Source organism: Lichenostomus cassidix, chromosome Z (genome assembly GCF_008360975.1).
Source record: "Lichenostomus cassidix isolate B80296 chromosome Z, HeHo_3.0, whole genome shotgun sequence".
Taxonomy (NCBI): domain Eukaryota; kingdom Metazoa; phylum Chordata; class Aves; order Passeriformes; family Meliphagidae; genus Lichenostomus; species Lichenostomus cassidix.
In genome coordinates, this window is record NC_139511.1 from 65,817,871 (window position 1) to 66,063,638 (window position 245,768).

At 42.5% G+C, this 245,768-nt stretch overlaps 1 protein-coding gene across 6 annotated transcripts; it reads right to left on the reverse strand.

The window, feature by feature from the left end:
- Positions 1–7,744: 7,744 nt before the first annotated feature.
- On the reverse strand, positions 7,745–223,643 carry UNC13B (unc-13 homolog B). Of its 6 annotated transcripts, XM_085043295.1 has the most exons (40): positions 223,519–223,643; positions 197,268–197,297; positions 194,025–194,124; positions 190,046–190,163; positions 188,999–189,122; positions 180,960–181,030; positions 177,808–177,865; positions 159,998–160,220; positions 144,465–144,791; positions 142,474–142,564; positions 94,852–94,898; positions 90,460–90,538; positions 88,677–88,751; positions 87,824–88,043; positions 79,853–80,080; positions 79,398–79,539; positions 70,517–70,686; positions 69,540–69,655; positions 67,553–67,716; positions 65,404–65,554; positions 64,342–64,410; positions 62,017–62,106; positions 60,427–60,561; positions 59,483–59,616; positions 58,481–58,566; positions 51,204–51,330; positions 46,450–46,546; positions 45,514–45,657; positions 45,303–45,380; positions 44,666–44,743; positions 37,573–37,661; positions 34,328–34,480; positions 32,303–32,426; positions 23,109–23,165; positions 18,629–18,709; positions 18,092–18,239; positions 14,789–14,845; positions 12,159–12,251; positions 10,938–11,097; positions 7,745–9,759 (listed from the first exon to the last, which is right to left on the reverse strand). In XM_085043295.1, the coding sequence occupies exons 1-40, from the start codon at positions 223,538–223,540 to the stop codon at positions 9,474–9,476; spliced, it is 4,842 nt and encodes a 1,613-aa protein (XP_084899421.1). In that variant the 5' UTR covers positions 223,541–223,643; the 3' UTR covers positions 7,745–9,473. The 6 variants fall into 6 exon arrangements, with proteins under 6 accessions (XP_084899421.1, XP_084899422.1, XP_084899423.1 ...); XM_085043296.1 differs by lacking the exon at positions 14,789–14,845; XM_085043297.1 differs by lacking the exons at positions 177,808–177,865; positions 180,960–181,030.
- Between the last annotated feature and the right edge of the window lie 22,125 nt (positions 223,644–245,768).

Sequence of the window (245,768 nt, forward strand, 5' to 3'; positions counted from 1 at the left end):
TTAGTGTGCCAAACACCAGTGGGTAATGAGGGAGTCTTGAGAAAGAGCATCTCAAGGGCAGAGGGCAGGGGAGGGAAGAGAAGATTCCCAGCAGGCAGTGGGAGCACTTCTTTCTTTGCAGAATTCAGTTAATTCAGATGCACCTCCCCAGAAGTTCATTCACAGGGTTGGTGTTCTCACATTATCTGAATTATGGAAAATAGATGAAAATCCTTTTGGCTGACAGTTGTCATTACAGGAAAACAGCATCTCAGCAATTGGTGAATAGCTTCTATTAATCATGGCACTACCAGATGTGACAGCTGACAAGTTTTGTCACTACACAGTCACAGTGATGATAAAAGGAGGTGTTATTTTGGGTCTAGTTCCAATAAGAAGCAAAAATACTAGAAAGAGTAACTTACAAAACACTACTGTCCAGTGAACAGTTACCTGTAGTTTATACATAAGGATAAGTGAAGGGTTTTTGATTTCTGAAACAACAAAGGACTTCACAAAACAAAATCAAGTAAAGATAAATGAGAACAGGTTAAAGTTCATCTGAGTTAATCTAGCCAAGGAAGCAGGGGAAAAGATAAAGGTTCTTTGAGGCACATAAATTGAGAGTACTGAGCCCTATGTACTTTGTCATGGCAGAACTTGAAGCTAATGCCTTTTTCTCAGAGTGAAATAGGTACTGTTCTGGAAGAAGTCTTTGACTCAGTTTGTGATGAGGGTTTGTTTGATGCTGCAGGTCTGTGGACATCCTGAGTGCTTGGAGGTCCAAATTTTATGTGATATTCATTGAACTTTCAATATGCTTACATTATTTGTCACACAGTGTTTTATATTGTACTGAAATAACTAATGCTAGACTTCCAGGCTTCTCCTTGTCACCTGTTGGCTGCCAGAAACCATTGCTCTTCTTTCCCAGTGCACAACAGCTCTGATTCTCAGTGTTCTTTGCAAAGCACAAAATGTGCAAGGGGATCAGCTCAACCATCTCACAAACTTGCTGTTGCTCAGTGTTAAGCAGGATTATGGTTATAGAGATCCCCAGGTGAGCCTGACAGATGTCACCAGGGTCTGAATTAGAGAGGCACAGTTCACCTGCCTGCTCTTGTGCCCCTCCTTGATTTGGACACATTTAGGAGTGAGGAATTTGGAAAGTTGGTTGCAATGCTGCAGTTCTGGTTTGCTCTCTCCTTATAAGTAATTGTGGTTTCTTGCAATTCTGAGCTTGCTGATGTGTTACTGGAGGGTTTCCTTGGTGTTCTGGGGTGAGGTGGGGCAGAGCTGATGTTCTGGGGACTCTTGTGAGTCTAAAGCCTGTTCTGTGGTCACAGAGACTGAGGGACAGGCAGCCTGGTGTCCTTTCTGTCATGTGCTCTTCATCAGGAAGAAGGTGGGCAAGGACAGGCGGATGAAAAAAATCCCACAAAAGGATTTGGCCTCAGACATCACCCATGGAGAAAGAAACTGCCTGAAACAGAAAACAAGGAAATAGAATATACTGTGCTATGGTCACTAGAAGTTCAGAGGGCTCAAATTCCCCTGATCCCCAGGAAAGGATCACTTCCATGCTACACTTCTGGTAACACTGGCACATGGAACTGAGGGCAGAGAGGGTTTATTCATCTGTGAAGGTGGAGCTTTTGTCCAAAATATGTCATATCCAAGTGACTTCTGAATTTCGCAGCTGACCTGAGCACCATTCAAGGCTTTAGAAGTCTTAAAGAACAGTAAAGGGAAGGATAGAAAGAGAAATGAGTTGCAACATGTATTTGGCAGAGCTAGAATGTGCAGAACCAACTTAACCCTGGCTCTGATCAGTGATTTCCCAACTCTAACCTGTTCAAGGTGTACATTTCTGTAAATTGGCTCCATGGCTTCTGAGATGATGTGGGCACAGTGGCTGCTTGAAGAAATAAATACATGATAGTAAGAGGCATTCAGTGTCATTTGTGAACCAGCTGCATCTTCCCTCTGGAAGATTGTGGGTGGGCAAACTTAATTTCTGGGTACAAATCTGACAGCTCAAATCTAGGTGGACTCAAACCCCCCCCAAAAAAAACAACCCATTGAATACAATGTCAGATGGGAATTTGTGGTGAAACAGGAGGAGACTGGAGCTGGTGAAAGGATTGTGAGGTGACATAATAGAAATGGGTAGAGAAACATGAGAAGTCCACAAAGGCAGGGATTGATAACGAGAAGTATTTCTTGAAGCTAGGGGAAAGGGATTCTAGAGAGGCTGTATGTACATTAGGGAAACAAAAAGAAGTTATGCACATGGGACTGGAAATGGAGAGCACTGCTTATGAGCAAAAACCCATCTCTTGTCTGGTGTAGCAGAACAAAGTTTAGTGAAGTTGACAATGTTATCCAAGCACTGGAAGACTTTACTGTGATAAAAACCACTGGTGTAAGAACAAATATTTCTACATTGGACATAAATCTCAGGCAGCAGCTGAGAAGATAAAACACCAGAGAAATGATATACTGAAAAAAATCCTCCAGCATCCAAACTCCTAGTTTAAAAGAGAAGTCTGAGGGATTATCTACCACAATCGCCAGGGAGGGCTCAGACTCACAGTGAATGTTCCACCAAGCTCTAGGGAATACTGCCAGCCTTGTTAGGCTATTGCAGATGTTCACAGAGCCACGTCCAGAGATTTCTCTGGAAGGGAGGAAATGAGAGCATAAGGGCAGAAAAGGAGGAAGATGACAAGTCTGGAGGAAATTCCACGGACAGCCTGACCTAGTCCACTGCCACTACACTGCCTACTCCCTCCCTGATGCTGTCCAGAAACTGAATCCCACATTTCAAGTGCCATCTGCCTGCTCAGTATCTATGCTAGTCACTCCCAGTCTTCTCATCTCCATCCATCAACTTGCTAATCTCTTCCAGGAAGGCTGATAAATCACCCTTCCCACTCCTGCCTGTGGGTCTCTGCTCTCATCCATCACACACCCAGAAACACAACATCCTTTCCCATATGGACCTTTTATCCCCAGCATGTGCACACAAACACACATCATCTCTCTCAGTCCAGCTATCTCACTCCTCCAGCAAAGTTTTCTGATGATGTCAATGACCCAAGCTGGCCACAGCTTTGAAGGTGCTTTCCCAAAGATCAAAAAGTCTCTGAAGTCCAAAACCCAGGCTTGTTTTCTCTCTATTCTTACAGAACTACCTAATATTTTAAGGTATTAGAAGTCTAGAAATAGAAGGATTATCAAAAGGTGTCAAAAAACTATCCACCAGTTCTCATCAGGGTTACTTCTTTCTTTCTCAGGCTGGAATCCCAAGGTGCAGCAACCTCTTGAACTTCCCCTTTTGGGGTCCTACAAAAGGTCTCCATGTCACTGGGAAGGTCTGACAGCATGTCTGCTCCTTCCAGCATCCTGCCAGCATCCTCTGATCAAAAATGAAAGTGTTTTTTGAGCTAGTGACTATTGCTCTTCAGATTAGGAGCAAAGTTATCCTTATTCTTATCTCTTATCCTCAAAAGGCTTCCTCCTGGAAGCTGGTCCACATTTTGAATGCTGTTTTTTCTGGTCCTTGTATTCCTGGTCCTCACAGCTCAGAAATCATCCACTTAAATGGGAAAGGTTCAAAGAACAAAGGTTATCAAAGGTTCGGGGAAAAAGAAACCACGATTCTGCTACCCCAAAGAGCAATGACAAGGGTGGGATAAGATAGAGGTCTACAATATCTTCATTGCCCAGAGGTGGGTGGATAGGACCAGCACTTCAGCATCTCTGTGAAAATATAATGGAGGGTTCCAAATTAATTAGCTGGAATAATGTTCAAAATAAAAGAAGATAGGTCATATTCTAGAAGAACTTGTAAATTCATGGAATTGCTTTTCATGGGCACAGAGGGGTAAGAGAAGGATAGTTTGGAATTTATTGGAGAGAAATCATAGAGTCAGGAACAGCCCTCAAGTTAAAAATCACCAGCACCACAAAGAGCATGAGAAGGAAGCATCATTAAATTTACGATGTTCTTACTCTTCTCTGGACAGCTGCTTGTAACCACTCTTGGAGGCAAGATCTGTGGTCTGAAACCAGTCTGCTGTTCCCACAGACCTCACAGAAAGCTCCTGGGCAAGAACTGTGAGAACCTTGGCAGAATTCACCCACCTGCTTCCAGCATGCAGCTCTCACCTCCCTCCTGTCCTGCTGCAAGTTGGTGTCACTGCATTCTGCAGGTGATTCCTGGATGGACAGCAGGTCACTTAGCACTCCCTGCTGCTTGTCATCTTTGCCACAATGTTCTTGGAACTGTCTTTTCCAAGCCAAGGCACCCCAGGCACACAAGCATGTAGATATTTGTAAAATAAGCATGATATTTATAAATTATTATATATATATGATACTTAGAGTGTATATCCTATATCCAGCTGTTATTCTGAGGAATGTTGAGAGCAAAGACACTAATGTGCACAACACAGTATTGTTGCCATAGGTACAAGCAGAAGCCAGAGTGTTCATAGCTCAGATCTGCAAGGTTTTTCAGTCAGAAAGGAAAATTTCAAAGCATCACCATTACTGTAAACCCAAGAAATGAAGCAATATGGGCAAACAGTTTTAGGCAAATATGTTACAAAGCAGTGCTTGTGGAAACTGATGCTACGATTAAAAAACTCAAAAGCTTAGATGGCAAGAGAAGTGCTAGACTGGTGGATAAGCAATCCCTTCAGCAGAGTTGGGTTCCTGGCTCTGTTGTAAAAGCCAGACCTCTTGCCCTGCCCAGGCCTCTTCCCCAAGGATGCAGACAGCACTTTTTTTCCTCAGAATTGCTCTGTGTTGGTTTCTCTCCTCTGTGCAGCACTTGCTGAACTGATGACAAGCAGGAATTCTGGTGAGTGAGAAACCTGTGAACCACCTGACCAGGTACTGAATTGGGGTTTAAAGTTTTGCTTTGAACTACACACCATGCAGGATATGCCACTGACTTCAGCAACTTCCCCAAGACAAGGCACGGACTTGGAGTTGTACTTGAGTTAGGTGAGTTACTCAAGAATTGCAGAACCATAGAATCATTTAAGTTGGAAAAGACCTTTAATATCATCAAGTCCAACCATTAACACAGCATTGCCAACTCCACCATTAAACCATGTCCCCAAGGGCTAAATCTACACATCTCTTAAATACCTGGAGGGATGTTTGCTCAACCACTTCCCTGGACAGCCTGTTCCAGTGCTTGACAACCCTTTAGGTGATGAAATTTTTTCTTAGTATCCAACCTAAACCTTCCCCGGGGCAACTTGAGGCCATTCTTTTTTATCTTGTTGCTTGTTACCTGCTTGACCTGCAGCTGGCTACACCCTCCTTTCAGGTCACTGTAGAGAGTGATAAGGTCCTCCTTGAGCCTCATCTTCTCCAGAATAAACACCCCCAGCTCCCTCAGCTGCTCCTCACAGAATTTGAGCTCCAGACCCTTCCCAGCTTCACTGCCCTTCTCTGGACTCACTCCTTCACCTCAGTGTCTTTCTCACTGTGAGAGGCTCAAAACTGAACCCAGGGTTTGGGATGTGACCTCACCAGTGCCCAGCACAGGGGGATGGTCACTGCTCTGGTCCTGCTGACCACTCTTGCTGACACATTCTGGATGTCCTTGGCCTTCTTGCCCTCCTGGGCACACTCCAGCTCATGCTCAGCACTGCTGATCAGCACTCCCAGGTCCTTTCCCCCTGGGCAGCTGTCCTGCCTCTCTGCCCCAGCCTGGAGCTGCCTGGAGTTGCTGTGACCCCAGGGCAGGACCAGCACTTGGCCTGGTTGAACCTCACACAGTTGGCCTTGGCCCATGGATACAGCCTGTGCAGATCCCTCTGCAGAGCCTTCCTGCCCTCCAGCAGATCAACACTCCCACCCAGCCTGGGGTTATCTGCAAACTGGCTGAGAGTGCACTTGATCCCCTCATCCAGACCATCCATACAGATATCACACAGGACTGACCCAAACACTGGGCCCTGGGGGACACCATTAGTGACTGGCTGCCAACTGGATGCAGCACCATTCACCACCATTCCCTGGGCTTGGCCATGCAGCCAGTTTTTGCCCAGGAACAGTGCACCCATCCAAGCCATGAGCAGTCACTTTCTCCAGGAGATGCTGTGGGAAACAATGTCAAAGGCTTTGCTGAAATCCAGGCAGACATTCCCAGCCTTTCCCTCATCCACTGCATGGGTCACCTTGTCACAGAAGGAGATCAAGTGGGCCAAGCAGGACCTGCCTTTCATAAAGCCACTCTGCCTGGGCCTGATCCCCTGGTTATCCTGTATGAGTCCATGATGGCACTCAGGATGATCTGCTCCATGACCTTCCATGGCACTGAGGTCAGGCTCCCAGGCCTGTAGTTCCCTGGATCTTTCTTCTGACCCTACTTATAGATGGGCATCATTTTTGCCAACCTGCAGTCAGCTGGAACCTCCCTGGTGAGCCAGGGCTGCTGGTAAATGATAGAAAGTGGTCTGGTGAGCACTTCCACCAGCTGCCCCAGTCCCTTGGGTGGATCCCAGCTGGCACACAGACCTGTGTGCATCCAAGAGGTGCAGCAGGTCACTGACCATTTCCCCTTGGGCCATGGGGGCTTCATTCTGCTCCCCATCCCTGTTTTCCAGATCAGGGAGCTCTGTTCCCCAACAACTGCTCTTACTGTTATAGACTGAGGCAAAGCAGGCATTAAGTACCTCAGGCTTTTCCTCATCCTTTGTCACTATGTTTCCCACCACACCCAATAAAGGACAGAGATTGTCCTTAGTCCTTCTTTTGTCGCTGATGTATTTATAGAAACTGTTTTTTATGGCAGGAGCCAGAGTAAGTTCCAGCTGGGCTTTGGCCCTTTCAGTGTTCTCCCTGCATAATCCCGCAACATCCTTGTAGTCCTCCCAACTTGCCCCTTCTTCCAGAGGTCAGAAAGTTCACTTTCTTCCCCAAGTTCCAGCAAAAGCTCTCTGTTCAGCCAGGCTGGTCTTCTTCCCTGCTGGCTCATCTTTTGGCACATGGAGATGCCCTACTCCCTGTGCCTTGTACCTTTAAGATTTACTTCTTGAAAAAGACCCAACCTTCCCTGATTCCTTTGCCCTTCAGGACTGCCTCTCAAGGGACTCTGTTGCTAGGCATATGTTAACCAAGGAAAAAATGGCATCTCTGATCACAGAAATTCAGAGACCCATGTTATCATGAAATATGAGTCTCTGAGTTATCTGACCTTGTCTGCTGAAAATTGGCAGAATCCCCAAAAAATGAGGAGGGGGAGAAGTTTACTTGACATCAAGAAGGCTTATTCTTTCATCCCTTGTGCATACCATCTAGAGAGTATTAATGTTCATAAGAGGCTCAAAGTTATGAATCAAGTTCAGTATATAATTATTTTTCTTCATCTGATTTCTGCAAAGTACCCAACTGTCCTGTCTGAGTCTTTCCATTCAGCACCTCCAGGAGACTCCCTGAGTGCAAAGGAAATGTGACTCAAAGGCCAGACAGGAGAAAAAAAGTAAGTAAGCAATTCTTTATGCTTTTCCATGATGTCTCAGAGTGTTATCAGAAGCCAAGGACTTCAGGGAAAGATGTCGCAGACGGAGGCACCATGGAGGAGGGGGGAACTGTCTGACTCTCACTCCTTGCTGGGCATCTAAAGCACTAAAGAAATCTACCTATTATACCAGAATAATTTCCAAAGATGCAGCAGTGATTCTGCCCTCCGTGGTTAAGGAAACCCAGTCACAGTTACACTCCAGCAGACAACCCCAAATGCTGCTAAAAGAGTTTATTAAAGACCATACTAACAGTTCTCATAACAATGGCACGTACAATGATTCAAAATCATGACAAATAGCGTGGAGTTTTGAAGAGCATTATTATAACACACCATGGACAAGAAAAAAGCAGATGTGCTGTCTCAGAACTCTACAAGCAGGCCCATGAAATACAGGAGTCACATCATACAGCTATACAAGTGTCAAAGAAAATAGAAAGGAAAAAAAAAAGTCATTCAATATGCAGTCCTTGAATTTATTGACAGTATTACAGTACTTTATGGGCAAGGACTGGCTTGTTCCAGCTGCACTTTCCAGAGCACAAGGGCAGCTGGAAAAGCAAAAATATCCCCAATAAAAACCCTCCAACAAACATGCCTCAGGTGCAATCACCACTCCAGACCACCTTCCTGCTTACAAATTTTCAGTCAGAAATTCTGACCTCCCTGCAATTACTTTGCTCAGGACAGTGTTTTGTTTTTTAAGAAAACAAAAGCAGGATGCTTCTTTAAGACAGTGCAAAAATATTTCAATGGTATTGTCAATGGTGTAATAAGATTAATGACAATCAGCATGGATCAACCACAGCACGGCCAACAGCATCTCCAAGATCAGAAGCAAATGCACGTGCTGCCCCTTGACCAGCACTCCAGAGAGAGGGCTTACAGAGGGGAGGTGTGTTCCTCTCTCCCAGGCAAGCCATTATTTCTGGGTTCATAGTGAGGAATGGTCTTAGCTACTCCAGGGTAATAAAATGCTACAGAAAGCCTGCGATATTAAATTATCCAATCCTCTGTCAAACACTAACAAAAGAATATTGAAGTGGAAAAAGCACACAGCAGCCACATATTCGTCATGGCTCTAACTCTACGATTCTAATGCTGATCCCTTCCCGACCGTGTCGGTCACGGCAGCCCGAGCATGCCTGATGGAGCTGAGCAGCTTACAGCACCCCCACGGCCATCAGGGACTCCCAGCAGCACGTGGGGATTTGTATTCTCCAAGACACACCAGCTAATTACAGCGGCAGGGCAGCTGCAGCCTGCTCCTGGAGCGCTGCCTTTGCAGCGTTTGGCTATGAGATCTCAGCCTGGGCTCGTGCCCCTGGTCTCGCCCGTGCCCACAGCAGCACATCCGTGGACATACATTCATTCGGTGTGCATCTTCAGAGCCATCTGCAACCTCTTTTCTAAGCAGATGTTGAGGTGTCTGTATATCACGTTGGCATAATCTGTGTCAGAAGATCCCCAGGCATCACGTAGATCCAAATCTACGTGAATTCAATGAGACATAACTGTGCTTTGTCAACCCCCCCTAAATCATCTCCTCCCATTTTCCACACAGTTGTGTGTTTGCATCGTGGTGTGATTACGCAGAACCTTTTTAATGCCTGCCAAATTCAGAGGATAAAATCACAGTGCTGCATATCAACAAAACCCAGCAACTCCAGCCTCCAATATAAAATAATTTATATACATAAAGCAGAATTTACATGTTAAATAAGAAGAGATTGTCTCACTCTCTATGGTGTCTTACCCAGCTACTAAAAAATAAATAATTCACATCAGATTGATGGATTTGTTTCCTATACAGCACACGTGCGCTATCGGAGCTGACAAAGACAACATGAAAAAAAACCTTTTGCAATTAATAAAAGAGAATTGTTGAACACTTGCACATATTGGCACAAGGCAGAAGAGAAAAGGGAACATTACACAGCTCAGCTCAGGTGCCTTCCTCTGTGGAGCGGGACTCAGATTTCAGCTTCACAAATTCCTTGGCAACTTCATCATTGGTTCTCTGAGAGAGAATCCTCAGGATTGTGAGTCCAGTCTCATCCATGTGAATCCTGCGCCCGAGGGGGCACCAGCAAGCACAGCTTCCTTTGTCTGCTATGTCTCTGAGCTGCATCACTGCTATCCCCAGTACCCGGTCCTCCCGGGCAAAGCAGTAATCCTTCACACAGACTTGGAGCTCGTAGGCATCAGGGCCATCTTCATTTCCCAGGATGCTGGAAAACACACACAAGTTCGCTTAGAATGTCTGGAGCACAAAGTAACAGTGCCAGCAGCAGACTGGAGGGCTCCTATAAGCCACAGAGAACTCATTTCTGCAGAAAACCCTGGTCAGAAAGAGAGAACTAAAACCTATAGCATGTGGGCATTTTTTCTGATTTACAGCAGATAAAGAAAACCTGGTTACTCAAGAAGAAAAAACAACCCCTTTCAAGTTGCCTTTGCAACTTGTGTGTGTTTGCATGTGTGTTAAACTGTGAAATGAGAGGAGTGGGAAACATTAAAGCCATGCTAATAGATTTTCAACTCAGATGACTTTAAACGTTTCTGCTTCTGCTAAGGGTTGCTTCATTTCAGAATTACTATTTTAATTAGATGAAGTCTTTGTTAAAGATTCAGGACCTTCCATTAATGCAAAAGCTAATGCAAATAAATCCCCAACCCTTCTGATGTTTCTAACATTAAAAGAATAAAAGGAACGAAATCTCTTCACTTAGAGGAAGCCTGCCTTTCCTCACAGAACAAAAAAATTATATGAACAATCTCTCTCCCCCAGATGTTTACAGCCTTTTGCTGGTCAGTTCTGCTCATCCCATTTTTATATGTACAGCTGAGAGAGCACAAGCCGGCAACTCCCTTTGTTAATCCTTCCAAGTAGGAATATGTCCTTGTAATAATGAAAGAAAATGAAATAAGAAGAGATCAATACTTGATGCTGAGAAACACTGCAATTTTAGCAGTGCAACTTACTACCAATTCCAAGGGCTGTATCCTTGGAAACGAGTTCCAAAAGCATGTCCCACAGGTCAAGTTGGGATAAAAATGCACATTAAGATTAAGAAATAAATAAAAACGAACTTTTAGCCTCAACTCTACCAATAAAAAATACAAAGTTCATTAAAATGACAGAGCAGAGTAAAATATGTTCATAGGACCGAGCATTTCAAAAGGTTGCCAAAGGACTTGGCTGGTATAGAACAGACCTAAGCATCCCACCCCCAGCAAAAACTTCCACAATCCAGCTTTTCTGCCAAGACACCAAAGACAGGACCAAGCTACTAGTTCATGTACTCATCTGGACCTAAGCAGGCTGTCTGGGGACACTGGAAAACCCTGTCTGTCCTCTGCATCTGCACTTGCCACACCAGATCCCCAGGATATTTTTCACACTTACAAATGAAAGGTTTCATTGTATTTTGGAGCCCAGTTGTTGCTCTTCGACTTGGTTGTGAACTTCCTCTTCTTGTCACTCTGGTGGGGCCCAATCATGGTGATTTCAACAAATGGACGGAACATGCCAGATGTCTGCCACTTCAGGTCGTTGGCTGCCACAACTGGAAAAGAGAGTCACAACCCAGTTTACAGTAAATACTCATTTGTACTCATTGCTCTGGGCATCTTTCCGCTCTGCCCTCCTTTCAATTTCTTGTTTCTAACTCAAAATGTGACCGTGTCACAACACACATGGACAGGACTTTTTTGTAATGGAAGGATATGTGCTTTTTCGACCCAGTTTAAGTTCTAATGTTTGGGACAGCATGTAACTTCTGCCAGATGGATTGTCAAGAAATAAGCCCAAGAAAACAGGCATTCCTGCAGCTCCAGGCAGGCTGTCCTGACAATTCTGTGCCTACATCACCATTATGTGTGGGGTAAGAAAAAAAAAGGGGCATTTTGGAGGCCAATATTAAGGTCTCTGTTGAAAAGGAGAATGGGATTGCAGGTAAGACAAACAAAGCCCATGAGCTGTGGGTGGTTCCAGGATCCAGTATTATTAGCTTTTAATTCTCATTCTATCTCAGGTCACTGCAGGGAACAGACTGAAGCAGAGGAAATAGCTCTGAAAATCAGCTTTTGCACTTCAGTGTAGATTTAACCAGAAGAAAGGCCTGAAGAACTGTCTCGATAAATCTTTATAGGAAATGAAAAGTAGTTAAGTGTGCTGTGTTCAAGTGAAGAAGATGAAGGAGGAAAAGGAACCCTGGGATGAATCACTGCTTTGGTTATTTTCAGAGTGGCTGTTCAGTGGCCTTCAGGATGGGGGAGAGGAGCCTCTGAACTCTCCCTGGCTCTGTGATCCCCGGGTATAGACTGAGCAGTTTCACAAGATCAGCCTGCCCTGTTCTCTGCAGCACAGACTAAACTGTGGCGCCTGGCGAGAGCCATCATCTGATTTTTGTTTACTTGCATAGATCGCTGCCAATAAACAACCGGGCTGTACACTGCCATGTCACTGGCTGGACAAGCTCATTTGCTGCTCCTCTACGTGTCCCTGATGTGAAACAGAGAAAAACAATTCTGGCCTGAGATTTTATGAGCGAACACAGAAATATCCTGACTGCCAGCTGGAGCTTTGCCCCAGTGAGCCTGAGCAGCAGCATGTGCTTTGCCTTACCTTTCACCGTGACCTTGTGCTCCCCAGTTCCTGGGTGGGTGTACAGGTCGATCTGGATGGACACTTCTCCCACAGGATCATCCACACCAGAGCCTGTTGGAAGAAAATCGACACCCCCCCACCATGCACACATGGATTACTGGTTATTGGCACAAGTATTTATGGCCTCAGGAAGATAATGTGGTGTTTTCACAGCACACCTCCCAGAGCCAGCTTTTCAGTAAGTCACAGTAGTGCAAGATAACATCAGGCTCACATGCCCAACACACATTAACACCAACATTTCCTCCACTCCACCAAAGACTGCATCATATTGAGAGCACCAGTGAGGATTTTAAAAGAATTTAAAAGACCTAATGCTCGGCAGTGGACCTTCACAGGGAGTAAGGACTTTTCAGAGGTTCCTGCCAAGCTACTGTGTGTACATGCAGGCATTCCAGTGGTGGGCATTGGCATTCCTGTCTGCTCAGGGAAGAAGGGAGGACAAAAAACTCAGCAACAACAGAAAGTGGAGGAGAGGACATCACACAACAGAGGAAATTCAGAGGGGAAAAAAAAAAAGGAAGATACAAGTGTTATGGGTTTGCACAGAGCCATAGTGCAGTCTCACTCTCGAAGAACCTTTCTGCATGTTGTACAGCACTTAAAAGTTGTCATCCTGACTGTCTATCTGCTTCCCTTGGGAGGATGATGGGAACTCCTTCTCTATGGTGCATCAAAAATGATGAGAGCAAAGCACTCACAATTTGCATACTTATTTCCCTTAATCAATTAGCCAGGGAGAAAACAAGATGTAGCTTTAGAAGGAAAAGATAACATGTTTTAACAGAGGGAGATCTCATGAACCTTACACATAATATATTATGATTTTTTTTCAAGTTTTTAACTTTTAATCATCATTATCATAATGTAATATGTGGAAATGACATTTTTCTGGGTAATAAGATGTCATGTAAATGACAGAAAATGACTGCTTTGCAAAATGAAAATCAAGTTTTTGATAAGATAGTGAGATTGATTAGACTTTCTCTTTGATAACCTGACCTCAGGTTGACAATTTGCAATTGAGATACCTAGAGGGCAATTGAGTACCTATGAACAGCAGTTATTTTGTCAAATTTGAGGGTAAGACACATTACTAAGTGAAAAAACTGTTTGGAATTCTAGATAAGGAGCTTGAAGAATGCCATTAAACAAACATTTTGATTAGACTAATCCAACAAGTCAACTTTCACAAGAATGGTCTTGCAGGCAGCAAAACCACTATTTTAAAAACCAAGAGGTTGAGAGCTAACCTGCACAATTCTCTGAGGAAAATTACATGCCACATAATTATGGGCAGTCAAAGTCACATTAATATACAAGTAAAAGTATCTGAGCAACCAAAACAGAACCTCAAATTATTACTTCAGGGTAGGTTCTCATTCTTGACCTTAGTACATTAAACAATCTTTAGGCTGTAACAAATATGATCTTGAGTGTACTGTTTCCTCCCCTCTTAGAAGGGCAGTCCTGTTTTTTTCTGAAAAAACAGAAAAAAACAGAGCTTTTTCAGAGCTTTAAAATTGGTAGGCTTAATTATTGACCTGACCCATCTGATGGTGTGTGTGTCTGTCACTTACAGTGTTGGCATTTTCCACAGGAACAGACAGAATTACCAACAGTATGTAATGGCCACATCCACAGAAATATCAGTCACCAAACACTGAGGTCCTCACTTTATTGATCTTTAGTGTAATTAATAGGTTATAAAGGAGATGCTGATGTCTCAGAAGAATGACAGCAGAATCATCCCAGTGCCTTTGAGGAAGACAAAATTTACATTACAGTTTTTTCCTACCTTCATTCTTGTCTTCTCATACAAAAATCCTGTTCTACGAACTGAAATTTTCACAGACAAAAAACCACTTTGAAGATGGTTTATAAACCATATAAAAATATTCTCAGCATGTACAACTGTGCGCATACACATACTTGTACATCTAGTGACAAGCAGATTCAATTCTTGACATGAAAGCCTCACTGGTATTGCAATACTGAAAGGTGAAACTGCAGAACTGAGCTTGTGCAATGGGTTATAGATGTGTTTCACCTGAGATAATAAAAGTACTTTGGACAGCAAAAAATAAATTAAGAGATGAAACACTGCGAGATTTAAAATTTAGGGGTTTCCTGAGCATCCAGACCTTTAGCTAACCCCCTTCCAAGCCAGAGGGTTCAAGCTTGGGTGTAACCTTGAGTGCATATCAGACATTCCCATGTATTACAGTAGCCCTTCTCAGCAGACCACATGCATGCAAATCCAGGACTTGAAACACACATCCCATGGTAGAGGGTAGGGGAACAAGTCTGCAGCATCTCCCAAAACCAGTCCATTTTCAAGGCAACTTTCACATCCCATGAATAAATCTCAAGCTTGGGAACAGGCTCTCAGGCAAGGTACAGACTTGTAAACCACACAACCTTGTGGCTCAGTCTGTGGGATGCAAGCATTCGGTGGAAGTTCACTTCTACGAAGGAACTACAGGGAATAGGACTCTGGAAAAGGTTTCTGAGCATGGGCAAGATGATTTCAAAAGCAAGGCAGTTGGGTAATGTTGTTATGGTAACAACATTAATCTTGAACATACCCTTATCAGGAAGAACGTCCTCATTAGCGGTAAACCTTATACCTTTCCCATCATGCACTGAGACATGAATTGAAAAGGCAAGAAAGCAAGCAGGATAAAGAGAGAAGAGTATGAATTACAACACAATTAGCAATGTCACTTAAACACAAGGTAAATATTCTAGCTCTCAACAGACAAAATATCCTCCTAGATCTTCTGCACCAGGCTTTGGAGAGCAAGGCTGTCTGCAAGTTAAGGCATGGTCTGGGTTAAAACAGAACACAATTTGTGCTGGCATAACTAAACTGCAGCCCTGATCCAAATCTACAGAGCAAACATTTAGCAGCATAGTGAAGCCTGCTCAGTGAAGAAGTGAAAGCAGCAGGCACTTCATAAAGTGGAAGGTGCAACCATTGAACAGAGAAGTAAGACAAGCAAACAGCATTTAAATAATTCTGCATGAGGCCATGTGCTCCCATGGGCTTGTGGGGCTCATGCAAAGGGAAACCTGAGTCTCAGAGCTCTGGTAAGGAGATGTCAGCTGTAAATAGTGGTCCTGTCCTTTCTGTACCTCCAACTTGTGTGCAGCTCTCCAAACTCATCTACCAGCCATGGCTAATGAGAAGTGTAACCAAGTAATATCCTTCTTTAGCCCCAAACTGGGAAAGAGTCACAGAATCACAGAATATGCTGAGTTGGAAGTGACCCACAAGGATCACTGAGTCCAGCTCCTGGGCCTGCACAGCACCACCCCAAGAGTCTCACTGTGTCCCTGAGACCATTGTTCAAACACTTCTTGAGCTCTGTCAGGCTTGGTGCTGTGAGCACTGCCCTGAGGAGCCTGTTCTAGTGCCCAACCACCCTCTGGGTGAAGAACCTTTTCCTGGTATCAAACCTTAAACTCCCTGACACAACTTCAGGCCATTCCCTAGGGTCCTGTCACTGGTCACCACAGAGAAGATACCAGAGTCATGCCTTTCTCTGAGATATTCCAGCACTGGTTCTGCAGATACTAGGTGGCGTAGCTCAAATCTTTTATTCCCCAAACAGGGTCCAAAATTCTCAAGCCTACTAATGTACAAGATGCTGATTTGGAGCAGTGCCCTACCATGCCCAGTACTTGTTCACTACAGTTGCTCAGATTAAGTCACAAAGAAATGTCATCAGTCAGCTATGAGATTTAATTGATGCCTTCATAATGCGTGCATATTATGTCCTAGAGCCAGAGCTTCATTCTTTCTAAGCTTCTTAAAAAATATACAATACCCCTGCACCAACTTCTATGGCAGCCTTGTATACTCCTACTTCTCAGACATAATGATAATGTCCCTTTTTATTTGTGTTTGTGCTAAATAGTTGTTCTCAGTGAAGTTTTGCAGTCAAATCATGCATTGCATGAAGCTGTTTTCTCGTATCAGCTTTAAATATGTCACTTTGTGACTTCAATGGAGCACTTTCTTTCTCTAATTTTAAGTACTCCTGACTGTAGCATGGACTGTAAAACATCAGTGCTGTGCACTCCCCTCATCATGACAATATAACAGTATCCACATAAAAAACTAGCTTCAATTCATGGTTTGAATATATTTTGGAAAATATGTGTTGGAACAGCAAAGATTGTAAGCACTAAGTGTGCACTCAACTTCCCCGTTAAAAAGTGGTTTGTGTAAGCAATGGCAGCAGCCAGGTTCCCGGAGTCCCTAGTGGATGTAGCAGTTTTTGACCTGTCTGGCCACTGGATGTCATTGTTGCTCTGCTGGGACACAGCTACAGGACCATTCTCTCAAATGGCCTCATTCTCTCAAAGGTACTGGTTTTTTATTTAATTCCAGTGTTTTAATGCAGTATGTTTCAACATAAGGGAGACGAGACTGTGCTGCTAAAGGCAGGGATCACAAAATCACGGAGCCATCACAGTTGGAAGAGACCTTCAATGTCATCTAGTCCAACTGTCAACTCAGCACCATCAAAATCATCTCTAAACTGTGTCCCCAAATGCCACATCCAGAGACAGTGACTCCACCACCTCCCTGGGCAACTTATTCCAATGTCTAGCCACCTTCTCCATGAAAAAAAAAATTCTAATATCTCACCTGAACCTCCCCTGGAACAACTTCAGGCCATTTCCTCTTGTCCTTTCACTTGAGACGTGGCAGGAAAGACCAACTTATACCTTACTACAATCTCCTTTCAGGTAGTTTCAGGTCCCCTCTGAGCCTGCTTTTCTGATGATTCAGCTCCCAAAAACTACACTAAGCTTTTTTCTTTAGAAACAAACCTTGTTTTGATCATGAAATCTCTGAACTCTCTACACTGCTAGGGGAATGCCACCATCAAACAGCTTCATTTGCTCACAAGGGAAAGTATGTCAGCTAGGGAGTGCTTTACCCTTGATCCTGGGGCTCAGTGTGATGGCATGAGTTGGTATAATCTGTGGGATGAAGTAGCTTAATGGCAAGGCTTTTAATTAATCAACCTGAAAACTTAAAAATACTAGTTTTGGTTTACACCCTATCCCTAATAGCATCTGGCTCCTCTTAGTGGGAATAGTGAGATTCATAGTCAGCTAGTGAATGTCCTTGACTAGAGACCAAATTATTCTGTACAATAATGGGGGGATGTTCACATGAAAGCAATGAAATTAGCTGTCTACCCCTCCAAATTCAACGAAACAGCACCACTAACCCATAAAGCTCCTCAGACAGTCACCAAACACTTTGGTGACCCATCCCAGCAGCATATTAATATTTTGTAGTGATCTGTAATCACCTTGCTCCCACATACCCTATACTGGCTGCAGACAAAACAGTGCTTTTGTTGCTCTCCTGAGAGACTCTTCCCTTTACAGGCAGCCTGTAGCTCTATGACTCATCACACTGCTGTCACTCAGCCTTAGTCAGGGCCACACAGACTGTGACAGCTGCTGGCCTGTGACACAGGCACTGACTGGTTTTTGCAGTGGTGTCTTGCTGAAATGGTGCCTCACACCACCATGCAAGTCTCAGTACAGTAACTTCAAATTTCACTTAAGCCACCCACCCACATTAGTTCATGAAACGTGACTGTTAAGTGAGGATTGCAGAGAAAAAAAGACCACAAACACCCCAGGCCTTATGTTTCACATATTTCTGCTCTCTCAAAATGTAGTCATGGAGTGGGAAATAACCCCTTTCGCTCCTTCCCAGTTTCAAAAGCTCTGAACTGTCACGCTTTCAGAAATGTTACTGCCAAAAGCACTCTACAAACTGGCAGTACAAGGGAGAGAAATTATGAACAGAGCCAAGAGCTCCACTGAATTCTGCCAACAGCACAAAAGAGTCTTACCCTGAGCTGTCTGAGATTGGACAAAGGTTTTGATGAGAGTGTCCGTGGTCTGAGTGTAGAGGGAGAGAGCATATCGAAGTGACTGGAGGTCTGGACTCTTGTCCAAGAAGGTTTTCTTCAGACCATTGCCACCAGCATGGAAATATTGCTAAGAGTAAAAAGAAAATGGAAACATAGCAAGAATTGCAACCAGTAACCAACCTGTATGTGTAACTGTGTGTACAGAGAAGGAACAGCTGCAAAAATTCACAAAACAGCTTCTGTACTGGAAATCTAGTTCTTAGACCAGCTGATACCAACTGCTCACAGCATTCCTCTTCCAAAGCACTTAAATATGAATATGCTGACTCCCAGCACACCAGTCACCTGAACCTATTCAGGTGTACCCAAACATGGCTGTATTCACTTGGAGCCTTTATCACTGTGACAGCAGGGACAGACTCCTGCCATCTCCTGAATCAGGATGGGCACTATCCTCCCAAAGAGGATTTGGGGATGGAGTAAGGGAACAGCAAAGGCAGAAATGGAATCACTTACTTTGATTGTATCCAATGCCAGGTCCAGGACAGCACACTGCTTCGGAGTGAGGCTCCTGGTTTCTTCTCTCACCATATGATCCTGCAAACAACCATTGTATTTGACATGAGCATGCTGGCAGAGGCTAAAGGAAAATGAGTCCCCAGTATCACCACTTTCTCTGGATTCATGCTGTATCTATGTGGTGACAGCATTAATTCAGCTGTTCAAGGAATGTTTAATGGAGTGTCTCAGAGTCATTTATTACAGCTTAACTTCAAAATAAACTCATTTTCTCTCTTTCTTGCAGGCACAGAAGACATAAATAAGGAAAGAATTGGACAAAGGTAAGTGACAATTTAAAATCACAAGAAAACCCAAACAGAAGTCTGCCTGCCACCACTGTCATTCTAGAGCAGCCATAACAAAACTCTCCAAATACCACTTAAATCAAGGAATTCTGAGAACTAGATATTAGTCAAAGTTGTTACATGTAGTTTGCGGATTTTTTGAACTCTTCCAGTTATAAAGTTCACTAATTCATTCTGTCATTTGTGTAGAAGAAGAAAAACAAAAGAAAATAGGTTTGCTAAAAGAAGACATTGTTCCCATCGAGAGCCACCAACTCTAATAGCAAAAAGCCAGGAATCACTTGGGAAAGAATTCCCTTTCCTGCAGTGGAAGCACATTCCTGTTAGACTGCAGCTGACTACAAGGTTGTGCCATCCTTTGGCATTTCACTAAGCTCTTTCTCTCTAATGCTTAGTCTGGGTCTCAGGGGAAAACAGCATATTTTACAAAGTCAAAGCTTTGCACAAACCGGGCTGCTGGAAGGTCAGACCAGTTGACTTCAGGTTGGCTTCCGAAGTATTAATAAAAAAGATGCAGACAAATCAGGCAAAGGCTATTTATCCCTACTTTAAACGTGTCATAGCCTCCCTAGATACTTTCCAGGAGACACATCTGCTAACTTGCCTCTCTGTAAAGCACAACTAGTGTGTGGGATCATGTGCATGTTTCATAGGGACAGACCTGCTGGCTATCCTGCAGCTTGCTGATTCTTCACACTGCCTGGTGCTGTCCCCATTCATTTTCCATCACAATCCATCTCCTGCCTGAAGGATTCCTGCTCTAGACAGGGCTCTCTGCAGTCTAGGGGCAGCACAAGGCATTTGCCACACTTCTCCCAGACAGCTAACTATCAACTTTACACAGTGCAGCCTTGAACTGCACAGAAGATGCCTCTCAAGTTGTCAGTTTCTCAGACAAGTTCACAAACTGCTTTCTTGAAGAGTAAGAGATGTGCCTCGACACACCTCTTCCCTCACACAGGATGTCCCTGGTCTGGGGATCTGTGTGCAGGGTGTGCACAGTACTTGGTGAGCTGCAGTGTGTCTTCTGTTGTGATATGCTGTCCTGAGGGGAGCAATAATTCTCCTGCCTCTTCTTTGTGAGCTGGGGGTAATTCAATTGAGGATGATGTGGCCTCACACTTCAGTACACAGAGTCTTCAGCACAGAGAGGGTAAAGCGTTCTTTTCTCTGCCTGGCAGTCAGATTAAGTTAAAAATCAGCCAGAGCCCAAGGCCACATTCATGGGAGAGGCCAATTTAATCACAGTAGCTGTGTTCCCAAGGCAGAAAAACTTTCACATCTGCTAAAATGACTTTCTAGGCCTGCCTGCCAGATTGCCCAAACTGCCACAGTAACCAGGTGGTCAGCACTTTGCTCTCAAACACCTACAGAGCTCATTCAGCCCCGTTGAGCGGTCACTCCGCCCGTGCCCATGCTGTCAATGCACAGCAACACATCACTGCTTTCTCTGAGCTTCCCAGTGTCATTTTCTTCAACACATTATGTAAAAATAACCCAGAGACTGGACTGGTAATACTTGCACCTACTCAGAGAAAAGCCCACGACTGTCATTCCTGTGTATACCTGCCCTCCGCAAATCCCACACTGTTCATATAAAGAGCTGTGCACTGTGCTACCTTGCACTTCCCAGACTGCCACCCAGGAGCAAGAAACAAATATTTACATCAAATAATTATGCAAGTTCAAGCAGAAGAAGTGAAAAAAACCAAAACCAACAAACAACCCCAGACAACCCAACAAACTTTTCCTGATCTCTCAGACTCATCCTTGTATTCTCTGCAGGTATTCTTAGAAGAAACTCTGCAGTCAGAGCCTGGCTGTTTGCTCTGGGGGCAGCACAAGGTAGAGGAGGCAGCTGCTCCCTGCACCAGTTGCTGGCTATTAAGCAAACTGAGCAGAAAGAGTTTGATAATAAGTGGGAGGCAGATATGTGGCACCAAGGAGCCAGGTTTATGGTTGCTTTCTGAGCATTTTAAAATACACTGTGAAATTGATTTGTCATCAGGATGAGAGCCTGTGCTTGTCAGGTCTGTCAGTCTGAGTTTTCAGCTGAGTTATCTGATTCACTAGGGCTCTGTTCTCCCTGTTCTATTTAAGACCAATAAAGCTTAAAATCCATCCCATAAGTTTCCCAGGCTTTTAGTGGAACTGCAAAGTGCAGAGGAGAGGGGCTCTGAAGAGCCATGTTAGCTTGTATGTGCCTGCAAAAACAAAAGAACAAAAACCATAATATCCATGATGCTTACATGGACCCAAACAATTTACACTATTGTAACACTCCTATTCTTCTGGAAATTTTTGGACACAATGTCATTTTCCTTCTGGTCTCCAAAATTCAGGTGCTTTCACACTTGAGCGTGACTCTCTTGCCACATATAAAATCCTGTGTACCTGTACTACTGCAGTTCTATATGTGGATATGCAAATAAAGACTTGAACACACACCAGGGCTTGCCTGATTTGCATGATTATGTGCATTTCTAAAAATGCAGTCCAGACTCACCAAAGTTAAACTTTACAGTAACTGAACTGCAGACGCACCACTGCTGAGGGATGGCCTTCACCTGACCAGTGCAAATGGAAACCAGCAAAGCTCCCAACCCATTCCTGGCAAAAGGTGCCCTGTGTATGCTTAGAAATTCCAGTAATGAGAAAACATGGAACAAGTAGACAATAAAAGTGAATGTCAGTGGCCATGCCCAAGAATGCAACCAAACCACAGGAACTCACAGCTTGTCCTTGTGACCTGGGGGAAGAAACAGCAAATTCAGAGCTCTGCCTTCAGATACCAGGAGTACATGTGAAAAGGCAGGGATGGCTCCTCTTCACATTTTGATGCTGTGGTTCAGCTGCCACTCTCCCAGGCTGGCTACAAAGCTCGTTTCTCCCCATTTATCCCATGGAAGCAATACACAGCATTGTAGGTGCAGGAAGCAGGGAAGGAAATGCAATCCTCAGGAGCCACCATGTCACCAGGGATGACAGCCTGACTGTGGGAGTGCATAAGGCCATCACTCAGCACAAGTGACAGCTCTTCCCCTGGGGAGCCATACTTGGAAGTTTATGCTAGGTGACTATTAACTGATATGTAACAGCTTCAAAATGTTGCTGGAGTAGAGTGTGCAGGGCTAATGACACACCTGCATGCCCTGATCATTTGCTAAGACTGCTAATAAGCACTGCCTTAAATGAGTTGTGTACTGGCCAGATAAATGTATGGAAAATGTATCTGCTGGGCAAGGTAAATAGGTGTGTGAAGACAGCTGTTTTGAGTGTGCAAGACAAACTGCAGGAAGGGACAAATGCATTTTGAAATTGCACTAATCACTTAGAAAAATGTTCTTTGCACTGGGAAGATTTCCCTGACCATCTTCCAAGACAGAGTTCAGGTCCAGCTCCACCTCCCTTGCAGTAGACTGTGCACTGTGCCACTGCAGATTTACCTCCTCCTCTTGCACAATACCTGTCTTGTAGCACAAGTCCAACCACAGCACAGTGCAATCTGAGTGCTGTAAGGCATCACTATTTTCATACCAGTCCTGTCGTGATCAGTGAATTAGTGCTTGATTCGCTTATGATGAGGTGGTGTGCACTTCATAATGCTCATGTCATGCACTGTCACGTCATGCACTGTCAAAACACATCAACAGAGCCTTCATGCTAAATGCCAGCTTGCCTGTGAAGGGAGCCCACGCAGAAGGAATTTACAGACACAGGCTCTCTTCCATAAGCAACAGTTATTTTTGTAACAGTCCATGTAATTCATCCACAGCTAGCTCAAGCATCCTTCCAACCATTAGGGACTCCCTTTTATAAATGGGGATATGGAGGAGCTGGCCAGATATTGAGAAATCTACTTTTATTTCATTTTAAATCAATGTACCAGACTGATTGCTGTGTATACAGAAGAGAAAAACTACTTTGATGATTAAACCCACAGTAAGATTTAATGTTAAGCACGATGCTAATGTTAGTAGAATGCGTTTAAAGCACATTTAATGCATTTAAAGGCATTTCTCTACAACTACATTCAGCAACAAACCACTGGACGCACAAGACATGCTATACACTACTACACTTCCATGCTTACACACAGGGACATTAACACAAGCCATGCAGGACAATACCTTCAACTTTGACAAGTGTCCCAGTTCCTTAGCAGCACTGAAAATCAACTGTGTGCCCTATGGTTGCAGAAGTTAGAAAAGAAAGGAGGGAGGAAAAAAGGGTTATAAACAAGCTTCACAGATTTTTCCTTTGACCAAATCAAGTCAGTTCACAGCAACTTTTTACATAACCACCCCAAGGCCAGTCACAATTGCACTCCCTGCCAGTTTATTACCTAGTACAGACCCTGGCATTTCTGTGGATACCACATCAAGAGCTATTTCAGAGCACAATGTCATGCTAACCAGTTCACTGTTGCTTACAGCAGCCACTCACTTATACAGGATGAACCTTCAAATGGATTGCACAGGCTTGGGCTGAAGGCCATCTCCAAACACTCCTTTAGATTTCACGTCTAAATACACATGAAGACAGCAAAGACTTGCCAAAGCAAAAGATCACACAGCTGATGAGAATCCCTGTATAGAGGCAGGGCTCAGTCATCAGGATGGGTGTAAGAACAGCTCAGATCAGAAACAAAACTGGACCTCAGCTGTTCAGGGGTAAGAGATTGCTGAAGTCTAGTGAATCTGTAGTATCATCACCTTCAAATGGCCTAGAGCTTGGCCAGTGACTCTTCTTCCCCCACTGTGCCTCACTGAAGCTGTATAACCAATGAAGAAACATAAAGGGCAGATGAAACCCAGTGACAGGAAATCTTGCTTCAAGTCACTTCACCACTCTCACTGAAAAAAATGTCTTCCTTCTATCTAGCCTAAATCTACCCTCATCTGGTTTAAAAGCATTCTTGCTACATGATACCTATGTACTGGTTGGTTATTTACACATTTGGAAAACAAATGTTAACACATAAAATGTATTTCAACTAGATCAGGTTGCTCAGAGCCCCATCTAATCTGGCCTTGGATGTTTCTAGGGACGGGGCATCCTGTATGAGGACTTTTGGTTTCACAAGCTAAAGGTCTCCAGTAAAGCAAATTCAGTTTTCCTTCCCTCCCCTTCACTATCCATTCTTAGCTTAACACTCTTCAACTCTCCCACTTAACCACAGCAGCCATGAGCACTCCCTACCCCCAAATACCTCAAACTGTAATGAAACAAGATGTAGACCCAGAATTATTATACTGCCCTTTGCCCCTACCTATGCCATGCAGCTTTCCTTTGCTACCTTCCCTGGTTCATTGCCTTTTAGGTCAGTATTCCTTGGAATGGGAACAGAGGGACTTAAAAAGACCCTGGGAACTGGCTACTACTGCAAAGATCACAGCTGAAATAATTTGTTTTTCTTTATAATTAAAATAAACATCAGCCTCTCTAAAAGTTTCCCCTCAGCAAAAAGTGTCTTTATACCTGTTGCTTGGGGAAGCAGAAAAAAATCAGGCAGTTTATAGATACAGCACTACAAAACCCAAGACCTGCTCTAGGGAAACTAGACACCCTCTGCCCATTAAAACAGCAGTCCAGAACTGAATTTTTAAGGTGAGGGGGCTTTTTCTTCTGTTTTTCCAGCTTTGAAAATTTCTTCAAGCTGAAAGACAGTGACCTGAAACCACAGATGACCTCTTGATTTGCTCTACTTGTAACCACCAGATAACCCTCACTGTTTCTCAGGTTTTTATGTTTGTTGAATGCAAACTGACACAGAATGAACATTATTGATTTTGTAGCTAAACAGAAACTCTTGATAAATGATTAAATTCACAACTTTTGGCAGGAGGGGAAAGTGCAGGCAGGCACAATGAATCCACAAAGGAAACCTGCTGAAATAAGACTGGGAGCTTGACTTGCTGTCAGTATCCAATGGGTTGTGTTAAAGAGCACAGCTCTCTAATCTGAAAGAGCATGGATTTCCATGTATTTCCAAGGAGGGTTGAACATGACTGCACACCAGCAGCAACACAGGGATTATGTGGGCCATGCCAAATAACTCACCAGAATACCAGGTTTCACCAACACTCTGCTACCCAATGACATTCCTGCTGTTCTGTACAATTTGCCACGAAATTTTGTTAACTTATGGATCTTAAAATCTAAGTTTTTTGAACCTGTTGACCAAGCAGGAAACAAAGACCAGAACGTTTTTATATCCTGAATTTTGAAAAGGGGAGTAGCCCCAAGCACAGTAACATCAACATTTCTTAACTCAGTATTTTCAGCATTCACTGGACACCTTTTTAGTATACATTTGAACAACAACATTAACCAGCCCAGGCACGTAGTCTCCCTGCCTCAGGCATCTAAGGAGAGCAGTTCAGTAACACTGAGCAATACCCAGTGACTGGATACGCTTCATGGAACAGAGCTGCTCAGATAAGTCCCAGCTCTTGCACGCTCCGAAAATCTTCATCAATCAGTGACAATCTCTGTCAATGCATCTGCAAGGAGAAATTATTTTGCTGTGTGTGGCAGGACAGACACCCCCCCCCTTCTCTCTCTCCCTGATTGCTAGCCGAGATCGATGGTCTAAATAGCTGCTGATTCTTATAACTACCAGCATAAAACCAACTCCCAATGAGTGTTTCCCCTATAACAAATCTGGTTTTGCTGAGAGCAAAACTCTTATTTCCTCGCAAAGCGCTCTGCACTGCCCCCGTCCGACAGCAGTGAAAATAGCGACGTGTTTGCAACTACAGGCCAAAAGGGGGAATAACAATTCTCAAAACCACATATTTATTATTGCTTAAATCGTGTTAATTTCATTGCTCTATTAACTTTAAATGTTTAAGTATACTTTCACCAGATAAAAGCTAGGTGTACCTGAATGAAAAAGACAAGCTACTCAAGCAACAAGAGAAGAATCTCTTCAAGCAGCAAGAAAAAGCTGTTTACTACCTACACAGCTAAAGAAATGAATTAAACCTCCTAAACTCCTGCAAGCAAAGAAGCCAGCTCCAGACAAAGAAACCATACTGGACTGCATAGTAACTAATGAGTTTACTGTAACTAAAATATTCATTGTAATATTGTTTGCATTTTTCTCATGCTTACAAGTTATTATTTACAGTAATGCATTATGGCTAATCAGCCATCTCAACAAAATTGTAACAAAACCCTAATAATTTTTAAAGCCTCTGTATATACAGATGTCTAAAGAACACCAAAAGTAGCTTCACACCAAAAAATGAAGTTACCTAAATGTAACTGTAAAATTATAGTAAAAATCTATTTCAAGTGTCATTCATATCTCAACATAGCTAAGACAAGCATGTTAACCACACACTAGTGTGCCTATTCCAAACAATATAAAACACTACTAGCTTGTAAAAATAAAGCTAAAAGAATTTTCTAATATTAATGTTCATTAATAATATATAAATTGTATACCAAAAATTTGCAAAAATTAGAACCAACAAAAATATATAGATCAAATGATGACCATCTTCTCTAAAAAGAAAAGCCTCAAAAAGAAAACCTTATTTAGTACTATTGGAGTACTAAATGATTCAATGATCTTATTATTTCAAATAATGTTTTTGTGTATATATATACATCTTATCTAATTTCTGCAAGTATTACCTTAGTATATCTATAACTCTGATTGTCACAGTGAGAAAAATTTCATCCTAAAATATAATTCAAATTACAGAATCAATTTTGATTCTTCCAAAATAAAATATAAATTCCCAAATGGAATTATCTTCCAAATAAATAAAACAAATAATTTTCATTACATCTTTAACTCCCCTGAGACAATCAAATCAATTAATATGTGTATGTGTATTCCTTTGAAATGTTGTAAAATTGTCTAACATTTAACATGTTAAGCAAAACAGGTGAAACACTGAAGAAGAAGACTGAACTAAAAGAATCGCCAACCATTAACTACTCTTCTTCGTTCCTGATCTGCATCACATCCTCCTATGATTCAAGGAGTGGAAATAATCTACCCTACATGAACTTATATCAACATAAATAACTTGTTAAATTGTCTCCAATTACTATGGACATTCTGAATTTAATGTCATATTTACTAATCCCTTACTTGTTACTACTAATGTTTCTTTTATATATATTTTGCTACATAATCTACTACATGAGCCCATAAACTGAAGCAACAGCAAATGCTTCCTATTAACATAGTCAAAGTTCCAATAGAAAATAATACAACTTTGGAAACACAATGTATACCAAAAAAAAAAATTTAACAATAATACCTAAGTTAAAGAACGTGAGTGCGTTTTATAGCATGGAGGCAAGAGACACCTGCACTGTCACTTCATGAAGTAAGAGTTGTGTCTTTGGGTCACAGGGGTGGATTGTGGCAGGACAGACACCCCCCCCCTTCTCTCTCTCCCTGATTGCTAGCCGAGATCGATGGCTCAGATTAAGTCAATGGCTTAATCCTGACTATCAGTGCTGGCGTCTGGAACTCAGAGCGAGACACTGAGAGAATGTGAGTAATTTTCAGGTGACCGCAAATACACACTCTTTTCCCTATAAAACACCACGAAAAACTCAGTAAAATCAGAAGCTTTATACATAGAACATGGAACGTGAAGTAAAAGCTTTCTCCCCTGAGTTTGGACGCAAACTTTGTGGTTACTTCCCGAGGGATTGAGTGAGGACGCTGATGTATCTCCAGCTCCAAAACTGGATTTGGTGAGATCATTGAGTTTCCTAAATTGTATTATTCCGGCTAACTTATAGGTACCTTTCTTAACTTGCATTTCAGCTAGCTCAAGCAAGCATTTCTTAACTTGCATTTCAGCTAGCTCAAGCAAGCATTTCTTAACTTGCATTATTGTTCAAGCAAGCATTTCTTGCGTTTTGACTATATTTATAGTTCAAGCAAGGTTTTACCCCATAATTGCATTTTTAGCTACCATAGTGTTGCAATTATGTATTCATTGTGTGTCTGTGTGTGTCAATCTGTTCTATGTTCGTATGTTTGTTATGTTCTGTGTCAAATAAATGGTATTTTTAGACAAATCGGCCAGATATCAAAGAATCTTGCGAACGGGACTAAGTCTTGGGGAACTAGCTATCTTAAAGCCTGTCAAACTGCAAAAGCACATAAATCTCCTCTCTCCCATGCAAGACACTGTGGCACTGAGTTTGTCATCAGTGCTGGTAACATCTAATGAAAATCTGGACAGCTCCTTCCTTTGCCAAATGGCATTCTCGTAAACAAGATGCCATACTCCTCAGAAAAGTTATTTATGCGTGGAAAACCACAAATACCACAAAGCTCTACAGACAGCACTTATTCCAGTTGTGCCAGACAGTGAAAACAACTGAACTTAAATTATCAGGTAGCTTTGAGAAAAGCTGCCCACAATGGAATTGATTAAAATGTCAAGGATAGAATATGAAGACAAATTAAATCCTTATCATGAATCATGCCTAGCTCTGCAGCAAACACAGCTGGAAAGGGGATGGGCCTTTGTGCTGGTTTTTCTGGCTTTTAGTTATACCTTCCTTAACTCTTTAGAGACAAGAAACACACCTATAGTCCACAACACATAGATTTTAAATTCCTTGTTAATAGTCTGCTGCTTTTTTATCCCTTCAGTAAAAGCATTTAGAGAAGGGCCATCAGGTGACTCAAGTCTAATTGAAGCCAGTAGAACTGCACTGATTTATAATCCAAATGACTCAAACCCATAAAGCTTAACTGTCCTACTTCTCTGCTGACAAAGTTAAGAAACAAAAGCCTACTGCAAGTTTTTTGTATTCCAATCCTTTTTTGGAAACCATATTATTAGTGGTACTTATTTTTCTGAGACATAACAGTGAAAGGAAGTATCATCTAATATTGCACATTCCTTTCCCATATTTTCTTAATTCCTATGTTCAACAGCAATAAGATCTGATAATTTAACAGCATTTAAGTTCATTTAAAAAACTATCATATCTGGCCATGTTTGTTAGCATACGTTAAAATAAAACTATTTTTTAATTTTTGTGGTGCATTAAACCACAAAAATTGACAAAATAGGTTTAAAAGTGGGGATGAAAAGAGGAAAACAATTACGTGTCTGTACAGAGAACTAGGCACATATGCAGCTCACAAACAGTAATTTTATTCAAGGCTAAGAAAGCTTTTTCTCCTCGTCACAGAGGCAGCCTTGAACTTTTCTACTCCAAGCTAGTACAAGGGAGACGATTCATTTAAACTAACAGAAGTTAAGAAAGGTTTCAGAAAACCTCTTAAAGCCACACTCTCCTCCACCACAGAGTAGCTTTGGAGTGACTCAGGCAGTGAGCCTGAAGAACAGACAGGCTAGAAGTCACATGCAAATTCTGTCCTCATCTTAAAGAGAATTTAGTTCTTATCCTGGACCATGTTCTCATTTAGTGAAGAGAAGTCTGACAAGTAGAAAAAAGCTCAGCAGGAGCAATCACAAACAGAGCCTCATGTGAATGGCTGCAGTGTACTGTGTGAAATAAATAAAGGAGAAGCTCCAGAGGAATCATCTGAGAATAAACCAAGCACCTCTTCTCTCACCTGACTAGTCTCTGATGGCACAGTAGAGTTTCATCCTAAGCAGTTGAGAAAGAAATGTATAACTAATCCGTTGATATCTCCAAGCGCTGTGCACTGAACCCCAAAATAAAGATTCCCAGAGTGTATATCCACTCAACCAAGACAGGAGGTGTTTAATTACATGCTGAATCTTAAAATTAGTGAGGTGTGAATTACTTGGTGAGTTACTGGAGATTGCTGCTAATCTCACAAGCCACAGGCACAGAGTGCTCAGAGACGCTGAAGTCACTCATCTGGAAGTCATGAAGGACCCACAGCTCAGGTCATCAGAGTAAAACTGCTCTGTCCCCACTGGGTCCCTCACAGTGCTGATACTTTCTCACCTGAGCTCCACACAGCACAGAATCTTCCAGAAGCCAATTTCAGTGGAATTGTTAAGTCTGGAGAGCAGCATTTAAGGTCTGTGCAGTGGCAGGGTTACACAAGTGACAGGCGAGGCAAACTGCAGTGTGATGGGAACCTCCTACCTGAGTATGCTTTCCATGGTTTCCATCAAAAACACTTTCGCATGTGCAGCAATTTTGCAGAAAGAAGAGAAAATAGTCCATAAAAAAGATTCTTTTCTACCATTAATATCCCCTGCTTCTTAAGGGCTGCACATGAGTTTTAGGATGGAAATCCCCATCAGTGGTCCTTCAAACACCACTTCAAGCCTGCTAGGGCTTTCTGTTGCTGAGGGCTGGGAGGAAAGTGTATTACAGTGCCCGAGGCTATTTGGGTCTGATGTGCCTTCAAAAGAAAAAAAAAAGGAAAGAAAAAAAAAAAAGGCAAGCCCAATTAGATAAGAGCTGCTTGGCACAGAAGTAGAACAGCAAAGAGAAATAGAACAGCAAAAAGAAAGTACTAAGGTACTGCTTGGGAACCCCAAGTTTTGCCTTGCCTTGCCCTGCTAGCCTTCACTGCTGGGTATGATGAAAATCTGGTGGTGACAGAACAAATTGCTATGCCCCAGGGAACAGTGGAAGCAGCTCTTCGTCCTTGTAGCTCATCCACCCTCACCACAGGTTCCCTGCTCAAGGACTACAGACAAGGCCATTTTAATCATTGCTTTGTTCATAACGGTCCTGGAATAGCAACTCTTTTCCAGTTAAGACTAGTTCAGCCTCCTTCCTACCGTACAACTAATTAAGACACCAAAAAATACAGCTATGAGCATTTTGCGTTATCTCAGGCAAGTGAGTATGCACTTCAATTTGCTTCTCAATTTGCAACTGAAATTATGGCAAACAAGTAACTATGAAAAAAATTTAAGTGGCTTATAGCAACATCCTGCAGGTTAGAAGAACTGGCTGATCATAGTTATTGCCTCCTTCTTGACACAAGCATTGAATCACTCTCCTACTCTGCCTTTGAAATCCAAAACTAGCAAGTATAAAGCTCAAGCAGCTCCGCCCTAGTTCTCTCTGAGGCCCTTGATCTCACTGATTCCATTCCAAATGGGTCATGTTAATGCTGCTCCTACATGATGATTTTAGCACCTGTCCCCAGAGACTCCTTTTAAAAAGCAATTCAACCAAGACAGATTTCATCCTCCTAAATTTATTTTCTTTTTCTTCTTTACAAATTATAAAGCCAAGCAGAAATGATTACTCCAAATCTGAGCTCAGAGAAAGCAGTCTTTAGCAAATTACACCTCGCTAATTTTATGGTTGTAGGTAGGACATCACACTTCATCTCAACAGTTTTATTTAAAGTCATCATCATCATCAAGGTCAGAGACAAGGGTCTCTGCCTCAGAGTAAAAAACACTTAGAGCAAGAGGCAAGTTTGCAGCCCTTCCCTGGACACTGCAACCCAAGAAGCCCACTCCAAATGTGTGAGGGAACTGCTGAATAGTGAAAACGGCTGCTGTTCTACCCACCACTTGGAAAAAGTAAGTCTGCACAAATGAACTGCAGACTGCAAGTTTTCTCTAACAGTGAGATGAAAAGAAGTTCAGGATCATCTGTAAATAATGAGGTTACAGCCCAAACTTCACACTGCCTCCAACTGAGTGTCATCCCCCAGAGCAGCTGGGCATGCATGACTGACATTTAATCAGTTTCTGTGGTTTCTCAAAATTGGGGAAGAGTTAATCTTCCATTGTTAAAGGCATCACTACATTCATGACACACATTCATCCAGCATGTCCACACAGCTGAACAATTATACAAAAGACTGCCTTTGAAGGGAAACTATCTGGACACACTTCCAACTCCCCAGCATCACAGAGAGAGAAATCCTGCCAGCCAGTGCTGGTGTTAAAGCCTTCTGGGGGGATAAAATGGGGGATGGGTGATTAAAAATCAAGCTCAAATTAACCACATCTATATAGAGAGACACCCTGGCTAACAGATGATTGGACAAAAGTGGCTATAGGTGTTGACCTAATGCCATGAAGACAACCCTAACTGCTCAACCATCCCACATACACACACAGCTCTCAGAGGATTGCAAAGCCTTAATCACTGCAAATTGATACACTGGACGGAAACCCCTTTTGGATCGTGGATTTTGAATTATGTATTTTTTCTAGAGTGGGCTCTGTATCTCACAACCATAAATAGAGACTCTGTCTTTACAATGTTGCAGACATGTTTTTCCATCCTGAGACAGGCTACATGCAGACAAATTTACCTGGATGCATGACTCACCAGGTCAGGGGGATGAGATACACAGGCAAGGCAACACTTTCTGGTATGAGTCAGGAAGAAGAAAATGTTTTACCGTATGGTCTGTAAGAGGAGGCAGCACAATCAGCTTCTCCATGGTGTTCATTACCACCCTCCAGAGCTCTTTCAGCACCCGTTTCAACACTGTCTTTTCACACACAGTTGCAAACAGTGTCAAGCTGCAGGGAGAGAGCAAGAACTGCGTAAGTTCAGAGACCATAATATGCAATGAAAAAGGAGATTCATATGGAAGATTCAGTGCCCTATCCAAAGCAGTTTGTCATAACAATTGCTTTAAGGGTAAAAATCTTCCCTTTTCATAAAGCACAGCCTGTGCTCACCCTTGGAATTACAGCACTGAAAACACTGGCCAAAATGGATGATTGACATTTTTGGTCTCCATAATTTCTATCTCTTTCTATTTATTGACCTGGGGATTACAGGTCAATTAAAGTATCACTTGGTGATAGGTGGTTTGGAATAATATATATATAATCTAAATAAGTGTAGGTACCATTGAACAGGATGCCTTTACAGAGATGTATTTGGTTTACAGAGCATATAGGAAAAAATTACAAATATAGAAAAATATGTTTTAAACTTCAAGGGGTTACTATAATGATTTTTGATGAATACCTAAATTAATACTTCCCAGAATGTTGTGCAGCAAGTCCTGCACAGCTTCTGATAGCTGCTGAAGTCTCTAAATCTTTCATCTGTAAAACCATCGCAAAGTATTTCTTGCACTATTCCATATTTTGTCATGATTGCATTCACCAATCACCTGCCATGTGTTTCTCTGCTGTAACACAAAGAGCTTCATAAAGTTTTTCCTCCTTTATTACTGTGCAAGTTATCAAAAAGGCCAACAAGTGATAGAAGCTCCTTAGAAATGTTTGTTGGACTTTGGTATTTACTGATCACACTGGGAGAGCTACAGAACAGGAACTCTGTGGCCAGTAGCACTCAAACAGCTGGTTCTCCCAACTTCCCTTCTTCCCAGAGCTGGTTAGACAGAAAATGAACAAAACCAAACAGGGACAGCACTGCTGTGGGTGGGATGCAGGAAGCATTAAAAAGCTCTCCTTCTGTAAAAGAGTAAAAAATATAATCCAGGCTTGGATTATCATAATGAAAATTACTTGCTCCATGGCTGGATGACAGGCCTGTAGCATACCAAGTTCCCCGTGGTACAAAGGAATTTGGCTTTTCAGGATTTATGGAGGCATGCATGGAAAATGATCAAATGAGAAAGCTCCTAGATATAATGACAGCTGCAGAGAGTTACTTAGTACACAGTGACCCAAAAGAAAGATGGGATAGTCAACCCCTAGATTTTTAACTTATGAAGTTTCACATCTCTTGTAGCATTTATTATGAATATTGCTGGCCATCCCTTTCTAAATAAAGAATGGATGTGCATCAGCAAGAAGTTTAACTTCTACAAGGATAAGAACGATTTCTCTTTGCAGTTCAAGACTTGGTTTAGCCACACTTAGCTGTCCCTCTCCAGCTGAACTATGTGCTGCTTAGTATTAATGGCAACAGTTAATTAAGGCAATGGATCAACCTTATACACATCGCATGGTTCAGAAGTTTATTTGCTAGGCAGAACAGCACCAGGTATAACTAGAATAAACATTTGACACAACTGTGATAATGAGCAGTATATGTATCAAGTACATAAGCACTGTTTGCAATATGTTTGCTAATTGGCTATAGTAAAATCTCTACAGGAAAAAAATCCGCAGCTAGAAAATTTAGAATTTCAGTCTTTTTCACTACTTGATCAGCAGTGTGTTTTGCTGATTGCTATAACTGCCAGAGGTAGAAAGAAGAATTGAGTGTGTGCTTTGGCACTGAATGAAGGTTGAAGAGCCTATCTACAGCTTGTGAGAGACAGATATCGGAAGAAAAGCTGTTAATTCTTCTTGAAAATTTGGAGACTGGAAATCTCAGTAACAGTCTAAGAACGCAGAGCTATTTCCCCCTCTGCCCCATTCATGCCCTCTTCCCATGAACACATACAGTTCCAATCCAATGAACTGAATGTGTAGCATATATTTGAACACTCCCTTACTTTCCATCCAGGAAGTCCATCAGTGGCCTCAGGACGTTATCTGCATCTTGCGCAACTGTATTTCTGGCATTAGCAGCAGAATTTGCTGTCCCTTTCACTTGACAGAGGATATCAGACATTTGCTTGACACACTCATCAATTCGAGTCTGGAAGCTGCACAGACAGGACAGAGGCAAAAACAAGATTATCAGTGGCAGAAATACCAGGTAAAAAATTTCAAGTTCACTCAGTTTCACACTCTTCTTTCACAAGACTTGCTGCTCTTTTCCTTATACCAAGGGGCATGCTCTCCAGCTCCTTATGCCCACCACCCACACACAGCTGACCACCTCTGAACATGAGACACAAGCACATCTCAGAGGAGCTTGTTCATTTGTCTTGCACCAAGAACTGATCCTTTCCTGACTTCAAGAAACGCTGTTATTCTTAGCTCAAAGCATCCTGCTGTATCTTTCACTTTTTACACCACAGAGACTGGGATATCACAAGGAGCAATGACACAATGCATGCCCCACTCTGAGCACCCAGGAGTCCATCAGCAGAAATCCAGTTATGACCCATCATAGGCTAAGTCTTTAAAATAACAGAGACAGCCTGAAGGCAGGCACCAGCTTAAAACAGTCCACTGCCATACAGTGCATGCCAAATGTCAAATTGGGATGTGGGGCTCAGCTGTGCAAAGTGTAGTGTCCCTGTAATGAGGTGACACACAAGGCATTAAAGGCACAATTACTTTTCTTCCTCTTCCTGCTAAGAGGAGGTTCAAAATTAAATAAAGCAGTGATTAAAAAATATGAATAGATCAGCAGAGCTGACAACAAATCAATTCAGCAAATAAAGCAAAATGCTTTGACATTTAAAAGAACAGTTACTAACAACAGGCACTACAAGTGACATTTAACTATCCATTAATGGCACAGACGTTTGAAACCAGCAAGGGAAGCCAGTGTCAGGAGCTAAAGATTTAAGAGCAGATAAAAAAGTTTGGAAGTCAGTTTTCTATCTGCATAAATGATCTGAACTTCTGATGTGCGAGGCACCCAGGACACCCGTGGTTGGGGTGTGAGTGTGCAACCTCTCTGCCCCACGGCTTTCACCTTCCTTCTCCACCTGGCCACCTTTCCTGCTCTGCCACCTCCAGCCTCATGGTCCTTCTTGCTCAATTCTAGCCTGTCTCTCACTGGAAAAATTCCAGAGCTGTCTCCCACCTTCCCCATTTCTAGTAGAAAGAGTCCTGCAGCAGTGACTTGTGGCTGCAATGTCGGCTTAACCAGAGACCTAAGCCACGTCAACTAAAATAGCACAAAAAATTTCCTGTGCCTTAACAGTCCCTGTTCTGTTGCAGGCCAATCCCACCCCACAGTTCTCCCATCACTACACCAATTGCAGGGATCCTGCTTCAAGGTGCTTTAAATCCCGCAGTCAGGGATGGAAAATAACGATGCCTTCATGGATAAAAAGTAATATGAGCCAAAATGGCTACCAATTTTATGAAAAATAATAGATCAGTTACTGTGGCAACAAGTTCACCTGAAAGTGAAGCTTGTGTAGTTGTACAGCTTAACAGGAGCCCTTGGCAGCAGCAAGCTAAAAAACAACTTTACCTATGCTGTCAGAAAGGGTCTGCTGCTCCTTAATTCCTCCAGGAATTCCTTCCTTCACTCCCACAGCCTCCATGAACAAAACAGCAGCTAGGCTTGCATGAAGGATAAACCCTTCCAAGACTCCTCTCAAAGCTGAAAATGCTTCTGTGCACATCTGTGCACAAATCCTCTCTCAGCACAAGGGTGGTGAGGCTCTCTGGGCATGTGCTGCTTTCTCAGCAAATGCAATTAATCTCACAGAGATGAAGCAGAGTTAAGATCTGCAGTGTCAGGTGTGCACAGTGTAGAGGCAGCAACTGTTTACAGACTCTGCACAGAATATGGTGGATATCTCCTTTATCTCTCAAGTTTACATCCTTTAGGAGATCATGCTTATATAGTAAACTGCAGCTCTGCTTTTTACTCTCTGAGACTGTTAAGGAATAAATGAAGCACCTGAGCCACCTGAGTGACTAAATCTCTGGCTGGCTCATGTCTGTAAGAAACACTCCCCAGTATGTATGCTGATAATGGATTATCTATTTAAATCATATTTTCAAATGTCAAGATTGTCCCCTGATTGCTTTGTAGCAATGACACCATGGAGACAATATCCAGAAAAAGAAAATTCACCTCCTTAATCACTATTTCTCAGTCACCCTCCATCTGATTATAAACTTTACTGATTCCATTCAGTTACAATCTCTTTCAATTTCTTGCTGTAGCATCCATTACTGGCAATGGCAACTACTCACTTGTCTCCCTGCTGAGCTTTGTCATTGAAATCCAGTCATTGACAAATCCCACCATAATTTTTTAGCCATATGAACTGCAAACCTGTTGACCCTGGGAGATCAAGTTGGTACAATTTGCTCTGCCTTGCCCATGTTCAAGCTACACTATGGCTCATGCCTGCATTAATCCTGTTATGCAGCACAATATGAAATGAATGGGGTTTGTAAGGAGAAGTGGTTGTTTTTGAACATCAGTCAGGACTTCTGTATTTTTAGATTTTGCTCAATTGACATCCTTTATAGCTCACTACAGAAGTCTTATAAAGTTGAACACATTTTTGTCCTCAGGTAAATGATAACATGATTTGCAATAAAACCTAATTGACATCCATTACTCTGGCAATACTTTAAAGAGCTCCTTGAAACACAAGATAACATTTGCAGCAGCATTAGAATAAGTCAATCTCAAATTCCAAACCTGTCTCCTTCTTATTCCAGTATTCATTTAACAATCAGAAATCAGTCAGCTGTTTCATACTTTTAGAGCAGAATGTTTAAACAAGAATGTTGTTTCATAAACGCTAAGCTGAAAACTGCTTTTTGAGCAGTAAAGGAGCAGGCAACTCCGTTACTGACAAGCACTACTTACTGAAAGAAAAAAAAAAGGAAATCACTCTATGTAATTCAAACACATTTCACAGTTGAGAGATCTCCATGTTATCTTTCCAAGTAGAGCAATACAGAAAAGAAAGACTAAAAATGTTTCTCACTTCTTTAGATGGTCTCAGTATTTGAAAGGCCATGAATTTAGGACAAAAAGAAAAATATAATGCAGTTCACAGGAGTTTCTTTTCTTTTCTTAACCTGTCTGAATGAGATTAGACAAAAGAAAGTAATGCTTCAAGGACAAGGACCTTGTAGTACTCACCTGTTACCAAACACTGCACTGAGCTCATCTAAAACATTGTTCAGCTTCACCTGGAGCTCTTTGAGATGGTCACTTGCTTCTGCATCCAGCTGTGGATGAAAAAAGAGCATTTAGTTTGAACTCAGAGGGCAGTCTGCTGTCCTTTGCAGTGTTTCTCTTCACTGTTGAGGCTAGTAAGCTTAGTAAGCAGGTGAATTATCCTCACTGGACTCTGCCAGGTAGGATGCTCTCCTCCACCAACTGCTGCTGCTGCTACAGAAGCTGTGAAATAATCAACAAATATTTGCCTAAAAAGCAGCAAGTAATTTCCCCAGGCTCTTATACCCTTCAATATCCTTCCTGATGTTTGTAAAGTTGAGGAAGAAAGGGAATGTGAACTCCCTGCGGCCAAGAGTGTATCTAGGCTGAGAATCCATTGAGTACTGTGCATTACACTGGGCTCACAGGTCATTTCACTCCTCTGAGTCTAGAAGGGCACAGGGCTTTTCAGACTGGTTGTTACTACTCATGCATTTCTCCATGCATGATTTTGGAAGAATATTTCACCTTCCACTCTGCTGTGAAGTACTCAAACTGAAGATTGACCCAGACACTGCTCTCAGAAGGCTGGACTCCAGCTATTTTGAAAATCTGGCCACAATATCATGGCAGGAGCTGTTGTGCACTTTTGTTGATCGTTTTTGGGCAGTAAAATCTCAGCTACTCGTATTGAGCAAACATAGTTCTACTCTCACATGGAGCCAGACAGCTTTTTGTATGCAAGTGTTTGGAATAACACAAAAACCAAATTCCCCAAGCACTACGTAAATGCTGCTGACACCTTGGCAGGTTCTGTAAGAAAGTACTTCCTACATTCTTACCAGCCCAAAGCCACCTGTTTTTAAATTGAACATGATTTACAGTGTCCTGTATTCCAGCTGCAGTGACCCCTCCAGCCTTGAAAGAGCCACTTCTGAGCAACATACCTGTGTGTACACATAGCAACACAGGATGAATGTTTTGCTCATAAAAAGTAACTTGTAAAACAGATTTGCCTGTGTATGCAAGCAGGCAAGATGTTTGTAAAACAAAAAGCTTTCTCTAAGGCAGAGCATCTATTTAAGAATGTAATGAACCAGGTAGCAGTACAGTGGTTAAAAATCAGTTTAAATTTTTATCGTATATCCATCTATACAGGATTTGAACACGACAGGAGTTCTCACTTCTAAAATCAGTGCCAAAGCCCTCTTCATATTCCTTCAGCATCTGTCAGAGAAAGCCAAGCCTTAGGGGATTTGGAATCTGATCCGTTCATTTTCCTGTTGTAAGCTGGCATGGAAAATTGACTCTATTAAGCATTTGAACCTGTGCTAATAAAACTTCTGGATCAGAATTTTAAAAGTAATTAAAGTAAGAATCAACAACCAAGCAAATGATGATTACTTAGGCCTTGTAACTTTAGGCATTGCTGCCTCCGATTATTTTTCCCTTATTAAAGTAAATTTCTTTTCCTATTATCTTTGTAACACCCTTGCTCTGTGACGGCAGAAGGAAGCTAATGTCATGCCTGTCAGCATTCATTCTAGCCAAGCTTGTAGGTAACAAAATAAAAACAGCATTTGGTGGTGGTGGTTTCTCTTGCCCCTACATTAATCCTTCCTCCTACTGCGTAAAGGCACAATGAGTCACGAGCTGTCAGATTTGCTCTCTACAATTAATGGCACTGAATTGCCCTCTGATTTCAGCCATTTTGTGACAGATTTGAGGTAGGACCGGTTCATGATTCATCAAAACATTCCAACTAATTGCTTTTCCAGTCAGAAAAAAAAAAAAGCCAGAAGAATTTGGCACAAGTCAATTATTCTTCACGGTTTACTTCTACTTCTTTACAAGATGTAAGATAAACACAGTCTAGAGGTGTTTGAGGTCCTGTTTGAGGTCAGGATCAACAAGTTGTTGTGAATAGTTCATGAACTATTCAATCAATGATTTATTTTACTGTGAGGTGGCCTGGAGAGCTCACTGGTTACCTCTAAGCTTCCCCTTGATGTTGTGTATAACTGCAAACTGATCTTCCTCATAGCAGATGCACTGCTGTCCCAGTACTGCAGACACTGGAACAATGTCTTGCCGAGGGGATGAGCTCTATTATCTGTGGTTAGGGACTCTCATTGCTCCTGAACATCAGTTCACAGCTCTCTGGGTACAACTGGCAAGACAGCTGCCCAGATTTAACTCGGAGGTGCCCAGTCTCACCACTAGGAAGCCAAACCCTGGTGGTATGCATTCTGGTTCAGCATCCACAAAGTCCCCTGTCATGCTAGAAAAGCTGTTGTTTTCTGAGCAGCTGCTTCTAGGGAAGACGGACTCCACATCACACATTACCGATGGTTAATGCTTGGGCATTGGCTTACTTTGGCTCGAAAGCAAATTTCAGAGAATTACCTAAGTGTGATTTAAGTCCATTAGGAAGGTGCTGGTAGGTATGTACTGCTGTTTCCCACACATAAATTACACGTCAGTTACAGAGTACGGCAGCATGTGGTATTAACTGCAAACTTGGCCAATGTGGTAAAGCGCTGATAAGAGCGCTCGAATGAACCTGCAATGGTGCTGCTGCTGCTGCTCAGTCAATGAATTTTAAGTATATCAGCTATCACTGATAGCAGGAAATGCTACTTGGACTGCATGATAAATTTGGCTGGTATAGCAGAAAACAGGATTAGGCAGCTGGGTCACTGCCACACGTCACATCCACACCATTTCTCTCAGCAGGCTTATGATCTCTGTTCTGTGGGTGTATCAGAGATAATTCAGAGGAAGAATGAAAAGTTCTCTGTGCAAAAACATGGGACAGTTCCCACAGTGAGGTGGCTTCTGATCTCTGAGCAAATGTTTCAATTCCAGTAGAAAGAATGGCTGGTGCAGCCATAATTCTGTGTTTGAGGCTAAGGGTGTGATTCTGAAAACTGAGGTGCAAAGAGGGAAAACCTAATCCTGTATTCAAATTTCAGAGGAGAAATCAAGGCTCTGTTAATTTTCTGAAAATATTTGGGACTTGGCATTTGAGAGAATCTGGGCCTCAAAGTCTCATCTAACCCCATTTAGGGCTGGAACCTCAAGTTCCCTACTAATCTGAATGGTGGCATTCATACCAAGGTGCTGTCAACTTGAATTTAGGATGATATCCTTTCCTCATGCATGAAACAGAACCCCTGAGTCTAAAAATTTGCAGTGATGGGCTTCCAAGTTTTCAAAGAGATGTAATTAGCTCTTCTTTGGTTTCCACACACACTGGTGAAGTGTGAGTGGCCAGAACTGGAAGGCTTCCCTGTGGGTGGTGCTGGTGGAGAGAGATGACTCTTGCCTTCTAGAAGGCTCAAGATGTTAATCAATTCACATCTGAATGGCAGAGACACTGTGAAATCATCAGGTCTGATCTGGCACATCAAGTAAAAAATTATGCCCTGATAAGTGAGTTTATGCTTTAAGGAATTCATCTGACTCCAGTCTGAAGCTGCTGATTTTTGTTCTGCCTCCCTCCACCAGCCCCTGGGAGCTCAGCAAATCCACCCCCCTTTAGGGACTTACTTGCACTGAATTCTCAGGCAGAGAATTCTCTTGATTCCTACAGGAATCAAGAGGAAAGAACAAGGAGCACTGAATCCAAACAATAGCTGCCAACTTCTCATATACTAGGGCAGCCTTAGCTATGGCTTGTGGGATGCTAAAGAGGAGCAAACAGAAAATTCCACAAATCCTTTGAGAATATTCCTATTTAAGTCTTGGCTGTTTCTAAGCCGTCCTGCAATTTGTTATTCAGATGGCTAACTTAGGATTTAAAATGTGGGCTAACCCTGGCTAAGCATTAAGAGGAGAGTCTCCTGAAGCTTTAATTGTGGAGATTAACTTGAAACCGAAGGCATGAAAATTGTATGACAATATGCTGCTACTCAGGAGCTAATTCCATGGGTTCCCTAGGCAGCACTCATCTCTGATACTCACCTCACATGCTTCCTTTGTGGAAAAAAGTTGTAGAAACCTTTTAAACTAGTCTTTCACACTACATCTAGACACCAGCAATGTGCAGTACAGTACCGTTTAATTACACTCCATGAGTTCATTATTCATGGAAAGCTAAGCAAAATAATGGTCTGCAGGCTGAAGTCTGCTGGAAAATCACAGAAGTGGGTAGAAAATGCAAGTCACAATAAATTTGATTAGATAAAGTATGAATAATTAAATAAATAGGGCCAAATTCAGGCAAACATTAGCACTGAATGTGTGTAGTCCACCTCAGCAGTGAGCTAAATTAAAATCTCCATTCTGTTGCTGTATTGGAGATGATTCAGAGGAATCAAAGGTTTCAAAAGGTATTCATGTACCCTGTTTTTATCCAGGACTCACCCCCCCAGTTTCACTGTTCATTATGTTTGTAATGCTATCTGCCACTTCATAAACACTGCCTTTCTAAAACGTGCTTTAGGGATGTCTGAGAATGCTCCTGAGTCATGAGAAAGCTGTTTTGATCCCATGAGATCAATAAAGCTCAGAAGGGAAATAAAAGTATTAATTATAATTCCTAAAAATTATTTAAGGTACTTTTCTCTGTGTATGCCTGAGTGCTTATGTATTTCTGTGTGTGTATATATATATATTTGCCTTGAGCTCTCAGGCACAGACCCAAGGGAATCCCTCCAAACAAAGCTCTCTAAAGCTCTGATGCTGTCCTTATTGTTTCTGACTAGTAATGTTCACAGACCACATGATGTTGACAAATTAAACCCAGAGATGCTGGGCAATTTTTGCCCTGTTTTGAGTACTACAGTTCAGAAAAGAATAGGAAAAGTGAGGGGAAAAGGTACCAGAACTTACTGGGGGCAGTGGGTGGAGGAGGGAGTAAAGAAGGGCACTGTATTCAGGAGCCCAATCTCAATAAATAGTACTGAGCAAACACTTCCATATTATGCCACTACACTGCAGGGTGATTATGTGTGAGCCCTGTCCCTTCATTTCCCTGGCTGCAAAAGAGAATAAGTGATCTGGATTTCCCTAGGGGTGTGGTTTGGACCCACTGGCAAGAACACCAGGTAGGAGCAGAATTTCGGAGCTTTCCAGAGTTGTGCAATGCTACAGACACAGCTGTAGATGGACATGGATCTGGGAATAGGAAGCAGATGAAGCCACAAGCACACAGTAACAGAAACGAGTCCCCAAGGTCTGGATGCACACAAGTAACATACCTGCCACACAAACAATGGAATACTTGGTACCTGGCGCTCAAAACCACCTTTGAGAACACAAGAAGTTGAACAGCTCAAGACCAGGGCATACTACTATGCTAGCTTCTCACTCTCCCACAGAAGCAGTTCCTTTTTGGATAGATCAGTCAGGATAATGCTTACTTTAGTGCAAGCTGCTGTGTCAGGTATGCGTCTGCTACTGTGAATGCAGAACAAATCTGCCACAGAAAGTAAGAACCATCCTTCCTGACGGAGGATAAATTGCATAGATGCATTTCTAGGAAGTTCTATTTTCAAAGCTGTTGTCTCACCAATTGTTACCCAATAGGTTCAATCTACATCAGAAAGACTACCCAAACTAGGACAAGACCTTGTTTACTCTAGCAAAACAAAGAACCTGGCAGGTTTCTAGTCAAGAAGCTATGTACTACAGAGTCACCAAGAGGGAAACCCCTGGGGACAGCAAATAATGCAGGCACCTAGCACAACACGATTTATTTCTGGTGATCAGCGGCAGCTCTATGAAGTGCAATAAGCAGCACTTGAGAAGAAAAGGAAAAAAAAATCACTTCCAAAAACCAGCTTCCAAGTGTGTTTGTCACATTTCTTCCTGTGTGTTTTACTGCTCACTGTCTGGATTTCTCTCCCCTTTCAGTCTTTTGTTTCCACACTACAGGGGAAATAGTGGGTTCATTAGCCCTTCTTTACTGCATTAACATCTCCTGCAGGACATTTTAAAGGCCAGAATGCAGAGAAGAGATCTAGGCTAGGGAAAGTAGCCAAGAGCCTCAAGAAACACCCTTTTCCCCACTTATTTCATACACTATCAAGGGTTATTTTCAATTTGAGGCATAGGGAAACCCTACTTAATTGCTACCACTATGGAAAATAGTAGCAAATTGATTCCTCAAGGGAAATTAAATGCACAGGTATTAAACTTTTATAGGCCACTTCACAAACATTTCATCACAAGTTTATTTTTTCCCAAAAATGAGCATTTAGCTCCTGCTGCTATTACAGCGGGAAGCATTACAGCTAGTTCTTGATGCAGGGCTCAGAAATTAGGATTATTGAGGTGACATGAAAGAATGACAGCAGTTTTCCTTGCCCCATGGGGCGAATCTGTTTGTTGAAATTTTTGCCACTTCATAGAATTCTGCCACTGAGCACAAGCATGATTTAGAAAAGCAATACAGGCAAACACTGAACTGTCCATCAGCAAAGCTGACTTTTCTCTTGGCATACAGGTTATAGCACAGGCTCTATCACAACACAACTAAAGAAAATGCACTTGAAAATAATTTTTTCCTAACATCAGAATCAGCAGGCTTTTCTTCAGCTTCCTGAGTCTTGAAAAGCAATGAAAAAAGAAGAGAAAAAAAAAAAGATACATATATTACATCAGAACAGGAACAGTGATCTGGAGGGGTAAAACATTATTTGTGTAAAAATTACCATCTTATAACAAATGGACACATCTGAATGCCCCTCAAAACATGAGTACAGAGCTCATTTGTATGTCTGTAATGTATTAGATATTGGATATTCCACGTTAAAGGCACTGTCCTACTGTGTCATATAAAATGATTCAATGTCCACAGTTCTCAGACATCCATTAGCCACACCCACACAAGCACAATAGGCAATCTTTTCTTTCCTTTTCTGTGTTATTCTGTGCTCCACAACATTTGCTCCTGCATTTTATGACAGATTTAGCTGGGAAGCCTTCAGTCATGGCTGTCTCCCCACACTTACAGTGCCAGGTGTCACAAGGCTCTCATGTCTCCAGTACAACCAGTATAATACAAACGAGCCAGTAACAACAGTGCAGGAGGAATGAGGAATAACACTCAGTCTCTGAGCTCTCTTACCTCTTTACCACCCATGGCTTCAAACATCTTCTCCAGCTGCACCCGAAGTTGTTGGATGTTGTTCATCAGGATGCAGGGCTGAAGGGACAAAAGCAGGTTACTGTTACTGCTCAGGGTGCCAAAGCATTGTCACCAGTGGGAGACCTTGTGCCTCAACACCCTTCCCCAAGTACCACCAGATCCAAGAGTTACACAGGAAGCAGGGCATGCACAGATGTCAGCATGCAAACATAAAAGAACCAAAACCTCAAGTCAATTTTTCTCCATTTTGAAATGGTATGATCAGTTCCAGAACACCCAGATCAGCAGGTTTCTGCTACGTACCAAATCTACAGAGCAATCTGTGCCCATTTTTATTTTCTTAAATTACACCACACAAGCAATGTGGAAGTTTATTTCAGGGGGACCTGATAGCCTCCAAACCCTTGGAGGCTATCACAGAGGATGCATAGCATCTTCAGGACCTATTTTCATTTTAGGGCCAAGGCAGAATTCAATCTGCAAAAGCACCCAATGATGATAAAAAAAATACTGAAAATATTTACACTGTCACCATTATCAGGTGCAACGTGAGACTAGTTTCATCAGGACAATTATGTGACTCTTCAGGGGAAAAGAGAAGCTTAGCATAACTCACCAGTTTCTCCTTGGAACAGTAGGACTCAAAGCTCTTGGAGAGTATGTCAGCATACTGCATCAGCACTTTCCCAATAGTCTGTGAAGACAAGATGTGAGCACTGTTACTTGTCCTCAACCACTGCAGGAGAACTCCAGAAAACAGAACAAAAAATCTTACTGTTTTACACCTCATTAAGAAAAGACAAACATCTGGATGGTGATGGTATTACCTTAGCAAACCTCCTGTTATAGTGAGCAACAATGACAGGGTCTGGGCACTCCAGCTTCTTAATGATCTCAAAGCTCTGGTTGAGCTGGGTGAATACATCCACCACTGAGCAAGAGAACAGGGCATGCTCAGATGTTTGCTGGAACTGAAACAGAAGTACAAAGAGTCATTCTCAAATGGAAAGATCTGAAATATACCCACTTCTCATGGGTGTTACTGTCATCTGTTGCACTGAAGACAGGGTAACTTTACCAAAATGCACACCTTCCTCAGAATCAGTCAAAAAGTCTTCTAAAGGCCTAGAGGAGCTAAACAGCCTTTTTTTGGTTGGATTATACATTTACTGTCCTTCACTGATTATAATCAGGACAAGCACCAGGGAAATGTACCACGATGTTGAGATCCTTAATGTCAGTTGATGAGGAAAGAAGGAGAGAGTAAAGAGCTACTTTAATTTTTTTTTTTTAGATTTAGCTATTGAAGAGAATGTTTCCATGAGTATCACAGACTACAGTGCCAACAGTCACTGAATAACAGGAAAGCTCTTCTCTACATTGGCAATACTCAGCAAATTAAGAGTAAGATTGGTCTGTCAGTGGATTAAGGTCACATTCTCACTGCATGACTAAGTACATGCAAAGTGCCTCAATTTTCAATTTCAATTACTTCTCCCAAACAGAGAGGGCCAAGAGAGCACCAAGCCACTGGCTGACAGATTAACAGCAGCAGAACAGACAAAAATGAATGATATGCACCTTGCTATTAAGAAGTTCTCTGTGACCTGTAAAGTGCTAAAATAAATGAGTTTCCCAGTTGTTTAGCAAGCAAAAAGGACCACATCCTCCATTTGTATGACAGCTGAATTTATAGTGTTTTATTTGGTTCTGTGCACTGAATGATGTAGCACCAAATCTTGCACCCAGAGTGACCTACATACCCCATCTTTTTTATCTCTCTCCAGAGCACCATGCAGGAAATCTAAGGAAACATCTTCATTTTCATCCAGCCACTGCATCACAAACTGTTCAAACCACCTGCAGGGAAGGAAAGACAGCAAGTTACAGCAGGAAATGGTGCACCCCAACACCAGCAAGCCTTGTGAATGCTGTCTGATGTCTGAATGCTGCTGTCAGTGTGTGCAAAGTTCCCAAATATATTTATACCTGTACACAAACTACTGATGAACAGGGTAGCTTCAGTATCTTCATCACTTCGGCTGGTTCTGAGCTGGCTTTGTCCTTCTTTCTATCTTTCCTCTTCTTCCCTTTTCACCTGCCTTGAAAACCACCTTGAACTTCTCATCACCTCAAAGCACTTTTGTTGTTTCTCTCCTTTCCATCCACATGCCAGAGAACACAAGGGAGACCTCCACACCCACAGCTGTCCCACTGCTCACCTGGGCGTACCAAATAGGCAGTGTGGGAACAGGCAAGCTGAGAAGGAGCTTCTCAGATGGGATCTGACAGCTGGTCCCCCTGTCCTCTGCTCTGAGGGACACACACAGTACAAAAGGGTGTGTGTGTGTTTTTGTTTCATGTGTTTAAGCAATAACATAGCACTTACAGCCTTATTTGAATGTCTGTCTAGAGTTTGTGGCATGCAACTGCCAACATAGCACAGCTGAAGCAAATTTTCATTTCAAGTATTACTAAACAGCCTTCACAAATAAGAGGAAAAAGTGCCTGTGTGTGATTTAGTCCATACAAAAGATTATTATACGAGCTGTACAGAGTACAGCCTTCTCTACACAAGCAGCTGTGCTCATAGAGATGGTGCTAATTGTGGGCTGAGTTTGCAAAGAACATGAAAGCATGTGCCAGACATGAGAGGGAGATCAAGAGCAAATTCACAGGCAGAGCATACTAGATAGCCTTAAATAATCTCTACACTTTGAAATATAAAGCACATCAATGCTAATATTGGAAATTGTAACTGACACAGTGTTAAAATGCCAACAGCAACCTGTCTATGCAGCCCTATTTATTACAGACAGCAACAGTGGAACACTGTCACAGACATATGGACTTCCTGTATTCTGGAAGAATTCCTTTTGAATGGCACTTCAGGCTCCTAAAAGTCAGCATATGTTGAAGTCTGCTGCAAGTTTCTCAAGCTTTCAATGTTTTCTTTTAAACTGCAATAGTGTATTTTAAACAGCTCAAGCCTTAGGAAGGAACTCAGGCAGTTTACAAGGAAGCAACTCTACATCTTACACCTGTTTCACAGTTCCCAGGCTGCGAGTTGCTGACTGCTTCTCATGTCACAGGTCCGTGTGCAGTTAGAATTACTTGCTTGTGCCAGAAGCCATAGTTTTCACTCTGAGAAGCAGAGGAACTTGCTTTTTATCATGCATCCTTAGTTATTGCACCACGTTCACAAGAAAGGGCCATTTGCTGTTGAGAACAGTCACTGCCCATTTTTATGGATACCATATGTTGCTACACAAAATCAAGTGCATAGGTACCTAACTGTCTTGCCAAATTGACTAAGCAAAGGTGGCAAAGAAAAAGGTACTGCTGGGTGGGTGGGAGTGGTGTATTTGCTCCCCCCCTCATTAAAAAAAAGCATTACCTTCAGGTTTGTTTAGTGTGGTTACACAGGTTTGCTGTGAATGTTGAGTGAATCAGATCAGGAAATTCTGTAAGTACATTTGCAAAGCCAGCCTCAACTTTGTCCTTTGGCGGGCAGAAAAACCCAAGAGATACAAATAACTTATAAATGCTTCCATGTGTACAGTCAGGGCCAAACTATACTTTGAGCTGTAGCACAAGCCTAGAGCTATCTCAGGCCAAGTACCCCTTACAGTGTTTTACTATCAGGCTGCTGAGCAAGTCAGGGGGACTCCAAGGACTACAAAAGCAACATATCCAGAACCATACGCAAAATTATCTAGCACAGAAACAAATTAAAATAATCTCATTTCACGCAGAAATAGCTTCAAAATGTTGTTATACAGCCAATATCTTCTCCCTCATCTGCTTCAATTATTGGTCAGGAAGCAAACGCTGTAATGACTCACACACCAGCACACACGGCAGTGGCTCATGGTGCTGCTTCAGAGACATTCTGTGCTCGCAGGGGTCAGCACAGCCTGGCTCCAGATGGCACAGCCAAACTCTCCAAATAAGGTCTGCAGAGAGCACACTTCAGTCCTGCCTGCTGGGAAAGGCAGCGGTGCTTCGGGACTAAATGAAAGTTCACCTCTGTTGGCTGCACAACAGTGAGGTAACACAAAAAGCTACCATTTCAGCTTGGACATGAGCCTGGCTCCCTTGGTCACACTCTGCAGGTGAATTTATCTTGCTCATTTGCTGTGGGTATCTAAGGAACAGTCTCTGGGGCCTGGCAAGTGCTGAGGCACAAAGGCAGGCAGGGTTCCAATGAGTAAAAGAATAATTACTGTGTCTGATGAAGAGAGCCGGAATAAGTCAACAGGATCCCAAAGGAAGGAGTATCTTCCCCCACCAGAGAGGAGGTAGGCTCCAGTACAGCTACAGTATTACCTGCATACTAAGATCAGTATTTAACACAACATAGAACACTTATTTACACACCTACAAAGCTGGGTTTTTTCAGAAACTGACACTTCACAGCTTTTAGCTGGCAGAGAGGAAGTTTCGAAGATTCACTCCTAGGTACACAGTTACCTCCATTTCAGAAAATGCTTCTGAGTTTCAGAAAATAAAGGGAGTATAAAAACTTCAGCTTCAATACCTCGGAGCCTGCACTTCATTCAATCATATCTCAAGGCTACCAGATACATGGTTTCTCATAGTTTAAACAGGAAAAGTGAATCAGTGGATAGCCTCTTGTCTGACAAGTAGACAGACAACCCAACCATTGTCTGGACAGCAGCAATTTAGTTTCATCTGAGGAGTTTACCAGTGTGCAAACCTGCTGCGTGGACTCCTTTGTTTAAGCAAGTTTCAGGGCTAAAAACACTTATGATGAAGCAAATCAAAGGACAATTCATATCAAGGGGGTATTTCGTGACAGGTGAAGGTAACGGTTGAGATAAACATCACCTATGTCTGACAATGTGGCTATTGTGCTAAAACAAGAGAGTGAAGTAACAAAGCCAGTGGCTGCAAATGCACATGAGCCCTGAAGCTCCACCTCAAAGGCCAGCAGAGCAGAACAGACTGCAGAACAAAACCGAGCATCATTATCCTGATTACACAGGGGAAAAAGAGATATTAAGAGTATCTGATGGCTTGCATGAGACTGCCCTGACTCAGAGGCACAGCGAAGAGAACGGGTCTTCTGAGACTGTCACTCCAGCACCCTGCTCACTGAGTTTATGCCTCTTGCTGACCTGATTTGTTAATCAAGGCCCACAGCCCACACTGAGCAATTATGTCCAACTGCCTCAAGTCTGATTAGTATGCAGCTAGCACCAGGCTTGAGGACTGCATGCACAACAGCATGGCAAGAGAATTCAAAGTGCCAAACTGGAAACACAGTCCAGGAAAAATGTGTTTGTCAAGAGGGGCAGAGTGCTGCATTTAGACAGCAGTGAACACTCATCTACAGGGTGAGAACTGCAGCGTGGTGGGACACAATGCTGGGCGTGCCTGCAGACTGGCCAGTGGCCCACTGGAAGCACCAGCAGTCAGCAATATCTCTGAATAAAAGGAAAAAAAGAGGTTGCTGTCAACAAAGTACATGAGAGCAGCAGCACTGCCTGCAAGGCAATGCAAGGCAAGGTCTAGATGAAACATCAATATTTAAGGCCAAGTAGTGTGTTCAAACACAAATCATCCAGAAACAGGTCAGTAAACTTCACTTAAAAGGAAAGCTAGGAACAAACAAGAACCAGAAGAAGACAATGAAGAGATATGAGCAATGAAGAGACATGACATTGTACTCCTGTAGAGCAGGAACAATTCATTCTCTGTGCCCAGCCTACAACAAGCTCAAACTGATGCAAGGAAGATTTGGAGGGGGTAAAAAGGAAAGTGTGTATTAAATCCCCAAAGCCCTATGGAGTGGTAACAGTGAAGCACAGGAAAAAAGGAGATGTGGAGCAGCCATCACTGAAAGCCTCTGAAAACCAGTTAAAGCATTGGTCACACGTAGAATACCTGGTCTTGCATTAGGCAAGTGTGGGACTCTAGCTACAGCATTATCACCAGGTTCCTCTCACAACCTTTCGGTCTCCTACACCTTCTCTAGGTCTGAAATCTATTGTTGCTCTATTAAAGTTAAATAAGTTGCAAACAATTGCTTAGAGCTCAAGAGCGACAGCATATCTGATGCTTCCAACTAAGACACCCAGTCTTAGTAAGAAAGAGAAAACATTATCTTTACTTCCAAATCCTGTTGTGTGTGTATATATATGAGATCCATGTACAGTACATACACATAAAGCACATCTGTACACACACATCTTTTGTTCAAGAACTGACCAACACCCACACTGCAGGCACAGAGTAGCTTGAAGTCTGTCCATGCCATTGCTTAGCTTTGGAAGGATAGGGAGGTACTGTACAATAATGGACTGAGCTGGGGCCGGGGCAGCGGCACAGAACACCTCAGGGGACAAACATACACATAAACACAGAAAATCAGGAGGTAAGGCACGATGTATCTTGAAGGCAGACACAGGACAACCAAATGGCCACCCTATCCCCAAGGTAACAGAAGGAGGCAGATAGTGGGGATTTGCTACAGGAGACATGAAACACTCACGATGGATATTCAGGCACTTTTCCCTTGAAGGCAGGCAGATCACGAACGTATTCGTTGTACAGCCACTTCACTTTGAAGTGTAAATTCATATAGTCCGCACTTTTACACAGTCTGTGTTTCTCATGCTCTGTAAGGAAGGGAAAAAAAAAAAGCAGTTAGGCCTGAATTTACCACCACACCAGGCATGGGAAGGACTTATAAAGCTTGTCTGCAGTATGAAATGGTTTTGAGGATGAAGCACCTACAGAGCCACAAAATCTTCGCAACACAGGATTTTGGCAGCAGGCAGGAGTTCTTGGAGGTCAGAACCATTGGGGCTCTGGAGGTTTTTCTGTAGCACCAATTAATACTTCCATTTGTTGAAGATTTTTTTGTTGTCAAAGCAATAAAAATAGAGCAATCTCTTATGGCCTTTTCATTTAACATAGCACAGTTGAAACTCCATCTTTGCAGGAGAAAAATCAAGGCGAGCAAATCTGTTCATTCTTGGATATAAACAAAGGCAATACCAACATGTTACACTACATCCCCTAAGAGATAAGAGTAGAAAGCACCAGGAGTTTGACAGTGTGACTCACAAGCAAGATCAAACAAGCTACACAGGAACTGGAGCCTTCCCTGATCCCCTGTTTGGAGAAATTAATGATATTTCTCTTCCACAAGGCAAGGTCTGCTGCTGAGCCTTTTCCTCTTGCCAGGTTTCCTTACATTTTTGTACTGAGGCAATGCTGAAAAGTGCAGTTTCTCCCTGTATAATGCCCATACCTCCATATCACAACCCTTCCCACACACCCACGCCACTAAAGCACTGGCCAGACTCAGATCTGTGTTTCTGCAGAGATCACTTCCCCACACCACTTCTCCCCTTCCTTGTCAGGAGAAATGTCCATGTCTTCACTCTCAAGGCCCTTCACAGCCTACATCCACACTACCATCTTTTAGCAATTGACTCCCACCTCTGATCAGCCCACAATCCCTGCTTTTAAAATACTTAAATTCTCGCAAAAGCAGCTCAACGCTTTCTCCCAAGCCACCCCTCATGTGCTTACACAGGCAGCTCCTTCTACTGCAGCACTGCTTTTCTTCAAAATCCTCCCTGAAGAGATTAAAATTAATTCCTTTTTCATGATATGAAGACTCAGCAGCTGGCTTTTGCCTGCACTGTGACCCTGCATTATCAGGTGATCAATTCTGCACTGCTGCTCCCCAGTGCCTCCTGTCTGTATCCATCTCCTTCTCCTGCCAAGCTTCACAGCAGGAATACACTTTGTGCCAAGCTTCTTTGTTCACTCTAGCACCACAGCAAGCTGCTAGTCCATGACTACAATGTGAGATATTATACTAAAACATACATGATTTTGGCTTAGACTCAGGTTTTTATCCCAGTATTTGATTTTAGACTCTTCTTTCTACTTTTCACATGGAAACCTTGCCACTGATGTAAGGGCATTGCTGCTGATGTGCAGACAGGTTTCAGCTATGTTAAAAAGTGAGAGTCTTTTTCTTAACTTTGAACGGCTTATTACCTGATAGACAAGCTTATCTTACAACATCATCTGTTTTCAGGTAAATGTGAATTCTTGCAGCTAATTAAAAACATTAAAAAAAACTTCCATCTCTCTCTTGAAGCTTCACCAACATGCACAAGAATAAAGTCCAAATCAAGTGTGAATTATCCAACTGAAAACACAAAATCCAGAGAAATCTTCATGCAAAATTTTTTCATAAACCTTGTCAACACCCAAGCAATTGAATGTTCCAGTGGGCTGCTTGCAAGCTTTTGTAACAGTGTAATACAGATTTCTTTCTAGCTCACATGTTGCAGATTCACAGATACAATCTCAGGGAAAAAAAAGCAAATTAATAAAAGAGAAAGAAAGAAACCCAACCTTCGTTTTAAAGAAATTAAAATGCCCAATATCTGAGAGACATAATCCTCAGGCATGATGGTTCAATGGACAAATTACATGTACTATGGTCCATTTCACTCCACAGGGAGCTGTGTAAAGTCCATTCCTGTTTTACATTAATAACCTCATATCTTTCTTGAGGAATAGGAAAGCAGGAGTATACTCAGCTTCTGAACTGCTGACCCTCTGCTATCCCTCAAGCAATTGCAGAAGAAAATGAGAACTCCCTCTGTATATCTAAAACTGGAAACAAACAGAGCAATAACTGTGCCTGCTCTGCTCCCTGTGAGTGAGGAAACCAATGGACAATTATAACTTCATTAACTCGGATATGTGCTGCCGCCAGTTGCTGCTCCCGCATGTGGAAAGTTCTGCTCCCGCCAAGGAAAGGTCTGACTTGGATGTAAAAAGGACTTAAATCAGATTAAGTTCTCCAAAATTAAACAATGCACTAAAAGCAAGCAATTCAAGCCTTTTCCTGTTTTCTAGGACATTTAAAATACTTCTAAGTTGCAGAAGAAGAAGATGCAAAGCCACTACAGAAACATAAGCCCAAGTACAGCTACTAGGACTACCTGGCCATCTAGGCACTAAAGGAGACACTTGACACTAAGGGATAAATCACAGGAAGCTAAAAGAAAGAAGGAGAGGTCTTACCACCATAAAAGAGAACTTTACGTATTCGAAAGAAAGGAGGGGCTTGTGACAGAAAAAAGACAAGAATGAACAGCTCAAACGTTCTGGAGAACAAAGAAAGCCAACAAAGACCCAAACCCCTCTCATCCACCACTTGCATCATCTGCCTTTCCCCCTTCAATGGACTCTGCACAGTTTTGATCAGTTGCTTCCTTCATAACAGGAAATGTTTAAGACTACCTGAAGGTGACATGGAAACACATCAGTCAGAGGCATACACTGAAAACCCCTTTCAGAAAAAGTAAAGTGAAGATCCTGGCAGCTGTTGTAACGTGTGCCATCAGTCTTAGAACATTTCTGTTCTGCTTTATAACCTGCTGGCCTTTAAAGAGCTTAGCAGCAGCAGCAGCAGCAGCAGAACAGCACACAGACATTGTGCAGCAACTGCTGTGTTTTATCCTGAAAAGACCATAGAGTTCTGTAAGTCTCCCACACTTCCTTAGCAGATTTCAGCTGCAAACAGCCTCCTACGGAGAAAAGCTTTTAGAGTCACCAAGGCCATATTATTAAGGAATTAATAGGGAACTGCTTTTCAGGCAGAGAACAGGACTTCTACCACATTCTTTAATCCACTGTTTTTTTCTTGATTGTTAGCCTACTTTTAATGAGTTAATTTCCAGCAAATAATGCCAAGTTTCTGCAAAGAAACTCTAATAGGTACTGAGGCTGTTGAAGCATCAACACTTTAGATAGCTGGTATCTGTGTGTGTGCCTCTGATCCCCTTCTCCTTATTAGAAGTGAGAAAGTGGCAGAATTATTTATTTCAATCCTGCCTGCCAAGTCTACTCAGTCTCTCTTCCTATCAGAGATGTTTCCAATTTGCAGCTCTCCTAATACTGATGTGTCCAAACTAAGATGAAATGTTGCTGTCAAGGATGACATTGATTTTCTATTACTGTCTTTAAAGGTGTTCCTAGCAAAGGAAGAGCAGAAGCCTCTTTTCTTGAAGTGTTTGTGTTTTCTGGGTGACAGAGGTTTCACGGAGGACAGTAAGAAAATTACTAACTACAGTAACCAGTGGGCTCACAGGGAGGCTATCCACCTTCTTGAGCACCAGGCAGTGTCCCAGGGGTGGGGCCAACTGTATGGCTTGCAAAATCATGCTCTACCCTACAGTGACTCCAGGGTAGCATGAGCCTGCCAGCCAAGCCTGGCACACGTGAATCTGACCTGTTTTACTCTTGGGCTGATGGGTAACAAGGGACACTTTTCAAAGACCTGTCCTGTGCTGCCTTTGCCAGCAAACAGGGAAGTGCCAAGTCTGCAGTGAATGGTGCCTTGAGTAGCCACTGCTTTGGGGGAGAGAGAAAACAAGTGGGGTAGATCCTGGTGCTTCTGCTGTGTCTCAGACACTGAGTCTCCTTAGGAAAGCCAAAGACATAAGGTCCAACAGTCAAATACACTGCTGCTGTGACTACTGCTACCAGCTGCTGATTTTATACAGAGAATAGGTGTTTCATTTTTGTGACTCAACATTTTACACATTAGCAATCTAACTCTTCAGAAGGTGCCCAAAGGACACATGGTGCAGGATCCACAAGCTGGCACGAATTCTGGATCTGAAGACCTTAATATTCCAGGTATAAATTAGGATTTATCCATTGTCCTGCACAGGATGCATGGTGCACATCGGAAAGCTCCAGCTGGGAGAAGCACGATGGGGAAAAAGGAAAACCACTCAGGCAGCCAGGCACTGCTCTCCAGCTCAGAGAAGCCATCTCCCACTTGAGCCTCCCAGCTCTCTTCCACACTGCCTACTGGAGAGCAGTGTGGAAACATCAGGCTGGAAGGACAGAGGGGGCAGTTTCATGCAGCCAGGTCTGCACTCTTTATACTCCAAAGTCTCCATTTCTACAGCAGAATTATAGTCTTTCAAGTCTTCTTTGAGATCTGTTTATCACTGGCATAAAAACTACAGAACGCTAAAGCTAGTGTTAGAACTACATTCAAAGTGCTAAAACTACAGGTAACAGATCAAAGTCTTTGTCTACTCACAGCTACAAGCTCCAACAAGGAGCACGGACTTACCACTTGGTGAGGTGAATGAGCTCATGTGATCCAGAACTTAGGAACAGAACATAAGGGAAAACACCACGAAGTAAGTTACGGGAAAGTGTTATACTCTGTGTTCATATGCACACAGCTCCAAAAATAGATTAGCTTTTATTGCAGAGAGCTTCTGATGCACAAAGATCTTAAAGCAGACCAGAAATGCACCCACGGATTATGCCACAAACTGGGAAAAGGAATAGGAAACTCTTGGTGCAGGTTAACTGGTAGAAAAACCAGCAACTGAACCTGAATCTGAGAAATGACAGAGCCAAGAGCTGAGGATGGCAAATCTAATTATCATCCTACACATCATTTAATCAGTTTCCTTTAATCCCCCTTTTCCCTAGTTAAAAAAAAAATGCAGTGAGTTAATCCAATCATCTGTATTTAAAATATATGTAGTAAGGCCCGTAATTGAATTACTGTAGAGCTTGTTCTAAAGGTTATCTTCACAAGTTTCTAGAGAGCAAAGCAGTGAGGAATCACACTTGCCTCAAATAGAATTCTGCACCCTAAGCATTTCTTGAATATATATTTGGAAGAGACATATCCCAACACAGCCTCTATCACTGTTCAACCCTCCTGCAGAATCTGCACAGTTAGACTACAAATACATTACCATGCATTTTTTAAATCTTTGTTCAAAATGCAAATTCTCTGTCCACCAGCTGCATTTGAATCAACTTTTGTTACCAATAAATATTTTGAAGAGGGATGCCCTTTTCAGCAAGTATTTGCTATGCACTGAGGAACTCATGTCTGCAGATAAAGGAGGAGGATGGGGCACTTCCAACACAAGAGCAAATTGCATAACAAATTCCTGAAAGTGAGCACACAGGAGTAGAAAGAACCATAGATTGTCTACATTGGAAGGGACTGTAAAGATCATCTCGTTTCAATCCCCATTCCATGGGCAGGGACACCTCCATGAGATCAGGTTGCTCAGAGCCCCACCCATCCTGGCCTTGACCACTGCCAGGGATGGGGCTTCCACAGCTTCTCCGGGCAACCTGTGCCAGGGCCTCACCACCCTCACAGGGAAGAATTTTCTCCTAATACCTAATCTCAACCTATTCTCTTTCAGTTTGAAACCATTCCCCCTTGTCCTGTCACTACACACTCTGGTAAAAAGTCCCTCTCCAGCTCTCTTGTAGGCTCCCTTCAGGTACGCAGTTAGGTCACCCTGGAGGCTGAACAAACCCAATTCTCTCAATCTTTTTTCACAGGAGAGGTGTTCCGTACCTCCTATATAAATAAGGACAAAATTGAATGGGGAGGTAAAATAGTTTGCAGGAGCAAATAGTTCCTAGGGAAAGAGAACATTAAATTATCCATACTGCCTTATCTCTAACACATAAGCAAGCAGTGACAGTCACTATAAAAGAGACTCTTCAACGTAGTTAGTAGGTCATAGTCCTTCTTCACAGCGTCTGTTCTTACATGAGCTTGACCTCACAAGACAAAGGCACTGTGGGGTACAAGCACATATAAAAAGTTCCTAACACAGAATTGAGAACATTTCATCCAGCCCTGCAGCCTGTCATATGCAAGCCTACACCTGGAAAGAGTGTCCCCCCACAGCACAGTCTCTACATCTGTTGCACTGACAGTGATTAATAAAATAACGGAGTCAATCTTTTTCACCTACAGAGCAACCCCACAGACTATTTCCGAAGAACAAAATGCAAGGAGCTCTCTTACTGGCAGCAATTTTTTTTCCTAGCAATCTAAAGTAAGAGTCTAATTGGCTGTCACTCCGATAAGTGAGCTTAGATCAAAGAGGGGACAAGTGGATTGAACCAAATTTTATGACTGGCCAAAAAAAGTATCTTGATTTGGGTTTGGAATATGAATACAGCTAGCATGCCACAGACAGCAGTGGCCCTTCTGTTTTATCACAGTATCACCTTACAAATGATCATAAAGCCCAACCCTGCAGAGCCAGTGGGAGCAGGATGCTCTCTTAAACTTGTGAGAAAAGTTGGTTAGATTGTAAAAATCAATGTGTAGAACTAAAACAAAGTTCAGAAACCAACCATCAGAAGAGTACTGCAAGCAGCAGAATTCCTTTCTCGAAGTTTGCTGGGTTTTGCATGCCTAACTCATTTTCAGAAACAGTAAAATTTCTTCCTTACTAGGAGGTGGAATTATGCAAATACTAATTTGAAATGAAGATGTCTGCAGCAGGAATTGTTCTAACAGCATCTTTCTGCCAATGGCTTAGACAATCTGTGCTCTATTATCCAGGGAACTAAAGCCATGGCACAACCCCCAGTCCACCTATTTTCCAACCCTTTCTACCACAATACAATGCAAAATGAAGCTGCTGCTGGCTGCTGATCTATGCCATCATATCATCAGGCCAAAGTGAACTTCTGATTTCAAGCCAAACAGGACGTCAACAAACAGCTTGCAACACAGCCTGACACAGAGGTCTACAGCTCACACAGATCTCAGCTTCAGTTCTCACCCATAAAGCAGCTGTGCACAAACAAACAAACCACTAGAAATCCCTGCTCCAATCACTGGCACTGCTCTTGAGCCTCATTTTTACCCAAATGGATGGAGAACAAGAGATCAGCAATGAGTCAGCTGGCAGCAGTGAGACATGTTCTTACCTTCCATGGCATATTTCATATCCTGGGCAAAAAGACTCCACATCACCTCTGCGCTGATCTTCCCAACTGCAAGCTCCTGAGGAAACCTGAGGGGACATTTGGAAAAGGCTCTGGCACATGTCAAAGCAAAGGGTTCTTCTTTATTTAGCTCTGAGCTACACTACAAGCTGAAAAGCTCAACATAACAGATGCTTCCCTCACCCTAGATAAAGGACCAGGTGAAAATTAGAGATCATGGACTGGACTCTCTGGCATAGATTAAGTAACCCGAAAAATTGCTTTTAAGTCAAAAAGAGAGGCCCTGGATGTCCTTCCCAGAAGAGGTGCATACAGTAATTCTGGGAATGCGATCTCAATGCCCTTGCACCTTTTTCCCCTTCCTTGTCCATCTTTTTTTCTTTTGTCCTTTTTGAGGGTTACTAGGCTGACAGGTGATTGCTGATCATGTTAAATCAGTGATGACTAGGGCACAAACCACATCTTGGTGTGTAATAGCTTCAGGATCTCTGTCTCTCTCCTGCCCTGTGGGACTGTAGGAGGGGTATCCACCAGTTAAACAGATCCATTTCAGGGTCCTTTCCAAAGCTATGCCAACTCCACCCAATGCAATCTCCCAGTGCTGCACTGAACACCATGTTCCTAAACCACAGTGTAAGGCACCACAGCACCACTGTGTGCATTAATGTGCACCCCTGAACTGCTCAACACCAGAAAAAACCAAAAGAACTCTCACCCCAGTGTCAGGTGCCTCCCTGAGTTCAGGATTGTAATAATCAGGGTGTTTGTGCTCGAACGCCATCGTAACTGAACCTTTTGAAACTCTTCCATCCCAATCAAAAAGTTATTTATATAGACAGAGACAGATAAGACAGAAAGACAGACAGACAAGATAAGTACTTCTATAAATGCACAAGTGACAGAAGAGATAGAAAGCAGTTTAACAAATAAAGCAGAGCACACACAAACTAGGCATTAGCCATACATGACATGGAGGATTCTTACTGATTCAGGACTGGGGTATACGAATTCTTGTCCTCTTCTATGATGGAAACGATCAAAGTTATGAGCTTGGGCCAGAAATCAAGATTCCTGATGCTGGGTCCCTGTTCCTCAGGAGGAAGGTCCTGAGTTTTGTTCTAGGAAGGAAGCATTGGAAAACCAGCAGAAAATTTAAGGGGAAGGAAAAAGCTGCCAAATGCAGATCACCATGCAAACTCCAAACACTAGTCACTTGTGGACCCTTTCTTCCAAAGAGCTTAAAATTATTAATGACTGCTGGCAACTTGTCTGATCTAATGCAAAGCACAGTAACATGCCAAACCATGCTGCTAACTGGTGGCCTGAAACCCAACTAATCCCTGTTTTGTTATTTACCAAACCAAAAGCAGGCCAGGCTCCAGGAGACTTGCTGAGACATCATTTGCCCTAAGCTTAGTCCAAATACTTGCTTTTTAGGCACCTGGTTGGTGTGTGTATCCCTGCTGACATTTTGTGTGTGCATTACTTGAGCAGCCAGTGGAGCTTTCCTACATTTGACCTAATTTTGTGTCTAGAGGCACCTCCTAAACCCAGTGCAGGACACTGGCTGCCTTGTAAAAAAACAAGGTAAGATCTCACTACTTGAGGTTTACGTATGCTAATGACAGTTTCCTTGATCAGCCTATATTTGCTGCAATTGGTTTCTGCTCACTCAAAGCTACATCAAACCTTCCCTTCACAAGTAACTGCTGAGGCTGGCAAAATGCATCATAATTAGTTAGTGTAAAACCATTATCATCCTCCCCTTACTAATTAGTGCTCATTAATTGATTACAAATTTTGTGCATTCATAAGATAACGAGTCACACAACTTTGTTTGTGCTGGCTTTTTGTATCAATTAGTATTCTTGTTATTATCTTAAGAAAATCAGAAAACTTGGATTTCTGCCTGCTTCTCAGCTACTTACAGGATCTGTCTGGTACTCCCGACTGTACAGCTCATGACAATTGTTGAAAATGTACTCGTAGGTGGAGTTGAGGCAAGCTTTCACACAGTCCTTCACTACCTGGCTGGCTCGGGGTGGACTCTGCAGCTCTTGGACCTGGCAAGGGGACAACAAAGAGAGTCAAACAAAGCACAGTTCATAAATCAAGCAGGGAAAGAACACAGCACTGTTTTGGAGACCACTCACGGCTTGAGGGATCTGCTTTCAGCAACTTGTGCTGTCGGTGACCTGAAACCACAAATGGGTCACTCTTCCCAAGCACAAAAAAGCAGTGACAACACTTATCTCCCCACAGGAGCATTTGAAGCATAAAGAGATTTTGATGTGCCAAGGAAGATTCCCCAGAACAGACAGATGATGTGGCTTGATATGTGTGTAACCTGAGCCCAACACACAATTTCGGCTGAATTTATAGGACTTTGTTACAAAGCCAGCAGGCAATCTTCACCAGCATTGTAAGAATGTGCAACAGACCAGCAGAGCAGTTTACATCTGATCTAGAAAGTCTTGCCAAAGACCACTCGTCTGCCTTTAAATACAAAAAACTTTCATTAAGGGCACCTTTCATCACAAGCTTTATTGAATTTTAAAGCACACCAGAATCCCTAGGGACATGCTAACTGATACACCTTCTTTCTCCTCTTGCAACAGCAGCAATTTTCATTATTTCATTGTTACATTGCTTTGGAAGAGTGCTGCAGGGGTACTTTAAACTAAACAGGCAGGCAATCATCACCCTGCAAATACAGCTATAACCTGACAATTTTGATATTTTCAGTAGCTCTAAATTTTTCAGAGTATTTCTATAAATCAAACTTCCAACACAGACAGACTGTCTGAATGAATACTCTTAAAATAAAGTTCTAAATCATACTTTGTCCTAGGGCTTAGGAGTAGAATTTTAAACACTTCCTGAAATAGCTCAAATTAAACACTTGCTTTGTTTTTGATAAGATAAAAATTATGTGACATGTGCTGACAATGTTAAGTTGTAAACTTTAAAAAAAAGTTAAGAAGCCAAAAATCAGGAATATAAAATAATCTCATTACACACTGCTAGGACAATAAACTTAACTACTGAACCAGTACGTTAACATTCATAACAACTCTCCTGGATCTCTACTGAGAGATATTATCCCATTTCAGTATCTCATCCTCCATGACAGAAACTCTAAAATATTTACTAGATAGTGAAAAAGCTTCCTAATGTTATTAAAAAAGCAAATTATCTTCCTAAAACTAGACAATTTCCTTTATTCCTCCTCCTCCTCTTTTTCTTTTTTTTTTTTTTTGGGGGGAGGAGGGTGGGTGAGGGTTGTACCATCTTTATGACTGAAGAACCATAGTGAAAAAACAATTTACATCTTCATAATGGAAAATAGAGAGAAGTAAAGACAAAATGCAGATGTCTATGTATGGTTAGCAGATGATTTCCATTTTTCTTAAGTGTCTAAAGCACAGCAATATGAAACAATGGTTTGAAAATGGGAAATCAACTCCTGGGGGAAAAAGCTGCAGAGATACCATTCCCATCCCCACCCATATCCCTACCTTCATCCTGAAAAAAGTGATGCTGGTCAGCAAGTCCACTGTAGACTTTAGGTCCTGCAGCCGTTCACGGCTGCTGGCTGGGAAGTTATTCTGTTGACAGAAAAGGGAAATCCTGTTGGAAAGCACAGCCAGATCCATGCAAGGCTTCAAGCATGTGCTAAATAAGGAAACTGTCTTGGAAACATTTCCTGCTCAAGAAGCTTGTACCAGTCAAAACAATGCTCAGTAAATAAGGCCTTTTTGCTGCAGGAGCTTATCTGTTTGCTTAATTAAAGAGCTTCTCATATGAATGTAAAGTCTGTGGATGCCAGGAGACTGACAGCCCTCGGTGGCAGCAAATCTCTCCTTGGCTATAGGAGTAGGCTGAGAACAGCCTCACCACTGGTAGCCCTGGCCTTTTGCCTGAGGTTGTGTGAGCCCTTTCCTTTCTGCACTCAATGCTTGGTTTTTTGGCTTCTCTTCTGAGATGCCAAGGGGTGTGGTGTATTCAACACCTCCCCAGAGAAATAAACAAGATCAAGAAGGAAAAATTAGCACGGTTCCCATAACAAGGTATTGGAACAAGGATGTCCCCTGTGACATCCCATATGTAAATGGCTGAATGCAGCTAGCTTTGCTTCTTGCACAAAAGTCTTCCCTTTCCAACCTCAGCACTGTGGCCCTTTCCTGCCTTCCTGCTGCCTCCAACCCCTGTCCTTTAACAGCATTCATGTTCCTCAGCATGCTCTTACGTTCCAGCTGATGAGATTGGTTTTGCTGCAAGCAAAACAGCAGGGGCAACCTTCTCTTGGAGAGCCCCTTCACATTTGCACATTCAAAAATTATTAGTCATGAAAGTGAAAAGGGCAGAGGGGAACAAGTTTTCACTTTTTACTGAGGACTTGCAGAAAAATTTGCTGTTTCTTGACAGTAGTAATTGAGTATTATTGCAGTTCAGCTAACCACTCTTGGCAATTCAGTGCTCTTTGCAGTCATTTGTAGATGCTCCTTCTGAGACAACTCTCCTCTTAGAGCTAAGTTGTCCACACATGGACTCTATGGAGCTCAGGGTATTCATTACAATCAAAGATTTCCATGGGTAAAGACCTAAACACAAACCAGCTGATGAATGTAAATTGCCATCTCCTGTCTGGAAAGCTGCTAACTAACACCTTTTCTTCCAGAACTTAAACTGCCCTTCAGGGGTCTTAAAATAATTACTAAATGCTCCCATAATGCTTCAGCCATTTCTCTAAATGTAATGGCGATTAGATTACACCTAAATTATTTAAACTACACAAATCTTGCCTGGTCCTTTATGTAAGATCTTACTTTTTCATGCACAGTTCAGTTGCATTAGCCACCGAAAACCAGCTTTTACTGAACACCAAGCAAACAAACAAGGCAGCATAGCTACAGATTCCTATTGCCATGTGTTGATAATTTTCCCTCTGCTACTCAGGGGATCAATGCTCTATTTAGACCTTCTCTTACTAGTAATGTAGCTTTAAAATAGCTCTTCACACAATATTCCTTTTATCTTCTTCCGCACCTTGCCCCTTTTCCTTTTTGATTTGTCTTCCTAATGCACTTCTCTTGATCTGCTCATGTTTTTCTCCCCTTTATGTTTTTCTGTGTTTCAGGTAAATGCTAAAATCAGAAGGGGATAACTAAATAAAATGAAAGCTCACATTTTTCCACTGTTTTCAAATTTTTCAATGAATTAATCACCAATTGAAATAATATAGCAAGGAATTTAAGGGAAAAAAGTGCCAAGTCACACGATAAAACTATAGTGACTCTGGATTAGAAAGAAAGAAAGTGGAGGGTTTATGAAGCTTGTTGGACTAATGCCAACATTTGAAACTCATCTCTTCACAATCTGCTCGACTGGGGGGACATCTCAAACCTGACAATACATCATGATTCGAGTTTGCCAAACCTAAAATACGTGATACCATGGTCCTCTAAAATATTTCTGCCATAGTAGGGGAGAACAAGTCTGTTTTCCCTTTTTAGATGATACCCAAAGCTGATAAGAGTAATTAAAATTATTTAATTCAATCCAACTTGGATTGGAAATTTCTGGGAAAGTATCAGAGATGAGCACAGTTCACAATCCTCAAATTATTTCAGAAGCCTTAAGGAAGTTATAGTGGAAGAAAAAAACAAGGTCCAACTTCTACCCACGAGGAAAATAAAAAGGTACATTTGAGCAACAAGCTTGTCATGACAAATCCTTAAGACACGAACTATGCCAGAATTTAGAAATTTAAGAGAAATCAAATTGGTGTGTTTCCCCTTTGCCCATGACAATGCCTGAAAGGATTGTGTATTCCCACTCACCCTGTACATTGAGAGATCAATCCGAAGTGAATTATGAAGCTGGTCCAGAAGCTTCACAAATCGTTCTTTCTGTTGGGCAGAAAACAACAATAAACATTCACATATCACCACTGTCCAGTCGATGTTCAGAGTAAGCAGCAGGGTATCAGATAATCAGTGTCAGATCTCACGAGAGCAGGAGGAAGCAGTATGGATTTATGGCATTGTGCAAACAGTATTTTCTTTCGATTCTTGGATTTACTTTTAAACTGTAAGTACTTCTGAAGTCTGTGAAATGTCAGAATTGTCAGAAAAAACACTCCATTATCCCTCTGAAGTAGAGCCAGAACAGAAACCTCTCTGATTTTCCGTCTGCAATTTACACCAAATTTGTATTTGAGAGAAAATATTTATTCAGAGATTAATAAAGTACAGGCAGAAAAGGGTCTAATTCAGAGCAACAACATAGCTCCATGATCTTATACAGATCAGTGAAAAGTACTACAGGCTTCTTGTGACATAACTTCTTGAGGTCAGGTCTCTCCACTGAATTCTGATGTGTCATTGTGAACACATCCTCAATCTCTTTATAAATTCTCAATCTGATGGAAAGCATGAGCTTTTCCAAATACTTTTCCAGCATGCTCAACTCCACCCCAAGTTACATACAAAACATTTTAACCATTAGGGGAACAGACTTCTTCTATGGTGGTGGGGTTTTTTCCTTAAAGCACTCGGTGTTTTCAAAAACAAAGTTCTGAAATTACCAGACCACATGGTATATTTTACCAACAGCACTAACGTGCAGAGTTAGAATTGTTTGCTCATTCCATACCATCTGTGCTCCACTGTAATGTGAACACAAAGAATAAACATCACAATGCATTACACTGATTGATACCTGAAATGTGTGATGATTACCACAATAAACCCATGCTCTCTGTCTGGTCTAAAAGAGTTCCACCACTTCCAACTCCTCACAGATTTAATGTTCCTTGAACAGAACAAGTTATTTACTGAAGGGTGGAAGCACTGTAGGCAAATTAAAGTCCAATTGCAACATTACCAAATACACAAACCTACCCCAAAATTGGAGGCTGCGAAGCGGTCCGAAGCAGACACATTTGTGGAGGCAGTGGTGTGTGCATAATAAGCATTGATATTGGCAAGTAAGGTGCTCATCACAGCTGGCACGCCGGGGCACATGTATTTAGAAGAGAGACATGCAAAATGCCTGCAAAAGGACAGTGATGTAAGTCATTCTGGTCTCTTTTGTGCAGCAGGACTTGACTTTATCCCTCTAATAGACCCCCATATGCTGGCGGGCACCCTGAACAGATGGAAGTTATGTTTCATCCCTTTATGTAGAATTCCAGCATCTCAGAGCTTTTTTCAGAATGATGCCATCTAGACAACAGCTCAAAACAAAGAGAAATCCATTCACTGCAGCCATTTCCAGATCATAAAACAGCTTCTCAATCATTTATTACCAACAGTACGTGACTTAGCGATGCCCTGGGTCCTGATGCCAATTCCTAGAACCAAGCCTGACACAAGGAAATTTACACAATTTGCTGCTGCTTGAGGCAGACACAGATTCTGAGGTGTCATGAGCCAGCAGCAACTGGAAAGCATTAATGCCCAGTGAGAGCACACACTAGTACTTCTGTGCTCCACTGGTATGTGATTCCTTATGGCTAACATATTCAGCCTGCAAGAAGCATGCACACTCATTTGCATTTTCCCATTCTCTCATTAAATGCAAGAAACCCTCCTCCAGGAAATCTCAAAATTATGCTAGGAGCATCCAGGCTTGTGAAATGATTAAAAAAATTTTAAAAAATAAATCTGTTAGACCTAAAAAAAATTCAGAGCTTAAGAGGCCTTAAATCATGGGAAATGGCAAGTAAAGTTCATTTCAAGGGGCATAAAAGATGGGTCATTTTTATGCAGGAATACTCACTGAGCACCCAGACTAAATCTGGGAACTATTTGCCAAATATAGCTTTCTCCCTAATGGAATCACAGAATAGTTTGGGTTGGAAGGGACCTTTAAAGGTCATCTAGTCCAGCCCCTGCAGTGATCAGGGACACCTTCAACCAGATCAGGTTGCCCAAAATCCCACTGTTCCTGACCTTGAACACTTCCAGGAATAGGACATCTACTACTCTCTGGGCAGCCTAGCCAATCCATCCACCGTTTCAGCACCTTCACTGTAAAGATTCCTTCCTTTTATCTGTCCTAAATATAACCTCATAAGTTTAAAACCGTGCTTGCTACATGACACTTATGTACCAACTGGTCATTTAGGCTTTGGATAAATACAAGCACATGAAATGGCTTTGTCTGGCTTTAAGAAGAGAAGCTGTGAGGAGTGGGGATCTAATCAGAGAGATGGCAGACCTTCATCCTTGGAGAATTTCCACATCCCTGAGCAGCCTGGTCCAACTTTCAAGTTAGCCCTGCTATAAGCAGTGACTATCAGTCCTGCAGAGAAACCTGACAATTCTTTCCTATTTTGGCCTAAACCAATAGGCAGAAAAGCTGCTTGCAAGGTGACATAAGTACAGCTCATAACCCATCTAAGGACTCATAACCCAAAACTTTCACCTTCTAATGTGAAAAAGTTCATTTTTGTCTTCTATATTTTATATTACATTTGAAATAAGAAATGAGCTAAGCACAGCAATACTAGTCTTTAAGAGGAAGAATGACTAATCCCAAATCCAAGTAAAAGTATAGTTAGGAGGAAAAGGCTCTTTGAAGATACAGAACTGCATTAGCCTAGCTCTGAAGAGGACAAATCAGTGGCACCATGACCCAAACTTTCCATAAATGCTTTCAGCAGCACCTGGGAAATCAGTCACTTCAAAGGACTGTAACACTTGCCACAACAGACATATAGGACAAATACTTCCACAAAACCTCATCCCTTCCCATATCATCAAAAATCTTCAATGGAACCTTGAGCAACACCTTTTTAACAGAAGCGTTCTCAAACAGAGTTTCGAGAGTCTCAAAACAGAAATGGCAGACAATAATTTCTGGACTTCGAGGAGACCAGCAATTCAAAGGCAGGCAGTCTCTTCCCTCTCACAGAAAGCCCCATGAGGAGCAGCAGTCACTGCCAAGCTTTCCATTACCAATACACTTCATCTTCTAAACAGCAGAAGTCACATCAATTAGTAACACCAATTATCTGCACTAAGGAACACAGGAAATGGATCTTACGTCATGGCCTGGTATATTGACTCAATGCCATAACGCATTGCAAATTCATCCACGATCTCTTGGGCTGTCTCATCAAAATACACCTTCCATGCATCATCTCCTTTGGCATCAGGGATCTTCACCACCCCATTCCCTTGTACATCTGTGAGATGGTGAAAGAGGTTCTGAAAAATAAAACAGGAGTAAGTTTGCATGTGAGGCTGCTGAAGCCTCTAAGATTCATGAAGAGCTTGGAACTGCTAAGGTGGTGGCACTAACACAAATTTCTTTGTTCTCCTCTGGTTTCTTTCCCCCTGCCCACTGTGTATTTTCTGCTTTTACCTTCTTTTCTTCTTGAAAAAATCTCACAGCTGAATTTTTCACATGCATACCTACAACTTTACCCAGCAGACACTGTGAATGATGCAGAAGAGTGCTTCAGTGCACTGAAACCACACACTAATTAGTTTTCCTGAAACCTACGCATTTCTGTCCTCGGAATGAAATGCCTTAATATGGACAAGCTATTGATACTAGCTGACGTTACAGCTCTGTATCAGCAATGTAATTATTATCATACAGAACAGTGCAAACATTTTTTTTCCTGAAAAGGACACCCTTAAGATCACCCCTAACAACTAGACACTTGCATTATTATTCAACGTAACCTTTCACTTTATCTAACACTGCAAAAGTTTTCAGCTATCACTGCTGTACAGAAATTGCACATTCAGCTCAGTGGGTTTCTCAGTAATCCTCAAATTCATGTCACTTACAGATTCATCAGCCTCTCAGACAACTGGCTCCCTACAGTAAGGGATGCAAAAGTCTAATGATCTCATTAGTAGGTAGAGGATGCTGCTTTACACAACTATTTTTCCTGATTATATTATTCTTGCTGCAAATCATCTTCATTTTAGAATGCACAACAGAAAGAAAGTGCTAGTTAAAAAGATACCTATTTGCAAAAAAAAGAGCAGCAAGTGATCATGCATATTCAAAGGACAAAACTAAAACAGCTTATCAAATAGTAGCCATCACTGAATTAAAAAAACAATAAATATGTACTGAATAACACAACATAGCCTACTAGAAGAAGCCTACTTTCTGAGCTTCATCTCTGTCTCACAGAGAGCTCCCTGGTACGGCCAGAAGACACCACAGAGCTCATCCAGCTCAGTGTCTGGATAAATATGTTGTTCCTGTGGATCAACATTCTTCTTTGTGATACAACTGTCCTTCTCTGTCTAAAATGAATTTGCTTAACCTCACCGACCTCAGGATATTCTTGTATACAGGGCTCTGATTGCTCTTCCTCATTCAGGCACTTTGAGACTGACCCTGCTGCCTGCCTTTTCTTTGACACAGATAGACTGGGCATCTCTCCAAGACAGGGTTTTCCCTTTGGTCCTTCTCACAAGTCATCTTTGGATTTCTCCCAACTTCTGCAGCACTGCCTGTCCAGCTCAGTCCATCCTGAGACAGGTCAGTACCCAGAAACCTCAGCTTATCTTCTGCTCCCCAACAGCTGCTCATAACTGCACACCAATGCAGCAGCAGCAAAGAATTTATACCACCAATACCTGCATCACACAACAGCACAAAACAAAGACTCCCTCCTCAATAATGCATTTTAGTAGGCTTCCTCTAAAGAAAGACAGGAGTACAGTACATGTTGAAAACATCATTCAAGGAAATTGAGAGGTTTCTCCATCTTAAACTCATTGTGGGCTCTGAGTGGAACCAAAGCCTGATCTCTGTCTGACAGTAGCACAGCTGTGACAGTGGGACAGACTGAGCCTGCCAGTTGCTAGTGTGGGGGAGACAGCTTAAAGCTGCCTTTGCCTCCCTGACAAATGTAGGTTTGATGATTCAGTGTATTACCAGGCCTGCATAGCAGGGAAAAGAAAGTTCACCTAGGTCAAGGAGGAACATTTAAAGGAAATAAAGGTCAAAAAATTGCTTCTTCAACAGTCAGAACAAATGGAGTGGTATTCCCACTTCTTACCTCATGAAGGCAAGTGTACTGAATATGATATGGAGCCACCTTCTCCTCGCCTTTGATCTCCACACTGATTTGCAGGCGAATAGCCCCAGACACTGCAGACTTATCTGTTCGCTTCTCTAGAAGGCAATAACATCAGCAATTATATGCAATGTTCACGTTCAGAGCACTGCCATCTTGGGGTGACATCACTGGCAAAAGAAACTCTGGAAGCTCAGGCTGAGTCACCACAGAGAAAACTTTTCTTTCAAAATACTGAATACTAAGCAGACATCAGCAAAACAACTGCCATGATACACCCTCAATATGACACATCTAATAGAACTATGTACATTTTTAAACATAAGACAGCCGTTCTGTCAGCAAATGTGCTACAGGGTCTTGGATTCAGTCAGCTGAATTAGAACCACCAAGGACAGATTCCTCTTCTGACAACAGGGCTGACTGATGTGGAATTTGTCCTAACTTCACCACAGCTCTGAAATCCTGAGAACTGCTGGTTGTCCCTACCAAAAAGATTTTGGATCTCCTAGGAGTTGGCAGGGCCACAGTGCCTGTCAATTCAGCAGCATCTGGTTACCTGCTAGTGTTTTCTACAACAGCCACTGGAAAAGGTCTCAACAACATGCCACCCAGTGTTGGGCACATGACGGTATTACAGACTGGTAAAATGTTTGTGTTGACACAAAAAAAAAGAACACAGGAGAGCATGTCTCCAGCAGAGGTCGAATACAGTCCTGCTCCAATCATTTCTCCCATTGTACATTTCAATGGCTGACAGAGAAAAGCCATCCACCTTCTGACATGTTATGTTCCATTTTAACTGGGATCAGCTTTGCAGCTACTCTGCAGCAGCATCATATGCCCCTGAAAGCATGTAAACTTCTCCACTTCTTGTGAATTGTCCACATGCATCCAAGTCCTCTCAAACAGTCCCAAACCAACATGTGACATGTTTTTAGTCCCAAGGCCCTGCTCACCAAGGTTGTACCACACATCCATTTCTCCGCTCAGAGTACGAACTTCAATGATTGTTTGTCCCAGGAAATCATCTGATTCGCGTTTCAGCCTCTGCTTGACACGAGACTTGATGTCATCATCTTCATCCCACACTCGCACTTTGATCCGGTCAGAGGAATTATGGCACTCACTGCAAACGAGAGAAAATGCAATTTTAAAACTGTGCAATGCAGCCAACACTTATATGCTACATGCTTTGCACTCCTCTTGACCCACTCCTCCAATATCAGAGAGATGTATTAGCAAAGTGTAAACAATGCCTATTTATTCAAAAGTGGAGTGTCTGGTACGAGCCACATAACAACTTTCTGGTGTGCTCCAAACGCCCCTGTGACACAGCAGATACTGCACTCCACATGCATGCTGAATGACCACCCTGCCCCGACCTCAGCCACCAACTTCTGACTTCCTAAGTGGCTGTGACTCTCCTGCTTGTCCTCACTCTCAGCAGGAGCTCACAGAACTTGAGAATTCTCTCCACAGCTCCACAGGAACAACTGGTTGGTTTTGCTGTTAAGCCCACAGAAGCCCAGGGATAGCTAGGCTGGTTAATGCCAGCATACACCCCCCAAAAATGACAATCAGCATCCTACTGGTTTCAACAGCTCTCTTCCATCAATGACCTCCTGTTCAGCTGTAGGCAGTAAGGGCTGCCAGTCTTTACACAGTTTCTAGGACAGCACAGTGAAAACCTGTCACGAACACCCTTTGTGCTGGTTTCTAACAAAGGGTAAATGGCTCAGATGGAGGTAGATCTCTTACTTCAAGACAGTAAGTGTATCAATGCACAAGACATTGCAATCAGATGATACACCATATTGCCTGAGGGGAATGGGTGTGATACAGTAGTTACAGCATTGGTATTTAATTACCAGAATTGATTCTGCCTATTATTCACAGCTTAGACTGATACTTCATGCTCTGGGCAGATCAATAAAGACATTTCCATTAAAAGAAGCAGTTTACTGTTTGATGAATCAGCACCCTCCAGTTTAATGCACAGAGAGAATTTCCACACTCTCCTGCTTTTTCAGGTGTCCAGGTATCTTTTGTAGATCCAAACAGGCTCTTGGATGTCAGAAGTGGGTAGAAGAACCATATTATAACAGCTCTGCTCATTTACAGAGGATGCAATAAAGCAATTTGAATGCTCAGATGAGACCATGACAAGGGTGATTACTCACCATAACCACTACAAATGTCTACCCTCAAGCAAATAAACCTATGAAAACAGGCAACTGCTACTGAAGGCCTGTTTTCCAGCCTTTTTAACATTAACATGCTGCATCTGTTGCTAAGCAACAGGGAGAAAGAAGAAATGGGTCAGAAGAGATCTGCTAAGCCTGGTCAATAGGATGTGGCAGTGACTGGTTATGAGCATGCTCTCTGCCAAGAAACCATTTGGGCTCTCACTGCCACCACTGTGATTCAGGACAACATTTAGCAGACATGCACACAGCTCCTACTGATTTTTCTAGTAGAGAGGAATAGCTGGGAATTATATAGACAAAGTTAGAGGCAATTCCTTGCAGCTTTGATCACAGGCAAAGCACATCACTGCTCCCTGCCTTTGCTTTGCAATCAAATCTGTATTTAGTTCAGAATAAGAGGTTCAATGTTTGTCTCCCAACTTCACTCTCCTCTCCCTCCTCCTTTACTTCAAGAATGTCTTCCCAACAAAACCATGCAAGCAAGTATTCACAAGCACAGAATGGTTGGAATTGCCATTCCTTGTAGCTCTCAAATTTATCTGAGTGCTTTGCCATGTCTGCCAGCAACACTGCCTAAGCATGTAAAACAAATCCTCTGTTCCTGACATGGTGCACTAACGTACAGCCTGGCAGTACTGTAGAGGCTCAGTGTACAGAAATGTGTGGGTGCCTCAAAGCACAACTGGCACACAGAGCCATTCACAAAGCATCAGGAAGTTAACTCCTGACTTCTTCTGACATCGTCTTCTGGCCGACTGCTCTTTGTTACAACCATTTTGGTCTTGTTTCTTTGCTTCCAGTGGTCTTTCCTTAAGGAAAACGTTCGCTGTTCAAACCTAAATCTAACTTAGGCAGTCCCACACGCATCATCCCCCACTCCTGGGATGATGGCTGGCTATCATCCACTCAAATACTGCACCGTAACTCCCTGCAACATCCTACAGGAAACTTTCCAATAGCATTTACTGCACTACTAAAGCTTCTATTTTACCACACCTTTCTTTGTTGTTTTAAAGAGACTGCTCAGCTTGCTTTCTTTGTGCTGGTCCCAAGCCAGAGCACTCTCAAGCTTTATCACTTGCTCACAGCAACTGAAAGTCTTGAACAGGTGGCTTGCCATCAAACACCTAAGTCTGTAGAACAACAGTCCTTGCTTTTGGTGAAGTAAGGTGCACCCCAAAACAGAATCATGAACACTGGGAGACTTGAGCTTGCTGACAGGTAACAATTTTCTAACTAATGAGAAATAGCTTCGAATTTGTGACAGCGACACGACTCCGTAAGACAGTGGCTAACAAGCTCTGCTGCTAGAAGCTTTCCCCCTCATTAATAGAGGAGCTGCCACATTTCTCAAGATGCCTGCCTCACTTCTTGCTATGTTTTTATGAAGCTTGATTTCACTGCGTGCACATATATGTCTGTCCACCCTCCCACAGCTGAGCTCTCACAGCTTTTCCCAAGAGGATGCAGAGAAAAGAAACATTCTGTGACCCCACCAAAATAAAGAAATTACCAAATACTTTTGGATCCTTTTCAGAGAGTAAGAAACTGGAAACTAAGTTTACTATGTATGTGGCTCAAAACCTTTCTTTTTATCCACATTGTCTCAGTGTTTGCAGTGGTGCCATTTTTATGAAAGAACTTACTTGGACACTTCAAGCTACCAAACGAAGCAACATTTTCCAGAAACAGCATACAAAATCTTTAAGAAAAACTAAAATCTTGGTTTTTTTCCCATTAAGATTTCTGCCCAAAGCCAGTGCTGCTATATTGGAAGCAGCTGAGCCTGGTTCTGCTGACTTGTTTGCTATCCCACTCTCTACCTCCATCTATTCTGTCACGTTCCCCTTTAGTCTTACACAGCACTGAAGCCCCTGCACCCACACACATCCCCTGCACTGTCAGTATTTGGGTCTCTTCCCATGCCCAGCTGAGGGGAAGCACGAGAGCACACGAAGCTCTAGTTAATTCTGGTCTGCTCACACAGTGACGTGCTCACACAGTGACGTGCCCACACACACAGTAATTAGTATATTGGTGGCTAAACAGAACAAGCAACTGTTGAATTTACACTGTAGTTCCTCCCACAATGAAGTTAGCAATTTGTATCCCTTTAATCTAGCTCCAACTTCTGCAAAAAAATAGTAGGAAGTGATTCGTAGTTCTGAGATCTTTGCCCATCTGCAAAGGCTGAGCTTGGATGATGTCAGGGGTCTGGGACAAGGTCACTGCTTGTGCCTTGTCTCCTCCAAAACGTGGAGGGAAAGAAGAAGTCTCTAAAAATGACCAGAACACCACTTTTGAACCAGTGATTCATATTTTGAAACAAAAACCCCAACAACATTTGTGCTCAATTTGCCAATTCTGCCCCGTAGAGCAGACAGGCTAATAAAGACAAAACACAACACACAGATTTAAGCAAAAACAGACAATGAAAGTAAAGGACCAGAGGAAGCAACATTTTGCAGATTTTAAAGTAGGTCAGTCAAGCCCAGAATTGAGTCATTTTATTGTATTTTGATACTAAAATATATTTATGGTTCAAAGAGTCTAGTGAATGTCTGTATGTCCATATTCTGTGAGCAGTTTCCTTTCTGCTGACGCAACTCTCAAGAAGGGCCTGTAAAGTTCCACAGTCCAGTGCAGGGGACATTTCATACAATGACACAGAAAGAGAAAGAAAGAAAATGCAGAGCTGCTTGCAGAAACAATAGATGAGAGTGAAGGAGGCAGGAAAATGCAAAGGAGAAAATGGATCAGCAAGACTTTAGGACCTGTGACCTCATTTAAGTGGGACAGTTCTGCTTCTGAGGAGCAAAGCCTAAAAAAAAGAAGTGAATTTCTGGAAAATGAGAAAGGAAAGAGTAGCTGTAGAAACCAGTATGAGAAAGTCCAGTAGAAAGTTGCAACAATATACAGAGGGGGGGCAGAAAAAAGTTGTTTTGGGAAATGGTGTGGCTGAAAAAGCAGGAGGATTTGAATGTGGTTCAAATGAAGTGTCATGGCAGGGTCCAACTGGCAGTTCAGCTGTGGCCAACAGCAGTGGGAATGGAAGGCAGAAAACTTCTCAGAAGAGGCTCACTTTTAAACAATGACATGACTTTTAGGGAGAAAAAAGGACAGTGGAGAAAACACCAAAGGCAAAATCAGAGTGGAAAGAAAATGAAGGAAAATCCTCAGTACCTTATAAGTTAAGCACGACAGCACAATAATATGCCCTGAGAGCCTGTTGATGTCTAAGAACAAAGAAATGAGTTTTCTGTTCTTACTAGCATGAAGCTCTTTTCTTAGGAGAACAAGTAGAATCATTTGCTGTTACCCAATGTTACAATGCCAACTGACAAATTAATGGTGCAGTTCTTCTAACTACAAAGAGCAGATAAAGTGATTCTGAGTTTTACATTCCTAGCTACATTAACTCAGCTTTCCAACAGGTGCTTGCCATGAGGCATCAGGTCTGCATTCAGATTTAAGTCTCATGTTGGTAACTGAGCAGGGAAAATAAATTAGAGATTAGTTCAGATTTAAGTCTCATGTTGGTAACTGAGCAGGGAAAATAAGTGAGATTTTATCAGAGTGCCAGTTTCAGTATCTGCAGTACCTGGAGATTTAAGAAAGCAAGACAAACTGGATGGGTCCCTGCCACACAGTGAAGGGAGGCTGAGGGGGCAAAGTTACAGTGGTTATAAACAGTGGTCTCAGAAGGGGAAGTCTAAAATACAGCTCTGGAACAGTTACATCTAATCACAGAGATAACTGAAAGATGTTGAGCTTGACAACAGGCTCAGCAGCTGAAAGAGAAATTGGGGAATCAAATAGAAGCCTTTGGGTAACTAGCCAGTGGTTAGTTGAGCAGTAGCACCATTCCCAAAGGATTAACAGGTATGTATATCATGTGGGCTCTGCACATCCCAGTAAAATACTGTCTGCTAGCAAGAGGCCCTGCATTCATTTTAACTCAGTGGTTCTTCTGTGGTGAGAGAGAATAAACATGTCTCTTGCAAACTGTTCAGAGACAATGTAATCTGTTCCAAGCAATGATTGCACACCCACCATTCAAAGCTTCAGACACAGCTGTACTTAGATCATACAACTTCAAGGGGATATTACTGTAAAATGAACAAGTAATTCTGCACCTACGCCTAGAAGAACAGCAATGTCCTGTTTGAATCCAGTTACATTAAGCCCTCACAGTCTTTAAAGACTATGGCATTCCCTGAATAAAAGGTATGGACCAGTCTCCAAACTAGCCCAGAGCTCTCCATTTAAATCTGAAACTGCCCTGTGGTCACGTTTATCCTCCTAAGCACTGTCTGCTATTGTAACCCATGCAAATGGATGCTCAGCTTCAGCCTTTACAGACAAAAAAGATTCCAGAAACCCTGTAATTTCCACTGACAGTCTAAAACATGTCTAAATGGGGAATTACTTTCTAGTTCTAATTGCACTGAATATGGCAAAAATAGCTTCCCTCTAATGTTACTGGACTGCTTCATAAGAAAACAAGAGTTATGCAGACTTGTTAGGAAAGCTTCTATGTTCCAACACTTTTTGTGAAAAAACAACAGCTAGATGGAGAGGAGAAACCCATACCAGCTGCTGTCCCTGGAAAGCCTGCAGCCAGCTGGCTCTCACGTACAAACCATTACAGACAACTTGGAATCCAACTGCAGGCAGGACACATGTTGCCTTCTGCCCAGCCAGAGCTAAGGGCAAGGGAAGAGAGCTGAGGGCACAGGGGAGAAAAGCACATGGCAAATGGAGGAGGACATCTGTAAGCCTGTTCATCATCTACAGGAAAGAAATTTGGATTTACTGTGGGAGAGAAAGGAATATAAACCCACGGGAGGCAGAGCTTTGTTAGTGGATGCTCACAGGACACATTTGTGTTGCAGCAGTGGCTGGAGTCCCCCACCAAGCTCCCTGCTGCCAAGCATCACATATGCAGTCTCTGCACCAAGCCTGCAACACTTTGAACAGAGCAGAAAAATCAACACCTTATGTTTTCAAAGGTCTTCAGACTCCCATGAAATATACAAAAATCTCTTCATAACAACATATTTCCTGAAGCTATAGATGTAAATATACCGAGATATAATTTTCAGAAAGAAACAGCCTGCACATCGCTTGCTCAGGCAACATGAACACACTGCAAGAACTGGTGATTAATCTAAGCAGATGCCTACAGTTACACAGGCTAGTAATGACCTGAATAGCACTTATAATGGAAACCCAAAGCATTTTCAACCTTGCCTTTTCTATAATATGCTTCTAAATCTGGACTTCGGAATTGGGTCAAGCCTACCACATTATTTTTTTTTTTCTGAAAATATATGGAAAAGGAACAAAGTCATTTTTAGGGAGAGATATTTAAGTTTATATACTTTTCCATCCATCACTGTAAATAAGCACAAACCCTCCTATCTAAAACATGCTATCAGAGCCTTAAAAATGTTTAAACTTATTTAAGCTGCTTTTAAGAAAGTTTACTGAGCTTGTAGAATGAATTGTATCATTCACCTGTACATAGTCCACCTTCATTCATGCCATGGATTATGATAACAGTGTTATAATTCTAATTACTGATGCACACAGATTTCTGGCTCTATATTCAACCTTTCAAAAGACACTGGAACTGTGATCATATGAAAGACACTGGGCACCTAATGAACATCAGCTACAAACAAATCCACCAAGGCAAACAGAAAAGGAACAGCATTGCTGACACACACATTAGAAACTGACCTGACCTCTCTACCTACACATCTTGCTCCCTTTAAATTGTTTGACCATTTTGAATACCAAGGCTTTCAAATGTCTACTGCAAGGCTTTCAGTAACTACCAGCACACCTTTCTCTCACTACAAGAAATTAACCTCATTCTAAGAATCAAGGACACCTTCCTATCCAACCTTTTAAAATTTGACAATCTCTTGATTGACCTGACAATCTCTTCTAAAAAAGCCTGGTACATAGTGGGTATTTTGGGCATGAATGTGTTGATTTAAATTTCCATTTGATTATGGGGTAGAAAATTTTAGAACTTCAAGAGCTGTAAGCTGCAAAAAGATCCATGAATGCAAAATAGAAACATGGGTGTGTGGAAAACCACTGCTGCACATACTTCTAAATTACCCTCTTCTCATCCAGCAGAAGATGAGCTTTGCCATGTACTAATGAAACAACACACCAGTTCCAGTACTGAATGCTCTACAGCCATCAGTGTGGACACTGTGCTCACTCCTCTCATCTCCTCCTGCTATTCCAAGGCAATGAAGGCAATGACCACAGGCAAGACAGAAAGTAGCATCAACTCTAATGCCCAAGAGTTATCTGCTGAATCACAGACATGGCGATAAAGTCTGAACAGTGGTACCATTAAAACTATGACATTTATCAGACTCTGCTATCTATCTTTAAACAGAGTATTTGTTGAAGCTCCTAAAATTAGAAGGAAGCACACTGCAAATACCATGGTAACTACTTGGCATGGTAAATCAAGGTCCTTAAGGCTCCCACACAGACTTGCTGCTATTGTGACTAGAGCTGTCCAAATGGCACCTAAGCATTCTTACTACTTACCAAGCAGCAATGTTACCTTGGATTAAAGTGAGAATAAAGCCAAGGGTTTACTCGCTCAAAATAGCAGTAGGATTTTTCTTACGTTAATGAGTAGCTCAAAACTGCTTAAAAATAATTTTGTTTGTACTGTACATTATAAAGACAAAGCTGGACAGATATAAATCTGATTTTAAAACACAAACAAATTGCAGTTTGCAGACAGAGCTCCCCCCATCCAGTTTAGGAAAGAACAGAGAAGAAAAAAAAAGAAAAGAAAGGGATGTTACAATGGAAGACTTTACACATTAAAAGAAATAGATTGTCAATGTTGAGTGAGATCACCCAGAATTTTCAGAAAACACTTGTTGGATTTCATGTCTCCATTTTGGTTAATAACATCTCCAATGGCAAACTGAGGGTAATGTTTACTTATTCAATAAAAGCAGGATGGAACAATATATATTGAGTGCAGCTGTTATCTAAAGAATTGTGCCTCCAGTCTTTGCCTTCAATTCAGACATCAATACATTGGTCATCTTGAAAGCTTTGTCTCGAAACAATAACTCCTGCAAGTTATTGTTACATTGATTTTCCAAAACTGAAAGAAGAGACTTCTGGGACCACAGACAGCTGACAACCAATTACCTTTAAATTTGGTTGCCAAACACTGGTAGCAGGTCAGAGAAATAGGTGACAGAAGTTTCCTTAGTCTTTTACACAGATTTTACTCTCATATTACAAAGAATTTTTTTAACCAGGAACAATAGCTGCTGATTTAAATATTTTCCTTTCTCTTTAGCATTCTCTAGGAACATCAATATAAAAGTGTTCACAAAGCAGACAATTTGCATACACACAAGGAAGAGAGATGGGATAAGTAAGTGTGCACTACATACATTGTTAAAGATGTATGTAGAGCACACCTCCACACACACAATGCTGAGCAAAAATAGAACCATCCCAGATTATAGATGATGTGGGAATGCACACTGAGAGAATGCACAGCTGTCAAAGCACAAATCATATGAATAGGTGACATGGGGCTGAGAGTCCTTGTTAGAACACTTACAAGTAAAACTTCTCTTCCCATACAGGGTTCAGATTCCCAAAGATCGTTTTTGTCCTCTTCTTTGTTTTACCCACTTGAACAGTTACATATGGATCACTGGACCCAGTCTTGTCTTTGGCCTGGAGACCCTGAGCACACACCACTGAAAGGAAAAGAGAAGGATTACCACCACCCTGCAACAAGACAATATGTCTGACCACCACGTGAAGCAGCAGCTCATAATGGCCAGAGAAACTAGAATATCACTAATGAGAGCATTTCTGACGAGCCTCAGCTCATGGTGTATTACAGTGCCTGCAGTAAGGGTATCTCCACCTGCTACCTGTATGTGGACACATCAGAAAGACAACAGAGGTCAGAGAAGCCCTTCCTCTTTCTTCTCTCTAATTTCACACCAACTCTTTTGCTTGAGGCTCCCAAGTGAGACCAAGAGAACCCATGCCTCTCCCACTCACCGGTGATTGTGATCTTTGCTGACCATTTTGAGGTACCATCAAGCACACTCTGTTTCACTGTCTTCATCTGCTGAGCATGTGTCATTTTGCTCTCACAAAACACGTCTCTGATCAAGTCAAAGATCTCAGGCTTGTTCCGCTCGCGGATTTTCATGCGATCCTTCATGGCCATGATGAAATTCTGTGTCCGGTCTTCAGCTCCATGCTTTGAGCTCTTCTCCGCTGCTCCTGTGCACCAGAAAGTACACAATGGTCATCAGAAACAAACACACAAAATCACTGGACAAGGGGATCAAAGCTACAAGTTACCCTTCACATGATGGCTGTTGATACTGACTTTTATACTCAGTCCCCCCTATTTCAACATACAGAGAGAATGTGGACCATTTGGAGGTGGAAGGGATAGTTCCTCTATAATCTGGGATCAGATTGACCTCCTAACAGGTTCATTTAATATCCTTACAGCTGAGGAACACCCAGGAGTGAGGTTCTTAACATTAATAGTAGGCATCAGCATGCCCTCTGCTCTCATCACCTTTCTTTGAATAAATAAATCACTGCTTGGGCAAGTGCCAAGAAGAGGACATAGGATCTCCATTACAGATAGTACCTATGAGCTTCTCTCAGTGCTGCACTTCAACACCACAGAGAACAGAAATGCAGATGTGTCCAAACTGCTGGCATTTTCTACCCATGTATGCCACAGAACTCCCTGCTCAGTCCAGAATCACTGAAAATCTATGTATTATTCTGCCTGGAACCACCCTGTTTGGATCAGGCATCAACCTGCAGACACACAGAGTACCTCTCTAGATGCCATTCTATTTTATCAGTATATGGAGACAAATAATCAGTATCTAGAACTGCACAGGTATATTAAGTATAACAAATACCTATAAGATAGCAAATTCAGTAGTTCAAAACTTGGGCCATTGTAAGTATGCAGTGCTAGTACACTGTCCAGCACCTGGAGACACAAGAACCAGGCAGAGAGTCTATAACTGCCCAGGTATTCAACTGCATCTGAAAAAGGAGAAGCCTCTGGTCGCTTATATACGTCTCAAAAAATTTCAGACTTCATATAGTTATGAGATAAGACTACTCCCACCACCAAATACTTCCTACTCAATTCTGACAGTCATTTTTGCTGTCAAAATTTAGAAACTGACTACTGTGTCAGATGTGAGACATGCATCAATAAAAGCACCAATGTGAACTAACGGGGCAGATAATTCAGGTGAGAAATGAAAAGCAGGAACTCAGGATTCCACACAGTCTCTTAACACACTGTCTGCAGCAATTTTAAATTATGATCTTAAGTTAGATTAAGTTAAACCAGTATGAAAGTCCTGTGAACACATTCAATCACAACCTTTCTGTTTAATGTAATATGCTTTCGTTTGTTTTTCTTCTCCAGGATAGTTTAATTAAAGTAAGCTTAGTCCTAGGACAAAAGTCCTCATTTGGGTATTCACCAAATATTAAACTGCCTTAAAAATACGTATTAAAGGAGGTGCAAGGTGTGTGCAAAGGGAGTCATCAATCACAAAGATACATAAAACTGTTTTCTTCCAGAAGTGGACACATATCTGAAGCACCTCTGGTATGAGGAATTACAGTTTTGCACACAAAACTCTTTCAGGAAGTAGTGACTAAATATGAACAAAGTTCTGTGAAAACACACACACACACACACACACACACACACACACACACACACACACACACAGAGAGAGAGGAGCCCAGCAGTACGTAACACCAAAGAGAATAAAAAGTTTGAAATAGACTGTAACCACCGAAGTGTCAAAAGTCCATTAAGAACACTGCATACCAAGGCATGTTATTAAGGACCTGGGTGTAAAACAAGCCATAATTTTACACTACCTGAGTACATTTTCATTTTATTTGCCAGAGGCCAGAGGTTCAGTATTTCATTTAGTACAATAAAAAGTACATGCCCCAGAGTTTCCTGTTGTTGGCTTAAGATGAAATGAAATCAAAAATACTGGAATTAATTACACAGTCCCTGCTGTTTCTACTCACCGGTGATGCACCTAACATTTATTAAAGGAATATGAAACTGAAATGATACCAGGAGCTATGCTTTGAACTTCAGATAAGAAGTGCTATTCAGCTTTAACAGAACTAGGTCTCCTGGGGATGGAGATGGACTCTATGCTATATATGCAGAACTACAGAAAATTACTGGGAAATTGGGAAAGGCCAAACTGAACAATTTGTCTTTCCTATCTGGAATTCTGAAATCTGTCATGATCCAAAGAAACCAACTCTGCCCTGACCTTTCTGATTTTAAGGAAATTAAGAACCAAATTAAAACTCACCTGAATGCAAGCATTGCAGGAGCATCAAATGAGGCTTTAGAATGCAAATTTGAACAAATGGAGGAATTCTAATTAAAAACACATTTAACATCACCACAACCTTCAGAGACCTTGCACAGCAGATTTATCCCTCTGCAAGCCTAGCAGCAGTCCAGGGCACCCTGGTTCAAGCCATGATACACAGACCCCTAGAGCCCTCAAGTCACCTCCAAGGCTTGGCTCTGTCTTGCGACTCCAGAGGAAATCCCCCACCTCCATCCATGCTGCTTCCCCAATCTGCCCAAGTAATTTGCCCAGGCAGCTCCATTATTCCTTTCCTGGAAAAGTTCTTTCTCTCCCTGCAGAGACTGTGCCAGAACCGCAGTGCAAAAGCCAGAATCAGACAGACACCTTATTTAACAATACAGACTAACATAAATAACAGACAATATCTGTTCTGCTGTCTCAACAACACACCCTTTCTTGACACCTGCTTCTTGGTACAAAACCAAGAGGGCTTCCGAAACAACCACTAGGGGACTAATTAACTGTGATGCATGTGTTTTAAACCCAAAACATGTCATTTTTCTGAATGGCACAGGGTGCTTTTCCTGCTCTTGGACTGGGATTGTGTTTCTTCAAGCTGCAAAGAGGTTTCTGGTCAGTGGATCAGCTTTTCAAATCCTGTGAATGGCAATAGAAAGGCATTGGAATACACAAGTAATGTGTACAGGTTCTGGGCTTTTTTTCTTCCTCTCTAAGACTAAATTATGAGTCAATTTATGACTGGAAACAGAAAGCAAATATATCTATATTGGGAATTGTATTGATACAGCTATTAGTAAAACACCAGTGCTGCTACTCTATGCTTTAAGAAGAAGAATTCAAGAAAGCAACTCTGTCAGGATAGAAGGCAGCTGTTCAGTAGGCGGATAATGCTTAGAAATTATATATTCCCAAAACTTAAAATAGATATTCTAGTTTCAAATAAAGGTATCCTTCTTCCTTCTGTGCAAATATTTTCCTACATACAACTCTGGGAGCAAACAACTGCTCACCGTGGTGTCTAACCATCATTCAACTCAGAAGCCAAGATGATTAGCACATGACTTAATTGATCTGACTAAACCCTACTCACTGACTCAGTCACAGGACTGCAGCTCTGAACTCAGAGTACATCACACACTCAGTTTCTCACCCAAAAAACAACAAATACACCTGCCTCCCAGTCCTGAGTCCAAATGCTTTGAAAAAAATCTAGCCCTGAACTGTACAGGCCTCTTATTAGGCTCTTGCTCACATAATGTCCTTTCTTTCCACCCTCCTGGTAATGACTTCTCTTCATTTGTTCCTTGGTCTCCTACGCATTCATCCACAGATTTACTCTTGCTTTGATACCAGAATTGCCCAACCCACTGTAATTTATTAGTACTACACCAGGGCTCAAGGCAAGAGATAAAATCTCAGTTTCCAAAAGCTCTGCACACCATGGGGATGTTAAAGACCATCCCTCTATCCAGTTTCAGTCAAGTAAGAAAGGAAATGTACCCATGCAGCAGAGATTTCAACTACTTCCAAGAACAGCAAAAGGCTAAAAAGAGAGCACTGTCCCTTGATCAAGTATTTATGAGTTTATGATAAAAAGGTAAGTGCTCTATAATCAGAATATTAACTTCTAAGTACCTACACTATTATAAACTGTGAGGCTGCAGTACACATACTTCAACTGATTTCAGTTGACTGCACTTCAGACACCACCAATTCATGGAATAGCCCTGCTGAAGCAGTCTGCAAATGGATTTTGATTCAAATTGCAACAAAGCATTGCTGTATTTGAGTATTTCACCAGTGCAGTCCCACACTGATGATAAATTTGTTGAGTGTATCAGATAACAAGTTTCTTAAAAACATAGATACAAAGAAAAATACCCTCAGAAGAGACAACCAAACTTAATTCTAAAAGACTTGGAGAAAGGGATTTTTTTATTTCCCCCAGAAAGGTATGAAGGACGGAAGATGGATAAACAGCACATTCTGATTCTAAGAAATAAAATCCCCAGTGTCTACCCAAAATTTTAAGGCATAAACAATGGAAAAGTACTTGTGACCAGCCTGAAAATTCATTTTACTCCAATGCAACATTTTTTGGAAGACTTACACAGATTGAAGTGAATATATATCCTGAGGCATCAAGGTATAATCAATAGAATTGTATTTGTTATCAGTTTGAAAATTCATTTTACTCTATTGTAACATTTTCTGGAAGCTCGAAATAGACCTAGGTGAAGATACGTCCTAAGAATGTTTTGGTTTTTTTGCCTTCAGCAACAATAAAGGTTCTGTTAGGAAAAAATCCCTCCTGAATTCAGTATACAAGAAAGTTCAGTCTTGCATTTATGGGATCTCTAAACTGTTGTTTGTCCCCCAGACAAACTTTTTTTCATGCCTCAAGCACAGGCTATGTTCTTCAAACAATTGTGTAAAAAAAATTAAAGTCCTCCATTTTCCTCTGACTTCTTAGGTTCCACTTAGAATGATTTTAGCATGAAAACACCAAAGCAAAGAACACAGTTGCCTGAAATTGCCTTTTAATATATTTCTAGTATTGATAACAGCTGTTTTCCCATTCCATATCAATTTACATATTGACCCCATCATCTTCTCCATCTCCCAGCACTATTCTCTGTCTTCTCTGTCTTTTAATTACAGAATTACCTTCTCCAGTTTCCTCTATATCTCTACCCAAGCTAATGATACCCTCCACACTCATAGTGGGTAACACTGCAGACCACGCTCACCATCCATCTTCCTTGATTCTGGACATCTTCCAAATAACTCAGTAAGTAAAATTTTTGTTTGGTTGAGTTTTACCTTTCTACTTGCTTCACACATTTTAAGCCTGGTGTACTGTCAGTTTTTTCCCCTCCGTTTCTGTAACTATGCAGATGAAGTATTTTGAGTCTACATTTTGAAAGAAAATGTGAAAACATCTGCAACCCCCTGAATAAAACAACAAGTTCTTACTCAATGCTTTACTATATATGAAAAGTAATTTCCAGTTGTTTCTTCTGTCCTATGGAAAAACACATAGTATTGCCACCATCACATCCCACAGCCCAGTGCATAAGATTATGTCATTACAACTGGAGATAAGAAAACCTTCCACCATGATTGTTCTTCAGTGTCTCAGCTCCAGGGACTCCCTGTTCTCAGTCTGAATCACCGAAGTTGTCTTCTCCTTCCACCTTTAATTTTCTCACAGCAAACTCAGCCCATTTTCTCTTTTGTGAACAGCAAGCTTAAAAAGATCCTCTTTCTCCCTGTGGCTTATCTCCCTCTTCCTCAACATGTCGCAAGCATAAACACGGTCAAACAAGGATTAAATCAATTCACAGAGCCACCACTGCCAGCTGTGAAACAGTATCTACTGCCCAGAAAGACAGGTGCACTACATGCATGTCTTACACCTCTCCCTTGGGCTCCCCAACATCCTTTCAGAAACATTCTATTAGGACAGACCTCATACGGCTGCTCTTATTTTTTTTTAAACTGCATGATTCCTGCCCTCCTGTCCCACACTGCCAAGCCTCCCTTTTGGAAGATTAACCATCTCATATCATCCTCTCTCAAGAGATTTTCATATTTTTCCCCATTACTATTGAAATCTCCAGTACCCATCTGCATCTGAAGTCTCCCTTCTTGAACATGGATAGCCACAACTTTCCTCTGCAGGAACATATTTCCTCTTAGTCACTGGCTAATTCTTTATTATAGATGTTTTGCCCTATTGTTTTCAACTTCAGGACCACTGCTCTGTACAACAGCTTTGTGTCTCTGTGCCTGCTTCCTCTCTGCTGCTGGCACAAACTTAATCTTCCTCTGTTCTCCACAGACTTCTCCCTTTCTGAGATACCACAATGCCCTTGCACCACTATAGCATTATGTGTATGCATCTGAATCAAACCTGGATGCACAGCTTTTCACCTCAAATACTGAAAATTACCAGTTAGCAGAAAGTTCTGGTGAACTCCAGAAATAACAAGGTTATGCTCAGGAACTGACCCTGTGCATCAGACTGTGACAGAAAACTGAGCTATGAAAGAGCTACATTCTTCTGGACCAAATGCAACACCATAGATCTTTGCTTAGACACAAAAAGGTCTCAACAAAGCCAAGGTGCCAATGATGCCAACAGTTCAAATGCTGTAAACTTACCTCCCAGCCCTCAAAGTAAAATCTAGAGCTGCTAAGCAACAGAGGGACAGAGGTGTTTGGCCAGGATCAGGTGTGTCTTACAAATAAGCAATTGCAAATAGCTCTAAACCTTAACTATGACAAATTTAAGACTCTGTACACATCAAAAATACAAGTATAAACAATATCCATTTGAGGTGTTAAGAAAAGCCGTAAGAAAAAACAAATGACCTATGACTCATTGGTATCCCCTTGCCAAATCATTTAAGCCTGGCTTTCCCAACCAGTTTAAGGCTGACACAAGATTTGACTTTTTATATTCCTGTAATTGCTGACAGGAATTTGCAATAAGTCTGTTCATACTTCACAAACTTTTCTGATTCCTTAGACTTAGTCCATCAAGCTGCAACAACAAGAAAAGTAAGAGTGAACAGAAACAGCCCCACTTTTGTACTCAAGATTTAATACACATGAAAGAAATTTCTATTCCATTTAGACTGAGATATTTTGCTCTCAAGCAGTAATATAAATTTGAGACCAAATTAAGAGACGGTTTTGCAAGCAAATAAAAATAACTGGACCAAGGCAGATGCCTAAATGAATACTTTTCTCTCTCTCTCTCTTTTCCCTTTAATCAAATTCCCTGTAAACTTCTCCATTGTTTGTGTAAGGTGTCATTTATTCTGCAAAGTCAGAGTTCCTTAAAGAGATGACTTAGCTTTTTACACTGTGGAAAAAAAACCCAACAAAATAATCAGAAATGCTAGCAGGAAGATGAAATACTGCCCATATACTCAAACAACACCTTTGTATCTGACTCACACCATCTCTGCTAATTCAGCCCTAGGTCTCTAAAGTGATTCAGCCAAGCTGACCTACTGTTGAAAAGACAAAATGCCTTCCCAGGCTGCTGTTGGTACAGATAATCCAAGCTAAATCCATGAATTCTATTCCCTAAGCATGAACCCAGTGTTGCTCTAAAAAGCTTAAAACAGTGGCACAGACTTGATGGTTGGAACAAGCAATCTGACTGTAGTATCAGGACAGGGGGGATAGAACGTATTTTAGAATATTCAGCCTCATACCCTATTCACCCAGTCCACTCTTCCACACAGGATTTGTTGGCAAATACACCACCCGAGCTGACACAGAGCAAACAAAACAAAAAACCAACCAACCAACCAAAAAATCAACCAAAACCAAGAAACAGACATGAAAGAGTTAAGAATTAAACCTTTTTTTAACGAACATCAAGCACAATGCCACGAAGTTCTTCTGCACCAGTGGGGCTGTCCGTGCCCACATGGGGTATGTTCAGCCCAATGGCACCTTTCCAGAATACACACAGCAACTTTAACCACTGCAGCTTCACTGATCCCTGAGATACCAGCAATACATTTAGGAGGGCTCTGGCAACAACTTCTGGAACAGCCCCACTCCACTGGCCACTACTCACTCTGCAGGCAGTCAGCGTTGAGCAAGTCTTGGCACTTCTCGTGGCACTTGACCCCACACTCTCCGCAGCGCATTCCCTGCCGCGCGATGCCCCACAGCAGCCCCTCACACTCGTAGCAGTAGGTTGGAGTTGTGGCTGTCCACACCTCGAAGTTGTGTGGGGTTGTACAAGAGATGGGGTAAATTAAGGCTTGCAAGGTCTTCTTATAGACGTGAGATTTCTGAAAGGCAAGAGCACACGTAAAGCAACATACAGGAAGGTGATTGAGCCTATCTTTGCTGGTTAACACAAGAGCTTTACGGGAAAAGGCATGACCAGTGCAATAAAGCCACGCATTTGAGGTGGACAAATGCATCAAATTTTCACACACAGTTTCAGAGGACACACCTCACCTTCCAAAAATATCTCCCCAGGCATTTCAAAAATTGGAAGACAATAATTAATGTTTGTTGATATCTTGAATAAAGCAAGTTTCACACACTGCCTCTTATAGCAGACAGCACAGAAGGAAATGGTAAGATTACTGAGTTGAAGAAGTGTTTGGACAATGCCATCAGGCAGATGATGTGACTCTTGGGGTGCCCTATGCAGGATCAGGAGCTAGACTCAATGACCCTGATGGGTGACTCTCCAACTCAGCACATTCTGTGATCCTGTGTTTCTACATTTTTCAGGATTATATCGATACATTAAATACTATTTTTATGTGTTTAGATTCTTTAAACAAATTATACAGTAAGCTTTGTATCTGTATTTCTAGATACCTGTGAAGCTCACTCTGCATCTTAGAGAGCCAAATCCCTTTAATTTCCTTACTAAGAATTAAGACAAGCCAAGCAACCCTCCCACTTACCAGCTCTTCATCTTTGAGAGATGTTCTAGTGGCCATCGCTGAGGTAATTCCGGCTTTTCGGGACTGAACCAGTGACTAGGAAGGAAGAAATTTTTTTATTCACAACCACTATGTGCAAGTGCAATGGTTTTACATACCCAGAGATGTGAGTAAGGGGACTCTGTCATGCCAGACACCAAACCAGATATCTACTGCATTTAAGTTGGTTTGTTAAATGACTGCTCACATCTCAGTGGACTCAAATGTATACTTCTGAAGGGTCTCCAACTTGTTTCCATATGTCCATAATCAGTCTCTAGTAAATTTCTATTTGTTTCTCTGAGAGAACTGCCACAGAAACCTGGGTTCCCATCTCCACTTCCACATTCTGGGAGCAACAGTAACCGTTCTACTGTCTAAGGTCACGACAAAAGATTCATTTTTCTATATCTAACTTAATTCATATCCAAAAGGATATGATTTCATCAGCTTTACAACACATGCAACACCCCAAAATGTGACAGTAAAGAGGTTGCAAGTAACAAGGATAAAAGAAAGGGGAGTGAGTTGGGAGCAGAGGTTTGAATGTGACAGTGTATCACATTCATCAGCCATCACTGAACACAATGAACTGCATATTCCCCTCGAAGAAATGCCTTTCACATCATGCCAACACTACTTTGCAGCTGTGGACAGCACAGGGCAGTGTCTTTGCAGCACCTCACAGTGGCATACAAGGGATTTCTGCAGCCACTCCAGTAACATGAAGGCAGAGAAGGATATTTAAAGATGCTTTGAAATCATCCAATTCTATCAGTTTTGTACCATTTATGTTCTGCTTTATGCTGTTTCAAGAGAGACTAAAAAAGTTCATTCCAACAGTGATGGAGCAGGACAGAGTGCTGGATACGCATTCACTGCAATACTGCATGTTCAAAACATAAAGCAAAGAAGTAGAGGAGGAAATAAGGCAAAGTAAGGGTTTTTTTTCTGGTGAAGACTTGATGGATAGTCTTCACCTCCACTTACCATGGCCTGTGAAGAGAGATAATGAATGCATTCAAGGGAAGTAACACAAGTTAATGCCGTTATTGAAAAGATTCAAGATACAAGTTAGCTAGGCACATACCAAGCTGCCCTGGCATAAGCTGGCAGACAAAATTGTATGCATCTTTTCATATGAATTACAGGATATAGAAACTTTGGTCTTTCAGCTGTTACAGCATTTCTCTCAAGTATGAAATTGCTACGTGTACTGAATACAGCCAACAGAAAACCATTTGTCCTGCAGAAGCCTTATTTCACCATATCATACAAGCATATGAAAGTTGTCCTCATTACTCACTTGGTTCTCATGCTTCCTCAGTGCAGAAGTCTACTGGCAATATTGCAAATAGCTTTTAAAATCCAAGCACATATGCTCGTTTATCTATCCTCTGAAATTCCAACCTTCTGCCAAACCTCACATGGACGTTAAAACTTTCCCTAAGGTATGTGATTTTTAGCAAAACATTTTAAAATTATGCAGGCTTAAAAACAATCAAATATTTCATGTAGAAGAAAAAGGGATAAAGAACATGAAAAATACCTTAGTTCTGTCAAATGGATGTAATTGTCTACAAAACCATAGCTCATTCTCACTGAGATTTTTCAAGCACTACTCCCTAACCCTTTAGCACAACAATTAATTTAACAAAACACTTCAGCTTCTTGAAGTGACAATGGACACGCCCATATATCAAAAAAAGTAAAGCCAGCTGAACAAATGGCTGTGTGGTGGAATAGAAACAAACAAATCTCTTACCAGATCACTGACAAGTGGAATTGGCTTTTTTTTACGTAGATCAGGCATGCTATCGATGCCATAGAGACCACCTGCAGGCCTGGAAATTTAGGAGGAAAAGAAAATGAATTAATTTAGGGTTGAGAGGGGTGGAGAGGGGGTTGGTTTCCTGGAAGAAGGAAAAATAGCCAGAAGATTATACTTAAGAAAGTGTAAAGTTAATGCTTAAAACGATGAAGTGTTTATCTTTTTCACACGCAACAATCCAGACATTCCTGCGTGGTGGTGGTGGTTAGGAGGGAGCACATTGAAGAGGATCAGCCCAGGGGAAGGATGCTGCTATCCGTCTTCTGATTCTAGTCTAGAACACAATACCAGCCCTTGAGGTCTGTATAATTATTAAGAAAAACCTGACATCTGAGGAGAAAAGACAGAATTTTTATTTCGGTAAAAGAGACCATTTGTGGCGCTCAGCATTTCAAGCCATGCAGACCTGTACACACAAGAGATGGCATTTGCTGGCAGAAGTGACAATGGAGCAAAAGGGCCATTACTCCAGCAACAGTCAGAGTCTGATGAAATAAAACACTATAACCTGCTTCCCTCCTGACCAGACCAGCCTGGATAATTAATTATACCTGGATCCTGCCACTCACTGCTAACGCCACATGGATGTAACACTGTTCTTGAAGAAGGTCTGTCAATCCAACTTAAAGGCCCCCAGTAAATGCATCCATCTCTAAGGATTTTAGATAATGCTTTTTGCTAAAGCTGGAAACTGAGCACACACTTCTCTGCTGTGGCTTCCTCCCTGCAGTGAGCATACAGCCCAGCAGGCAAAAGCCACAATGCCTCTCAGTGTGTCTCTCACCTTGCCCATTTCCACTCTGCTCTCAGGCCTTGCTAACATTAAAAATACGGCTCCTGAGATCTTTTCCTTGATTACAGAGGCTGCAAAGGAATCCTCTGTCTCTCCATCCTTAGACATTTGTCTTCACTCCCTACCACTCTGGCTTACATGCTTTGGTATTTGTGTGATAAACTGGCTGCCAATTTCAACCTGGGTATTTTGTTGATTTGGTACAACATATCCAGTCAAAATGCTTTGCAGGAAAATTACAGGAAAAAGGAGTATGGGCCTAACTGTTCTTACAGACATAAAAACCACACATGGAGCTACCTTTCAAAACGTTCTAGGAAATCAAACTGCCACTACAACTTTGCGCATGCCATGAAAATTGGGAGGTTGGTAAATGACACGATGCAACCTGCAGCCGTCAGAAAGTAGGGCCTATTCAAACCCCCTTAAACACAGCCAAAAGTTAAAAAAAAACTCCCAAAACAACCAACCATACATCCAGTGCGACCAAACCTATACTAAAGCTTGAGAAAGGACAAGGATGTCACAAGACAGCCTAGCATGAGGCTGTGCCAAAGAGGAAAACAGCCCATTATTACAGAAATACGTGACAGAATTGTAATAGTAAAACTGACTTTTTTGATGAGGCGTAGGAGGGTGACATGTCCAAGCCACAGCTGAGCTGACAGCTGGTGCTAGCTGAACGAGCCTGGTGGGAAGGTGAGCAGTCATGTGTAACTGCAAGAGCCATGTCAGCTCTGCAGTTTTCCAGCAGTGCAGCTTTCCAACACTGGGAATCCTCACAGCACAGCCATGCTGTTTTTTACTGGAGGTTATAGTAATTTCCAGTAGAGAATTCCAGAAAAACTTTTTGACTAAGTCACACTGCAATAATCCCTTCTGAGTTACTACAGAAAAATCTCACACACATCAAGAAATAAGAAACATGTTTATATTGCCATATTTGTCTGCTGCCCCTAAGTTACAAAACCTTTCTGATACTAGTGGTGATGTTTTGGGGTAAAATAGGTGGCATGGAAGACTACTCATGATGCAAAGAATCCCAGGATTACTTAAACTACAACACAGCTTATTGATAAATTTTGGGTCAAGGATTTGTGTAAATCCCTTGAATTATGAAAGCAGATAAAAAATAGAAAGAGAGAGCCTATAATCAGAAAAGAAGCAACAAAATGGTCACAAGTAAAACTCCAGAGTTAATGCTCCTGCTAACAGTCTTTTCCTACATGATTTAAATTTTTTTTTCTAATTTAATTGAAAGAAAACTGTGATACTCTGATATTTCCCAGGAAAGAAAAAAAAACATTAAAATTGCATGCTTTATAAATTCAAGATGAGCCTATACAAATTACTGTGCTTGAGAAACAGTTCTAGTTACAACCTGGTTTGTTGCAAAATGCTTTTGATAGATTGAGGTTTATGGGAGTACCAGTGGTAAGCCAGGATGACAAATATATTTGAAAGGTGCTTGTATTCATCACTGAAAAGAGATGTCCTACAGAGTTACACACCCAGATGACCTGCTTTTAGCTTGTAAATATTAATAAATAAAAAAAATTCAACAATTCCTAATTTTCAAAAGTGTTGTGTTTTAGCTACCTCAGTCTCTTTATGCAAGCACAACTGCTACCCCACTTAATAAAATTACAGTGTTTGCACAGGCAGAAGAATTGACAGTGCCTCAAATATGCACAGTGTAGCTTTATATGTAATAGGGTAACTCTCTTCTGCAGTGAATGTAGTATTTATAGCATTATTATGGAGAGCTGTATTGAGGAGTGAATAGCGTTTCAGTAGGAGATGATTTGCACTAATAAATAAAAGATACAGATATGAGATATTACACCCACAGACTGATCCATAATGCCAATTGTACCTTTTTTTTGAAGTGATCTCTCCAAAGCCATTGATTACAGACAGAAAGCTACTGTTGCATTATACTGAAAATGAAAATAGCTTGAAGCATGTATTCATCTTTTAATACAAGCTGTATTACACAGAAGCTTCCATTAAATCTTGACAATCTAAGCAAGCTAAGGTGGTTTGCAGTGACAGAGGATGACTACTGCCTTCAAAGAACACCACAATCTTCATATTGAAAAACAACTCCAAACATAAATGCTTTCATATACTTTGAGGCTAATAAGCCAAAATATGGCTAAGGGTGGAATTAAAGGTTTACCACCCACAGCAGCCTTTTCTGGGAATCCCTTGCATGGGGGATACAGTGAGTATGAAAAACTTTTGTCAAAACTACATTAGCCAGACTGTTTAGTTGTATCTTGCACAGAGAGGAAAAAAATTACAGACTAGAGCAAACAATGCCTGGAACTGACAAAACACAGGTTTAAATGTTTCAGGACTGTAGGTGTATCAACCTTTCAGATCAGGAAATCCTTTTGTGTGCATGAACCAATAAACCAAGCTCATTGTCTCCTTGTTAAGGTAGGAGAAGGTGCTGTTTATAGTTACAACAAATCACCATCTCCTGCTGCTGCAAATTGCCCCTTCTCCAGCAGCCCATTCACTGAAGTCCTGGGCTCTTGGGAAAAGCAGGGGGTTGCTGGGCAGCTCCAGGCATCTGCAGGTGACACTCTGTGAGAATACCAACACCAGACAACAATGACTCCAAAAGCAGAAAGCCATATAATGAAGCCTCCAATTTAACTTCAAGTTTTATTAGGGAAGCTTTATTCAATAGTATGAGAATTAACTTAAGTGTGTAGCAAGCCAACCTCTGGCTGAGATTTCAGGGCAAATCTTGCTGCTGCTGACTGACAGCTCCTAATGGGTGCCCCACCACCAAACCGAATCGCCTTGATCGTGTACCAGGTACATAACCTGTAAAATGTGTCACTGTCTTTTTCCTGCCAGAGGATCCCAGGGAAGCTGTCGTGCTGGCACCTATTACTACAGAGTGTCATGCTGAAATTACAATCAGAATTTGTCTGCTTCATTTGCTGCACGTAGTGTGCTGTGGAGAGAATGCATGACTAGCTTCATCTGTGCAAAACAAGTATGATGGGCATTCCTTTAAAAATACAAATGGCAATAATTTCTAGAGTTAGTGCAGTTTTAACCACTACAAGGATTCGTTGCAAAGACAGAAGACTTCCCCAAACATATCTTCTTTGAAGAGCAAAAGACACCGAACTCTTTCAGAACTACTCTTTCCCCCTCTGCTGCTACCAGGGACTGATTCAGGAGAAAATACTTCATCCAGATCACTCTGAGGTGCCCAGTAGCAATAATTTAATGCTGCTACCATAAGCGCTTCCCACCATATTACGGATTATACACTGCAACAATAGCCTTGCTCTTAACCACAGATCTGGAAGAGCTGCAAAGCCCAGCTCCAGCTGCTTCAGAAGAGTCTGAAATATACAAGCAGCCTGGCCATAAGTAAGGTTTGACCACTTCATTACTTAATTCAAAACATCAAAAATGCTATTTTTACTTAGACTGAACTGCAGACCCCTAAAGTACACTGTAATTATAAACACAGGGATAAAAAGTTTCAAAATACCACTTACCCTCCTTTGAGCCACGGTGGTTTGGATGGATCAGCTTCATCTTGGCCCTGAAGTGGGGGAAGGTAAAAGAACAAGATGAAATTAGTTTCCAAAAGCACCAGAAAAAGTATTTGTATCGTACTCTGTGGAAAGGGTAACAGACCACACTGCATGCAGAAAAATGTATACAGAAACTTGTTCAAGCACCTCCAGTGACCAAGATGCCAAGATAAATCATACAGACACAGACAGACTATGCACTTTCATTGAACAGCTGTGACTGGAACCTGAAGAGCCTGTTCAGTGCAACTCCGCATTCAAAAGGCAGTCTTGAAGACCAACTTTTTATTTTTTTTCCAACTCCAATGAGATATTAGAGAGCTCCAGGCCACCACTTAATGTGAATGTGGTCATGATGAAGATGTTATTAATTAAAAGTCTTTGCATGAAATGTACAAATGACAGACTAACATGAACCTCTGTATAAACACTTCTGAGCTTTGCTCATGCTCTAGTGCAGATTTTTTTGTCCCCTAAGCAGAGAGGTCCCATTACAGCTTCATCCATTTATATGAAAGTATTTAATTTCCAGTAGGCATGAAACAAGGGCAACCACTTGCAGGTCAACTGGGATCCCACGGTGTGATGGAAAACACCACAGACTGCAAATGTGGGGATTCATATTTGTGAATTCAAACCATGTTCTTATGTTCATATTAGGAGTGATAATCATTTTACAGAGTGATGTTCTGCTTCAATGCAGATCTTCAGTGAACTGATCAGAAGTGATAACTAGTTAAACACTTGTAATGGACCTGGAAGAAACAAAAGGTTCTGGGTAAGGGGAAAATGGTAACCTGTAACTGCAAATCTCTTAGTTTCAGCTCACAGGTTGTATGCTCTCCTGCACTCCCTGAAAGGAATGCTGTTTTCACACAGGACTAAGCAAGTCATGATGACAACAGCTTAAACTCCAACCTCAGATAATCACATTTGCCAAGAGAATAAGGAGGCTGCAACTTGCACACAGTGAAAAAGAAAGTATTTCCAGCCATGGGACTCACAACATGAGAGTTGACAAAGTAAAGGAGCTCGAGTCAGGAAATAAGATCCAACTCGATGCAAGATGAAAGAACACAGCCCCAAAAGAAAGTTCTTTTTCCATTTTTTTTTTCTTCTGATCTGTGCTTTGGGTGAGCTGTGAAACCCCAGATTGTTCATAGTTGACAGACAAAGACTCCCAAGAAGAGGAAAAATAACCAAGGAAAAGGAGTTCTCTTTGAGGTATCAAGCTGAACAGAAGCAAAAGTGCAAACTTTGTATTTTTGAGTCCTACAACTTCAGGCATAGGCAGATTTAAAGACTACATATTAGTAATTTTCATTATTTAATGTTTAAACAGATTGAACAAAATAATGTTATCCATTATGGAATGGACAGGATCAGATAGGCCTGCATAGCAGAAAGGGGCCCAGACCCACAGTCCAGTACTGTGCACCTTTCCCCACAGTGGGAGCAGCACACCAGGCTCCACTAAGCTGTGCTTCCAAAACCCCTCAGCCTGAAACCTGCTCTTCCTCCTGAGAGATCTGAACCAGCTGCTGATCAAGAGAGATTTCATGAAGCAAATGCAACCAGATCCTTCTGAGCTCACATGGGAGAACATCTCTACCTTTGCATCTGAACATTTGGAAGAGCTATGGTTAGAAAGCAACACTGAAATGGACAAAGGTTCCATACTGGACTGAGCTTGACACCGACCGTTCAGCTGTGCTGAATGACAGAGAATGACAAACACAAATGTGGCAACACTGACAGGCAAATGCAATTAGTATAACAAACAAGTTGTCAGTCATTTTACCCAAGAAGCTAAATATTAGTGACTAATAGTTCAGACAGTAACAGACCACAAAACAGCATATTCACTGCAGACTGGAGACCACAAGAGCATCAAGAATCTGGGAAAAAGAGGGGGGGAAAAGATCCAAGAAAGGCTGTTACCTAGCTGAGCTATTTCCTACAGGCAACCATGAGTCAACAGAGAACAGCCAGGAACGTGGATGTGGGGTGGGCAGAAAGTATGATCAGGAAACAAACCTGCATCATCTCCCAGATTTGTGATGTGCAAAGTAAAATTTTCCAGGAGTTCCAGATAATTAAAATAAATTAGCAAAAGTATAATTTAGTTTTACCAAGTCTTTCAGGCATGCAAATAAAAAGAAAACAAGAGGCAGAGCTTCTCTAGGGTCAAGATTAAAAATCATCTGGAGATAATGACACAGAACAGAAGAAAGGGCTTTCAGTAAGTGGCAGTGTTGATACAGGACCAAAGCAGGTGATGGCTGTGTAAAAGCAGGAGTTATCAGCTGCTGAAAGCAAAGTAAGGAGCTAATTTGCTCCAGACAGCCTTCCCCGAGAAAATGCCAAGAGAACCACCACCTGACATGCATCAAACAAGAGCAGATGCCTTGAGACTGTAGAAGAATCAGTGCAGTACCCACAGTTAAGGTGTATGTGTGGAGGAAGGAAATGTGATCCAGATTAGTGTAGGACCATTACTGGCTTCAACAGCTTGAAAGGGTTCTGAGCAAACATGAAGGAAAGAATTAGGATGGAGGCTACTGAAAAACAGAAAAAGAAATATAACAGATATACTTCAATTTTGCAAACACTGTGGGTTTGTTTCACAAAACAACTATTTTTCTTTAACCATAAAGTTAATGATGAACTGAATTTTCATTTTAATAAAAAACTTTTGATGCAGTGCCATGTGACGTTAGTAAAGCCGGATAAGCTGAGGAGGAGGAAGGACCTTTCAGGTGGATAAACAAGTAACTGTAACTGAGCCAGCCATGGACAACGCAATAAGGAAGCTAGTGGGAGTAAGTAGGATCTGCTGATAAAATCTGGAAATGACAAACTCAGGAGAATTATTGATACTGAACGCATAGGTCCGGTGGAAAGAACTGATGGCAGTAAATACTGCAACAACAAGGTATTAAATACAGAACAAATGGCAAGGTCAGGTCAAAGCCCCAAAGGCTGCCATGAATTTGAGTACATAAAAGATGTTCCTCAGTGGACAAAAGCATGTGACAATGGATTTGAATGCTAGTCATCACACTGACCATAAGCCTCTAAGATACAGCCACGTAGGAAGAGAACATAATCCACAGAGTATGACCAATGAAATGCCTCCACAGAAGTAGAAGCATAAATGCCTTTGTACTGTGCTGGCAAGATTCCTTCAGAAAAAAATATGAAATCTCTTTATTTTGTATTTAAGTAAAAAAAAAAAATTCAAAGGAAAATGGCAAAAGCAGCTGGAGGATGTAAACACATTATAGGAGAAGGACAAAGCATCTTGTTTACTCTAGCAAAAAGAACCTTTTCCTGTGTTTGTTCAATAGGCAGGCAAATGGGAGAAGAACTGCAGCAAAACAGAGGATGAAAATTCAAAGTCATCTCACCATGACAGTTCTTTAGAAGCCTTGCACAAGGAGAAGCAGACACCAAACCTAACCAGTTCTAGAAGAAAGCTGGGAGGTTTATACATAAGGAAATGGCATAATACTGCACAGTCACCAAGAAGTCCTCTGCAGTCCCTTCCTGCACTGGCAGATGTAGTTAAAGAACCAGAGTAATCCACAGTTTGCACCCCGATGTGGGCAAGAACTCTTCATATATTCCTCCACATTTAAAGAAAGCAAGCAGCAACATTGTCCATCCAGACTGATTTACTGCAGGTGGAGAGTTTCCAACCCTCCAAACACAACACTTGCACCAGGACACAGCAGGGCTCCAGTAGCTGCCTTGGGACTTGTCACCAGCTGTGGTTTGCTCAAGTTCAGCCCGTGGCAGCAGCCTGACCTGGTCAGAGTCTGGGCAAACTGCAGGAACAACAGGCAGGTGAAAAGAGCACTGGAACAACTGTGGGAGTTTTTAGCACTGTCCTTCCCAAAACAAATGAGCGGGCAAAGGGAAAGCAGACATACTTAACACCCTGTCATCCAAATGCTGCATGTCACAGAAAGTGTTTTGCTGGCTTATGGTCTTCTCTGCACAGCTCTGTCACTTGATCTTCCCTTGAAAGCAGCCAGACCAGGCTGAATCTCAAATTTAATTTTTTTTAAATCTCCAGGAAGCATATAAGGGAGCACTGAAATGATGGAGAAACAAACACATAAATAAAAGAGGCCATCACATCCTTATTTGGCTCTTTTTTTATTTCTGATGCTGGTGGATGACATTTTTGTACCTACTGTCCAACAAATAGCTTCAGCTGGGGTAGTGCTTGTCACCCCTAGTACTGCAGTATACTCCCTCACAGTAAAGCTTGCAAAGCAGCTGCTAAAAGGTCTTCTCGAAATAATTAAAGTTTCTATCAACCAAGAACCAGTTAGCAAAACAATGCCAGTGGCAGAGCAGAATAAATTCAAAGCCCTGGATTAAACAAGGGAACTGACATGGTCACTTAAGGCAAAGTATTCAGTCACAGGGAAAGCAATGTTTGGTGAAGCCTAAAAAGGAAACAACAAGAGTTTTGCTTACTCAGGAAAAGCAGCAGCTAGGCTCATAAGTAATTTGAGACGTATTTAACAAGGCTGCAATTTCTAAATTTTGCAAATTCTCCTATACATAAGGAGATACTTTAATGGACAGAACAAACAATTATGTACTTCTATTTCACTGTGGAAGAGAAAGTCCATAAAATGGACAGCAGAACATTAAAAAAAAAAAAAAGGAAGAAATCACAAATTCTGGAGCAGCACAAGGAAAGGAAGAACATCCGCAGATCTGTTAGCCCTTCCTATAAATCTATCTCTCCACATAAAAGGCTTCCTAACAATGTAATTTTCCATCACATTTAAGCACTGTGCCTAGCACATTATCCTCTTAAAATATAAAACAGATGTAAAACATGTAAAGCTGCTTTATGCTGCTTTATTCAAACAGATAAAAAAAAAATCAACAGTGACTTTTTGTTTTGAAGATCATCCTAACTTGTATTCAAATATCATGTTTTATTATTAAACCTCAAACCCCTCAGTTAGATATAGGTTAATCTGAATCAGGCTAAAACAAAGAGCCAAATGTTTGTTTCACTGTCCAAATTAAACTTCTGGTCATGCCTAATTAGAGCATTTCTTCAGTGCCATTAACAGAGTCAGACTGAACTAAATCTTCCCAATTAAACGAGTCATTTTTGTGGTTCAATGTCTTCATTGACTCAAGCACGCTGCATTTTACATGGAAACCAAAGCTGCAACAAGTCAAGGGATTATTTTAAATTCATTCTGTATTCTGCAACAGCATCAATTTAATTAAGGACTGAAGAGCCCCTGAGGAAGCTCCTTCCACCTGATGTATCATCCAGTACCACTTTTCCAGCTGCCAGATGAGCAGTTTAAAGGAGGTTACGGTGGTTTTGCACTGAAGCCCAAAGAGCACTGAATTCAATACTGACACTTGACACCAGATATCTCTGCATTCCTGGAAAAGCATTAATGGACAGACATTTACCAGCAAGAATGAAACAAAACTGCCGATACGTGAGCCAATAAAGCTTAGAAATCAAACTCAAGGGATGACCATCTGCATGGAGGACAAAAATATGTGCACAGTTCAGCTTCTCCTGGAAGCAGGTTTAGCCTTATTCATACAGCTACGGGAGAGGGGGAAACACAGCAGGCACTGACTGCAGACAGCACAGAGTCATGAAAATAAAACAGTTATTATGTTTTATAGGATACAAACGCCTGTTATTTCTCTGCATGAGATGCACTTACTAACACAACTGTTGACAAAACGATTCTGCAGATCCTCCTAGGAGGAAAGAGTTACCTGTGGCCCACAGGGTAAGGGGCAGAGAGGTAGCCAGTCCATGAGTAGAAAGACAATAACTGTAGATATTAAGGGAAAAGTTTTGCCCCTACCATGGGGCACAGGGCTCTGTTCAAAGCAAAGTGACTACCTAGAAAGGCATGGGACCTGCAGAGGACCACCTTTCAGCATCCAGTCTTGCTTAACCTCACTGCTATAGCCCACAGATGTACTTTTGACTTTAACTGATGAAAGCGGACGAGCCAGACAGAGATGAAATGAAATAATATAACTGAAGAAAAATCTTGGTTTTTCTTGGTATAACTGAAGGCAATACTTGGTTTAAACAAGATTCATAGAGAAGAAGACTGGAAAAGACAAGATGAACAATTTATCCTCTGCTAAAGCAGTGCCTGTGCACATCACACACACCCCACAGAGCATCAAAGGATCCCAGCATTCATGTTTTCGTCTTTGTTTTCCTCTTTCCTCAAGGTCGTAGGCACTGAACAGACTCTTAACTCATACACAGCGTCCACAATGCCTCAGACAACCATGACATGCTAAACTGAATCTCAGTGCCTCAGCAGGAGCAATTGGCTACAGGAAGACAAGTCATGCACACACAGGGGGTTCAGAAAGAGATGCTGGTTACAAGGGACAACATGTACAACCTGAAGCTCTCCTCTACCTCCTTCTGCAAAGAAAAAAAAACAAAAAAAAAGAGAATAAGGAGAGGAACAAAAGTTAGTAGACCAGATTTCTGCCATGAGTTTTGTAAAATGATTTCAGAAATTGGGGTAAAGCTTTGCCCCAAGTTGATAACACGCTTGTGCAGCGGAGAGTTTTCCCATGTGCTTCCTGCGACTTGCACCAGTCAATTAATCTCTAACAGACAACCTTGAGTTAAAGTAATCAAATTTCATCCATAACTGCACATGCATTAAAACCTATGCTTTGAGAGCTCTTTTTAGAGTTACTGTTCCTGTTTCATTAACTGAAGAATTTTAAGTAATCTTAATATGGAATTGGAGCTGCCATTTATTATACAGGAAAAAACTTTGTATTTATTACAGAGAGGAACAAATTTGTTCCCCTCTCCCCCAGACTGCATCCACTGCCTACATCTGAAACATCCCCCCTGCTTCCCTCCTCAGCCCCTGTACATTTTGCCTGTACGAGGAAACTGGCAGCTCCCACGAAACACATTTTGCTTTTGCAAATACCATAATGCAGAGAGATATTTTCTGGGTTTATACATCTAGGCAATTTTCCTCCGAGCAAAAAAAAATCCAGAAGCCTCCTACACTAAATCTCATGTTTATGGATAGGCAATTTCAAGGCTAGTAAAGTTACATGAGAGTCATACTCAAAACTTCCGGTACAGACGTGATATTTTTTAAGTCTTCCAATCAGATAATTCTCTATCTGCACAGAAGAATCATATTACTCATTTGTGTATGAAAGATGGAGGGGAAGGAATATCTTCATGGCAACAGGAGACACTCAAATTGGTTTAAAAGCAAAAATAGTTTTTGAAGTTACTGTCTATACGGGTGTAATTACAGACATGCAATCACTAAGACAGGAAAATAGAGAAGCTATTTTAATTCAATTGCTAAGGAGAAGTCAAATTACTTTAGCAAACGAAGTGCTGGCTTGTAGCTAAAATAAAAACCCTACTTTCCACCTTAAGACAGGCCTGCATGGGTGCACATTAGGGAAGAAAGCCTCTGGACCAACCCTGCAGATTTTTCCTTTGGAGCTAAAGGAGTGAAAATCACAAGCAGCAGGATGCTGCAGCCACCAGTGTGGCACTAGTGCTGTGTTTTGACAGTCAGCTTTGCACAGACCTGCTGACCTGGAGAAACTGAGGAAACTTGGGGTCCCTTCCAGACTCAGATGGGAATATGTTTTGTTGGGCACAGACCCTTCTCACTGTTCTCCTCTAAAGTAATCTTCTGTACCATCTTCCTTCCTGTCCTGTTTGGCTAAGCAAAACCTTCTCACCTAGACAGACACAATTCCACTTCAAGCCCTCTGGTTTTGTCCTTCTTTTTACAGTCACCCCAAGCCCTTCCAACCCAAGCCAAATCTCTCCCAGCTTGGTCCCTGGGGTTGTTTCAGTGCATCTCAGGCAGATCCAGACCTCCCTCATTCCCAGGCTTTTAATTCCTTCGCATTTGAACTCTATTCCTTCCTGGAATCTCCTGTGGAGTCTCGGAGCGCAGAAGATGCAGAAGACCTGGACTCGTGTCCCCTCTCAGGTCTGCTGTGGCTCTCAAGTCACGTCGAGCAGGGAAGCCCTGCTTTTAGCCCCCGGCTGGAAAACACTGAGGACAGATGGAGTCTCTGGCAGTGCAGCAGCTCAACAGTAGCAAGCTACCAGTGAGCATATGCAAACTACACATTTTTCAAAAGCATATTCCCTTCGCTCATTTGGCGTTGATTTTCCACAGAAAATTCCTTGACACCGGCTAGCACTGCCAAATTTTAGGACCTCAGGGCACTAGAGCTTTTTAAATATAGGTCAAACTTATTTTTGTACAAACACAAAGCAATAAGTCTCACATTACACTAATTTTTTGATAATTAAAAAAGACCAAAAATCCACAACAAAGTATTTTGGCTTAAAATCCATACATATCTTTGATTTCTGAGGCCCATCAGTTTAAGGCTGTTAGGGACAGTTTCAGGCCAAATGTAAAATTTGGCAAAACTCTAAGTAACTGCATAGTACATAGATTTAATATCTTGAGTCTCATTACAGCATGTGCACTCGCAGCTTCATCAGTGGTGACTAACTTGATTAAACCCTGATCACAAAATTCTTTCACCATTTCACTTTCAAGCAGTTACCTTAAATCTCCAGAAATCTCTACCATTTTAGGGCTTTTCTTTAAACAAATTCAAAGTATCATTATCTTCATTTACAATTTTTTTTTTTTGCTTTTTCTCAAATTCAAACTTTTAAAGCCTCCTCAGATTTTCAGGGGGTCTTTTATTTTTTTCTCTTTTCACTTCCAGTTAAACACAGCAATTATTTATATGCATCTGCCAAGTTCCATGTTCTTCCAGTAATTTGCATCTGTGTACAACTATAAATAATTTAAACCTCTATGCCAGTGCATCATCTCTGATTCACCAAAACATGCATATTTACCAACACCTTCAAACTTATCTTCCATTCCTTTGCTGGAGGTTGCTGCCAAACGTATTTAAGAAAGTACCTTGAACTGAACTTTCAAGCAAACATGAGTAACACAGTGGTTCATGTTCAGAACCAAAAAACAGCTGCAGAATTGGGTTTTCAGTGGACCTTATCTGGGAACTGAAAAGCTATAAACAACAAATTACATTTTTAAAGTAAGACACAAACACTCATCTACAGCTGGGAAAAAAAGCAAACCAGCAACATTTCATTGCATTCCAGGTATGATGATTTTTCCAAAGGAAGAAAATAAAAGCTTGGGTTAAACTGAGTACATTGAAACAGGACATAAAACTGCAGCTTCCCTTTCTTGCTGCAACAACACTATTTCAGAAGAGTCACAGAATCACAGGATGGTTTGTGTTGGAAGAGACCTTAAAGGTCATCTGGTTCCAACTCTTTCCCTGTCTAGTTTTCAGGGTATGGGCTGTTTGGCTTCCTGGCATCTCCAGGGTTTTTTCCCCGAGGTCTCTCTTTTCTTATCCTTTACCCGTTTTTTTCCATCACCTTTGACTCCTTTGACTCCCTCTGTCTCTCAGAGCACATTTCCTGCATCGTGACTTCATCACATACTTATTTTTATAGCTTCAAGTACCAAATCTACCGTATAGATCCACCTTTACAGGAGCAGCACACAAGTGCCATCAACTTTTTGTCACATCACTAGACAATGTTCAGGAGAACTGAACCAGGGAGGATCAGAAATCCCAATTCACCCCGGAGAGAGATCTAAGGTACAAAGCCCAGCTCTGTTTCTCCTCCCCCTTAACTGTTTTGGCTACTTCCTGCCTTGTGAACAAGCCTGTGCTGCTCAAACTCTGCTGAGATGAGCAGCTTCCTCTCACATTCAGAAACAGGCTATTTCAGTACTTTTGCTGTACTGTGGCAAATGCTAATCCAAACCACTGTCTGTTCTGTCAGGTTCTAAAATTAGGACATATGTCCAGGACTTGAGCACTACACAAACACTACAATTAAAAAAAAAAAAGTATCTGTGCCAAGCCCACTAACAAATCCCAGTGCTTCCCTCATAAAAAACTTACTGTTTGAGCCAACTCTATACTAAAGACCTTGTACAAAATAAGAAAGCAGACAGCTGATTACCAGCTTTATGATCTGCATAACTTGAGAAGATCACTAGAACAGAAATCAAATACGGGTTGACAGATTGTTTCTTCACAGTGAAAGCACAGACACTGGAAAAGCACTTGGCATTAGATGACTCCTCCAGTGGGGAGAGGAGCCCTGTGATTATCCTGACCAGCTTTCATGACTGCAAGAAGAGTGAACGCAGTATTTGATACAAGGAAGTTCACAACACGTATGTGAAGATTTCAAGCTGCAGTTTAAAAAACTTCCACTCTTGAAACAAAGCCTCTTTCCTTAACTGTGTAGTGACTTCCAGAGATGACACTCAGAGAGCCTTCTCACTGCCTGGAGAGGGAGAGGGAAGATGGACCTACCCTTCTACTTTAGGTTCTGTTTTATCAAATCAAGGCCTATCAAAACATGTCCCAGCAAAAGATGCTGGTCAGCTCTATCTCCCACATCCTCAGGAAATGGTTTAGCAGTACCACTCCACCGCTGTATCACCTCACATCCTCTGTGGTCACACATTTCACTATCTGTGCTGACAATGAGGGATGTGATTCCACAGAAACAAAAAAATTTTCATCTTATGGACAAGTTATGGCAACAATATCAAAGTAGAAGTCTCAACTTTTAAATTTTTTTACTATTATGATTATTAGTATTTTCTTTATTGTTTTTAAAGGTGTCTACTAGGATAACATCTTGCAGTGATTAAACACTGAGAACTCTCACTTTGTGATGGAGTCACTTGAAGTCTAGATCTACTCAACTCACAAAACTGCCAATCTGGCTACTTATAGCTCAAATGCACACTTTGTTATCACATGTCTTAGTGTCCTAGGTTGGAATATTGATGTAGTTAAGTATTCTATTACCACCAGCTGTGGGCCATTAGCTGCTATCACCCACTCGGATGACAGGCAATGGGCCATCCGTTAGCTATTATCACTTGCTAATGACCCACCCCGCATGACAGGCAATGGGCCATCAGGGACCCACCGTGTGACTCATGGACTTATCTCATCCCATTGTGGGATGCTCTGCCCAGGAGGGAGGAGCCAGGTGTTCCCACCTGGATGTAACCTGGCCTTGGAACTGCCTGAGCTAGCCCTGTCTACTGGGTTCCCAGAGGACGAGAGCTACCACTGGATCTTCAGCTGGAGACTAGACCTTCACAGGATCACCACTTCAACTGGACTACTTCAGTTTGACTGCTACTACCACCCTAACAGGGTGTTAGGTTGTATCTGACTTTGTCAGTGCTTTTCCTTGTATTATTTCACTTATTTTTAATTTCAATCTTGACTTGTGATCTCCCACTGGTTTGTTTTCAAACCAACACATATTTTGGCGCCCAACGTGGGGCATGACCTGGGGAAACTCAGAAATCCTAGCACCATGATGCTCAGCTTATCTATATGGGTATTGTATCTCGCTCTCTATATTTTTCCTCAAATGGGATACTATCTGCCTGTCATATTGCTCCTGTTGCGACCAGGGAATGGCATGAGAATTGCTCTATTGGTTTATTATGCCTATGGCATGGTTACCTGTGAGGCAATGAACACCATTCGTTATATATACTCGACTTTGTCTGCCTGGCCTAACCTGAGCTGCTTCGTCTGGGACCTCCTCAGCAATCGCACCCAGCCTTTGGGGCTAGGAAGAGAGAGCGGTTTCTTCCAACATTTCAGGTCAGGCACAGCCGTCCTTGACAATATTGAGTTCTCCCTGGATGCTAAGGATGGCATAATCTTCCTGTCAGTTCTGTTTTCTTTTTTCTCTGCGACCAGCACCGTGTACCTCATGCTGAAGATCAGAACAATATTTTGTCTTCTTGAGGAGCAGAAACAAAGCAAATCAGAACAGCTGAAGCCCGTAGCAGTTGCCCCCGTCCAGAAAAAGAAATCAAAGAGCAAATCAGTCCGCATAGCGACTGATGGGGATGCGGCAGGACCATCTCACCAAGCAGAAGAGACAGAGCCGGAGATCATCACTCGCTCTCTATCCCTGGGGGAGCTGCGGGACCTACGGAGGGAATTCACCCGGCAGGCGAATGAGTCCATCTTGACCTGGCTGCTCCGTATCTGGGATGCCGCAGCTAACGACACCATTCTGGATGGAAGTGAGGCCAGGCAACTGGGATCCCTGTCCCAGGATGTGGTTATTGACCAGGGGATTGGGAGAACCCAGGAAACTCTCAGCCTCTGGCGGCGATTGCTGGCGAGTGTACGGGACAGATACCTCTGCAAAGAAGACCTCCAGATGCACCAGAGAAAATGGAATACAATAGAACAAGGTATCCGATGCCTGAGGGAATTGGCCGTACTAGAGATCATTTTCTCGGACAACGAGAGATTCCCCAAGAGCCCAGATAACGTCCAGTGCACTTCACAAAGGTGGCTAAGATTCGCGCGGCTCGGACCAGAGATATACTCTCGTTACCTGGCAACACTGCAGTGGAGGGAAGGCGAAGACCAGGTGGGCATGTTAGCAAACAAACTGAGAATCTACGAGGACACTGTCACCGCTCCACTACGTACCCAGGTCTCATCAGTGGAAACAAACCTGGCCGAGCAAGTCCGGAGCTTGATTGAAGAGAATCAGAAACTAAGGAAAGAGCTCAAAGAAGGAATTTTCCATGTCACACCGAAACCAACCAGAGTCTCTGCCATCAGGAGCAGACGTCCCCCAGCCAGGGAAAGAAGACAAACCCCGCGACGTGACCTCTGGTTTTTCCTTCAGGAGCATGGGGAAGACATGAGAAAGTGGGATAGGAAACCCACCTCCTCCTTAGCAGCCCGGGTACGTGAATTGAAAACAGAAACATCCACGTCAGGAGGCTCATCTAGGTACAACACTGCCCCAGTCTCTTGTGGACAGAACCCCCGACAGAATGGAAGTGATAATATGACTGATCCTCTTGAAGGGACCTCAGGAACACATTTACAGGAGAAGAACATTGTGCACCAAAAACAGGATTAGAGGAGCCCTGCCTCTAGCCAGGTAGAGGAAAGGGATAACCGGATCTATTGGACTGTGTGGATCCGATGGCCTGGCACGTCTGACCCACAAAGATACACGGCTTTGGTTGACACCGGCGCTCAGTGCACCCTGATGCCATCCAGGTATGTGGGGACCGAACCCATTTCTATTTCTGGGGTGACAGGAGGATCCCAGCAGCTGACTGTACTGGAAGCTGAAGTGAGTTTAACTGGGAATGAGTGGCAGAAACACCCCATTGTGACTGGTCCAGACGCCCCATGCATCCTCGGCATAGATTATCTCAGGAGTGGATATTTCAAGGACCCAAAGGGACATCGCTGGGCTTTTGGGATAGCAGCTGTAGAGACAGAAGACATAAGACAACTGAATACCCTGCCTGGTCTCTCAGATAACCCGTCTGCTGTAGGACTACTGAGAATTGAAGAACAGCGGGTACCAATTGCTACAGCAACAGTGCACCGCCGGCAATACCACACTGACAGAGACTCTGTGGCCCCCATCCATAAGATGATTCGGGATCTGGAGAGCCAAGGGGTGGTCAGCAAGGCTCACTCACCCTTTAACAGCCCTATCTGGCCGGTGCGTAAGTCCAGTGAAGAATGGAGACTGACAGTGGATTACCGTGGCCTGAATGAAGTCACACCACCACTGAGTGCTGCTGTACCGGACATTTTGGAACTTCAGTATGAGCTGGAATCCAAGGCAGCAAAGTGGTATGCGACCATTGATATTGCCAATGCCTTTTTCTCCATTCCTCTGGCAGCAGAGTGCAGGCCTCAGTTTGCTTTCACCTGGAGGGGTGTGCAGTACACATGGAACCGACTGCCCCAGGGGTGGAAGCACAGTCCCACCATCTGCCATGGACTGATCCAGGCGGCACTGGAAAAGGGTGAGGCTCCAGAACATCTGCAGTATATTGATGACATCATTGTGTGGGGGGACACAGCAACGGAAGTATTTGGGAAAGGAGAGAAAATCATCAGAATTCTCCTGGAAGCCGGTTTCGCCATCAAGAAGAGCAAAGTCAAGGGACCTGCCCGAGAGATCCAGTTCCTGGGAGTAAAGTGGCAAGATGGACGGCGTCAGATTCCTTCTGAGGTCATCAATAAGATCATCGCGATGTCTCCACCAACCAACAAGAAGGAGACACAAGCCTTCCTAGGCGCCATAGGCTTTTAGAGAATGCACATCCCTGAGTACAGCCAGATTGTGAGTCCTCTCTACCTCATAACCCGCAAGAAGAATGATTTCCACTGGGGCCCTGAACAGCAGCAAGCCTTCACCCAGATCAAACAGGAGATCGCTCATGCAGTAGCCCTGGGACCAGTCAGGACAGGACCAGAGGTAAAAAATGTGCTTTACTCTGCAGCCGGGAGCCATGGTCTGTCCTGGAGCCTTTGGCAGAAGGTGCCTGGCGAGACCCGAGGTCGACCACTGGGATTCTGGAGTCGAAGTTACAGAGGGTCTGAAGTCAACTACACTCCCACCGAGAAAGAAATCTTGGCAGCTTACGAAGGAGTCCAAGCCGCCTCAGAGGTGATCGGCACAGAAACACAACTTCTCCTTGCACCCCGACTGCCAGTGCTGGGGTGGATGTTCAAGGGACGGGTTCCCTCTACCCACCATGCCACTGATGCTACGTGGAGCAAATGGATTGCCCTCATCACACAGCGCGCCCGTATTGGAAACCCGAATCGCCCTGGGATTCTGGAAATTATAACAAACTGGCCTGAAGGTGAGACTTTTAAATTATCTTCAGAAGATGCAGAGGAGCAAGTAGCACGTGCCGAGGAAGCACCCCCGTATAACGAGCTGCCGGAGAGTGAAAGACGCTATGCCCTCTTCACCGATGGTTCCTGCCGAATTGTTGGCGCAGATCGGAGATGGAAAGCTGCAGTATGGAGCCCCACACAACAAGCTGTACAGGCTACCGAGGGACAAGGTGGATCGAGTCAGGTCGCAGAGCTTAAAGCCATCCAACTGGCTTTGGATATTGCCGAACGAGAGAAATGGCCAAGGCTTTATCTCTACACCGACTCTTGGATGGTAGCCAATGCACTGTGGGGATGGTTAGATCGCTGGAGAAAGGCTAACTGGCAGCGCAGAGGAAAACCCATCTGGGCCGCTGAGATTTGGCAGGACATCGCCGCCCGGGCAGAAAAGCTGACCGTGAAAGTTCGACACGTGGATGCACATGTACCCAAGAGTCGGGCTAATGAAGAGCATCGTAACAACGAGCAGGTGGACCGAGCTGCCAAGGTGGAAGTGTCACAGGTGGATCTGGACTGGCAGCACAAAGGGGAATTATTTCTAGCTCGTTGGGCCCATGATGCCTCTGGTCATCAAGGGAGAGATGCGACATACAGGTGGGCTCGTGACCGAGGGGTGGACCTGACCATGGACAACATCTCACAGGTCATCCACAGCTGTGAGACTTGCGCTGCAATCAAACAGGCCAAGCGGGTGAAGCCTCTGTGGTATGGTGGACGATGGTCAAAGTACAGGTATGGGGAAGTATGGCAAGTTGACTACATCACACTTCCCCAAACCCGCCAAGGAAAGCGCTACGTGTTGACCATGGTGGAAGCAACCACAGGATGGTTAGAGACCTACCCTGTGCCTCATGCTACTGCCCGGAACACCATCTTGGGTCTGGAAAAGCAAGTCCTGTGGAGACATGGTACCCCTGAAAGAATCGAGTCTGACAATGGAACCCATTTCAAGAATGGCCTCATACGCACCTGGGCTAGAGAACACGGAATTGAATGGATATACCACATCCCCTATCATGCACCAGCTGCTGGGAAAGTTGAACGGTGCAACGGAATACTTAAGACAACTTTGAAGGCACTTGGCGGGGGAACCTTCAAAAATTGGGAACTGAACTTAGCAAAGGCCACCTGGATGGTTAACACAAGGGGTTCTATCAATCGAGCTGGTCCTGCCGAGTCCGAACCTTTGCACACAGTGGATGGAGATAAAGTCCCTGTGGTACACGTAAGAGGTTTTTTAGGAAAGACTGTTTGGATTAGTCCCACCTCAGGGAAAGGCAAACCCATCCGTGGAGTGGTTTTTGCCCAAGGACCTGGTTATACTTGGTGGGTGATGAAGGCAGATGGGGAAACCTGTTGTGTACCACAAGGAGACCTTATCTTGAGTGAGAACTGTGTAGATGGTAATAGAATAAGGGGTGGATAATGTCCTAGGTTGCAATATTGATGTAGTTAAGTATTCTATTACCACCAGCTATGGGCCATTAGCTGCTATCACCCACTCCGGATGACAGGCAATGGGCCATCCTTAGCTATTATCACTTGCTAACGACCCACCCCGCATGACAGGCAATGGGCCATCAGGGACCCACCGTGTGACTCATGGACTTATCTCATCCCATTGTGAGATGCTCTGCCGAGGAGGGAGGAGCCAGGTGTTCCCACCTGGATGTAACCTGGCCTTGGAACTGCCTGAGCTAGCCCTGTCTACTGGGTTCCCAGAGGACGAGAGCTACTACTGGATCTTCAGCTGGAGACTAGACCTTCACAGGATCACCACTTCAACTGGACTACTTCAGTTGGACTGCTACTACCACCCTAACAGGGTGTTAGGTTGTATCTGACTTTGTCAGTGCTTTTCCTTGTATTATTTCACTTATTTTTAATTTCAATCTTGACTTGTGATCTCCCACTGGTTTGTTTTCAAACCAACACACTTAGCTATTATATTTAACAAGAAACCAAGTCACGAATTATGACGAAAAACCTTAACACCTGCTATTTTGAAGAAGCACTGCAAATCTCCCTCTCTTAAAAAAAAAGGGAAAAAAAAAAGGTGAAGCTTGCTAACTGGCATTTCAGTGTGTTACAGAGTACATTTCAGGGGGTTTTGTCAGTACTGTTGTACAGCGCATGTATTTGTCTTTGTAACTATTTGCTCATAACTTTAATAAACTCACAGAATGTTCACAGTTCACCCACAGAATGAAATGTTGGCCGCTGGCTGCACAAATACCAGATTTTGACACCTCCTTAAAAACATTTTTTTTTTTCATTTTACCTGAATTTGTCTCCTCAGCAGAAATCCAGTTTCCCTCCTGCGCTAATTCTTTTAAGAGTCTCCTACGCATTTGTCTCTTTTCCCTCAGCACATTTTTGAAATTGTTGATGCACTTGTTCAGGTAGATGGTCTCTGCGCACACCTTGTCAAGGCTCATGGGCCTGCACTCCTTTGATGGCTCAGGTAGATGGTTCACATCTTCTCCAAGCTCCTCAGGAGGGAATTGCTGCCCAGCAGGGATTTCACAGTCAGATGATGGATTCAAACTGGAAACAGGAGGCTCATGCAAAACAGAAGAAAGACTGGAAGGAGTAAATTGCATCTGAGCAGATGCTTCACTGTTGACATTGGTGTTTGCCTGGCTCTCAGAGGACTGACTAGGAGGCGTTTCTGCAAAGTAGTCAGAGCTGCCACCCATACCTGAACTGGTCAGCATCAGCGTGTTGTCATCATCCATCTGTAAGCCACTATCATTTTCCAAAAGGATTTCAGAATCACTTGTCTCCAGTTTATGGAACACCACTTGCAGAGCAGACCTGAAGTGGTGAATAGCTTTCCCAAGCTTATTAGTGTAAAACTTCATGTCTACAAGATCAATGTTATCCCGGGAGTGGTCAAGAAAATACTGGGAATTTTCCAGGACATCCCTAAAGACCTGATCAGTTGGATCTTGATCATTCAGGTCCATTTGGATCATATCTTTCAAGCTGTCACTACTATCAGCCATTTCATCTGTTGTATGATCATAGCTAATGGTTGTCACCCCACTAGAAACATCTTCTCTTTGAACGTCACCTTTCTCTGCACTGGTAAATTTGCAAGAGTTATCATAGTCTGTTTCAATTTCTTCTGTGGTTATCCCCTCATCTTTTTCTAGAAGAGAAGAAGAATTCTCAGTGACGCTTTTAGTGTCAAGCCTCTGCTCACTACCATTACTTGAAGCACACAGCTGGCTTGCATGGCCTGAAGAGTCAGATGAGCAGCAGTTATTTCCATCACCTGATTTGGGAGAATTGGCCACCTCTGGAGGTTCAGTAAGGGCCTGGCAAATGTCCCTGTCATCTGAAGCTTGCTCACTGCAGCTTATTTTTTGTGCTTCCTTCTCTGTTTCAGGTATCAAGGTGTCCTTGGTCAAGGCTGACTTCTGCACGGAATCACACTGTGCTTTCCTACTCATGCTTTTATACTTAACCTGGCATGAGTCTGTCTCAAGGTGCCCAACTGCATTAGTTCTCCGAGCTCCATCAGGATTCACTGAGTTCTGATTATTTTTCTTGAAGCCAGACTGTGAAGAGACTGAATCTGTTTTCTGGCCCCTCTGGCCATTCTGTCGCTTTTCCTCCTCACTGGTAGCAACCCGAACCCCTGAGCTCTGCAGAAGGATAGATTTCTGTAAAATAAAGTCTCTCTGTTCACAACTCACAAGTTTCACAACTGCTGGTCTCGGCATTAATGGCTTGCCTGTACCAATATCTGACCTATAAGCATCTTTTATATACTTACTGCACTGAATACCATTGAAACAGTGATATTCAGACAAAAAGCTGCAGATAAGCTCTACTGTGTTTTCGCCATCTTTCTCTGGGATGCCATAAAAATATAACACTGGTTCTTCCTTTTGTACCTCCCTTCTTGGCTCTCGGGAATGCATACCCTGGGTTTTGCCACCAGAACCACCTTGCAGGCCTTCTATCTCGCTCAAGACCGTGTCCACACAGCTGGAGACTTCATCCACAGAGCCTTTTATCAAGTTGAGGTGCTGACGGAGCTCTGCAATCTCTGTCTGGATTCGACTTATTCCCTGGAGCTCTTTAACAATGTAATCAACCACATCAGCTGAGCGGTCTCTTGACTGCCTTCTACGACTCTTGTACGCAATGGTCTTTTCCTGTGGAAAGCACCCCTGCCTTTCAGCTGCATCCCTCCAGCTCATGGTAATGCTCAGGGAAGAAAGGTCCTGCCCGTCAGACACTCTGCCCTTTATTTCAGAAGAAGTCGGCATGATACCATCAGAAGAACTCCCCCGCAAGTCCTTCTTCTTCTGTTGAACTGAGCATGGTATTTTAACGTAGCCATCCCAGTTCAGTTCCACCTCACCAACACACACCTCACTCACTCCCTTGGAATCATGTCCTCCATCCTGACGAAAGTCCCCTCCAGCCGTGGAAAATTCAGTGCTTGGAGAGCTCCTCTGGATTCCACAAACAAACATGTCTGATTCAATCTCCACCGGGGAGAGCTGGCAGCGATGTGCGTGATTTGAATTATCATCTACCTGGCCTTGGAGAAGCCTCTTCATTTTGTCCCGCAGAAACAAATGGAGTTTTTGCTTCCGGAATTGCTTCCTGCCCTGCAGTTTTACAACAGGTTTTCTGTGCAGAAGTGAAATTTCATTTTCTTGCTTTTTCAATCTACTTCTAGCAAACATCATCAGCTGCACCTGTGTTTCTCATAGTGCTACAAGCTGCACAAGCACACATCAATCACTTCCCAATGCACAACTTGCATCCAGTTTTTATTCTGTCATGAGGCAGCTACCAAAAGAGGGGAAAAAAACATTACAGTTTGGTTCAGATAGAAATATCCGAGGTAACTTAAGCAGCAGAATGAAAAAACCCAAAAACCTAAAACCGGCATACACATGAAATCAGACAGAAAGAGGATGTGCTATTTAAAGAATATAGACATTGTCTTGGTTTTGGCCACCTCCCCAGATCAGGTTCTTGTTCTTCTCTCCCTCTTCTATTCAAGAAAGCAAAAAAGAAAAGAAAAAAGAAAAAAAGAAAAAAAAAAGAAAAAAAGAAAGAAAAAAAGAGTCAAATTCAAAGAGCAATTCTGTGGCCGTTTTTCTACCAAGTTTGCAAAATTTCTCTCAAGCTTGAGCTCCTGGTAATTGTGCACTGTGTGATTTAATTACCCTACCGAATACAGAATTCTGACATTAGAAATTCTATCCTTGCACATTTCCTTTCCTTTCAAGTTCACAATCTTCATCCTTGCTTTCTTTAAACCAAAGCAGAAATCAAATTTAACTTGGCGCAGTACCAGCTAGCCCACAGGAATTGCACAAAGTGATGTAAAGTGGCAAGAAGACAGGATGACAGATTTTAGGAGTAAAACCTTTCTGCTATTTTAATATTTTAATCTTAATATTTTGCTACAAAGCAATTAAAAAAAATCAAAAAAACTAACCAAACCAAAAAAACCTCAAAGCTTGCAAGCTCCCCAGCTAACCTGCAGTTAAATATGCCACACTCAGCATATGCACAAACAGGCTGAGCTGACAGCATGAAGCTTCTGTATGTCACTTCTACTCCAACTCTGAAGATTTTGCAGTGGATTATTTTCCTGATTTAAATCTGCTCTGTAATGAGCAAAACAAAAACAAAAAACCCCACTATGTTAACTACTTTAAACTTTCACGTGCTATTCTTACTAAGCAACACACAATCAGTTTTTTCCTCCAGAGAGTAGGGCACAGAGGAGACCCACACAGGATCCTCCTGGAGGCAAGGTGACTGGAGAACACAAGTGTATTTGATGATTCAGTTTGGACTTGCTGCCTGAAGCACATATTCTTTCTCATATTCTTGTTTTATTTAAGACCTCTGGTAACTGTCTTTCATTTTTATTGTTTCACTTTGTGGGCAGGAAAGGAGAGAGTGTTTTTTGATCTGGAGGAAGCAGCATTGCAAATACCACTCTCTATAATAAGAGCTTAATTAATATGCTATAAAAGAGATTGCATCTGTGCTTCAGGTTTAGGTCCCATCATCAAGCATCTCAGCTAAACTTCCCTACCAAAGGCAATACCTGCCCTTGTGTAGGCTGAACAAATTCTCTGTGAGACTGACTGTCAGCTTCTTTAAGAAAACCAGGTTTTAATTTTCTAGAATTTTCAGGCCATTGGTCCAGAAAAAATGGTTGGGATTTTTTTATGTCCTTCTTATCTAACTATTCCCTCATAGAACAGCGCTGACATAAGGAATATTTTCTCAGACTCTCCCACCACTCACACAGTTTAGCCATTTTCACTTGAGTGGGTAACTGATGTTTAACATCAAAAAATCACTTCTGCACCAGCCTTAAGAAGTGAAACCCTTGGAGAGAAAGCAACTAGATTCAATGGCAGCCAAGAAAAAGAGCTCCACAGTTGTGGCTCCCTACACATGCTGCTTGAGGGTAGCACACAGAAATGCTCATTTCAAATACTATCCAGCATGCTGAAATCCAAGTTCTAGGAGAAAAGCCCACATGTGCTTGAGCAAGGCTTCGCTCAGAAAGCTCCATCTTCATCATGTTTCCTTCTGTACACAGCTTTCAGGACACCAGAGGAGCTTAATGATCATTTTAGTTAAAAAAAAAAAAAATCAATTCAAGACAGAGCTCACTCTCACTTCCTTTGTCTGTTACAACACTCAAGAGCAGCAGTTTGTTACAGAAATCACTTTTTCCTGCTGAACACATACTTGCAGGATTGCAGCCGCTCCAAAGCTGGCAGCTCAGTACAAACAGTACAATGCTGTCATTTTTATTTATATAGATAGTCTTTCTGGCATGTGTATATGTATATATGGATATATAGGTGTGTGTGTATATATGTGTGTGTGTGTATATATACATAGGAATATCTACTTGGTTGGAGATTTTCAAAAGCACATCTTTGATTTCATCAAATACCAGCAGTACCTTTCCATCTTTCCCCAAGGAGGACAGAAAATGTTTCCTCCAAAGCTGGGAACAAAGCCAGAGCAGAACACGTGGACAGCAGCTCTGGCTCAGAGGGAAGCCTTTCTACCTCTCTCTACAGTGGGTGGAAAAGAACGGAAATTGCTGTTTACCAGCAAAGATCAAATCACTGCCCACCGAGTACAATGCCCAGAATCAAGTAAGAGAATCACCCTCTTTAATACTCCTCCCACAGGTTTCCTCCCTCCATTCCCCACTCCAAGCCCACGCTGAGACCTGGAGCTCTGGGCATCACTCATTCTGTGGACTGGCCCCACAGTGCCTCTGCACCTCCTGCCAGGTCCTTCTCTCTGCCTCTCCACCCTGGGCTGTGTGTGTCATCCTGTCCCCTTCCACTGCTCCAGACAAGTGCTCTGCAGTCACTTCTCCCCTGTAAATATCACTTATTTCTCTCATGTGGTCTGCGTTAGAGCCGTGCTTTTTTGTGGCACAATCATGTAAAGTGACAGTAAAAGTTAAATGAGGTTCAGCCAATTAAAAAAAACCCTAATCTAGATGCAAATGCCTGCTGAAGTCTTTTTCTCTTCCAGGATGACTCCAGGAATCACATCAACACATAACAAGGAATCAAGTCTTTAAGGAAAAAATACTTGCATCCTGGTGTCCCGCCAGATGCTGCAAGCCTTCACTGACTACACAAGGTTTGTTCTGACTGCCTTGTTAGCAGGCATTTCCTTCCAGGAGAACTCCATGCTCAGTTCAGTGCAGCTGTCTCTGGGTGTGCAGACTGGAGAGCAGCATGCACAGGCACCACCATTTCTATGTTCCCCAACTTCCCAAAACAAAGGCAGACTCAAGCTCAGCATGAGGAATACACTGCTGCTTTACCTGAGGATGTTTGGGTTATTTTGCTATTCCCATGAGGACAAAGCTGACATATTAAGATTCTGAAGAGGGGAAACAGGTGAGCTACCAAGAACACTGCACAGCTTGTCACAGCTTGTCACTGTCACCTTATCACTGGACACACTTCTGAAATACCCTTGTAATGCACGAACAACAGTTACTTTTCCTCCTGACATACAGATTTGCCATGACAACCGGAGTAAAAGAATGTCATGCAAGCATCCATGAATGAGAAAAAAAGAACATGAGAAATCCCATGAAGGAAAAAAATGCAGTTATGTTATCTCTGCTCATCAGGTGAGGATAAGCCATATTTTACACTCACAGCACCCAGGGAAGGCTAGGCTCTCAACAGGGAGAGGGGAGGTGACTGCACCCCTCTCTGAGCAGCTGGACCAGCATGGGTCAAAACAAAGGCAGCATTATGTGACTTCAGCACTGCCCAACACTGCAGTGGGTGAGCTGCAGTCTGACGGAAGACAAGGGGGTTTGGCACAAAAACTCTGGTAAAATGAGGTGGGTTTATCTTATAGAATCATGGAATTGTTTAGGTTGGGAAAGATCTTTAAGATCATCAAATCCGACAATTTACCTAACTCTGCCAGGGCCACCACTAAACTACAGCCCCGAGTGTCACATCTATATGTATTGTAAGTATCTCCAGGGGTAGTGACTCCACCACTCTCACGGGCAGCTCATGCCAATGTCTGAGCACCCCCTGTTAATGGCTGTCTGGTTTTCATCACACCAAGGTAAACACTGAGTCACATTTCCCCCACAATGTCATGTTAGAAGGTGCTGGTACCTCAGGGTAGATAATGATGTTCAAGGTCCCATGAAACGACATACAATACCAATTAACTCTGATCAGAAAAACATTTCACAGCAGCCTCTCTGGCTATTGACTCATGCTACTGAGAGAAATCTTTTTGATTAGATTATATTTGCAGTATCGTTCACACAAAGTGGTATTGCATTACCTGTACTAGCAATTACACTAGGAAAACCAATAAAATGCCTGATAAATGGTCTTGCTACTTTATAAAGTGTCATTTAAACATGAAGAATACCAATAACTAAAATTCAGGACATTCTGGGGAAAAAGATTTTGGCATTAAAAAGAGAAAGAAATCATGGCTAAGGCTGCCATAGCAACATCGCCCCAGCACTCAGCATGCTGAAACATTGACTCTTCCTGAGAATATTATAACACTTTTAAACACAAAAATTGTTGAAAGAATCCTAGCAAGGCTTGACAGAGGTATGAAGGGTTATCATCAGTTTTTCTGTTTGACTTCTAGAGATAAGCCTGCAATTTTCTAATTAATATCATTAGATTTAATTTTCAGTTGGATCATACCTGAACATGGCATTATTGCTTTGCTTCTGAGAATGTGTCTCTCTTCAAACCTTCTCCTGATAATTAACAAAAATTCTAACTTGTGAGTACTGGCATGGATGATCAGAACAAGGTACTGAGCTGAGCAATCCTGGGCAAAAAGCAGCAGAGCTGGAGAACAAAACATACTGTTGAGAAGCATGTTCACCTCAGGACATTCCGGATAAAAGTAGGGTGCAGAAGAGACACATGGAACTCCACAGTGCATTTAAGAGGAAGTACATCCATGCCATTGCAAAGACAGTAGTTACAAAAGGATGAAAACAATTTTACAGAAAACAATTTTACAAAAAACAATGTGAGGAGAAGACATATTACTCTGTCCCTTGGTAACCCTTTCACAATTCCTCTGCAGCCAAGCCCCAATGCTTCCTGTTCAGGAATTACAGCACAAGCTGGAAAACCACATCCCAGCCCCACCTGTAGAACTTTTCAAAGTTTTTAAGCACTTCCAATTATATTTTCCGGGTTGTATCTGTACCTACAACATTTGTTTCAATACCACTAAGCAAAAAACATGACAAAACACTTCAATGCAGGTATCAATGACAACCAGCATTCCCACCTGACACATTCCAGAAAAAAAGACCCATACTTGAAACCTTCCAAAGCAGTTTGATAGAAGTGACAAAAGGTCAGGTGTAGTCAGTCATCCTCATGGTGGAAAACTGATCCAGTGAACACTGCATGTAACACAGTTCTGCACCTCCCACATCACAGTTGTTTCTCACCTTTTACAAAAGGCCATCCAACCAAGGAAAAAAAACCACATCTGAATAAAATTTTGCTGTACCAGCAAGTTATCAGGGAAGATAAAAAGTGAAGGAACAGTAAAAATCACAAACTATGAGGGTAAAACACCCACTGAAGTGTTGCTGGTGCATTCACCAATGTAAAAACTTCTGTTGCCAAACAACATAAAATTAAATTAAAGTAATTAAAGAGTATCACTTTGTAGTCAAAGGAGGAGATAGCACTTCTGCCTTAATTCCTTAACCTGCTACAAACTTAGGGGACACTGCAAAGTTAAGTGTGTCTCAGCTGACTGTAAAACAGGACTAATGTCTGTCATCCAGACAGCACCCCTTCTGTGAGCAGAGATGGAGAGGGACTGAGATGTCCACGCTTTAAGTCCAGCTGCCTTGGCAACCCCTGGAGGGCACCTTAGCACCAGGCAGCCCTTCCATTCTTCAGTGCTTCAATGTGCTCATTCCCTCTGCAGCCACATCCTTCTATCCCAGCCTTTCCTGCAGGCTGGAGGCAGCAGTGCCTGGCACAGCGATGCATCGCCTGCAGTAACAAACGAGGTCTGTCACCACCTGGCAGCCAGGAAAAGGCAGCATCCAGAGACAGAAATAGGGGTTGTCCCCAAGCACAGAGGGAGGCACAGGCTGGAAGCTGTCGACCATGGCAGTGCAAAGCCTCATGCCTAGTGAGCAGCAAGCTAACTCTGAGGCACCTACCTACTTCTGAGACAACCCTGTGGTGAGGAAAAGGCAAAAGGGAAAACTGACTACTGAAAATAGACTTCCCAGATGCTTCTGTCTATCTTATGTAAAAGTTACTTCACTCCTCAGCAAATACAAACCCTGAGCAGCAACTATGAGCAGTTTAAGAGCAAATGGGGAAACAATTAAGTTCAGCAGAACTTCCCCTTATTTCCAGAGCATAGGGGTTTTGTACACAGTGGAATCAATGAGTAGATGGTTTGCCCGTGACAACCTAAAGCTCTAATTGTTCCTCAAAACAGGTTTATCCCAAATCACGATCCTAGAACAAAGCATCCTGTTGAACAGATGGGCCAGGGTTGAGAAGCAACTTCTTGTTTAAAGGAAATAGCCCCAAGAACTGAAACAAAATCATCAGGGCATGCTGACAAGTTCGCTAGCCATGGGACAAAAACTCTAGAAATGTCTGCTAGACTTTGGGGAAAGGTTTCTGATTTTTCATCTATGTTTAACCAGAAAGGGGACACACAGCACTGACAGTACAAATGCAGTACCTCTGGCTTAAATAAGGTCTGCATGCACCATTATGAAAATGCTGAATGATGCTAAGAGCTCTGCCTAGACTAACAGAAACAGAACGTGCTGTACCTCTCCTCTGCTTGCAACCCAACTTACAGCCCAGTGCTGAATTACTGCTGGACCAACAGGGTGAACTCCTCAAGTGCTGCATTTCTGACAAGAGCCACTGTAAAACACTCATCCACAAAAAATTTCTCAAAGCCCTGATGACTCACTGAGGAGGTTTGGAGCTGGTTTTCCAGGTGACAGTGCCTCAGCTCACAGGAACATTCAGGCAGGGGAGGAACAGGCAGCACTCACCAGTACAGGGTGATGAATTAGGAGACCCAACTTCCATTGCAAGGGCAGAGAGAGCACAGTCCTGGTACAGACTGGCGCTACACAATCTTACTCAATGATTCTGACCTGTTCTGCACTCCCTTAGGGCAGACACTTGGCAGTGCTCAGCCAGGCTGGGTGAAGGTACTGTACGCAGCAAATGGAGTAATTACGGTTTTACAGCTCATGATACTAAAACGCAGCACGTGGCAACTAAAATCCTCCTGGGCTAAAATTGCAGCTTTACTTCTATAAGCCCTCTCCTTTTCATCTGGAGGACTGAGGATCTTAGCATTCTTTATTAACTCCCTACGTTTATCCCCCAAAGGCATGCTCCATTAGCAAAAGAAAGCTGCCCATATAAATGGAATGAAAACTGAAAAGATATCTGAAAACAGTCACACCATCTGCTCTGATTCACAAGCCTGTACAGCATCCTCATCGCTCCTGCATGCCAGTCATTCCATCTCATCAACTCACAAGCTTCTCAACACAAGAAATCAGGCCAATGACAAATACTCAGTGTTAAAAGAAAGCCTTTCTTAAGTGACATTTAAGGAAGAATCAAACTAGTAATTTAATTACTTCAAGTTATTTGCTTTTCAAGTAATCAAATTTAAATTATCCCCAAGCTCCTTTCCCTTATACTCTTCTTCCCATAGTGATTTTGATGTCAAATTCCAGCTGAGATACAAACCCTCCTAACAGAGAAGTATGAGAAGTAAACAGACACAACCTCAATTATACCAGTTGTAAGACATCTACAATTAATGTCTACTGGGTGCAAACAAAAGCCAAGAAATAGAGCACACAAATGCACATACTAAGTGTAAATTGTTTTTACAAAGCACATTTTAAAATCCAGTCAGCTTCCAATGGAGCTATTGTATTGCTAAAGTAAACACACAGACATGCACACTCTAAAATAAAGAGAGCTTACTCTAAAAATAAAGAGCAATTCTCCTTGGTTGCTGCCTACTTGCAGTTTATACCCAGGCACTTCATTTGTTCCAATCTTTCACTTACCTTGCTGCTTCAAAATAAAACAAAAGGTTAAAATGTAAAGGAAATGTATAGAATTACTAGAAAACTACAGAATACAACAGCTTGTTCTCATAGAAAATACAAGTCCTGAAGGATTCCTAATGTTGTTAAAGGTTCACCGCATAATGAACTTTCACTATGGAGATTATCAACATATTGTTGGTGTCCCATCTGAGGTATCAGGGAAAGCAACGTTAAAGGCACCAAGAGTTTCCCGTTCCACAGCAGCACTAGGATGAGAAATCACGTAAAGTTGAAGGCATGTTGAAGGGAATAAAAAAATGCAAACAGCTACTAAAAATCCAAAAAGCAAAAAACAGCAGAAGCTAATGACTGCAAAAGCTAAAAATGCAGAAATCCTTTTGGTTTCCAGGAGCATCCCTCAACAGAAATTCTTTAGTTCCCCACCACAGTGCATCTTTTCCCTTTCTCAGGCTGTACCAAGTACAGTTAAAACTTCATCCTTCTCTTCAGATGTGACTCAACAGAAAATATTGTACTTCAGAGGCAGAGAGAAAGCTGTGCAGCTACTTTACTCCTCCTCGTCAGCTGCCTACTGCCTAGCTCCTCACACACGCAGCCTCCCCTCTTCACTCCTCGCCTCAAAATGATTCTCCACTTTATTATCCATTCAGAAGGAAATACGAACTGATGGAGCCAATCTGACTAAAGACAAAACGCACTCCTTTGGCATTACGAGAGCAGGCAGTGCAGCGCAACGAGCGGATCTCTGCTGGAAAAGCACTCTGGCATTCTGCAGGACTGTGGAGAAGGGGGGCTGGGGAAAAAAGCCCAGGACTCAACATAATTAACCAGCTCCATGAAGATTTTTTGCCCAGCTCTGATATAGAGGTTTATTTTTATCTCTCCTGTTCACCCCCAGACTAACCCACAAGATTCAGCTATGCCCTTGCTGAAATGAATCCAGTTTCCAAGGAAGACTAGTACCAGCTCTGTTACAAGTGTGGGGGATTGAACACCCGTTGATCTCTCATTTCCCAAAAATAAAAGTCACATTGTTACATAAAAGAATGACTGCAGAAGTGTTGTGCACAGAATCAGATCCACTCACGTTGTACTGACACTTCTCTCCTGGGAGTGAGCAGCAGCAGGCACTCATCCTGCAAGAAGTGCCTGAATTAAAGGCACCATTTATCTGCCCCACAACCTGCTCCGGAGGCATCCAACACACTGCCACTAAGAAAACGTCACTGGACAGTTGATCTGTGTTCACATTCCCCTTCCCACAAATGCTCCCTTTATCATGTCCCCCCTCTTCGTGCAACCAACACAAACACCCACCTCCTTCCCAAATACTGTTTCTCTGCCTCTAGCATTAAAGGCACTGTGTGAGTGCTGATGTTGCTCAAGAACAACTCACTGCATCTTTCAAAACAGTGTGTTTTCACAGTGTGGGGTGGGATTTTGAAGAAGCCTATATGACTTAGCTGTGGAAATGCCACTATCCTCCCATCTGTTCAAATACCTCCTACCGCCTTGTGAGCCAGCCTTGCTGTGAACGATACTTCCCCTCCAATGTCTTACCTACACCAGTATCAACTTTTATTCACCACTTCCTCCACAGGCATCACTGCGCTCGCAGTCCTGTCCTCACTGCAGTGGATATTCTCCTGGTACTTTCAACCCTCTGCTTCCACAGCTCCACCCCAGCACCTTGCTGTAATGCCAGCTGGGACCAGCCATGCTGGTGTTTTCCCCAGATCATTTGTTTGTTTTGGCTAACAAATTTCACATACAGACTTATGTCACAGTTCACAATATTTTGTCTCAGTAGCACCACTGGTGAGCTATATCCCTGCTCTTTCCATGTGCAGCCACACCACTGCCCCTTTCAGCCTTGCACAAAAATCATGCCATCAACCTCCTTTCAGATCCTCTGTGAGGTTAATGTTCCTCATGGTCACTCATATCCTCCATTCCACAGAACACCCTCTCATTTTTGCTCTTTCCCTTGCTGCAGTGACAGGGACTATAGGTCAGATTTTCAGAAGTGATTTAGCTTTAAAGGATTTTAAGAGTCTGACCCTGAGTTTCTCATTACATGTTTGCATTCTGCCAGGAAAGCAGGGCTCCTGCCCAACTGAGGGCACTGAGTCCGACTGCAATAGAAATGATTCTACTAAACACACCTATTATAGCTCTTGAGCTCAGAGTCGAAGCTCTGCACCAAATTCATCCACATAAGGCTGAAGACTGCCCAGCTGAGAAAATAAAATGCAATCCACGATTTGAAGGGCACTTAGCATCTTCAAAGCTCTCCTATGAGTAAGATGAAAAAGATCTTGAGAGAGGTCTCTTACATTGCAATAGTTTTAAAAAAATAGTAAGTATCCATCAAACATCCATTAACTCTCCACAGCACTTGAAATAACCACTAGGCAGCCTCACAGCATTTTACATGCCTTACTTTTTCCAAAGATCCTACTACCAGTGGAGCCAATGTCATCCTGCCATCACTGCCTCTGTCTTTCCCATCTGTTCCTTCCTTGGTCTTTGCCCATCCCTGCAGCCATCAGTCCCAGACAATAACACATCAAAGTCAAAAATGTACTGGGGCCAAACACAATCAATGCTCCAGCCACAGTATCTGAGACCCAAAGAGCCTGTGCAAGTTTCCAAACACTGATACATAAAATCTCAATATTGCCAAGGCTGACTTACATGAACAGGAGCAGAAAAACCTGTGGAAAAAGTGAGCAAGTCTCATTATACAGAGCCAGGGGACATTACTAAAGGAGGTCATGAGCAATGAAGTGCTGGGAAATGTCACTGCCCTCACCACAGCTCACAATGTGGCTAAAAAAGATAAAAAAACAGGTGCCCTCAGAAGAAAGGAATATGGCATCTTTCAAACATCTAGAACCCCCTACCTAATGCACAGGATATTGAGACAGACTCTATTTTTCAGGGATTTTTTTTCTGACATAATGAAGATAATTGAGAATTGAGAAAAATAGCCATGACTTGCACCTAAAAAAGTCTGTAAGAAAGAGTATGCTTTACCTTAAGGCTCAGAGCACTGAATTATTTGCTTTCTACTAAAGAAATAAACTTCCACTTAAAAATTTAAATACTTCTTACTGCAATTTTTTAATTCACCAACAGATTTTAATTTTAGGTTGAGCCAGCAGGGAATTATTAAAACTGATAAAGCTTGGCTCAGCTATATAGGCCAAATGCTTTGATGTCTGCAAGGTATACATTACCCTTCCTTCTTTTTTAATCCTCATTATCTATTTCATTCCAACTTCCTGTAAAGTACTGAATTACTGATAAAATTGTAAAAAGTAAGCAATTCCTTCATGAGCACGAGTGGATTAACCAAAGGAAAATGAGCACTCTTCAAGCACAGGTCCTGCTCCTCCCTCTCACACACTTATGCCCTTCTCCCTGCAGGAAGACAAGCAGGAGCATTTCTACTGTCTTGGATCTGGGAGAAATACAAAAATGAGTGGCTAGAGAAATTAGAGAATAAAAATGTTACAAAGAGAGATGAAACAAAGAAACAAGGTGGGAGGGCGTTAAGAGAGAAGAGTCAATGAAGAGAGGCTTTTCTGGAACTGCAGAGAAAAATGCTTAACACGCTCTCAGCTTTAATTCATCTCACAAATGACCCAGGACATCCCTGAGCCCAGAGCTCTCTAAAACAAATTTTTAATTTCACTGGGAAAAATGAAAGAACCATCTGCCCCAGGTGAAACTGCCTGCTGCAACTCCCTAAAGACAGAGTTCTCAGTGAGGCAGCTTGAGTTCAGTACTGCGCTAGACCTCACAACCTCAACACACAGTGTATAGTTTATCAATTCATTCAGCAGTGAAAACATGCTATTTATTATCTTCTTCAAAGCCACAAGAAGATTAAACCAATCAGCAGTCTAAAGACGAAGTGTTAATGAAAAAGCAGTGACCTCCTGCTGTTTGGCAGCTGTCCCCAGTGAATACCAGCTTTGAGGAGCTGCGCATCACACAACCCAACTCAGCTGCTGCTGAGACAGAGCCTGGAAGAGAGGAGACTGTATATTCTCAGGCATTTAAAACTGCCCTGTCAATGATGCTGCTGTGGTTACAGTAGCTCCAGAACACACTCAGGAAACATATGCTTAAGACTGGTTGCTGCTGGGTGAAGCAACAACTTTCAAAAGGTGCCATTCAAAGCACTGACAGCTTTCTTTTGCCCCCTAGGAAAGGCTAAGGCAAGGTGCAAGGGCAACATACAAACTTGGAAAGGACGAAAGGCACAGGTACCCCCACAGCATCTTGAGCACCTTGGAAACTGGTAACAGCCAGAAATTACATTGAAAGACTTAAAGAAAGGGAAGGAGATGATCTTCTCTGAAGTTATCACCCTTTAAAAAGTTTATTTTTTTTCCTCTCATACAAGTTGAATTATTTTGTTTATAGAAAGACAACAAGAATGGCACTGGCTCATTGAAAAAAATGCTACAGATTGGAGGTATTAGGACTTCTTATGCTCCAAAGATGGGCAGCCTAAGTTCATTTGTTGCAAATGGCTGAGACCAAACCACTGCCTGACTCATCTTCATAGGAAAGATGTTTATGCTCCATATGTTAAAGATCAGTTGGATAACTGTAAGGACATCTGCTGAACCCTGAGCCATCAGCACTTCTGAACTAACAGAAGGAAAGACTTTCACATACCTGGGAATAAAGGATATTTCCGAGGCCAAGAATGTAATAAGATCAAAAGGGTGGGATTTTTGTGAGTAAATGAAAAAAATGAGTTAACATAGCACTAATATTTTTTAAGACGCAAAAACTTTACTACTTCACAGTTTAGGCCAATCTTTATCAGGCAGGGAGTAATCAGAGACCTTTGAGTTGTCTGCAATGAGTTCTGTGAGGCTGGTGCTGGCACACCAGTCAGAAAACTGCTCAAGAGGCTGAACAGATCTGATCTCACATGGGAAGTCTTAAGGTGCAAAGTCCTTAAAGGAGTATTGGTGTTTAAGTTAGAAACCCTCATATTTTCATCCTCCATTTGATTTGTTTATAGGCATCACTGTTACTCACAATGGCAATGCCTTTCCTCAGAGATGTGAGGCAGCCTTTAAATGCATGAGCTAAACCTGCTCGTCCATTTCTCGTCTCCATGTGGATGTTTGCACTCTCGATTTTTTGGATACAAAAACCCCAAATACTGTCAGCTCTGCAACCCCGCACTTCACAGAAATGGCTATTTTATTCCTCATTCAGCAGGTTCCAGCAGCCACTCTGGGGCACAAACAAGCCTTAGCTCCCAGACACCACGCTCCCTTCAGAAGCTGCTGCCGAGACAGTGACAACCCCATTTGTCACAGCCCACACCAGCCTTCAAAATCAGGGTGATAAGACTTTAAAAGCAGAGCTGTCTCAGGTGACAGGCCGTGGGAAGCATGTCGTCTCCTTGTGCCCCAGCAATGACAGACATAAAACCTCCTTTAATGTACTTCTGAAAACATCAGGATAACCCCAGAGCTCTTGCCCTGTGTTCTGCCTGCCCATCTGAAAGTGCAGAAGCCCTTCTCTGGTTGAATGGTCATTTCTATTTTAAGCTAAGAAGTACAGTTAGAAGATGGACAGTTAGAAGAGGGCTCTTGAAAAAATGATGGTGCCTTCTGCAACTCAAATGACTTGAAAATTTTAACCAGCTGAATGTCCCTATTCCAGAAACAACTATTATGCTGGCTTTTAGACTAGAGTCAGCTAAAGTCCCTTAGGTCAACAGGCAGCGAGGAAGCATTTACAGCAGAGAAAACTCTCCCTCTGCTGCCTCCTCCTTCAAATTACATGTCTCTCCCTCCTAACATCCAAAACATAAAGGCTTGATATCTTATGGAATTGGAAAATTACAATCAATGCGTTAATTGCACATCTAATTAAATAATCAGCATCCTAAAATGCAAATGCATCGGGGCACAGACATGTGCTGTGGGTGGAAAAACCTGTAATTATACTCTCAGTTGGAGCTGTAATTGCTTTTTTGATCAAGAAAGCTGGTAAGGAAAGGTTGCAGATGGTATGAAATGTAGACCTCAAGTAGACGTAACAACCTTCCAAAGTGAATGAGTCGAGGCAAGCACAAGGGAAGTAAACTATTCAGCATTTCAATTGTAAATACAGATAAAGAGGTAACAGACTTAACTTGCAGCAGTGGAAAAGCTAGGTTAGACACCTGGAAAAGCTTTTAATCAGAAGTGAACACGGATTATCAAGGGAAGCTAAAATATCTCTATCCCAGAAGGTTTTAACAAGAGGAAGTGCACACATTTTTAAGAGATGCTTTTGAAGAAGATAGATGGTCTAGTTAATCTCTTCACGTCTCAGTTTTATTGCTCCTTATCTTTATCCTTCCAGAGCCTATCTCAGGCAGGAAACTACATGGTAACACATATAGCTGGCTAAGAGGCATGAGAGTACATTACTCCCCACGGATGGTCTGCAGGACAACTCTGCTTCCCACAACACAACAGCTTAGTTCAGACACTGCAGAACGTGTATTTCCTACCTGAGCTTGAAAATGAGAACATGGAAATTGTCTCCCAAAGCACTGTTCATGCATTCTGCAAGATGAGTCCAACACACCAGGATTTGGCTGAAGGAATTAAGTGCCTTGATCCTACAGGGTAACACTCTATGAACTGTCATAATTCTTTCTCTGAAGGTAAACCCCTTTCTCAGCTGGAACAGAGGGAGTCCTTCTGCCCACCAAACAAGAAACTATTTAATATTGTTTCCTTGGTGTTATTCAAAGCAGGATGGCTTTCTTTATTCATTATATCACATCCAGGCCCTATCACTACGTGCTGTTACACCAGCATTACACGCAGTGAGCTAAGGAGCACTCCTGATCATATAACTGAAGTAATTCAAGCTTAATTGGTGTTTTGATAGCATACCTGTGAAGTTATAAAGTCCCTGTTACAACTGAAGAATGAGGGCAGCAGCAGGTCAAGAGCTTCTTCTCTGAACACTCATCTCTGGACAACAAACCCCCGATTTCTCAGAGTAATTAAGCTGGAAGCATATCAAGCACTACAAAGTCTGGCTTTCCAGCTACTTCACTTACTGCTCTGATGACTCATTTCCAGAACCTTAAATCAAATAACCAGAAATCAATTCATGGATCTGAGAGAGAGGAAATGGAAAAACCCTTTTCAAAAGTCACAGTGGCTTGTCCAGCATCATGTAATAATATGGCAGGGGAATAACAACCAATAATCCTACACAGCAATGCCCAGCTACCTCTGCTGATTGTGTCCTCAACCAGCACTTTCCTTCTCAATGCTACAGATGACCGAGCTTTCAAAACGCAAGGAGAAATCACTTTTTACTATCCGACCTTCACCTTTATGTCTCCTAGCTTAAGTAATATGCTTTTAGGAGGGAATAATTTTGTGTGTTTATATTCCCTGCTGAAGGCAGCAGTTGATTAATGAACCAAAATGCCCCCCAAATACTTGCTGTGAACCACACACAAGCCTCTGTCAGTCTGTGAGGACACTGTTAGTACAGACACTGAATGAGAAAAAAAGAAGCACTGCCACATCAGGGGTCTGACAAAGCCAACTCCAGCAATCACCTCCATATTAATAAACTCAGACACACCTTTCACACCGCCAGTAAAGGCACTTGACAGGCTCACGTTGGGCCTGAATTAAGTGACTCTGGAATCTAGGCAGTCTGTTCCCCTGACTAGCTCAGAGGAAGAAATTTAATGCAAAAAAAATGAAAATGCCTGGACTTAGAAACCCTCTGCAAGGGGATGAAAATTGCACTACAAACCAGGCTCTGATAACATAGCTGACCTGAGTAAAGTCACTGAGAGTCCAATTAGACCCTCTGGCAAAAGCCTGTGATGGGAGGGGCACACAGAGCTAGACCAAAACACACTCAAAATACTGAGCAGGGATGGGGCAGAGGGGATTATTCCAGTACCTGCTGCCACTGCTGGGTGCTCTCAGGTCACAGGAGCCACTCCACCTTCCCAGAGAGAAGTGGGTGTAAAGGCAAGATTAGAAAGAGATGATTCTAGCAGCTGTAAACAGTTGTATATTAACAAGCTATTACTACTGCAAGCTAAAAATAGAGTGACATAATTTGGATGAGTAACACACATCCATGTCACAAAATATGAAGGAGAGTGGAACTTGCTTTAAATTGGGTTCCTTAAATTAGGCATAACGAAATTCAGAGTGAATACACCAGCCAATCCATAGGTATTTGTGCAGACAAAACTGGATCTCTCAAGTACCCGTTATATGAGATACCACAAAAAAACCTGAGTGCATTTCAATCTGCTGCACTAACATAATACATTGAATAAAAATAGAAAAATATAAATAAATTGCATTAAAATTTAGCAGTCTCAGTTTCTCAATAACAGTTTCTCAAAAATGTGTTTGCTGTCTTAAAATACAAGGTGAATATTGACTCATTAACAAAAATAAAACCCAGATGGAGACACGGTTAAAATAAACTGATCTTTCACATAAAGCAATTTCTATTTGTATTTCAAATATTCTTGTATGCAACAACCTAAAGTATTAACCAAAGTGAGGCTAAATAAATTGAGTCTTGAACTGATTTATCTACATTCACTCCTAGATGGACAGCTCTATTATATCCTTTTTAGTGCATGTCCCTGATTTCGTCTCTGCTGCTTTTCAAGGTCTCCTATAAAATAATTTTCAAGTGCTAGCTTTTAAAAAACTTTTAATGACTATGGGTTCAATTGCAATTTACTGCCTAAATAAGCAATTGAAATCCCATGGGGAATTTCTGAAATCTGATTTAAGAACAAACCTGTTTATAAACTACACCATATTTTCTGAACTATTACCACTTGTACATTTGTCAGAAGACAAAATTGTATCTATGACAGGTTCATTACCAGGTGTGAGTCACCAAGAACACCCATTCTTCAAGAAACCCCTCACACAGTCTAGCATCCTTAATATCTGCTGTGCCAACTGCAGGGAAAAGCCACCATCCAAGAAGGGCCGCAATATGATTTTCATAATTTGACTGCAGCGAGAGCTTCTAAATAGCAAATACCTCTTCTACACACCTCTAGTTGTGTTTGGAAATCCACAGAGTTCTGCAATGTGGCACAGCTCAACAGCAAAGCAGGCAGGTGGGCAGAGTGAACACAGGGAGGCCACTCTACAAAGAACAGTGACGGAGGCTGTGGTTCCACAGGCATTTCTGACAGCCTACTTAGAGGCTTTCTGGATGATGAAGTCCCATTCTTTGCTCCCACAGGCGACTGTCATATAACAGTATTCATAAAAAGACCTGTTTTTAGATTAATTAGAAACTGAAAGGGCAAAGAAACCAATTTGGAAGCTGTTCACTAACAATTAGAAAAATCGCTTTCTGATTTCTAGCCTGGGTTTGTTCATAACCGGCTTATGCCCTTCTGTTCTTGTGCTAACATTAACCTTTCACTTAAATAGCAGTAAACTTGCCAATATTTACTCCCATGCTCTATTAGTACGTGGCAGCAACATCTGCTCTCAGCTTCCAGTCTGCTAAGCTGAGCCATACTTGCTTGGTCTCATCTCACACAACCTCAGTACCTTTCCTACCAGGACTGCCCTGACATCCCCTCTCCAACTTCTATTCTCTGATGTCTGCAGTAGTCCCCATCATCTCCAAATCATTTGCTGGTTTCCTACCTGCCATATTAGAAACATTCTAGAAATACAGACAGAAGAGACCTAGCTGGTTTGCCACAGTGCACCACAAAGCATAAAGCAGCATGCACTTAATAATTTTACTAATTTCCCATTTTCCAGACAGTAAGGCTTTCTTTCATAACTATTTCTACAGCCCCACTAGTGAGGGCAGACAAAATGAGTTTATAGTTACTCAGAACAGCCCTTCCTTCTCTTACTGACTCAATGCCTATGTGTGGCTTAAACAGGATCCTCCTGTTTTGGGCAGATACTCCCACAGTCCAGAAGGCAGCACCACTGGTACTACACCACCTTGCAAACCTGAAGGCAAAGGCCACCCTGTATAAAAAGGGACTCGCTGCCTACGGCACCCCAGTAAACTGGCACTCAGATCTACCTCAGCCCTTCCAGCATCCAGCATGCACACTCAAGCAACAGATGAGAATCTCAAGCTATCTTTGGGATTTCACCACAGCTTTATGCCTAAATTATCCTTAGTTTTACAGCACATGAAGGATAAAGCTATCAACAACCTCAACAAATTCTTCCTGCAGAACAGATATTGATACCCTGATGTTCTCAAGTGCCTTTCAGCAGTGCAGATGTGCTACAAACCCAGCTCACAGACTGCCAGGAAAGGCTGCAGGGCTTTTCTTAGAGATTCAAAAGCCAAGGAGAGGAAGAATAAGTCCCACCTTTACCACCTCCGGGTTTCAAATTAAACCAATGGGGAACCACTAAAAAGCCCTTTTGAAAATGTCAGTGATTAACCATCCAAGCAATGGAAATGAACCCACAGTTTGACCAAGATCTGCCTCATCTCATCAGTCCTCCACAATGTCACAAAATTGTCCAGACTGCAAATATAAAGCAGACAGTATCTGTATGGCCATGATATGGCTTAAAAATCCCATTTGAATGCCAAGAAATTAATCTGGATGCAAAGAAAGTTTTTGTTATCACTCGTTAAGAACTATGTCCTACATAGGCAGTGTTCATTTGCTGCATCACAAGACCTTCAAGTGGCTTGAATTCTATGCAGAAAATAAAAGTGCTATTTCCAGCTGACACACCTAAAGGATGCAAAGACATCCAGAGGGACCTGGTCAAACTTGCAGAGTGGCCCACAGGAACATCATGAGGTTCAACAAGGCCAAGTGCTGTTGCTGTACCTGCATCAGGGCAACCCCCAGTATCAGCACAGGCTGGGCATGAACAGACCAGAGCAGCTCTGCCCAGAAGGACTTGGGGTGCTGTAGGTGAGAGGCTGGATATGCCCTGGCCATGGCACTCACTGCCCAGAGAGCCAAACGTGTCCTGGGCTGAATCCAGAGCCCTGTGGGCAGCAGGGGAAGGAGGGGATTCTGCCCCTCTGCTCTGCTCTGCTCTGGTGAGACCCACCTGGAGCACTGCATCAGCTCTGGGGTCCCTGCATGGGAGGGACATGGACCTGCTGGAGTGAGTCCAGAAGAGACACACAAAGATGATCAGAGGGATGGAGCATGGCTGAGAGAGTGGGGATTGTTCAGCCTGGGGAAGAGAAGGTTACAGGGTGACCTAATTGTGGCCTTCCAGTACATGAAGGTACAACAAGGAAGATGGAGAGACTGTTCACAAGTGACAGGACAAAGAGCAATGGTTTCAAACTGAAAGAGGGTAGGTTTAGATTAGATATTAGAAAGAAATTCTTTTCTGTGAGGGTGGTGAGGCACTGTACCAGGTTGCCCAGAGAAGTTGTGGATGCCTCATCCCTGGCAGTGTTCAAGGCCAGGTCGGATTGGGCTTTGAGCAACCTGGTGTAGTGGAAGGTGTCCCTGCCCATGGCAGGGGGGTTGGAATGAGATGATCTTTAAGGTCCGTTCCAATCCAAACCATCCTGTACTATACTGTGATTTGATTTTACATACTATGTAGAACCAGAACTGGAATACTAATATCTTCAAGCATAGTATTATGCAATATTACCAGCTTTTTAACTTATAAATACCACTTACACAATGGGGCAGAAAAAAAAGCAATCAATCTGGATGCACAGTACTAGAAGACTCCAGTTATACAACTCTTACAAGACTCGAAAAATTAGCTGAGAAGAATGCAAGGCAACCCTGCCCTACATCTCAACAAGTTGTGTAACAACACAGCTTGGAAAACAAGAAACAATTGAAAGAAAAGTGAAACTAAGTTCCAGCCCCCTTTTTCTGACCTACTGGCTTTTCCTATGAAGTTATGATATTATTCAAAGCATTTGCTAACATTGCATGAACAGTTATTGCTTCGTTTATGATGCTCTCAATGCTGGTTAGCTCATCTTTTCCTCAACTCTTGTGCTTTGTAAGCTGAAGCCCACTGCTATCCCTCTGGTGCAGCATTTCTTGTACAGATTGTTTCAGTAATACACAGCACTGGGAAATATCCCCTCCTCCCACACAGATCCTTAAAAATAAGAGTGTGAAGTCTGGCTCTCCCAACAGCCAATGCTATTTTTAAGGGCTGCGTATGTGGCAGGTAGGAGTCCCCCCACCCACCTCTCCCATTGCACCCCTATTTTGAGCAGAAGCAACTGACTTACTCCAGTGTCAGATGAAATTCACACGATTTTTACTGACGAGCACCACGCACAAGTGTCGTGTCAGGGTGGTCAGGACACCACAGGTTTCTGTGACCCATTCCAAATCAAACACAACCTCTACCACTAGAGCACACTGCTCTACTTCTGCCTGCCATTATATCCCCAAAACAAGGTACAAAGAGGGGTGTTTTGCATGAAGTGGCAATGCTTGTCTCAGTTCCGTTTTTAGTGCTCTTCTACAGCTTTTGATATATATTACTTAGTGGACTTGGTCCACTCTTCATACAGATCCAGGTTCCATTTTTACTGAAAGCTTCACTACTGCAGCAGGTCCTGAGAAAAAACAATCACTTAATCAGAAAGGTTTTTGGAAGAGTCTTGGTACAAATGTGAATGCAAGCTGGGCACCATCAGACAAGGGAAAAGAGCCTACTGTAGTTCACCCCAGTTCAGAGGGATGAACTATGGTGCATACAGATCATTCCTCCAGCCTGCAACACTCAGGTCACTTCTGGACGTAACCACCACAGAAACTGCTGTGAACAGACGGTCTATGAGAAATGCTGCCAGAGAAAAAAAGTCAGCAATTTTGAATACACAGTCTAATCAAGAATGCAGGAGCTGTACAAGACACAGGTTATCTATCCACATCACCAGCTCACTGCTGCCACCCATGTCTTGCTCTCTGATCAGAAGACGTACACTTACATGGAGAGGAGTGAAGGTGACTAAAATACCTTTTTCTTCAGAAAACATCAACTTGTTGGAATCAAAATCTGCTTTACAAGAACATAACAAATTCAAATGAGGCTATTTCTCTGGTCTAAGATGTCCAAACAGTTGAGGGAGTGCAGAGAAGAGTCATTTCCTGGAGGAAAGTTACATCTTAGCAGTTAATGAACTTTTCTAAACCATGGAAAACCTAGGTTAAAATCTCAGTATTGTTCAGCTCAGATCAGGAACAGAGTTCTATTTGGCCCTTATTCTAGATATACGTAGTTTAAAAAAAAATTGTAGGTATAATGATAGTCTATTTGCAACCAGTGCTATTATTATGATTTCAGAGAAGCACAGAATTCAGCCAAACTGGGTTACTTGAACATAATGTGCAGTACTTGCACAAAGAAAGAGATGAACCTGATTGTGGAACAAACTGTATCTCAGATGTTGCACAAAAACACCTTCCCTTTCTTTTTAACGAAATCAGTGGAATAAACTGTGGAAGAAAAGCAAACTAATCTTGGATTTCCACTTAGAGGCTTCAAAACAATTCTGACTTACAGACACATCAAGTTTCCAACACAAGACTGGAGAAGTAAAACCCCCAGAACTTGTCTGGGGTTTTTCTTACCAGCAATACGAAGATATGGAGAAAACTGAAGGGGACAGATGCCCAGTATGCCAGGGGATAGAGATCATCAACACCAAAACTGGCTTTTAGCAGAGATGAGTATCAGTGTATTGATAAGTTCAGAGAACCTTGCAGAACGACCCATTTGCAACTGAGCAGGCTCTGAGCTGCAATGGTCATTATGGAAAACACTGCACACTGCTTCACAAGACAGCATTTCTTTTAACTACTCTACAAGGGGAAAGGCTGCTGATCTTTTCCACTGGAGGTAAGGTTAACAAACAGCTGCTCAAAAATCATAACAGCAGCTAATGAAGACTGTTTCCTGGTGTGTATGAGCAAATAATTAACTCTTTGCTCTAACATCACTTAAAATTCATTGTAAAGCACATTAAAAATATGTAGTAGGTCTTAGGGAATCTCAGACAGGATAAATAAAAATGACTTTTATCCCAAACAGATGTGAATATGCAGATATTTTATTTAAGACACTCAGAGAAGAAGGAAGCTTTCCCTCATTGGAGTACAGCGTATCAGCTGAACCTTCCCTGGCAGAGAGGCAAAAACAGACACAAGTTGTTCAAACACCAAGGAATCACCCCACATTAAAAGCTACCTTGGGAAAAGCACAAAGGGCTTTGGAGAGTCTCGCAAGACTTGTCAGATGCAAACTCAGATGCAACAGAGAGAACCAAAATTATGAGAAGACAGTCTCCACTACTTTTGTATTTGAATGCTTTCTAAATAACTATTGTTGTGCACTCCCCAAGAGATCTGAAAGCCGCATTTGCAGAAAGGATTTGACTGCCACAGCCACCTAACACCAGACAGTCTGCAGTACAGCTGGCAGCAACCCTCAGATCGTGCCTGACCAATGTGATCTCTGTTTGAGCAGAGGAACAGCAAATTCAAGACTAAATTCAAGAATGTTCTACAGATCCCCACCAACAACAATCCCTAGGACTGGATCAGGAATGCTGGCATTCTGGTGGATGTTAAGACAACCTCCATAAATCCTTCTTTAAGAAAAGAAGGAAGACATTTAACTGGATATATACTTTTTCTGTACAAAGAGAAGTTTCCAGTAACTCTCTGTTAGAGTCACAGTGCTTCAGTTTGCTTCTTTGCCACTGTGTGGGAGGCTTTGAAAATGCAGAGCTTACTCATCTTCATGGGACTGATAAAGAGACACCTAGGCAACAAAGCTTAAGGGAAATAAAATGCCAAAAGTAAACTATTGCATGGACTGCAAAGTCCATGAGAGGTGAAAAGGGACAGCTTCCAGTCTTTTCGTGACTGGCTCAAAGCAGTTTGTTCTCCACTAGCCAAAAGAGCTGGTGCACAGTACATGGTGTTACTGATCAGAGTAAACCAAGAGGGCTTGGGTTCACATGTGGGGGTTGATTTCAATCACAGAGGGAGAGCTAAATAACTTATAATCAAAGTTCCAACCAAAGCTGGCACCAGACGCTGCTGGTCTCTTCACTAGGAGTGTAAGTCCAGCAAGGGCTCCTTAGGGCATCCCACTGCTGCTTATGAAGGAAATAGTGGTGCTTTGCACTAACAGCTTGCTTTCTCAAACTTAAAACAGGACTTCACACTACAAGATCATCAACAAAAGTGATCCCAGGACCAGGGCTTTTAAAAGTGAGACCCTAATGGCTCTTAAATATTTGCATGTGCTTGATTAGAAGTGAAGCTATGGAACATGGGAAAATCAGACCAAGGATATGACCTGTAAGACTAAAAGAAAACCCTTTTGGTTCCTGCTACTGCAGGTGATCATCATATTCCAGAAAACCACTGCCATGAACTACATCTGCCATCTCAGTAGGTGATCTGATTACGTATCAGTAAAAAAGAACAGACTATTGACTTGTAACTGGGAAAGACAAAGGTTAAATCAAAATAATTGGTATAAAATGATATTATGAAAAAAAGAGGAAGCAGTGCTCCAGTTACTTCGGTTTTGAAACAAAAACAAGTAAATTGCTGTATTTAATCTGCTGACAAAATAAAAGGAAAATTATGCATAAGACTTTTTCCCCCATAAACAACTTCTGTGTAAGTGGAGAAAATTCCAGATCCCATACTCCCTTCTAATTTAAATATACTTGAAAAGACTTGGTAAGAGGGGTAATTTGATGATTTGACTGAATTTTTGCTCTTCTCTGGTCTGCCAATTCTTCTGTTATACAAAAGTCAGATTCAAATTAATGTAATTTTAAAAGTTACACAGCCATGTCCCTAGCTGGAGGCTATTTCAGTTACTGAGGGCTGCAAGTTGAAGATGCAATAGCTACGTGTTGTTCTTCTTCTGGAAAAGCAGCTCCCACTGAGGGACTGCAGCAGATGAGCTATCAATTAATCCCTCTTTGTAGTCGAAGTTCTAAGTGTGAAGGTGAGGATTATTGAGTCATTCCTTGCAGGGCTGAAAACCCTAGTTGATTCTAGCATAATTAAGTTTCCTCTTCATAGAGAAAGAGAATAAGAAAAACAGCAGAAGCGAAGAACAAAACGTACGTGCATGCTACAACAAAGCTTTTTAAACATGCAGTTACAAATTCCTGTGCCATTTTGTAACTGTCAAGTCTTAATTAAAATACTACATTTCTCTGACTCATGGTCAGAATGTAGGATGCATGTACATTATTCACATGAATATTAATCTTTTCCCAGGTAGGAGGATGAATTCCTCAGTGGATTTATAATCACATCATATATGGAAACTTCTTGGGTGTCTTTTTCTTTTTTGGACTTTATTCTTTAAAATTTCAGTCAGATCATTAACAATAAGAGTGATAAGAGTAATTTCAGCAGTCTATGTGATAGGAGTCCATGCCTCAGATCTGTGAGGTGGAGCTCTATGTGTATTCATGAAATGATATGGCACATGGAGAAAGTGTAACACAGAAATGGTGCTGGAGATATCGCTTTGAAGACTGAGGACAGAACCACCAACTTCAACTCTGAAGTGCTGGAACAAACAATGATAGTCCTCTTGAAAGCTTCTAGGTAATGACAGAAGATGGAAAGATGTTAATACAGTGACCAGAGAAATGAAACACGATCTTTTCTAGCTACCAAGAGAATCACCTGGTTAGACTATCACCACAGGGACCTTTAAAATCCTGATCTGCATCTGTAAGTCTGTATTTGTATCTCTGACTTTCAAACAAAACCTACGAACAAGCTGATGATTCAACTTGCGTAGAAAGCAACTAGCAGAGATGCTCTTCTAGATTTGAGCATAAGTGCAGAGAGAAAGGAGGATGCAAATGCATCGGAGAAAACTCTGAGAGTCATCCTGATACCTTAGAAGGAAAGGAATTAGACAAGTGTAAAAACACTATGCAATTCTAGAACACAAACTAATAAAAACTCAGAAAGTCAGTGTCTAGAGCTCACGAGAAAGACTTAACAGACCAGGGACTTCAGGAAGCTGTTAACAGCTGTTAACAAAAATCAGAACCTGACCCAGTGAAGACACCTGCTCCCCTCCAGAAGGGCTTGAACTCTCTTCTTGAGGAAGTTTTTAAGGACAAGAATGATTGTACAGGAAAGGAATCAAAAGGCTGAAGCATAAAATTAAACATCTAGTAGTGAGCAAATGACACCATACTTGTCACATACCACAATACAGTATTTGTCACACAATATGACAAATAAAGGATGGATGCCTCCCATAGGAAGACAGAGGTATCATCAGGTGGCATTAAGAAGGCTGGATATTTGATGCCTTAATTGCTTCAGGTCTTCAGGGACAGGGACGAGCACAGTAAGGCAGCTGATAGAACTCATACTGGATTGGTGGGGGGTTTTTAAAGGAAAAAGGTTTAGAAAGTTATAAAAAAAAAAGGCTGCAGTAAAGAAAAACAAAATTGAAACAAATAACCACCTTACCTGTTTGTTAAGTCAGCTGGCTCTAATCAATATTTATCCTCAGGTTCTAGGTTGCAACACTGATAGTCATTGAGTGCTAAGAACTTGAGAAACAGGCAATGCACTTGCATATTTGAAAAAGGCAAAGCAAGTATTTATGCTTCAAAATAGTAAGACTTGGATAATTATAAAAGAACTAACTTCACACACACACACACAATTCCCTGGAGACTGAAGACTGGAACAAATAATCAAATTATTTGCAAATCTTCTAGAACGTAAAAAGGAGAGAAATAACTGTGAGTGCAGTTTCATCAAGAGTAGAACTGTGTCAAATGCATTTAACTTCCTTCTGTGACACTGTAAATTACTCTAAGGGGTAGAGAGAGAACAGTAGAAGTTTTAAACCCTGTGATCTGGATGAAGCTGTTAAAAAAGATGCAAACATATTATTAAAAAAATTATAATCATGGTACCCAAATTGAAAGAATGTATCAAGCAAGATCCCTCAGGCAACTCTGGTAGCACACAGCCCATCAACTTGGGTACCACACAACTGTGCCACAGACAACTGAAATTATTTACTCACATAAAAGGTGAGGAAGACAACGAAGTGCTTACAAAATGAAAAAAAACCAAAACTACGGTTCTTTAGGAACAAGTCCAAATCCATATTCAGCTGTAATCCAATACAAATATAGGCTATGAAACAACTGACAATGCCATTTTTCAGATGGAACCTCAGCTCTGGAAAGTGTAAAAGGCTAACTATTCATCAGTGGTAGCCTGTGATAAAAAAAGCACCATCACAGCAGGACAGCCAGTATACCCTGAGATATCAGGGTCACAGGCAGACCTAAGTCTTGGTTGCTCTATAGTGCACATGAGCATGCTCTCAGCTGCATTTCCACACTCAGCTTTGGACACTGCACTTCAGGGAAAATAAAGGCATGAGTAGGAGAGAGAATTAAAAAAATTCTCTCAGGCTGATTGAAGAGTTCCTAAAAAACCTGGCAAGAAAAGGCTAAAAGAAAAAGGGTCATCTAGTGAACACAAGAAGAGAATGTGGCTTTGTCCTGTTTTTGCAGTAGCCCTTTACTATTCCAGTATTCCTTGTCCTAATGATGAGAAATGGATTTAAATGGAACAAGAGAGAGACCTAGAGCAGAGGTAAAGAAAAGCCTTTGGACAGTAAAGGCAGCTAAGAGCAGGCTCCTGGAAAGCTCCAATTCTTACATCTTTTGGTTTAAGGGAATTTTTGATCAATAGTTTTCAGCAGTGGTCAAGACAAAGCAAATAATGACATTTTGCTATCATAACTAAACTACTGTTTCAGTAACAATCCTCTCAAAGCATGTCTTTCTTCCAATTCAGCAGAATCACAAAATGATGATGAACTTTATGGACCTTCTATTTCCTCAGAAAAAGAGAGACGTCCATTGATAGGTGTTGTTGAAAGTCTTGTCCCTTGTTTGTGCACTCATTTTTCCAAAAGGCACAGAACTAAATTGTTTTGTTTGCATACTCTACAAAATCACAGCAGAAGTTAATTTCTTCTTAAGATACTAGTGGTGCTCTTCACTTCCCACGTCACGCTGAGAGCTTTGATCCAAATCCTTTCTGATCAGAAGTAATGCAATTGTTAAATGAAAAAGCATTTACAATCCAGACAAGACAAGAGAAAAACAACTTGGCCTCCCCACATGCAAAGCAGTAACAACAACCACTTTCTTGAAAATTTGTGAAAATCCAGAAGAGAAACAAAAGTCCTGATTATGACAGATACTGTAAAATAATTTCTTATAAAAACAAAACAAGTCATCTCTAGAAGAAAGTGGTATTTTTAAGTGAAATATATTAACTCTGCACTTAGAGCAGTAAGCAAAAGTTTATCATCTATGGAACATGAACACCATATGTTATCTTTCTGTGGGCATATAGATGGATGAAACCATAAGGTTTTTTTTTTTTAAATCCAAGTTTTTGGTTCTTAAATACTGTTTTCTAAAACAAGACTGTTTATACTGTTATAGAAAATGTCACAACCTTTTCCTTTTGACTTCCCAAATCAAGACTATTTATTTTTAAATCTTACTTTCATGAAATGGAAATACCAAGACTTACTATACACCCACTTTCAATAAGTATATATAAAAATATTTGATGCAAAGTTTCTCAAGGAACATTTTCACACTACAAATAATACAGATAACTCCTACTAAACTAACAAGCTATCCTCAAGTTGCCTTGAGAAAAAGTCTTCATTTCAAACAATTTAGAATAAACCATTTAAGTCCCAGACACCATTATTACTATTTACAAATTTAGAGCTAATTTCTCAGCTTCTGCATCTTTTCTGATATTCATCTCTAGTTCCACACAATGCTGTTAAAAATGTCTGGTAGAATCAGACAGCTCTAGAATCACCACAACATGCTGCAATCCTATACAATACATTTGATGACATTTTTGCCTGCAAAACATCGAAACTGTAATAATTGCCTTACAATGAAGAAGAAATTAAACCTTGAGCCACAGCAGCTCAGAAAAGGAGCAAAGCAATACTCCATCCTACCTGTTGAAGCTGCAGTCGGACTTTGTTAATTGCTCTAATCCAATGGGCTCTTGCTGGAGGAAACGGTGGTAGCTCGATGTCACCCTCGTATCTTGAAAGCAAGAAACAGGAAATCACTACATGAAAAACCCTCACCTGTAGCATTAAATTTTCAACCACATGGTGCAATCACAGCTTCATCTGTGGAAGCTGAAAGAACCAACAGGCTCCAGCCAACACAGCCCTGCACGTGCTCTGGGAAGCGAGATGCTAAAGCAGGAGTTTCCTTAGACACAGGAGGTGCCTTGGAAACTGGCAACCTGCAAGATGTGAGTCTGTACACAGACCTAGGAGGAAGATGATGTTTGTGAGAACATCAGGAAAGCAATCTACAACATCTGATCAAGCCAATGCAACTCAATGGTATTGTTATTACAGACACAAAGAAGTAGACTTTATATTTCCACGCCTGTTGCAGTCCCCTTCTAACCACTGCCCCTTCCTACTCCTCCTGCTACATATTTACAGCCGCTCTGTAGTGGTAACACTGGCAACAAGGCTCAGCCATGTGTCTCCCCTGTGCATTGAACCTTTGTCACACCACTCTTTCCTACATCTTTTCAAGAGGACATGTGGACCTGTCAGCAATGCTCCACCTCAGTGCCCCACAGCACATCTTGCAACCCCTAACCTTGTGATACCTCAGACTTCTGATGGCATTCCTCCTTTTGTATGTTGCTGATGTGTAAATCACAAAAACAAACACCTCTTCCTGCCTGCAAAGCACCCCACACTGCTGATAGTATAAAACAACCCTACAGCTGAAAGCAACACACATCCATGCTTCAGGTGCAGCTCTAGGGATCAAAATTCAGAATTCAGTTCCATGCATACTCCATGGAGACAGGAGAGCACTGCCAGAGAGTGGAGAGAAAGGGAGCCAGTGAGGCAGGAGCATCCAAGCTAGATGCCTAAATTAGCCTGAAACAGACTATGTGAATAACCTTTCCTGTGAACAAATATAGGCCAGCCATTCTGGGACAAGACTCCTGCTGCTCTGTAAGGAAAAGAGGAAAGTGAATCAGAGTTTAAAAACAGTTTAACACTTTTCTAGTCTTGTTTTCCTCTTTTCATCTTTAGTGTAAGGCTTGCCTACACATGAACTCCTGCAGTTAATTCTATCATCCAAGCGCAGTGACACCAGCTGTACCCTCCAAAGGGTACAGACAGGCAGACATCTTCCCATGGATCTAACTGAACCAGATAAAAAAAAAAAAAAAGTCCCTCATGAAAGTATAACCACATCCAGGGGCTGCAATGACTTGATTACCTCAAGGAAAAATGTCACTCCCAAATTTAAGCAATGAAATTTGAAATTCCTGTAAAACCTGTGCAAAACCCAGTACTCTACTCCCCCAAACTTAGACGAAATACTTTTGAAGCCTGTTTTCAATACTGTTGACAGCTTGGAAAATCAAAGTACAAGGACAAGAAAAGCTGCCACAGTTAGTCAGAGCAAAATGTCTATTCATGCCATGATTCTACAACCTACAACTACATAAACATTAACTCAAATGGTGGTAGTCTACTACACAAGAATGGAACTAGTGAAGCTCTAACCATGAAAACACATAATTCTTGGTTGCTCAAGCATAAACTTGATCCCACATGAGCAATGGAAGCAGCTATTTTGGGGCCAGAGTATGTTCATCAAACCAGAAACAGAAGATCCAGCACATGAGCTTCAAAGCACTAGATGGTGTTCCTCTTTACATACACAAACCCATGGTTTAGCATGTGTTCCTCTTTGCCCATACAGCAAACATAGCTTCAGCTTAGCAAACGTCCCACAAGTAATTGGTCCTGCACAATAGATGTTCCATAGATCAGCAACATCAACTCATTGTCAGAGAAGGCTGCAAGACCAATGTACATAATTTGCCCCAGGAAATGGGAAATAGAAGAAGCATCTTTGAAGTAGCTGAAAACAACTTGGTAATAGTTTCACCTACCTCAATTGAACTCCTACATCAATATCCTTGGGCTTCTCAGGTTCCAGAGGTATCTTAGCTGCAGAATGGTCTGCAGGCTTTTCCTCAGTCTTGCAGACCTTCTCCTCCTCTCCTTTGCCATGAAGCTCCTCTTGTTCCTTGAGCCACGTCTGACCATCCTTCTGGTAGCTGCCCGAACTGTGGTACGAGTGATTCGACTGCCTTTCCTGGTGATCATCCTCCTGCTCAGAGCCATGGGCACTTTCATGGGAATGTTCCAGCTCACTTAGATGAGAGCTTTCCTGGCTGACATTGCAAGAGGAGCCATATCTACTACTGCCAGCAGGACTATGAGAGAACAAAGAAGTCCATCAGAAAAAACAGAGGCTTGGAAAAACACAAAACAACCTGCACATCTGAAAAACTGAGCAGGACACTAAATATTACTGAAAGGACATGTTATGAAGCTGTATTTAAGTATTCTGTTCTTATGATTATTATTATCTAAATATAGACTTCTGAACCTCCAAAGTTTGGTAGGCAGTAGAGATACTTCATACACGGCCTATTGGCATATAGAAAATATATGCTTTTTTTTGTATATATATATGTATATGTATATATATATATATACAAAAAAAACCTCCTGCGTCACCTTACATCTGCTAGGAACTGCAGTGAAGATATTCTAATAACCAGACAGGAATAAGAATGGAAATACAGCAATTCAGAGTGAAAGTGTTTCTGTCTTCTGCAGTTTTGCTGCAGCTGGAGTCTTTATCATGACCATTTAAGATGACTATTGTTAAAAAATACAGTTAAAGTTAATTTTACTTTTATATATGAAAAATTTATGATAGAAGTATTTTGCAGTCAAGATTAAGACTGTCAAGACATTCAGCTTACAACCTTTTACAAAAGTGGAGCAATTTTTCAAATGAAAGCCACATGTCTCACTCTAGTAGGGCTTTCTCAATTATTTATTTTATATAGAAACCCCAGCATCACAAGGGTGTGACCTCCATGATTTAAGACACCACTTTCAGGACTGAATTCCTAGAATCCTCAAACAAAATACAGCAGATGGGAATTTCTCATGCAGTCAGGAAAACTATAGCCAAGTATACAGTGTTGCTTAATTAGCAGCACTCATATTTTTCTGTTGCAGTCTTAGGAGAATTTGGAGCCAGGAAGTTCTGTGAGTGCAGAGTTGCAACTGTATGATCAGAGGAGTAAGTTTCACTTATATTACACAGAAATTTATACTTTAAACCAGTCTCTGTTTTGATTTTTAAGGGCAATTGAAACTTAGCACATGCATAGGACTGAATACAGACTCATAAAATACTGTTGCGCTCCTCCAGTGGCTTTCTTAACTGCATGAAGTAAACTTTGCACCAACTTTAGGAAGACCAAGCATTAGAATACCTTCACTGGTATGTCTGAAAATGTTTTAAGATCTTCAATAATGTGAAATGAACTTAAGCAGTTCTATAATGCATCATCAGTAAGTTAAATTTCTCTCTAAAATGAAAAGCCTTCACCTTGCATTTTGAAAACAAAATGTTCCCTCCTACCAATACATTCTACCTGTTACTTTTTTCTTAGCAAATACAATACTACTATCACTAAACAAGAAAGCAAAATTAATTGTATGCAGCAGAAGTAGCACACAAATACTATAGCTCCTGAAAGGCTAAAGAAATTAGCACTAAAAGCATCTCATTCAGTGGGACACATTATAAGAACATGAGAAATTCAATCACATTTACAGAAAAGGAGTGGAAAAAGGTGAGAAAATGGTCTAAAGACTTGCATATAACTAGTGACTGCAGTTTGCCATTCTGTCTGTGACAGTCACCAGAGATATCACAAACACTGACAACAGGTAGGGACTGGGACTGAGCTACAAACATCAGAAACCAAGGACACTGTCTACTGCTGCAGCACTGCATTATAAATGGTCAAATGCCATTTATTATGCCTCATTTGTAACTAGCCTTTTCTCATTCAGTTGTTCCACGCTAGGCAGATCTGCAGCCAGGGTGTCAGGATGCAGCACTGTTCCATCAGGAGCAGAATCAAGCCCAGTTTCTTTCTCTTCAGGCTTGTCTGGCACATGCTCTTCTACTTGATCTTCTTTCTGCAGTTCACCTGAAATCACGTTCTGCTGATTTTCTGACTCTTTGTCAAGCTTCTCTCCCAGCTCTTTGTTGGATGTCTCATCAACAGTGCTTGCACCAGATGGCTCTTCAGAATGTTCATTGTCTACAGTGTCAGGCTGCTTTGAAGACAACTTTACTTCTATATTTGCATCAGTCACTTGATCCGAGACTGCAGTTTTTGAGTCTTCTTCTGAACTGACTGTTCCTAACACCTTGTCATCTGGTTTTGACAAAGCCTGTGGTGGTACATGTGGTTCCTTTTTGGCAGAGGTCTCCTTGATGTCTTTTTGCCAGGGAAAGGAGAAATCTAGCTTTTTCCCAAATACTGCTCCTTGGGTACTCTCTGGCTTACTCACCTTTTCTTCACTACCTCCTTCAAACAGAGAAAAAGAGAGTTTCTTAAAACTGGACACAAGGCCCTCATCTGTTCCTGCTTTATTTGCAGAAGGTGGCTGCTGAGAGAAGAATGACCCAAATGGTTTTCCACTATCAGAAGATGACATAAAGCCAAATTTTGGCAAACTGGGTATGCTCGGTATTTCAAAGACAGGTTTACTACTGCTTGTGTCTGGAGCAACATTATTAATTTTGCCCTGTTTCTTCAAATCGGATTTGGAAGCAATTCCTTCTGCAGGCACCTCATCAATTTTTAAATGTTTCTCCTGTTCAACAGTTTGCTGTTCTACCTCACTTGTCTTTTCTTCATTCAGCTGAGGCAGATGAACACTGGGCTCATCAGATGGAGCTGTGGGTTCTTTATCATTACTACTGACCAAGTCCTGCTGATCAATACCAGCACTGGCCTGATCCCCTGTAACAGCAGGCTCTGATTCGAGTGTGGCACTCTCATCTAACTGGGAAAGGTTTGTGTCTGCCTTGTTAACTTGGGCTTCCACTTCCTGTGAAAGCTCATCAGTAGTGTCAGTGTGAAGGGTGTCAGTGGCTGCCTTGTCTGCAGGAGCAGCTTCTTCCTCTGCTACACCTGAAGACCCCAGATCTGGTTGGTAAGTACCTACATCAGCCTGGTCAGTGGCCTCTACCTGCACTGTATCAACTGCACCACTGAGATCAGCCTGGCATGGCTGGGTATCTACCACCCCACAGGGCTGTGCTTCACTATCCTGCTGGGATACTCGGGATTCCTCAACGACTCCATTCTCACTAGAGAGTCCTGTTTCTGGAGTGGCCCCCAAAGGTTCCTCTTTAGAGGTTTCCAAGCTCATTTTCTCCTCAGTTTCTGTTTTCACAGGAGACTCTTTCGTGGAGTTCTCTTCTGTTGAAACAGGTACTAAATCCTTCTTCACAGAGCTAGAGACATCTCTTTTAGACTCCCTGGCTGCAGCTGTATTTTCTGTCTCCCTAGAGTCTTTTGCTGGAACAGACCCAGTGACATCTTTCACACTAGTGGTTTGAGGTTTAGGGGTGGATTTTGGAGGCATCTCTTTTGGAGATTCTTTTGGACCTTTGAAGATGCCAAATATATCATTTGTGAAAGCGGGTGCCGGGCCACTCGGGAGGGATGAGAAACCAAAGAAAGAGGAGCTCCTCTTCTGTGCTGGAGGAGGTGCAGTAGCTTGAGGTTGAGAAAAGAAACCAGAAAACGTTTTAGGTGGTTTCATTTTTGTCATGAAACTTGAAAACATTTCAACTGAAGAATCCAGAACCGATTTATCACTCTCAGGTTCCTTTGGTTTGCTTTGCAAATTAGGTGCCTCTGGCATTTTAGGAGGAACGTGTGGCTGTTGTGCCCTTTGTAATCTGTCAGTTTGTTCAGGTACTTTTTGTTCTGGCAACTCATTCTGTACACGTACATCTTCAGAGACCACTTCATTTTTCATGTCACTCATACTATTTAAGTCATTTAGACCCTGGGAATCCATCTTATCACCTGAGGCCATGCTATGATCAATGCTTTCAGAAGTTTGCTCTTTGGAAGTGTAAGGCTCTCCCTCAGTAGGAAATGCAACACTGTCCATTTTCTCCGTGTTACCTGAAGCATCTTCTTCTGCCCCATGGGAAATACTCAGTTGGTCCTGAGAACCCTCCTGCACAGTGGGAGTCTGAAGGCAAGGACCAGGAGCACACAAATTGGTTCCTGCAGTGTCCTCAGTCTGTGGAAGCTTTCCTAGGCCACTCTCTTCACTGGCCTGTGGAAGCTTTTCTAAGCCACTCTCTTCATTGGCTTGTGGAAGCTTTTCTGAGCCACTCTCTTCATTGGCCTGTGGAAGGTTTTCTAAGCCACTCTCTTCATTGGCTTGTGGAAGCTTTTCTAAACCACTCTCTTCAGCTACTGCAGCAATATTTTCTACATTTTCCACTGCCAGCTTTTCTGATTTATTTTCTGGGATCACAACATCATTAGACGTCTGTTTGCCAGTCACTGCTGCAATAATATCATCAACTTCTTTCTTATTGTCTGTGTCTTGTTGCCTGGTAGAACTGCTGGTTTTGACACCAGAGTCGATGGAAACACTTTGCTTCATATGTGGCTTAGCTATTCTTGTATTACTCTCCTGTCTAGGAGCATTTGGTGGCTTAGAGGTCACTGGTTTAGCTGTTTTCTCCTGTGCTGGAGCAGTTTGTGGCTTTTCATCCAAAAAGGATGTCAAATTAAAGAAGCTAAAACTAGTGCTTCTTTGAGGTGCGCTCTTGTCAGGAGCTGGACCACTGGAGAAGAAGGAGGGCAGATGAAACAGCCCCTCTGTTTCTTGTTGCTTCCCGCTAGCAGGAGCGGCAGCAGGTGCTGAAGGCTTTGGTTCATCTGATCCAGTGAAGAAGGAGAATATGCTCTTACTGGCTGGCTGGGATTTCGGGGCAGTGATGTCAGAAAAGCTGAATGGCAAACTGAAACTTGACTCTTTGGGTGGCTGGTTGGGCTTTGGCTTAGTCTGATTAGCTGTGTCTCCCACATGACCTCCCTGCTGCTTTGGTGTAACTGTGGGTGTGCTGCTTTGCTGCCCAGCTGGCTGGCCCAGCTGGCTTACTTTGGGACCTACACTCATTGGCTTCTGTGAAGCATTTCCAGGAGGCACTTTTTTACCCTCAAGAGGCTGCTCCACAGTTTTTTTGCTTTGCTGTTCCACTTGCACCCTGGGGCTAGGAGAGACCTGATTATCTGTACCTTCTGTTCTCACCCCTTCTTTAGGGGTGGCAGACAGACATGGCATACTGGCACTCTGAAGACCCCCAGCCTTCTCAGGTTTCTGTCTCGGCTCAGCCACAGTTCTGCTACTGGGTTTTGGCAGAGTCGTAGTACTTGAGGTTGGTTGAGAAGTCACAGGCTCCACTTTGAAGAGATCTCCAATGGATCCAAATAAAGATGAGATGCCAGAGGTTTCCTTCTGTTCTGGCTGTTTCACCTCTTCTGGTTTATTACTTTGCCTTTTCTCCACTTCTGGTGGTGGCTGTGGTGGTTGAGAAGTCACAGGCTCCACTTTGAAGAGATCTCCGATGGATCCAAATAAAGATGAGATGCCAGAGGTTTCCTTCTGTTCTGGCTGTTTCACCTCTTCTGGTTTATTACTTTGCCTTTTCTCCACTTCTGGTGGTGGCTGTGGTGGTTGAGAAGTCACAGGCTCCACTTTGAAGAGATCTCCGATGGATCCAAATAAAGATGAGATGCCAGAGGTTTCCTTCTGTTCTGGCTGTTTCACTTCTTCTGGTTTATTACTTTGCCTTTTCTCCAGTTCTGGTGGTGGCTCTGGTGCTTTGCTTACTTGCGTTTTAAAGAAATCAAAAAATCCAGAAGTTTGGGGTTTGTTGGCAGTTGAGGTTGCCGGAGAATCTTCTCCAAGACTGAACAATTTCAGAGCACTTTTAAATAATGTCTCCTCAGGCTCAGTGGCTGGTTGGCTCTGACTTGGCTGTGGCTGACTTGGTTCATTAATGGTTGCATGCCTTTCAAGACGCCTGGGAGCTGGTGCTGTTTTAACAGGTCTCTCTTCTCCCATGGGTTTGCCATCTGCAGCAGTTTGGCTCAGTATAGAAGGAGATCTTGTTAGTCCTGGTTTCTTAACACGGATGTTTCCAGTCTGGTGTAATTCTGGCTTTTCATTTCTAGCAGCCTCCAAATTAAGTTCCGATGAAGTACTTCTTCTTGGTTCTGATGTAACAGGGAACTTCTGCCCTGCTTGTTCTGCATCTAATTTTCTATTTGGTGTAAGTGATAAAACATCAGTTTTATTTTCAGATGATGTTGACTGTGTGTCTGTTTTCTTCTGTGAGGCAGAATCTTCTGGTGTTTCAGAGCCAGGGCTTGTAGACTTTCCAATTAGTCCACCCAAAGCAGAAAATAGAGAGCTAACTTTGTTCACTGGTGTTTTCTTATCTTCCTCAGCCTTTTTTGCTTCTGTTACCTTTTCAGTAGATGTTGCAGTTTCTTCAGCTTTAGTAGTAGACTGAAACAGTTGGAATCCAAAGAATCCCGATGACCCACTTCCAGAAGTTGTCACAGGGCCAGCTTTATCAATCTCCTTGGTGTGGACTTCCTTACTCAGTGATTTACTGACAGCTGCTCTGGAATGTGTTCTGAGATCAAGTGTTAATGGAGGCTCCTCTGAATAACTTGGGGTTTCCTTCTCAGGTCTGAAATCTACTTTGACTTTTTGAAGTTTATAACCTGAGAAGTCTAATGGCTGCTCTCTCTGATAATAAATAGACTCCTCAAACATTTGTGAAAAAGTTTCCAGATTCATGTTCATTAGCTGGTCACTCCTCTGCAAAGCTACTGACAAATCCAGGGGTTTATTTGTTGTATAATCATCTAGAGTCTCTTCAGCAAACCAAAAGAGCTCATCTTCACTGCCAAGAGGGACTTTGAAACCACAAACAGCAATTGTGCTGTCTTCTAGCACAGCTCTTGGAATGGAATCCATCTGGAAATTATAATCCCAACAGTCCATGTAGGAGTAAGTTTCAGGAGCACACACGTAGACATACTGCCCAGTGGGATCAGTGAGCAGGGAGTACACATACTGGCTGTCACTGTACATGTAGTATCCACAATCACCATCCTCTGATGGCCACCACACACCCTGCTCAAGCATCGTTATCCACTCCTGGTACTCCCGGCTATAGGATGAGTACATTAACCCTTCATCCATACTTAAAGTCTCTTGGTCAATTAGTGTCCACATTGCTCCATCACAGCCAGAGGAGTAGCTCAAATCCATGGGAAACTCTTCAAATGAGTAACTGCCATCTCTTTCAAAGGGTGGAAAGTTACTGTAACTTTCATTGAGAGAATTAGCAGTCCAGGCATCATTTTCTTCCAAACAAATGTCTTGAAATATTAACTGGTCAAATGACTCATATGACATGGCACTTAAATCCAAACTCTGCCCATCAAAATTGGCATTAGTCTGCCAATCCATCACATTTGCATTCCCATCCTTTTTACAGAGATTCACTACCACATCATTTTCAGGCCAGTCCAAGAACTGAGGGGGCAGAACAGAGTTCTGGTTTAACACATAGTAAACTGGTACTGCTATTCCATGAGTGTCAGCCAGTCCCCCCATTTCATATTCCCATTCAAAGCTAGAATGACTCCTTGTTTCCTGATAAGCTGAGTACTGCTCTATAGAGTTATAGCTTTTATTAGTCAAATTGAGAAATTCATTTGATCCTTTGTTTAAAGGAGTTGGAGGAACTCTAGATTCTGCTTCCTGGTGAGGAATATGCCTGCTGTTTACAGGCTTTCCAGATAAGTCCTGTACCTTGTCTTGCAGATTTAGGGCCTCAGGGAGCACAGGATGCCCACCATGGGGAACATGGGGCTCAGCTGTTTTATTTACTGTTGCATTGGATGGGTGGTCAGTAGTGGAAGATTCCACTGTTTTCACATTATCTTGTTTCTCCTTTGATTTGGGCAGAAGACTTTTTAAGAAGCTGGAAGTTTCCTGCTTTTCTCCAGTGCTGCTTTGACTGTCAGAAGTCATTACTGAATTACTGGGATTTGTCTCCGAGCTAGAATCCTCACCTCTATCAAAAAGCTTCATGAAGCCCAGAGAATTTGGTTTTGCCTTTTCTTGCTTACATTCAGACAAGTTTTCACTTGAGGCAAACCTAAATAAGCCAGAAAATAACCCAGGAGAAGTGCTTTTCTGGCTATCACCCTCGCTTTTAGCAGCCAAGTCTTGATTATTAGCTGTGTTTTCACTGGAAGAAATGTGAAGAAACCCAGAAAGAAAACCTGGTGTGTGCTTCTTCTGCGTATCATCTGCACTTGGAGCTTCTGGCACTTTGGCTGAAGAGGTGGATTCAACTGAGCCCTTGCTTAAGTCTGCTGCATTTACTCCTTCTTTCACCACTCCTCCTTTGACATTTCTAGGTTCTTCTTGAGTACTCTTAGCTCTCTGCTGCTCTTCTTTGGCCTTAAGGGTAACAGAGGCACTCTCCTGGTGTTTTTCTCCATTTACCTGGATGGTAGATAGGTTTTCTTTATTCATATTTCTCTTTTGTAAAAGTTCCTCCTTATTATCTGATAAATTTGGAACTGAGACAGATTTTAATGAAACAGCATTTCCTGAATTACTGTTTTTGCCTTCAGGCAAAGAACTGCCACTAGAACCCTGATGACTTTTTTGGTCCTGTGTAGGTGCCAGATTTTCTGCAGAAGAAAACTTAAATAACGATGAAATAAAACCTCCCTTCTCGTTCCTCTGTTCCTGCTTTGCTGAAGAACCCAGCCCACTGAAAAAAGGAAGCTTTCCAGTGAAAGGCACTGAGTGCTCTTCCTTTGATGAACTATTTTGTCTTACATCCTCCTCAGACTTATGGTTTTTAACATGTTCAGATGTACTTTCTTTCTGCCCTTGCTCAGCAGAAGGAAGCAAGAATTGACTGAAAGACTTTTTGAGCGGGCTGAAAAAGCCTTCAGAAGCTGTACCCTGATCTTGAGGCTGTGGCTTAGGTTCCACATTACCTCTGTTTTGTTTGTTTGCCAGTCCATGGCCTACAGGATGCTGATCCTCTGAGCGATTTGCAGGAGGCTGCTCCTTGGCAGTGGGAGCGCCCTGTGCCAAAGTGGCACCTGGCTGACTTGTAACAGGATGCAAATCTGGTTGCTTCTGTGGCACATCCTGCTGCTTGGGAGCCAAGAGACCGTCAAAATTGGCTTTCAGACTAAATGAACTGACTGAGTTTGTGAGCCTGCCAAAGATTGAAGACACAGAAGTGCTACTTGCATTTACCTCTGCCTCACTTTTAGTCTCACTTTTAGTCTCACTTTTAGTCTCACTTTTCTGTGCCTCTGGAGCAGTGCTGCTGGTCCTGGCTGACATCTGTCCAGATGGTGTTTCAGTCTTTTTTGCCTCCTCAACTTTCACAGCATGGCTGTCCTTGGTGTGCTCCTCTTTTGTGACTTCTTGTTTTGGCACTTCCTTCTCAGAGAAGATCTTTAAAGGGTTAAACATGCCTAGAACTGAATTCACAACAGAATGCTGGTTCTGCTGGCTGTCAGCAGAAGGTCTCTGTGATTGCTGGGGAGGATGTGGTGCAGAAGCTTTACTGTCTGTCTCAGTGGTTTCTGGCTTGTTGGAGTTTGTGTCCTGAGCTCTTTTATCACCACTCACCTGGGATGGTAGCAAGGACTGAATGGAGAACTTGGTGTCAGCTTTATTATCTGCTGCCCCTCCAGAAGAAGAACTCTCACTTTTAGACTTACTAGTAAACACATTCAAGATTCCACCTTCTGATGAATTTTTGCTTTCTGTATTCTCTGGAGTGGAAGAAACAAGTTTCTCAACAGAGGCTGTGAGCTGCTTTGTACTTGACCCCACCTTTTCTGTGAAAGAGCTGAACAGGGAATTCACTGTATTTTTCACACCTGACAAGTCTGGAAGAGATTCAGATTTGCCTTTGGTACTGTCCTCTGCAGCAGGATGTTTGGTCTGCTCAGACTTTTTAGCTTCTGCTGAATTATCAGCATTATCCTGCTTCAGTGGCACACTCTCAACATTTTTTTTTGTTTCTGGCAGTGTACCAAATTTGCTGATTTCTTCCTCCTTTTCAGCCAAGTATTCAGAGACTGATTCTACCAGACACTGAAGCTCATCCATCGTGTCTATGTACTCCTCATTGGGCTCTTCAACAGGAGACAGCACTAAGTCTTGTACGGGATGATCACGCTTGCTCTCTTTAGTTTTATGTTTTTTATCAGAGCTAGTCTTTAACTTGGAACCTGTATTTGCAGGGAAATTAGCAGTTATGTTTCTCAAATGGCTGATGTCAGAATCACGCCATCTTTTTGAAAGTGTAGCCAGTTGCTCAATTTCATCATCTGAAACAGGCGAGTACTGGAACTCATCAGAAGTGCTGCTGTCAAATTCCTCGAGGACATCCACAGGCACAAAAGTGTTCTCTAGCATCCCCAAGTGTTTCATGTCATCAGTGTTACTCAGGTGAAGTGAGTTATCATGGTTTATCCCCTGCTTGTTGTGCAATTTGCCACTTTTAACCATTAACCCATTTTTGTATGGACGTAGGATTGGATAAGCAGGCAACCGTTCCTTACTTTCAAAGTTACTGGTATATTTTCCAATTCTATCATATACTGGGAAATCATCAATGGGTTCAGAACTAGTTGCCACACCATTGAAATAAACTGTTTTCTCCACAGGAAACTGCAGACCTCCATTACTTTGCAGGCTTAATCGTTCTCTATCTTCAAAATTGTATCGCAGCTTCTTTTTCCTTCTTCTATCAATTGTATCATATTCCTGAGGATATCTAGGGACATCTACAGACCCTGACTCCAGACACACATTTTGGCAGCACCTTGATCTTTCACAATGATTGAAATTTTCTCTTTTTGAGAGAGTTTGCATCTTTTTTATGTTTTTATCATGCCAACTTCTAGTTTTATGAGTTTTTTCTAAGAATTCCTCTATTAGCAGTTTTCCTAGCTCTTCATAGTTACTCTCCTGTTCTTCTTCTCCATCTTCAGTATCAAATGGAATGATCCTGACTCTTTCATTTCTAGCTAGAGATCCTTGTCTAAGATGAGAAATAAAGGGAGTGGGAGGGAAAGGAAGAGAGGCAGCAAAAAAAAAATAGGAAAGGAAAAATAATAGTTTTTTAAAAAGCTATAGAAAGGACAGAAAAAATACTAATGGAAAAACATGCATTAAATAAATGAAAATTAAAATCAGAAACGTTCAGAAATAACTAAATTGAAAACCTGCCAATCTACCACCATTACATTTCAATCAAATAGTCAAAAAAAGCAGCATGGGTTGTGAGATTCCATCGGTTATGTCTGCACAAAATTTAGAAATGCCTTTTTGAGGGAGAACAGCTTTTTGTGATCAAGTGAGGGCACACTGCCTTGGCTGTACCAGTACTCTGCTGTTGCTTTTTTAGGCATGCTGAAAAGAAGTCACTTATTGCAGCAACAGGACTACTTTGAGATGCAGCGCCCACGCGCACCGTTCCACTATGCTGTGCCTGCATTTCAGTCACTCTGGGCTGCAGACTTTGTTTTAGCAGTATTCATAAAGCACACAGGGTCTCCCAGGGGTGGCTACAGAGCAGAGATTTCATCTGGAGACTTAGGAGTAACTGGACTCCAGGTAAGTTGGGACAGGGGGCAAAATGCAAAACCTGGGTGCCAGCAACAAGAGGAGTTTCAGCTATTTCACCATTCTTCCTTGCTGGGGGAACTCTTCCCACAGCTAATGGCCTAAAAGTGCCCCTACCAATAAAAAATTAAGATTCATAGAGCTGTTACTGGACCAGAAGGCAAAACAAAACACTGGTGCTGGATATTTGCCCACCATAAACCTCAGATGCTTTTCAGGATTTGTACTTCCCATTTGTAATACATCTGAACAGATCCAGCAATTTATACTAGTCCATTGTAGGAGAATGGATTAAGCTGTGAAACAATCTCATGCTTCCCAGAAACCCAGTAAATGACCCCTGGGATTTTGCAATTAAGTCCTAGCCCTTGTTCAGTAGGATTATCTCAATCCTTCAACCATCCCAAAGGCAGTAGCAAGAAAAATTCCTCTTTATCTAAATCGCACATAGACAGCTCCTGACAATCTACATATAAACAAACAAGTAGAAAGTAGATGTAAAAACATCAAAATGATCATCTAAAAGATGCACTGCAGCTTTGCCTCATGTCACCCACTGCTGACAACTAAGGAGCATGAGAGCACGTGTGTCTCTGACCTGGCAAGAGGAGTGCCAGAGAAGGGAAAGGACAGAGGGCATGTGGGCATTTTATGGATACTGCTAATCCAAGAGTCTTCACCATGAGAGCTGCATGGAGCACACCAACACAGGATACAAAAATGATGGTCCTAAGAGAGAAATGGGTCATTGCTTTTCCTACTGCTGCTTTAGTGCTGCATTTCCAACAGTATTAGCTAACTTCCACTAATTGGAAAGATGCTCATTACTTTAAATGAGTACTGTTATACATAGTTTAGAACACTTACTACATTTGTTGCTCACAATTTTAAGCCAGTAATCGAAATAATTTTCTTTTAAAAGATTCCCCTGGCCACTGTAGTTACTGGATCAAGCCCCTCCAATGCTCAGCTGAAGGCAATGGGAGCCACACAAATATCTGAAGAGCCATTATCTGTAAATGCTGAATCAAAAATTGACTAATTTAGGCAAAAAGAAAATTACTTTTCTTTCTAATTGAGCTCTTTTCCCTGTATGTGTTTCCCCTGCTCTTTCCCAAAGCGTCCCTTTCACTAGAAATAAAGCAATGATGAGAAACCCAACACATGAGATGAGAAAAAGACATCAGCTCAGCATTTAACTACTACAGATCTGAAAAAGAGCTGAGGCAAGCAGCAAGTATCAGCTGAAATGTACCACAGAAAGACTTCACAGCAGCAGCAGTGTGGACACAGTTAGAGAGGTACAGAGAGGGTAACTCCCTCACCTGACAGATCTAGAGAGACTCAGATGTGTTCTCTAGGTCAGTGTAGCCACTCACAGTGCTATGCTATCATATTGCCTTGGAGGCAAACAGAGCAAGACTAGGGAGGCATGAGCACAAACAGTTAAAGAAAATTAGCACTGCAAAGAAAAATTAGTGCTTAAATAAAAAAAAAACCCAAAAAAAAAATCTGTGGGGAAGACGTCTGCTATTCTGGAGCCAAACTGGCTGTTGGCAGCAAAACACACTCCAAGGAGAGATAAGAATATTTCTTGTCATATTTAGGAAAGGGTGGAAGAAAATACATTACTTCTATCAAAGGAACATGATCACATATAACAGCTAATAAACAGAAGCAGAACTTTTTCATCGTAACTCAAATATTGTAAGAAAAAAACCCAGGTCTTAGAACAGTTTCAGCTGAAGCTTTTTGGCACTGACAACCTTTTGCTCAGTTCAAGACAGGTTTTGGCAGGTTCTTGTCTGATTCTTATGGGTCTGCCCAGGAGAGCATCCTAGAAGCCCTCATTTTCACAGCCACCATCACCTGCAGTCTGCCAGGAACACTGATTTCATCAGGTGACTGCCTGGTCCACAGCACTGAGAGCTGCTAGGAACAAAAGTCAAACACAATTCATTTCTGCAATATTCTGCTACAACTTTGTTTTGAAAATATTTAAGATCTACCCACGTGCTTCTTTTCAGCCAGCTTGTTAGAAATACCTTTCTGGTAAGTAAGAGAAGCCCACATAGCTTCTTTGGAAAGCTTATTTGCATATTTTATGTTTTAAGATTAAATATGCAGCAAAAAATCTTGTTGGGCATGTGGAAAATGCACATGGAAAGAAGAATGCTCAGATCACCATCAAGGATTTGCGTTTCTGGACTGAAAGTAATTTTAGACCACAGCAGACTACAAAGCTCATGGTTTTTAAGTAAATTTTATCAGTCCAGAACCTTTCACATCAATGCGTTCAGGAAATCAGGGGAAAAAGAAGAAATATATTCCAGCTTAGTATTCTCTAACAATTCAAACCAGCAGTGCTTCTTTGAAAGGTCTTACATTTATCTTTTAGATACAGATAGAAGCTCACATACTTGCTGACTTCAAGCAAGGTGAGCCATGAAAAACTACCTGTATAGTTAATACCACTCCAAGAAATCACACAACTCCAAAAATATGCAGCCACCACTGGCTTGCCCTGACTGGGGCTCAAACATCACTGTTCAGCTCAGCTCTACCCTAAAGAAAAACCCTCAGCTCATCTTCACAGACTCTCAGTTAGATCTTCAGCAATTTTACCACTGCAAAACAGCAGCACAGATCACATGGGAAAGGGGATAACTTGCTTATGAAAGATATTTAATGAACTAGGAACAGAGCACTAAGAGTGACACATCACACTGTAGTAAATACATTTTGTTGGCACATTTGCCTCTGTTCTTGAAACCTCTGCAACACTAACAACATTAGATGTTACCATTAAACTTCACCCTTTACCATTAACAATCACACATCAAGAAGAGCAAAACTTAGCCTCAGTCACCCATGACAATAACTGAATTTAGGTTCAGGCTTCAGGAAACAAGAACATTCTCACCAAGGGAGATAAGGTTGAACAAATCAGTTATAATACAAATAAAATTCTGCACCTCTAACTGTGATAGTGCTTAAGAAACTGCTTCTTCCTTCCACAGCAAAGATAGAAGCAGTATCATGACCTCTTCTACTCAACCACTCTTACCAATCTGACCAGCACTGTCCAAAATCTTCTGCTCTCCCCTTACACAATGAGCTCTAGTTCTCAGCCATTGTGACTGGTCAGTTAGTGTTGCAATGGTCAATACTTAAGTCAAAAACACTTGTGAAACCACTGATTAATGGTCAAAATAATAATTCAGAGCAAGAAAACTATCCTTCACACAGCTGAAAGTAAATCTGAAGAGAGAGCATGCTGCTCACCAGTGTTATAGGATAACAGGAACAAAAGGACCAAAAAACCAACAACTAATCTGTTACAGACTTTCTTCTTGAATACATTGTTTTGGGAGATCTAACAGAACTGGAGTTAATCCAAAAGGGAATATAAATCTGCATCAAGAAAGAAGCTCCCAATAGGATAAGTCTGCTAGAATGTTTTCCGCTGGCTTGGGAGGCACACATATGCCATGGTACCAGAACAACCAAATGGCCACTACTCTGGCCTTCAAAAGGTAAGGGGAAAGTAAAAACAAGAGCAAATAACCTCAAAGTTGAGCATATCTTTTAAAGGTAACTCCCTAAACTGCCAGATCTGGTGTAACACATACCCTCATGAGTTCTTCACCACAGCAGAATCCAGTGTTAGCAACACACGTAACACCAGACCTATCAGAAGACTTTAGAGCAATTGACTTCCCTCCCCTGGTAGCACCACACCTCCATGGTCTGCAGAGGAAAAACAATGGGGAGAAAGGACAGCTACTACCCGTAAGACAGCACCCACCTGACGGCCGTGTGCTCCCGATAGTCCAGATCATAGCTCTGGAGGGAGTCGGCACAGGAATCCCGCAGGACTCCCTGCTTCTGCAGGCGAGCTGGTCCCGTGAATTGGTGCACGGAGGCATTGGGCTGCACGGTGGTGTGGTAAGGAGGGGGAATGCTGTTGCTCGTCTCGCTGCGGTAGTCGCTGTCCCGGTCATCCACAGCGCTGTCAGCGTCTTCAAAGGCTAAGAGACAAAAGCAGTTTAAGGGCACAGCTCTCTCAAGTTGCCTCGCTGGGACAGCGGAGCCTGTTTAGTTTTGGAAGAAGGACAAAAAGCCACAATTTCTGCTGTGGCTGTATCTCCATCTGGGAGCTGGCTATAGCCTCCAGTCCTCTCAAGTGTGCACCAAGGAGCTGCAGTGATCAGACCCACACCCTCCTTTCCCTCTTCCTATTACAGGAACTTACTTTTCTTTAGTCATTACTAACAAGCAGATTAAGACATCTTTATTTAAAACGAAAAAAAAAACCCAAACAAAAACCAAAACCTCAAAACACCAAAACAAACAAACACCACAAAACCAAATGAAACAAAAAAAACCCCCAAACAAACAAGAAAACAAACAAACAAAAAAAAACACAACAAAAAACCCCAGCACCCAAATTTCAGGTACTTTTCTGCTGCCAAAATGAAGCTTTAGATATAGGAAAAGAAAAAAAAAAACCCACAAACTGAAAAACACTTATTTGTGGAAAGGAGCTCTTTCTGAAAACTTTTCAACCTTTAAGCTGTAATACTATCTTTTCTTCTCAGCATTCCTACTAGAATTTTAGGGCTCTGGATATTTTTTCATGCCTTTTTTTTTTCTTCTCTTTTTTCAAGAAGTGTTAGTTTAAGTTAAGAAAAATTAATGGAAAGTACTCAGTAGGAAAATCAGAAGAACTGGGAGAGCAATTCTGCTTATAAGCAATTATGCTACTTCTAATGGGGGAAAACTCCTACATTTAACACATACAGGTAAATCACCTTAATCATAATACTTAACACTAATAATAACCTCCACAAAGGAAAAAGCTCCTTTCCAGTGAGTTCTTCACTCCGCAAAAACATTTTTGCTTGTTAACCCTTCAGGAAAGCAGAATGTCAAGTTACAGTGAGGAAAGGTATCAAAAACACATGGCTGTGTATAGCTGTGCAGGATGCAAGGTTATCTTTGCAAGCTTCAAGTGAAATACACACACCATAAGGCAGTGGAGTGCACCATTAACATGCTCGAAACAAAAGAAAATAAGGATCAGCCATTATTCATTCTCTCTGCCACCAAGTCTGTATAAAAAGGACAATCAAATTAAAGCCCTCTCTGGTACCTACACTGGTGTGTGCCCTACACAGTCATTCATCATGAGGCTGAACAACAAAGTGAAAGTGCTCTTTACATGTCAGATCCATAAAAAAACCTGCATTTAAGTGCTGAAATTCCAAGCAGATGGAATGCAGCATCAGGGAACCCCTTCTTCTTCCACAGGCACTTCCCATACCTCTAATTCAATTCCCATTTCTTTTTATCTGAGGTAAAACTTGCCCTTGATGATCTTTTTAGTTCCTTCACAGCACAGCAAGACTAGTGCTCTAAAGTGGATGGAAGAGGAGAAAAGGACAGCACCAGAAAACATTTGCAAAATATCAGCCACTTGAAAAAGCCATGCTCTACACTCTTAGATGGAACCAATTCAATTTGACTGTCCACACCAAAAATGGAGTTAAGCCCCCTGCTTTTTAGTTGTTTAAGTGCTGCAGGGTTCTTGTCAGTCTCTAGTCAATTGAATAAAAATGAATAGCAATCATATCCTGCTTTATTCAGCTTTATTAAAAGCACAGTGCCCATCAATTTTATCACAGGTCAGTGCTTAGGAGAAATACTGAAAATTTACTACACAAAAATGATTTCATATGCCAAAGTGCCAAACCCCACTGAGGAGCACCAAACTTCCAGCCTTTGGAGCAAGGGCCAATCTATTTGTCAATCACAAGGCTTACACTGTCCTCAGAAGAATAACAAGCTACTGCTCAGCTGAGCAATGTCCTTTTCATTGCTCAACACTTGAGCCATTATCATCGAATGAACAATAATTACTTCTATTTGGACAGAAAACACACTGTTCCAGAGAGTCTTTTAATGCCTCACTTTGCTGCTCAACTAATATCTTTGTCCATCAGTTGTAACTGTCATTTAAGGTAAAGCCTAAGTAACTCTGGTATGACAGAAAGTTCTTCAGTTGCTGCAAAATCATCACAGCACTTGTAGAGGCTGAAGGCAGCCTGAGATTTAGGTGTGGGATCTAGTGAAAGCAACCAGCTTTAGGGATAAACAATTTAGCTAACCTCGAAAGTATTACAGAAAGTACTAATCAGTAGTACAATTACCTGGGTGAAAAAACTGAATTCAGTGATTCACTAATACTGGGAGTGCAAAGACTTACACGGTTAGGTTATTAGGAAGCAGGACACTGTTTCTATGGGTCAGCAACTCTACCAGCTGACAGGTTCAGAGAATTCCAAATGAATCAGACCGTTGCAGAGGCACTAGCTGGATTTGTTAACCAGTCATTGCATCTCACCTCTGCACTATCAAACTAAGATTTCCCACATAAACCTCAATATGTGGAAACTAAAATCCAAAAATAGCTGACTACCTTAAATGGTACTCAAACATTTAGAGCATATATGTTTATAAAAGTTGACACCAGAACTTCTCTCAGTTCTTACTGGCTTTTAGCATGAGGAAGTCTCTTTGAGGTCATGACATAAAATGCCTCCCAGACACATGTTTAAAGGATGCAAGGCTCCATGAGACAGGACCATGTTTTTTCTCTGATGTATGCACCATGAACCTAACAGCACCCATAGGTGTTAAAACCAGACAGAAATCCTCAACTGACTCATAAGTAAGAGCCAACTCAAAAAACTCTTATTCATGCTGAACTGCAACTACCCTATGAGCAATCTCACTTTATTAAACAGAAGTGTTCTCAAGTGAAGACATTACTCAGTCTGATCAAAAAAACTGGCCCATATGTGGCTTACAGCACTCATTTCCTTTGCAAGAAGGTATTTTGCGAAATGCCAACATGTAGTGATGATCCCATTCATTAACATACCTGATGCTTCCATTTTAGTTAAGAGACTGACAAGAACTTGCAGAAGTGGCGTTGGGGGATGCAGCACCCCTTCAAATGGAGGCATTACAACCCATGTTTCAGGAAAATATCCCTCACAACACACACTGTGTGATAAATGCAAGCACTGTTTTCTTCAAACAGGTGATACAACAAGTCTTCCATAAGTGAAGTTGGAGCTTAGCCTCAGTCTCCAAAGATCAGTTAAATTAGTAACAAGACACATAACAATAAACATAAAAAGACAGTAATTGTTTTACCCCAGTTTGAGAAATTTCACGTATACCAAAGAGCTCTTAAGGGATGAAAACTGTTTCCTTGTCACTGGACCCATTGTGTAGAGAGCTGTGGGTAAGGCTGAAGGGCAGGGCAGAAGCATGCTGTTCATGTTTCATTATTGAATATTCATGCATATAGGCAGCATAAGAAGAAAACCCAGTGGGGCAGTCACATCACACAACAGGATTTCACAGAGTGGGCAAAATCAAGGAAGGAGATACCTTCTCTGCCTGTTATTCCTCCCCCTAACTCCTGCCCACAGAAGTTACAATGTGACTGCTGCAGGGTAGAACACATACAGTTTTTAATATCTTGACCTCAAAACCACTTTGACAGTCCTTCTATGCCAGATCAATCAGTCACCTTTAGCCTTTAGCAACTTTCTTTAAATCAAACTTCAGGACAGGAAGGAAAAATTATTACAGGTGGCTGGATGAATGCACTTGAAGTGTTTTTGTTGGTTTAAGGTCCCAATGCACAGCAGGATCTCCTCTCAAAAGGCTGTATTCAGACGAAATTGCCTCTTGCTTTTCTAGCACCATGTGTCATCAGCCCCTGGGAGCAGAGGTCCAGTCCCCCAAGCTTAGTTACCCTCCACAAATTTGAGCAAAATCTTGGACAAAAGCAAAATTCTCATTAGTTCTCCAAAACAAGCACTGAGCTTTTCACATCTTTTATCTATTTCAATAATGGTTAAAGAGAATAAAGTGTTTTAACTGAAGGACTGACTTCCAGTCTAGGTCAGCAAAGGTCTCTGCCAGCTCCACACCAAGGGCCTTTGCAATTCACCTTCCCCACCCTTCATCCATTTAAACTTCTTTTCATTATAGCTGCCAACAGCTTCTTTGCTTAAGTCTCAGACCCACTGCTCCACTGCCTACTGAACCATTGATCACTGCTGACAATCAAATGCACTTTCTAAAATCTTATAATCAAAATGCATACTGGCTTAAAGAGGATTACTGAGGTAACAAGGAAGGAAAAAAAATCTCAAAAGGACAGAAGGGTATTTTTTGAGGCTCTTCTGTATCTCTTAATGCTAAAAATGTCTAGGTTTTGAGAGATTATTTAAATGCAACTTTGCAGGTCATTAGTTCATCGTATTGCCCTCATTATTTAAAAACACATTAGAAATTTGCTTTTTTTTAAGACAGCATGTTTGCAATATGATGTCTTCAGCTTAAGAGCTTTCATAATTTTGTTTTCCCCACTTGAAAATACTCTGCTGCTGAAACACTCAACAGCCAAGAACTGAACTGACAGGCTGAAGTGTAAAGACTACCTTGAACATCTACCCTACTTCTTCAAGACTTTCCCTTTCCTAAAATGAAACCAGGTCAGCAGTACCAGATGTCCCTTTCCTAAAGTGCCATCTGCCCAACTAACAGGGGCCTGGGCTACAATGCTCCTCTTCCAGAACCTCTCACCACGAAAAAGTCTTCCAGCTACCAACACACAGTTTCTGCTGCTTCCTTCTCAGCTGCTGTTTAAAGTTTTCAGTTAGAAGTGTGTTTTTCATTATACTGTCAAACTAATGGATTTCACTTGGAAACACCATCAACACTGCCCCAAGCCTGACTGTAAGGATGCTAAAATTATTTCAAAGAGGACTGCACAACAAGGATGAAGGGGAGGGAGGGAGCCTCATGAATACAAGTACCTTTTAAAGCAAAAACACCACACACCAACTCTCCAGATAAACAGGAAAAATACATCTGCACAACCCTCCCAGATCTCTCACTGACTAATGCCATTTCTCACTGACTAATACCCCATTTCCCTCCCAAATACAGAAAAACAGAAAATAAAGCTGTTTAGGGCACTAGTCTTTGTTTTAGTAGTGTAAAAAACCTATCTCTCAGTTACCCTACCACACCTCTAAGAATAAACAATTGAGACATCCAGTTCTGACAGCACAAGCAAGTTGGTCAACACTGCTGATGCACAAAGAACTTATGTTTGATCAAAGACAGGAGAACAAGGAGGACAAAAAATGTTGTAGGAGAAGAAATGAGGAAGTCACTAATGGAAGACTTCTAAAATGCAGAACAGGTCCACGTATGAAATGCACTGTAACATTAGCTGCACATTAGACTCAGAAGCAGTAAGAGCATCCTCTCCAAATTCCATTATGTCAAAAATGGAAAAGCACAAGGCAGAATCTCCTCCCTGCTGGATGCAGTCACAGTGATCTCTCTTTGCACACTCCCCTAAGCAACACTCTGGTTCTTATCCTTTACACAGGGAACAAACACCTTTGTTTTAAGACTCATGGATCAATCCTTGCACGTTCTATAGACTGCAGAAGCCACACACTATATCTCGAGTGGAAGCCGTCCCTGTTGGCACCTGTAGCACTTTCAGAAAGTGAATGTTTCATGCCCATTTTCTGGAAAAAACAACAAAAATTTTGCAGCCTAACCAGAAGATAACACAGCTGTTTCCAGGTGTGGCATCAGCTCTACAGATCACAGACACCTGCAGTATCTGAATTTTACCTGTCCAAGGCTGGTCAGCACTAGTTAAAGCAAAGCCCTGTCACTTTTGCCATGATACTGTCCCACTGAGGTTGAACACAACACAATACTTACAACCCCACTGGTGTGCAAAAGTAATTTCTTCTTTCAGATTTACTCCTATTTGCAGTATTTGGAATATATTTCCACCATATCTTTGTATCTTAGTAAGACAATGACTACAGATTCCCTTGTGTTTTTCCATTACTCCAAACATTGATTTGGGCTTACAAAGATATGAAGAACAACACAAAAGACATACACAAGCAAAAAACTAGAATCACCTTTACAGGAAAGGAATAATAGTCCAATTCTGCCATCATGTCCTCAAATTCCAGTAGAATGCACAAACAACTCATTTAAAACATGACCAAAACAAAGCTAAAAAGTGAAAAAAATGAACAGCCATCCATCTCCACAAATATGAATGAAGACAAAGTGAAAGAAAATACAACGGAACAGATTTTTTATATGCATGAATATTTCCACTTTTCTTCGTACTGGAGCATGCTGCATCACTATACAATGAGAAAGCTTGCAAGAAATCAAACTGTTACGTACTCAGCTGCTCTCCCCATCCGAAATAACTCCAGTTGCCTGCATGTAACACAAATGGCAGAAAAGAATAGGAATGGAAAAAGAAAGCTTAGAAAAAACAAACCACAAGCATACTTTTCATGTATTTAAAATGCCTTACAGATTGCAAGCTTGAAAATGTAGGGGATTTTTCTTTATAAATACAACATTAAGTTTATGTTGGGGCTTACTCCTTGTGTCCAGTTTGTTTGTAAGACATTTTGAAAACTAAGATCATTATAAACTCTTGGAATTGATAAGCAAATATGCATTTATTAACACAAGAAGATAAAATACTTATCAATCAACATACTTACTATCTAGCAAGAATAGTTAAACACTGTTATATCCTAGTGTAGTCAAATGTCTCAGAAACCAGAGTCCAGTTTTGAGCAACATCTGATTCCAGGATAATCAGATATCAGATATTAAACTTCGCAAATAAAGTGGCAAAAGTTGCTTCACATTTCTATTTCTGCCCCCTTTCCAGAACAAAGCTAACCCAGTGGTGAGAGCATCACTACAATAACAACAGCATGAAAAACCGTGTGCATGTAAACCACATGAAGAGTACTTTGTTAGGCAGATATACATAATGGCAAAAAGGTTAAAGGCTCTCACGATATTTTAAAGCAAACAGCCATGAGTTAATTCTGCAACAGTAAGCAAACTTTCCATGTTAAAATTGAAGGTGAAAACAAATTCATGCTAAAGCTGAACAGCAAATCAGTAAGACAGCCAAGTTATTACTTATCAATACCCATGCTGTCACCCCAAGGTCATACTCAGTACCACGGAGGCACCAAACCAGTACATACAGCCTTCAAAGCCCTTCAGAAGCATGCACACAACTTTCAACTCCAAGAAATGCTTCAGAACCAGCATTTCTAGAAGAGAGTGTATAAAAAACGCTTTAAAAAGTGGTATTTATGGTAGTGTTGATGGACCATGTGCAGCAGACAATAAACAAATTTGTCACATGTAGGCAGAGAACAAGAAGAGCTTTCTCTCCCGGCTACCATCTCTAGCTACCAGCCAGGCATACAGGTGCATCAGAGCTAAAACCAGGTTGTTCCTTTCTTCTCAGAAATAAAAGGCTTGCAAAGCAGCACAGTTCCTCAGATACTCATCAGCACTTCAAGGCCCCTGGATTAGGCTCTGACAAGCACATGTGTGGTGCTTTGCACAGGCAAAGGCATTGCTCAGGTTCAAGCGGCACTTTCTTCTATTGGCTGAGTTTCAAAGGTAGGCCATAGCCTTCTGGCTCCTATAATAGTAGTTACAGGGAAAAAAAAGTAACACATGTATGTTTGCTTTGGTCATTAAAGGAAGCAGCCCTGACTAAGTGGAACAAATTGAATGACAATTTTTACAGTGCTGATTTAGAAAGAACCATGTATTAAACTGGTACAATACTGAATACATGCAGTTGCCATGGAGTACGAAAGGTTTACTCCTCCCCTGCGTAGAAAAGTTCTTGTACAGAATTTAACATGAGAAGAAAACTGAAGTCCACCGAGTCAAGCACCAGCAATCTACAGCCTGACACAAGACAAATACTGCATCTCTGGCCCACAGCAGAAAGTGTGACAATGCACCAGTGCCAGGTGTGCTGGCAAGATGAAGATGTACCCAAATACATCAGAAACCTGACAGGATCCACCCAATAGCGTTTGCATGACCCTGACCACAGAGCTATCATCTCAGGCTTGTTTTTCACAACAATAAAAAGCCTAAATGCCAGCTTTGATAGAGGTCTGAGTGTTATTTCAGGGGCAAAGGAGAGGAAAAAGAGGAACACACAACCAAGCTGGCAAAGAAAACAGAAGTAAAAGACAGCACAAAGAAATGAAAAGGGGAGACAACCAGGAGATAGGGTATAGAAATCAGAGGCAGGGAGAGCAGAGACAGTAGAGAAGGACATGGGAAAAATTACTGAGGAAAAAGAGAAATATGTTAAAAGAACTCTGCACTGAGCTTTAGTTTGCTGTTAGTAGTAGCTTCCATTAGAGAAAAGACAATTTCCTGTTAATGTAGAAGTTGAACAATAGCTTATGTATATGTCATTCCTGAAAATCTCAAGACACTAACACACGTAATAGCAACCCCAGCAAATCCTTCCAACGAAAAGTCTGTATCTCAGATGAACAGTAAGAGGCAAAGGAAGGAACATTCAGACTTTTGCAGTTTGTATTACTATTAAACACCCAGAAAAACTCTGTAGTGACTCAGCATTATTGCAGTCAGGCAACACGCTAGCGAAACGGGTGTCATTATTCACAAATGAATGCACATGTAAAACCCCAGAGCAACTGGGAAAGAAATACTAGAAGATCACCATGAATTTCCTATAAAGCTGGTATGCAGATCAGAAAAATGACAGAAGAAATGGAGCTTATCTGTCCTCCAGGTTTCACAAAGATAAAAAATCCCATACTGCCAGTCTCTGCACAAGCCACTGTACTCAATCTGCATGGAGGGAAGGAGTGACCTCTGAAATCAGCTGAGAATGAGCCCAACGACTATTTCCTTGACAGAACAGGCCCAGTGGTTGGCACAACACTACTCATCGTTTGAAACTGCAACAAGGAGAAAACCAGCAAATGCTAAAACAACCCTCATGGATAATAGGTCTGTCCTGGGAGGAGAAATATTACCACCTCCCATAGACAGGAAAGTCCTCAAAGTGACAGTGACAATCCTGAGCCAGCTACTTACCTGTCCACCTCACTGCTACCAAATTCCTTATGAGCAGCATGAAAATCCCACAGACTTTCCACAAAAACAACACTTTCCCAAGGCAAGTAGCAGTCAATGCCAAGTAAGGCAGGGCAAGGAGACGAGCAGCTGCCCTTAGCAGCTCCTTGTCCTGCACATTTTCTCACACTGAGAAGCTGGGTCTTGGCTAACCAGGGTATGCTACAGCTGTAGACTGGGGAAGGCAATGCTGCAGGAGCAAACAGAAAGAGATGCAATAAGAGAGTAAGGGATTTTCAGCCTGAAGCTCAAAACTCTGCTTTTGTTTGTTTTTACTAACACCCACTTCACTTTAGTGTCTAACATTTTGGAAAAAAAGATGAATTTATTAAAGATTCAACACATATGCTGCTTCATTTAAGATTCAGGAGCTAACAGTATATATCTCAGTCCTTCAGCATAATCACAGAAGACCTGGGCTGACAGTCTTGATATTTTGAAGGTTAATGAAAACAGAATTTCTTTTTAGCCTTTTCAAGTTGTTTTCTGCTTCATAAAAATAATGTGCATAACCACAATTTGTTAAGAAAAAAATCCCTTCCATATCACCTTTGGGAACAAATTTAAACCTTTACTAACTCAAACTAAAACACCAAGAAGTCCACACAGATAGAAAATGGAAAGTTGTAATTTTAAAACCATACAACATACACCAACAATGGAATACATGATACAGACAAGTCAGACTAGTCACTTCATGTGCTCTTAAACACCAGCAGCATGTGTCTTGGTTATCACATTATTTTGTAATTGTAAATTTCAGTATTCAAAAAATGAGGTTTCATATAAACCTCCAATTAAGGACTAAGCAATGCCAGCAGCCTGGTGACTTGGAAGCTACAACATTTTTGTCATTAACACATTTTATAAAGCACATGTAAGTTCCCACCGTTAGCTGAATATAACATATGCTTGTTCTGTGCCTCAGTTATGCAACTATTCGAGGAGGAACTCCTCCTCCCCACTTCACACTGTGAAGCCTGGATCAGCAGGGATACTGTACAAAAGCAGAATATTCCAAGTCTTTAATGCAGTCTAATTTGACTGCCTGTGTGCCATTTTGTTTCACTTCTGTTGACAAGTCTCTGAGATTGGTTGGGACCTACCACCCCTGTCAAAACATTATCATTTGCTGCTGTCCACTGCTTATAGTCATGCTGGTGAATTATTTAATCCTCCTGTTCTATCCCATGCTTAGCACAAACAGAACACATCTAAATAAGTTTATAAAAACAAACTCAACTCCAGATAGAATATTTGGTTCTGATAAAGTACCATTTGCAGAATGTTGTGGTCAGTTCTTTTTCCTAGGTTTAATAAATCTCCTTTTCCCCTGGCTAATACCTTCAATGCAGTGTGAACAGACCTCAGACTCCATAAAATCCACATTCTTCCAGTGTTCAATGTACTTCCCAAAACTAAGCAGGTTTAATTTCAATTGAATAAGCATCTAAAATACAAGACATACATTCAAGAGCTTTTTAGAAGGAAGTCAAGTTTTCACTAAGCACGATGCCAAAGAGGTTTCACAACAAGTACCACCATTTCCAGTTCTGTTTTGGAACAGTACAGATGAGGGCTAGTGCCTCTGCACAAAAGGAGAAAAGAAAGCACAGGAGGCAAATGAGCTAAAAGGATCTGACAGAGATGAGGCCAGGCACTGGAGTGTGACACTGGAGTGCTCTCCTTGCTGCCCAGTTCACCACATTTGGCTTATGCTGACATTTTTGGGTATTTTATTTCAGTAAATGAAATGGCCCTTCTGGTCACCTTTACTTTGGCTAAACAAAAACAGACTGAGATCTGAGAATTTAAGCAGGGCTTGGATCACCATCAAATCATCGAGAGTACCCACTAAGTTATTACAAGCTCGTGCAACTCATTAGTAACCATAGTAAAAAGGATCAGGCAGAGTGCCACCTAATTTTATCTTCACGGGAAAAACTGTAACATTCCCGTCACTGCACTAACATGGCTTTGCTACCTTATGAATTTCCAGGCTACCAAGTCATACAGACTATTTGGCTAAGAGATGTAAACACAGTTACAGACAAAAGATTTATATACCCCTTCCTGAGACAAAATTTTGGACTATAGTTTAACATTACGCATATGCATAATTACAAAAAGGAATATAATGTTCTACAGCAGCAGAGGTAAAAGATTTGGTGCCTTTTTTCTTCTGACTTTTAATCTTGAGTACAAGTCTTTGAGTACAAGTCTTGTTGCTCAAGGACACATTTATGGACTGTGCATAAAGTTGGGCAATCATTTTTCTATCAGTTTAAAATCTTTAATCTAATTTTTTAAAAGTTTATATTCCACTGTTGTGAATACAAAACTTCAAATTGATTTGCTTCTATTGCTATGATATTAAAGGATTACTATTAAAGTTCTAAAGTCCTTAAAAAAACTGCACTAGAAAAAGAGAGAAGCTGTCATGAAGAGCTCTAGACAAATTATGAAAGCTAGAGTGTTTAACTGAGTATCTGTTTTGTTTGATCACTGCTTACAGAGACACATGTTAGTATTAGCAGTGTTAAGCATTTCAGTATGAACTTTACATTTCAGGTTTATTTAAAAATAAAAGCTTTATTTCCCTGTCACCACCTTTCAGAATGCAGCCCATACTCCAGGAAAACAACAACTAAAAACTGTATTTAGAGGATCAGCAGCAAAATCCAAGCCCTACAGTTCTCTAAAGTTCAGCAATACATCAAACTTTGTTACTGTATAATCTCCAAATATAGGCAGTATTTTTATTTTTAAATTCCATATGCTGAGTTATTTTGCTTAGACATATCCAGTCCTGAAGAAGCAGCTTTATCCTAAAATTGCTGGCAGATATTTTGGAGTAAAACCTTGAATCTGTATTTGTTTTAGCAGATCTATCATGCCTTCAGCCAGCCCAGACAGTGAGCGCCACAAAGCCACAAGAAAACAAGTATACCAGAGGGGACTTATCCTGAACAAAGAGAAACAGGAGCTGCCAGTCACCCAGAAGCAGAGAGGCCAAGGAACTCACTTTCCCAGCCCATCAGTAAACTACCATAAAAAAGCTCATACAATGGTTCCCCTTGTATGGGCTAAAGCAGTTTTTCCTCAGCCAAACCTAAGCAAATAAATAAATAAATAAAGTCATTCATGTGTGCTGCTTTGAATTACACTTACACTGAACAGTCTTTTGAGCTGTAACTGCACTGTGGCCAGTTGTTCTACTCTTACTGGAGCAGACCTATTCAATGACTGCAGCACAATCTGCAGTGTCACCTACCCGTGAGAAGGGTAAAATAATCACTGACTTCTTCCTTACCCTTCCCAAACTGGCGTGGACTAGAGATGCTGTAGGTGGCTGCTGACCGCTGTTGTTTAAGTGCAGAATCAGGCTAACAAAAAAAAAAAGCCAAACCAAACCAAACCAAACCAAAAAAAACCCAAACAAACAAACAAAAACCAAACAAAAAAAAAAACAGCCAGAATCTTGGATGTATATTTAGCACACACCTTTAAAACAAGAAGGGCAGTGTCAGCTCCCAGCATTCTCAAGGCAACTATGCTGCCTGACTCTCCACTATCACAGATCATACACCTCTATGAACAATTAGGAGGGTCCTGTTCTGGCCTGCTTAAGTGTTTTGATGCTGCTTGGCCTTGAGAGACTGGTAGAGCAGATCACTTTTATTATACACTGTTACCGAAGGAAAAAAAAAAAGCAAATTCTCTGCCATTTGCTGCCATAGGGTGAGTTCACCCTGCAGCAGGGCTGGATAACCCCAACCCAGTGGCTCATAAATGGCAGCAGAAAGATGCTGCCCCCACAGTACAGCACAAATACAAAATCAGTGTTTGGGAGCTTGCTGGGGAGTCAGGGCCCAGAAAGGCAATCATCTAGCTGTTAAGCAGAAAGAACGTCTCCCCAGCACCCTGGAAGGCACCACCATCTCAGCATTAGAGTCTATCTGTTCAAGGGAAGGAACATGCCTTCCTGATGCACCAGGAATCTTTTTGGAATTTGAGATCCCAAAAAGAAAACCAGTGAGCATCAGGAATGAAACCTCTCAAAGTCAGCCTTCATGGAACCTTTGAAATAACAGTGCATGCCATAGGTATTAGAAGATTTTGCAAAAACAGATTTCTTCAAGTATCAGTGGGAAAGAAGGATCACCACAACAAATTGATCTGGCATCAAATTACATCCGTTCCTACAATTTGTATAATACATTTTGCCAGATTTTAAGTAGATAAAGAGCTGCTTATGTATCCAAAATACAACTGCAACATTTTTTTTCTGCATGCATGTGCACACACACATGTTCCAGAGAGCAATATGAGATGAAATCTTGTTATTTTCTCTCTCACCTTATGGCAGACCAAGCACAGGCTAACTTTGGTTCTTTTTGCTGGTAAAACAGTATATCAGAAGCTATTGCTTCTTTTGTTGCTGGTACCAACCTACAATCCAGAGCCAAGCAAAAAAATTTACCTTCTTCTGATAAAAAAAAGGCACAACGAAACCTACAATAACAACACACACACATACACAAATAGAAAAAAACCACAAGAAAAAATAAACCAAAAACTAAATAATAAAAATCTACCACCCACCACAGCTCTGGTAACCAGGGATTTTACAGAACAAAGGACTCAAGGAAATGGAAGAAAAACACAGAAGCAGAAAAGGGACAATAAAGCATTCTCAGAAAGATTATCAGTCAGAGATAAGAGAACAGCAGTAACTGGTTGATTCAGTGGCACTCAGGTTATCTTTCCTGAGAATCATACTGAACAAACCTGCTCTCTTCCAGATTTGTAAACTCCCTGACAAATGGTGTAGGGCAGTATTTACAGTAACTGGTATTCACCAAGTCTGCCAAATTGATTCTGCAAAGATGCAGAGTATCTTTCTCATTCCAATTTGCACTTTGACTGATCCAAGTTGGAGCTGCATTTAAAATACTCAAAGCGTGACTCACTTGTGGATTGTAATGGACTTTTGTGTGTCCAGAAATGATCCTGAGCATAGAAGGAGGATGTATCTATAACTCCTCACAATAAATAACTTAGAGCTTATTGACTCAGTGTCAAAGTAATCAAATAATATGTTTTCAATCTGCTTAATAAAATATTAATTTCTAGACAATAAAATCTTGCTTTCTTTTAAATTTACATTTAATTTCAGGTTGTGGGTAAAAGCCAATATGCTGCAGTTTTCTAACATATCAGAAAATGAATAATTATAACTACATTTAATAGAAAGGCAAAAAAACCCTGGATCCACAGACACTACGGTGCTTTGTTTATTGCTTGGAATCACTGAAAGTTAAATCAATTGGAAACATGTGATGTTTCTGGGGCAGGAGGAATATATAGAGAAGCACAGCAGTTGGGAGTTAAAAATGAAATGGTTAAGTATAATAAAGGAAAGAGGCAGGAAGTGCCAAGATTAGCAGGGCTTAGAAAAGAATGTATATACAACAGAACCACCTGCTTCATTTAAGAATAGGTAGTAAACCCAAATACCACATTACCTCAGAAATTATGGGTTAGACTCTTCTAAGAACAAAACAGCATTTGAGACTGTGAAAGGAGGCCTGAAAGCTCAATAATCTCTGGAAAAATTAGAGCTCCCAGTGTGGGCTGAGATTTCTCGTGGTACCACGCCAAGGCAGCAGCCCATACACGACCAGAGACAAGAACTCATCGTCTAAGATCAGAGGCTGGCTTTCAGACAGGGCCACTTCTTTTCTCTCACATCCTGCTCCATCCTTCTCCTCCTCTCCACTCAGGGGAGATAACAGAACAAGTTGCATCCCTGCAGGAGGAGGGGTACCACCACAAGAAAAGGTGGTTTGAAAAAGGTAAAAGATGTGTGGAGAGTACAGATGCAGAAGAGGGCAGAAGCACAATCTAATTTTAACATGCAAGGACATGTATTTCCCTAATTAATGAACCTGATCCTGCCTGCTGAAGTAGGATTTTCTCTAGCTGAAACAAGGATGTCAGAATGGCCTTCTGAGACCTGCAAGAGTGGCTAAACAGGAGACCAGTGGTACGTGCAGTTATGTACCCTTATTTTTTAAGTGCAAGTTATATTAAGTGTTTTGCAGCACATTTGCTCCATAGTGTATCATGTTTTAAGATTATTTTTTATTTTTTGAAGGATTGGTAAGACATTCTTGTGGGGCAAAGCCTACTTACATAGAGCAGTTTTCTTCCCTCCTTTTAAATAAATACTTAGTCTGCTGTCCAGCTGACTGTGTCCTGCTCCCATAACTCATCTAGCACAGCTAGATGATGAAAATGAAAAATGATGCGATGGAAAATTGCATGAGTCTTAAAAATGTTTTTGAGGATGTTTTCATGGTATCTAAAAATAGACCTATCAATTATTTACCTGCATGGTAAGTAAGAACACTCCCTATTGAACATGTTTTAGCGTGATGAAGGACACTCACCCTGTTCCTGTGTAAAAAGGGTCGAGCTCCTGTGTCACATGCAAAGGTCAGGTCAGCCTTCAACAGAGATACAATCTGTGCATGTTCTTGAGTCCCAAAGGACTGTGCTGTATCCAGGCAAGCTGACAACTCTTATGTACAAGTTGATGCAGGCAGAGTTCATTTTTCAAAAGTACCTCTGTATTAAATGTCTATTTTGTATTTTTCCATGTAAATAGATATTCATAGACATCAGATACTTGCAGGCAGTAAACAAGCCAAAGTACATGCGGTGCCATCACCTTTATTGAAAATTCTTAAATACATTAACAACAGACTGCTATGAAATGTTTAACATCCATTCTAATGAGTCTTTTAATCCCATGAATTATTGTATTAATTCTTATGTGACATTAATTGTTCAAACCAGGGGCCTCCAATTGAATATTGCAAAAGGTCACTTTCCAGCAAGGTGCAAGCTGTTAACAGGCAGCACAACAAGGATGCTGTAGTGCTGCTCCTCGCTGTGTCTGTCTGCAAGAGCCCCGTTGGTTTTCCAGGGGAAAAACCAGCTACAGGGGAATGTAAAAGCACCCTGCTGTGGGAACAGGTTCAGCTCTTTTCTCTACACAGAAGCATTTCCTCTAATTTACCCATACATCTCAATGCTTAGGAGATTCAATCAAACCAGCCTCCCTCAAACAAAAGCAAAGCGCAGGGCACAGAGCCAGGAAAATAATTTCAGCAAGTACCATATTAATTTCTTGCACACTTCATATCAGACAGCTTTTGTTTGACCTTTTGACATTAGGGATTCTACATACTATGTTTGTCTGATTTAATCAAATATTAGTTTCTTCAGAAATGTTTTAGGCTTAACAAATCAATTGTATCCTTTTGACGATTTAAAAAACAAAACAAAACACAACAAAAAACCCAAAAACAAAACAACAACATCAGAACAAAATTTAAAAAAAACACAAACAAAAAAACCCTGCTTTATTCTTTACAGACACCTTTTTTTTTTCCCCAAAAAAGGGAGGACACACTCAGTGTTAACTAGAACAGAAGTATTACTGGAGTACTTTGACACAGAGCTGTACATGTTCCAGCTACACAACACAATTAGATTTCGTAGGCAATTGGTCAATGTCTACAGGGGGTTGAAGATACTTTTAAGATAACAATAGTACACAGAGAAATTAATTCTACTCAAAAAAGGTAAACAGCAATTAGCATTTCCTAATGTTATCAGTTTTTAGGAGATCCTATAATCAGCCTAATGGATAAACAGCCTGCAATGTGTAATATGCACATCTTACAAGATTTGAAGTAGAGGATAAAGGATTTGTTTAAATTATGAGACTTGAATTTTATTAATGTTGTTGCCAAAAGTAGATAAGACATTCACAAGAGACATCACTGAGCTTTCATCTATTGTACGTTAAAAGCAGTGTTTCAGAAATCTAATTTTGCAGATCATCAGATACAGTAAGTGCTATGTTATTTTTCCATCCATGTTTTCAGAAGCATAAAAAATGCAAGACAAGATAAGCAGAAATTAGTAAAAATATTTTTTCCATCCATCAACGCAGCATTGAAAAGTAATATTGAAGAAATTAGACATCAAGTACACAAACCTCTGGTGCATTTTAAAAGGCTACCAGTAGTACTTGTCTCCATCTATTTTCTGCCTCATAAAATTTCATTAAACAGTAATAGAAATTATATTTAACATAGGAAGTTTTAAGACATTAGCCTGATGTAATCACATGAAAAAACTCCACATTTTCTTACTGGCATAAATATTACAGGAGCCTGACAATCTTGGAGACTTTGAGTACGTTTTCTGTTCCTATTGCACTGAAGGACAACAGCAGGTTAAAGACTCAATGCCTGATTTCACTTCCTGGCATCAGAAGCTTCAGCACAACATTTTGAGGTGCACAGCTTTTTGTAACTGCACAGAGATTTAAGTACTTCTAATAAGAAAATATTGTTCAGATGTACCATTACTTGATAACTAACCACAGAAGGAAATCAAGTACATTGAAAGAGGAAAAAATATTGAGAAGAAATAAGTCTAACTTACAACACTGGGAGGCAGCACTGGGCAATGGTTTCTTCTGGACTTCCTCCTGAAAGGAATACTAAAGGAGAGGGGGAAAAAAAAGGGAAGGAACATAGACAGATAAGAAAGCAAATGGTAATTTTATGACAGCATGCCACACATAAGAGAAAATATCCCTGGTAGTACCAAAGTATAATATCTATAAGCATAATATCTGTAATATATTCTCCATTATACCTGTATTTAAACACATTTCCAGAAGTGTCCCCTTTTTTTGTGCCAATATCATGTTACAAAGCACTTCTGTTTAAGGTGAAGTCTGCTTTAGAACAAGCACATGCCCTATTACCAATTCTGAGACCTCCAATTTGACATCTAAAAAACATGATTCTACACACCACATTGTCAGTGTGATAGGGAGCTCCAAATTGGGAATTAGCCTGTTTACATTTAGACACTCGAGCACAGCTTCAACAGCTCAAAACTCACATGGGCTCACAGCAACTCTGCAGCAGGAGATGAAAGCAGTAAGGTAATTAGTGTGCCTGGCAGGGCAAGAACACAATATTTGTCCAGCCAACACTTGCAAACTCTCCTGTGAGCCACTTTACATCCAAAGTGAAGAATTTTTCATCTAATTTAATACTAAATTAGAGAACACAGAGGTATTTCAATTAGCCAGCTTTGACTTTTTATAAAGCTGTTTGTTACAGCATCAAAGCTTTCCCTAGGGGAATGCCAGTGGTTTTATTTTGTTATTCTCTTCTATCTTGTATTACACAGAGAAATGAGAAAATTAGGACAATTGACCGAAATAATGAGAACAGTCTTCGCTAGGAAAAGAAGATCTGACAACAAAGGAAGTGGCAAACTTAGCAAGCTGGTGCTGCACCCTGTGCAAAATACAGCCACCAGACAGTCTCTCCTTGGATTTGGCAGGGATTAATGACCAGTTCTTTGCATGGAAGGTGAAAACCCGCAGACTTCCGCTGCAGTTATCTTCCAATCTGTGCTATTTAAAATGCACAAGGGATCCTGAAAGGTGGTTAGTCTTATCATCAGCAAACTGCCAACCCACTGAGTTAATCAGGATTGTGAAAACAAGAACTGCCGGATCTCACAGCACTGACTGGTTGACAAAGTGGTGAAAGGAAGTCTGTTGATGAGCAATTTCAGTAGCACAGGACAGCAGTGGGTTCTGAATTATTATCCTCAGAGATTCCAGAATGGCAGCAGTTTGTTCTTTTTAAGGCATCAGCCCAACAGCTATCAGGAGCCCCAAAACGAAAATGGAATATTAAGTGTTTGTAGGAAGAGAGGCTGGAAAGTGTTTTTATGACACCATATGAACTCCAAATGAACCTGCTTCTTGAATACTCCTGTGCAGCTTTAGTCTAGTCATTCATCGTCTCTAACAGAGATAGCTGAATTTAAAGAAGAAAAATGCACAAAGTTGTCCTGTGCTAAAAAACACTGTGCAGACCAGGATTCTGCAGCCCAAAAGGTGAGCTCTGTAAAGCTGAGTGGCACAGACTGGATGCATGAGGATCAGTCATTTAATTTCTCCAAACAAACCTGCCTCCAGCTGGTTTCTCAAACACTGGGTTTGTTTGCTCAGAGCAATTAAGATATTTCTTCAGGCAACACACAATTAAGGTGCTAAATTCCTTCGCAAAAACATAACTGACCTGGGTGCATTTAAAGGGCAACTGGCATTCATAATAGAAAAATGCATTAAGTGCTGTTCAACACGAGGATACTGCCTCTGGCTCTGGAAGTTCCTGAGCTACAAGTCACTGCCAGTTAGGGGAATATGCAAGGAAGATCTCATCCCTGTTCTGGGTGGCTGGCAAACATGGAGAACTTGAGAAAAACCTTAGGCCAGGCCCTGCACAGGCTTTTTCTCACGGGTCCCAGGGAACATCCACATGAAATTTGAGAGCATTAGGTCACAAATACAGATCTATTACTTTGTTACTGGTATTTGATGAAAGCATGCAGCTAGCAAGCAGATGAATGGCACTGCAGGGAAAGGGGAAAGCTCAGGATACCATTCTGCAAGTACCAGCTCATGAGGCACTAGAGGGCACCTGTGCCTCGCTGAAGCACCTGGACTGCTGCTCCAGCCCACGGGGAGGCACCACAGCAGCATCACTGACAGGACAACTCAGAGACTGAGCTTTTCATCGACTCTTAAAGGCTCTCAAACTTCTAGAAAAGCAGCAGAGTATGCCCTAAAGTCTTTAAGTTTTTATGCACCTGAATATTGGTCTGTCCTTAGTCAGAAAGAAAATCCACCTTATTTTCCTTCATCTGCACAGTAAACCAAATTACTCATATAATGAACAGAAGAGAACAGATGAGGGGAAAAAACTCCTGAAGTCATTGCATTAGCAGAATATTTTGCAAGTTATCTTGCTATGGAAGCTCTTGCTATGGAAAGAGACCTGTCAAAGAGTTTTCACCAGCACCATGCTCTTACTCAATGATATTCCCATTGACACCTGAGTATTGGGGCTTTTTATATGCCTCCTTTCTGGTACAGGCATTAACGTGTTAAATCTTATTCTGGAAACAATATGAACAGTAAACAAAATTTTAGTCATGCAACACTCTCTTAAAAATAAAAAAGTAACCTTTATTTTATAGCTGCTAAGCCAAGTCTACACTGGAGCCAGGAAACCAAAGCCATAGCTACAACATATTCTAATACAAGATTCATATAAACGGAGCCATTAATAACTGGATTAGGACAAAAGCCAACAGCTCCAACTGTCCTCAGTTCAAATAAAGATTCAGTATTTTGCTTTGTCTTCTTCAAGGACACAGTCAATTGCAAAAAAGTCCTTTTTGACTTGATTTCACAAAAAGAACCTACCACAGCCTGTCAAAAATGGTTTCACTCTCTGCTGAGGTAAAGCATGGTGTTGCCTTTCCTTTGAACATTTTCACAGAAACAAAACATTATTTAAGCACTTACAGCATGCAGAAAAATATTCCTCTCCTTAACATTAAACAGCACACTTGAGAAAAGAGTTCTGCTAACAGCTCATGGAAGACTTGTAAAATTATCAACATTAAGTAGTTACCCTAATCACAGGATATAATACAAAGAATAAAAGCTAGTTGTAAGACATCCAGGGCTACATTATTCTTTCGATTAAGATATTTACCTCATCATCTCCCAGTGAATTTATTTGTTCTAATTTTCTGGTCCAGTATCTGGCCTCTTCTTCAGGGATATCTATGTTAAAAGAGTAAGTCACACCACCTTATTAACCAGGCAACTTTGCATTCATCACCATTAGCATTAAAGATGACAAAGAGAAAACGCACATGTGATTTTGAAGTAACAGGACTGTCTTAATGCTAGCACTAAGATGGAAAATAAACATTGTAAATAGTAGCACAGTTCAAGGGTTTGCACTGCTTTCTTGTTTAAAGCTGATTAACTAAATGCACACTACACAAAGGTAGGAAAGAGAAAGACAGACTAATTCACATTTAATTCAAGCATTAGTTTGATGGAGAGCCATTTCACAACGGCATTTTAATACACTTGCTTTTGCTTGATAACACATAACAAGAGCCTCTTCTGGAGACATTTTATAACCTCAGCAGAACAAGGACAGCCTTTGAATAGCACACCTCATGCACACCAACAGCAGACCTCCTGGTGTAACACAAATTAGGCACCAAAAAATAAATGGTCTCCTATTTCTTTGCCATCAATAAGCCAAATCTTTTGAGGGAATAAATAGTGTTACAGGCAATCATATTCACAGGAAAGCACATTCTTACTTTTACACCACACTGCAACTTAATTGTGAAATGAATCACAATGCTTTTACCATCTAGAAGAGTTACCAAGCTGACAACAAGTAGCAAGCATTATCACCTTTATTTTGGTAACTATTTTCTATTTCACACTTTGAAGTAATATAGTGTCCTAATGGAACACTGACTTCTGCCACTCAAAATTTCACCTTTCAAAGCACACGCTTGGAGATGCAGATAACCTGCTGTGAAAACAGCACAAAATTATTTAAGGATGGGGCGGTGTGAAAACACTGGAAAAGGAAAAAGAGGGATTTAGAGTTTGTTTCGTTTGGGTTTTTTTCTAGCCACTCAATATCCCTGACTGTAGCAACTTCTGAAATCTGGCTATTTATGGCCTGAAAATGCACCAATGCAGAAACTCACAGAGGAAGGAAGTGGAAGGAGTGCTCCAGCTAAACACCACTAGCCCTGCAAGCTGACAGGAAGATAGTGCTATACCAGTTCAGCTGGTTTTCCCATCTCCTGTAACTCTTTACAGTCTCAAGTGGCCTCAAAAGGAGCCAAGAAGTTTACATCCAAGTAGTTTGTTTCCCTGCAATGAACTGTACCCCAGAGTCACCACCACGATACGCTACGTTACACTTGGAAAGAATGGGAGAAGCAGGATAGGGTGGCTGATGAAAAGCCTTTCCTGATGAAAAGGTGATTCTAGAAGTTACATCCACTCTCACTCATCACAGAAAAACAGAACAAAATTTATTGCCAGAGGAGCATTCCACTGGAACTTATGATGCTTTCAGAAAGAACCAATTATTGGTTTCTTCTTGTATTTTGAGGCAATGTCTATTCTACATATGTCCTCTCTCAGCCACACAAACCATCACCTTATGAAGGCAATGACCTCAAAACACTGAGGATAAGAGAACACAAACCACTGTTAACAGGTACATGCCAGATTTAGTGGAATTTCAAGTTTCAGCAGTAGGTATTTCCTTGGACTGTGAATTCATGTCTACATTTTTGTAACAGAAACACCACTGAATTTTGATGCAACTAGCCGCACCCACACAAGGGGTTAAAATACTTCCCACTTGAGACAGTTTTACAGAAGCTAAGTACTTGGATTCAAAAAACCTGCACGAAGTAGAAAACAAGACAACCCATTTCTCCTTGCTTGGAGGGGGACCAAAGTAATTTATTTTAACCAAAACACACAAAGCCAGCTGCTCTTTCTGATGTACAGTGTATTACTTTGTTGTTAAAACCAATTAGAAAACAAGGTGAGAGAAACATGAGAGAGCTTTCTATAACTACAAGAGTTGTAGAAAAACATGCATGTTTTTGATCATCAGGGCTGTGGAACACAGCTGCACAGATTTATTAGATAGTCTCTGCACAAATTAGGGCTGGCACTCAAAGCAAATCTGGACAGAACTGATCTAGAAAGAAGGCATCAGTGAACTGAATGGCTATGAGCATACAACCTCATAAGGTTTAGGAGGACAAACTCCAACAATGACCTGAAACAATCCAAAAATTACAGCAAAGACCATGCAATTGTCTTGGAAAAGACATCACTTCTCTACGAGGTGAAGAAAAACTCATTAATTGAGGACTAAAGGTCAGAGACCAAACAACTCAAATCTGGAGACTGAAATCAAAACTAAATTGAGGAGGAGTGAAGCAATGATTACCATCAGCATTTCAGAAAGTGAGGATGTCTCACGGTAGGCTTCAATGCTTCCCCATAGACCATGGTGTAATGGAATGCCCAGGCATCAAGGAGCAACACTTGTCTCTTGGATTCACTGTTCTATCTCATATCCCAGATGCCCATTTCATAAACAGAGCTGTCAGATTTTTACTGCAGGACTGCTGCTTCTATTGAAACAGCTTCTTATGCAAGTCAGAGATAAAAATCAGTTATTGTCCACATAATTGCTGCTTTAAGGACATCTTCTTGATCTCAGAGAAAGTCTTGCCATCAATACTAATATCAGTAAAATTACTGTACAGCAAACTTTAAACGTGAAGCAACTGGCCTATGATCTTGAGACAAGTTACCTGCTTAAAAGAAATCCCAGTGAGATAGAACTTTCAATTTTTTGAGAAAGCTTCCATTGTGTTCCTCCATCAGCAGTTTTGTTGAAGATGCTTCTTTGGAATGCACAGAGTCGAAATCCCTAGTGCAGAGATCACAGACTGCTTGCAAGGCCACATCCAGTGCCTAGCTCCTACATCACTGCTCAGCTTTTGACTCCAATGGAAATTTCTCTGCTACATTAACTTTTGCTCACAAGATAAAAAGATTAACTAGCCCAGAGAGAGGCCACCTGATGCCACCTCAGGACTCCACTGACATCAAGCTTTGGTGAACACAAGGAGCAAGGCCACATGTCAGTGAAACAAATCTGCTGAAAAACAACAGAGAGGAGATGGGCAGGAGATGGAATGGGTTTTGGTGCTTATTAATTTGAAACCAACACAGAAACACTGCAAGCTTTACTGCCCTTGCTCTTACTGCCATCTTCAGCTGGGAGCTGAACCCCATTTTCTCTGAGCTCCTGGCCCTCTGGGCCTGAATCTGTGGGGTCCATAAGCAGGCACAGACATGGCAGTGGCTGGGGTGGGGAATCAGTAACTCCCACAGCATCACTCAGGGTAAAGGCTCCAGGCTGAGCTGATGTGGGATTTCTGGGCACATAAGCAGTGGTGTGGGTGGAGGTCCCGGGTGAGGCTGCTCAGAGCAAGTAAGTGCCCTGCCACCTGAAATGGGCACGCAGCAATACAGTGACTTGACAGACTGAGGAAGGAAATAGAGGAGAATTTGGGGCATCCATACAGACCATTTCACTCAGTTAGACCCCCCTCAGCTAAATACGGCAGCTGCAATAATAAACAGTACGGCAGCTAAATATGACAGCATTCCTGCTTAGAGATCTCTAGTTTGGCAATGACCAAGCATTTCAGCTCTAAAGCTTTTCTTCTCCTCAGGCTTGGTGGTTGTTGCTCTGATCCTTGCACATTACCTTGTGCTTCCGGAGTTTCTCCAAGGTAGCAAATGCTGAGCTGGAATCCAGCTTGGTAGGAGTGAGAACAAACGCTGAAAGTAAAAGCAATACCCTCCCTCTCCCCATTTTCCTACAACCCTTCAGCTGGCTTCCCCTCTTCCCAGCCCCAATTTCTTCTCTTTTCCAATGTATGGGAATCTTCACAAGTTCTCACTGAAATGACTTTGCCGAGCTGAGTTTTATTTTGTTTGGTTCCCAAGACAATAAAATAACAAAGCACATTTACCCCACCTCATGGTCAGATGCAGATCAGCATGCTCCGAGCCTGTGAGTGGTGAGAACACTAAAAGCATTTTCACTCCAATTATGAACTAAAAACTGCTTGGCACAGAACCAAACTGCTATAGTTTGGGAGCCAAAAGCATTTTTGAGTACTGCATCCTGTGAGGGATTTGCACACAGTCATTGCACTTCTAAAAAAGGGGGACAGAGTAAAATTGCTATCAAACAGAACAATTTTACACTTGAAAAGCTGCGTCCTGAAAAGTCTGTGCCAACACACACTCACTGCATCAAAACAATAATAGCAAGATTGCTTCTCCCGACCAGAAAATTTTCTAAACCAACCAAGGAAAGCTTTATCCCTTTCTTGTCTGTCTTGTTCCAAAGAGGAAACAGATACGATCACAGGAGAAAGTGGCTCCAGCCTGTCTTGGCTAACAACCACTTCTTCCCATGAAGAAGTCAGTTTATTGCCATTTTTAATACCAAGCACAAAAATGCTTCTCACCCTACAGCTTAATATCAACTCTCACTAATGCTTCACATATCTCATCCTCACTCTTTGCTGCACTTTTATAGCAGAGGATTTTCAGTCGTTCTGTTTCTGCAGGACTGAAAATTCAAGAACAAGGGGCTGGCAGAGAGCATCAGGTGACACTCTGGTCCCTAGTACTGCAGTCCATCGCACAGGGATTTGCAACACAGACAGACCCCTGCACAGCATGTGCTGATGTCACACTGACTGACCACAAGGCAAGAGCTGCATCTGGAATATGCTGTGGGACACATGGGGGACATGTGAAGGCCACCATCAGTATACTTTGTCCCATTAGAGATATGGCCATTGACAAAGTTTAACTCCTGCGTGACCTCAGGAAAGCTTATCCTCTATCACCTGGAGCAGACACTAAATCCCACCAGCCTTTGTTAGGAGATGACTGCTTCCCAACTGGAAGCCTGGTAAATACCTGAAAACAGCTTTATATGAAAAAAAAATGTAAAAAAAAAAAAAACCTCTAAGTTGCCTTCATCATGTACTACTACTATCAGCATTGGCATGTTTTGCATTTATTTCAGCTTTAGCTGTTGCCAGTCTCCAGAGTACCAGGAGAAGAGATACCAGGAAGGAAGAATCTTGAATGTATCGGGCGGAAGCAGAAGCAGCAAACTAATCTGGGATAAATATAGTGCAAGCAACAAACCAGTTTCTAAACCTCTTTGCGTACATAATCATGTTTTACATCAAGGACTTCAGCTTTTCTGGTTTTCAAATTCATTTATTCTCTTTTACAAACCGTTAAAAACCTCTCAAGCTGCACCTAAATACAATGAAATATTTTAAATGCATGGAATAACCTGGGGTACTGCATCCATGTGCATCTAAGTAAGACAGCAGCCAGGAGTGATAGAAAGAGCACAGAAGCACACCCAAACAGGAGAACACACAGGTTTTTTCAAAGCTGCTATCCCAGGCAGCAATGTTTTACCAAACTTGAAAAGCAGCACAATCTGTACAAGAGCCCACATATCACCCTGGATCTCGTGTATCTACAATAGCCAGGAGATCTTCACCTGGGAAACAAAACACGATACGCAATGTTCCAAAGTGTCACTCCAAATCTGCTGTTATTAAAATCTTGCCTCTACAGCACAGCTGCTGACTTAAGAACTTCCACAGCACATCAGTAATCCATTTAGTTCCCTGTGCAGGTTTAAAGCAGCAGTTCCCAACTCATATGACAAAGAATCTTAACATGTAGGGCACTAAGAACCCATATTACTGCCATCCACCTAAAGGGAAACTGACCTGCACATCCATCGGGAGAGATGCTGAGGCAGTGCTGTGAGCTCCATCCATCCTCCAGGTCTCACAGTCCCTGGACAAGGAGACAGAGCCTAATCCATGGGGCAGAGTCCTTCTCTGTCCCAAAGCTGATGGCAGGAAACAGTCATGGTGTGAGGGGAAGTACCACTAGAGAAGGTGACATGGGCAGATACCACTTTCTAGAGGAGTACCACACACCTTTATTGTCTACTGCTTTTCAACTGGCTTCTGACCTTGCCATGGTACCTCAGACTGAAAACTGAGATCAAAGCAAAAACTGCAGCACTCTTCAAGGGAAGAGCAGCCTTGAAAGAGCTAACTCATACACCTGTTTTATCCTGGACATTATGATGGGTCCATAATGTTGGACAGGCAGACAACTTTTCACACCCTAAAGCAAAAACCCTTCAATACAGCAGTGTGGAATCTTTGTTATTTCAGTATTTGGCATGGTAAGCAAAGAAATAAGTAATAGGAGTAATAGGTGTGCTTTAAATGATCAGTTGTGTCAAAAACAGAAGGATCACAAAAATCATTTTACTTATTTACTGCTCTGCATGAAATGCTACTTCTCCAAATGTAAAAATTTAAAATAGTAGTGTAAATCATTCCAAAAGAAACACAGAAAAATTCCTCTGAGTATATTATTAGGGAGAAAATGCACTGTTACCTGAAATATTTTGATTTTTAAAATTCAGATGTTCTAATACATTTACAGGGAGTCTGTTTTCTTATACTTGGAAAAAAGAAAAAACGCAAAATGCAATGCAGTCCACAATATGAATTGCAGAAGAAAGCAAATTCTCTTTTGGACACTCTCTGAATACAAAAGGAGACATCAGAACTTCCTTTTCTTTTAAAGCAGCGACAGTTTGCAAGCGTATCAGAATAAACTCAGAAGGTAGTGGCTACAAGCCTTGCCTTCAGCTCTGTGTGTTCATTCTGTCCCTCCCAGAAGCCTCAACATTGTCTCAAAGAACCAAAATTTCCTAGTGACGTGAAACAGGTTTGTTCTTCCTGTTGCATAACAAGCAATTTCAGTAACAAACTTCCCACTGAGAGGCTGACAGCAGCAGTGTATCACCAGGATATTGCCATGGGGAAGACGGATGGCTCCTGACCAGCATCAGACAGCTGTCAGGACAGCTGAGGTGTCAGGTACCTCTTCCTCTCTGCACACTGGACTGTAGTCAAAGAGCAGTGCCACTACATCTACAAAGCACTGTGCTCACGCTGAGGTACAGCCCTCCAGGGGACTGTGCACTCACAACAGTGCACTCACAGCACAAAACACAATCTGTATGGACTGTCCAGCTGCAGGGCCAAGCCCTGCATCCTCCCTTGCACTAGAAGGGGGCTATGAGACCCACTAACTTCTTCCCACAGCAGATGGACAATCTCCCATGTCCTAACTTCTTCCCACAGCAGATGGACAATCCTGACGGGTGCTAACCAAATGCCAGTGCCTGCACAAATGCTCTGTCCCTGCTCAGAGTGTGATACAAACTGCTCACACACAGTGGGACTTTGCAGCAAAAAGCATGCAACATGCAGAGGGGGAGTTACTTGCAATTATAGACAACTTTGAAACAGTTCCATGCTCAGTGCATGAAAAAAAATAGCACAAACCCCAAAAACATTATCTCTGCTCTTGATCCCAAGCATCAAGGTAAGAGCTGGAAAGAGAAGTTACGTAAGCCTGGGATGCATTCTAGCTAAGGCCTTACTTTTGGGATTTGTTTGGTTTGGGGTTTGTCTTTGTTTGCTAAAGTAAAATAAAATTACATACAACTTAACTTGAGATCAGTTTGCCCCAATTAGCTGCTTGTCCATATTCTGTATTTTTCAACCGTGAGTAATTGCCAGAAAGGCAGTTCTTACATCAAGTTATTTATATACTCTGCTAATGATAATGTTCAGGAGCACTAAGCATTAATGTTTCACTAACTGAACTGCACACATCTAAGAGGGCTACGTGCATTCATCACAGCTCTAACAATGCACTCGACCTCTTCTAAAGCCAAATTTGTCTAGGCTTAAAGAAACAAATGCTCCCTGCTCAGAAACAAATCCTGAAACACTATTAGAAGAAAAAAGTGCCGCTAGTCTAAATATTCCAGCACCCAGGGACTTTCAAATATTTCATACTTACTTGCATCTTGTTAGAAAGAAGCCAAAAAAAATTAATACCAACCACTTGACCTCTACTGAACTACACTGGCTAAACTGAGAATGAGCACAATTATAAAACTCAAGTCGTTCCCACTTTCACTCCACTGTCAGCACCCTGGATAAGTTATGGAAATGCACTCACCAAAAGGTAATTCAAATCTTGTGTCCAGCAAAATTTTATGAGGAGTCGGGTTTTTGGTTCCACAGATTTCATCATGTTTCATTACAACTTCTGCCTCCAGCGTAGACCACTCCCCAGGACCTTCCTGTGAATCACAAGCCTTAAGTGAATGAACATTCAAGTCTGAAGAACTCTTTAAAGCAACTCTCAAATTTTCTAAGAGTCGAAAAAGAGCTTTACCACATTATCAACCCTGTTTTAACATCGAATTACATCCATTCAGTACATGCTGGCTTTTTATTCCAAACTAGATTTCTTCCAAATCTCAGAGGCATCTACCAGGGAAAGCAGCAAAAAGAAGTGAAACTGTAAAGCTAAACCCTCAAAGGCAGGGCTGAGGAGTGCCTGCACATCGAGAGGAACTGAGCACTATCCAGACTTCACGGCCACACTGCTGGGAATCCCCACTCTTTTCCTTTTATGGAAAATATAATCTATCTCTCCCTGCTCAAATCCAATAATCTTCTAAGTAAATACTCTGAAATTTGAGTTAAAAATGCTTAGCTGCAACAATTGCCAAACTCAGGAGTTAGGGCAGTTACAGACACCACTTCCTACTTTTGCCCATATATACTAGCACAAGTAGACACCTTTTAAACTGCAACCAGATGCCCTAAAAAGATACTGCAGATGTGCTCTGGGCCTACCTTGTCAGCTGGACAAGACAGAGGTCTTTAGCAGTAAGTCACAGAAATTTGAGCATAAGACTAAGCAGTCAGTCCTTAAGACTTCTGACACTTGTCTTGTTATGTGCTCCTTAACAGACTAGGACCTAGTTCTTGAGTCTACACAAGTGAAATGAGACCAAAGAACCCTGTGTAAGCTCAGTTGTGATCTCACTTCAAAATCAAAACCAATGTGATGAAACAGCCCTCTCTGCTCACTCAGCCCTCCTGACTTTGCAAACCGAAGTTTTGCTGAGGAGCTCAGTCTGGGCTGCATCAGGCCAGATTTGTAATGCATTAATTATCAACCCTGGAGCAAATAAAGGTTCTCTGTCAGCTTAACCTCATCAGATTGGTGAATGGCCTTCAGAGCAATCCATACAGTCCCAACGAGGGTGTCCCATATCAGCCCTTTGTTCCATACTTCCACAATTAAGCCCAGGTCCAGCCGACTGATCTCACTGCAAGAAAAGTAAAGGCAGCACAGATGAGAAAAATGCAGACTACAACCTAATTTTGTTTCATGTTCTGCATTACCACCATGATTATACTAGCGAACTACTTCCACAAAGCTGTGTTAAGCTACAGAGAGCTCCTGGAAGTGTGTGGCTGAGGCAGCTCATACTAACAGGGAACGCCAGTTTCTAGTAAAGCACAGTTTAATACTAATTACACAAAGAGTGCAAACTAAAACTGTGAACTATGTCATGCATGAACTGCCAGTTGGGAACTCATCTCTGCAGCTATGCACACAGGAGGAGTAAGTGTACCTTGGACCAAAACCTGGAGGTGAGCTGTTCTTTGTCATCAGGTACCCCATTCCTAAAAAAGTGGGTGTCTCCCTTGGCAGCACAGCAACACAAGTGTACTCTGGCAGGTGCAAACATGCCAATACGGACCTGTGAGTGGAACTACTCCATGCCAAAAGTAACAGTCCCAAATCCAGCAGAGCTGCATCAGCAGCACTACCTATTGCTCATGGCTGTGTTGCACCACTTCTGCTCCAGTATCAGCTGCTTTCACATGGCCACTGAGTGACAGGTTCTTGGAAATCCTAAGGGTTTCCACAAACATCTCTCCTCTCATTAATGAAAGGACGCACCTCAAATTTGCTTCTTCTCAATGTTTCATAGCATTTATGCCTCACCTTTGCATGCTGGTTTATAACATGCCTACTTCAGAACAGCCTAACACATACACAGCAGACACTGGTAAAAAAAATAAAGTAGAGAAGAATCCAGATCTGTCTGTTGACATCACAGCTATCTCACAGTTCTAATGAAGAAAGGCTATCAGCTGTAATTTTTCGAGCAACTGTTTTGAGCAATCTTTATTGCAACTGTTAATCCCCAAAAGTAGGTATCTTGGACAGTTAGTGCTGCTGCCCTCTGCCCAAATATATCTATGTTACATCTGTCAAGGAAATTTAAAAGCATATTAGTCCCTTATTTCTACAGACTGCCATCATGGCCAAAATAGGAAAGAATTGCTGCAAATCTGAGCACCCATTTGAACTTTGCCTCCTTCTTGCAACTAAAAGAGAACATCATATCTACAAGGTTCAAGACAAACCCTACATCTAGAGCAAAGCACATTAATGTCTATTTTAAATCCAAGTGCTTCTGTTCTTGTTTGAGACACAGGAATTGAGGTCAGAAGTGTCCATACTTGGGCGTCTCAATCTACAACAGTTCAAATTCAAGCTATTACACAGCCTTTTATGAGTTTACTGATAGCATCTTGTAATCAAGTCTTCAACATTCTCTGTTCTGATAGGGTTACCCAGTATGGCCAACAGCTGTACCAGCACTGCTCTGCCCTCATCCTGCTTGATATTCATCTGATTGCAGGCTGATGACTGGCTGTCTGCTAGCTGGAACACTATGAGGCCAGAAAGGGAAGAGAATTCTCGGTCACAGCGTAAAACCACATACACTTCGCTTCAACACACATTTACAGATGAAGACATTGATCACGATATACCCAATGGGCTCCTGGTAGAGAACTGCAAAGGCTAGGTCACCAGGTAAGAGTAACAAATAAAAATAATTTCTGTACAGTGGCTTTGATTGCCTTTGTGTCTCCCTTTCTCCACCTTCTGGTTAGATGCAGAACAGCTTCTAAGAACAAAAGAGCTGAGATTGAAATTTGGTGTCCCTCCCTTACCATACACACACAGCATTTAAATAAAGGCATTCCTAACAACTTTGACACTAATTTAATCACCGTGTTCTAAACATCAGTTTGCACTTTCATTCAAGAGATGTTTCCTGCAAATATGCAGCAAGTATGCAGCAAATACGCAGAAAATGTATAGCAAACATGCAGCAAAAATGCAGTTCTTTTAAAGCTGCTTCAAAATTAGAAGACGTCCCCAAGGAATACATTGAAGTGCTTCACTGGTCTGATAAATAACCAAATCTCAAACAACCCCAGAGCCCCAAATTCTGATGTGTTATGTCTCACAAGGAGTTTGGCAGCAAAACCAACACATACAAGAAGCACTTTCTTGCTTGTAGTCTGTTCTTCAACTATGCCTCACGAAAAAGGTAAACAGAGCACAGACAGTAAAAGCATCCTTCCCTTGGGGAAGAACTGATGTGCTCAAAATCCTTCCCCAACTCCAGAAAGAAAAAGAGCAAACTAGAAAACAGCAGTATAGGAATACCAGCACTATTCCCCCTGGGACAACTTAATGTACACAGGATCATGCAAAACACATGCGTTCCCACATGTAACATTTATGTTATGAAGAGACATCAGAACTACTGTGCAGTTGCCTGGCTAAAGCAGGAACAATAATGGTGAGGTAGTTCAGCTAATATTCTGCTTCCATATTCCCTAGCAACTAATTATGGACTGTCTCAATGACCTTACAGCATACTAGCTAAGCTCCCAGCTGATACCAGAGTGCAGCTCCAGGAGCTGCTTGAGGGGAGGGAGGAGTAGCAACCAAGGGAGTCTTCGTGCAACACATTCAAGTGCCTTTCTTAAATCACTGCTGAGAAGTCTCCTCTGTAGCTGGTGACCTTTAAAGCTAGCTCCTGCCCACAGAATGAGCACAAATCACAGCCAGAAAGAGCTAGAAGTTTGGGTATGGGCGTGTGATTTGGAGGACAGGTACAGTTCCTTGTCCCAGCCTCACCCAGTCCTGAATGTTTTACATCAGTGACACCCACGGCCTCTGTCTGACCAGAAGCTGCAGAGCTGAGCAGATGGTGGCATTCAGGAGCATGGGTCTTTCACCAGATGCCAAAGGACAGGCCCCAGACCCCCCGTGCAGGAGCACACACCTCTGGTGCTGCTCCAACACCAAAGTGCCACCAAACAAGGGAAGCAGGACCACAGCTATGATGGACATACTGTACTGACCCAGGTGACCTTCTCAACCTGAGGCAACAACCTCCCAGGTTCAGCTGAGGCGAAACAACTGCTGCTAGACTGGGGAACATTCTCACAAAATTCCATGGAGATCTCTTACTGCAGATAATACCTAAACACCCCAAACCCACTCAGAAACAGCAGCATCAATTTGACCCCACAAGATGAATATAATATCATTTCCTTCCCCATTTAGGAAATTTAGTTCCATTTGCCTTACAAAGCTATAGAAACAGAGGCAGGTGCAGTATAATCAGTAAATCATTCATTCATCAGAAAAAAAACCTCATCATTCTTAAAGATACCATGAAATCCTTGGCTACATGTCAGGTCTGTGAGCACCAAAGCAAATCAGAAGCACCAACTGCACCAAAAGCTCTGGAAAAGCTCAAATGAACTCGTTTTGCTGCTCATGGAATAGCTCCCAACTAGGTAACCAGGATCACCTTTGTAGAGGCCCTGAGTGCACTAACAACAGCCCTTAATTGCCCTGACCAGCCTCTCCAGCAGCCAACACCCACGCCTTCCTACACCCAGGAGCTCCATTTAAGCTCAGCTATGGGCCTTTGGTCCTTGCTTGAGCTATGTTGTAGGGATGTGTGTGTGTGGAGCTTACAGCCACAGCTGTGCACATACTGGCCAAGTAAAACATCCATCTGGATCCAGCCTCCAAAGTAACTTTCCAGACTTGTCTCCTCGCTACAGACCTGACTGGCAACTGCCAGATTGTGGCTCTGGCAGGGACAGTCTCCCACCATACATCTTCCACCATGGGACAATGTGTACAATGGGAAAGAAAATTATTTAGCTTGTCAGCAGGCTTGTGCATTTTATCTACTCAAACATTCTGATTCATGCACACTCTAGCAGCTCTGTATGAATGCCAGGGCTGTGGAAGGATGCAACCACAAGCACCTCACACTGTGCACCACCATACTTACAACATAAAGTCCTGTTCCCAGCAAGGTTGGTCACCTCGCACAGCCACCGTCGTGCTCTTCACATTTTGCACTTTCAGGGTCACATACGTATTGAATTTATCTGTGGAGTGAGACACAAAATGTTATCTCCATTGCCATACCCTTTCATCACACCATGTGCAACACTTGAAGGTTTTCAGTTTGTACAGTGCATCCAGAGAGACCACAAATGAAAAGACCATATGGGAAGACATCACTGAATTTAAGGAGCCAAATAGTCAGGATGTTTCTCACCTGCATATTTCAGCCATCAAATATTCAATCACATCTTTTTCAGAAATCCAAGCACAAATGAACAAAAACAGACAGGTTTTTGCAGTAAGATGGGGACAAAGAGTGTAAAATCCTAAAGAACACAGACACTTAGTAAGATGCTGCTCCTGATATGCAGACAAGAGGAAGTAGAGACAGTTTGAAGGCACAGGACCCATCATGAATACCAAGCAGAGTGAAAAACAGACTCACAAAACATACAAGTAAGCAGTTGCATTCATCCTCTCTTCCCTTCTGACCCAACTGCTCTCCTAGTTCCAGCCTGGTTTTCCACCCTTGAGTCCACAAAAGACTTTACAAGCCAGTCAGGGGCACAAGGAAAATACAGATTTGTTGGTAAGTGTGCGGAAACTGACCTGACCTAGAAAAAAACACATTACACTCACATCTTGACAAGACAGGGTCTGTTTAGATGGTTTGTGTTTTTATCTTCAATCTGAAGAAAAATTCTGGAAGAACTTTTCTCCTAGTACCTGCTATCTCTTTACTAATAAAACCAAAAGCAGCCAAGACACATTCAAAGTCTGAATATGGGCATCCAAATCACCTCAGGCCAATCTATCAGTTTCAAACAGCCTGGAACAAGACATGCTACATAGCCAGAGAGCAGTGTACCCATTTTAATACTTCGGCATTCTACTGCATCTGTTCCCAGTGTAAGTTTGATCTCAGTCAATTTTAATACTGTCAAAATTTCACACAGAGAACAAAGATATAAGAGCCAAAATGTCTTTACAAAGGAAATCATGGCTGACAAATTTGATGACTTTGTATGGCAGGGCTACAGCACTGGTGGATAGGGGCAGAGTAACTGACATTTTCTGCCCGAACTTATGCAAAGCATTTGACACTGTCCTGCACAACATCCTTATCTCTAAATCAGAGAGCCATGGATTTGATGGATGGAACACTCTGCAGATAAAGAACTGGCTGGCTGGCCTTGCCCAAAGAGCTGTGGTCAGCAACTGTCCACATGGAGACTAGTGACAAGTGGTGTCCCTCAGGGGTCAGAACTGGGGCTGATACTGTTCAGTATCTGTCAGTGACAAGGACAGTGGGATCAAGGGCACCCTCAGTAAGTTAACTGACGACACCAAGCTGTGTGGTGCAGTCACACCTTGGAGGAAAGGGATGCCATCCAGAGGGATGTGGACAGGCTGGAGAGGCTGTGCAGGACCCATGAAGCTTGTGGATGACTAATTCAACATGAGCCAGCATTAAATGTTTGCAGCCCAGAAAGCCAAATGTATGCTGGACTGCATTCAAACAAACACGGTCAGCAGGTCAAGGGAGGTGATTCTTCCCCTTCACTCTTTAGAGACCCCTCCTGGAGAAGGCCACAAAGTTGACAGGAGGATTGGAGCATTTCGCCTATGAAAACAGGCTGAGAAAGTTGGGGCTGTTCAATCTGGAGAAGAGAAAGCTGTCTGGAGACCTCACAGCAACTTTCCAGTGTCAGAAGGAAACAGGGAAGCTGGAGAGGAGCTCTTTGTCAGGAACTGTAGTGATAGGACAATGTATAATGGATGGAAATTGAAAGAGGGGAAATTTAGGTTAAAGACTAGGAATAAATTCTTTACTGTCAGGGTGGTGAGACACTGGAAGAGGTTGGCCAAGAAGGCTGTGGATGCCTGACCTGGGCAGTGTTCAATGACAGACTGGATAAGGCATTGGGCAACCTGGTCTAGTGGGAGCTGTCCCTGCCCATGGCAGTATGGGGTGGGACTAGATGATCTTTCACATCCTTTTCAACCCCTTAACATTCTATGATTTGGTGACTATCATCGCTGTGGGTTACTACAGTACATCTCAGCATCTAGCTTCCAATATCCTAATATTAAGGGAGAGAACAGCAATCACATGACCCAGAAGCTCAGGAAGAAGCAGGAGTCCCTGAAAGTCAGATTCCTTCATATCCAATTACTCATTACTACCCTACTCATATCTGTCTACATTACTCTTGCACCCTCCTGGGACACTGGGCTTGTCAGTGAAACCATACACCTTGGTTGAGTTAAACCTAGACTAGAGGACAAATCTTTTCCATCTGTGAGCAGGCTTCTTGATTAGAGAAAGGACAAAGTACACACTATCTCCCTTCCAGTCTGGGCACTCAGTTCTCCTTGCCTGGAAGTTCAAGGTTGGTGCACTTTCTGGAAAGTTTTCTGCCATAACCTGAGGACAGCTATATTCAAAGAATAAAGCTGAACAAATAGTTATGAATACAGCTGTGCAACTGCTTCAGACCTGAACACCAGAACAGGTGTTATTCCAGAAGATTTTATTTATAAGTACTTTACATAAGTGCTTATTCTTTTGTAAATTGCACATCAAATTTCAACTGATAAATCTATTTGCTTGCTAAGGGATTCCTTGCTAGCTTCTGAACCACAATGAAAAGAAGTTGTCCAGACTGTAAATTCTGGGTGTCACCAGCTGCTTGTTTTTGTTTTATTTTACAGGCACAAAACCTAGTGGATTTTATTTTAATTCCAAGTACAGCCATTATGGACTGCCACATAAGAGAATTATTCACTTCTGCAGTTCCATCCAGCAATCCCAGGATTGAGAAGGCACTAAATTCACAGAGGCACACACCAGTTCTGCTTATTTTCAGATTTGAACAGGGACAGAGGCAGGATGAGATGAAAGGGCCAGGTGGGTGGGGAAAGCCAACACTAAAGGAACATATTTCCTCATTCATCACCTGTTGAGGTCAGGTTGAAAAGAGGCTTTTACTACTGTGACACTAGGTCATAGCCTCAAGTTTTCTACTAACTGAAGCTGCCTGGATTCTAAAGGTAGATTATGTCACTCCTAAGGAGAACACGGAGAAGCTGAAGGTGGAGGAAAACTGGAAGGAGCAGCACAAACAGCAGTGAGAGAGCAGGAGTCTCCACAGCTGCAAACAAGCAGTACAGCATGGCTTACCTGGTGGTCCATGGAGTTTAGCTTTTTTTACTGTAAAGAGAAAAAAAAGAAAAGAACAAAATAAGAGGCTGTTAGTGATTTCATCCTGCAACAGTTTCCTTTGAGTTCAAGCATCACAGTGAATCATATTGACTGGACAACATTCCCTGCAGATCTGGTAGCTGGAAGGCAACACTCAGTCAAACAGATCTGGAGACAAAAACTCCTTTGTACCCCATGGCACCTCTCTAAAGCAATGCATTTAAAAAACAATCAAGGATTAATGTGTGGAAAGCAACGTGATATGACTAATGCAAAGCAATCTCAAAATCAGTCCTTTGCAACCAGAAGTTACTGCTGCTTAGCAAGATGCCATTTCACACCACCTCACTTACAAAGTTACTTAAAAACACTCTAGAAGAAATAAACACTTCTTTATAAACAAAGAAATTATAACACTGTATAGCAGACTTTCAACCACAAATTGAACATAATCAAGCCTGAATAGCAGCTCCATAAGTAGCTCTATACTATGACATTGTCAAGTAAATTAAATAAGCCAAACAAACACAAGTGCAAACTCAAATGTCATTTTTACAAGCTCTACTCTGTTAATTTAATTCCAGGACACTATTTATATATAAAAATAGAATTGCTAAAACATAAAACAGTATTGGCTCTTATCTCACCAGATGGAGACGGTCCATGTCTATCTAGGGGAGATTTTGTTTACATTTCTCTTTTGCAAGCTCATATCCGCACTGGATTTGCTAAGTGTAAGCACCAAGAGAAGACATCTCTAGGCTCCAGCTAGTTTTCCTAGTGGAAAACTAACATTAAGAAGAAAACATATTTAACAAGCTAGGAAGAAAGATACAACAGAGAGCAAAAATATTCAAAAGCTGGTGTAGTGAAGTTTCCCCCAAAAAACAGAGCTGGCAATACTTATTAGAGGCTCACAGTATCCAACTTCCAAGATAAAAGTCCTAGAAAGAAACATTAAAATAAAATAAAATAAAATAAATAAATAAAATGCCCTGACACAGTTACATGCAGAGCTGTAGAGAAGTGTGATGCTGGAGAACAGTCTTGCTACTTGAGAAAATCTCCTTTGAGAGCATTTACAGCCCAGGTAGATGTTTGCATGAAGGAAAATGCTGTACCAGGTACAGTATGAACAGTTACTGTTAAAAAGATTGGCGCTTTCACCTAGACTCACAAGGCCCATGAGCCTTTACGTCCAAAATAAACTGATTAGTTTTCTCCCAGATTCAGGGCCTGAAGCATTCCTGATGCTAAACATAACAGTGCAAGAAAAACATACAATAGTGTGGGACAGTGCACTTGCTGTCTGAAGATACAGATGCCTTTTAATCTCCTAATCAGTTTGTTTAACCACTGAGAAATATACAGGAAAATCTACCCACTTTCTGGGTGCCTCTACATACCACATAAAAGCAGAAATTTCATTAAATACTGCCCTGGAGTGGGCAGGCACCAGCTTTTCTCTGAACCTGCCCTCTCCCCTCCTTTGCAAGAGGCAGGAGACAATGAAACAAGTGCATGTGCTTGCGGAAAAAAGGGAAGGGAGGGCAGGTGACATGCAGCGAGCTTCAGCTGGTTTCTCCCTGTTTTTAACAAGCTCCACTGCTGTTAGCAGGGAATCAGGGGCAACCCCAGTGCAGAGATTTGATATTATTTGCTAAAAAAGGCAGCTGGAGTGGGCCACTGTCTCCCAAACACAGAGATGAGACACAGCCTCTGCAGTGAGCAATATGCAAACTAAGAGACAGATGCTGTTTGTATATTCCGGTCTCAGTCTCTAAATAATCAGAGGTTCCCTTGATGGAAAGGTAGCAAACCCTGCACAGCCTTAGCAGCTGAGAGGGGTGCCTGCATGAGGCTTCAGCAAGAGATGTCCCAGGGCTTGGAGCAACAGGGATATCCAGGGGAAGCAGGGAGTAAACCGAGATCACAAGCCTGCTACAGACCCACATGACAAAAACGGAATCTTTGGTAACTCCCAGCAATGAACACATGCCCCTAGACAAACTACATGTAATAAATTACACCTTTAGCTGCAGAAACAGGGCTTATAACTAAGAGCTGAATCACAAACCTAGGAGGCTCGTCTCAACAGTAATTCTTTTGTTCTATCTGCAAGTCTGCACAGCATGTCCAGAAAGTTCCCATGAAAAGTGATTCAGACACGTTTTTGTTAGCCCTACATGAAAGCATTCCTAGGGGTGTGCAGAAAGCACTGCAAAGGTGCAGCTCCTACAACATCCCCCAGGACTGGCTGGGAGACTGCAGGATTCCCCATACAAGAGCTTGAAATTCTGGGAGTTCAGAGCTGGAATGGGCTGCTAGGCACTGCTAGGGCCCAGAGTGTTTGTCAGCCCAGGCAGGGTGCATTGCACTGAACACCATGCACCATGCCATGAAGGACCACAGCTTTCCAAAGGAATGCTACTAGGAAAACTTTTGTATCCACACCCACTTACTCTGTCTGGTTAGAGCTCCTCTACACCAAGCACTCAAGGAAGGACTCAAAGAAGTTATGAAACTGCAAAGCAGCCTGATGCACTAATTACTCAGCGTTACAGCAAAGGCTGAAAAGGCATTGCTACATGATGCAGCACGACAGTACTTTGAAATCAAGCCATGTGTAATAGTACATTTTTATAATATAAAATCTCATTTTTATAATATGAAACCTGTGCCACAAAATGAAACCATTCTCTAGAGCACCCAGCAACACCAGGTTTTACAGATACAGTTGCTCCTGCATTGCCACAAAGCAAAAACCTAAACATAAGTTAATGGTCTAGATCAGGTATTTCCTGACTCACTCCCATTTATCCCACAGTACTCCTGGTCTCTGGAGAAGGAGCATTTTTAATTCAGTTGGAGATGTCAAATTCTGTTCAGTTTCAAATGGCTTCTCTCAGCAAACTGGACAGCACACTAAGTCCATCCATTCTGACACAAACACTGAACCATGCTGATCCTCCTATGCCACTGCACAGGACGAGCAGGACACCAGGGAGGGAATGAAAATGATAAAAAATTAGAAAGGAAGCTACTGCTCTGCACTGCCATGTGCAAGCACTTCATGAAACAGATGCACAGAGATGCACCTGCTCTCCCTGCACATGAAGATTCATTTAATCTCCAAAAAATACTTGAACATATCAGAGATAGAGCTATTGCAAGGAGTTATTAGAAAGCACACAAAACTTGATGTAAACATGAAATTCATCAAGAGATTTTTTCCTCCCCCTGAGCATTTCTCACCATTTTGGCACTACTCTTAATAAAGAGACAAAAAAAAAATTAGCTTGAAGTCTTGCCTGCAACTTGAAAAAATAAAATAATATTTTTTAAAAGCCAGAGCAAGAGTCCAGATGCTCTACAGCCATCTCTTACAAATTACTGCAGGGTCAGAGAAACTCCTATAGACTAGGAAACAAAAATACGAGCCAGGAATTGCAAAAAGTGGTCCTGACTCACTGTGGAAGGACAAAAAAACAAAAGCAGAGCACACATCAGTGTGTTCTTAAACTTAGTTCTAAGGAGAAAGTCTTGTTATCTACATATTTTTTCAAACAGTCCAGAAGACAATTTTTTTTCCTGAGCAGGTGCTACATACACCAGTGAGATAACTAAAATTAAGCATGCCGAATTACTGCAAGGCTCAGAAAACACCATGCTCAAATCTCCTAAGCAGGCATACAATCATATTCAGTAAAAGGGAACCTGAGTGTTCCGAACACCTGCACATCCCAGATCACCCTTAACGCTTGCAAACGAGAGCAACGCAAAACAAGGAGTGCCTGAGCAGATGGCCAAAAGATTACATTCTAACTAAATCCAGCACATGACTTAGCACCCGGTCATTCCCCACACTAGAACAAAACCTACATCCCTTCACAGGGGACAATAAAGTGCCGTGGAGGGGCTGTGGGAGAAAATAGAAGAATGGAAGGGCGCAGTTTTAATTACCGCTTTTAAAAAGAAATGCAATGCTGACAAAAATGCATTCTCCTGATCAGCTATTTGATAAATAGCTTCCTCCTCCCTGTGAAACACAAATGCAATTGTTAGTATGTTTTTGAGAGCGCTCTAACTTCTACAGTAACTTTTCCCAGCTGAACAAGAGAATCAATACATATTTCCATTTCCCTCTGCTTTTCTCACCTTTTCCAGGTGCTCAGACTTCAGTGTACAGTGACACGCAGCACAAGGTGCAAAGGTTGCTTGAACAACAGAAATAAGAGACCACAGCAAGCTGCTGATACTACCCAAGACTAAATCAACACACCAAATTCACAGCCTGTGCACCCTCCAGCAGGCATGCAGAAGAGATTGGAAACAATTTTGCTGCCTGAACACTGCACCAACAGCTACAGCACCCACCGCAGAGCCAGAAGCTCAACACCTCCTACTCACTTCTTGGAAGTTATTGATAAAATCCACGACAGGCTGGCAAGTGGCTCAAGATTGGCACTTTTTACAAGGACTGCTCTGTCCCTGGAGATCCCACCCTGGCACACAAGGACTTTTCACAGAATCACAGAATGGGTAAGGCTGGAAGGGACCGCAGTGGGTCATCTGGTCCAACCTCCTTGCTCAAGCAAGGTTATCCTAGAGCACAGGGCAGAGGACTGTGTCCAGAGAGTTCTTGAGTATCTCTGGTGAGGGAGACCATAACTTCTTTCTCTCCCTTGAAAATCAAAACACACACAGACCCTGCACACCCTCACATCTTCCACCTGAGGGTGAGGAACCCTTTTCTTTCCCACTGTCTGAACCCAAAAGATGCTGCAGGCTGGAGGAAGCAGAGGCCACGAAGTGACCTCACCTCTGATTTTAACTTAGTTACTCTTTTGTTTCACACGATCCCTATTAAACCCCAGCAGCACCAGTCATGTAATTAAATGCAATTGCAAGTACCACAGTAGAACAGTAGTATTGACTGTGCCATGAAACTGTTCTCCTCCCTTCATAATTCCTGAGAAAGGAAAAGGTGGATAAAACAGCCGTTTAATGCTTTCCCATGTCCATTACAAAGATCCAATGTGACACAGCCACCTTGACATTCCCAGCCTGAGACAGGTGTAAAAAGAAAGGCCCTGCTGCATTTTCATACATTCAGAGTTAAATTATGTTCAGAAGGAAAAGATTTCCCTGAACTAGGGAAGGATAATCGCACAGGAGACCCCAGGGAGCCACCAACACTCAGCAGCACCTCAACACCTCTGCTGTCACTGCAGAGCCCAGAGCAGGGTCTGCTTGGGCTCCAACTTCTCCCAGCAGAGCCCTGCAGAGCTGGGTGGTTATTGCAGATGAGGTTCCTTCACCCTCAGGGGTCACTGAGAGACAAAAGTCACATTCATTACTTTATACTTTCTTTTTCTGCCAGGCAAAACAAAACCACTGGTTTACATACAAACATTGTACCACTCAAGCAGGGAAGAAAGTACTTTATGCCCCAGTGTGTTCTCTTTGAGAATGACGTGATGGAAACACAGTGGGTACTCTCATGGACCAGCAGTCCTAAAAGCTGAGACTGAATTCACTGTGCATGGGTGATAACATTCTGTTATTGCTTAATTGTGAAAGGAGGGCTGGGCTGATCAGAGAACTGCTCTGCTGCCAGAAGGAAGAAGAGTCATTGGGAAATGCCGCTCTGCTTGGTAACTGGCAGAGAGCAGAAATACAGTGCAGATTTTCAACAGTACCCAAAGAACTAAGGTTGCATCTAAGGACAGAATTTTTCTGACACAGTACTTGAAACAGTCCTTCAAAAATCCATTACCTCTTTGATTGAGGCAAGTGCGGGGGAACCTAGATAGCCAAATTTACCTCAACTGAACTGAGGGATCGATCTGCTTTAATAAGTAGTCCAGAATAAATGGAATAGACACAATACAAGTTCATTAATTTTTAATAGTTCATAGAAATGAAAAAAAAATCCAATATACCAAAAAGCACTTATATATTGCATTCCCAATCATGCAGCAAAGAGCTTTCTTCAATTTGACCACTCTGAAAGCCCACAGGAAAGACTGACTTGCCCTTCTCAAGGCCTCGGGAACCACGGAACCACGTCAAACAAAAGGAAGATACATTGCCTTTGGCAACCAGCCATTACTCAAGGATTCTTCTCAGGAAGGGGGATGGCAAGAGATTCTAATCTGTTGTCTGTGATAGCAAACTGATCTACCCAAGAGATTTCTGTATTGCCAGATGTCTTGAAAATGAATTAGAATCCTTCGTAATTCATATGAATTAGCATCTTCCTGCTCAGATAATCTGCATATTCATTATCCTGTCCAGAGGCACACAAAGCCACTAAGTTTATTTGATTTACAATACAATTTCCAACAAACAGCTTTCTACCAGCCACTCCACTCTTCCTGCCCACCGCACAGTGACTGATAGCAGCTGGGACACAACTGCTTGTAGGGTTTTCCAAATCTTTGTGCTAAGGAGACACATACTCAATATTAACTCCATTCAAGATTCAGCATAATTTCATAGAGGATTCCCAGGAAAACACTACATAAAGTACACATCCCAGTGGCTCCCCACATTGCCAAACCTCACTAGATGCTCCCCTATTCCTCTGTAAGTTCTCTGGTCAGTTAAGATCCAGGCCACACACACACACAAGTGTCACAAGATGCAGGAAGACAGCACCCTGCTTGCTCCCCTCCACAATCCAGACCCTCCACAACTTGGGGCTGACAGATCAGTCCCAAGGGGATATTGCTGCCTGGTTCTGATCACTCAGCTTCACCACACCATTTGTTTCTTGCCAGAATTTTCACTTGTATGGGACAAACTCTGGTGAACAAAGTATTGAAATCTAAGCAGAAAATGCCTAGCTTTTATATGTAAAAGCTATATATCACAGTCTTGTCTAAATCTCTATTACTGCCATAGCCCACGAACATCAGAGCAACACAGCACAGTGACGAGGTATCTGGACTATTCCCCAGTATTTCATGCACATAAACCTGGGAGAGTCAGCAGGACAACACGATGGCAAACCTACACAAAACTGAGCAGAATCACAGTTAATACACTGTGCTGATCCAGTTATAAAATGAAAGACACATTCAACTATTTTGCTCAACCATCCGGTCTGATACCCTTAGTAAAGCAGGTAATTTCACACCTCCTCCAAATATCACTTTTCATTTCAGCTTTTGCATAAAACTTAGTAAGTGTATACAGCACAGTTCAGCTTGCATCATAGCTTTACAGTGTTCTACTTCTTCCACCCCCACCAGAGTTACCAGACAATGTAAAGAGAACAAATTTAAGAACTGCATAGGAAACCCTTTCTGCCATTTGCACATACTCCCCACATTCTCACAGTATACCTGGAGGAGCAGATAAACTTTACAAATCCTTTGGCAAGAGTTGTTTAACTGTGGGGGTTATTTTACAATAAAACGCAGTCCTCATCAGCAAAAGAAGCCTTCTTTTAAAAGGTTCTACGTCTCTAAAAGGTACTTCATGCGACAGAAGGGGTGACAATTTACTTTCTATTCTGGTTTAATGTACTAGGCAGTTAATGTAAGTAGACTTCTAGACACTTTCAATGACAAAATAGATTTAGACAGTTAAGAGACACATCTGTGTCTTGTTTACAGGTTAATCTGTCACCAGATCTGATTTGACACACTGATTTAACATCACACAGGTCTTCAACTTCCGGAACTGAAGGGTTCCATATGTATTCTTGTTTGCTGCATAACTCAAGAACTCACCTGTCTGAAATACCTCTTTAAAAGAAATTCACAGGTGAATAAACACTACAACAATTAAAAACCAAAACATATAAACAGTGCTGCAGAAGATAAGGGGATTGCAGTTGTGAACAGAGTTTTGGACAGAAAAATTAAACGTGTATCAAACACAAACTGAATTTACCAGGGAACTACAGAACAGGAAAAATTAAACTATGTACACAACTTGTAGAAAGCAACTGTGAAAGGGAACTAAAAGCAACAGGAAAATTAAAGAGGTCTGCAACTGATTCATTCCTTGAGGTAGACATCAGATTGCTCTTCCGAGTCCTTACACCAGCATTTCTCAGGAAAGTAGTATCAGGATGCAAGGTCAGGCTGCTGCTTGTTGGTTTGAAAACAATATCTGAAGTAGAGCAACTAGGACAGGGTTCACAGAGAGGAAGGGAGGGAGGAGACTCACAATACAACAGGTCCCAAAACCCAGAAGTACCCTCATCTCTGAACTTTTAAATAAATATGTTGATTTTACAAAAAATCTAGCACAAAACAGGATCTACACAGGCAAAACATAATCAATACATCATGACCATTCAGCACTGCAAAAGGAATCCAGCATTTTAAAACATGTAGGTCATTTTATGCAAAAAAGCCTCAGGAGATCGTAACAATAAAATGCTTAAAACATTGATAAGCTATTTGGTAAACCACAGCTCCAATCTTTATTACATTAAACATTAGCACTTAGTGAAACTTCTGCTTTGCAATAGAAGCTGCAAGAAGTTTACTTACAGCTGATCCCAGAAAAAGCTTCCTGAAAGGCAGTAGGAAGCATTCAATTGATTTCAGATAAAGAGCAGCTGAAATAAGCTTGACAATATTGTTTCCTCTGTTTGGAAGGGGAAAAAAAATGTATTCATGAACCATACAGCCAACAAAGCTGGAATGAGATACTGGAAGCAGTAAAGAAAGTAGGAACATGCAAGTCTTGAACTTTACAACCTCCTGAAACAGATTAGCACTGCCAGTGAATCCAGAGGGCCAACAGCCCGTATTATTTTCCAGTTTTTAAATTATATAAACTTGGAACCAGAAAAAGTGCAGAAGCATCCATGTGCAGGCAGCTTGTGTGGTGAAACATTGAGCAGGAGAGAGAAGAAGGAGGTGGCGGTGGAGGAGTGGAATTCCCAATACCAAAACACTATTCCAGAAATTCCCATCACTGCAGACATTCTTCCAGGCTTTGAGTGTATCTATCCCCCTTTCTCCTGCCTGCATGGTCCCCCAGTTCAGCTGGCAGGCTGGTCTCAAGACACTTCTCCAGCCTTGAGAAAGACCAACAGACCAACCCCCTAAGTTCAAGTTGTCCTTCAGGTAATTAGAACAATAATTGATAGTTATGAGGCATCTTCTGTCCATTTTGGGACTTGCTGAAATGACAGCCTCCCTGTGCCCAAACAAATATCTTTCCTCTTCACTATGCATCTCATTATTGTCCTTAAAGACCGTGCAGAAAGCATTTGCTCTAGTTCTCAAGAGCCCCACAGCCAGGGCTGGAATACAAGGTGCCTCCAGCCTGCACACTGCTCTGCAGAGAGCCCTTTACCTCGTAATTCACCTTTTCAACTTATCTGGCAACAATCACGATCTCAATGCAAACCAACAAGTTAATTCTAGCAAGGCAAGACCCAGCATTCTTAGATGCTTATTTAAAATTGTGCTTTGCTCCTTCATAACCTTCCCAGACACGTTAACATATACCTGAAATTTCACTTCTAGCTGTCACCTCAACAGATGTTTGCTGCTCAAAACCAAAGGCTTGGGCTCTGATACACAGTTAGTGAAGCACTCAAACTATCCTCAGATGGTTTTCTTCACTGAGGAAAGGCTCTGAAGTGTCAGCTCTCCTGTCCTATTTTTCCACAAAGAACACATTCAAGTAGCACAAGCAAGATGCCACAAAGACCCTTTTTGCTGTCTCACAGATGTTTTTTCTTCTGGTTACTGCCTCTCCCAGTACCAGTTCGATGACAATGCTAGTCAGATTTGTAATTCATTGCTTCCAAAACATCCATTGTTTCAGTAAGTCTGACAGTCCCACTGCTCAAATTAGATGCTGGAATTCCCAAAGAACCACTTTAACACCAATGATACCTTGCACTTGGCTTTCAAACCAGATGTCTTCCACCTGGCAGACCAAGGGGCTCTTTCCACACCTTTAGCAGGAGTTTGCACTATGAGAAACCAATCATGAGAGCAAGGGCTGCAGAACAAGTCCACTAGCCTTTATCTTATCCATACAAACATCAAAACAATTGCCAGGAAAGAGCATGACATGACAATACAGCAGTACCTGCTCTACAAATTAATATGCCCCCTGACTTAGGACACAGAGGTGACATCATTGAAAGTTAAGTTTCACATGGTCTGTTCTACCACCAAATTTCCTCCATCCCCAATATAATCAAGGCTTAAGGGTGCCAACAGTTACAGGTGAATTCAACACCAAGGGGGAATACATGCTTCAGTCACCTCACTTCATAGTTAAGCCTTTTTGCTACACATATTTGTTGTCACTAGACAGCAGTATCGATGTTTTAAAGTAGACAGACAACACAAGCAAACCTTGTGTTCTCCATGCTCTGCGTGGAGAAGAAAGGGACTATCAAGGAGAGGCAAGATGCTCTGCTATTTGTTTGACACACCAAACACAATCTGGCTTTTTTAAAACTGAAGAGTGTCCCCCCAGCCACAATACAGAAAAGAAAATCCTTCAAATTTTGTGGAGCTATAAGCAGAGAGCTAAGTACCTTATTACTCCACCACCAGTCCTCAAGGGCAAATACATACACCTTAGCTGACTGAGTAATCCCTCCTAGCTTTGGCCTGACCTAGCACAGGCAGGTGAGCATCACCCCCAACTGATTGGTCTGGATCAGTTATACTTTTCTTGAGAAGTGGGAAAACAAACACAAACCGAAGTTTTGTTATGATGTGCCTACAAGACTATGCTTTTGTCCAAAGTTTGCTCTTCAAGAGGCTAGGAAAGCAGAGTGTGGTGATGGAGAAATAGATTTAATACTATTTGTGTAAGAGAACACCTTGAAAACAAAAAGGAAATTGAGGATTTAGCCAACTTCCCTGATTCAAGAGAACAACTAAATCCACCTATACACACTTAGCCTACACTTAAATCAGTTGCTAAAAAGCACAGCTAGGTGAAATCCTCACATATATTTCTTCCCTTTTTGGCCAACCAACACAGACACATTTCTGAAGATCCACTGAAGATTCTGTTCAGCAGCTGCCTTGAACTGAGCAGTAAGGACAGGAACAAAATCTCTTACTCAAATCACAGAGATTATGAGAGGTTAATCCTCCTGACGCTGGCAACATAGACAGCTCTGTCAGGCGACCTGGTTCCCCAACCAAGAGGTGAACTAAACAGTAATCCAAGCTGCCACGCCCCTCCAATATTCTCCTGCAGCCTTTATATTGTTAGTCAAAAAGCAACTTGGGTGCAATATACTGGAGCAAGCATGTCTGACTCTCTCAGATGTATTCTGTTAGACTGTACTTTGGTCCTTTGCCTTAAGGGGTTCCCAACAGGTTACAGATTTCTCCTGAGCTTTTAACTACTTTGTGATCAGAAAAGTCAGCATCCTACTCCTGAATCTGTGCCTTATCATGGAAAAGAAAAGGACACATCAAATCTTAAAGAATTTTTAAATGTATAAGATAAATACTACTGGACAGAGTAGTCAAGGAGGCTTCCAATTCTCATAGGCATAACATGCCCTTCTTTCAAACTCTCCAAGGTTCAGAAATATATTATTTTAAGTTAGTGGCAGAAATATATTATTTTAAGTTATTGGAAATGCCTTAATTGATTAAGGGGACAAAACCCATGCTACTTAATTTTACACAAAACAGACTGCAACTCACGTGTGCCTCCAGCTGCCAAAGATTAAGGAAATATGCATAATGAAAGCCATATCCTTGCACCAGAAGGCAGGAAAAGAGACAGACTGATAATGTATTGAGTCTGCTAGGAGCCAGTCTGAGCTGGTAAACCAACTTCGATGACAAAGCAACAGCTCAACTAGTTTATAATAAAAGCTTCAGTGGGCGAAAAAAAAGCCAAAGGGCAAATATAAAAATGCTTTTAAAACCCCACACATAACAAAAAAACCCTTAACAGTAATTCAGAAACCAGATGAATTAAGAAATTGGTTTCTTCAGGTCTGGGGGTGTGGGTAGGTGTATTTATTCTGAAAATAAGATATACCCCTCTACACAATCACTTCTTCCAAGACACAGAGCACATGCAGCTTCTGCTCAGATGTTGTACACAGAGGTAAAGGCCACTTAAATTACTCGAATCTTGCCAGAGTTATTAGATCAAATCACACAGCCTGGTCACAGCCAAGGTAACAGCTGCTAGAAGACACAAATACGGCAGTACCAAAGAGGAAAGAGTAGAAATGACAGAACAAAACCAGTTGTGTGCTTGTCCTTTGGGGTGTGCTTTTCTCCTGTAAACAAAAGTCACCTGAACAGTCTCCCCAGTGACTCAGGTTTCTACACTCCCTGTTCAGACTGCGTGTAAACAAGATGCGCCCTGGAAAAAAGAACTGCTGACTAACCACACCAGTAGTGATCACCACCTAATCACAGCCTTGGTCTATTTTCTGATAGTTTCGATTTAAGTTGCAGGATTGCAAGCACTCAGCCAACTGGAACATGGCTACTTGTCAAGCAGGACTGAGCACAAGCTTGTCCTGAAAGGCACCAAGATAAAAAAATGATACCAACAAATATCACTGTTCAACTACAGAAGTGTAGCATATTCACTGAAGGGGAAACTCAAAAATAAAGCAACAGCACATTTGTAGTGGATTCAGTAAATTTTTATATATATATATATACATGTATTTTAAGCAAAAACAACCCACCATGCTAGAGTAAATTATAAGCTTCCAGGAAAAACAGCACCTGTGTTTTCCACACCAAATAATGAAGGAGGATTGCTCTAGCATGAAAAATATTTTAAACTAAAATATTTTAAATTTTATTGATACAAAATATCAAGAAATATTATTACGTTACTTAGTATTTACTCGTTTGGCTTCACAAACCAGAGAAAATATGAACATCTAGGAGACAGAAAAAAGCTTGACTGTGAGAATTAAGAAAGAGTAAAAGAACTTGTTAGGGTATGAGTTATGGTGCAACTGAATGAGATTCCAGGCAGGAACAGGACATCTAATAACAAAACACTGTTGGCAAACTATACCTTCGGCAGTCTGATTTTAATCTTCACATTCACAAACTGCCCAGACAATACTGGTTCCTGGAGGACACCCACAAATTGCAGAAACAGGACAGTAAGATTGCCATCTAAAAGAGCTGCACCTCACAAACACATTAGCACTCACTTGCCAATACTTTTGTTTTGACACAGCACATACACAAAGAACTAAACCATAAGAAGGTCATACTAATGACAAGGAGTGTGCACAAGACTGTTCTCCTGAAAGCTGTGCTGCTTGCTTGCATTTGGGCCTCCACAAAAATATGGTGAAAATCCACCAGGTTAAATAGTCTAAGAATCAAAATCATTAACCAAAATAAACAGCCTTAGGTAACAATCGAGTATGAACAAGTTCCTTCACACATAGGTTCTTTTTCTTAACATTTGTAACTAAGGAAGATGCTACATCAAAATTTTATCTGAATATACAATTCGGGTATAGCAAGCAGTTGTCAGAACAGTAACTCACATCACAATGAAGTTAGTGCAGTGAGGAAACAACACTGGAAGGGTCCTTTGGGATCACCAACTCAACACTGCTTCTCCAAACACCTGTACCACTTACACAGTTCAAAACCATTCCTACCTTCCAGCCAACACCTTAATTAATGGCACGTGTATACCTTCCATATCTTATGTCAACACCATCCCCCCCTCAATGTTTTTCCTCAACCCATGTTTAATTTCCTGATGTTTTTAATGGACACAAATCCAGATCCCATCAGTTTCTGTTAATCAGCACAGTAAAGACTCAAGGACTCCCCAATACCTTACCTTTCAGAAATGCCTGTAATTTGTCTCTAAGTGTACAGTTTTTTTACCGAACATCAACTCATTTTCATTATCATTTCATTACCACTCTCCTCAGGGATCACCAAGTCCTTCACGCATTATATTTATTTGCTTCAAAATTTATTACGTAAGTTGGACTTGACCTAAGAACAGCTTTGACACACACATTTGTATTTTTTCTTGCCATGACACAAGTGGAACACATCTATCTGCTTCTCCGACTAGTCTTTTCAACATTACTAGATTCTGCTACAGCCAGCTCCTTATACTCTATACACAACTTCTGCTAATTTCCATTTTCTTTTTAAAAAAAGTCTGCTATGGGATTTGTGAGATATTACAGCAATCCAAATAAACACCTGCTGTCATCTAGAAACAAAAGGCTAGCCCAGAACAATCTTCCTCTCACAAACCTGTGCCACATTTCATACATGACACCTTTCCACACTGCTTCCACCTGTCTATAAAATTTTTATAATTCTCTCTTGAAAGTGTATTTTAAACCTTACATATTGCCACAGTCTTGCCTGCTTTTGAAGTCAAGATCTGTATTTGCCAACATTTATCACTTATCTCCTTTATCTTCCTGCCAATCCACAGAAACCACCTCTACTCCTCTACAGTTAGGTGATGCCACTGCCTGTTTACAGTCATAGTTAATCGTCTGCTAGCAGAGTTCAGATTTCAAGTGTTGCATGCTTTAGCATTCTGGGATACACATTCCAAGACTCAAATTCAGAATATTAAAATTTTTTCTCCCACTCCTGTGCATCATTTGCAGTTTCACAAGAAACAATTCCTATAGTCCAGGGACCATACCCAGCCCCATCTTTACACAGCTCCCTGTCCCCATGCACAGAAATCTGATTCCTTCCTCTGTGGAGGCTGGCTGTTTCCCCTTTTCGTGTGATCAAAGCACATTCTGTTTCCTGTTTTATTACCATTTTCAAGATGTCACCTTGTCTGCTGAGGTGGAAGCCCCTGCCTCAGCCCTGGACTTCCTGATTTTCAAGATACACCTTCCTTTACAAAGTGTTTTTTTCCCCACACCTCTCAGAGGTTCTCTGTTTGTTCAGCATATCCTGACGCAATGAACAGGTGAATCATCAGCTCTGGGGTCATTTCCTAGGTGGAGCCTTTTCTTTTATTTGAGATGCTAATATTTACCCCTGTAGCTTCCCTGAATTTCATGCCCTCCTCTGTATCCAGCCTCCTTGCTTCACCAAAAAGCCTCTTCAGTTTTCCTGGAGGCTTGACAATTGCTAATCTACATGTTCATCTATTTACTTTAACTAATTTTCAGTTGTGATGATTCAAACCAAGTTCACTTCCATGTCCAACTGCCCTGAAGAATCTTCTGTACTTTTCAAAGTCACATCTACAGTTCACTCCACCAATTTTATGGCTTTAGTCACTGTCTGATGGTGAAACTGCCAGATAACACAACTCCCTGCACCCAACCATGACCAACACCATATATTCTCTGGTGTGGGGAGTCAGTCTTTCACAGTGAGAATACACAGAAATACTTTGCTCTATCCATGTTACGAGATTTTTACCCACATTTAAATCCTGGACTACGTGCATTAGATCTCTTGTGCTATCGCAGCAAAATCTCTTATCAGCTCTTCCCAAAGCAATTTCAGCCCAGCTGGTTCTCTTTTATCCACACTAATACTGCTTTACAATTTTGCATCACCAAAACACAGTGGAATTTTCCCAGTCACCTCTATTCCTCTCTTTCTAGAGTAGGACATTCCCTCCAACATCTCTGTTTTCCCCATAACCCCCACTCTTCGTGACTCCTGCTTTTGGGGGCTAGTTCTGAGTCCTACACTAAAAGCCCTCTTTCCCACCACTTTAGTCACAAGTTTGCCATTTTGCTTTACAACACTAATGTGTTTGCACCCCCTTGAAAAACTAACTCAACAGCACTAATTTAAATGTTCTACATTGTTTACTTTTATATAACTGTAGCATTTCAGGATCAGGCAACCCCAATTTCATCTGCAGCACTAGCTCTTCCCTGATGTTCTAGGAGAAAAAAGGAACACACAACACAGGCCCCCAGGAAGTGTGCAGAGGGTTAACTCATGTATATTCAAACTTCTGTCACAAGCTGGTCTCCTCCTCCAATACAGCCTGAACATGTTTCTACATCTTCAACTAAAGTGTCAGGTTTATACAGAACAGTAACCTCAAACTCAAGTTTTGAACAGAAATAAAAGGTCTGTCAGTCTCGCTCTGTTAAATCACACTTCTCTCACCTAGCAAAAGTTTAACAATATACTGATTTAACACTGCGATCTAATAGGTCATGGCATGTCTTGATCTCTTTTTAAACGGGGAAAAATATGTGAACACTTGTCGTTATATTCAGATTAGTCATAATATAATTATACATGCTGCTACTCAAGTATCACCCACTACCAAACTTGATTTTTCCCAATTCTTAAGTACTGGAAAGGCAAGAAATTACAACTTCCGTAATAGTTTTTCCAACCTAAGGAAAGGCACACCAGCTTCTGCTGTTGTGATGCTGAAGCTACTTAACCACTTCAACATAAAAAGCATAAATTTGTCACATATGCTGATAATCAGCATAAAGCTGCCGAGAACCGCAGAAAATTCTTCATCAATTTTACTTCAGAATCTGATCTTTTACTGTAAGACTCTGGGTTGTTATATTAATACTGTGTACTACAGAGGGTCATATTAGATGATTACAACAATCCATTCTGGCCTTGTAACTGTGGCGTTTCTAAGCAGTTAATCTCCTCAAAGAATCTCCTACTAAAATGGAGCATACACAGACTCCACTTACTTAATTTGATAGGTCAAAATCTAATAAAATTCTGCACATGCAGCAAGTTATACCAGGTAGGAAAGACAGAGCTAAAACTACCGTTTCATATCCATTTTTCCCACCCTACTAATCCATATCCATATTGCATGCCAAATTCAAGTTGCCCACTACAAGTTTAGGTTCTGATCAAGAGTTCAAGGTTGGGGGATCTCTGAACCAGAAAATACTGAGAATTTCATTTAAAACCAAGACTTTATTAGTCTACAAAATGGCATTATAATTTTGGTAGGGTTAGAAATCCTAAATCCAAGAACAAAGGCAATCTCAGCTTTCTAGTAATTTATGACCTCTCTGACTCTCAAAGAGGAGCCACATGAAGCGTGAAGAGGCCAAACAATCTCCTAAAGAACATCACCTGCTTGCCTTTACAGAAATCTTACGATGAAGCATAACTCATGAAATCCGGAGGGTGAACAAAAGAGGAATGACAATTTTCTACAATGTATGTAACAGTTTACTCAGCAGTCAAATTCCTTCCTCACACAAAGCTGACAAATGACCTTGGCACCATGCGTCTGGTACTCCTGGCCCTATAGGAAGAAACAATTACCAAAGATTTCCAGAACACGGTTTTGCAGCTCTCCAGTGTGTAATTGCAGCAATAACTATCCACAAGCACTTTGTTTGCAAAGGACTGAGGTTGCTGGAACAGAGAAGTGTATCATAACTGCAAGTGAATAATCGTTGGTACTGAAAACCTGAAGTCCCTGAACATTTTCTGAAAACCTGTTCTGAAATTTATACAAGTCTTCAGGAAAGGAAAATGTCTCTAATAGGTTTCTGTATAGAAATTCAGTATCTACACATTCGGCAGCTTTATGCTGATTATCAGCATATGTGACAAATTTATGCTTTTTATGCTGAAGTAGTTTAGTAGCTTTAGCAACACAACAGCAGAAGCTGGTGTGCCTTTCCTTAAGTTGGAAAAGCTATTATGGAAGTTGCACTCCTTTCCCCTCCAGTATTTAAGAACTGGGAAGAATGGAGTTTGGTAATGATGTTGGACAAAAGCATAACATCCTTCAATACAGGTTCCAGGTGACGCAGTTCCTCCACAGTTCACTTTGCCTTATCCAAGCATGCCTGCATCCTTGGCACATGGACTGCAACACTGTGCTGCCACAAAGTCTCAGAAAAGTGAAGGGTTTTGGGAGCCACCATACTTAGCTACAGATCCAAAATCCTTTCAGCAGATGCCAACAAAGACAACAGCAGGTTGGTTATATGGTGCAGACTTCATCCAAAAGTCAAGGGGAAAAGCATGGGAGTTTTTTTGATGGTTTTTTAAGCTGAGTATTACTACACTGGCCTGAGCAGAGGAAATAAAAATGTGGCAATACTCAGAAGCTTAATTCTGCTGTTATTTTATACCTGATGATTAGGTCTCCATGGTGGAAATGCTGGAGTCTGTTTAGCAAAGCAGACTGGGTTGTAAAGATTTAAGAGAGTTAAGTCACAGGAGCTTTAAGTAATAAGGTTAAAACCAGTATTCCTTAAAGGAACACGGTCAAGGCTTGACGCCAAATTTCTTTTCAGACTCACCCACGGTTTTAGGCTGGTGATTATCTTGAACAAGATACCTCCTCTTATCCTTCATCAGACAAGAGATCCCAGCCCAATTCACTTTCCATTTATACGGTATGTTCTACTGCAAGGAAGAGTATCAAAAGTCTGAGGTGAGCACAAAGCTGTTGAAACACTATGTTTTTAAATGCTCTGACTCCCAGATGCAAGCAATCCAAAAGGGAACAAAATCAGGTTTTTTAATTCCTTTAACACAGTTTCTACTTCATTCACCTTGTCCAGCAATATTAAGACTTTTACAAATTTAGGCGTGGCCAGCAAAAGTAAGTCCTGCCAGCAAAGCAGGCAACATTTTTTCATACCTGACACTGCCCCAATTTAATTTTCTCTCGGCACACATGAACTGAAGCTCTCTCAGCATATGCTTCCATAGTGAATGCATGTTAGACCCAACTCCCATACAATTCTATCCAAATTACCCCAACTTGCCTGCCAAAAGGATGAGCATGCACTCCAGAGCAGTATGCCAGAGGGTGCATAAACTAAGTGACTACCATTAGCTTGCAGCATTCCCTTTCATTTTCAGGATGCCCACACCTAGCTATCAGAGAGGCAGCATACTTGCCAGTACTGTACTCCAATTCCTTGCCACTTTCCACAACAGCAGGACACAATACCAGGCCATAATATATAGTGCTTAGGAAGTTCAACCACCATCAGCCAAAAGAATTCCTCAGTTAAGAACTTCTCATCATCTAACTTGATCCTCTAACCACAGCTGGTCTCTTGCACTCCAAGCTACACAAGAAGGGAAAGGCTGCTAATACCAGTAGGTAGACAACATTTTGTTATTTTGAAGTGTAATTATTCAAAGTTCATATTGGGGGAAATGACTTAAAAGGACAGTAAGAAATCTGTTTTGAAAGCTTGGTGAAAGAGTTTCATGTCTCAGCTGTTTATGATGCACCAAGTAAATCACATTTGCATCTTTTCATGAAATAATCAACCAGAGATTTCTCAGTTTAACTTTTTATTTTTAAATCTGGATTAGACTTGAAGCTTTCTTCCTGGCTGAAACAGATATATAGATGCACATAATGTATTTAGCTGAAATCTGCTCATCATAAAAGACAGCATTATACATATAAGGACAGTTAAATAGAGAAATGCTGGAGAGCTCATATGCCTGTCAGTACTACTTCAGTTCTTTCAAAACTTGCAAACAGCATTCCAACCCAACAACTGTTAAGCAGCAGAACAACTGTTTTGGATCACCACTCCAATTTTCTTCTACAAAACAATTATTTAATAGTTACCTGCAGTAGCTGTGATCAAATCAAATACAACATGGATTGTCCAAAGACAATCTCTAGAAATACACGAGGGACATTTCACAACTAATTTCATTAAGTTGAGAGTAGTTACTACCAATTTAACTAAGAAGAATAAATCTGAACCAAAACTGTCATAATCAGATTCAGGAATCATTTACTAGGAGTCTTCCACAGAGGGCCAAAAGCCACTACTCCTCAAGCAAAAAGGACAGCTGAATTCCATTCCACCCCAAAGACCCATAAAGCCATGGTGAAATAAAAGAAATAAACTGTTACTGACACAGGTTGTGTGGCCCAAGATGTAGGAAGTTAAGATGCAGGGAAAAGCAAGAGAGTTAAATATAACAAAAAACATGAACAGAGGAAAAAAACACCAACAAGGATATTGGCCTCTCAACCCATCAGCTGATTTAACTGCTAATGGTGAAAGAGCATTAGGTATCCCATAAACAGCGGCCCCATGCTCAGGAAGAAGGAAGCACCTGTGAGATCAGTTACTTTCCAGCCCATCGGCAAGTAAAGATAAAGTTAAATGTCCAGTGTGCAAGTAATAAAAATTGTAAGGTCTAGAAAACTGCCACTCATGTCAGTGAAGTAGTCTGTAGCCCAGTGACTTTTGCTGTAAATGCATCCAGAGAGATTAGAAAAGAGGCTCCAAGAAGCGCTGAGTATGACACCCAAGGTGACACTCAGAGCACACTTACTTGTAGGAGGTCAGGTACCTACAGATCACTGAGCACTCCAGACAAATGTCTGAAATGTCTAAGGAGTTAAAGTTCTGAAAAAAAAAAGATGCCTACTATTCAGCACCGGCTTGGAAAGACTGATCGAAACTGTACACACATGGAATTTTTTGAGACATACAACTTATTAGGGTAGGATAGTCTCAATAATGTGTACAATGACATAATATGGTGGGTATCCAGTGACACAGTAATAGATAGCCACTTGAGAGGTTGGCCATCATCACTGGTGTTTCCAATTCCAAATGCTTACCATATTTCACTCCTGCTCAACTGGGCATTTGCCATTTACACAAAACCAAGCAGGACACAGAAGCCAGTCGGAAGCCAAATAATAAAAGCAGAATTCTGCATAGCAGCCTAGTCAGGTATAAGGAGGGCCTAAAATAAAAGAAAATCAATCTGAAATCCTGCTAAATGCAAAGAGAGGTGATCCAAAAACGCAGGATATACCTATAGAATAGGAATCTGTATCACAGAAAGCATCTGCCAAATTTTACAGGTCAAAGTATACAAGCAAAACATTACTTTAGGAAAGCTCTTGGCAAACATGGCTAAAGCATGCACAGATAAGCACAAGCCAACAATATGAGTAAAGCAGATTTTAGTTCTCTATTCAACAATGATGAGATCAACACCACAATATTAAATGCAATTTTCACTACTATACGAACTTTAGAAGTACAGTCAGAAAATAAAGACTGCAAAGAAAAGCAAATTCAAGTGCTAAAGGGAAACCTTTCAAACTACTGACTCCAGAAATCTTTCTATCAAACAAGAGGCAAGAACAGCAAGTTTCTTTCATACACTTCCACACCAAGAAAATGCCAGGTATTAACTAGTGAGCTTTAACCTATGAAAGAGGCAGAGGTAGTGAAGACCCTACACACTTTCACAGCAGCTCCTAATCTGTTTGCAAGACCACACAGTGAATTATCAGAGTGAAAAACCAACAAAGAGTTATTAGGCACTTCTCTCCAGTTCAAGATCTCCTGGAAGAGCAGCAAGAACCACTTTCACTGAGTGCTTTAAGTATTTTACAAGACACTCAGTAAAATTTGACCATAAGGCAAAAGAAAAAAGCAGGAAGAAATTTCAAAGGAAATTTATAGGAAGATGATTTGCCATCAGACATATGCATTTCATATGCATTCAAGTCAAATATTTGAATTAAGGTCCTGGATTTGAAAAAGCAGTTTAATTTGCTTGGACTATCAATGCTGCTGTGTAAGCTGCAACTAGATCTCGGACTGTTACAGTTTAAAATTAGGTTCTTTCAGCATTTAGATTAAATGCAGCACTTTATTGCATATTAAAAGAGTATGCTAATAACAACTTTAACATGTTTGGCCTGGCAGATCCCAAACTGAAGGAGTCAGCTCAGAGTATATCCTGAGAGAAAGAAGGAAGCAGACACTATTCAAATTCAGGAAGCATCTCTGTACATTCCCTTCAATCCACTGAGAACTATAGGGAGTTTTCACAAAATTCACAGTCCCTGAATACCTAAAAAGTAGATTCCACAATGTTTCTTGAAACTTGCAGCAACAGTGCCCAAAGCTGAAAGAGTGAGGATTTTCAAGAGGAAATCAAATGATCATGCGTGCATCAAAAGCCAAATGTGGTTTATAAGTTTTACTGGACAACAGAAAAAGCTAGAAATCTTAAAATTTCTCTCCAATAATACCCTTAGAAATCTCAAACGTAACTCTCAACAAAAAAATGCTCTTTTAGTAGATAACACTTTTATCTTAGCCTTATCATCCAAATTTCTAATGCACTTTATTTTGTTCCAACACTACCTACACTGGTAGCTTCCTGACTACATACAACTAGAGAAATGGAGTTCATAACAGTTACACAGAAAATTCTAAATTAATCATTATGTTATTTCAACACCCTACAGTTATAACCTTGCAGTTCTGCTACTATTTTTAATGTCCAATTCTCTTCTTCATCAGTTTGACCTACAAGAAGATGGGTAGGGGTTTTTTTTCTCAGTTCTACAACCATTTCACAATACTGTCACAACAGAAAACTGGAGGCACTGCATTCAGTCTTACAGAGAACACTGAGGTAAGTTGAGGCCATTGCATCAAGGTGGGGAAAAATCCTTTAAAGAGAAGGTCCTGACACTTGACCACTGCGCTTGTAGGTATAGATATTTCTAAGTTCCTAACAAGATGAACATGTTTTCATTTCTGTTATCATAAACACCCATTTCCATTTTCCTTCTTTGCTTCTTTCACTTGGATGTCAACAGAGCTCAGTATAGTTCAGTACTGGAACTTAAATCTTGCTGGCTATACAGGGAGGGACAGTTAAGTTCTCTGAGTAGTATCCCAACACTTCAGCTGTTTTCTCAAAAATGTCACTGTGTAACAAGCTCTTCTAACTCTTCATAGCAGCCACAATATAAATATTAGGCAAACCAAAAAAAAAAATATTCCTAACATCCAGACAGTACCATTTCACACTGCAGCCAACTTGAAATTCTAGAGTGCAAGAGCTCATCCAAGTCAATCTCCCACATACCTCTGGCAGCCAAATCTCACTCAGATACTGTGGATCAAGTCTCAAGATAAAAGCACATTGCACAAAAGCACTATGCCCCCACAGGACTAAGTCAGGTACTGTGCACAGGGATGAGGGAAGAACCCCACTGCCAACATCCTTGGCATTATAATTATCAAGAGGACAAGGCAGGTCAAGCAGTTTGGAATACAAGTAACAGTGAAGACACAGTTTAAGCTGCTTTAAAGCAGAGAGGAGAAAAACTAGAAGAGAACCATCACTGCCCTGAGACAGCAAGGGCTGGGAACAAAGCAGGATGCAATAAAAGCTAGCAAGTGAAAGGGCATCAAGTGTGTGTCAGGACAATGACAAACAGAGCCAGTGACCGGGTGAGCCAGCCTCAGCAGGGTCCCCTTTGCTGTGACCCCTGCAAGCTGTGCTGAGACAGCAGTTATTCCCATCTCCAAGTCAGGAGACAAAGATCAGAAGAAATTTTATTTAGTTGAGATGTGAGGTAAAATCAACAGTTACAAGAGAAAGCCAAGAAAGTTAACAATGCAAGACTGATATGAAAAACTAGACTGCTTCCCTGGGATTAGTTTTATTTAATATGTGCTATTTTCACAAATACAACACTAAATGCAAACTAATAAAGCAAACTATGCCAAGAGAAGATTATCAGACATAATCCAGACACAGCTGCTCTGAACAGGAGTGTATGCAATCTCTCTAGCACTTAAGCAGTGGAATCAAAATACGAAGAAGTCTCCTAAAAGCCTCAGTCATGTAATATTCAGGATTTTTTTTCTCCTTCACTTCACTTACACTCACTGCACATTTTCCTGCTTCAAAAGAATCCCTTAATTTGCTCCTACAATAGCCCGTTACCACTGGCTCATTTCACACGTCCCCTGAACAGTTGCAGACAAGCCCAGACTCACAATTCCTCTGAGCTTAGATTTTCTATCAGGTGCTTCCTATTTCTATGGCAGATACAGCTCAATGATTCTCTAAAAAAAAAAATACACCAAAGAAACAAACAAAAAATGCCACATAGCAAAACAACAACAAATAAACAACAAACCAAAACAAATAAACAAAGGGGGGGAAGGGAAAAAAGCATATACAAAAAAAAAATCATTTGTTCTCCAAGAAGAAACGGTAAAAGAAATATAGCATTCAAGATGAGATCAAGAAGCCATCTATGCTAGCTGGGCTTTCATGGGCTTTCAGGAACAAAGGCAGCACTCAGACATGCTTGGTGAGCACTGTTTTAGATTAGCGATTCGTTAAAATACAATTAATGGGCGCAATTCAAGGGGGGTAGAAAATAAATCAATAAATTAAAACACTATCCTTCTGACCGCTAGGCTTCTTCTGATGCTGACACTTAGGGCTTTTTCCACATTTTCCTTTATCTGTAAAACTGCACTCCAGATGCTATTAAGAGTGTCCCAATCACCAGCATTTATTCCATGGGGGTGTTTGTTGACTTTCTTTGTTAGTCTCAGCTCCACACCATCCAACTCCACACTACTATGCAGTCTTATATGTGTACCATTTTTAATGGGGAAAAAAAAATAATCTTTTTCAACTTTCTTATTAACAGCTCACCACTGTCTCAACAAGATTAGTTCACTTCAGTGAAAAGGCAAAAAAATCAAGAAAAGTGCCATTTGTTGGGCTTTTTTAAAGAAGTGACAATTAATAAAGCCTTCTCCTCCTCGCCCCATTTGTTTTATCTCAGCTCCTGGTATCTATTTTGTTTTTCAGACTGCCCTACCTCAACCTACTTCCATTTCATATTTGATGGTTGCTACTTGCGAGGTCTCACCAGCTCATCCTTTCAGTCATGCCTATTTCAGAAAACATGTTTCTTGACGTTTAGTAAATTGACTACATTCTGCAATGTTATAATAAAGGTGCTCAGTATCATCTATTTAAATGAATGCTGCTGTTTTCTACTGTCTTCACACAGCACATGGAAATGGAAGATATAATTTTCACAGCAATTCACACACAGTCACCAGCCACCTCAAGTTTCTTCTTTAGCTCTTTACACACAACCAAAGAATAAACCAAACACAACAGCATATCATTCCAGGTTCCTGAAATACTCTTGTCCCAAAAACTCTACAGATCGAGAACAAACACCCTAAAAAGAGAAGACACTTTCCACAACTCAATCATCCAGTTCATGTTCTTTCAATATTCTTCGTGAATGGTGTGTAAATACATTTTTAATACAGTCAGCTTCAAGTGGTATCAAATCCACATTTCTTTAAAGGACATTCTGAAAACACTTTGAGGATGAACCACCTAAAGGAATAAAGAAACACCTGTAAAACATATAAGCAACCTTTGACTAATAAGACTCAGCTTCAATTGAAGAGATTTTGGCAAAGCCTTCAAAATGGGCTAGACAACTCTGTGCTTCACAGTTTACACGAAAGTGTAGGAATAGCATTTCTAAGATAAACTTTGCACTTGTGCGCCTCTCCTAACCCTTAAACACAACATATGTTTAATAAAAGGGCTGAAACTTAATTCAGAAACACTCCCCAGGAACAGTGCTCTCCCCAAAACAACACATCTCAAGATGCTCTGCTGGGCATCCTATCAACACCACCATCGACACAGGGGTTTTGACTCAAAAAGGTGACAAACAGCTGGATAAGGAGCTGTTATCAAACAAACCGCTGTGTGTGACAGAAGAGCTGAACTGCCAGCGGTGCCAGTTTTTTTATCATACCTGGCAGAGGAGCTGAGAACATTAAAACTACACTTTTAAGCCGCAGGGCACGGCTGGCTCGGGGACGCCCTGTGACCACGGCGTTCAGTGCAGGGAGACACGTCCCGATAGCGTGAGCCCTGGCAGATGGTTTCCCCCAGGGATTTCTTTATCATCATTTTCTGGCACAAGGCACCAAGGAATGGGAAACCGGAGACGGCACTATGATCCACTGCGCAGAGAAAGTGCCTCCTGCCCGCAACCTGTTCAGCGAGAGGACGAGCCTCGATAGTAGCATGAGGAGGTAATTAGGAATGTATGTGAAATAACAATGCATGCTCTAAGGCGACTGCACGGAGTGACAGCAGCCTGCTTCCTGCCCGCGCCGTGCACTGGGCGGCAGCGATTCAACTCGTGTCCGAGCCAACTCCCAAAGTCAGCCGCGGCTCCTCGCGGCTCCTCACGGCTCCGCACCGCCCCGGCCGGCACCGCCGCTCCCGGACCCGCACCGCTCCCTCGCCGAGCGGCACCGACTGCCCAGGGGTGCAGGTGGCGGCCCGGGCCGCGGCTCAGCCAGGAAGCACCGGCACGCCCGTGGCCGCCGCCGGGAGGCCGAAACCCCCTTGGCCCAGGACAAAGCCGAACCGTGCCCAGGCGTGTCCCCCCGCTCCGCCGCCACCGCCCCGCTCACCTCGCACGCACAGCAGCGACATGGCGGCCCCGGCAGCCGCCCCCGGCTCTCCTCATGCCGCCCCGCGGACACCGGGCGGCGGCGGCGCCTCAGCCGGGGCGGGGCTGTCCCGCCGGGGCAGGGCCGAGTGACGAGCGACGTGAGGGGGAGGCTGCGCTCGGGGTGAGGGGGGTTTGCTGCTTCACCCCTCTGCTTCTCAGGGTTTTGTTCCACTCCCGAAAGGTGGAGGGAACTCGCGGGAGGAGCAACGCCCTGAATGTGTCTTCGCAGGAGGGTTTCGAACCTGTCCTGTGCTCGGACAGGTGCTGGTTTGCTAGCGAAAGGATCGTGGAATGTGTTGAGTTGGAAGGGACCCGTTGGGGTCATCGAGTCAGCTCTTGGTTCTGCCCAGGACAAGCCAAAAATCCCACCGTGTGCCTGGGGACATTGTTCAAGCGCCTCTTGAACTCTGCCAGGCTTGGTGCTGTGACTACTTCCCTGGGCAGCTTGTCCCAGTGCCCAACCACTCTCTCAGTGGAGAACTTTATCCTAAAATCCAACCAAAACCTCCCCTAACACAACTTCAGGCCGTTCCCTCCAGCCTTGTCACCGGAGAGACTCTGCTTCCCCACGTGAGGAAGATGTAGGCTGCTGTGAGGTCTCCCCTCAGTCTCCTGCAGGATAAACAAACCAAGTGACCTCAGCCGTTCCTCACACAGCTTCCCCTCAAGGCCCTTCACCATCTCAGCTGCCAGTGAAGAAGCTCGACTGCTGATGAAGGAGCTCAACAGGTGATGAAGGATCTCGACTGATGCACAGCAACAGCCATCTGTATCCCCCACACAGAAAAAGCCGTAAGCCAGCACTTAAGGAAAAACAGGACAAGCAGATGTGATTCCTGTGTCCTAAAGTCCTCCTTCATTGCCCTTCCAGCTACAAAGGGCAACAAGCTCTGAGGGTTTCCAGAACCTGATGTGTTTGTGTGGTTAGCAATACCCACTCCATCTCTCTGCTTGTCTAGTCTATCTCAGACCACTCCAAACTCCTTGCCTCCTCATCTTCTGATTGAGTGACTAATCGGCTGCCTGTTGCAGAAAGACCCTCCCGAGGTGGTTTCCTTTGAGCCCAGTTCTAGCAGTTTTCTCTGATCACCTGTATTGCTTTTAGTGCTGCTTCACCCCAAACTATAAATAGCCATAATACTGCAGAATGTGCTTCTAGTTCCAAACAGAAGATCCAGCAAATAATTTCTGAAATTGAAACTCAACAGCATAATGTCATATCATGTGATTGCCATTCCATTAACATTTAGACCAGCAAAATCTGCACAGAGTGTGGAGTACAAGACTCTTAATTGGGTGTTTCAAAGACCAACCTTCTCAAAATTCACACCTAGACAGGGGAAATTTAATTTCTGCCCTGTGCAGCACAGCATGTTTTTCTGCTTTTATGTTTGCTGCCCAGAAGTGCATCAGTGAAGGGAATGTGTCAAAAACATACCAATCTCTGTGATACGAAGAGGAACTACTTGTAAGGATAAACCATGATATTCCTGCAAACAACCAACCAGACTGTGTGCTAAGGGTGTTACCAAAGGCAGCCTCAAAGGACTGGGGACACTTCCACTTAGCAGTGTGAGTGGGAACTCTCAGTGCAGGGAGCTGCAAGTGCCAGCGTTGAGGCAGCCAGAGGAAAAAATCTCCTCTTCTTGCCCCTGCAGTAGCTTCAGTGCTGCTGAAATGCTGCTAGACCCCTCAAAAGCTCTGCTTTGCCTCTCTATGTGTTCATCACCTGTAGCAGCAGCAGACTGTAAGGGCTCTAGCACACTAGCCTCTGCATTTTGGCTGTACATCATCCAAGCCTGTCCCACCTGTGAGCTAGGCACAATAGTGACTTTTCAGTTAACTTGAAGGGAAGTTAGTGTTTCTCTCTGTAAAGTCCATTATTATTTATCTCCCATGTGTCTCAGTGTAGAGTGCCACATCCCTGGACTCTTCAGATCTCTATCACTTCTTTGCATTTCTTCAGAGCCTCAGAGCTTTTCATCAGCAGAAGGTGTGCTTGGGGGTCCCTGAGCTGTCCTGATGCCTTTTCTTTCCTGCCTTCTTTGCAGCCTAGTTGCAAACAAAATCCCTTAAACTGTGCGAAAGCTAATTTCTGCCACAACCACACAATCTCATCATGACTTCTCTCCTCCCTTTACTGGGCCCCATTGCTCTGCCTGTCCTAATTTAAAAATTAAAACATTCGAGGCTGTAATTGTCACAGACTGCGTCACATGGCACCTGGTACAGCAAGTCCCTATCTTGCCCACAGCTTGTAAATGCTATCAGAATAGGGAAATTATCTCATCAAGGGCAAATGATGTCATGTGCATTTTAAAATCATAGTAATGTGTTATCAGCACTGTGGCAATTAAGTAAGTGTCTTGTAGCTAGGATGAAATCTCTTACCACCAACAGTAACAGCAAACGCTGGGATTATCACAGATGTTATGATTTCCCTGCAGTTCTGAGGTTTAATTAGACGCAAGTGTTTTACCAGACTTTGTCTAATCAAAAGAAATCATTTGTACTTGTGTGTCTGTCCATTCCTCCTCTCCTTTCCATCTCAGATAGGCTGGAAGAAGGATCAAGGCACTGAAACTTTTGCAAGGTAGAGTTACCTTCTTCTAAATTATGTTTGTTCTTTGAAATCAACTTCCTTATGTTTTCCCAGCTGAAGTGACACTCCCCAATGCATCTTTCTTTGTTATTGTTTCTACTGCTTCCTCTTGGACATTGTTGTCATAAACACAAAAATAGTTTAGTGATAAAAAGCCGCAGTAGAAAGAGGGAAAAAAGGAACCCATGTCCTGGGCTGTCCTCAAGTTTTTAAACATGCTTGATTTTTCCAGGTTTGTTTCTAAAAATCTTCAAAAGGGAATGCCAGGTTCACAAATGCTTAACTAGAAGCAAAGCCCAGAACCTGTTGTAGCAGACCAGATCTAAATTCTGCAGCTGACAGTGTGTTCTGGTAGCACAGGCAGCACACTCCATCACCAGTGTACTCTTTTTATTGGAGAATTCTACAGAATTAATGAGGAAAAACACAGTGCACTGAGCACACTACAGTAACCTCCTTACACACTGAGACTATCTGCCTTCCTGAACAGCAAATGGGACTCTGCAAACTCAGAACAGAGGCGTTAGTGTCAATTCCAAAGTGACACCTGATTTTTTTTACTCCCTGCAGAGCAAGAGTTAATTTTCTGTGGCTACTCAGACCCCAGCCATTGGTCTCGGTTCACCTGCTGTTGAATAAGAAAGTAATAAACAGGTGATACTCCAGTCACTGCAGCTTGCCAGCTGTTTTATACCTGCCTATTTGCTGTAGCTTCCCTGTTCAGAGAGCAATACTATAGCTATATTTGCAGTCTAAGTAAAGTGTGTTTGCTTCCTCTCTTCTTGTTCTTCTGCATTTTTTGAGTTTTGTATTTGTTGCTGGAGAATGGCTCAAGCTGAAAGTTAGCGTGTAGCAAACCCACATGAGCTTTATTTTAAATGAAAGGGTTTAGATCTGTTAAACCATTTTTTACTGTTATGCAACTGACAAAACAAAATCATCTCAGACCTGGTTTTTGGGGCTAAGCTCTAAAGATAAGGAAAAAAAGCTTTTAATTTACCCTATGACATTTGGCAGGAATTCAGTGCTGAATACAGACTAAGCAGTTGATTGATATTCTGATATTGGGAGGCAGCCCTCAGATTTATTTGGCTGTAAAATAACAGGCTACTGAAATGGCTTTCACTGCTATTTCTGACCTATTTTTTATTAATAAAATGTAACATTTGCACATCCACTAGGGTACAACAGGATCTCTTTCACAACCCTGTGTGGTGTCTTACCTGTGTGCAGGAGACATTTCAATAACGTCTTGAAATGCGTCAGTCTCTGGAGTGGATTGCAGCCTATTGTCAGTGCACTAGCTGGAAAACACTGCAGATATGCACTGAAATGTACAGGGAAGCAGCCTGAGATCCTTCCAGTTGAACATGAACCAGAATGTTGCTTTTAACACTCAGAAATTCTCAAAAAATTTCAGAGGTCGGGGAATGGATAGAACTTCAGCACCTGCAGGGCAGCAAGGTGGACAGGGCAGCAACCCCCACCAAAGAAGCAGCCAAGCTTTGGGCTGCAGCTTGGGGCATCCTCTTTCCAGTGTCCCAGTCTTGTCCTTTTCTAAAGATTGGTGACATCTGGAAGTGACAGTGGTCTGGAAATTTAAGGCATTAACCAGGGGCTTACTTTTAATTGCCTCTTGAATCAGAGCCCCTCCAACTGTCCTTGTCCAACCCACCACAGTGGCACTGAAGTCCCTATACTGAGCCTTTCCTTTCAGCATGCTCAGGAACTCTCTGCAGCCATTTAGCTTTCCTCCCTGCATAGCATGACCACTTGGGTAGGCTTCAGTTTTTGTGTCTTAGTTCTCCACCCACAAAATGGAGGTGGTGATAATTCTTTAAGGAAGGAGGTATCAAAGGGTGTCCTGATATAAATACATTAGCAATGATGAGATGTGTGGACACTGTCACCACATAACAATTTAAAACAGCACAAAGAGATCTGCCAGCTTTTAGATTACAAATGCATGTTCAAAAAGCTGGAGAGGCAAGAGGGATCCTTTCATCTCAGGGAAAAAGCCCTCTACATGAGAGCAGCTTCCATGGGAACTGATCTTTCAATTACAGCTGCTCCACGGAAAAGTCTCTCAACTGCCTATGCCAGAGTTGATAGAAATGAACCCTTTCCTCATACAATTATCCCAAGCATCCCAAACATAGCATTTCTTGTTCATATTGGGGCAGTTTGTCCTTGAGCAATACAGTAGGATTATAAAACACAGGCTACACCCAGGGCTACACACATGTAGAGTGGGTCTTTGTCTGTCCAAGCAGTGAGCAGCAAAGCTAGCAACACGGGGTCTGTGTGAAGTAGAGACCCCAACATGGATAATTCCTTGGGATCTAACCATGCGTTCTAGGACTGATGCTGTCTGCCAGTGATCCCTCACCTAGCCAGCATGCACAGTGCTACTCTTGCTGCTTCCTCAGAAGCAGGTGTCACAGAATTACCGAATCATGAAATCAGTTAGGTTGGAAAGGGCCTCTGAGGTTATCAAGTCCAGCCTATGGCTGGATGCCACAGTGTCAACCAGACCATGGCACAAAGTGGCCATATCATTCCTTAAACACCTCTAAGGATAGTGAGTCCACCACCTCCCTGGGCAGCCCATTCCACTGTTTAATCACCCTTTCTGTGAAGAAATTCCTCCAAAGGTCCAACCTAAACCTCCCATTGTACAGCTTGAGACTATGTCCTCTCATCCTGTCCCTGGCTGCTTGAGAGAAGAGACTGACCCCCACCTGGCTACACCCTCCTTTCAGGTCGCTATCAGTGCAATATCACTCCCATTAGAGCGATAATGTCCTCCCTGAATCTCCTCTTCTCCAGGCTAAACACCCCCAGGTCCCTCATTGTCTCCTCCCCAGACTTGTGCTCCAGACCCTTTCCCAGCTCCAGCACCTCAATGTTCCTCCTGGACTGAGGGGCCCAGAACTGGACACAGGACTGAAGGTGTAGTCTCACCAGTGCCAAGTGCAGAAGCACAGTCACTTTCCTGGTCCTGGTGGACACACTATTTCTGTCCTAGCATATCCATGAGCTGAATGATGCTCAGGTGCTCTGGACACCTCTGTCTTAGGCTGAAATGATCATTCTGACCAGCAGAAATATACTTTGAGCAATATTTATTCTTGGCTGCATTTAGCTCAGCTATCCCTTCCTAAACACATACCTGCTGTGTGGCAGTCTGATACTGATATGGGACACAGGACTGAGGAGACCCCTGGGATCAGAATCCTTGTTCCTACAGTCACACTGCCCCTTTTCCCCAGCTCTGTCTCCTTCAAAAATAGTTTGGGTATTTGCTCTGGAACTTTACAGGAGGCCTTCCAACTTCTCAACACACTCACATTGTTCATTGTTCTACCTGGTTCACCTTCCTGTTAAAATAGTGTTTCTGTCTTTCCAGTATCTAGACATAAGGCAGCAACTCTGTCTTCTCTCTAATTTTGCTTTTTCAGGTTTAAAAGGGGCATTTTCTTCGAAGCAGTCCAGGGATCACTATTTCTGACTGTATTACGTGTTTTGCACTTTTTCAGTTTGAGTTAGCACTTCTCAAGTATAACTGGCATGTATTGTGCACAGCTGGTCACATCAGGATCAGACCAGCATTGCCTGGTCTTGGTGCCACAGATCAGCCACACACATGTATGGAGTTCTGTGAGATGGTCACCTTCTGATTCAATAGGAACAGTGTTCCCCATTCTGCTGTTCTATACTCCTCTTTGACTGGATTAATATTTAAATTGAGCCACGGCTTCCCTCTTACAAAGGGCGGCAATAACTATTTTATTTTAAGTAAGTTAGATATTTTCCCTTTCTAAGAGGAGCCACTTGTACAAGAGCCACTTGTTTTGCACTTTGGCAAGGTGCAAAACCCCTTTAACCCACCTAGGCTTGTTTCCTACCTTACAGCTCTGTCTTCAGTTTTTGTTCACATTAGCAGATATTTGAGGAGTGCAGGAGGTCATTCTTCAATAGAGAAGCCTAGGGGAGTAGCTTTTCTCTTGCTTTTGTAGTTTTTATACTTTGAAGATGAACATTTGTCAGACATAAAAGAGGAGCTATTTGTCAAAGTTAAAATTGTTGGCAAATACAACAGAAGCAATCAGCTCTGAGCACCGTGGGACCACAGCGGGCTCTTCTGCCTGCTTGACTGGCATTGTTATGCCAACACTACAGTCAAAAGCCACCAAGTCAGTCAACCTCTAGGAAAGAGTATCACAGGCATAAGAGAAATTGTATTACCCCTTAGGAATACTGGATATCTTTCACTTTGCTGTGGGCAGCTGCCAGAGCTTCTCCTCTCTGGCATGATATTTTATTGTAGTGTACCTGCTACCTGAGAGCAGCAGGGACAGAAGGGGGGTTTCTACATAAAAGTAAAAAATGCTTCCGTAGGAATCCTGAAAAATATGGGAGGGTATTTAATTGTATTTATGTGTAACATATTGAGGCTTTCTTTCAGAGAATTTTTATAGTGCTCTTGTAAAATTACTTTCTAGAAGAATAAAGTACATAGCAGGGAAAAGCTGTCCTCACACAGCTCAGGAGAGCCCTCTAGAAGAGGCCAAGTGGCTGACACTTTCTTTGCAAACAGGCTGTTTAACCTTCCAGCTAAGCTTTTCCATAGTGCTGGAGTTCAAGCAGCGTGCACGTGTACCATGCCTTCCTGCTACCTGAAGAACAAGGGGAAAGCAGGCAGGCAGGCAAGCTGGCCCTTCCTCCTCCAAGCTTCTGGAGCTGCAATAATGGAATAAAAGCCCTGTTGTGACACTTTTTGCCACCAGCCTCCTCAAAGGGGTGTGCAGAAAGCAAGCACTTTGCAGCTCTGTTCTCCCCAGTTCACCAGGAGTCTCTCTAGTTCACATTTTCACTCCCCCTTTTTGTCCCTGTTTCCAAAGAATTTAGAAAAATCATTTTTGAAAGAATTTTAAATGCAAAGATGAGAGAAGCCTATCCATTCCATTAAATGCCCATGCAATGTCTAGCACTGTGCTGCTGATCGCTGCAGTGTAAGACAAGCAGTAATAAGTAATTAAGAAACATCTCACTGTCCCTATAGTAATTTTTCCCATTATTCCCTCAAAGCTCCTTCTTGAAACAACAAAAATAAAAATTAGGACTCTTCAGATTTTATGTACCTGTATCCACAATACAGTCTGCCTAGCAGCTGTGGGGCACAGTTCCCTTAATAACAGAAAAAACTGCAGGTGAAGATAAGTCACAGAAGATGTAGCATTACAGCCTGAAAGTTGTTTTATGGACCATAACTCTTTATTGCCATGCTGCTGAACTTCAACTTGTACCCCTGCTGGCAGGTCTGAGAGGGTGAGTCTTGAAAGAATAATAATTCAGGAACACCCTGAACAGGGTGGGTATCATTCAGGGACTATTTCACTTTTTTGAATGAAATAAGTTGATAAAAAACAAATATAAAATCTAACTAACTATCCCAAATTTTTCTGTCTCTTGGGCTGGGTATTATCATTTTATGTTGCAATAAGAACAGACATCATCCACAAGTTCTTTGAGCCTCTTCTAAGAGCTGAGGATAAAAAGAAATAAACGTAATTAAACAAAAAAGAAAAAAAAGAAAAAAAAAAAGAGGAAACTACTGTTCTTCCAACTTTCTTTTCTATCATAAAACAACAAACAAGGTCAATAAGCTTTTGCTCAATACTCATGGAAATCCAGCCCAGCTGATTACATAAAGTTGCTTAGGAAAATCAGCAAAGGTTGGAGGGAAACAGCCTAGGACAGATAGGGTGTTTAAACATTGGCACTGTGATAAGGGGTCTGCAAGGATCCTGCCACAGTCAGAGTTTGCCTTGGCAGGAAGCTGTGAAAGCTGAAGGGTGAACAGTCCCTGGTCACTGGATTGTTGCTGTGGGGTTATGGAGCAGCCCTGAGCCTCAGTGCAATGCCCAGTGCCCTCTGCAGCACACCATGACTCCACAGCCATCCCTGGCAAACCTGAGAGGCTCGTCCGAATCTGCACCCACCCAAAGGGAAGGAGCAGGGGCCACCAACACCCCCAGTCCCCATCTCCCCTCTGAACAGCACCTGCTTGGTTCCAGGGTCATCATTTCCCTCCCTGCTTCTCTTCTCCCTCATCGCTTCCCATCTGCTTGAGAAGGGCTCAGCTGAAGCTTCTCTTAAAGCCTACAGTCAGAGCATGGATGCAGGAAATGCTTTCAACTGGCATGAGTTTGCCAGGTCTGGTCTTGTGCATGAAACTGGCGATTCTCACTAAGGAAAGGGACAAACACAAAAGCAAAACAATCCTGGAGGAAAAGCAGTGACAGAGTTACACTGCTGAGATAAGGTCACCCGCAGCAGTGGAAAGCAGAGCCATGCAGGAGGGATTGGAGACCTGCTGAGGTCTAACCTTCCATCAGCTATGGGAAACAAACTTCCCCAGTCTGCTGAGATGCCATTCCCTCTCCCCGTCTGGGAAGTTTCTCAAATCAGGGCACCAAAGCCACACAGGCTGTAGTGATATCCATCAATACAATCTGATAGGATCATGACATGAGTGCCCAACAGAAGGTCAAGCCAGGGCCCACTATCTGAACTAAAAGCTGCCCCTGTCAATTAATAGCTGAGGTATCTAAGAGTAGCTGGAACGCAGACATGGCTGTCTAATTTTTAGAAATATGAGGCCGTGAAGAAGTAACCTACCTGCAATGTCATTTGCTTAGCCCAGAGTGGTTTCTTGGCAGTACCAGCCATACTTTCTGCCCCTCTACAATTTCTGCTAAGTGTACAGAGCCAAGATCCCAAGTGTATGCACACACCAGAGACCCTAAACCCCTTTCCTTAGGGTACTGCTTTTCCTCTCAGCATTCCTGGCCAAATTCCAGTTGGGTAATTAGACTGTGATTAGGTAACCACTTGCATATGCCATTACTCTTCCCGAGGGAGCCTATCTCTATATTATTTGATGGTTTTAGGATTTCTAGTCATTATCAAGGCTGTTTCCATTGCCAGTTGGAGACTAAATGCTGGCAGAGACTGGGGAATCAGGACAGGCTGTGGAACGAACAGAACACAGCCCTGCCCAGAAGGACTTGTGGTGCTGTGGGTGAGAGGCTGGATATGCCCTGGCCATGGCACTCACAGCCCAGAGAGCCAAACGTGTCCTGGGCTGCATCCAGAGCCCTGTGGGCAGCAGGGGAGGGAGGGGATTCTGCCCCTCTGCTCTGCTCTGCTCTGGTGAGACCCACCTGGAACACTGCATCAGCTCTGGGGTCCCTGCATGAGAAGGACATGGATCTGCTGGAGTGAGTCCAGAGGAGGCCACTGAGATCATCAGAGGGCTGGAGCACCTCTCCTGCAAGGAAAGACTGAGAGAATTGGGATTGTTCAACCTCGAAAAGAGAAGGTTTAGGGGTGACCTAACTGAGGCCTTAAAGTACCTTAAGGGTGCCAACAAGAACAATGGAGAGGGATTTTTCACAAGGGCATGAAGTGACAGGACAAAGGGGAATGACTTCAGACTGAAAGAGGGTGGGTTTAGATTAGATATTAGAAAGAAATTCTTTTCTGTGAGGGTGGTGAGGCCTTGGCACAGGTTGCCTAGGGGAATGGTGGATGTCCCACCCCTGGAAGCGTTCAAGGCCAGGTTGGATGGTGCTCTGAGCAGCGTGGTCTGGTGGAAGGTGTTCCTACCCATGGCAGTCGGGTTGGCTGGAGTCTTGTGATTCTATTAATGCCTTCACTTTACATGGCTTTCCTGTAGGATGGGTATTGCCTGTGCAGCCTGGGTACTGCCTGTGCTAGTGGGGGATTCTCCTGCCATCTCTCCATTGGGGAGATGCTGATCGAGCCTGCTCATAAAGCCCAGGTAAGCAGCAAGACCCCCAACAGGGAAAAGAAACACAGTGTCATTGTTATGCTTAGTGGGTAGGAAAGAAACAGATTGGCAGAGTCATTTACATGTGCTAGGGATCATTTTGTGGTTTGCAGATTGAAATTCTTAATGGCACTCGTTATAAGTAGTTTGCCTCCAGATGCTGTTTGCTTTCATGTTCAGAGCTACATGCATTAACATAGAAAATTCTGCTTGGAAAATGGTGACTTGCAACTACACAAATCTAAGAAAAGTCAGCATCTGAAATGCAGGAAATTTTAGTCAGATATCATAATTTTCCCCTGCCTTTTTATCCTTAATTGCCAGCCATTTATCTACCAGGGAATATTTGTGTGCATACAAAAATGCTGATGTCTCACGAAGATACTAGGTAAAGCAATTTTTTTCTGTCATAGGATTTTGATCCATCATCTGCCTCTTCCTATACCCAGTAATTCCCCTCTAGTCTGCAGCTCTTATCCAGCCAGCTATCACCTCCTGTTCCCATCTGGTGACACTGGTGCTGTATTCTGCATCCAGAAGCTCCTTAAAGCCAAGCCTTGGCTGACACATCCACAGGGGAAAAAACAGCTCCTCAGGCTGATGGCAGCCAGCAACATCCATCACAAGCCTAACCGAAAGAAAAAAAAACACCAAAAAAACCCAAACCAAAAACCAGATATTCTGGCACTGGGATACCCTACGGAGACGACACAGATGTAGAAGAAAAGTATTCCTATCTAAATACACCTTCCCATAGGGCAGATGAGTTTCTCTAAAGCTCTTCCATTAAACTACCAAGCAACTCCAATTCTGCTTTTCTGTGCAAAGATCTGCTAAGACAGCATCAAGCAGCAATAAAGGGCATGTTTTCCTGCAGGATCTAGAGGTTTGAGTGACTAGAGGTATCCAGGAGCCTCACAGGTTGAACCTAAGTGTTTCTTGGGAGTTGCTTGTAATTTGAGGATTTGCCAGAAAACCGTCCAGTTCTGGTGTAATTTAGTGGAAGTTTCTCCTTGTGGCCTCACCAACTCCATGATGGCAGAGTGAGTTTTTGCAGACCAAAACATATAACTGCAGGATGCTCTGAAGCCAACACTGTAGGTACTAAGTTTTAGTACTAATTACATCTGAATGTGGGGATGGGGGAGCTGGCATCTGTACCATGTCTCATCTTTCTGTAAGGAAGAACAGAGCTTTTCTAGTGCTTTAGGTGTGTGTTGGGCCATCAGCCAAACCACGAGTCCTTCCCAACAGCAGGGAAAGCGGGGGCTGTGATGCGCTCTGGAGCCTTGGCCAAAAGCCAAGGAAGCAGCACAGCTGGCAGTGAGCTGGCAGCTCTCTCACAGAATCAAACCAAGACAAAGGACTTTCCCTTTGTACACAGGGGTTTCTCAAAACTTATCCTTGCACCTTATTCTAAGGCCATCAGCTCTGGATGCTCTCAGCCTCATAATTTCTATATTTTTGAATGCTTATACATTCAAAAAGGCAGCTTTTGCTGTTTGGGAGATGTGGAATATGCCAGTGTCTTGGCCATGGAGCAAAATCAGGACAGCTGGCTTTATCCTGGCACTGGGTTTGTGTAAACCTGCACAATTTTTGACAATGCTCTCAGGCACATGGTGTGACTCTTGGGGTGTCCTGTGCAGGGCTAAGTGTTGGACTCAATGATCCTTGTGGGTCCCTTCCCACTCAGCATATTCTGCCATTCTGTGATTTTGTGAACTGCTCTGATCCTTGGCAAAGTTCCTGAGAGAATTTTCTAGCCCTGTCTTTGTCCTGCTGCAGTCCTGATGCAGTGTTAGAGGGTGAGCAGATGTTTTGTCCTCTCCGATTTGTCACCATTGGGTCATTGGCCACACTTTTCTCCTGGATACCCTGTTTTTCTTCTGATTCAGTGTTCTGTGTTCTCATTGCTCATTCCCTCTTAGTGTCCTTTGGAGCAGGAATGCCCCATGGCTTCTGTGAGATTCCCTCTGGGTCAGGATTTAGCTTTGCAGATGCAGATGTTTGCTGTCTGGGTGTCTGTCTCTGAGTTCTTCCCACTCTGTCCCTCTTTATAATCCATGCAAACACTTCTTAATAACAGTTTCTTCACCCTGCAATATATATTCAAACTAGATTAGATGCCCTGAATATATCTATTTTTCTCCACTGATTGTTAATAAAGCCTGGGGACCTTGACTGAGAGAAAGGCAAATGTCAGATGAGATTAATCTAATGCTTTCACTCTGAATATGGGCACCAGCTCATACAGCTTCATGCTCACAGATTTGTCTTTCTGTCCCAGATCTAGATTTCACTGTTCAAAATGAATCTTCATCTGCCACAATTTTCTCCTCACAGATGCACTCCATGGCCTCAAGTTCAACTTGGCTAGAGCAGAGCTCTTCATATTCATGAAGTCCTTCCACAGTGGAGTACAAAATTATTTATCCATCATTATCCATTATTTATGCCAGTTTTTCAGGCCATAACTAATATGTCAACTTAAAACCATATGTCAACTTAAAGGCCTCTTCACCAAGGTCTTGCAGAGCCTTTCTGCAGAACACCACTCCTCTTTCCTCCTTCCCTCACAGGAAGGAGTCTATTCAAAACTCCCATCAGAGCTATTCTGAACTCTGTGGCAAAGGATCTTTTCCCTGCCAAATGTTGGACCCATCTGGCTGACACAGTCCTACAGACAAACCACATGAACCTCTGTGTTTTTCATCCAGCTCTCTCAGTTCTCCACTGCCTGTCTTCATCTTTGAGGTTTTCAGCATCCCTCCACACTGCTCTTGCAACACTCCCAAAATGTAACCTGACTGGTTAGCTCAACTATCAAGCTCAGATCCGTGTGGCATTGGCTGACATTTTTCCCAATGCCCCTTGGCGTTGTCTCTACCTGCTGTTATGTTTCAGATCACAACCTCTCAAAGCTACATTTGTCCTTTCATTGTGAGCTGGCACAACAGCTGCTGAGGCACAGCCCCTCTGGAGCAGGCTGTTGCTGCAATAGCTCAGACCACGAGGACTCTTTGTCTGATTAAATCTGAATGGGGATTAGTAGCAGAGGAGGAAAGGGCTGTAACTTTAATTCATGAACATTATCCTCTTTCCTTCCTACACCTATTCAGTATCAAAGTGGAGGCAAGGCTGCTGAGCAACATTTTAGAAGAGCTACAGGCACCCCTGTGCTCCCCTGTGTGTTTATTCCAGCTGCAGCAATCAGAGAGAAAAAATAGCCAGTCCTGCTGGGGCAAGAAGCCAGCTCCTGGAAACAGTTTGTCCCTATGGAGCGTGTTCAGAGAGCACAGCCTGGGGATTGGTACCCCAAAAGTAGCCAAGTGCGTCCCACTGCAGTGCAGCTACCTGTACCTGGAACAAGAGACCCATGATCCCTTCCTCCCCTGGCCCTTGGGTATTTACAATGCAAAGCTTTGCTTTGTGTGTCCTTTTGCCTCCACAGCCTGAAGATGGTGAACAAAAGATTCACTTAGTGGCATAAGATGACATGAACTGTCACCTGAGTGATTGTCATCCCGTGGTGACCACTGACAGGACCCAAATGAATGGCCTGGATCTGTGTTAGGAGAGGTTTAGGTTGGATAAAAGGAAAAGGTTTTTCACCCATAGGGTGTTTGGGCACTGGAACAGGCTCCCCAGGGAAGTGGTCACAGCACCAAGCCTATCTGAGCTCAAGAAGCATTTGGAAAATGCCCTCAGGCACATGGTGTGACTCTGGGGATGGTCCTGTGCAGGGCCAGTACCTGGACTTGATGATCCTTGTGGGTCCCTTCCAACTCAGCTTATTCTGTGATTCTATGTTTTATCAGCACTACATCACATAGAGGGGGTTATATTTTCTTCCCTCTGAACTAAAATCAAACCAGCTCTGCTACGAGAGGTTTTTTTTTCCCTTTTTTTTTCTTTCTTTCCTTTTTTTTCTTTTTTCTTTTTTTTTTTTTTTGGCTTTTGTGGTTTTTGGCTTTTTTACTTTTCCAGATCCAAATGTGAAAGATATGGAGATAGGTCCTCCAGGCTGCAAAATTCTTCAGAGAGCCGAAAAATATTTCCCAAACCTTGTTCTCACTGCCAGCATGGCTGCAGCATCCTCCAACTGTGTCATGCAAAGCCCATGGGTGCAAGGGCTTTACTCAGCCCCCGGGCCCCCTTGTGCCTCCCCAGCACTGTGCCAGGGGTCTGCACCATGGCAAGTGCTCCTGGGATGGGGGGCAGCCGTGGTGCTTGCAGCCGGGGGCCACGGCTCCTGCCTCCCTCGTGGCCATGACCTCGTTTCTTGTGCACTCGCCCTCGCTGAGCCGGTGAGACTCATCCAGGGAGCCCGACGCGGGCAGCTGGCAGGGATTTTTGCATCGTTTAATTCTCAATCCTCCCAAGAGCCTGGTGAGGGATTGAGTGTGTTCACTGAAATGAAGGACAGGCATGAGGGGCCAGGCACCAGGAGCTGAAAAGACCCAGTTTGAGAGCTGTTTGTTGCCAAATGTCCCTTTGGATGAGAAAAGCAAAGGCAGAAATAACAGCCAGTGTGGGCATTTCTCTGTCCAGCAAACCAGCTGGAGCCAGCGGCTCCCATCCTGCCTACAAGCAGCATGCCTAAACCTTAGGGAGGGTCCCAGCCCAGTGCAGCAGAGGTGACAGGCCATGAGCAGCTGTAATTTGGGGAAGGAATGTTTGTCCTTTCTGCTACCTGCTGGCCCCTGAGTGCAGAGATGCTCACACTGTGGTGCTGGGTGTGTTTGCACATCTGAGCACACTGAGCAGTTGTCAGCAGGTAGACGCTCAGACAGGATTTTTATGGATGCTCACAGGCACTCTGGCAGCCCAGCAGCTTGCTGGTGCTGCCCAGCCCACCCTGATAATGCTGGCAGCCCCTCCTTCAGAACCACAGAACCACAGAATGGTTTGGGTTAGAAGGGACCTTAAAAATTGTCTCATTCCAACTCCCCTGCCATGGGCAGGAACACCTTCCGCTAAACCAGGTTACTCAGATCTGACCCTCAGCTCTATGGACTCCTTCTGATGTGGTTTCATCTATAAATGTAGATGCAGATGATCTTAAGATGCACAGAAGGGATGATCAATGCTCAGAGAGGCACCTTTCTGCCACAGTTTTCTACAGAAGCTGGGGGCAACTCCTATTAAAAAAAAAAGAATTCTTTTTAAGATAAAAGTTCAGCACCTGGAAAGTGGGGCCCTGCAAAGACAGGAAAGGTTGGGGGTGCTCAGCTCCCAGCCTTAGGTAGTCGAGGCCCAGATGATGACAAAAACAAGGGGTAAACAGGTCTGGCATGAGATTTGTCTGTAAACCCAAAGGAAATGTGAGTGGGTCTCTAACAAGGTCTCTAACAAGGTCTAGCAACAGCATTCTCATGTGTCCCCATTACAGATGAGCAAACAGAAATGTGAAAGGATGCACATCAAAACAGAGTCTGTCCAGCAATTCATTCACAAACAGCACCTTTGGCTGCTTCAGGGACTTGCATAAACCCCAAAACTGAGCCAGGCACCATCAGGAGATCCCCTGAATAATCTCATATCAGGAACTTCACAGCTCTTCTTGTTCCCACAAAAATGCACCTGCAGAACAAGCCTGGATGGAGGGAAGAAATGGGAACCTGCCATGCTTCCTCATAGCTGTATCATTGTACATATTCACTGGGAATTTCAGGCACAAACCAGCCTCCAACCTGCCACATTCAGAGGGAAGCAATAGGATATGGAAATATGGTGGTTCCCAAGAAGTAAGAACTGGTGGCAAAACAATGGACTCCCCACAGCATCAAGAATTTGTAAAAGGTCTCTCCATCCCTTAACTGGAGGTGCATAAGCACATCAGAGTGAGAAGCCCATGAACACTTTTAATGCATTGTAACACCCCCATCTTGGACTGGTTGTCACAAACTCCAGAGAGTCCCTGCTCTCCCAAGAGGGCAGAGAAGAGCCCATCATTCCTTTCTGCTGTGCTGGCTTGTTTCCCCCATGTTTGTTTACGTTGCTCCTTCTTGCTCAGAAAACCCGTGAAAGAAGATTCTGGTAGCAACCACGAACCTGGTGTGGCCTCATTCCAAGCCCTCTCTAGTTCAGGAGCTGCAGGACTGTTGCCCACCAGCATGCCCCCTGTCCTCACCCCCTCACAGAGGGAAGGTAGAGCAGCGCCAAGATAGCCAAAATTCAACCCTCGGCTGCCCTCAGACAGGGTTGCCCCATACAGCAAGACTTGACCCTCCTGTAATTCTGACCCATGGCAGGGTGAGGGCAGCACCCCATGGGGGGGACACACACCCCAGATCTGGGGAACACGGGCCACTCTGGCAGGTCATGGCAGGGACAAGTTTCCCCCACAAAGGTGCAGTCGAAAATAAGCTGGGCTGGGCTGCCACCTTGTGCCAACAGGCAGCATCCACTGACCAAGCGTGACATGGGAAGTTTCCATACGCCAATCCAAAGATCTTCCATCACCCCACATTTTCAGTGGCATAAATGGGAATATACCCTCAGTATACATCCTGGAATATCCCAGTTCCCAGATGAAGTCCACAGAGCTCAGCACCTCCCTGCAGAGCAGGCAAGGGGCTTTGTTGTCCCTCCATGAAACCATCTTCACCCACACCTCGGGGTCCAAAATTCCCATATCTGTGCCGATCTCGGCCCTGTCGTGCAGCAGCCAAATCCTCGGGGACCTGCCTGGGAGCTGGAGAGAGGGTGCAGCACTCCAGAGCGCTGGCACTGTGTGGGGCACAGGATCCCTGGAATGCTCCAAGTCACAGAGCTCAGCAGAAAGGCTCTGCCTCAAATGCCGAGCATGGCTAAGGAGAAATGCCAAAATTCCAAAAGGTAGGTGCAGGCAATGAGCGAGCAGCCTCGGGCTCTGGTGCAGCCTGCAGCGCTGAGAGGCATTGCTGGGTGGCCCCAGCTGCTGCCACCTCGCCAAGGTGACGCCAAGGGGACCTTTGCCTTCTGCTATCAGCCCTGGTTTGCACACTTGGCACCGGCGAAGGCTGACGGGGCAGTCGGGGGGCAGCAGAAAGGCTGAGGCGTCACCGCCCAGCCCGGCAGCCCTGGCATGCACCAGACCTGGCACAGCCCACACCGGCCGGCTCTTTGGAGCCGATGCTATCTGCGTGGGTAAACGGAGTTTACCTGTTCCTTCAGGTTTTCTTTTTTTAGTATTTTATTTTCAAGGCAGGCATGAAAGAAAGGAAACAATTCTGCAGGGAAGCTGTAGGGGGAGAGGCTTAGGCGTGAACAACAGAACGAGGGAGGGACCTATTCACACATCCAGTGGTGGGGCCACGCACTTCTCTTCCCAGGGGCCGCCCAGATTACTGGCATCCTTTATAGAGCACGTCCCTGATGCCACCTTAAATCCACAGCCCGTCCCCTAACTTCCAGCTGCAGGTCAGGGCAGAGGACCATTAAATGAAGTTGAACTGTCCAGGACAATGGGTGACCCTGAGGGGTGAAGTGGCAGCAGCTGGAGGTCAACATTTCCAACAGTGAAAGGAGAGCCGAATAGGGTAAATGGGTGGTCAATAGGCACCCACGGTCCCTAGGTGTTGCTCCAGCACTGGGTATGGGGTAGCAGGGAAAGGCAGGGGCATCCCCAGCCTGACCTCCTGCTCAGACGAGGGTGTAACCAACACAGCATCATATTTGCTACAGCTATGTACTTTAAATCCCCAGGCCTGGAGATCCCTGCCCTGGACTGCACAGAAATTCTTCCTGCTGTGGAAGGATTCTTCCTGCCAACAGGCCTCATCCCTTATAATACAGTCTACCAGCAGCTCCAGGGTGAACCTCTTGAGTTTTGCACACAGCCAAGGCCCCTGTTTGGTTTTGGGAAGTCCCATATGTGTCTCAGACACAAAGAAACAGTGAAGTCTGGTGGCTGTGGCACTGGGTTGATCTACATCAGGCTGCAGATCATCCAGCCTTTGTTCCTCAATTCCTAAGGCCCATCATGGTCCCCTGGGGGTCATGATGCTGCCCTTCTCTACAAAGGTGCTGGGAGACAGCTAATGAGAGAGACAACACTGGAACTATGAATGTGGCGTGGGTATGGGAGGAAAAGCGCAGCCCTGCCTGGCCCCACCACCACTACTTGATAAAGTGGTATCAGATCCATCTTTCCTAGGTAGTGCTCTCACTTCTCCCTTTCCCATAAGGACTCTGAATTCCATCAGATATGCCCAGTTTGCGATGAGGCCTTGGTGGGCACTGGGACTCAGTCAGGGTACTGCAGTCACTTCAGCTCTGTTGTGATCCCAAGCCCTGCTCTCAGTCACACCAGAAGTGATTCCCACAGCGCCAAAAGGGAATGCCACCCCTACCCCCAAGAAGAGGCGGGCTCCTCCAGCAGGAAGCTCTCCGAGTTTGATTCCTATCTCCGGTTTTACAGCCATTTCGGTCAAACAGGTAAACCAAGCACATTGTGGAAACAGGTTCCGGTGGGGGAAAGGTCCTGCAGCACTGGTTCACTCTCCCACGGGGACATTCCCTGGCTCCAGCACAGGACCACGGGGCACCACAGAGCATCCCCTCTTTGTGCCAGTCTCAGGGAAAGAGGGACAGGCTTTGGCCTCTGTCTCTTCTAGTTGCTAAACACGAGGAGGACAAGAAGCATGAAAAACCCCAGAGGCAGTGCTGCAGGAGATAGTCTGTGCTGCACGCCAAGGGCTGGGGCTGTGAGAGATATAAAAGCCCAAGCTTTTTTTGTGGCAGCACACTATTAAGAGTGGAAGTGACACCCAATGCTCCTCAAGCACACCTGCCCCTTGGGCTTTCTCCAGCTCCTCTGCCAGCTGGGATGAGGCCATGAGTCACCACAAGGTGCCTGGTCCAGCCCTGCCACTGCTCCACACCCCACCTAGCTCGGCACCACTGGCCAGGGGCCCCCAAGCAACGTGACAGCTGATTTCCACCAGCTTCCTCCAAGGTCCTTTTAAAATTCCCTACAATCTCTCCCTGGCAGGACTCCAGGTCTTTCCAGGCTCATTTCTGCACGAGTCTTTTATTGCTTTACCTACCTATGGACTTGGATCAGGTGTGCATAGCATGGCACAGCCTGCTGTCACGGGGAGCATGCAGGTGATGTAGGGGTAGCATCACCCCTGTGGAGGCACATCCTGCCCCATCAGCTCTGGGAGATGATCCATGTACTTTTCGAAGCTGCTTTTGTGATTGTGAAACCTGCCCACACCAACAAAACGAGTGTGTGCGTGGGGACGTCACTCTTCCATGATGAAAACCATTAAATTAAATTAAAACTGGGGCAGGAGCCTTGCTTGTGTCAGCTCCTCAGCATCCTGGAGCTCGGCACCTGACAGCCTTTCCAGTGGGAGCAGCCAGCCTGGCAAACAGGCTGAGCAGCCCAAGCCCGCCGCCGGCAGGTTGGGGCAGCGCTGGCAGCTCCAGAAGGGAGCTAACCCAGGGATGAACTCACCACCACTCAGTCACCTCACCACGGCACCCTTCAAAGGGAAGCCCTGCAGGCAGAAGGGATCATGACGGAAGGACGTCATTCCACCATGCACTGCTCGGGACACCTCATCTTCCTGGGGAAACACCCTTCTGCCGGCCCTCCTGGCAGGCGAGCCTCTGGAAGGCGGCCAGCCATGGTGCAGAGCCATGCCTAATGTGCTTAAATCCCCCCGTTTGCCTTCACCAACCCTTGTGATATCCTTTTCAAGCCCTCACAGTGTGTAAGGAATAGATGAAGTCTACTCCTGGCAAGGCTTAGGGTGGGCTACCCTCTGCAAAGAAGTAGTACAGCTTGTGCAGTAAACTTGCTCCATCCCCAGTCCACGCAAACCTATGGAAGTTTTTCCAGATGCTCTCCAAACCGCCACAGCCTGTGTTACTATTCCCATCAAATCACCATGGTTGAGGTTCTGCCCCATGGGAAGAGGAGTGGGAGAACCCTCATCCCATCAGACTGGTAAAAGAGACATTTATGTGCTGCTCCTTAATCCTGCTTCTGGAATGAGAACGTTTCAAAAATCAGAGGAGGTTGCTAAGGGACACTGTGCTCAGCAGGGACATCACTCACAAACCCTCAGCACTCAAAAACAGGAGGTAAATAACGTGGGATATTATTAATCCCTCGCTGCTCACACAATAAACAGAAATGCATTATTCTTGTCAAGGACAAAGGAGCCCATATTTCCCCACAGCCAAGGAGCTGAACCAGCAAAAATTTTCGATTCAGCTCCACGGTGGGTTCAGTTTCGACTGAAGTTGTTCCAGTTGAGTTCCTGTTCAGGCCCATAAAGATTCATTAACCATTTTTAAACTGTGAATTCATTTCAGCAAATTCACATTGGGAAACGCAGCCTGTTTCAAGGAAGTAGATGTGTGATGGGGACTGAGCAATTTTCAGCCCATCCCTGGTTTTCATGGCTTCCTCTGCCTTCCTGGTTGAATTCCAGAGCTTCTTGCCAGCGCAGCAGAGATGACACACAGGGTCAAAAGGCAGAAAAGCTAAATTTTGCCCTGGAAGTCTGTAGAAAACCTACACTGTGAAGGGCAAGCAGGCATGTGGGGGAACTGAGCTTCCTGACACCAGCACCTGTACACGTGAAGTTTGAGGCAGCAGCTCCAAAGCCACCAGGACTACCGGAGGATCACATGTTCCTGTCATTACACCCAGAAATTAAAATGTTCCCTACATTAAATACCCTTTAGTGGCCCACAAACTGAGTATGGGGACAGCCAGGGGTTATTTAGCAAGAAGTCTCCTACAGCAACAATCTGAGGCCCCAGGAAGAGATGAGGTCCTGTGTTGGCAGCTGCTCCATGGCCACGTAGCAGGACACTGAGCTGCCATTTCTCCCTGCACAGAGGCACGTGCAGGGCACGGCTGTCAGAGGACTGTCTGTCCTGCTGCCCCTGCTCATGGCTATTCCCAGACAGCACCAGCACAGCTTTATCCATGACGGCACCTCCGAAAATAATGCCCCAGGATCAGCAGCAAGGCAAGGGACTCGGCAGCCGGTGCACTGCAGGTTCACATCCAGCTCACTGCAGGCTAGCACAGTCAGAAGACGAGATCTTGGTTATATTTATCGTTTGACGGTGCTGGTCCCCACTATTTTTAGAGTGGCGTTGCAGCTGCAGCTCAGTGAGGAGTGAGGTGAGTCAGTTGGAGGACTGATCTTTACTGAGCTTCACCCAAAATTGATGAAGTCAAGGCATCTTTTTCCTGACCTGAGTGGCCCGTGGTCAGGCTGGTGAGCTGTGGGCTGCTTCCCCCCGGGGCAGTGGGTCCTGCCGGGGTCCCCATGGGTGGGTGGCAGAGCTCTGCTGCCCCACGGCTTTGGTATCTCTGAGCAGCTATATCCCGGGGGACAGCTGTCCCTTCGGGTCTGCCACCCACGGTGGGCTCTGGCACAGGATGGCACCAGCTGCGTGGGTAAATGGCAGATCGGGCCTGCGGGTTCCCCACCTGGGGAGTGGGGAACACCAGGGTGGCCCACTCGGGACGTGGGGCAAGGGACACTGTGGAAATCTCACCTGGGGAAAGCCATACCCATGGGGCCAGGGGAGGGCTGTGTCTGTGGGGCTGCACACGTCGCACGCGTGGGGCTGGCGGAAGGGTGACTGTGGGGCTGGGACATGCTGTGCTCGTGGGCGTGTGCGTGGGGTGGGACACGCCGGGGAGCCGGTGTACCTACGGGGTGAGACACGTCTTGCCGTTGGGCATGAGGGGTGCCGGTGGGGTGGGACACCGTGCCTGTGGGGC

What these genes read in the sequence shown, in the direction of transcription:
- UNC13B (XM_085043292.1), bottom strand. Translation starts at nt 114,446, where the DNA reads ATGATGTTTGCTAGAAGTAGATTGAAAAAGCAAGAAAATGAAATTTCA. An exon ending in TTCCACTTGTCAGTGATCTG is followed by an intron (nt 88,752 to 90,459) that starts GTAAGAGATTTG and finishes CTTCCTTCCTAG; the next exon opens with TCACTGGTTCAGTCCCGAAA. An exon ending in AGAGAGATAAAAAAGATGGG is followed by an intron (nt 45,658 to 46,449) that starts GTATGTAGGTCA and finishes CTTCTGTTTCAG; the next exon opens with TTCCAGCAAACATCTGAGCA.